Source organism: Dermacentor albipictus, unplaced genomic scaffold (assembly GCF_038994185.2).
Source record: "Dermacentor albipictus isolate Rhodes 1998 colony unplaced genomic scaffold, USDA_Dalb.pri_finalv2 scaffold_39, whole genome shotgun sequence".
Taxonomy (NCBI): domain Eukaryota; kingdom Metazoa; phylum Arthropoda; class Arachnida; order Ixodida; family Ixodidae; genus Dermacentor; species Dermacentor albipictus.
The window spans coordinates 858735-1131161 of NW_027225593.1; the positions used below are offsets into that span (position 1 = coordinate 858735).

Here is a 272427-nt window from a genome sequence, read left to right on the forward strand (position 1 = left end):
GCCCGCAAGGATTATGCATGGACAACGTGAATAGAAGGCTTCGTACAGCACCTGCGTCACCTAGTAATCGCCGTCGTCCGAGCTCTCATCGCTAAAGGCGAGTTCTGCAGCAGCAACGAACGCAGCCATTTTGCGAAGCAACACAATGTTGTGCGTACCAACCGGTACCGATTTCGCTTGAAGACGGAAGTGACGCGAGCTATTTCCGCCCGAATCCGCGCCTCGGCGGCGGAGCAAGTGAGAGCGATCCGGCGTGGAGCGAGTTGATCCGAAACGACCAGTGGAACGCGCGAACCCGCTCCAGATCGACCAGTGAAATTCGGATTCGTTGCCACGGAGCAAGAAGTCCTGCTCCGAATCGACCAGTGAAAAACGCCATTAAATTTCGGCGGATCTTCTACCGTGGTAGGGTATCTTGTGTGAAGTTTATCATCATCATTGTCATGTAGAGGCTCTTTTGTACCGCCGCTGCCATTTTCATCAGCGTGACAACGAGGAAAATCACGAGAAGGACACCACCGCCATCTTGTCAGGAACACATTGTTTCCAATGCCCCGAAATCTGATCCTCGGGCAATGCAATGCTGCTCCTTCTCGTCTACGAAATGCATAACCCCTTTTCACTTCTTGGAGAATCAGCGTCAAGTCTTGCGCTAATTATTCAGCATCGATGTTCCGCGATTACATAGTGGTTAGCGCGTTTTGCTCTGTAATATACATTGCTCCAGTGGCACGGAGTTCAGATTCCAGTGTGATCGGTACGGTTTAACTTATGCATATGCTTCGGTTAGCTTATGGTTATGCTATACGTGTGCCTTGTGTAGGTATGCGAATTGCGTATCAAATATATACACCATAATTTATGCAGGATTATTACACTTCCTTATTCATCACTGTTGGGCACATTGTCTTGCGATTTCTGTACAGCCTAAACACAGCTCTCTGTATCGGTAGTATCGCTCTCTTCTCCTTGCATGTTCAATGAGCACGCCTATTTTCTGGCAAGCGGTTATATAGTCGGCCTCCGCGATAAACACGCGCTTGCGTCGAACGTCCAACGATGACGCATAGCGCGCGGCAGTGGCCAGCTGCGCCGAGCGTGACGTCACGCGCGGCAGAGGCGAAAGGTCAGGCGACGGAGCCCGCGACGGCCACCTTCCCCGACTTCGAACCCGCTTTAGCCCGGCTCGCGCGAAGCGCGGTGTTGACTAGCGTAGTGAAGCTTTTCGCATCAAAAATAATCGTCCTGCCGCGCCCAGCTTCGAGCACTCGACCCCTTTTCTGGTGGTTCGATCATGTTCTACTGGCATACCTCGAACTAGCGTCTTTACGTGAACGTAAGGGGAAAATCAAGTTCAATTTCATGAAATATCGGAGGTTTATTTAACATGTGGGAGTCTAAACGATGCATTTCATTAGTTTAAAAGTTGCAGGCAACGAAAGGCGCAGTGTGTCGCAGTCTATGTGTCAACGACCCAGCGAAGCTTACTGTACGACTAGACGGCACCAAGATTAATTTCGTAAGTCTTACGGAGTATCCCACAGGGCACTCTGGCGAGTTCATCATTCTGCTGACAAGTGAATCATGGATAATATGTACATTTATCTACGCCTTCTTGTGACGCCTTTAATGACAGCATTTCGCTTTCTTAATTTCCAAGTACTCACTGTCTTCAAAGCAATGATATTTGTCACAGTGCACATGCGCAGATCATGGATAATGGTCGTGTTTATGACGCAATATGCTAATGACAATGAAGAGCTCCACCTAGTAACATTTCTAGAATATTCAATGTTGACAGTCCTCTGCGGGCGCTGTCTTTAGTAGGTTATCAGTTTCCTTGTTATGGCGAACAGACAAAAAAAAAGAAAAAAGTGCAGAGTCATACCAGGATGTCCGCCAGCGCACCATCCTTGTGCTCGGATGCTTCGGGGGACGCTCGGGTCACGTGTACAGGACAGCTCTCTTTATCATACGTCTTGTAAAAGATGCACACAGAAATCGCGGTGAATTCGGTGAGGCTGAGGCTCCCGCTAGCGCCTCGCGTGAGCACGTTCAAGTCTTCGTAGGTCAGCTGCAAGCCCATGAGCTGGACGCTGACTAGCTTGATGTTAGAAGCGAGAGCTGACACCAGTTCTCCCTCCACTTCCCGAAGCGCCGGGCTTGTCTTAAGGACAAACGTGGGAATCAGGTGCATGTCTACTTCAGTGAGCGCGGTAGAGTCCCTTATACATGCTGCCAAGGCGGAATATTCATTGGGTTTGCAGCTATAGCAATAAACCTGCAGTGAAGTTATGTGATGGCAACCACTGACAACGCGTAAAGATGGGATAATTGAGTGCGGGATGTTGGTGATTGGGAGCATCGTATTGATGGTTGCATTGCAGATTTGTGGGCATTGCTGCAGCTGCCTTGTGTTGTCGTGCGTGCATTGTCCCTTGACGACAACGCGGTCATTGAGTCTCCGCTTCCGGATAGTTCTGGAGACTCTGTCGAGTCCGTCGATGCACGGCAAGGTGTTGACGACCACCGTCTTCAGTGCCTTGTTGCCCGCGACTGCACGGAAGAAGGCGTGGCACTCTGCTTCTCCGAAAGTCCGCATGTCGATGCAGAGCCGGCTGAGCGTCGAGTTCGGTTTCTGCAGGGCTTGGCACAAGGACTCCATGCACTTCTTGGCTTGGGGATCCGGAAGCTGGATATATGGATCCAATTTATGCGCAAGACATTCGCAATACGTTGAAGGTAGTCTCAGCCGCCGTAGTGTGGCACTCCGTGCGATGACTTCGGCGATGTGGGTGACCGTGCTCATGCTGGAAACACATGGGGATAAAAAAAGCTATTTGTTAAAAAATTATGCCTCAAGTAAAAAGCTCTTGAGAGATCCAGTGCATTCTAATGCAAGAAACAGAAATCGACGTTTCTTAAGGTCTAGAAGAGAACTTATGTTTCAACAAATGAGGACCACGCTATGTTCCAAAAGATCCACAAGGTGTCGATAACTATCGCGTCAATGAAACAGCGTAAATTAAAATAAAAGCAATTTGATATCCAAGAGGCCATATCGAAATGAGGGGCTGAGGTTCCGGCACAAAATTCAACAAGAAGCAAGTTTGGCCTTTTCCCTGGCAGTGTTGACCATTTCCCTTCGCAATTACTAGTAGTCAACTGAAAACGATACCTTATTCTACTCACTTAAAAGAGCGTTTTCGTGTTTCTTTAAGAGCAACTTCAATTTTGTCTAATGACCATTGACTGCTGTCCCCTAGAGTGACGAATAAAACAGGAGCTTGAATACACGACACCAATGGCAATCTCAACTAATGACAATAGAAATTCCAAGAAAACAGCCAACTCGGAGCGACGTAAATCGCGTTCATAGGCGCGTAATTTCCAATCGTATTTCGACATCAAGGAGATGCAGGATGTTTCACGCGAACACTTTCAAATATATTTAAAAGTTATTTAAAAGTTTAAAAGTTAAAAACTGGTCTACTCGAAACGGCGCACAATGCTTCTACAAAAAATTGAGATGCAAGCGTGAAAATTAATAAGAATTCACTAATGAAGTTTTTAACTAATTACAATTTTTGGGCCCTAGTGCAATTTACAAATTCTAGCCGTGGAGTTCGCAAGGCGCAACCACTTGGAACGAATTTTCGAGATGACACCAGTCATTGGCACGCATTGGCATTCCAGTTAAATTCTTAAGGAAACGTCGTTTCTTGCACTGAAGCACACAAGTAACTGGGACGCCAAATGCATTTCTCCGCAATGCATTTTTTCATTTCTCCGATTTATATCTCGAAACTGGTGTCGTCCTGAGAATTCGGTCCAAGTGGACCCGCCTTGCGAAGTCCACTGCTACAATTTGTAAATTGCAATACGGTTCATAAGATATTCGGCTAGAAAGATAGTCAGTGAATTCCTAATAAGTCGATTTTGGATTTCAATCTTTTGTGCAAATAGTTTCCGCCGCTTCGAGTAGACCGGCTCATAAACTAGAATTTTGTTGTCAGCTACAGGCAACTTCTAAAGAATTTTGAAAGTGTTTGCTGAAGCACCCTGTATTAGACATGTGCGCTTTTATTTGAAGCCACGAGGACCGATTTTGCTGAAAGAAATCTCTGTTATCTTAAATAAACTCTGTCTGTGGGCCAAATATACAAATAATGATTTCTTCGCTGAACTCTCCACAATTCAAAAGTGAGCTACAGCGCATGAAATACAATATTATAGGCATTACGTTCAGTTGCGTCCATTAAATTACATTTGACACTAAGTATATGATAGTTCTAATGTTCCTAATGACATTTTCGGCATTACAGGGCGAATACGTGCTGCGTAGCACGTAATACGTGCTTCGAGATGCCCTGTTGGTGTACCGTCGGTTCGTGATGCAATTATAAGCAATACTCACAATCTTACGGGCGCCAAGACGATAACTACGTTGAGTTCCTCTAAAGTATTCATCTTGCAGAGTGCATCTATGATTTCCGTCAGGGCCAGGTCCAACCCTCTGCCGTAAATGATAGTTGATTTGAGAGTCAGTTTTCGCAGCGCGCAGTCTTCTTTGGCGAGGTATCTGGCGAACAGTGCGTCGGAGGCTTCGTCGCGATAGCAGAACACGCATTGTGAGACACCGAGTTCAGTGATGGTCTTGTTTTCAGTGAGCTCCCGGATAAGCCAATGCGCCTGATCACCGGCCATGTGCACCTCTGACACGTCGAGTGCTGTCAGATGATCCATGCCTAAGCCGAGTGACCTTCCAGGCATTGCTACGTTCACTCCCCGTTCCTCCTTGAAATGGTTGACCTTGAAGGCGGCATTTCCACGCTGTGGCATTGGATTGAGCATTTCGAGCAAGATAGCTTCGTCGCGAGGTGACGATAGATTTGCTGGGCAGATGGTAATGCTTTTCAAAAAGCGGTTGCCATTTATTGCTGAACGCATCGAGGCACGACCCATCGAAATGGGCCTGAATTTTATCGCTCTGATGCAGCGATGCTCGGCGAGTAGACGCTCGGCGAGATCCAGTGCCCTCGCTCTGCGCGAGACTTGCTCAGGGCCGTGTGCACCGTACCCGCAAGCGCGTGCCTGGCCACACTCGATTAGGACGGCACCTCTGTTCTTTCCTCGCCCATCTTCCCCAAGCTCTACGCAAGCACCTAGAAGGACCTTGTTCAATTCACGACGGTGTTTCATTAGGCTGCAACTGGCACCATCCTTCTTAGTGCATGGGAGGTTCAGTGAGTCCCAGTCGATGCTGACCCGGTCAGGTGCACGTTTGGTGACGAGAGCTTGCGAGGATTCAGACATGCTTCGCCGGCCACTCGTTTGGCGAAACGCTGTGCTGGCCCCTGAACGCACTCTGTCAGTCGTCGCTCGTAGCACCTGCGCATAGAAGAAAAAAAAGGTGTGCGAAAGATTTAGCGAATAAACAGGTGCTTCACTATTAAAGATGACCAGCGCGTTTCGTTCAAGATGTTAGTTCTGTTGTATAGCATGTTTTGACCAGAAAGAGAAAGAATATCGCCAACCATTGACCATTTATGTAAAAGGCAAGAAACGCTGCGAAGATTGGGCGATGTTACTACTCGCCTATGTGATGAATAATTTGTGTCACGTCTCTAAAGCCACGGCGACTGCCCTGAAGTTCGAAGTACGCTAAGCCGCCCACAACGGTTGAAAAAAATGTCGCAGTTTCGTCCGAAAGGGGAAGTAAAGATTGCAATAGCAAATTGGTGGATAGCTGTACCAGGTAAGCAGAGTAATTTTAGCAACGGTATATAATCTGTGAACATTCACTTACTATCGAAAATAACAATGATAGGATATGTAAGCCTGACTCAATGAGGACGTAGAAAGAAGCAGACATCCAAAGGCAGCTCTGTCTTTGTGTGTCGACTGCTTTCTGCGTCGTTGTTCAGTCGCGCTTACACATTCTATCATGGATTGAAACCAACAAGCCCGCCAACGTAATTTATCTAAATTAACAAGCATGGTGTCACGCGCCTACAGCTAAACATGAACAAATCTCGCTCGATTAGCGCGGAAACTCGGTGTCAAAATGCTGCAATGAGGAATCGCAGCAGCAGCAAACGAATTTATCTTCGTGCATCTTTCGCTTCAGCGTAAACAAAACGTCGAAAGCACAGCGCATACCAAGCTACCGGCACTACGTGCACTCTACAAACATCAAAGATCGCTTTGAAGACGAAGCACGTGCAGGCGCCCACTTGCGCTACGTCGCAGATCGCTTTCAAGACACACCAGCGCCGGCAACGCATCCCTACGGCTTCCGTCAAAGGCGTCGTCTATGGCGTCCGCCATTCGCGTGACTAACGCCGCAGTAGCCGCCGTGGTTGTCTCCACTCTTCGGAGCGGTGAGCGAGGAGGACATCGACGCACCCTAGCAGCCGCCGGAGAACAGCCACCCCTCCCTCGCCTGACCCCCATGCTTCGCGTGCATCAGGAGAGGGCACGCTTCCGGCTCGCGTTCCTCGCTGGCGCATGCGAGCTGCTGGATTGAACCGCGTTCACCTGCTCACCCTCGAACACTTTCGTTCGCACACACAGCATACGGGGCGCGGCGACGGTTTATAGGCCCTTCGACTACGGACCCTCACGGCTACGGCAGTTATGCGCCTGGAGTGCTCATATAATTGCTGTCGCAATAAAACGCTCAGAAGGCCGCAACCGCGAAAAGACGTTGGCCTTTGAGCGCGCATTCTCGCCTCGTGCCCCACCGCGCGCTCGACGGCCTCAGGTTTGCGTGGGCTCGCCAGTGCTGTCTCCCTTCGGCGAGCAAGACGCTTCGTGTCAACGAAGTTCGTGTGCGCATTCCCTCCTTCTCTTCCTCCTCGCTGAGGCAATCGCCGGCGGCGTCTGTGCGTGCGTGAGCCTTTCCCTCTGCTGCGACAGTGGCGGTTGGAAAACCTTAAAGGGCAACTCTGGCAATTTCTCGGTGTTCACTGATGTTAATAAAAGCTCCAATATACGCTCGCTTTTGCACTCTGGTTATCGACCGGTGCCGAACTGTATTGCTGCAAGATATTTAGGTGTGCTGTAAATGAATTTTAAATGTTTGTTCCGAGTTCTCTACTTACGTCTTTTTACTAGCCACCTTGTGTTGCCGACATCAGACTACGCCGCCACTGTTGTTGAAATGCTGCCTGAAATCGACGCTGTCTAGTCCGGAAGAACTGAAAAATCTACTTGTGTCATCAAGAGATATCATCAGCCATCAGTGCCCGTTCTTTGTCGTTACCGCCACGTGTATTGCGTGTCTAGCACGCGTTTACACTGTGCCATGCGTGTTTACACTGGGTTAGTGTAGGATCTCGCGTCATCGACTCATCGTGACGTTCGACAAGGCAGACAACGCTTTCGGTTTGGGTATCTCATTTAAGGGTTACTTAATATTGTTGTTCAATTTGTATGCAAATTTCACCACGCTACCGGTGACAGAACGGTCAATACCATTTGAAAATGACAACTGTCTGATCTGGTTTTAAAAACAGCGGAGTTGCCCTTCATAAGGATACATATATCCAGACGTAGCGTGATCGCGCGCACACGTTATGTCACGTTGACGAGAACAACCTGCGTCTATTCTGCGACCGATGGTCCGACGCAACCTGACGTGACCAACGCGCCCGGCACGACGATCGCGCCAACAGTGGCACGAGCGCGTCTCTGTGACCACGTGACGAGCACATTCCGGCACGCACCAGAACTGTGGAGCAACCACTTGCAGTAGTTTGCTTGCCTCATTAGTCACGTGGCGCCGCATTCCGCGGCAGTTCTTGTCGCCGTAGCGCTGTTACGTTTACCTTAATGGTGCCAACAAGAGCGGAGCCGATTAGTGAAGAAGAGCAGAAACCCGGGAAAGCAGAGTATCGGCGTGAACAGGCCAGAAACAAATAAACGACGTTGCGAAGATCGGGTGACTACAGAAACAGGCTGCCGAACTCAAGCAACAGCGAGAAAGACGCTATGCCGACGTTCCAGGCTAAGCTGCATGCATTTGCTTCATTTCCTACGTGTCCCTCATCAGTTCACCACACGCCCACATCCGCTGTGAGCTCTCCATAACACGAGTGAACATTGCTTCTACACTCGCCTCTCCTGCGTCTTCTCGTGCAGGGTGTCACCCAACAGTTCGGTGTTGAAACCACACTTGTCCCTTTCGCGATTCTCTCGCGGTCGTTCTCGCGACTGTACTAAGCGCACCAGTGCACGACCACGCAACACCACGACGTTACTACGAAATACGTACGCATCATTCAGATAAATACCGGAGCTGATTCTACCCTTACATATTTTTTTGCCTCCAGTGCAAAATGAAGCAACACTACCGTACAGTGTTGGCCTCATTCTGTTTATGAACGTTCTAAAAGAAACGGCGCGTCTTATTGTTCAGCTATAGCGTTCATTCCACTGGGCCGGTATTCATTGCGCCAGCCTCATAAGCACGGGTACACGCATCTAGACCGCGTAGATGAAGCGGAGAGCAAAGCTACAAGGAGTCTAGTAAGATCGCAATAAGAGGCGCTATAACGTAAAACTATTCCTAACGTTTCTATTCCAATTGTGCAGTCAGCCCTCCACGATTGGTCAAGTCATTTTCGGGCCACTCGCACGACACCTGTCGAGCACACGCTAATGATGGATGATTACACCGAACGAAAGAGAAATCGTCATTTCTTATTCGACGCCATTTCGTCGTCAGCCCTCTGCTAATGGGTAAACGCTTTGGCATAGCGCCCAGTTCGCCTGTCGGCCATGTAACGTCATAAAACCGCGAAAACTGACCGCGTTAAAGTTGCATTAATATCAGGAACAAAACTGAATTTCTTTTATGATTAGCCGAAGACTGCCCCGTTTCGAAAGGAACGGAAGATGGCTGCTCGCCGAGCGCTCAAGCACTGGCTACTCGCACCTTTCGGAGAGCGCGGATTTATTTCCGTATAATAAACCTTTTTGCCTCATAGTAGAACATCATTGAGACTTTCGCCACGTATACGGCATCGCACTGCCAAATCTTTGCTCAGTATCCGCTATAGCGGCATTCCTAACCTATAGTCCAATCGTAGCCTTCCGATGCACGCCACCGCGATTTTCGACCAGCCAGCGCAAGCCAAGCAAAGGGAATCGGACCAATCGCTGACTCCAGCGCCCTTACGCTGTTATCTATATTCACTGCGCTGGCTTGGACCCATCGAAACCCTCTCTGCTTGAGCATACTCCTCGTTTCTTGACAGCCAATTAGATAAGAAAAACCGCCCAATCTAGGCAATGTTATTAGTTTTGAAGACAAAGAAAAACGAGCTCCTTTATAGACCGTTTCATCAGGCGAGGAGGATAGGGCGCGCGGGGAGCATTTCCTCCTCTCTGGCTTGGGCGATCCGCCTCGGCGCTGCTTGAAAGTATTGCTATCGCGGGCTGCGGAACGATTTCGAGATGTTTTAGATGGTACTTTGCGAAATTTTACGCCATGTTCGTTCATATAAGGTCGTCAGGGAAGCCTTTCGGTGGATCGGTAACTTCAGTAGGCGGAAATATCGAGCAACACTGTAAATAAAACGAGCAACACTGTAATACAAACGTTAGGGGATCTATTCTGGACACGCATGGCGGCTGCACGGCCGCCATTATCCGCCATGTTTACTCTCTGATTGGCTGTCGAGAGGTCACGTGTTTTGAAATTTGTGCCGGGAAGCGGAAGTATTGCAAAATGCAATTTTGCGTTTTCATCAAGATGACGAAACGTGACGTGGAGCTGCAAATTTTATGGACTAATACATTTTTGTGGTCCTTGGCAGATATATTGTGATGTTAGCGCTTCAAGAAGAATGTGAGTGGTAGCGTGCAGAAGCCAGTGCAATGCATCTGAAATTGCGCGAATATGTGGTGGCGATCCAAGATATGCGCCGTGCCAGCTTGCTGATTGGCTGAAGGAATATCTCGTGAGGAGCGTCACAGGAAGGGCTGTTTCGTAATCGTCATTTTGACGATGCGTGACGTTGCGCTGGGCCGCCATTGCTGTGATTTTGCGCCATAATTTTTACTGCGACGAGCCGCGCGAATTATGCTATTGGGCAGCCATATGCAATGGCAGCCGAGAGGAATGCGTATCGCCACATTTTCCCCGTCGATTGGCGCCACGAAAATCTTTTGTTCATAACGCGTGCTCATAGTATTCGCATCGCTCTCGGGTGGTGTTGGCATTTGTGTTTGGGGCCATCGTTTTTTAAAAGAACGCGTTTATACGAAATAATATTAGTTGAATATAGCAAACTTTCTGCAATGTTGTCCACTTTTCACCGCTGCATCTGTATTGTAATCGAGATTAATGCCTTTTCGCACAATCAGACGTTATGAGAAAGGCCTCTTTCTAATTTTTAAAAAGAAATGTACTTGAAGTTTCCTCCCGCGGTGCGAGAAACCAGCGAAATGAACAAGAGATGGCAGCGCCGGCGCTTGCGTCGCTCTAGTGGATATCTCTGGCGCGCGCAACGCTATCGGTGTTATACGGCTGTTTCTCAGCCAGCTGAGTCAGGCTGAGTCACTTGCGTTTCACGAAATAGCGATAACGTGGCCTAGAACGTGCGCGCATCACCACTGGTAGGTCGCGTATGTTGTCTCAAGAAAGAAAACAAGCGCGTTGGCGCCAACATGCGATGACTCATTCCATTTTCCAGGGACACGCATCCTAGCTATTGAAGCAGACGACGGCTTGTACGCAGCAGACGACGGAAGCGAGAAGCGTTTTCGACGGAATAATCATACGCTTTGAGATAGCTGCTTTATTTTTTCTGCGGAGGAAAACTGTTCTACTTTACCGATAACGCTACATTCAGTGCCTTCATTTCAGTTTCTTAGGCAAAACGTCAAGTTGGCGTCACGTTACGTAAGCAAAACCCGACCACCAGCGCCATTTTGTTTGCGTCGCGCCTACGTCACGCATCGAAGAAAATGGCGCAATGTCGAGAATAGCGCCCTGGATCCCCATACAAAAATGCTTCCTTACTTTCTTTAGAACTTTTATCAACATCCTATCAACTTTAGTAACATCCTATTGACTTTTACTTTTTAGTAACGTTTGTCAAAAGAAAGTTGGTTACTTCTTTTCTAACTTCAGTATGTAAAAAGAAAGTTACTAGAAAGTTAAGACACACTATTTTAACTTTTTAAAAACACGATTCAATAGGAAGGTAATAAAAATAATTATGTTCTTAAAGTACATAACCCAAGTTACAAAACATGCATGAATATTATTCAATAAGGTTATAATTATTAAGTGAACATAGCTGGTCCAAGACAGTGTTGTTTCATGGACAGGTGTAACTTTCCACAATTTGCAATCAACTTTCTAGTAACACTGGTTACTACAAAGTTGTTAAAAATGATTTAGTGAAAAATGAACATATAACAGCATCTGAACTATAAATGAATATGCAAAGACTGGCTGCATTAAAAAAATGTTTTTATTTGCACAGTAACTGTTCTCCTAATTTTTAATCAACTTCCTAGTAACAGATGATAGCAGAATGTTCATAGAAAAAAAATGCTTCTAATACCGGACGCTAAGAGAAAATATGGTCTCACCAATTCAAGATGTGGGCACGTATTCTCGAAAACACGAGAGCTAGTGCCATGGGAAGCGTGTATATGAGCGGTGATCATGAATTTGTGCTCAGTAGGTGTCAAAGAAGCCCGTAGGCCATGCACCACCGCACTAGACGGCGCGCTGATCGGCTCGTGTTCGCCAACTAAAGCGGGAGACACACGGTCCGATTTGGTGTCCGATCCGGCGTCTGACGCGCCGAAACTGCAGCCCGAATCGAGGTGTTTTGCCGTGCCGAAGCGCCGGATCGGACGTCCGGCGTGCGACAAACCGGGCAGATTTTCATCGTTCGACGTGTCCGACAACTGCACCGTCGTCTGGCCGCAGCCATTGGCAGCGCGGCTGGCATGTGACGTACTCTGACGTTCCCTCCACGGAGGCGGTGCTGGCTTTCCGGTTTCTCGCAGTTATTCTTTTTCCTTGCCTGCTGCAGTTTGTTTCTGACATGAAATAGTTACCAGTTCAGTAAAATTATCTCGAACGTGTGCCTGTTACGCAAACCAGCGCCTTGTACACTAGCGCTAAGCTACTGGTGAGATCGGGAGCCGCGACGCGAGGGCATTTCGCGAGCAGACATCACACACCGACCGTCTGAGCGAGGCCGCTTGCACGTTTGCCCTTCGCAACGACTGCGTCGAGTAAACCAATTGTATTTAATTACGGCCGACCTAAGTGTACAGTGTTCATTGTTTTGGCAAAAATAAGCACTCTTCGACGAGCTCGGACTGGATCGCAAGCGCCGTCGGCTGCAGCGTCCGCCTAGCTATGCCTACCGGCCCTATCGCTGGCTTTAGCGGAGCCGTCAGTGGACAACGCGCCGTCGTGAAGTGTTCTGTCACTCACAGGGGCATAATTTTATCGACAGCCTTCGCGTAAAGCGAAGCAGTGTGGTGCAGAGTTGTTTATATTGCGTTTCTCGACGTGGATATCAACTCAAGCTGGGGAGTTGGATGTGGGCGAAGCTTACGCGCCGCTCATGCCGTAGCATGCAGCGCCGCACGTCGGATCGGACACCGAATCGTACCGCGTGCGTCTGTATAGCTCGCTCATGGTTCGGCTGAAGTCCCCGTATACACTTTATAAATAAGGAAGCCTACCTAGGCACTGTAAACCCAATTATTGGGGCCTAAATGCCTCTCCGCCTCCTACTACGGCTTCCTTTGAGTGACAGTCTGATCTCAAAGGCCATGCTTTTGCAACCTGCATGCACATGAAGCAATTGCGAATCTTGAAGGCAACATCCGCTTAGTTTTTATTATATATACATTTCCTTAAACTTCGTATCACAAAGTACAAAGTACACACTTCTGGACCAAATAAATTTATTAAAAGACTTTATCAAATGTTATTAGGAAAAAACACGCAATTTTTTCATTTAAGATACATTTTTCTAAAAAACCGCAGAGTGGCGCTACTGTAGTATTTGTTTGGTCGACACACCACAGAACACCTATACAAATTTAGAGAAGGGAAACTGTACCTTCCACAGTGCTACGGAAATAAGCGTAGCGGTGGCGTCGTGAACTAAAGTATGTGACCACGGGTGGCGCTGTACAACAGGAAACGGAAACGGGGTTTTGCACACGCTTTACCAGGTTCTCGTAGCTTTACGGCTTTACTGGGTTTCTGGCTGCTGCGCCTCGATCGTGCTCCCGCCAGTTTGGTTGCTGTGTGGCAAACGTAGTGCCTACATATATATGTAGACGCTACGTTTGCCGCACAGCAACCAAACTGGCGGGAGCACAATCGAGGCGCAGCAGAATACATGTAGCGCTGAGTCATATCGAGTTAAGGCACACTCTGAACTGAAAAGGGCATCCCGAGCGGTTTTTCGTTTATTACGCCGCCGTTACCCCGAGTTGTGCCGCCGCGCTTCAGCTGTTGCATTTCGTGTAGGGCTACTGGCAGAGTGCGGTTTCCAGGTGGCACGATGGCCTCGACTGGAATAAACGCACACGACACCAAAGATTGAGTAAGCCTGAAAATATTTTATTTGCATTTTACAAGTACAACAAGAAGCACACGTCTACGCATCCACACAAACGCGGTTACATAGTCAAGAACATAGTCAAGAAATGGCTCATTAATAAGGGTAGCACAAGCGCACAAGAAAGAAGACCTAAGCTACAAAACGTACGGTCGGCTGCTAAGTATAATAATTTCCCTGTCACCGCGTGTCACTTTTATACAGCGTCTTTACAGCACTACCAGGCCAGGTAGTTTAGCCGAAAGAACGCAACAGCTTACGGCCGTCAGCTGCCTCTTCCTTACGGGTGTCACAATTATCCTAATCTCCGCATCAACGTCGTGCAAGTCCGCATACAGGCATCTGTATCTGAACCATATGTGCCAGCTTAATACATGTGTAGTGAAATTATGATGTCTTATCAAACGTATTGGTTTTGCAAATGCGCATTACAGCTGACGGAACGACATACTGTAAGTGAAGCACAAGAGAACACGGACAAAAGGAGGGTACAACACTTGAAGAAATGAAGAATTAGTAGGCGTACAGCAAACAAGCGATGACGGAGAACGCACAATGAAGCATCGGGTGTTCTGTGACATCGGTTTGCGTACTTACGGTGTTATGGAGATCAACGGCATAAAAACGTACCTTCAAACGTACTCGCTCAACCTCCGCCGCATTCATTATGATAATCAACGCCTAACCAAAATGAGGCACTATTTTTTGCCAAGAGTAGACCTCTTTACAGCAAGTCTATGTAATGACTCGCAGACGAAACCAGCATGCTTTCGAAAATGTTTTACCGGTTTTGCCGCCGTAGTATTCGAACGCCAACGGCCAGGAAACACATTGATACCAATAGGCTGTGGGCTGTCGGTGGTTAATCAAGTACAAAAACCTTGACGCTATGACTAAAAAACAGCTTCAACAATCAAATTAAAAAAAAAATCAACTGCCTATTTGCCTGAGGTAACAAAACATCCTTAGACGCCTCGATTGTTTATGTCAAGGGTTTGTGTAAAGTAAAAAATTCAGCATGTTCAGCGCCCCTAGCAGAGAAAGCACAAATTAAAGTATTCGACCAAATTACAGTAGCTCCACTTGCGCGCTTACGCTGAAACGCGCCTCGATTGATTTTTCGCCCTCTGTGGCCATTTGTTGAACTTGAGAGTGTACGGGGCCTGGACACACCACGTTGGTTGTCGTAAGTGCTCCCTGCAGTAAGGTGGTATTTGAGGTAAATTTTAGAAGTGCCTAGACAAAACGTGCTGATTGTTGTGTGCAGTGACCATCCCAAACCCTCCGGACTCGTGTAACGCCATTAGTTCGCCGTGTGTTTCGAGCGATCCACCAGTGTCGTCAGTGAGTGCCCTAGTACAGCTCCCGTCCGAACTGCCTTTGTTCTGCCGAGCTGCTGCCGGCACTGTTCTGCCGAGCTGTTCTGCCGGCGCTCTCGTCAAAAGTCTGGTACTGGGGCTTCGAATTGTAGTGTTTGGAAGACTGTTGAAGGTTGTGCTTTTGTGGAGCTGGAGTTCATCGGCAGTTCTACAGTGCTTGCGCCAGAGAAACGTCGGTGCTTCTGTACCTGTTAGACGAAGGAGCGTTTGCCAAGTCTTGAAAGGTAAGCAAGTTTGGCGCTTGCGCGCATTCTTGAAGCTTATGATTTGCGTAATGAGCGTTGTGTAACTAGCTAGAGCAAAGCGCTTTCCTATCGTATGTTAGCCATGTTGCTGTGCACATTTAGCAAGCAATTTCGCGAAAGCTTCCTCTGATGTTACAGCGTACTTGCATTCTGCTACCCGCCTTGATTGCTATGCCTGAATGGGCACACAATTATGAAAACACATTGAAAGTTTGTGTTCGTTCGGCAGTGCGTAATAATTTGAAGACTGCGATTTTGTAGCAATACTTACCCCTCGATTCTATATCACTCTTCTCGCCCACCGCTAACGGCCGGCAGCTGCAGTACGTAGCACGGGCCGGGGCGTCGGTCAGCCTACTAACGAATAGCGCAAAGGAATACCATCGCTACAAAATCGCGGTCTTTAAATTATTACGCAAATTTTGTGCACAATGAGATGTTATAAACACACCTTGCGTGTACATGAAAAAAAGGTTTACAACAGAGATGACATATATGCATGGGCACATATATGTGTCAACAAAATACTCGAGCCTCTTTCTGCCTACAGAAAAAGAAGTTATGTCTTCTCGAGGGCATGGCTGCTTGTAATAATGAACCTCTAAGGGAAGGTTTTCTCTAATCCCTATTTTTGATATCTAAATGCTTATGTGGCATGTACAAACTGCTTGCATCCATTTCTCATTGGGATGAGCTGTCTGAAATTTATTTTCAGTAATAATTGCAATAATTACCTACTTTCACCTGTCTTCTAATGACTAAAGTTCTATGCTTCTACCTTGACAAACCTTTTGTGAAATTAGTTTGATGAGGCCCAATATACAGCGCTTTCTAAATTGAAGGTATCAGTACCTATTAAAGACTACGCTAACTATGAAAATGCTGCTTGCGTATATTGTTTATTCACTCTGTCAGACAAAATCTTTACACCCAAGTGCAGTCAGTAAATTTAAAAGTGCATGCCTGCAAGGGGAAGTCAGAATTGTATTTGAAGACAATTGCATCTTGTTTGATAGTTCTTGAGCACTTGTGCGCCACTAATCGAGCACAGCTTGGCCCTATACTCGATGAGGCTTGAAGCTTTCAATGTCTGCTAATCACTAAAACAGCACCAGATCTCACTCTGTGTCAAGGGGTGGCACACATTTGCTTAGTTCTCGGCAGATGCATGTCTTTCTTTCGCATTGAAGTTCCCAATACTTTCTAGTCTTACGTAAAAGTACACAGCTCAGTACAATGCATGTATGGTATACGTATAAGGCTGCTTTGTTCTTTAAACCGAATCAACAAGAAGCAGCGACTTCCGTTTTTGCAAACCTTACCATACTTCCTAACCATTCCTTGATCAAATGCGTATAAAATGAATCTTTGGTTGTTGTATTCTTTCACAGGTAGACATCGGTGACGGTGTATACGTTGAAAAGGGCCTGCTGAAGAGGCTGTGCCTGGATGCTAACAACTCAGGCTTTCACTTCGCGGAGGGCCTCCTTAAAGCTCCTTTTTCAATAGAAGACGTTGAAGGGAGGTCCTTCTTTGGGCGGCTGTCAAATGCCTTCCACAGAAGGATCCGTTGGATTCCAACAAGGTCAACACCATAGTAGGTATGTGTCACAAAGAAGCATCTTAATATTCTTTGTGCAGTTTTCAACAAAACTCCTTTCATGCTAATTTCAATGCTATCTTAGGGTATACTCCTTTCTTTGCTGCTAAAATAGCTATTAACCTGATTATAATAGCATATTATAATGCAAGCTTTGCCACCATAACTAGAAAATTGTCATTACTGTTGGCATGTGTATTTTTGTGATAGAGGCCCTGGTCATGTGAATGCACTGATAATATAATATCCTGTATTGTGGAAAGCTAACATGTTTAGTAACAAGCTCACTTTGACAATGTCTGCCTGCACAACAAAGGCATTTTGTAATCTTGCTGTAGAACGTCCGTAATGCCTGTTCAACTGCTTACATGTTGCTTGTATCATTTCGTGTTTCTTAAGTGCAACATAAAAATCAACTCTTCTATGTACCTGTGCCCAAGCAAAGCTGCAGCATAGTTATGACTGACACCTTGCCTTTCCTAAGATAATTCACACATGAAACTTCCATGTACTAGTCACAATACGAATATCGAAGTTCATTAAACTGAAGTTGATTTACAGGTTTTGTTTGTAGATGACAATTGGTACGATAGAGTTTATGTGTCGTGCATCTGTTGGTGTTATGCACATCCATCACGCTCCCAGCTTTAATGCACGAATTCAGTCATTTCATGCATTTTTAGGACTTTGCACAAAACAGCTGGAGATGTTTATAGCTCACAGGATTGAAAGCTTGTCTCTTGTGCACTTCTCATGGCATTTCTTGTCTCATGTCACTGTAGCAAAACTAATATATTGCCTTTTTTCTTCTCGTTTCTAGACTACACAACGCAAGATTTCAGCCTACTTCCAGGGCAGCTGGAGAACTCGTCCCCCTTACTAGCCCGGGGATATTAAATGGATGTGTTCAAGCACAAATGGAAACCCGTCTTCTTCTGTTGCATGCCACACCTAGCCACTTGGCAATCACTATTCGCCAAAGACAGATAGTTGACAGGATGTTACTAGCAAGTCGTTAGGATATATAAAGGTGGTTAATAAATAGTCATTGCACAGTTTTTAGGAAGCAAATAAAAATTTTATTCAGAGATAATCAAAGCTTACTTTTGCAATATATAATTGCAAAAGTAATTACCTCTGGATAAAATTTTTATGTACTTTCTAAAAACTGTGAAGCGACTATTTATTAACCACCTTTATACATCCTAACGACTATCTAGTAATATCCTGTCAACTATCTGTGGCGAATAGTCGACAGGATGTTACTAGCAAGTAGTTAGGATGTATAAAGGTGGTCAATAAATAGTCGCTTCACAGTTGACACTTTCTAACAACATAAGATAATAAGCAGTCGGTAAGAATTCTATCGACATTTTATATCTATACTTTCAATTCAATATCGGTGGCCAATAGTCGGCAGGAGGTTACTAGGAAGTTGTTACGGTGTCTAAAGACGTTTTATAGAATGTCGATAGGTTTTAGTAACATTTGTCTAAAGACGGTTTATAAAATGTTACTAAAATTTTTTGTAAGGGTCAGCCTTTTCAGACAACGCTGCAGGTCACCGCCTGATGCTTACGTCGTTGGTTACGTAAATTTTACGTCAGGAGATTGGAATAAAAGCAAATTCGAATAGTTTCACGCTGTAGGACCCAAGGTTGCCAACATGCCTAAGCGACTGCGACCTCGTGTATTGGCCTCGAAATTACGCCGGCATCTGTTTAGCGGTATCTAACTAAACTCTGATGCGTGTGTGTGCCTGTTGCTTACATTTCATGGTATTTTGATTTAACTATAAAACGCTCAAAAGGGCTTCAGCGCAATTACTTTGGTAGCAACGTTTTTTTTTATTCTTGGCCGAAATCGCTCTTTCTGGTCCCAGCAGATAAGTAGAGTATGCTTATCCCTGAAATTTGTTAGCGGCACACTTTGCGCGCGGTATGCTGGTACACTGCCGACAATTTTTCTTTAAGAACGTGCCTAGGTGAGTATTACAGCGAAGTCTTCTTTGTTTAATGTCGCGGCTTTTCGCATGAGCTCTTGCTTTCTCTTCTCATATGTGAAAAATGCTGGCTCCATGAAAGGTGCATTTAGGACACTGAATGTTCACTGATCGAATGATTAAAACGCGAGTGAGCTTGTTTTGCGGACTCGAACAAGAAATCATGCACACATAATCACGCTACTGATAATGTCGTCCTATACGTGCTTCCAAATCACACATACACGTTTGACGGAGTTATTGCTTATCATTCTTAGTGGCAGTTGTGATTCTCCTAACATTAAAATATGTTGCCTTCCCGATTGTTCGCATACTCTGTATATGCTAACAAATGCTGCGCCATATGCCACAGTTAAGCGTAATAAATCAATAAATCGTGACATGGAATAGCCCGATGCAATGCCGTTTCGTTGGTGGTTAAAAAGCAGACAAACCTAGTGGAATAACGCATATCATATCCATCAACTTTGATTTTCTTGCAATATGCGAAAAGAGCCAGGTGCTTAGATTTAGGCACACGTTAAAAATTCCAGGCGGCCTAAATAATTCCGTAGTCCCCCACTACAACGTGCCCTTTAACCAGATCGTGTTTTTGGCACGTAAAACCACCTAATTTAAATTGATTTTACTTTCTTGAAGGTATGTTCTGGTAGTTAAACAATTTAAGGGTCTTTAGGCATGTGCCCATGATCGGGCCCTCTTCCAGACTTCACACACGCAATTTAGAATTCCTATATGTATTTCTTCTATTACGTTAAAATTGGGCTGAAGTAATACACGCCGAGAAAAGCTAAACACATTCTTTATTTTATTCTTAGAAGCGCTTTATTTTTTGCTCTATGACTAGCTCCACTGAAATCTCTCGTGCTTACTTCTCGATGCTGTTGGCCGAAAGATGTGTATTCGCAAGAGCTCTCGCGGTTAAATTGCATAAACCGTGTCATAAGACGCACCGATAGCTCTCGTAGTCTTACACGCGTTAAAAAAAGGAAATAAAAGTGTTCTTTTTTTTATCTTAGCATGGCGCTGCAGAACTTAGGTCCCATTCAATGCCGGCAGGCTTAGTTGTCTGCTTGAACAGACCTATAACAAGTTTAACTTTGACTTTGACTTAACACTAATTTTGACAAGAGAGCTATTCTTGAATCGCTAGCGATTCAAGAATTGTTAGTTATAAAGAAGCTAGAGTGTTATCAAGAAGCAAGAATGGTTAGATTCAAGAAGCTAGTTATCGTACGTGCACGATAACGTTACTTGTGAGAGGGTCAGCTTTCCCCTCGTACAAGCCAATGCAACGACCGCCCACAAATCACAAGCTGTGCACGACTAGGATAAGAGGCACCCTCTGCGGCTCGTATGCGTTGAACTATTGCGTACCACCGGTGTTGAAACCTTCTACCTAACAAATTGAAACAATGAATTTATATTTAAGTATCGCTGTGGTACCACGGATCGAACACTGTGTGACGAGATGGTTCTGCTAAACCAGCGGAAATTAAACACTTGATCACACGATCGACATGCTCCAACGAGCTGCAAGAAACGGAGACGTCTCAATCGTGTCCTTCAATTTTCAGCCTACACGCCCCAGACACTGAAGTGAATAGCGCAATGCCGAAAACAGACATCATCGCCTTGTCGAAGACTTGTAGTGCCGACCCGCAACTGACCTCCAACGAGTGTGCTACTGGAAGCGACAGTCTGTCAGGTGCGCTGGAGTGGCCACTTACAAGAACGAAATGGCCACCCGTCCATCCATTGGACCGAGAATGTTGTCCTGACCACCGGATTGCGAAGCCAGGTGTGCAATGGTTGACGGCGTTGCTGACGCATGCGTTCTGCAACTCAAGTGCGGGGATGTGGGCGTTGCACTGGCCCCTGTTAACAACGGCCTCTCGGCGACACAAAAAGAAATCGAACGCTTCCTTCCGCGCAACTTTGCTCAATATGCACCCGGGGCATTGAATCCTGGATGGGATAGCACTAGCGTAAATATGACGCCGTCGGTGTTCATCGCGACTTCACCGTTGATTTGAGGAAACGAGAGAACAGCTGGCTGCCAACGTTTATCCAAGAGGTCTTTCGTGTGCGCCTCGGAAGCTGCGACTACAACGCACCATTACCAACCAATTAAGGCACTTCCTTGTAAAATGAAATACAGCAGTTTTCTCGTGTGAAATATTTATGCCTCTGGTTCTCAAAAAATATCATTAATTATCGTTAGGCCAGCTTGTAGATTTCGCTAAATGGCTTGAGTACTCGAGTCAGATGCCCATATGCACAAGTCGACTGCATATAGTGAATTATTCAAAGTAGCAGGCAAGAGACTCCAGCTCGTGCTACAATCTCAGCATCTGGAAATTGTGCGACAACCCATGTTCTTGGGTATTATCATATGTAGACGGCTATCATAGGTAGTACGAAGGCAGGTAAGCGTAACGTCTAGACTCGACAACATCGAATGACGGATCGACTTTTGCTCGCAACATAGTTAAAAAATAAAGAAAAGAAAGGAAGAGAACGTAAAAATTATGCGTATCCCACGCACTCTCGGAATAGATGTATGCGAAGCATACCGTGCTAGATGCTTTGGTTGACCATAATTAGCACCGATGTTGATGGATAAAGCTTAATTTTTTCAATGTTTAGTCAAACACGAGACTGATGAGTTGGTATCAAACGTTACCTTGCGTGCACCACTGCTGTTTGTCTGCGTAGTACACAGAACACACAGGGAGAGTTGTTTGCTTGAGGCGTTGTTGTGCGCCATATTTCATAACCACTGAGAGGGTTGAGCATAGGCATTGCATCGCATGGCACATCGCATTGTGGCAGAAGTATTAAACTTGAATTGGTTTGCGGGGCTGTACGTGCCAAAATCACAACAGGAGTATGAGGCACGCCTTAGTGGCAGACTCCGGATTAATTTTGACACTGTGTTGCTCTTTAAGATCTCCCAAAATCTACGTGCACGTGCGTTTTCTATTTCGCCCCCGTCAAAATGCGGCTTTGTTGAAATGTTCATTTCATGGTCGACTGCTTCGCTAGTGTTGCCTGGACGTTGCAGTGCGCTTGAAATATTGCGGCTCTGCTTCTGCCCCCTGGGTAGTTTGTCCGGTTGAGAAATTTGCAAGGTGTTTGTTTTTCAGAGATAGCAGCAACATACTGTACCGTACATTGAACGAAAGCTCATCCAGTTCGTATAGTAGTATGTTTTGCTTGCCTTCTCTCCGAACCTCCCCCCCCCCCATCTCCCTTGTATGGCAACTGCCTCTTCTCCTCCCTCCTCTCTACAGTTGTATCTACGTCCCCTAGGTACTCGCACCTTAGTAGAAAGGGATTCGCTGCAGCTGCAGTTTCTGCAATGCTTCTGAGGTGAGTCACGCATAGAAACAGCTGTCAAGAGGCTAATGTAGCGATGGCCAGGGAGCTCCAGAGAGCATTGTGCACATTCGGCGAGGTTAGGGGAAAACTAATTTTTAGCGTCGCGTTTCTTCTCCGCCGCGCGCTCCTATTCTCAAGGCGTGTGGCTTTCCCGCATGACTTTAGAGCCTAATCTGGCTTACCGAGTTGCAAAAGTCTTTCGCGGCCGCATCTTGGCCCGTGAAAATTCATGCACGAAGCCGGCCACACCATCGTCGTTGCAATGTCGCGAGTAATGGTTTCAGCAATATCCTTAGCTGCGCGCCAGAAGCAGCTCGTTAGAGCGCCACAGCAAGCGGAGACATTGGAATCGTAAGGACGTGACAAAGCCGATAAATATACTACAAAGCGGCCTGTAGCTGTGGGAAGCAGGCATCTGCAGAAGCTACACGCAGGCGCACATACTGTGCATTGCACCTATCATGTGAAGCGAGGACTGGTTGCGACACCATAGGGCGTGGATTTTTATTCTGCAGGACGGGTGCTCTTGCAGGTTCTGACACAATAACCTGCATTCGTAAAGAACTTTCGCAAGCAGCTCACGTTAGACGTAAATTAGCTGCACAGACGGTGCTAAACAAATTCCCGTATAGCGACAGACGATATGCCGTTAATCTATACCCTCAACGGCGAGCGCATGCCTTCATAGCGGCGGCTAGCTTTCAGCAGTATAGTGCAAATTGCAAATATTTCTTTTATTTATCATGTCGTCCTCACAAATAGCCGTATTCTCAAAAAAATATATACCACCGTGAAATTATAGTAGATATCAAAGTGTACAGGGGGATACCGACATATATAGTAAAGTATTTCTCAACGCATCCACTGTATAAGGTGCCCAATGCAACTGCAGTGTCTTTATACATATGACAGCAAATATAGGAAGAGAATATGCCCCTTTCTGTAGCAGTTCTACAGCAACGTTAATAAACACAACTATAACAGCCCGACTTGCCTTGAGAAATAGCGAAAACGATTGTGTGTTGTCAGTGTTTTAGTTCCCTTCCATGTTTATCACTTGGAAGTGTGCTGAAATATTTCAGCATTTTCAAAGCTTTGCCCCTCTCCCGGCATCAATTGAAACAAAACCGCCGCAATGAAAATACCGTTTCCAAAGGCCTAGGCGACAGCGGCGCCTGGCCCTCGTAGTAGTGACCTTCTCAAAATTGTGTTAACGTTATTTTACATGCGCCTCACTGGCATCAACCAGGGAGGATCAAAACCAACTGCTTCGCTATCTATTACGGTATTACACCAGTAGTTACAAAGACGCGCATACCCATTCCCTTTCGCAAAGTTAGACAGGACGCAAGCAGTACACTTCAGACAATTACAAATGGATTCTTACAGAAACCCCAGACCCATGCACGCCATGTATCCAGACATATACACTACAAACAGATGCACATCATGTGGCGAGGTTGCCACACTTAATCACATGTTATAGGAATGTCAGCACTTAACAAACAATCGGGTAGTGCCCACCCCTCCATCTCTTCTACCGCTGACAGCACAACTCTGGGCCATCCAGCGAGCCGAGGAAGCCGCTTCGAGACAAGGTCTCGGAACCGCGTCCGTGGCGGGTGCCCAGACCCACTAAAGAGACGCCGGACTCAAATCTTACTGATTTCAAAATAAAGTTTACGCTCTCTCTCGCCATTACGGATTCGGTGTGTTTTAAGCGGTCGTCGCTGAAATGTTGTGCATGCAGTTATGTTTTGTTTAAGTGCACAAATCTGACATACAGAGCTAGAATTTTACCTCACTGCCTTAAGGAGCAACTACGTTCGTCCAACTATCGGCCGTTTGTGTTTGTCAACGGTTAATCTCTCTCTCTCTCTCTCAAACACCCAAAAAGAAGCAAAGGCCGTGTATACGAGTTCTTATTAACAAGGTAAACAGCTTACATTGACGACTAGCTTCGCAATCGTCCAAACATTCGTCCACGCTTGTTGCGAGTGCGCTCAAAAAACGTTGTAAAATATAATTTCGACGTGAAATTTTAGCCGTAATAGACTACATCGATAAAACGCGAGTTCTAGACTCACCTGTGCCGGATGCTTTGAATTGTGGTACCGCACAGTTGCACGTGGCGTCGGTCCTGATAGGTGATGCGACCGCTGAAATGATATCCACAAACTTCACTCCAGGCAAGCAAGAGTGAAATGACAGATAGCAACACTTCCTTTTGTCTCGTGCTGTCAGGCTAGCCTGCTCCTACTGAGTCGAGCGCGACTGCGGATGAGCGAGACCAAATTTCTTGCCGAAAAGAGAGGCACCACTTTTGGACACTTTCAACAAGAACGTCTGGTTTTGTATTACAAATGTACATTGTGATTCTGAGGAAGGAGAAAATCACCCTCCACTCTCCCCGCCCCATTCTTTTGAAGCGGTTGCCTTCGGTGCCGGCAAAGTTCCACGAAACTGCCGAACCCTTCCGTGGGTCGAACTGAATAGTCGGGGGCCACAGAGCACCACGACGAATCTATTGGCAGCCTTCAAAATTCCACAGATCTGCTCACCCTTGTACTTCCACGAAAGAGGCAAACGACGCCGTTGACATCAACACCGGACCTGCCCCGTCCTGTCCACGATGGGACGTCGAAAGGAATATTGAGCGGAACCGGCCCATTGTGAGAGAGACATAGTCGCCACCAGCTGACCCATGTCGCAATCCGCCTTTTTTATTTTCCTGTGCTGCCGCATGCCGCACGGCGCTGAAAAAGTTTTGAAAGGATTCCGGGGCTTTCGCCGGTTCATTTTTGCACCTGCGTCCATGTTGAGTGCGCGTCGGTTGTGCGTTTCGTGGATCGCGAATCATCATTAATGGCTTCTTCGAGTCCGTACGTAGTTCCTAGAAACCATGTAGCACTCACCGCCTGCTGGGTGCATAGAGTGTCTCACTATAACACCTAGAGGCATATCTATTTTGTCCTCAAAGTAGTCATCGCTTTTTTTTTATGGGATTCATCTCGGATATTATGGCATTACAGGGCAAAAAGACAATGCCAAACCACATAGCTTATTTATATGGATCATGCTGGTCCGCCAACCGTAATGATCACTGTGTTCTACAGCGCCATCGGACTCATGCAGGAGGCTAGTGTAGACATATAGTGATTTCAAGCCTACTAGACTTGAATCGTCGTGAGAACGATGCCGGTGTAACACAAATTTTTGCTAATTTTAGTCCTTACGCCAAGCGATCAGATAGTGAGCAGCTTTACCATTTCATGCTGGTAATAGAGAGGCGCCGGTTATATTCGTTGAATCAAAACCGATAGACGCAAAACAGTTCACAACACATACACATACTACCGCTGACAATGCGCGTCACATGTTTGCGCCCCCAAGAGATATTTCCCCGTACTGTAGTTACCGACACACCGAAAGGCTCCCTTGACGACCTTATACAAACGGAGATTGCGTAAAGTGCACCAAGTACTGTCTAAAACATCTCGAAATCATTCCGCAGCACGCAAAAGCAATAATTTGAAGCAGCGCCGCGGCGGATCGCACAAGCCAGAGAGAAGGAAAGGCTCGCCGCGTGCGTTTTCCTCCTCGACCAATGAAAATGTCTGTTGTGTTTGATTACGAGTACTGCTACCCTCTCGTTGATGCTGTAGAATTTGTCAATGTTGCCCGCTATGTCTTTATGGATTAGGAATCTCACCACGTATTGCTTCTTATCCGGGAGACCTCTATAGTAGAGTACATGGCCGTTATTCAGCAATGTGTAAGCCTCACCAGTTCTAATCTCACTAAGGCCGATAGTATCCCAAACAATGTCTGATAGTTCTTCGAAGAGTCCTGCTAAGCTTGCCCCACTGGAGAGGGTTCGGGTGTTAGACGTTGCAAGGGTTACTTTCCATTGGCGGCCTTTCCGGACTCACATATCCTTGCTAAATTTGAACTGCGCTTAACACTTGTTTGCAAAAACAAAACGGCGAAGTTTTTTAGCGCTTACCAAGAGGCTCCGAGTGTCGTGTATGATCAGCTCGTCGCGTCTTCTTGTCGTCCAAACACCCGCTTTCGCGGGTGGCTATTCAGAATGTTCAGTCGCACTATCGCCCCGAGATTCGCACAAAGCAGGCGAGCTTGACGGTTCTCGATGGTGTCTTCACCCTTTCTATAGCTTTGAACAGTGGTTATACTGGAGCTGATGAGAAGGACGGAGCGTGGGGGCGGCGGGGGGGTGGGGGTGGAGGTAACAGACCTCGTATTTTTGGGGGGGAAACCAGCGATCTTAAGCCCTAGGGGGATGGGAGTTGTATGCCTCATTTAACCTACACTGGTGCCTTATTCGATCAGTCAAGGAAGAACAATGTGAGCGTGATTAAACCGCACACATGGCATTCAACTAGAGAATCCGGGTAGTTTATGACCTGCACGTTAGTGGCCATAAATAATAGAGGAAACAAAATCACAAGTGTTTCAAGAAAAAAAATTTAGGAGGGTCCCCGTGCTAGCGGTCGTGGCGAAGATATGCAATTCCCTCTTATTATGATAAACTAGAAGAAAACAGATAAAAAAACGGAAGGAAATCGGGGATTTGAGCTCCTGACCCCTAGGTGTTTGCCGTAAAGATGGCTCAGTCGGCTGGTCCGGCATGCCCCAGGTTACTTTGAAGCGGCATAGCTCCTGTCCAGAGCCTCGTACGTACGTGGAAAGAAGCTGACGTTGTCCGCGATGGTTGATTCCCAGTTGTTGGAAGGCATACTTTCTTTAAAAATTGGCCGACTGTCGATGGGAGGGAACTCGAGCGGCTCTGGAGACTATGGCAAAAGCTTAAGCCGGTGCGAGGCGAGCGCCGCACGCTTAGCGCCTTAGCGTGGGAAACTCGCCCGAGTAACTGTCCCAAGGAATGCTGATCGCACGAAATTATCAAATTCTTACCTAAATCGCGAACAGCGTGCTGGATTCTATCACTATGAATCACTCTCATTTCAGTTCCATCAACATCTCGCAACACATTCTGGCCAGATCCCAGTCTCTTCACAAAGTGCGACGCGAAATTTGAGGTCAATGACGCCAATGTAGAAGGCTGTTGAAGTTGCTGCGGTGACAACTGTGCTTTCAAACAATTCAATTCTCTAACTTCGCGAGTTTGAAATAAGGTGTGACGTTTTCCTGCCTAAATAGCCTTCATCTTTCTTATCGCGAATAATATTTCTCAGTTTAGATGCATAATATCAAACGAAATTCAACAGAATACGTGTGCCATAGATATTGCTGATACCAAAGAGCCCTATGCAGAACTGTACCCATTCAATCTGCTCTGTTAACTTTTCAAATGCATTGTGAGTATAGATGGCTTTGACAGTTTTTTCTCCTTAGCGGCATCACGCTCTGTTGGAGTCGGTATTATTATTTTCAACAGAACTCGCTTGCGAGATCATCATGTATATTATGATGGGACAGGGCGGATATCAGCATTTAACTGTGGACTATCTTCACTTAGATTATGGATTTTGTGAATATATGGACCGGCGCAGGCCATTAGGTCCATTGATTTTTTTTCGTCACCTTGACGTGTATATCTAGGATGGTCATCACGTGGTGCTTGTTCGGGATTTTAACTGCGTCTTAGACAAGCGAGCAGATGTGCAAGGCGCGGGCTGGGGTCACCTTGATTGGAACGCACGGGAGTTGCGTCCCCTCGTCCAGCACTTTTCGTTGCTGGATTCACATCGTCTTTTTAATGGTTCTTGATTTGCCTGGACGTGGCGACGCGGCGCGTCGTGAAGCAGATTAGACCGTACGTATGTGCCAAGCAATTTAGCGAAGTATGTCACCGGATCTGATGTGATAACCTTACATACATCCCCTGTTTATATTTCCGTTCACAGACGAGTTATGCTTGAAACTCGCATCCCAACTTTCTCATCAGCAAAATCTTGGCGTCTAGACATCCGCGTTCTACAAGACGCGTGCTCGCGCTCTTGTTTGTCAAGAGGCTGGCACGACTCTGTTTCTAGATCTGACCCAGAGTCATGGGACGCGCTCACGGCGTAGTGGCGTCTGCCTTGTTCAGTTGAAGGACGTGCACTCAGACGCAAATGTCAAAAGACCACACGGATATTGCCACGAAGCTCCAGTTGATTGCCCTTCCGGTCAATCAACTGACTCCGTTGATGCGGTCATGGCAGCGTGAGCTACGGAGCCGTTTCCGACGCCTCATCGCACTGTCCTCTTTGTCAGCTGCTGCTCGGCGACGCAGCCGTAATCCGCGTGCACACCCTGTAGTTCTCATGTTTGAAAGAAACTCGCTATTTAGACACGCGAATGCATTCGGTTCGGCGGCCCAAAGAGCACTTCCTGTTACGTCGCCTCCCTCGCGTGATTAATCGCTCATTGTAACGCATTTTGAAAACATGACCGGTACGACTATGCAAATAGGTTTTGGCTCGCGAGGATTAGGATTTTTAAATTTTCACTATACTCTTGGCTCCGAAAAAGTCACGTACACGAAGTTTATATTAGACAAACAAGCATTCCTGGACGCCGTGTCGAACCTTGACTGGTCCTCCATCTTTTCTACAAATGATCCACAAAAAGCATTTGCGCTGCTTATCTCTATGCTTAAGTCATGTGTTGATGGTCATTCCGTTCAAGTTAAATGCAAAAAGAAGTACGCGTCACCTTAAAATCCATGGATAACAGATAAGCTCTTAGCTTTAATGCGCAAAAAGGATAATCTTTATAAGAAAACCAAACTACAACCATTTAACAAGAATTTAGCCATTCGGTACAAAATGTTTTCTAACCAGCTTTCTGCCACTTTGAAAAAAGCTAAAAAAACATGGTACGAAAGAAACATTTTGGAATGCGGTTGAAACATAAAAATGAAATGGGAAATTGCTAACACCTTCTTAAACAGGACAAATAATCTCGAAGCTATACAATAAATTGCATATCAGGGTATGGTGTACAAGACCGCCAAAGAAATAGCTGATGCGTTTGCTGATTTCTTTAGCAGCGAGCTACAGCCACCTGCGCATGACAATCCCGTGCTCCAGCGCCTGCCACATTCTTTCTTTTTATTTCCAACTACATATCGGGAAGTTCTAAACACTATAAACAACATGAAAATAACCGGCGCCGGCATCGATAAATTACACCCTTCCCATATAAAATTATTTGCACCCCTAATAAGTCATGTCCTTGCAGACATAATCAATGTCATTTTTAAATCAGGCACTTTCCCACAAGAACTAAAACAAGGCAAGATCATACCCATTTTTAAGAAAGGTGACCACTCTTTAATTTCCAATTATCGCCCCATTTGTGTATTACCTTTCTTTAGTAAGGTAATCGAAAAGCTAATAGAAAAACGTTTAACTAATTACCTTACAAAATTGAACATTCTCACACCATTCCAATACGGCTTTCGCTCGGGTTACTCGACCGAACTGGCTCTCGTTGCTCTAACCGATCAACTAAAACTCGCTATCGATGAAGGGAATTATACAGCTTCAGTGTTTGTAGACTTAAGCAAAGCGTTTGAGAAAATAAATCACCGCATTTTATTTCGTAAGCTTGAATCATTGGGAATCACCGGCCCAGCACTCTTGTTACTACAAAATTACTTAAGAGACAGAACGCAGGTAGTAACCATTTCAGCCGTTCATTCTAAAACCATGTTCACTAATATTGGCGTGCCCCAGGGTTCCATATTGGGTCCGCTTTTATTTTTATTATACGTCAATGATCTGCCTAACTGCCTGTCCTTTTCGAAATGTATACTTTATGCAGATGATACTACTATTAATAATTCCAATAAATGTATTACAACCTTGTTATCTAACCTTAATGGCGACTTACACAGCTTGCTGGAGTGGTGCCATACTAACCAGCTACAGATAAACCCGTCTAAAACAAAATTTGTTGTATTCACTTCTCACCAACGAACACCTCACTCCATTCCTCCTATCTTATTGGGCGGAGGTCCTATCCCTGCAAGTTTTTCATGCAATTATCTTGGCATAGAAGTTGACAAACATCTTAAATTTACTGAACACATAACCAAACTAAAACAGAAGATTACCTAGGGGATTAGGGTACTTCTAACAGCACGAAACATATTTGACCATCAAACATTACTATCATTATACTTTTCATTTATTCATTCCCACATTCATTACTGCGTTACTTGCTGGAGAAACACTTACGTAACCCATTTAAACTCATTGCAAATTCTACAGAATCAGGCTATTAGGATAATTACATTTAGCGCATATAACAACAGCGCCTCATATCTTTTACTAACTAATCACATTCTTACAGTCACAAAACTCGTTAAATATAATCTAGGCACCTTTTTGTTCCGTCAAATCAATTACACACGATGCGATAGCTTGTTACCACAATCTTCTCTATTAAACACTAATATTACCAGGTTTGCAATAGATAGGAACTTCATTTTACCTAAAATACATACTAATTATGGCAAACAGAGCGTCCATTTTTCATCTATCGCATTCTGGAACACACTACCATTATACGTAAAAACAGTTAAAATTCACGAATTCAAGACACAACTAAAAGATTACTTTCTGTCGAATACTGATGCCTAGTCCATACTCACAACCATTCTTTCAGGGTGCCTTCATTTCATTTTCAATGCCATACCGTTAGGTTTCTGTTTCTGCCTCACATATACATTCGAGTTAACTAATTCTACTGTGTTCGTAACATCATCTACGCAGTTACTTTATCAGTTGTCAACGAGATTGTGTTAGAGTACTCTTTTTCATGACATTTATGCATATGTAATCCTTCAATCATGGTATTCATACTAAAACCTGTAATTTTTCTATGTTAACTATTTGTTGAAAACTGCTGTACTTTTGTTTTATTATGTTTACTTTGTAAAGGAGCTCCCATTGGAGTGTTTGACTCCGGGACCTCCTCCTGAATATTAACAACTTGTAATCATTCTAATGATCTCAATAAAAACCGATTCTGATTCTGATACCTAACCACCATCCATCATCATCATGGAAGAGAATCACGCTTTTGATCACTTACTACAAAACCTTCACAGCTGTTGTTACCCGGGGCTTGGGAAGCCTGATGCCGCTCTTAATAGAACACCATCAGGCACGCTGAGTGCCTGACAGAGAGATGCTCACACCAGGGATTACATTCTTAACAAAGTTATTCCTTTGCCGGAAACTACCACTTCTCCCTCTTCTTCACGTCTCTCTCTCTCCATATATATACATCAAACCATAAGAAAGGGAACCGATGGACCCCATCAAACAAGGACACCAAGAGCAACGTAGGGGAAATTTCATATTTAACACATTTATTCATTAACAAAATTAGTAACTAATGGAAATCAATATGGTTGAAGAACTGCCCGCAGGTGATATACGAACCGACGTGCTCGCATCAAGCGTACGATCCTTTTGCCAAGTGAGCTACTGCGGCGGCCCCGGTTTGCCATTCACTCTCTGCGGTTTACTGCTAGAACTAACGCTGGGAGTGTCAGCTAGCGCCACCACTCACAAACCCAGGCGTCGGATGTAGAACACCTTTTTTTGTCGCAGGCGTTACGAGTCCGTGATCAATTTGGGCCACGGCAACCGGTCAATAAACGCACACAAGTTACGTAAAGGCATCAATGTTGCCGGATTCGAGACCCTCGTAACGTTATGAACGAGAAGAAAGGGACCCGAGGGGCCCTATTTTCATTAACCATGTCATAGGAAACCAACAAAGACACCAAGAAGAACATAGGGTAAATGACTTGTACTTACTAATCGAATTAAAGTAATATACATTAATGGACATGAAACTGAATCAAGCGGTACTCTTACCATTTGAGCTACAGCGGCGACGTTTTGCGATCCACCATCTTGGTATTGGTACTTTGCTACTAAACACACCCAGGTAGTGTTAAATTGCTACATTTCTAGTTTACACACCATGCACTGTATTCAATAAAAGGCCATAGACAGTCTCATTGCCATGACACGCTCATTTATTGCAATTTTTATTTACAGGCAGCAAAAAACACAAATCTGTCGACAACAAACTTGTTCTCCTGTTTATTGACGTGCCACTGGGGCTATGACATTTTGCTGCTAAAACAAGGTGAGTGGTTCCTGCGTGAATGAAACTCACTTTATGGAGGCAAAATTACTAGAAATTTTCACTGCGCCTAATCGTTCAATGCCCATCCGCCTCCCCATTTACATGCCGTCAACATCTATTGTGTCAATACGTCATCGTAATAGAGTTAGGTAATCTATATACATGGCTAATCGTAACACTATTACTATTATTACTATCTTAACACTAACATTATAACACTAACATATCACTAACATTATTACTATTACTAGCGCCACTACCTCAAAACACATTCAACTGACGCTGAAACACTTCCACATGGGCCATGGCAAACCGTGTTCAGTGGCTTCATAACAGCTTCCTGGGTCGGTGATGTAACGAATGGGAAAAGTCAAGAGGTGGCCAACCGAGCCCTACTAGTTGAAACGTAACAGCCCCTATTTACAGCCGTACTTCGACACCAGCAGGAGGAGCCACCTTGGTTTCTTCTCCCCTCAGGCTGCCAACCTCTGCTGCCGAAGACTGCAGAATGAAGCAGATATTGGTATAATTTATTGATTAGCATTAATAGCACAACGAGGAAGCGATAAGCATAAAAATGTGTGAACACCCTTAGCCGTCTCAGTCTCACACTGCAGGTTGTGTAGAAAATAAAAGCATTCGTGCATGCCAACTCATTCAAAATAAGACGCTGTGATATTTCACCGCTTTCTATCTTATAAAAGCTCTGTTTTTGTTACGAATGAAACATGTATTGCAGAAGTCTAATCTTTGAATCAATTGGACCTTATATGTTCCGTTATTGTCACTGTGTCAGGACAGTATTGACTGTAGTTGAAGTTTGGGCAGTGTAATTTGGGGTCTCTCTTTTTTGTACTATATACATAGAGCAAGAAGAAAGTATGACCGACCACCAACTGGCGCTTTTCACCGCCATCTTATTCCTCTAACTTGTGGTAATTTGTGTGCTGTAGAAATAAAGGAGTCAAGAAAAGGAGACGGCCATTAGCAGGTCTATTTATGAAAAATAAATAATTTCGTCAAGTGCTTACTGATGTCCTACACAGTTACTCACTGCGCGGCCTTGTTTGGTAGCACAGCAAAGCACCGAGATATAGATGTTTGCATCCCGTGTGCCCATTTTCCGCATTATGACATCGTGATACACATATCTCTCGATAAATGAAACCAAATGTAGTGTGTGCACCAGCTAGTATAAAATATGTCCTAGGTTCGTTTAGCGCTATTGGTATGTTTATATACTACATGCCGAAGACATTCGTTTAATGCAAGAGATGGCTAGATGAAATGGCATGTCAGTTTTCTTTATATACGTATACAGAAAAAAAATTGGTAAATGCTAGCCGAAATCTCAAGTACCAAGCTCGTTTATTCTTATGTTTTTCCCGTTAATTTTACTCCTCACACAATTTTATTCTCAGTAAACGAGGTAACAAGGCCGGCATAACGGGAACAGCATGTTCACCTTTCAATAAACTTTCTCGCCTGCTATCAATGAATAAGAAAGCCCGACAACCATCACTGATGACCAATGTGGTTGTCAGTGATGTCATTAGAAGTTTATTGTTATATGTGAAAAGAAAGTAAAGGTATAAATAAGACGGTAATACTTTTAACCCCCATGTGACTGAAATGCTATCCAAGAAGACATTCAACATTTACGATATATGCGCCTTCTGAGGTCGTGCGTTTGATACTATCAAAGCAAATATCTGGCACATATAAAATCAATCTGAGCTTTACAATTAAGTCATAAGGCTAATGATGCCCGTTGCTGGAACCCGACAAACTTAACAACCTCTTCGCAAGTTACTGTCGAATTCCTTTTCAGCAAACTACGAAACATTCGTGGTATTTTCTGTTTTTTTTATAGACAGCCACATTCACTTTCGTCATGCTGTGTTAAACGAGCTACTCCTTCAAGCCCCGACCACATGCAGACGGCGAAAAAAACAAAGAGCCGCTAGATTGTTTTCACTGACCTAGGCTGGCTCAACCTGACACGACGTCCGCTATCTTCAGGAAACTTCGAATGTGGAGCCAGCAGTCGTGGCCAATGTCGGCGAGCTGAAGCCTCCTGGCGCCGGGATGACTGAGGCACTGCACCGCCTCCTTGACGACGCCAGTCATTCTCATAAATTCGTCAATGCTACTCCTGCGGACGCGAAGCAGGGCGCTGCGGATCCTCTTCTTGGCTTCGGCCTTTGTGACGTCAGCACCTTCCATCACCCTTTCGAGGAGACGCGGGTGCTCACGCATCAGTTCGATGGCGCGGGCACCCTCGACGCCATTTTGTTCTCCTAGCACGAAGTCTGCAGCGTCCAAGATGGCGGATGCATTCTTCCTGGCCACTTCCTGCGTGTACAGAGATGAGACACGGGTTGGAAAGCCAAAGAAATGTAAGCGTGCAAAAGTCAACCATTCCAAGCACTTCTGTAGTGTACGCGGAAACGTAACTAAAGTGGCTAGCACGCGTGAAGCTATACGGAAACTGAAGGTAGCCGTGCATATACTATAAAAACAGGAGGTGCCGTCTCGATCATAGCATCGCCTGCTTTGTCGCACAAATAATATCGTAGGTTGCCGATATGAGGTCTACACAACGTGATTATGAGCATTTACCTTAAGCAACATCCAGTGTAACCACTCGATTTCACATAGAGCAAAGAAACATTACAGGTGAACGCCGTTGTGGGTACAAAAAGATCACCTTCATCACCATCATCATCATCAGCCCATTTTTACGTCATCTGCAGGACGAAGGCGTCTCACAGCGATATCCAATCACCGCTGTGCGAACTGATTCCAACTGTAGCTTGCAAATTTCCCGGTTTCTTCACTCTGCCAAAGTACATAGTATATTCGTTCACAAAATTTTGGCATATGTGCAGTTGACGCAGGCGTCCGATGTGATTGACGAGCGTGCTGTCACATCGTGATAGCCGTAGTGCGTAACACATGCCTCGTTGCAAATGCAATGGGCCGCGGGACTCAGCATCTGCTGACACGATAGCTTGGTAGTGTAATTAAACATGAAGCCGATGGAACCCCGGTCAAGAACCACGTAATTTGCAGCATTCGCCGTTTAGCAAAAAATACTTGTCATGGACCGCGCCTCCAACGAATGGGTACTACTCTTGCCTAGCGCGTATCCTCTCTCTACCAATATATATATATATATATATATATATATATATATATATATATATATATAGCAGGTTAAAATTGCTAGTGCTATTATTGATCGTGCAAACTACCATGTACTTGTGCCCTGTGTATGTAGTCGGGTATGCAGCATAGAAAACCTCAATTGCCATTTCTTACTTTTTTTTCTTTTTTGAAAGTTTGCATGTACTTGTGTTTGGTGTATACATTTTTGTAGTGAAAATTGTTGATGTTTTAAGGTGCAAAACTGACTTTATACATGTATTAAACATTATCAGTGTACATGTACATATGTATAGTGCCCTCCTGCTATGGTCTCAGTAGAGACTGGCAGTATTGTAAATAAATAAATAAATATATATATATTCTAAAGGTGTTTATTTGGCAGAGCTCGGAGCAGTGCAACGTCGACGGGCAGGGCAGTCACAGCTTCCAAGCACGACAGCCGTTGCTGAGAAGGAGCGCTCGACCCACTAGCGTCTCTCTTCGCTACAATATATATAAATTGGGGGGGGGGGGCATTGTGGAAATTACCTTTTCAAATGTGAACAATGATCAAGAAAAAGAGAAATATAAGTGGACGAAGTGGTAACCTTCCGCCGTTGGTAGCTGGACCCACAACGCCAGCATTACGCGTGCCTTGGACTAGCAGTTGTGCTACAGGCACGTTCATCAATCGGGCCACTAACTTGGGTATCCATATTTACTAGATCTAGGGCCGTAGGAGTGTTAGCCAGCACCACAGCCCTTTTTTTTTTGCCCATTGGCTAGGGTCTCCAATCTGGCAGCCTTGATGTCATTAGGTAGCGTGCGAAGGTTTAGTAGCCACATGCCTACTCACATAAGATAACCTGTCACGTGACGCTGAACATGTTATTAAATTCGAACTACCTTCACTGACAGACTTCAGCGTTCTCAGACTCCCCTTGTCGAAGTAGCCTACGTCTATTTAGTAAACTATGTGGCTTTCTAGAACTTTAAATTCGCAGTTAATATTCTAAAGGCTAATTATAACCTTTTATTTTGTTCGCGACTATTCAACGTTTTGTATTTATTATATTTCACGGAAACTTGGCGAATTGTTTTTTATGTGTTTTGTGTAAAAGAGACACAGTTCATTTTTTCCTACGTTCATGAGCAGAAAGTCTTAGGGAAACCTTTAGTCACCGCAGCGTGGCTTTTAATCTGACTTGCCAATTTGAAGTCTCCTTCCATCGTTTCATTATTCGGATTTTGTATCAGCATGTAGGACACCGGTGAAGGAATCGTTGCGCTCTTAAAGGGCCCCTGAAACGGTTCGGACAAATTTTGTAGACGCGTAGGGTACAGCTTAAGTAGAACATTCGCACCACAATTTAAGTAAAGCGTTACGTATTAATGGAGCTACAAGCGATTATAAGTTACCCTCCTCCCCAGCCATCCTTTTCCTCCTCAACTCGTCCGCCGAGCGAGCGGGGCTAAGCTCCGCCTTCACTGGCCCTGCGTCACGATGCGACGTCACATCGTCAACTTCCGGGTGTTTTGGAGCCCGCCCCCGCCCGCGCGAAACCTCTCCGCTAGCTGCTTGGCTGTCGACCCCAAGCGAGAGCTATCGAAGCAGCGTGCGTTGCGAGCATTCTGTCGTAGCGCCGAACGTGTCTGGTATTCCGTTAACCACAAGCAAGCTGGTCATTTCGGCAAATGACTGGAGGCATAAACTCAAGCTGATGACGGAACTTTGGCGTAGACGTACGTGAGTGGCCTCATCGGTCTGCATGGTCCAGACACTTGTTGGCGCAGCGCTTAACCAGTCAAACAAAGCCCTAATATTGCTCTAGCGAAGTGTAAAACCGTTTAAACATTTATAAAAACAACGTGTTGATTATACTCCTGCGAAAAGTACGCACCAGCAGCAAAGAAGGAAACGCTTCATTGCTGCTGCTGTGTATGGTTGAGCTCTATGCCACCAGGTGGCTGCACCGTGCAGACCATTCACATTTGCCCTTCTGCTCATTTCGGCTCATCCCGTTACGGCAGTCAAGCGGCCAGATCCTGTCCCCTTGCGCTTACGTTTGCCTTAATACGGGACTCGCGAAACGCTATTGCGTTAGTAATCTTCCGGTGTAAAGTGACGGCCACAAACGCGCAAATCCTGCGCAGCGGCCAGTTCGCTCGTACGCTGCCTTGCAGAGGGACACGATGTCGCAGCTTGACATATTGCCAGTGGCTACGTTTGCAGCCCACAAGGCAACAAAGTCGAATCATAGTGCTCGCGAAAAGACTGACACCAACTCTGACCGCGGAGCTCTCGTCAAAATGGAGTACGTTGTAACACAAGCAGACGACACTTGCTGTGTGCCGGAAGTGCTTAAGTGTACTGAAAAATTGTTCTTGTGCATTCTCTTTATGCTACTTTCTTTTTATAAAAACAAATTAACTAACATTCCAACTATTACGAAGATCATTTGTTTACCATAAAGTTGGAAAAATTATCGACCACGCGCCCTGGTCAGCCAATCAGATAGCTCGCCCATGTGACGTAATATGGGTTATTTGCATCATATGGGTAGGGGCGGCTTAAAATTCCGCCGAGCAGTGCGCTGCGATCGACAGCGATGTGCATTTTTAAAATGTTATAATAAATTACACGCTTTACGCAGAGCACTTAGATGTGTCAATTAATGATCAGAAGGACCTACTCTAACGACTCAGTACGTTTGTAGAAAATCGCCAAAATCGTTTCAGGGTCCCTTTAAAGCGCTTCACGGTTTTAGGGCTCAGTGACTCGTTTTTAAGTACCCACCTGAGACTTTCAAGTTCGGCACCAACATGTTTCAGTATAACTAGAAGTGCGGCTCTTCAATATATGCGTGCGACATTACACGCAATGACGTCGCGGTTTAGCATCGACGTTGGCGATTACACTCAGGTTGTTTTCCAACAACATTAAATTTCGGCGGATCTTTTATGGTGGTTACATACCAAATTTGAGGCTTTCATGATCATTTTCACGTAGAGGCGCTTTTGTGTTACCGGCCCTATTTTCACGAGCATGAAAACGAGGAACATCGCGAAAAGAACATCGCCATCATCTCAAGAAGACATTGTTTTCTAATGCTCACGTAATGATATCCTCGCACACTACACTACTGGTCCTTCTGCCTTACGAAATCCATGAGCATTATGCTCTCCTTTACGAATCAGCGTGGAGCGTTAACCCTTGCACAAATTACACAACATCGATGCTTCGCGATTTCATACAGTGGTTAGCGTGGTATACAGTCTACAATGTACATTGCGCCAGTGGCACGGAGATCACATTCCAGTTTGGGCGGCTGTTAGGATGCGTAAATTTGTTTTGTCTTCTCGCTTTGGCAAATGGTGAAGCTGGGGATTACGAGATGGCTCGACATCGAAAGAAAAGTAATCGTTGTGCCACACCCAGCTTCGAGCAGTTCACCACTCTCGCGCAGTAACGTGTTCTGGTGGTTCGATCATGCTGGACTCGCATACCTCGAACATGCATCTTTACGCGAGGATAAGGCGAAAAGCAAGTTCGATTTCAAGAAATGTCGGAGCTAAAGTTTAACATGTGGGAGACTTAACGATTGACTACGTTAGTTTAAAAGGTGCAGGCAAAGATACGTGCAGTGTGCTCCAGTCTATGCGGCAGCGACCAAGCAAAGCTGACTGTCTGATTAGTTGGTACCAAGATTAATTCCATAAGTCCCACGGAGTCTCCAACAGGAGATTCTGGCGATTTCATCATTCAGCTAACATGTGAATCATTGATAATATGCACATTTGTCTGCGCCTCCTTGTAGCCTTGAGCATCCTTGTGACGCCTTTTATGAAAGTATTTAGCTTTCTAAGTTTGTAAGTACTCCCAGTCTTGAAAGCAGTGTTATTAGTCGCAGTCCATATTCCCAGACCATGGAGAATGATGGCGTTTATGACGCAGTATGTTAATGAAAATCAAGAGTTTCGCCTAGTAACTTTTTTAGACGATTCGGTGTGGACAGTCCGGTGCGTGCGCAGTCTTTAGCAGGTTATCACTTTCATTGTAATGGCGAAGACAAAAAATGTAGTTAGAAGAGAGGCATACCATGATGTCCGCCAGTGCGCCGTCCTTGTGGTCGGATGCTTCAAGGAAGTGTTTGGTCACGTGCACAGGACAGTTCTCCTTATCACACCTCTTGTAAAGGATGCAATCAGTACTCACGGTGAATTCGATGAGGCTGAGGCTCCTGCTAGCGCTTCGCGCGAGTACGTTCAAGTCGTCGTAGGACAGCTGCAAACCCTTGAGGTTGACTCTGACTAGCTTGATGTTAGAAGCGAGAGCTGACACCAGTTCTCCCTCCAGATTCCGAAGCTCCGGGCTTGTGCTAAGGACACGCGTGGGAATCAGGTGTATGTCTACCTCAGTGAGTGCGGTAGAGGCCCTTATACATGCGGTCAAGGCGAAATATTCATTGCGTTCGCAGTTATAGCATTGAACCCGCAGCGAAGTTATATGATGGCGACCACTGACGACACGTAAAGATGGGATAATTGAGTGCGTGACGTTAAAAATTGGCATCACCGCATTGATGATTGCATTACAGATTTGCGGGCATTGCTGCAGCTGCCTTGTGTTGTCGTGCGCGCAGAGTCCCTTGACGACAACGCGGTCGTCGAGTCCTTGCTCTCGTATAGTTCTGGAGACCCTGTCGAGTCTGTTGATGCAGGGCAAGGTGTTGACGACCACAGTCTTCAGTGCCTTGTTGTCCGCGACTGCACGGAAGAAGGCGTGGCACTCTGCTTCTCCGAAAGTCCGCATGTCGATACAGAGCCGGCCGAGCGTCGAGTTCTGTTTCTGCAGGACCTTCCACAAGGAGTCCATGCACTTCGCTGCTTGGGGATCCGGAAATTGGAGATTTGGATTCCACGATGACGCAAGACATTCGCATAACGTCGAAGGTAGTCTCAGCCGCCGTAGTGTGGCACTCTGTGTGATGACTTCGGCGAAGAGGGTGACCGTACTCGTGCTGGAAACACATGGGGAGAAAAAAAATATTTGTTGCAAAATGATGCCTCAAGTAAAAACCTATTTTGAGCTCCAATACATTCTAGTTCAAGAAACTGAAGTTGGCGTTTCTGAACGTTTAGAAGGGAATTTATGTGTCAAGAAATAAGGACCACATTATATTCCAAAAGATCCACGAGGTGTCGCCAGCAATCTCGTCAATGATACGGCATACACGAAAAAAAGCATTTTGATATCAATGACGTCACATTGAAACAAAGGGCTGAGGTTTCAACACAAAATTAAACCAAAACCAAGTTTGTTATTTTTCCTGGTGGTGTTCATCACTTCCCTTCGCAGTTACTAGCAGTCATTTGAAAACGATACGTAACCATACTTCCTTAAAAAGAGCGTTTTCGTGTCCCTTTAAGAGCAAGGTCAATTTTAACTAATGACCACTCACTGTTGTCGTCTAGAGGGACGAATACAACAGGAGCTTGAATACAAGACACCAATGGCAATCTTAACAAACGACACTACGAAGTCCGAGAAAGTGACTAAACTGGCAGTGACGTAAATCATGTTAATAAGCATGTAATTTCCAATCGTACTTCAACGTCAAGAAAATATATAACATGTCCCCCTTCATTTCAAGCCTTGAAGAGCAATTTCATTAAAAAAATCTTTATTTATATAAACTGCATCTGTGTGGCAAATATTCAATTAAAAATTTGTTCCCTGAACTTGCCACAAATCAAAAGCTCACTAGAGCGCATGAAATACAATAATGCAGGCATTACGTTAAGCTGTAGCCATTAAATTACATTTGACACTAAGTATTATACTTCAAATTTTCTTATAAAACAACATGTTGAGCAATACAGGGCGAAGCAGCCAAAGTCCCGTAATGTGTGCTGGGAGATGCCCTGTTGGTATACCGTGGGTTCGCAATGAAATTTTACGCTATACTTACAATAATTCGCTGCTCGTGACGATGTCTGCGTTGAGTTCCTGCAGTGTGTTCATAGTGCAGATTGCATCGACTATTTCCCTCAGTGGCAACTCTCTGCAGTAAAAGACCTCCGATTTGAGTGTCAGTTTGCGTAGCGCGCGGCCTTCTTTGGAGAGGTATCTGGCGAAGAGCGCGTTGGAGGCTTTGTCGCGGTAGGCGAACACCTGTTGTGAGACACCCAGTTCAGTGATGCTCTTGTTTTCAGTGAGCTCCCGGATCAGCCAACACGCATGGGTTTTGGACATTTGAACCTCTGACACGTCGAGTGTTGTCAGATGATCCATGACTAAGCCGAGTGACCTTCCAGGCATGGGCACGTCGACGCCCCTTTCCTCTCCGAGGTCGTTGACTTTGAAGGCGACATTTCCACGTTGTGGGATAGCATTGAACATTTCGAGCAAGATAGGGTCTTCGGGAGGTGATAATAGAATTGCTGGGCAGAAGGTAATGCTTCTCAAAAAGCGATTGCGATTTATTACTGAACGCATGGAAGCGCGACCCAACCAAATGGGGCTTAATTTTATAGATGTGATGCAGCGATGCTCGGCGAGTAGACGCTCGGCGAGATCCAGTGCCCTCGCTTCGCGCGAGACTTGCACCGGGCCGTATGCACCGTACCGGCAAGTGCATGTCTGACCACACGCGATTAGGACGGCACCTCTGCTCTCTCCTCGCCCATCTTCCCCAAGCTCTAGGGAAGCACCTAGAAGGACCTTGTTCAATTCACGACAATGCTTCATTAAGCTGCAGCTGGCACCATCCTTCTTGGTACACGCGATGTTCAGCGCGCTCCAGTCGGTGCTGTCCCTGTTGGGTGAACGTTTGGTGACGGCAGCTTGCCAGGATTTAGACATGGTTCACTGGCCGCTTGTTTGGCGAAACGCTGTGCTGCCCCCTGAACGCAGTCCTTCAGTCGTCTCCCGTAGAACCTGCGCGTAAAAGAAAAGAAAAAAAGGTGCCCAAAATACTTAGCGCCGAAGCAGTTGCTTCAAAATTTTAGATGACCAGCGCGTTTCGCACAAGGGATATTGCTTCCGTTGTATATTATGTTTTTACCACAAAGAGAAAGAGTATCGCCAACCATGGCTCATTTCTATAAAAGGCAAGAAACGCTGCGAACATTGGACGGTGTTACGACTGGCCTATGTGATGAAGAATTAGGGTCACGCCACCAAAGCCACGGTAAGTGCCCTGACCTTTGAAGTACGCCAATCCGCCCACAACAGTTGAAAGAATGTCGCAGTTTAGCCCGAAAGGCGAAGCACCGACTGCGATAGAACATGAGTGGATAGCTGCACAAAGTAAGGATAGTAGCTTTAGCAACCGTATAAACTTTAGACATTCGCTTACTAAAGAAATTAACAACAATGATATAATATCTAAGCGTGACTGAAAGAGGACGTACAAAGAAGCAGACATCCAGACACAGCGCTCTCTTTGCCTTTGGGCTTCTTTCTACGTCGTTGTTCAGTCGCGCTTACACCTTCTATGATGGATTGAAACCAACAAACCTACCAACGTGTTTTACCAAAATAAACAAGCACGGCGTCATGCGCGCACAGGTAAACATGAGCGCATCTCGCTGACGAAATGCTGGAGTGGGGAATTGCGGGTGCAGCAAACGAATTTGTCTTCGTGCATCTATCGCTTCAGCGTGAACAAAGCGTCGAAAGCACAACGCATACCAAGCTACCGGCACTACGCGCACTCTACAGTCAAGGATCTCTTTGAAGATGAGACCCGCGCGGGCGCGTACTTTCGCCGTGTCGCATATCGCTTTCAAGACACAGAAGCGCGAGCAACGCGTAGCTACAGCGTCCGTCAAAGGCGTTTACTACGGCGTCCGCCATTAGCGTGCCCAAAGCCGTAACAGATGCCGCGGTTGTCTCCACTCTACGGAGCGGCGAACGAGCAGGACATCGAGGCACCCTAGCGGCCAGCGGAGAACGCCCAGCCCTACCTCGCTGACCCCCGAGCCTCGGGCGCGTCAGGAGACGAAGAAGAAGGAGAAGACTCGCGTTCCTTGCTACAGTGTGCATCTCGGGAGCTGTGACTACAACACACCGTTACCAATATGTTGCCACAAAGCTGCTAGTTGGCCTTGTTGGTGCTTGCTAAAAGACATGTCTTTTGCCGCAAGGAGTCACAGCCCAAAGTAAATCAATTGGAAGATCCGCCCATTTCTTTTTTTATAGGTCTTCCTTTTGTGTGTTTTACCTTGCGGCAAGAAACAATTCTTATAACACCATTACAAATTATTGAGACATTTCTTTGTAAAAGGAAATACAGCAGTTTTATCATGTGAGATAATCATGTCCGTGCTTTTAAAAAAGATCATTAATTAGCGTTAGGCCAGCGCGTAAATTTTGCTGAACAGCTCGTATACCGGAGTCAGATGCCAATATGCACAAGTCAATAGTCAATATTCAACGTAGTCAATCGTAGTCAATATAGTCAATCATTCAGTCAACGTAGTCAATATAGTCAATAATTCAACGTAGCGGGCAAGAGATTCCTGCTCTTACTAGACTCTCATCGTCTGCAACTTTTGCGAGAACACACGTTCTTTGGTATTATCATACGTAGAGGGCTATAATAATTACTATCACGGTACTAAGGCACTTAAGCGTACAATGTGGGCTCGTCAACTTCGAAAGATGGATCGACTTTTACTCGCAAAATAGTTAGAAAATAAAGAAAAGAAAGAAAGAGAATAAACAAAAGATTCTGCAAATACCACGCACTGTGGGAAACGATGTAAGCGAAGCATTCCGTGCTAGATACTTTGATTGACGATAATTAGTGGTGATATCGATGGTTAAAGCCTAATTTGTTTAGCATTTAGTCTAACAGGAAAGTGATGAGCCGATATTGAAAGTGACCATGCGATTTTGTCGGCGGAGTACACACAACACACAGGAAGAGGTGTTTCCGTGAGGCATTGTTGTGCGCCCTATATCATAACCTCTGAGAGGGTTGAGCATAGGCATTGCCTCGCATGGCACATCGCATTGTGCCAGAAGTATTAAACTTAAATTGGATTATGGGTGTGCTACGTGTCGAAACCACAATTAGATTATGAGGCACGCTGTAGTGGCGGCCTTCGGGTTAATTTTGACACCGTCATTTTCGTTAACGTTTCCCATATGTAAGCGCAGGTGTGTTTTCTATTTCGCCTCTGTTGAAATGCGACTCCCTCGCTTGGGACCAAATACACGAGCTCTCGCAATGTCATAGCTGCAAAGCTACCGCGGCGCGCACTGAAATGTTGATATGATGGTTGACCGTTTCTGTAGTGCCGCCGGGACCCTGCAGTGCGCTTTGATTAATGCGGTTCAGCTTCTGCGCGCCCTGCATAGTTTGACCACTTGAGATATTTGCAAGGTGCTTGTTTTTCCAAAATAGCAGCAACACGCTGTGCGATACCTTGAACCTAATCTTATCCACTTCACTGGAAACTGCCGTCCTAGAGTAGCAGGCTTTTTTTTTTTTGCCTTCTCTCAGAAACTCCCCCCAACTCCCTTGTATGGGAACTACCACTTCTCTCTACAGTTCTATCTACGTTCCCGCTGGACTCGCACCTTAGTAGAAAGGGAAGCGCTGCAGCTGCAGTTTCTGCAATGCTTCCCAGGTGAGTCACGGACAATTACAGCTGTCGAGGCTAATGTGGCGGTGGCCAGAGAGCTCCAGAGGGCATTGTGCACATTCGACGCGGTGGGGTGAAAACTAGTATTTAGCTTCGCCTTTCTTCTCCGACTCGCTCCTGGTATGCATGAACACGCAGTGAGTACCCCCCTCTGCGACACGGTGTGCCTCACAGCACCAGCAGCAGCAACAATGGGGAAGCCGAAGGAAGAGGCCAAGAAAGCTTCGCTTTAAAACACTGTTGGCAATGCCGCGGGCTCCGATGCCTATGGGGTGTGGCTTTGCCGCATAACTTTAGAGCCAAATATGGCCGACCGAGTTGCAAAATGAAAATTTATGCACGATGGCAGCCGCCCCATCGTCGTGGAAATGTCTCGAGTAATGGCTTCTGCAAAACCGATAGCGAGACAACAAAGGGGTCAATAGCAGTGGTATGCAGGCGTCTCCAGAAGCTGCGTGCACGCGCAGATACTGCGTATTGCAGCTGTCCTTTCAAGCGAGGACTTGCTGCGCCACTGTTGGGCATGCATTTTTATAGTGCAGGACAGCTGCTTTTGCGGCTCCTGGCATAATAGCCGGCAGTCGTAAAGAACTTGCGTAAGCAGCTCACGTGAGACGTAAATTAGTGGCATAGACGGTGCTAAACAAATTCCCGTATAGCTACAAGCGATATGCCGTCACTCTATACTGTCAACCACCAGCGAACGCCGTGATAGTGGCGCTAACTTTCAGCAGTATAGTAATCTAATAGCAGGCGCAAGGTCGGTGTTAAAATATTCAAATCTTTTTTTGATCGGCTGATATATAATTCTCTTTCTTACTCGCATCTCTCTCAATGTTTTTTAGTATGGGGATCTACCACAGTAACTTAACGAAGGTGTACATCCTACAAAAGAAAGATAATTAGGCTTCTTTTTGATGTCCCCTACAATTCTCATACACATACTATGTTCATTGAAGCAGATATAATGCATGTCTGGAAATTGTAGTGCTATAGACTAATTGTTTCCTTTACGTGCGAATTAAAAGAAACTTGAATTTTTTTTCCCTACCTAGCCAAGCTGGAAATATAGCCCACGTCAGTCTAAATACTGGAAGGTGGTTACTCCCCGTGCTAAATATTCTATGGGTACACATCATATATTTCGCCTAAACTTCTTAATAATCTGATTAAATGTGGAATTGATTTAGGTCGTACTACAGTTCGCGAACTGCGCCACGTGATATGTTATACGTCTCTGAAGAATTTTAATATTGATTTCCTTGCAATACGTTCAATCGAATAAATTTTGCGTTCTCTTTGGTTAGATTCCTGTATGTTTCATGTATGCTCCTGTACTGCCTTGCAGAGGGGACCGTGGGCTCTAGACAAGCTGTTCAGCACCTTTTGCCCACGGACCCTCCATCGTTTTGATGCAAATAAAACTTATTGTTATATATCGTGTCGTCCCCAAATATAGCCGTTTGCTCAAGAAAAGATATACCTCCGTGGGAATGTTTTACATATCAAAGTGTGCAGGTGGATGCCAACATGTAAAGTATTTCCGACCGCATACACTATATATGGTCTCCAATACGATTGAATTATGTCTTCGTACGTATGGCAGCCAATATAGGAAGGATATATGCCCCTTGCTATAGCAGTTCTACGACGACCTAAAAAAAACACACACACACAACTATAATAGCCCCTCTTGCTTTAAGAAACAGCGAAAGAGATTATGTGTGTCGGCAGTGTTTTAGTTCCCATCCAAGTTTATCACTTGGAGTTATGCTAAACTAGTTCTGCGTTATAAAAGCTTTGCCCCTCTCTCAGCATAAATTAGGACGAAAGCGCCGCAATGAAAATACTGTTTGTAAAGTGTTAGGTGACAGCTGCGCCTGACCCAGGCAGTGGTAGTAGGGACCTTACCAAAATAGTGTCAATGTTATTTTGCATGCGCCTCGCCGACATCAACAGCTGAAGACATAAAGCGACCGCTTCGCAATTACGGACTCGTGTCCTCAGCGGTCGTCGCTGAAATGTTGCGCATGCAACCATGTTTGGCTTAAGGACACAAGATCTGTCGTGGAGCGCTACAGCTTTACTTTACTACGTTAAGGAATAACGATGTTCATCCAACTTTCGGCCGTTGCAGTCCAAACCAATACAAAAAAAAGAGAAGCGAAGGCTGCGTATACGCGTTCTTATTAACAGGAGAAACCGCTTACAGTCAAGACTAGCTGCCTCATGTTTCAAACATTCGTCCACGCTTGTTTCGCGAGCGCTCAAAAAACGTTGTTATGTATAATTTGGACCTAAAATTTGTTTACGTAAGATAATGCATCGACAAAACACGAGATATTGACTCACCTTATACGAGTGCCGGGATTTTTTTATTTCTGGTCTTTCACGGCTGCACGTGGCGTCGGTCCTGATAGGCGATGCGACCACTCAAATAATATCCACGCACTTCACTCCAGGCAAGCAAAAGCGAAATGACAGAGAGCAACTCTTCTTTTGCCCTCGTGCTGTCAGGCTAGCCTGCTCCTACTGAGTCGACCGCGATTGAGGTTGAGAGAGACTTAACTGCCAGCAAAAAAGAAAGGCACCACTTGTGAAAACCTTCCACGAGAACTTCTGGTGATGTATTACATATGTATGTAGTGATTCTGAGGAAGGAGAGAATAACGCTCCACTCTCCTCACCCCGTTTTTCTGAAGTGGTTGCCCTCGGTGCAGGCCAAGTTCCACGAAACTGCCGAAACCTTCCGTGGGTCGAATTGACCTTTTTCACGATGGGAGAGCGCCTCTAGCGGCGAGAGCCGAAAGCAAATACGGTGGCTCTCGGTTGACGCGGCGGCATGACACTCTTTGTTGCTTTGCGTTGTGCTGTGACTGCTGCTGTTTAAAGTTTACACAGTACGCTTGCATCGTCACCGCTGATTTTCGCAACCGCCTGTCGACACTTGCGAAGCTTTCTTCGACATGTTTTCTATTGAAGACTTCAAGAAACTTCACGACTCCGGCGGTCAGTGGAGCTGCGATTTGGAGTTGGTGCCGCCAGTGACTGACAACATAATCGACAGCCATTTCGGCGAGTCGCACCGGCAGCTGCATAAAGGCTGGATGTTCAAAGAGGAAAGGTACATTCGCCGGATCGAGTATTTGATGTGCGGGCAACCAACAGGGACCGAACTTGTGTTGCGCAGCATATGTTTGTGCTCGATGAAAGCTGGCCACTACAAGCAAGTCGTAGCGCTTGCTAAAGGCGGAGCAGGGGCCGTCGTCCAAGCATACTGCGATTGCGTTGCTGGGTAAGTACATTTTTTAGAGACGTGAAATGCTGTGCACGAATGTGCTGTCCGCCCTTATGATATAACACTGAACGACGATGTAGAAAACGGTGTCCTAACAACGGTGCGTTCGCGAGGTGGCAGCGCTTTCACCGTCTCTACGTGCAGGCACCGCTACGGCTCGCTGTCGGGAAACATTCATTTTTCGTTTACAAAGTGAGTCGAGCCACAGGCTGTGGGCGATGGGTGCCGTAAAAGCATTCACATGTCACTGGTTCGGGTCTATATGACCTTGCGAAGAGTAGTTCGCGGCGAATAGTTCTGGCGATTATTTGATGTTCTACCGTATTTACACAAAAAAAAACAACCCGACCGTGCATAAACCGTTTAAGCTATCTATATCATGCACGGATAACAGCGCCTTCGAGAACCTTGCCCGTGCAGCTAGAAAAGAAAAAGAATGAAAATCAATGTACGCTCGCACTTCAATGTAGTGCAGCGAGTCCGCGTTTCTTAAATATATATTTAAAGTATTAAGTATGTACGACCGACTCGCCCAACAACGTGCTCTCTTAAATATATATTCTGTAACGAACATTAGCTTTCTCTTTCCGTTTGTTTTGCCCACTCACAGGAGCATTTACCAGGCATCTAAATGTGAATACTTTTTATTTTCTTCTGATTTTCCTAGTCAAAGCCAAAGGTGCCAGCATATAGCTGCATTGCTGTTTGCCATACGAAGTATCCAGAGGCCGTCTTGTACGAGTGTCCCGTGCAGATGGATGGCACCAACACAAGGTAAGGTGAATGTTTTTATTCAGAACACAGTTCAAGTTAATCAGGTAAAATGCAGCGAACAGAATAAGGAGGGACGTATGTGGTAGAACACAAGACGATGTGACAAATGACTTCAAAAGGAGCTTTGGTCTGGTATCTACACTCTTCCTTGTAATGGTACCTTAATGTAGAATGTAAGCATGCTGATAGAGAAACACTGTATTTGAAAAGAGGTGAGCTAGCATGCTGATCGGATTCACAGGAGTTTGCAGTGTCCATCATTAGTGCAAAATAACCGCATGCGTAATCAAATGTCAAAATAGATCTTGGCCAGTAAGCTTTATAAAACATGTGTATGAACTGTATACAAGTCCCCGCATTTTGTTATTTTCAGGACAAAACCATTTGCTGACCAAACCCTTGGTGGACATCACATTTAAGAAACATGTGATTAACAAGACGGTGCCCGTTAAGGCTAAGCGACAACTTCCTCCTCATTTGAGAACAGCTGGGCAGGCTGGGCTGTTGAAGTTCAGGAGTGCGATTGCAACACATGCACCTGAGCTGGTGTGGAACCGTTACACAGAGAGGCCAGCACCAGTGAGAAATGCGAGCCCCATCAACGACACAGAGGACATGAATTCGCAGAAGTGCCTCACATTGATCGATGAATATTTCAAGGAGCAGGTGTCGCTCACAGCTACCGAGAGGGCAGATATCTGTGCAAAGACTGTAGGCCAGGATAAGAACCCTCTATGGTTCACAGAAAGAACCGGGAAGCTAACTGCTTCAAAGTTCCGCAGAATACTGCACTGCCTGAAGCCAGAAGGGCTTGTTAAAGAAATACTTTATCCTCGCAAAGAAATAATGAAGAGTGGTGACCCCAGGCTCTACGGAATACAAAATGAAGCAAAAGCAGTTCAAAAATATCTAGAATTCATGCAGCTATATGACAAAAATATAGATGTCCTGGAAACAGGATTACATATTCATGAATTGCATTCTTTCATCGCCGCATCGCCCGATCGCCTGGTGAGAGATGGCAGTGAGGATGGCCTTCTAGAAGTGAAGTGCCCCGCTTCGAAAGCTGGCCAAAGAGTTGTCGACGCCTGCGCTGACAAAGGTTTTTACTTGGCAGTAACTAATGGTGAGGTCACCCTGAAGAAAGACCATTATTATTACTACCAAGTACAAGGACAGATGGGAGTCGCGAAGAAGCCATGGTGCGACTTTGTAGTCTTCACAGATCATGCTGACCTGCAAGACTGCATATCAGTGGAACGTATATATTTTGACGCAGAAATTTGGAAAGGCATACTTCAGGGCCTGGTGTACTTCTATAAGGCTGCTATTATTCCAGAACTCATGACACGACGTATCCGACGCCTTGGATTTCTTTACACTACAGGTGCAGGCTACGTGTCCTTCAAAAAGTATGCTGTGGGGTTTTATCTAGTTGACCATTGTGATGAGGACCATCTGAAGATGACTATCAGAAGGCTGACACACACATAGTGCGTTCCTTTGCATCATAAAACTTTAGTGCATGATGACACCTTTTAGGTGCTCCGAATAAATATACCGCATGCTTTCGTGTTCTATTACATGGTGTCCGTCTCCACTTCCTTCCCATTATTTATTAGTGGTCGCCTAAAGTTTGAGAGAAATGCACATGTTGTGAAAATTGCATCTGCTATGTCTAACATGTTTATAGGTAAGGGTCTGTCCAATAAATGGAACTCCTTGATTCTTCTTATGACCCTTTCAATGTGCACCCGTGCACTTGCAACATGCTTTGTGGCTTCAACATCCTTGGCACTCATCTGCGCTTCTCCAGGAATACGAAATGGAGGCATATGAAGGACAACACCACGTGGCAGAAGGTCATCTACCTTGAATCCCTTGTCAACCATGATGCCATCTCCTGATTCGAATAGATCAAGTACTCCAGACTGTTGCACAATAGCTCTGTCACTGGTACTTCCCCCATATAATGGCGACACAAAGCTAACATAGCAGTCAGGTGTTGCACCTACAACACATTTCATTGTGTTTGCGAACTTGTAGTGGGAGAAAGTTCGTCTTTGGGCAGTTAAGCTTGAGGGCTTTTGTATACGAATTTCTGTTGTGTCAAGTATTATACGTGTGTTTGGGTACCGTCTAAAATGAAGTGGCATGTGCTGTTGTACTTCAGGAAGTGTGGGGAAGCTGGTTATTTCAGTGAGAACCTTCTGCAATATAAGTACCCATTCTGAAAATATACGACTGAATGAGGCCATTGAAATTAAAAAATTGCGAGCAATCTCTCGTGTGGCCATACCTGTCCTTAAGCGAACCAGTACTGCATACATCTGCTCGGCAGCAGTGAGTGACCTGCTCTTTATGTCTATTGCAAACCGAGGGTTGTTGTTCAAAACTAAATTTAGTATATCGTAAAACACTTGCACAGAAGGCAATCCTGTGTAATACAACATATGCTCAGTACCTTGCATGTTATCGAGGCACAGTGTTGTAGCCTTCAGCTCGTAGTAATGTGCTTTCCACTGTATTGTCTGTTCCTCAGCAGCTTTTAGCTGTACTTCTAGCTTTTGCACCTTCTTTCTTTCTGCACTTAATTGGCTTTCAAGCAGCATAATACGCTCTAGAGAGAAATTATCCGTCTGGCAGCTCTTGTCGTGTTCAGCTGGTACACTATGCAATACTGCACCATCTTCACAGGTCGTAGAGCCTAATGACATTGCACTTGCTGCTCTGCTTAATGGTGTTCCTTGACCAAGAGGTGGAGTAGATGCCCCGGCAACTGGTTGACAATCTTGTGGTGTCCTATTTTGGCCTGCTGCTATACTCGGTGGAGTCCTCTGTCCAACAGCTGATGTGGTTGCACCGCTGCTGGCTTGGCCACTTGCATTTGCCAGTCTTGAAGCTGATAAATAACATTAAAATATATTTCGCGACAGTGTAACAATGTGCTATTTAAGACTAATAAGATAGGCGCAACATCAAATATAAAAACTCTGTACTACTCATAAATAAGTGACCACTTAATCTCCCTTTGCTAGATAAAGACCCATTAAAAATGGGTTAGTGTTTAGAGAAGGGAGCATCTTGCCGCCGATACCGTAACTGACTCGCCCAAGACGAAAGCGCGAGTTATATTGCGGGAGAAAAGTACTGCACGATGCTGCTTAGCATCGGCAATCGCACGACAGCCGGCGTATTCAGCATTACACGGGCGATTTCATGATAATGAAAAATAATATCAAGTGCCGAATACAAAATGAAGAAAGATTACTGCAAGGTCGTAAATGCTGACAGTTGACGAATCTCAAACAGCGTCACACACAGCCTATACCTTGCCGTTTCTTCACTCTGTCAAAGCGAGCGATTGACACAGGGCATCTCATTGGCGTGTGCTTGAAAACCGATGGTACGTAGTCCGGGTGGGGCATAAAGCGGGAGGGCGCTCCTGAAATAAAATGTGACGGTTAAACAGCTTGAGTGTTTCTGTTATTAACGCGTGTACGACACAGGACACACTGCGCTAACACAACCGAAACTGCGTACTAAACAAATGCACGATCGCCGACCTGCCACGTTCCCGCTCGGAAAGGGCTCGAAGTTACACTTATGCGCTCAACAGACACGCTGTTCATCAAGTAATAAGGAATATCAAGTCACTGTTTCTTTACCTGTTACGAAGTGATTGCTGCAGACGCGGGAGTTCGCTGTCGGTTCCCACGGCGATCCGTCGGCGTTGACGCGATGTATTGCTTGCACCCATTTCTTTCGTCTCGTTGCCTGAAGTGTCGCGGCAGGAAATCTAAAAAATCGCACATTTGGAGGCTTTCCGCTGGCATTACTGCAGCCTACGGCAGCACATCGCTGTGGCATCGCAAAAAAAAAAAAAAAGCTATGATCCTGCCTGCCAAGGAGCAGCGCGGCCAACACGGAGAGCCCGTACGTACGTTCTTTGCCGGATGTCACCAAAAATGTTTCGGGCGCTCGCCGCTAGTGTCGCTGTCAGAGCACTTCCGGTGCGCATGCGCACAAGGCACCCATGAAAAAGGCCCATTGAATAGTCGGGGGCCATAGAGCACCACGACGAATCCATTGGCAGCACTCAGAATTCCAGAGATCTGCTGACCCTTGCCATGGGGGCCGGTGTTATGCAGCTTGGGCTTCTACTTCCACGAAAGATGAAAAAGACGTTGTTGACATCAGCACCACACCTGGCCCTTCCTGTGCACGATGGGAAGCCCAAAGGAATAATAGGCGGAATCGGGCCATTGTTAGAGAGAGAGAGTCGCCACAAGCCGACCCGTGTCGCAATCGGCCTTTTTCATTTTCCTGTGCTGCCGCATGGCGCACGCCGCTGGAAACGTTTTGGAAGGATCCCGAGGCTTTCGCCGGTTGATTTGTGTACCTGGGCCCACGTTGAGTGCGCGTCGGTTGTGCGTTTCATGGATCGCGAATAATAATTCATGGATTCTTCGGGACCGCATGTATTTCCTGGAAACCACGTAGCACTCACCGACTGCTGGGTGCATAAAGTTTCTCACTATATCACCGAGAGGCAAATCTGGCGCCACCGTCTATGGAAGTTTCCTAAGGGGCCCTGTGCCGTCACGGGAATGACGGTGTTCGTGTCTGCGGGGCATATGTTGGCTGGTGTTGTTAGAGGCTTTGTCCAAAACGTGGGTATGGCTACACAAATAACGTGTTCTTGAAGTAAAATCTTCATAAAATGTTTCCATTCACGCAAATTACATCTTTACTCACGCACAATGCGTGACGAATGCCACAAAAGCAAGAACAGACGACAAACTGTTTCAAAGCGAACGCGAATTTTGTCTGACCTCCAGCTTTAGCGGCCCGCTGATACTCTTTACGTGTTATTTTTCTTATTTCTCTATAAATACTGCTATCTTAAACAAGATCTTAGCAGCGTGGTACACGAGCATTACAAAACAAAATAAATAAAAAAATGGGGTACCGCACTAAAAAAATTCTTCACACAAGCGCTTCAATATTACTTAAGCGATCTTTCCAATCATACAGTAAACAGTGCTATCACTAACAACCTCAGCAAGTGTAAAAAAAAATTATTTAAGATATGTCTCAAAAAGTGATAATGAGTCCTGCGTTACAGTTTTATCTGCCAGCTTATTCCAATGTACCATATTTCAAGGAAAAAATGAATATTTGAAGCAGTTGACACGTGTTGTAAATTGAGTTACAGCAAGTGAGTGTCGCTGTCTGGTAGCGTAACCTGACACTGCCCAGGCGGCGCGACCGAGCTGCGATCGTCAGCGCCTCTTGCGGCACCATCCGTCAAAACTGACACTGACGGACCACGCTAATCACGCTGCCCACGCGGATCTGCCAATGTGATCGCTTGTTCATGCTTGTTTTGAAACGAACAAATTGCGGAAGTTCTGCTGTAAGGTTTCAGACCAATTTAAAATTAAACGGTCGGATACGCCTGGCATTCGTCGTAAAGGGGAAAAGTTCTACGCTGGCGGGCACGTTCACAGCGTGAAACAAGTCGCCGGTGTGACTGTGCTGGTGAAGTAAACAAGAAGAAAGGGGGTTAACCGAGGGGCCCGATTTTTTTTATTAGTCATCTCATGAGAACTGAATGATGAGAAGTATCACTTCCACCAAGGCAAACACAACTGCAGCGTATCTGTAGCCTGAGTACACTCAACTGTCACATTATGCTTCGATCAAGCATTTCAATTGAGTGTGCAGGCATGGCTGAGCTTATTAAGCGTTTGGGGCAGGTAAAGAAGGGAAAACCAGACATCCACCCATTCGTGCTACAAAGGAAACCTAAACGGGTTCCTCGAAAGAAAAGCCTCAAAGTTGAAGAAAAATTCGTCCTGGTCCGGTACTCGATCCCGGGGCCACCGCCTTTCCGGGGCAGCCGCTCCACTATCTGAGCTAACCAGGCGGCTAGCAGATGGCAGGGCGAAGTCGAATTTGTCGACAACACGAAGCAGAGGCAAGAGTTTGACGTAATAGTTCTGCGGAAACCCGCAAGGTGGAGATAAGTAATTAAACAAGGGTAAATCAGACATCCACCCGTTCGTTGCAATTGCTACGAATGAAACCGTAGGTGTTCTTATCCAAAAATTTGAGTTACCGTAGACGCGTGCCGTAGACAAAACGTGTCCTTCCATGGTGCTGTTTTGACACGCTTGTAAAGCCTCATTGGCCAGGGATGATAGGCGCCATATCTTTTAAAATTACTAAGGGGCTCTTGTAAACAACTTGCAGAAAATATTTATTAGACTGCTATTAGACAAGCAACCGCAGTACTTTGTTTACAACTGCCGAGGCACCGGCACGACCAAGCTTGGGCCGCTCCTGCCGCCAAGACTCGGGTGACCGTATCCGGCAACCTGAACCCAAGCAGAACCACACAGCGTGAAGTGCTCAGCGACTCACGCAAGCCAGAACACCTGCAGCCACCGCGCAGTACGCCTCGTATACAGCAAAATAAAAAATATGAAGAATTTGCAAAAATATGCAAGTCGGCTGCTCGGCAAGACTCTTTCTTGACCAAAAACTTCAGTCTACTGACTACAACAAATTCTAGTGCGATCCTCCAGGAAGGAAGCGCGAGCACAAAACCACGGCCGGCCAGGAAATCTGGAGTCGGAGAGCAGGCAGCCCTGCACGGGTGTTACAGCCTTTGACGCAGCAGTACCGCCGTCCCCACGCTATTTTTTCCTGGGCAGTTTTCGATGTCTTGCACATTTGCCATCGTAAAGCAGTGGTATGAGAACGTTTACCCGCAGGGTGGTGGCGCACGTGGTTCAGAAGTTTCAAATCACACGCGGTCATAACAACAACACGTGCGCCACTACGCCGTCGACTGAAGTTTGATCAGTACCAGAGTTGCGCTTTCGACGCTACAGGTGGCGCGGCTGTCGCCGGGAAACTCCACTGTCAGGAGCGGATAGACGTGCCGATACTGTAGTGACCATTTATTAGTTGGAAAAAGAATTTTAGACGATATACACGATTTCTATCACTTATAGAAGGCAAGCCGCTCCGAGATAAAAGGTCAGTAGTAATAGAACTACGCCCATATATATTGTAGAGGAATCGAACTGCTTTTTTCTGTAAGCTTTCTAGCTTTCCAATATCGCCTTTCAGTGAACGGGTCCCATATAAATATAGCATATTCTAAAACAGGGCGGACGAGTGTTTTGTAAGGCAACAGGCGTACTGTTGGTGTGGAGGATATTAATACGCGTCTTAGAAACAACAGCGTGCGGCGACAGTTTGCTATTACTGTGTCAAAGTGCTTTGACCAGGAAAGTTCCTTTGTATTCATTTATTTGCACATGCAATAACAACTTTTTATAGTTAAACGAAACCATGTTTTTTTGTAATAATAAAGATAAAACAGCTTTTTAAGTGCTGTTGTAGCAGCAAATTAGTCATTGTGGCAGACGGAAATGTGCTTCCCTGACTCTCCGAGAACGATGCCAATCCAAAGTCACAATATGCCGGCATTCCCATGCATACCACAGCGCAGCTACAGTGTAATCTAGCGCAGCAGCGCCAGATTCCTTCTACTAGGTAATATATTGAGAAACAATATGGCTGCGTGAGCAGGCCTGAGTGCGCTGTTCTGTAAACAGTGCGGCCGATAAAGGCACGCCAAGTTCCTGGTGGGCGACGCGGCTGCCTTGCAATTAGTCGCTGAATTCTGCAATTCTGCATTGTATTCTTCTTGCGCATTATCTAGACATTTCGCTTATTCAAGAAGCCTTGGAGCGCGGCCTTCTGCGTCGGATTTATCAAAACGGCCCACTTGTTTACATCGGCATGTACAGCCGCGATCATTCTTATCGTCAAATATTGTGGAAGAAGTGCATGGCTGATATGAATTAATGTCAAGACCTAGCAAAACCTACATATATGTGCCTATGTGCCATGTTGTTACACCCCGAGGCCTGTTAATATGAACGGCCGAACCACTTAAGCAACGGCAGCTGTGATCCAGACACATATATTACGGGCTGTTAGTTTATCACTGATTGAAGCTTTTCTTTAACTCCATCATAGTTACATTTTGCGCGTGCCATAGAGAATTATTAGAGAAAACTGCGCTCTCATGAGCGCTCAATTCCAGGCTGTTTATTCCCGCTGGAAAACGCGCGGGTGCCATCGCTCACACGGCGTTGCTATAACCAGAGTCCAAAAATGGAAGGACTCTGCTATAACTGAGCGAGACGGATGTTTATGCGGCGGTATACCGAATGCACCGTTTCTTGTTTGCTGCTTGACGCAGAGGCAAACAGTGCACCTCCGAGATTGTGAAATGTGTCGGCATAGCAACACGTACCGGCCCACCCGTATGCGCATAGCGAATGTTCCCGACTGCCTGCGGGTATAAGGTGACGTACAGATGTTGGCACAGCGCTGTGTGGCCGCTTGCCGCTCATTGTGTGCGCGCCATGCGAAGGGAAGGGTAGCTGATTTCAAGTTGCTAAGGCCAGAACTTCATTATATAAGCAGTTTCGTTTGACCTAACTGCTTACAGTTCAGTTCAGGTCCACCGGTAGAGGGTGCACGAACTCGACGGCGCCAGGCTTAGCCTTCGCTGAAGAGGATCGACATTGGCTCAAACTTCGTAGGCACGGCTTGATATGGTTGAAGCTGGTGAGTTTCAACTTGGTAGGCTTGTTTGGCTCATTTCGACCAAGTATAATTATATATAATAGCGAAGACGCTGTCGCTACCGTGTTGTCGGTTCGACGGCTGATTGCGTGGGGTTCGGTCGAACGATGGTTGGCATGCTGATTTTGCCGGTGCCGCCTACAAGAAAGCCCGTCGCAGTATGAGAACCAGCGCTCGTCGGTGGCACCGTTGTCACTTGGTATGATGAAATCGTTTAGGTGGCGCACAATAGTTGGTCAATCGTTGGCGTGAAAGTATTGTCGGTCTCGTATCGACCCAGTGTTGCCGCGCCTTTCAAGTACGTGAAGTCAGGTACGTGCGGCCACCACCAGCAAGTGGGGACCGACGTTGCAAGAAGACTTCGTAAGCGGCTTGATCTAATTAAGTGTGGTCCGAGTGTAACGCACAGGTTTTTCGTTAAAACTGCCAACCATCAATGAAAGGCGGCAACTGCCCGGCTCACGGTGCAGTCCGGACGATGCGGACGAAGCGCTGGCGGATTCCTATCTTAAAGTGGAGTTGCAGTCTTACGCTAGGCATGTTTTCGGCACAGCACCGACATCGAGCTGCCAGTAGAATTCCAACACGGTACACGGCACGAGTGTTTCCAGCAGCGCGCGTCCTGGTGCTTTTTTTTTCTTCGGGGGACATTGGGGCGCTCGGCCACGCACCCGACCCTTCCGAAACGTTACGCGACTAATCCGCTAGGGCAGAGCGCATGCGCCGACTAGGACAGATCGCTGGCGACATAGCAGCTATGAAATTGATGCTATATAGGGCGCTCGTGACAGCCGTGTTCGGGCATGTGCAATAGCATTTTTGCAAACCGTCAATTTCTACAGCGCTTGTTCTTGCGTTGTAAGTGCGCATGCTAATTGCCGACATTATTCTGTATACCGGGAGGCTTCCGAAAACATTCTACCCTCTGTAAATTGGGGACGGTAAGGAAGAATAACGTCAATGGGAGATGACGGTTCTCAGCTATGCAGTAGAAAGAAGGAAGAAAAGCCCGTCGTCGCCTGGGGCACCGTATTGCAGCCGTATGTTACGTATGGAATAACGCGGTCCCAGTAGGTGTGATTGGAGGCGACATACGTGGAAAGCATGTCGCCAAAAGTTCGGTTGAAGCGCTCTGTGAAGCCGTTTGTTTGCAGGAGAAATGCGTTTATACAGCGATGAATAACGCGGCATTCTGTGAAAAGTTCTGGAATGACATCGGCGAGAAAGACGCGGCCTCGGTTGCTCAGGGGTTCGCGTGGAGCGCCGTGACGTAGAACGAAGCGTTGAAGCAGGATGGAGGCTACATGAGGAGCCGTCGCGGCTGGCAAAGCGGCCGTTTCTACATATCTCGTGAGGTTGTCTATAGCTACGACGACCTAGCAATTGCCAACAGAGAGGCCTGTATAGGTATATCCCAAGCCGGTCAAAGGGTCGGGCACTGCAACGGTTCCATTGGTCCGGACGAGCGACAAGGATAATGCTTGCGGCGTTGACATTCTGTGCAAGAGTGAATGTACTTTTGGAGAGGTGTGTATATATACCGCGCCAACAAGATCTATATCACGTAGTCTGGCCTAGGTCTTGACGATGGTTTAGGTGACAGTAACCGACGCAAAAGCGGATCGAACCATCCTACTTTCAAACTAAAGCAGCTGGCGGTTCAATGACGCCACGCTTTATCATTTCACCTACTTGGCAGTTCTGCATCGAAGACGGCGGCTGCCGCGCTGACCCGTACGTTAGTACTCTGTACATTATTAACAAATAATGCACTGAGAACATGTAATATATCTTTATTCAACATTTCTTGCATAATAAAAGCAAGCGTAATTCAATTTCATTTCTCAGTAACTCCTATTCGAACCACTAGGTGGGGCAGCAGAGCGCCCCGCTCTTTACCCCGCTCGAGCGGGTGATCCGCTGGGCTAAAATTCTTTTTTCGCGAGCCGCTCCGCTGGCGCAACGCTAAAGACCGCTCCGCTCCGCTGGCCGTAAACCCGCTGTGCTAAAACTCTCTTATATTCACTGCGCTGGCTTGGTCCCATCGAAAGCCTCTCTGCTTGAGCATACTCCTCGTTTCTTGACAGCCAATTAGATAAGAAAAACCGCCCAATGTAGGCAATGTTATTAGTTTTGAAGACAAAGAAAAACGAGCTCCTTTATAGACCGTTTCATCAGGCGAGGAGGATAGGGCGCGCGGGGAGCATTTCCTCCTCTCTGGCTTGGGCGATCCGCCTCGGCGCTGCTTGAAAGTATAGCTGTCGCGGGCTGCGGAACGATTTCGAGATGTTTTAGATGGTACTTTGTGAAATTTTACGCCATGTTCGTTCATATAAGGTCGTCAGGGAAGCCTTTCGGTGGATCGGTAACTACAGTAGGCAGAAATATCGAGCAACACTGTAAATAAAACGAGCAACACTGTAATACAAACGTTAGATCGGCCTTTTCAGACAACGCTACAGGTCACCGCCTGATGCTTACGTCGTTGGTTACGTAAATTTTACGTCAGGAGTTTAGAATAAAAGCAATTTCGAATAGTTTCACGCTATAGGACCCAAGGTTGCCAACATGCCTAAGCGAGTGCGACCTCGCGTATTGGCCTCGAAATTACGCCGGCATCTGTTTAGCGGTATCTAACTAAACTCTGATGCGTGTTTGTGCCTGTTGCTTACATTTTATGGTACTTTGATTTAACTATAAAATGCTCAAAAGGGCTTCAGCGCAATTACTTTGGTAGCAACATTTTTTTATTCTTGGCCGAAATCGCTTTCTGGTCCCAGCAGATAAGTAGAGTATGCTTATCCCTGAAATTTGTTAGCGGCACACTTTGCGCGCGGTATGCTGGTACACTGCCAACAATTATTTTTAAAAACGTGCCTAGGTGAATATTACAGTGAAGTCTTCTCTGTTTAATGTCGCGGCTTTTCGCATGAGCTCTTGGTTTATCTTCTCATATGTGAAAGATGCTGGCTCCATGAAAGGAGCATTTAGGACACTGAATGTTCACCGACCGAATTATTCAAACGCGAGTGAGCTTGTTTTGCGGACTCGAACAAGAAAGCATGCACACATAATCATGCTACTGATAATGTCGTCCTATACGTGCTTCGAAATCACACATACATGTTTGACGGAGTTATTGCTCATCATTGTTAGTGGCAGTTGTGATTATCCTAACATTCAAATATCTTGCCTTCCCGATTGTTCGCTTACTCTGTATATGCTAACAAATGCTGCGCCATATGCCACCGTTAAGCGTAATAAATCAATAAATCGTGACCCGATGCAATGCCGTTTCGGTGGTGGTTAAAAAGCAGACAAACCTAGTGGAATAACGCATATCATATCCATCAACTTTGATTTTCTTGCAATATGCGAAAAGAGCCCGGTGCTTAGATTTAGGCGCACGTTAAAAATTCCAGGTGGCCTAAATAATTCCGTAGTCCCCCAATACAACGTGCCCCTTAACCAGATCGTGTTTTGGCACGTAAAACCGCCTAATTTAAATTGATTTTGCTTTCTTGAAGGTATGTTCTGGTAGGTAAACAATTTAAGGCTCTTTAGGCATGTGCCCATGATCGGGCCCTGTTCCAGACTTCACACACGCAATTTAGAATTCCTATATGTATTTCTTCTATTACGTTAAAATTGGGCTGAAATAATACACGCCGAGAAGAGCTAAACACATTCTTTATTTTATTCTTGGAAGCGCTTTATTTTTTGCTCTATGACTAGCTGCACTGAAATCTCTCGTGCTTACTTCTCGATGCTGTTAATTGAAACATTGAAAAACATTGAAACAAAAAACATTGAAAACATTGAAAAACATTGAAAAATTGAAACCACGGATCGAACACTGTGTGACGAGATGGTTCTGCTAAACCAGCGGAAATTAAACACTTGATCACACGATCGACATGCTCCAACGAGCTGCAAGAAATGGAGACGTCTCAATCGTGTCCTTCAATTTTCAGCCTACACGCCCCAGACACTGAAGTGAATAGCGCAATGCCGAAAACAGACATCATCGCCTTGTCGAAGACTTGCAGTGCCGACCCGCAACCGACTTCCAACGAGTGTGCTACTGGAAGCGACAGTCTGGTGTGATGGAGTGGCCACTTACAAGAACGAAATGGCCGCCCGTCCGCCCATTGGACCGATAATGTTGTCCTGACTACCGGATTGCGAAGCCATGTGCGCAATGGCTGACGGCATTGCTGACGTATGCGTTCTGCAACTGAAGTGCGGGGACGTCGGTGTTGCAGTGGCCGCTTTTAACATTGGCCTTTCGGTGACGCAAAAAGAAATCAAATGGTACCGTTCGCTTCGACTTCGCTCAATATGCAACCGGGGCACTGAACCCTGGTTGTGAAAGCACCAGCGCAAATATGACGCCACCGGTGTTCATCGCGATTTCACCGTTCATTTGAGGAAACGCGAAAACCGCTGGCTTCCAACGTTTATCCAAGAGGTATTCCGTGTGCGCCTCGGGAGCTGCGACTACAACGCACTATGACCAACTTATTGAGGCATTTCCTTCTAAAAGGAAATGAAGCAGTTTCCTTATGTGAAATAATTATACCTTTCCTTCTAAACAAATAAAAATAATTAGCTTTAGGCCAGCTTGTAGATTTTAATGAACGGCTTGAATACTCGAGTCAGATGCCCATATGCACAAGTCGCCTCCATATAGTGAATCATTCAAGGTAGCAGGCAAGAGATTCGAGTTCGTGCTAGACTCTCAGGGTCTGCAACTTGTGCGATTACGCAGGTTCTTGGTTATTATCATAGGTAGACGGCTATCATAGGTACTGTCACAGTACTAAGGCACGAAAGCGTAAAGTCTAGGCTCGAGAACTTCGGATTACGGATTGACATTTACTCGCAGCATAGTTAAAAAATAAAGAAAAGAAAGGAAGAGAACGTAAAAATTATGCGTATCCCATGCCCTCTCGGAATAGATGTATGCGAAGCATACCGTGCTAGATGCTTTGGTTGACCATGATTAGCACCGATGTTGATGGATAAAGCTTAATTTTTTCAATGTTTAGTCTAACACGAGACTGATGAGTCGGTATCAAACGTTACCTTGCGTGCACCACTGCTGTTTGTCTGCGTAGTACACAGAACACACAGGTAGAGGTGTTTGCTTGAGCCGTTGTTGTGCGCCATATTTCATAACCTCTGAAAGGTTTGAGCATAGGCATTGCCTCGCATGGCACATCGCATTGCGGCAGAAGTATTAAACTTCAATTGGTTTGCGGGGCTGTACTTGCCAAAACCACAACAGGAGTATGAGGCACGCCTTAGTGGCAGACTCCGGATTAATTTTGACACTGTGTTGCTCTTTAAGATCTCCCAAAATCTAAGTGCACGTGCGTTTTCTATTTCGCCCCCGATGAATCGCGGCTTTGTTGACATGCGCTTGAATTAATGCGGCTCTGCTTCTGTCCCCTGGGTAGTTTGTCCGCTTGATAAATTTGCAAGGAGTTTATTTTTCAGAAATAGCAGCAACATACTCTAGCGTACATTGAACGAAAGCTCATCCAGTTCGTATAGTAGTAGGGTTTGCTTGCCTTCTCTCCGAACCTCCACTCCCCCCTCCCCCACCTCCATTGTATGGCAACTGCCTCTTCTCTTCCCTCCTCTCTACAGTTGTATCTACGTCCCCTACGGATTCGCACCTTAGTAGAAAGGGATTCGCTGCAGCTGCAGTTTCTGCAATGCTTCTGAGGTGAGTCACGCATAGAAACAGCTGTCAAGAGGCTAATGTAGCGATGGCCAGGGAGCTCCAGAGACCACTGTGCACATTCGGCGAGGTCAGGGGAAAACTAGTTTTTAGCGTCGCGTTTCTTCTCCGCCGCGCGCTCCTATTCTCAAGGTGCGTGGCTTTCCCGCATGACTTTAGAGCCTAATCTGGCTGACCGAGTTGCAAAAGTCTTTCTCGGCCGCATCTTGACCCGTGAAAATTCATGCACGAAGCCGGCCACACCATCGTCGTTGCAATGTCGCGAGTAAGGGTTTCAGCAATATCCTTAGCTGCGCGCCAGAAGCAGCTCGTTAGAGCGCCACAGCAAGCGGAGACATTGGAATCGTACGGACGTGACAAAGCCGATAAATATACTACAAAGCGGCCTGTAGCTGTGGGAAGCAGGCATCTGCAGAAGCAGGCGGACATACTGTTCATTGCACCTATCATTTGAAGCGAGGACTGGTTGCCTCACCGTAGGGCGTGGATTTTTGGAGTGCGGGACGGCTGCTCTTGCAGGTTCTGACACAATAATCTGCATTCCTAAAGGACTTTCGCAAGCAGCTCACGTTAGACGTAAATTAGCTGCACAGATGGTGCTAAACAAATTCCCGTATAGCGACAGACGATATGCCGTCAATCTATACCGTCAACGGCGAGCGCATGCCTTCATAGTGGCGGCTAGCTTTCAGCAGTATAGTGCAAATTGCAAATATTTCTTTTATTTATCATGTCGTCCTCACAAATAGCCGTTTTCTCAAGAAAAGATATACCACCGTGAGATTATATTAGATATCAAAGTGTACAGGGGGATACCGACATATATAGTAAAGTATTTCTCAACGCATCCACTGTATAAGGTGCCCAATGCAACTGAAATGTCTTTATACATATGACAGCAAATATAGGAAGAGAATATGCCCCCTTTCTGTAGCAGTTCTACAGCAACGTTAATAAACACAACTATAACAGCCCGACTTGCCTTGAGAAATAGCGAAAACGATGGTGTGTCGTCAGTGTTTTAATTCCCATCCATGTTTATCACTTGGAAGTGTGCTGAAATATTTCAGCATTTTCAAAGCTTTGCCCCTCTCCCGGCATCAAATGAAACAAAACCGCCGCAATGAAAATACCGTTTCCAAAGGCCTAGGCGACAGCGGCACCTGGCCCTCGCAGTAGTGACCTTCTCAAAATTGTGTTAACGTTATTTTACATGCGCCTCACTGGCATCAACCAGGGAGGATAAAAAACAACTGCTTCGCCATTACGGTATTACACTAGCAGTTACAAAGACGCGTATACCCATTCCCTTGCGCAAGGTTAGACAGGACGCAAGCAGTACACTTCAGACAATTACAAATGGATTCTTACAGAAACCCCAGACTCATGCACGCCATGTATCCAGACATATACACTACAAACAGATGTACATCGTGTGGCGAGGTTGACACACTTAATCACATGTTCTAGGAATGTCAGCACTTAACAAACAAGTCGGGTAGGGCCCACCCCTCCATCTCTTCTATCAATGACAGCACAACTCTGGGCCATCCAGCGAGCCGAGGAAGCCGCTTCGAGATAAGGTCTCGGAACCGCGTCCGTTGCGGGTGTCCAGACCCACTAAAAAGACACCGGACTCAAATCTTACTGATTTCAAAATAAAGTTTATGCTCTCTCTCGCCATTACGGACTCGGTGTGTTTTGAGCGGTCGTCGCTGAAATGTTGTGCATGCAGTTATGGTTTGTTTAAGTTCGCAAATCTGGCATACAGAGCTAGAATTTTACCTCACTGCGTTAAGGAACAACTACGTTCGTCCAACTGTCGGCCGTTTGGGTTTGTCAACGCTTAATCTCTCTCTCTCTCAAACACCCGAAAAGAAGCAAAGGCCGTGTATACGAGTTCTTATTAACAAGGTAAACAGCTTACATTGACGACTAGCTTTGCAATCGTCCAAACATTCGTCCACGCTTGTTGCGAGAGCGCTCAAAAAACGTTGTAGAATATAATTTAGACATGAAATTTTTGCCGTAAGAAAATACATCCACAAAACTCGAGTTCTAGACTCACCTGTGCCGGATGCTTTGAATTGTGGTACCGCACGACTGCACGTGGTGTCGGTCCTGATAGGCGATGCGACCGCTGAAATGATATCCACGCAGTTCACTCCAGGCAAGCAAGAGCGAAATGAAAGATAGCAACTCTTCCTCTGGTCTCGTGCTGTCAGGCTAGCCTGCTCCTACTGAGTCGAGCGCGACTGCGGATGAGCGAGACTAAATTGCTTGCCGGAAAGAGAGGCGCCACTTTTGGACACTTTCAACAAGAACGTCTGGTTTTGTATGACAAATGTATATTGTGATTCTGAGGAAGAAGAAAATCACCCTCCACTCTCTCCGCCCCGTTCTTCTGAAGTGGTTGCCCTTGGTGCCGGTAACGTTCCACGAAACTGCTGAACGCTTCCGTGGGTCGAACTGAATAGTCGGGGCCCAAAGAGCACCACGACGAATCTATTGGCAGCCTTCAAAATTCCACAGATTTGCTGACCCTTGCCTTGGAGACCGGTTTTATGCAGCTTGGACTTGTACTTCCACGAAAGAGGCAAACGACGCCGTTGACATCAACACCGCACCTGCCCCGTCCTGTCCATGATGGGACGTCCAAAGGAATATTAAGCGGAACCGGCCCATTGTGAGAGAGACAGAGTCGCCACCAGCTGACCCATGTCGCAATCCGCCTTTTTCATTTTCCTGTTCTGCCGCATGCCGCAGGGCGCTGAAAACGTTCTGGAAGGATCGCGGGGCTTTCGCCGGTTGTTTTGTGCACCTGCGTCCATGTTGAGTGCACGTCGGTTGTGCGTTTCGTGGATCGCGAATCATCATTAATGGCTTCTTCGAGTCCGTACGTAGTTCCTGGAAACCATGTAGTACTCACCGACTGCTCGGTGCATAGAGTGTCTCACTATAACACCTAGAGGCATATCTATGTTGTCCTCAAAATAGACATCGCATTCTTTTTTATGGGATTCATTTCGGATACTATGGCTTTACAGGGAAAAAGACAATGCCGAAGCACATAGCTTATTCATATGCATCATGCTGGTCCTCCAACTATAATGATCACTGTGTTGTACAGCGCCATCGGCCTCATGCAGGAGGCTAGTCTAGACATATAGTGATTTCAAGCCTACTAGACTTGAATCGTGGCGAGAACGATGCCGGTGTAACAGAAATATTTGATTGCGTTTGCGGCTTAGATGTTTCATAGTTGACTTAGGTTGACCGTACACGAGCAGGCGATCTAATTGTAGTCCTTACGCCAAGCGATAAGAGAGTGAGCAGCTTTACCATTTCATGCTGGTAATACAGAGGCGCCGGTTATCTTTGTTGAATGAAAACCAATATCCACAAAACTGTTCACAACACATACCGCCGCTGACGATGCGCGTCACATGTTTGCGCATCCAAGAGATATTTCCCCGTACTGTAGTTACCGATGCACCGAAAGGATTCCCTGACGACCTTATATGAACGAACATTGCGTAAATTTCACCAAGCACTATCTAAAACATCTCGAAAGCATTCCACTGCAAGCAAAAGCAATAATTTCAAGCTGCGCCGCGGCGGGTCGCACAAGCCAGAGAGAAGGAAAGGCTCGCCGCGTGCCCTTTCCTCCTCGCCAAATGAAAAGGTCCGTTGAGTATGATTACGAATACTGCTACCCTCTCGTTGATGCTGTAGAATTCGTCAATGTTGCCCGGTATGTCTTTATGGATTAGGAATTACACCCCGTATTGCTTCTTATGCGGAAGACCTCTATAGGAGAGGACATGGCCGTTTATTCAGCAATGTGTAAGCCTCACCAGGTCTTCTAATCTCACTAATCCCGATAATGTCCCAAACAATGTCTGATAGTTCTTCGAAGATTCCTGCTGAGCTTGCCCAGTTCGTGAGGGTTCGGGTGTTAAACGTTGCAAGGGTCAGTTTCCATTGGCGGCCTGTGCGGACCAAGATGTTCTTAGCACCCTCTGCTGCGTTGCAACTTTTACCGCCGCCTTGGTCAGGTGCTCCGCAGCCACTGGAGACTGAGAGCCATTTCATTGAGGAGATCATTTCATAAGGAAGGTTGTGGCCGAATACTGCACCTGGGAGGCCAATTGCTGTTCTGGCGAGGGAGTGTCTTTGTTCAAGCTTAGTCGGCCTTCCTAATTTGGTTGTACCTTGATTAGTATAGCCCCATTCGCTCTCAGAATCTTTCGCCGGTGTCAGGCGCTACTCCAAGCCTGCAGATGTATTGCACTGGAGGATGTCATACGCAGATACAGTACCGTTAAAAAAAGAAAAACAGACAGAAAGAGAAATAGGGGCGAATTTGAGCTTCCGACTACCGCAACCCAGCATAAGGCTTAGCTCAGTAAGATAATGTCGCAGGCGTCTAGGCTACCTTGTTGTCGACAATTACGGCTCAGAGGGCCCTTCGTCGGTAAGAGATGCGCTAATTTGCCCGCCCTTTGCGAGTTTTTGCTGATCGCTTTAGGTTGCACGACATAGTATCAATTCTCGGTTGCCCTAGTCTCTTGTTACCCGGATCTGACGCATGCACGCGGACTTGACCGCGCCTAGGTACACGATACATTTTTGCTAAATTAGAAGAGCAATTAACAACTGCGCGTAAAAATAAAACAGGCAAGCTTTTCAGCGCTTACCAAGAGGCTCCGAGTGTCGTATGATCCACTCGTCACGTCTGCTTGTCTCTTGTCGCCCGAACACCCGAGTTCCTGGGTGGCTAGTCAGAATCGTCAGTCGCACTATCGCGCTGAGATTCGCCCAAAGCAGGCGACCTTGACGGTTCTCGGTGGTGTCTTCACCCTTTCTACAGCTTTGGACCGTGATTATACTAGCACTAATGAGAAGGACGGAATGGCGGGGGGGGGGATGTAACAGACCTCGTAGTTTTTCTGGGAATGCAGCGACCCTAAGCACTAGGGAGACGGCAGTTGTATGCTTCATTTAACCTACAGTGTTGCTTCCTTCTATCGCACACACGGCACTAAACTGGAGAAACGGGGTAGCTGATGACCTGCACGTTAGTGGGCATAAATAATAGAGGAAACAAAATTACAACCAGTGTTTGACGAAAAAAAATTTAAGAGGGTCCCCGTGCGGACGGTCGTGGCGAAGATGTGTTTTTCTCTATTATAATGATAAACTAAAAGAAAACAGGTAAAAAAAAGAAGGAAATCGTGGTTTTGAACTCGTGACCCTTGGATGTTGGCCAGAAAGATGGCTCAGTTAGTTGGTCTGCCAGGCCCCAAGTTACCTTGAAGCGGCACAGCCCCTGTCCAGATCTTCGTACTTAAGTGGAAAGGCGCTGACGTTGTCGACGATGATTGATTCCCAGTGGTTGGAAGGCATACTTTCTTGGAAAATCGGCCGACTGTCAATAAGAGGAAACTCGAGCGGCTCTAGAGGCTACAGGCAAAGCTTAAGCAGGTGCGAGGCGACGTTCGCACGCTGAGCGCCTTAGCGTGGGAAATTCGCCGAGCAAGAATCCCAAGGAATGCTGCTCGCACAAAATCGTAAAATTATAATTCCAACCTAAATCGCGAACAGTGTGCTGAGAGAGAGAGAAAGAGAGAGAAGGGAAGACGGAAAGGCAGGGAGGTTGACCAGACTGAGTCCAGTGTGCTACCCTACACGTGGGGAGGGGAATGGGGAGTGAAAGAGGAAGAGAGAGAACTTAAGTGTAGGATGTCTATAGTCGGGCACTCAAGTCTGTTGCCCTCAGGTAGCGAAAAAGTGCTGGAATGGCTTTCTGGGCCAATGAACTGTCAGGCCAGGCTCCCAAGATCTTCGCTTCCGTAAATGGCCTGTCATCCAGTCTATTTAAGGCACTCTGGAGAGTCTTACGTTGATTATCGAAGCGAGAACAGTGGCACAGAAGGTGACTGATGGTCTCTTCACACTGGCACTTAGCGCACATTGGTGAATCCGCCATTCCAATACGGTAGCTGTAGGAGTTGGTGAATGCTACTCCTACCCACAGCCGACACAGCAGTGTTGCGTCACGTCGTGAAAGGTTCGCTGGTAATGTAAGTTTCAGTAATGGGCCGAGGCTGTGTAAACGACACGTAGAGTTCTGTGGTGTATGCCAGCGACCTAACGTGATTGCACGAGCGAGACTGCGAAGCTCTCTTGCAGCGTCGACTCTGGACAAAGGTATGAGGAGTGTCGGTGAGCCAGCCTGGGCACGTCGGGCAGCGTCATCGGCGAGGTGATTACCAACGATGCCACAGTGTCCCGGCAGCCACTGAAATATGATGTCATGTCCTCTTTCAGATGCGCAATGGCAGGTTTCGTTGATTTGTGACACCAGCTGTTCATAACTGCCACGTCTTAAACTTCGCAAGCTCTGGAGGGCTGCTTTCGAGTCACAAAATATTGCCCATTTGTTGGGCGGTTCTTTTTCAATATATTCGACAGCAGCGCGAAGAGCGGCCAGTTCAGAACCTGTAGATGTCGTTACGTGTGAAGTCTTGAACTTGATGACGACCGATTGAGATGGTAGAACAACGGCGCCCGTAGAATTTTCCGAGACGGAACCATCCGTGTAAACATGAATTCGGTTAGCGTATGAACAATGAAGAAGTTCCAATGTGATCTGCTTGAGAGCCGCGGTGGTCAGGCTAGCTTTCTTCACTATTCCTGGAACAGCAAGGTACACAGGAGGCTTCTTCAAGCACCACATAGGGGATGGCGTTCTTGTTGCGGGTGAGTGCCTCAAAGACAAAGAGTGTCGGTTAGCCGCAATTGATCTGGAGAACGCTGCCTTGGGTCTTTTCTCAGGCAAGTGAGCGAGGTGGTGGTCAGGGACTCTGGATATATGGCGAACATGCTCCCGGAGTGCGTCGATATCTATATAGGTCCTTATTGGGTTGTCTCTCGCGGTGGCAATTGTTGCCATGGTTGAAGCATTGCGAGGTAGCCCCAGACATGTTCGAAGGGCTTGGCCTTGAATGCTCTGTAGGACATGGATGTTAGTTTTGTTAGCATTGGACAGCACCGGTGTGCTGTATCGCAAGTATCCTAGGAAGAGCGTCCTGTATAGTTGAAGCATAGATGCCACGGATGTGCCCCATGTTTTTCCGGCAAGAAATCTTAGTATATGGGAGATAGAAGTAAGCCTCTTCTTCAAGTATGAGATGTGGGGGCTCCATGAAAGGTCTCTGTCTATAATAACGCCTAGGAATCGGTGAGTTTTTGCGTAGGAAATTGGTTGGTGGTCAATAGAAATGGGGTACCAGGTCATGGGCTTGTGGGTAAAGGTGACTAAGGCGCACTTCTCGGTCGAAATGCTGAGGCCTTGCGCACTCAGGTACGATGATGTAAGGGTCACTGCTTTTTGGAGCCGTGCACGCACCTGGAGACGTGTAACTGCCGAGGCCCATATGCATATGTCGTCAGCATATATTGAAAGGTTTACTGTATGTGGTAGAACGTCGGCAAGGCCAAGGATTGCAAGGTTGAATAAAGTGGGGCTAAGAACCCCACCCTGAGGGACGCCACGGTAAGTGTAATGGTCAGTAGTTCGGCCATCTGCACTGTGCACAAAGAAGGATCTTTTGAATAGATAGCTCCGAATCCACCGAAACATGCGTCCACCAATTCCGTTATTTTCCAGGGCATCAAGGATGGCTTCATGCGTTACATTATCATAGGCGCTTTTCACGTCGAGGAATAGTGCAACCGATATACGCTTGTGGTGTTTTTCTTGTTGTACAGACGTGACTAGGTCGATGACGTTGTCAATAGAGGAACGGCCTCTTCTAAAACCAGCCATGGCATCGGGTTATACGTTGTGGCGCTCAAGATACCATTCTAGGCGGGTGAGAATCATTCTCTCCATGACCTTCCCAACACAGCTGGACAGCGCAATGGGTCGGTAGGACGCTAGGTCAAGTGGCGACTTTCCAGGCTTCAGGAGTGGTATCAAGCGACTGGACTTCCACCGCTCAGGAAGGACGCCATCATTCCATGACTGGTTATAACATTCCAGGAGTCTGCTTCGGCCATCTTCACCTAGGTGGCATAAAGCAGCGTAGGTGATGCCGTCTGGTCCTGGCGACGATGAGCGCCTGCAGGCGGCCAGAGCAGCGTCCAATTCCTCAAGTGAGAAGGACACATTCAATTCTGGGAAGCGTGTCGCAGGAACCTCACCCAGAATTTCGCTACTGATGGTGACCACACTGCCCGCAATCTTCACACAGAAATCTTCGGCTATATCGACCTGTGAGCGGCCTTGATAGAGGGCTAGGGCTGAGTGCTGGTTTCTATCACTATGAATCAGGGTCATTTCATTTCCCTCAACATCTCACAACACATTCTGGCCAGCTCTGAATTCCTTCACAAGCTGCGAGGTGAAATTTCAGGTCAAAAACGTCAGTGTAGAATGCTGTTGCACTTCCTGCCGTGGCAACTGTGCTTTAAACCAAATCAGTTCTCTAAATTCGAGAGTTTGTAATAAGGTGTGACGTTTCCTGCCTAAAAAGCAGCCTTCTCCTTTCTTATCGCGAATGATATTTGTCAGTTTATATATGCATAACATCAAAAATATATTCAACAGAACGCATGTGCCATAGATGTTGCTGATACCAAAGAGCCCTATATTGAACTGTACCCATTCACCGATCTGATGTGATAACTTTACCTTCATCCCCCGTTTATATTTCCAATCACACACCAGTTATGCTTGAAACTCGCTTCCCAACTTTCTCATCACCTAAACCTTCGCGTCTAGACATCCACATTCTACACGCCCACTCGCGCTTTTGTTTGTCAACAGTACGCCTCTATTTCTAAATCTGAGCCAGAGTCATGGGACGTGCTCAAGGTGCAGTGGCGTCTGCATTGTTCAGTTGGAAGACGTGCACTCGGACGACGTATGTCAGAAAACCTGGCGGATACTGCCACAAAGCTCCAGTTGATTGCCCTCCGGGTCAATCAACCTTCTCCGTTGATGCGGTCATGGCAGCGTGAGCTACGGAGCCGCTTCCAACGCGTCACCACCGTTTCCTCTTTGCCAGCGGCTGCTTGGCGATGCAGACGTAACCCGTGTGCACACCCTGTAGTTCTACGGTTTGCAAGAAACTCGCTTTCTACACAGGCGAATTCATTCGGTTCGGCTTCCCCAAGAGCACTTTGTGTTGCGTCGCCTCCCTCTCCTAATTATTCGCTCATTGTAACGCATATTGAAAACATGGCCCGCACGACTATGTAAAAAGATTTTGGCTCTCGACGATTTCGTAGAATGCTTACAATGCTTACAATGCGTACAATGCCTCAGCCGACATGACGGGCCAGTGAGCAGCTTCGAGGTATATACCTAAGCATTTTTCTGCATTTTTTATGACGAAGACGAAGACGACGAGTGATAGGCTCGCTTCCGAACGCCCGTCTGTAATTTTCAGTCTTTTTTAGCCAGTGTAGAGCTCATTTTTAGTCTTTGTGCCTCTCTGTCACCGAACGCCGGTCTGGGGGTCACCGTCCTGCGAGAGAAGCACAGCAAGCGGCTCCCGAAGCGCCCCGGGCCGAAGCAGCGAGGCGAGCCTCCGCCGTCGGCCGCCCTTCGTGATGCTCTGATGGCATCCGTCGCAAGCAATCAGCAATCAGGTCAGCACGTTGCTTCTGTAGACCAGGGAGAAGAAGAGCAAGCAAGGAAAAGGCTACGTGAAGATGACATCGACACAAGAGAATCCGCAGGAGCCAACGAAGAGATGGATCAGACAGCCTTCACTGTTGTCTCTTACAAAAAGAAAAGAGCCGCAGGTGTTCCTGTTATATTCAAGCCAACTCAGCCTGACAGCAGCTTATGGAGAGTAAACCCAAATCTTCTGGCTTCAGCGGTCGTGACAACAGCCCAAGAAAAGATACTCAGCCATCGTCTCAACAAGGATGGAAGCCTCTTGGTAACAGTGTCTACACTTCCCGCAGCCAATCGTCTCCTCACAGTGACAGATCTATCGGGTATTCCTGTAGAAGCTCGAGTTCCATACTCCTACTCTGCCACGTACGGGAGAATACAGGACGTTCCTGTCGAATACTCAGATGACGACCTCAAGGAGTATTTGAGCGAACAAGGAGTCATATCTGCTAAAAGGCAAGTTTTTTACGTCCCTAACGAAGATGGCGTACTAACGGAAATCCGAAGACGCTCGGTCATCCTGGAATTCTCTAAGGACGCCCCTTTACCAAACCGAGTGTCGCTTGGATTCTGCAGTTATCCCGTGACGGAATACATGGGGTCTGCTACTCAATGTTTCAGATGTCAAAGACATGGACATATAGCGAAATATTGTAAAGGCCCCATCCGCTGCAAGATATGCGCTGGTCCACATACGCATAAGGAGTGTACGTCACGTTCCCAGCCTCGGTGTGCCAACTGTGGAGCTGAGCATGCTGCGTCATACGGAGGGTGTCCTAAAAAGAAATCAGCCACTCTTGCACGGACGATGGAGCAAATCCAAGGAAAAGTACGGAAGCGACGAGAACCACCACCGAATCCGGATGTAATGTACACATCTACAAACCAAAATCAACACGACACGGTGCAGCGCAGCGACACGGCTTTGAAAAAGTCCTACGCCTCAGTCGTGACAGAAAACCAGCAAAGGCCTTCAACTGCAACGAATCCATCAAAGCCCTCAAGTGATATAACCTCAACCCTACGACAGCAACAAGTGTCCTCAAGGTCGCAGCAGAAGAACAGGAAGAACCAAGAAAGGTTGTTAGATGGTAGCACTGCAAATGATATATCAAGTATGCTGATTCCCATGATGTTCGCCGCAATCAAGGCTATTCTCCGTGCCAGCCCATCGTTTAAGAGCATCCCTGAAGTAGAGGCCGTCCTGGCTTTGGAACCGCTAGTATCGTCTTCTTTCACGGCGCAAAGCCGTGATCCTTCGCAGTAGCAACGATGGCTTCGCCAACAATCGTCTCACAAGCGGTGTCCACCAACAAACACTTCCGCACATGTACTATATTCCAGTGGAACGCTCGCGGATTGCGCTCGAAGTTAGCAGACTTTAAGCATCTTACGCGAGTGTACCGATTCCCTTTTTTAGTCATTTCCGAGTCTCGCGTCGACGAGCTCTTTAGGATAAAGGGGTATTATTTACATCATTCAAGGCGACAAAATGGAATTAGCCGACTGCTCGTTGGATTTCGCAACGACATACCTGCCTCTGCGATTGACGTAACTCCACATGACAAGAACGAATATATTTGCGCAACCACAGTGATTGCATCCAAAGTGTTTACCCTGATCGGCGTCTACTTGGAACCAGGATCACCTTTCGACGTGACCAGATTGGAAAACTTGTTGACAAACACTCAGTCTCCACATATTATTTGTGGCGATTTCAACGCACATAACGAGATCTGGGGCAGTTCACATACATGTGCTCGGGGTGCCAAGCTGGCGAAGCTTTTTGCAAAATACAATATAGAGCCCTTGAACGATGGCAGCATAACATACCTGAAAAATCCGACGACTGTTAGCTGCATTGACGTCACATTCGTATCAAGTCAAGTGTCCCCTATGTTCGGATGGTGTACAGATTTCGAGACTCGAGGTAGTGATCACTACCCGATCCTAATCTCTGCCTTTCATTTTCGGACGTCGCCCAGAAAAGTGAAACTGAAGTCGGTAGACTGGGAAGCTTACACAGCAGCCGTAGACAAAGGAATCACAGCGTCGACTACGTATACAGAAATAATACCGACAATAGCTCATTGCCTCAAACAAAGTACCCGCTCTGCCACTAAGCATTGTAATGTACCAACAAACGACGAGGAATTTGAAAGGTTATGTGCAATTCGAAGGCGTGCCGAAAGGAAGGCTCTACGTACTAAGAATATCGAAGACCTCAGAACTTGTCGACGGGCACAAAGACATATACGACGTTACCTCACCAAACTGGACCGAAAAAGGTGGAGGGACTTTTGTGGGACACTGGACATACGACAACCGCTGAGCAAAATCTGGAGAGTTGTCAGAGGCATTCGCAAAGAGCCGCAACAGCTTTATCCTTTTATCGCCCTCTCATTACATGAGCGCGCATCCCTGAAAGAGGTGGCAGAGCAGTACTGCAGGCTCCTTTCCAACGGGGCACAACCTTTGCGGCAAATTGCAAGTCGTCAGCCTAGTCCACCTCGAGCTACCTTTCCTGACTTAGAATTACCATTCACCATCGAAGAGCTCACGGCAGCAATCAGCGACGTAAACAAGCGACCATCACCTGGCCATGACGGCGTGAGTTATGAAGCACTCGCAAATCTATGTCACACATCTCGCCTACGCCTTCTGGAGTACTACAACGCCTCATGGATAACTGGGGAGGTTCCTACGGAATGGAAGCTTGCGAAAGTCATTCCTATATTGAAACCTTCGAAGCAGCCAACAAATTACGCCTCCTTCAGACCCATATCTCTGCTTAGCTGCGTAGGGAAGCTATTCGAAAAAATGATCTACAAACGACTAAATTGGTTCCTGGAAACTGCAAAACTTTACCCGGAGGAAATGAATGGCTTCCGGCAAAATAGATCCGCAATTGATAATGTCATTGCCTTGGTCTCATCAATTGAAGAGGAATTGGTCTCTGGCAACATACCTACTGCATTATTTTTAGACATTAAGGCAGCATATGATTCGGTCTATCATACAGCAATACTTGACGCTTTGGAAACCCTTGGTCTTGGAGGACGGCTCTACGCATGGATTGCAGACTATCTTCAAGGACGCCAACTTTTCATGTGTACCCCGGATGGCCCCACGGCGCTTTATGCCGTCGAGAAGGGAGTGCCACAAGGAGCTGTGTTAAGCCCGGTATTATTTAATTTAGTCCTCATCCATCTGAAAAGAAACCTGCCCCATGGCGTCAAAATCACACTGTATGCAGACGACATCTGCATTTGGAGTGCGGCGCGTTCCCGCAGTACCACCCAACAACGCCTCCAGAGAGCGCTAGCAAATATATCTGCCTACCTAAATCCAAGTGGTCTGAAATTGTCCCCCGACAAAAGCGTTGCCATGGCTTTCACGCGGAGGTGTATGGAAAAATACCCAATAGTGTTGGGTGGTCGCGCCCTTCCATACGTCAAGACGCAAAGGTTTCTTGGAATGACTATCGACAGGAACCTCACATGGTCGCCCCAAGTGAAAAAACTGAGTGAGAAGATTTCCTCGGCGTCGCACGTATTCCGATTTCTAGCCGGATCACAGTGGGGCAGCACCTGTCGATCAATGGTGCTCCTCCATAAGGCCTACGTCGATGGAACACTCCGATACTACCTCCCGATACTGCACAAAATATCTCCCACAAGCAAGAGAAAACTCGAGGCAGCAAGAAACAACTGCCTTCGCGTATGTCTTGGCCTTCCGAAGGGGTCGTCCCGCTCAGGGACTGTAGCAGAAGCTGGATGCCTACCTCTGGAAGTGCTATGTTCGCAGGAGACACTTCGGATACACCTCCGCCACGTCATTCATACAAAGACTCACTTTTTAAAGGATATTTCCAGAACCCGTGCTACATCTAGCTTTGGACAGGCCGTCGGAAGCATATCTATTTCGATTCCTGCTCAGGCGTCACAAATTATGCCGCGAAACATTTCACCATGGACACTGTCCCCATTGGAAATCGTGCCATACATACCTGGAATCAGTGCGAAAAAGAAAATGCCTCAAGCAGCGACTTATCAGATAGCTTTAGAATATATGCACAAAGAATACGCAACCGCAACGCACATTTTCACAGATGGCTCTACAACTCCACATCGTTCATCATGCGGACTTTTTGTTCCCTCTACAGGACAACGATTCTCGTTTCGTCTTGAGCGAGCGACATCATCTACCTCAGCGGAGCTATATGGCATTAAGGAGGCCGTTGTGTATATACTTCGACAGCAGCCGCCAAAGACATGGGTGATATTCACAGACTCGAAAGCAGCCCTACAAAGTATATGGAACAGGCCCAAGCGTTGCAATAATCAACCAGCAGCATTTGACATTGCTTATCTTCACCACAGGGCTAAGATTGCTGGGCATTGCATAAAGTTCCAGTGGATACCTGGCCATGCCGGCATTTCGGGAAATGAAAGAGCGGACGAAGCTGCCAGAAATGGACTCCAATACCGCAAGTTCAGAAGAACATATTTTACAAAAGCCGACGCTTCAACCATGGCAACAAAATATGCCTATCAAGAAAAAAACCGCATCTTGAATCTGCCGCTTCACCAAGATAACTTCCTACGTTACATTGACCCAGAAATGAGACCGAAAATTCCACGACCACTTCCTCGACACTTAGAGACATTGTACCATCGTCTTCGACTGAACGTGGCATATACGAACAATTATCTGTACCGCATAGGACTTACCATTAACCCATACTGTGATAACTGTCGCAACTTAGAGACAATTGAGCACATATTACTAGAATGCCCCGCGTACCGCGACGAGAGACAATTTTTTGAGCACCAAATGGACATGATTCGCCACGAACCGTTAACATTACCGAGCATCTTAGGTTCAATGCCCGGCCCTTCAAAACAGCGACGGGTTTTGGATTTATTGTTCAAATATCTGACAGAAATTGGTCAAATAGGAAAACTTTAAAAATTGCATCCTTCCTATACAAAAACCTAAATTAACCCGCCATGTCACGTGTAAAAATTAGCATCAGGTCCCCTCGGACATTTCCTATTTATTTTTATCCTTTTTTTTCCTCCCGCTCTCTTCTGGAATCTTTTAATCCCATTCCCCTTCCCTATACAGAGTAGCATGCCAGCGGTTATATACGCGCCGGCAAAATTCTCTGTTCTTCTAATAAAGAGCCACCTCATCTCTCTCTCTCTCTCTCTCATTTTTCTGCTCTTGAAAACGTTGCTCTTGCATTCATAGGTGTCAGCAAACTGATCAGAGCTAACGTACTTGAAGTTGAGATGCAGTGAGCTTCAGGTATGCCTATAACACTTTCTGCAAGGAAATACGGGAACCAAATTGACGAAATGCTGTCACGGAACGACACTTCACAAATGTAAACAAACCGTCAGCCATGAGCAGTGCCGGCTCCGCCGAACGCGCCCGGTCGCTGCCGAGGCGCACAGCCTCATGGGAAGTGACACGTGACCAACCTGTTTCGGCAGAGGGGAGTTTTTTAATTCTCCCTGTCGGAGTTTACCAGGAGAACAAGATTTTGAAACGGAGTGAAATCGCGTCATGTCGCCGTAAACGCTGCCACAGCTAGTCAACAGAGTGAAACGAGAGAATGGCGCTGTATTTCTCTCACGCATCGGAGTAAATATTCGAGGATGGGAGGTTTTAGGTCATATCAACTGTTGAAAACTCCCAGGTCACGCCACACAACGTTTATAAATATGTAACCGCTGATGCTGTATGCTGGGACCATGTGGTATATGGAACAAAGATATATGTAATCCAGCACCTACCACTGCTTAGGACGCTCGCGCAGTTCGTAAACAGTAACTTTGCTGGACAAGCTTAATTCAGACTGTAAGATATGCTGCTATTACTTGCCAAAACGATTTTATTCAGGGGCGGAAACCTCATCCATCGAACCAAATAGTCACGCAATCTAACCTGCAGCGAACAGTTTGAACGCTTGTCAAGGTATAACAGCACAACTCCTATCGTAGCAGAATGGTACCCACGCTGTTACGATCGTCGCGTATGTTTCATGACTCCTAAACCGCAGCTAAGGAATAGAGGATAATACTGCAATAAGGTCACATTAGTGACTGGAGCATTCAGAAATACACAATTGATCTCAGAGGCTGATTGTAGGCTCAAATATGCGCGCGCACGTCGCGGTGCGTGTTCCGTCCACCTCAACGCCAGCAGAAATTCCTGCCATGACGCCTTAAACCACTTCAGCACGTCTCATAGAACTGTTTACCACGTAGAAAACGCGCGTCATTCTAAACAGACCGCACGACCACGAAAACAAACGCCAGAACCTACCGGCGAGTGTATACCTGCCATGCAAAAGACCGCTTTCACCCAAGCCAGTATGGCGCTGCTCATAGGCGGCGCCACTGCGTTCACAATATGGCGGCGCCTACGAAAAAACGGTCTACACAAACAACACTGTAATACAAACGTTAGATCGGCCTTTTCAGACAACGCTGCAGATCCTTGCCTGATGCTTACGTCGTTGGTTACATAAATTTTACGTCAGGGGATTGGAATAAAAGCAAATTCGAATAGTATCACGCTATAGGACCCAAGGTTGCCAACATGCCTAAGCAAGTGCGACCTCGTGTATCGGCATCGAAATTACGCCGGCGTCTGTTTAGCGGTATCTAACTAAACTCTGATGCGTGTTTGTGCCTGTTGCTTACATTTTATGTGTTTTGATTTAACTGTAAAACGCTCAAAAGGGCTTCAGCGCAATTACTTTGGTAGGAACATTTTTTTTTATTCTTGGCCGAAATCGCTCTTTCTGGTCCCAGCAGATAAGTAGAGTATGCTTATCCCTGAAATTTCTTAGCATACCGCGCGCCACTTTGCGCGCGGTATGCTGGTGCACTGCCAACAATTTTTTGAAAAACGTGCCTAGGTGAATATTACAGCGAAGTCTTCTTTGTTTAATGTCGCGGCTTTTCGCATGAGCTCTTGGTTTCTCTTCTCATATGTGAAAGATGCTGGCTCCATGAAAGGAGCATTTAGGACACTGAATGTTCACTGATCGAATGATTAAAACGCGAGTGAGCTTGTTTTGCGGACTCGAACAAGACAGAGAGAGAGAGATAGAGGAAAGGGGAAAGGCAGGGAGGTTAACCAGAAAAAAAAATCCGGTTGGCTACCCTACGCTGGGGAGAGAGGGGAGGGGGAGGTAAAGTGGAAACAATGTAGAGATAAGGAAAGGAAAGGAAGGAGCATAGACACATAATCACAATCGGTCACTGTCACCGAACATTGCCATCGCACAGCACACTGACACTTGGTGCACTATCAACATCTGTTCAGGTTACAGTCGCCAGTACAGTTCTTTCGCCCTCAAGAACCACAACAGTGTCCTCGTCGCCCTCTGCTGCGATGGCTTATGATGGCGGTATCTGAAGATGAGTTCCTCTGTGAGAGGTCTTTGGTCAAAGCGCGCTACCGCGGTTGCAAGTGATTGTCTCTGTAAAGTATATCGAGGACAGTCACAAAGAAGGTGTTGAAAAGTCTCCTCGTTACCGCAGTCCTCACACGAGGCGTCGTCGGCCCATCCAATTCGGTAAGCGAAAGACTTGGTGAAAGCCACCCCTAGCCATAGGCGACAAAGCAGGGTAGCTTCGCGACGACAGAGCCCAGCTGGAATACAAAGGCGTAGGGAGGAGTCAAGATGGTGCAGTCGGTAGTTGTGAAAACTTCCAGCGTTCCACAAGGATAACGTGATGTGACGGCTGATCATTCGAAGTTTTCGAGCGGCATCTGTCCTTGATAACGGTATCGGCTCCTCTTCGTTATCAGCTTGTTCGTTCCCTATGACTCCGCAGTGACTTGGAAGCCACTGAAATGTCACGTGGTGTCCTTTCTCAGTTAAGGTATGAATGAGTTCTCTAATCTCAAATACCAGTTGTTCGTGGGGTCCGCGCCGCAGGGCCGATAGCAAAGATTGCAGTGCAGCCTTGGAGTCCTCGAACAAGAAAGCATGCACACATAATCACGCTACTGATAATGTCGTCCTATACGTGCTTCCAAATCACACATACATGTTTGACAGAGATATTGCTCATCATTCTTAGTGGCAGTTGTGATTCTCCTAACATTCAAATATCTTGCCTTCCCGATTGTTCGCTTACTCTGTATATGCTAACAAATGCTGCGCCATATGCCGCAGTTAAGCGTAATAAATCAATAAATCGTGACATCGAATAGCCCGATGCAATGCCGTTTCGTTTGTGGTTAAAAAGCAGACAAACCTAGTGGAATAACGCATATCATATCCATCGGCTTTTATTTTCTTGCAATATGCGAAGAGAGCCCGGTGCTTAGATTTAGGCGCACGTTAAAAACTCCAGGCAGCCTAAATAATTCCGTAGTTTCCCACTAGAACGTGGCCCTTAACCAGATTGTGTTTTTGGCACGTAAAACCGCCTACTTTAAATAGATTTTGCTTTCGTGAAGGTATGTTCTGGTAGTTAAACAATTAATTTAAGGGTCTTTAGGCATGTGCCCATGATCGGGCCCTCTTCCAGACTTCACACACGCAATTTAGAATTCCTATATGTATTTCTTCTATAACGTTAAAATTGGGCTGAAATAACACACGCCGAGAAAAGCTAAACACATTCTTTATTTTATTCTTAGAAGCGCTTTATTTTTTGCTCTATGACTAGCTCCACTGAAATCTCTCGTGCTTACTTCTCGATGCTGTTGGCCGAAAGATGTGTATTCGCAAGTGCTCTCGCGGTTAAATTGCATAAACAGTGTCATACGATGCACTGATAGCTCTTGTAGTCTTACACGTGTTAAAAAAAGGAAATAAAAGTGTTTTTTTTTATCTTAGCCTAGCGCTGCAGAACTTAAGTCCCTTTCAATGCCGGCAGCCTTAGTTGTCTGCTTGTACAGACCTACAACAAGTTTAACTTTGCCTTAACACTAATTTTGACAAGAGAGCCATTCTTGAATCGCCAGCGATTCAAGAATGGTTAGTTATCAAGAAGCTAGAATGTTATGGAGAAGCAAGAATGGTTAGATTCAAGAAGCTAGTTATCGTACATGCACGATAACGTTACTTGTGAGAGGGTCAGCTTTCCCCTCGTACAAGCCAATGCAACGACCACCCACAAATCACAGGCTGTGCACGACTAGGATAAGAGGCAGCCTCTGCGGCTCGTATGCGTTGAACTATTGCCTACCACCGCTGTTGAAACCTTCTACCTAACAAATTGAAACAATGAATTTACATTTAAGCATCGCTGTGGTACCACGGATCGAACACTGTGTGACGAGATGGTTCTGCTAAACCAGCGGAAATTAAACACTTGATCACACGATCGACATGCTCCAACGAGCTGCAAGAAACGGAGACGTCTCAATCGTGTCCTTCAATTTTCAGCCTACACGCCCCAGACATTGAAGTGAATTGCGCAATGCCGAAAACAGACATCATCGCCTTGTCGAAGACTTGTAGTGCCGACCCGCAACTGACCTCCAACGAGTGTGCTACTGGAAGCGACAGTCTGTCAGGTACGCTGGAGTGGCCACTTACAAGAACGAAATGGCCGCCCATCCGTCTATTTGATCGAGAATGCTGTCCTGACCACCGGATTGCGAAGCCAGGTGTGCAATGGTTGACGGCGTTGCTGACGAATGCGTTCTGCAACTCATGTGCGGGGATGTGGGCGTTGCACTGGCCCCTGTTAACAACGGCCTCTCGGCGACGCAAAAAGAAATCAAACGCTTCCTTGCGCTTGGCTTCGCACAATATGCAACCGGGGCACTGAACCCTGGTTGTGAAAGCACCAGCGTAAATACGACGCCACCGGTGTTCATCGTGATTTCACCGTTCACTTGAGGAAACGCGAAAACCGCTGGCTTGCAACGTTTGTCGAAGAGGTATTCCGTGTGCGCCTCGGGAGCTGCGACTACAACGCACTATCACCAACTTATAGAGGCATTTCCTTGTAAAATGAAATACAGCAGTTTCCTCGTGTGAAGTATGTATGCCTCTGGTTCTAAAAAAAACATCATTAATTAGCGTTAGGCCAGCTTGTAGATATCGCTAAATGGCTTGAGGTCTGGAGTCAGATACCCATATGCACAAGTCGACTGCGTACAGTGAATTATTCAAAGTAGCAGGCAAGAGATTCCAGCTCGTGCTACACTCTCAGCATCTGCAAATTGTGCGACAACCCAAGTTCTTGGGTATTATCATATGTAGACGGCTATCATAGGTAGTACGAAGGCAGGTAAGCGTAAAGTCTAGACTCGACAACACCGAATGACGGATCGACTTTTGCACGCAACATAGTTAAAAAATAAAGAAATGAATGGAACAGAACGTAAAAATTATGCGTATCCCACGCACTCTCGGAATACGTGTATGCGAAGCATTCCGTGCTAGATGCTTTGATTGACGATAATTAGCACCGATGTTCATGGATAAAGCTTAAATTTTTGTCAATGTTTAGTCTAACACGAGACTGATGAGTCGGTATCAAACGTTACCTTGCGTGCACCACTGCTGTTTGTCTGCGTAGTACACAGAACACACAGGTAGAGGTGTTTGCTTGAGGCGTTGTTGTGCGCCATATTTCATAACCTCTGAAAGGTTTGAGCATAGGCATTGCCTCGCATGGCACATCGCATTGTGGCAGAAGTATTAAACTTCAATTGGTTTGCGGGGCTGTACGTGCCAAAACCACAACAGGAGTATGAGGCACGCCTTAGTGGCAGACTCCGGATTAATTTTGACACTGTGTTGCTCTTTAAGATCTCCCAAAATCTAAGTGCACGTGCGTTTTCTATTTCGCCCCCGATGAATCGCGGCTTTGTTGACATGCGCTTGAATTAATGCGGCTCTGCTTCTGTCCCCTGGGTAGTATGTCCGCTTGATAAATTTGCAAGGAGTTTATTTTTCAGAAATAGCAGCAACATACTCTAGCGTACATTGAACGAAAGCTCATCCAGTTCGTATAGTAGTAGGGTTTGCTTGCCTTCTCTCCGAACCTCCACTCCCCCCTCCCCCACCTCCATTGTATGGCAACTGCCTCTTCTCTTCCCTCCTCTCTACAGTTGTATCTACGTCCCCTACGGATTCGCACCTTAGTAGAAAGGGATTCGCTGCAGCTGCAGTTTCTGCAATGCTTCTGAGGTGAGTCACGCATAGAAACAGCTGTCAAGAGGCTAATGTAGCAATGGCCAGGGAGCTCCAGAGACCACTGTGCACATTCGGCGAGGTCAGGGGAAAACTAGTTTTTAGCGTCGTGTTTCTTCTCCGCCGCGCACTCCTATTCTCAAGGCGCGTGGCTTTCCCGCATGTCTTTAGAGCCTAATCTGGCTGACCGAGTTGCAAAAGTCTTTCGCGGTCGCATCTTGACCCGTGAAAATTCATGCACGAAGCCGGCCACACCATCGTCGTTGCAATGTCGCGAGTAAAGGTTTCAGCAATATCCTTAGCTGCGCGCCAGAAGCAGCTCGTTAGAGCGCCACAGCAAGCGGAGACATTGGAATCGTACGGACGTGACAAAGCCGATAAATATACTACAAAGCGGCCTGTAGCTGTGGGAAGCAGGCATCTGCAGAAGCTACACGCAGGCGCACATACTGTGCATTGCACCTATCATTTGAAGCGAGGACTGGTTGCCTCACCGTAGGGCGTGGATTTTTGGAGTGCGGGACGGCTGCTCTTGCAGGTTCTGACACAATAATCTGCATTCCTAAAGGACTTTCGCAAGCAGCTCACGTTAGACGTAAATTAGCTGCACAGATGGTGCTAAACAAATTCCCGTATAGCGACAGACGATATGCCGTCAATCTATACCGTCAACGGCGAGCGCATGCCTTCATAGTGGCGGCTGGCTTTCAGCAGTATAGTGCAAATTGCAAATATTTCTTTTATTTATCATGTCGTCCTCACAAATAGCCGTTTTCTCAAGAAAAGATATACCGCCGTGAGATTATATTAGATATCAAAGTGTACAGGGGGATACCGACATATATAGTAAAGTATTTCTCAACGCATCCACTGTATAAGGTGCCCAATGCAACTGAAGTGTCTTTATACATATGACAGCAAATATAGGAAGAGAATATAGCCCCTTTCTGTAGCAGTTCTACAGCAACGTTAATAAACACAACTATAACAGCCCGACTTGCCTTGAGAAATAACGAAAACGATTGTTTGTCGTGAGTGTTTTAGTTCCCATCCATGTTTATCACTTGGAAGTGTGTCGGAATATTTCAGCATTTTCAAAGCTTTGCCCCTCTCCCGGCATCAATTGAAACAAAAGCGCCGCAATGAAAATACCGTTTCCAAAGGCCTAGGCGACAGCGGCGCCTGGCCCTCGTAGTAGTGACCTTCTCAAAATTGTGTTAACGTTATTTTACATGCGCCTCACTGGCATCAACCAGGGAGGATAAAAAACAACTGCTTCGCCATTACGGTATTACACTAGCAGTTACAAAGACGCGTATACCCATTCCATTGCGCAAGGTTAGACAGGACGCAAGCAGTACACTTCAGACAAATGGATTCTTACAGAAACCCCAGACTCATGCACGCCATGTATCCAGACATATACACTGCAAACAGATGTACATCGTGTGGCGAGGTTGACACACTTAATCACATGTTCTAGGAATGTCAGCACTTAACAAACAAGTCGGGTAGGGCCCACCCCTCCATCTCTTCTATCAATGACAGCACAACTCTGGGCCATCCAGCGAGCCGAGGAAGCCGCTTCGAGACAAGGTCTCGGAACCGCGTCCGTGGCGGGTGCCCAGACCCACTAAAAAGACGCCGGACTCAAATCTTACTGATTTCAAAATAAAGTTTATGCTCTCTCTCGCTATTACGGACTCGGTGTGTTTTGAGCGGTCGTCGCTGAAATGTTGTGCATGCAGTTATGGTTTGTTTAAGTTCGCAAATCTGGCATACAGAGGTAGAATTTTACCTCACTGCGTTAAGGAACAACTACGTTCGTCCAACTGTCGGCCGTTTGGGTTTGTCAACGCTTAATCTCTCTCTCTCTCAAACACCCGAAAAGAAGCAAAGGCCGTGTATACGAGTTCTTATTAACAAGGTAAACAGCTTACATTGACGACTAGCTTTGCAATCGTCCAAACATTCGTCCACGCTTGTTGCGAGAGCGCTCAAAAAACGTTGTAGAATATAATTTAGACATGAAATTTTTGCCGTAAGATAATACATCCACAAAACTCGAGTTCTAGACTCACCTGTGCCGGATGCTTTGAATTGTGGTACCGCACGACTGCACGTGGTGTCGGTCCTGATAGGCGATGCGACCGCTGAAATGATATCCACGCACTTCACTCCAACGTTACTTCACTCCAGGCAAGCAAGAGCGAAATGCAAGATAGCAACTCTTCCTCTGGTCTCGTGCTGTCAGGCTAGCCTGCTCCTACTGAGTCGAGCGCGACTGTGGATGAGCGAGACGAAATTGCTTGCCGGAAAGAGAGGCGCCACTTTTGGACACTTTCAACAAGAACGTCTGGTTTTGTATGACAAATGTATATTGTGATTCTGAGGAAGAAGAAAATCACCCTCCACTCTCTCCGCCCCGTTCTTCTGAAGTGGTTGCCCTTGCTGCCGGTAACGTTCCACGAAACTGCTGAACGCTTCCGTGGGTCGAACTGAATAGTTGGGGGCCAAAGAGCACCAGGACGAATCTATTGACAGCCTGCAAAATTCCACAGATCTGCTGACCCTTGCCCCGGAGACCGGTTTTATGCAGCTTGGACTTGTACTTCCACGAAAGAGGCAAACGACGCCGTTGACATCAACACCGAACCTGCCCCGTCCGGTCCACGTTGGGACGTCCAAAGGAATATTCCGCAGAACCGGCCCATTGTGAGAGAGACAGAGTCGCCACCAGCTGACCCGGGTCGCAATCCGCCTTTTTTATTTTCCTGTGCTGCCGCATGCCGCACGGCGCCTAGAACATTTTGAAAGGATCGCGGGGCTTTCGCCGGTTGATTTGTGCACCTGCGTCCATGTTGAGTGCGCGTCGGTTGTGCGTTTCGTGGATCGCGAATCATCATTAATGACTTCTTCGAGTCCGTACGTAGTTCCTAGAAACCATGTAGCACTCAACGACTGCTGGCTGCATAGAGTGTTTCACTATAACACCTAGAGGCATATCTATTTTGTCCTCAAGATAGCCATCGCATTCTTTTTATGGGATCCATGTCGGATATTATGGCATTACAGGGCAAAAAGACAATGCCAAAGCACATAGCTTTTTCATATGTATCATGCTGGTCCGCCAACCATAACGATCACTGTGTTGTACAGCGCCATCGGCCTCATGCAGGAGGCTAGTGTAGACATATAGTGATTTCAAGCCTACTAGACTTGAATCGTCGTGAGAACGATGCCGGTGTATCACAAATATGTGATTGCGTCTGCCTCTTAGGTGTTTCGTTGTTGCCTTAGGTTGGCCTTACACGAGCAGGCGATCTAGTTTTAGTCCTTACGCCAAGCGATCAGATAGTGAGCAGTTTACCATTTCATGCTGGTAATACAGAGACGCCGGTTATCTTAGTTGAATCAAAACCGATATACGCAAAACAGTTCACAACACATGCACATACCGCCGCCGACAAGGCGCGTCACATGTTTGCGCCCCCAAGAGATATTTCCCCGTACTGTAGTTACCGACACACCGAAAGGTTCCCTTGACGACCTTATATGAACGGCCATTGCGTAAATTTCGCCAAGTACGATCTAAAACTTCTCGAAATCGTTCCGCAGCACGCAAAAGCAATAATTTCAAGCAGCGCCGCACCGGATCGTACAAACCAGAGAGAAGGAAATGCTCGCCGCGTACCCTTTCCTCCTACAATGAAAACGTCTGTTGAGTTTGATTACGAGTTCTGCTACGCTCTCGTTGATGCTGTGGAATTCGTCAATGTTGCCCGCTATGTCTTTATGGATCAGGAATCCCACCCCGTATTGCTTCTTATCCTGGAGAAATATATAGGAGGGGACATGGCCGTTATTCAGCAATGCGTAAGCCTCTCCAGGTCTTCTTATCTCACTAAGGCCGATTATAACCCAAACAATGTCTGATAGTTCTTCGAAGAAAGTACTGCTAAGCTTGCCCCACTCGTGAGGGTTAGGGTGTTAAAGGTTGCAAGGGTTAGTTTCCATTGGCGACCTGTCCGGACCAAGATATTCTTAGCACCCTGTGCTGCGTTGCAAGTCTGACCGCCGCGTTGGTCAGGTGCTCCGCAGCCACTGGGGACTGAGGGCCATTTCATTGAGGAGATCATTTCATTAGGGAGGTTGTGGGCGAATACTGCACCGGGTAGGCCAATTGCTGTTCTGGTGAGGGAGTGTCTTTGTTGAAGCTTAGTCGGCCTTCCTAATTTGGTTGTACCTTGATTAGTATAGCCCCATTCGCTCTCGGCATCTTTCGCCGGTTTCAGGCGCCACTCCAAGCCTGCAGATGTAGTGCAGTGGAGGATGTCATACGCAGATACACCACCGTTAAAAAAAAAGAAAAAAAAGAAATAGGGGGCGGATTTGAACTTCCGACTACCGCAACCCAGCATAAGACATAGCTCAATAAGATAATGCTGTAGGCGGCTAGGCTACCTTGTCACCGACAAATACCGCACAGAAGGCCCTTCATGCGTAAGAGATGCGGTAATTTGTCCGCCCTTTGCGGGTTTTTGGTGATCGGTATAGGTTGCACGACATAGTGTCAATTCTCGGTTTCCCTAGCCTCTTGTTTCCCGTATCTTACGCATGCACGCGGACTTGACCGCGCCTAGGTACACGATACGTTTTTGCTAGATTTGAACAGCGCGTAACACTTGTGTGCAAAAATAAAACAGGGAAGTTTTTCAGCGCTTACCAAGAGGCTCCGAGTGTCGTATGATCTGCTCGTCGCGTCCGCTTGCCTCTTGTCGTCCGAACACCCTCGTTTCCGGGTGACTATTCAGAATGTTCAGTCGCACTATCGCGCTGAGATTCGCACAAAGCAGGCGGCCTTGACGGCTCTCGGTGGTGTCTTCACCCTTTGTGCAGCTTTGGACAGTGATTATACTGGAGCTTATGACAAGGACGGAATGCGGGGGGGAGAGGGGGGGAAGAAACTGACCTAGTTTTTTTCTGGGAAGACAGCGATCCTAAGCACTAGGAAGACGGCAGTTGTGTGCCTCATTTAACCTACAGTGATGCCTTCTTCGATCAGTCAAGGCCGACCTATCTGAGCTCGGTTAAACCGCACACATGGCACTCAACTGGAGAAACCGGGTAGCTTATGCCCTGCACGTTAGTGGCCATAAATAATAGAGGAAAGAAAATTACAAGTGTATCAAGAAAAAAAATTTAGAGGGTCCCCTTGTTGACGGTCATGGCGAAGATATGTAATTCCCTGTTATAATGATAATCTAGAAGAAAAGAAATAAAAAATGAAAGAAAGGAAAAAAAACGGTGATATGAACTCGTGACCCCAGGATGTTGGCCGTAAAGATGGCTCAGTTGGTTGGTCCGCCAGGCCCCAGGTTATACTTTGAAGCGGCATAGCTCCTATCCAGAGCCTCTTATTTACGTGGAAAGAGCCTGACGTTGTCCGCGATGGTTGATTCCCAGTCGTTGGAAGGCATACTTTCTCGGAAAAACGGCCGACCGTCGATGAGAGGGAACTCGAGCGGATTATAAAATTATAATTGCTACCTTAATCGCGAACAGCGTGCTGGATTATATCACTTTGAATCACGGTCATTTCATTTCCATCAACTTCTCACAAGACACTTTGGGCAGCTCTCAGTCCCTTCACAAAGTGGGATGCGAAATTTGAGGTCAAGGACGCCAGTGTAGAGCATTGTTGCAGTAGCTGCGGTGAGAAATGTGCTTTAAACCAATTAAATTCTCTAAGTTCGCGACTTTGAAATAGGGTGTGACGTTTGCTGCCTACAAATAGCCTTCTCCTCTCTTATCGCCAAAAATATTTGTCCGTTTAAATGCATCAGTTCAAAAAATTCAACAGAACGCTTGTGCCATAGATGTTGCTGATAGCAAGGAGCCCTATGTTGAACTGTACCCATTCAATCTGCTCTGTTAACATTTCAAATGCATTGCGAGTACATAGTTTTGACTGTTTTTTCTCCTTAAAGGCATCACGCTCCAGTGGAGTCGGGATTATTGTTTTCAACAGAACTCGCTTGCGAGATCATCATGTATCTTAAGATGGGACAGTGCAGATATCGGCATTTGACTGTGGATTATCTGCATTTAGGTTACGGATTTTGTCCATATATGTACCCGCGCAGGCCATAAGTCCATTGATTTTTTTCGTCACCTCGACGTGTATATCCAGGTTAGTCATCACGTGGTGCTTGTTCGGGATTTTAACTGCGTCTTAGACACGCGAGCAGATGTGGAAGGCCCCGGCCTGGGGTTGCCCTGATTGAAACGCACGGGAGTTGCGTCCCCTCGTACAGCAATTTTCATTGCTGGATTCACATCGTCTTTTTCGTGGTTCTTGATCTGCCTAGACGGGGCGACGCGGCGCGTCGTAAAGCAGGTTAGACCATACGTATGTGCCAAGCACTTTAGGGCAGTGTGTCACCCGATCTGATGTGATAACTTTACCTTCATCCCCTGTTTATATTTCCAATCACAGACCAGTTATGCTTGAAACTGGCTTCCCGACTTTCTCATCAGCAAAACCTTCTCGTCTAGACATCCACTTTCTACACGCGCACTCGCGCTGTTGTTTGTCAAGAGTTTTGCACGCCTCTATTTCTAGATCTGGCCCAGAGTCATGGGACGCGCTCAAGGTGCAGTGGCGTCTGCATTGTTGAGTTAACGGACGTGCACTCAGACGATGTTTGTCAGATGACCTGGCGGATACTGCCACAAAGCTCCAGTTGATTGCCCTTAGGGTCAATAAACTGACTCCGCTGATGCGGTCATGGCAGCGTGAGCTACGTCGCCGCTTCCAACACCTCATCGCATCGTCCTCTTTGGCTGCTGCTGCTTGGCGATGCAGACGTAATCCTTTTGCACAACCTGTAGTTATGCGGTTTACAAGAAACTCGCTTTTTCGACAGGCGAATGCATTCGGTTCGGCGGCCGCAAGAGCAGATTGTGTTACGTCGCTTCCCTCGTGTGATTACTCGCTCATTGTAACGCATTTCGAAAACATGGCCCGTACGAGTATGCAAATAGATTTTGACTTTCGAGAATTTCGTACAATACTCAGTGGGCTGCCTCAGGTTCCACCTGAGGTAAAAAAATTAATTTATAAGGTTGTAAGTGCCAAAACCACTCTCTGATTATGAGGCACGCCGTAGTGGAGGACTCCGGAAATTTCGACCACCTGGGGTTATTTAACGTGCACCTAAATCTAAGTACACGGGTGTTTTGGCATTTTGTCCCCATCGAAATGCGGCCGCCGTAGCCTCCACCTGAGGGAGCTGACCGTCTTTGTGCACGACCATCAGCGGATACATAGAAGGGAGCTCAATCTTCCATAAAGCGTGGCTCGGCCCCAGGGCCGGACGGGTTACCCGTTCAGTTTTATCCAACGTTCTGGGAAGATATTGGTGCCACTTTCGTATCGGTTATCAGCCGCTGCTTTGAGAACCTTGAATACTCCTCTAGTTTTCGCGACAGTCGCATTGTGCTGATACTTAAGGACGATCCATGCTCTGTTTGCCCAGATGAATGGAGGTCAATCACGCTTTTCAACGTTGACTACAATATCTTCACAGCTGTTCTCACCCGATGCCTGAGAAGCCTTATGCCTTCCCTGATAGGACACCATCACGCATGCTCAGACCCTGGCAGAGAGATGCTCACTTCAGGGTTTACATTCTTGACAAAGTTATTACTCAGAATTTTGAGATTGGCAGCCCACAAACAAATGCCATGAAGCAAAACAACGACAGCGCATGCATAACTCCTTTGAGACTTAAATTTTAGGAAGGCGAAAAAATAACAAAGCTGAAACCTGAAAATTAAGCTAATTTTAGTAGCCCGGATTTGCACTACCTGCGGCATCGACCCAGAAAAGTGATTTGAAACATACCCGATACAGAAAAATGGTGTTCGCCAAGAAAGACATTGGCTTTCACTGTTATATTGTTTTTCATATTGTTGTCCCCTGTTACAGGTTATCTTTAGCGATGTTGCATTTCCCCCTTATGTGATACCTTCCAAGGAGGGCCTTTAGTTTATAATGAAATAAAATTTAAAAAAATAAATGAAATGAGATTGTCCGATGGCAGGATTCAAAAAGAGGTCGTCTAACGCGATAGCTCATTTTTACGTTTACGTTGTTTACGCTTACTCCAATTCGTACTGCCAGCACAGCTACGAACATTGCACTTTGTGTAACCATGCCTACTGGATTCATTGCTTGGCCCTCGCTTCGAAATTGCGATATTACGAAACTCATTCGTTTGCCTCAACAGTGCTCTGACAAGATTGAAAACGATGATTTAAAGGGGCTGACAAACAATTTTTATGGTGCACGTTGTTTTAGTGCAACGGGAAACTTACTGCACTAAGTGCGCAATCACATAGTGGTAATGCGATATGCCTTGACGATCTTGTCGTGCTGATTCAACTTGCTGGAAACAGGGATAGGAGAGTGCGATATCGATGACACGCTGGCATTAGTGGGGAGCCGACGAGAAGTGCGGCTCTCGGTGACGAAGGCAGTGGCGTAGCGAGAAACTCATTTCGGGAGGGGGTCCTTGCCGGAAACTACCACTCCTTCCTCTTCTTCACGTCTTCAGCCAACAAACACGCACACCAAGAGCAACGCAAGGAAAATTACACACTTAATAATCAAAACAATGAGAAACGAATGGAAATGAAAGTGAAGAACTGGCCGCAGGTCATATACGAGCCGACATGCTCGCATCACGCCTACCATGCTCTTGCCAATTGAGCTACTGCGGCGACCCCGGTTTACCATTCACTCTATGCGGTTTACTGCTAGAAGTAACCCTGGGAGTGTCAGCCAGCGCCACCACTCACGAACCTAGGCGTCGGGTGTGGGACATCCGTTTTGTCGCAGGCGTCACGAGTCCATGATCTATTTGGGCGACAGCAACCGGTCAATAAACGCCCACAAGTTAAATCCAGGCATCAATGTTGCCGGATTTTGAGACCCACGTAATGTAATGAACGAGAAGAAAGGGAACCGAGGGGGCCAATTTTTATTAACCATATCATAAGAAACCAACATACAAAGGCACCAAGGACGACATGCGGTGCCTTTGTATGTTGTTAATTCAATTAAAGAAATGATAAATCAATGGACATGAAAGTGGATCAAGCGATACTCTTACCATTTGAGCTACGGCGGCGCCGTTTTCCTATCCACCATCTCGGGTGTCTGTACTAAACTAACCCTGGGAGTGTTAAATTTCAGCATGTCTAGTATAAACAGCATGCACTGTATTCAATAAAAGGCCACAAACAGTCCCTTTGCCATGACACGCTCATTTATTGCAATCTTTTCTTACAGGCAACAAAAAACACAAATCTGTCAACAACTTGCTTGTTCTGTTTATTGACGTGCCACTGTGGCTATGAAATTCTGCTGCTAACACAAGTTGAGTAGTTCCTGCATGAATGAAACTCACTTTATGGAGGAAAAATTACTAGAAATTGTCACTGTGCCTAGTCATTCACTGCCCTACGCCGCCCGTTTACGTGCCGTCAACATCTGCTGTGTCAATATGCCATCGTAATGGAGTTAGGCAATGTAAATACATGGCTAAACCTAAGATCACTACTCTTTTCGGTTTTGGATGCTAATTGTGTCCGTTGAGTTCTACACCGTAGTATCAACGCGTGGTTAGAGATCAGATTTATGCATACTGTTATATTTCTATTTCAAGAACGAAACGCCTTTTGACTGTCGATGTAGCATTACATACCGTGGTAATAAGTGCGATAATATAACTATGTCTTACAGTTTATGTCGAGTGTGGGGTACTGTATACTTAACGTTTCCCAGGTATAAAAAGAAACTTAAATACAATGCTTCAAAAGGGAATGAGAATCCGTTGAGGGAAATCAACAAAACTGCGTCACCTTCAATTCAAATAGGTTCGAGTTCTCGTCTGGAGTCTCTCACATTCAATGCGTGTAGGGAAATGATTCCAGCTCTAAATGCTAGCTGGGGCTCCACTGCAGAAACACGCTTGGATTATTTCTTACTTTCAGCAGGCATAACGATTACAATGCACAGTACAACACTGACAGCTGAAGCTTTACGGACAGAGTAATACAAAAGTACAGGAATGGTCTCGGAACAAGAAAACATGGTGGGAGACACGCTGCAAGACGCACGTTCGCTTTATTGAATGTTACTAATTACCGCAGTAAAACCATGGACATTACGTTGCACAACACTAGCGCCTAATAAGAGCCTCAAATCACTCGCTCCGAAGTGCACAATGCAAATTGAAACAACAGTTGCACATAGTATCGGGTGAGAGATATATATTTTATTTATTTTATTTGTAAAATACCTTACAAGGCCCCTACTTGTGGATTGAGTAAGGGGGGCATACAATCAAGTACATACAATTAACAACAATAACAAATGAAAACAGCAGCCAAGTGCAAAGCCTAAAAGTCATGAAACATATTAGCTACATAAAGCTGCATATGATCACAATAAAAAGGAACAATATAAGTTAGTAACAAACGTATAACACTTTCTATACTACACTACAAGCTTTCTTTCACGAGTGAAATCAGGGTCAGCAAAGAAAGATGGGGACGCCGCCATCGTTGCAAAATTGGCACGTGTCAAGCAAACTCCTATCGCCATTCATGTAACTTGAAGTAATGCGACAAAAACGACACGACCTCCACTGCTTAAACACCACCACACAGTGAATACACACTGGAAAACATATAGATCGGCGATGGCAAACGGTGTTCCGTGGCTTCCTAACAGCTTCCTGGGTCGGCGATGTAACGAGTAGGAAAAATCAAGAGGCGCACAACCGAGCCCTACTAGTTGAAATGTAACAGCCTCTCTTTACAGCCGTACTTAGACGCCAGCAGGAGGAGCCAGCTTGGTTTCTTCTAGCATCGGGCTGCCAACCTGTGGTGCCGAAGACTGCTGAATGAATAAGATATTGGTAAAAGTTATTGATTAGCATTAAGAATACAATGAGGAAGCGATAATCATACAAACATGTGAATACCTTTACTCGTCTCAGTCTCACACTGCGTTGTGTAGAAAATAAAAGCATTCGTGCATGCCAACTCATTCAAAATAAGGGGTCGCGATATTTCATCACTTTCTAGTTTATAAAAGCTCTGTTTTAGTTACGAATGAAACATGTATTGCAGAAGTCTAGTCTTTCAATCAATTGGACCTTATGTGTTCCGTTATTGTCGCTGTGTCAGGACAGTATTGACTGTAGTTGAAGTTTGGGCATTATAATTTGGAGTCTCTCTTTTTTGTACTATATACATAGAGCAGGAAGAAAGTATGACCGACCACCAACTGGCCCTTTTCACCGCCATTTTATTCGTCTAACTTGTGGTAATTTGTGCACCTTGGAAATAAAGGCGTTACGAAAAGGAGAAGGCCATTAGCAGGTCAATTTATGAAAAGAAAATAATGACGTTAAGGAAAATGCTTAGTTATGTCCTACACAGCTACTCACTGCGCGGCCCTGTTTGGTAGCAGAGCAGAGCACCGACAGAAAGATGTTTGCATCCCGTGTGCCCATTTTCCGCATTACGACGTCATGATGCATGGATCTCTCGATAAATTAAACCGAATGTAGTCTCTAGACCAGCTAGTATAAAACATGTTCTAGGTCCGTTTAGCGCTATTGGTATGTTTTGTATAGTACATGCCTAAGACGTTCGGTTAATGCAAAAGACGGCTAGATGAAATGGCATGTCACTTTTTCTTTATATATATACCGAAAAAAAAAAACAATCGGTAAATGCTACGCGAAATCTCAAGTGTCAAGCTCGTTTATTATTGAATTTTTCGCCTTAATTCTATTATTCCCCATACTATTTTGTTCTCTGTAAATGAGCAAACAAGGCCGGCATAACCGGGACAGCATGTTTTCCTTTCAGTAAACTATCTCGCCTGTAGAGCTATCGATGAATAAGAAAGCCTGACAGCCATCACTGAAAACCAATCTGATTGTCAGTGATGTCATTAGAAGTTTATTATTATGTATGAAAAAATGTTAAGGTATAAATAGGACGGTAATTTTTTTTATCCCCGATGTGACTGAAATGCTATCCAAGAAGATATTGAATATTTACGATTTATGCGCCTTCTGAGGTTGTGCGTTTTATACTTCCAAATTAAATACGTGGTACATAGAAACATCAATTTGAGCTTTAAGATTAAGTCATCAGGCTAATGACGCCCGTAGCAGGAATCTGACAAACTTAACGACTTCTTCGCAAGTTATACCCCTGTCAAGCGGGCAAGTTAAGTGCACTTACGGTGAATGCACTCGGTTTTTAAGTGCGCTTTCCCAAATCTTAACGTCGCAGTCGAGTGTACTCTCAGATGAGTGCACTCAAGTCGGAGTACGTTCACCGAACGCACTTTGCTGGCCGAGTGCGTAGCCTCGCCGCCAACGGTTTGAAGGAGTGCCTAGCCTTGCCACCAACGCTTTCAAGGACGCAAAATGTAATGCATAGAAAAGGACACAAAATTCATTTCAGTTATTGAGCAGCTTTTAAGAATATAATTTATGTTTAGCGAGAAGCGAAACAGCACAAAAAAAAAACGAATTTATCATGTACGCTACCAACAGCTCCAGAATGATGCGGCACTGCGGCGCCGCCATGTTCATTCAGTTCGTGTTTATTTTGGTGTGAAAGCGTGCTGACAACGCCGGTCGTGCTTTGAGCCGTGTGCGTGACATTTTGCAGTGTAGCTAAATATCGAACTCGCCGTGTTTGCTCATATATACTCGCTCATATTCTGTTCTAGCAGGATCATGAGCAGGATCAACTGCCGCGTCGCCGCACGCCGCCATGTTGTTTTGGATTGGCTAGGCATTCGTCTTGGCCAGCATTGACTTGCAACACACTTATAATAAAAACATCTTCGTTTTTTGTTGACACAAATAGATGAAGTTTGTTTTTATATATGATTCTACTTAAAACAAGCGCTTTTTAGCAGCTCTATGTTGTTTATTTATATCTTTAAAAACGCGCTCTTAGTCTGTCTCCATTTTTTTTTTTTTTACTGCGAGTGCAATCTGTTTTCCCGTTAAGAAGCGCGTTGCCTAAAGTGTGACTCAAGGTCCCAAAGTGCACTCCCTGTAAGTGCACTTAACTTGCCCGCTTGACAGGGGTATTACTGTCGAATTCCTTTTCAGCAAAGTACGAAACATTCATGGTATTTTAATTTTTTGTTTATAGACAGCCACATTCACTTTCGTCATACTGTGTTAAACGAGCTACTCCTTCAAGCCCCGACCCCATGTAAACGGCGAAAAAAGAAAAGCCGCTAGATTGTTTTCACTGACCTGGACCTGCTCAACGTGTCAGGATGTCCGCTATCTTCAGGAAACTTCGAATGTGGAGCCAGCAGTCATGGCCAATGTCGGCGAGCTGAAGCCTCCTGGCACCGGGATGACTCAGGCACTGCACCGCCTCCTTGACGACGCCTGCAATTGTCATAAATTCGTCAATGCTACTCCTGCGGACGCGAAGCAGGGCGCTGCGGATCTTCTTCTTGGCCTCGGCCTTTGTGACTACAGCGCCTTCCATCAGCATTTCGAGGAGCCGCGGGTGGTCACACATCAGCTCGATGGCGCGGGCACCCTCGACGCCATTTTGTTCGCCCAGCACGAAGTCTGCAGCGTCCAAGATGGCGGATGCGTTCTTCCTGGCCACTTTCTGCGTGTACAGAGATGAGCCATGGTTGGGAAAGCCAAAGAAATGCAAGCCTGCAAAAGTCAAACGTTCCAAGCACTTCTGTAGTGTACGCAAAAACGGGACCGAAGTGGATAGCGCGTGGGAATCGATAAGGAACTTGAAGGTCTCGATAATAGCATAGCTTGCGTCATTGGAGAAATAATCTCACAGATTGCAGATATGAAGTCTACGCAACGTGATTTTGAACATTTAGAAGTTAAGCGCAATCCAGTGCAACCACAGGATTTCACAAAGGGCAAACAAACATTACAGGCGAACGCCATTGTGGGTGCAGGAAGATCACCTTCATCATCGTCATCATCATCATCAATCTATTTTTACGTCATCTGCAGGACGAAGGCCTCTCCCAGCGATCTCCAATCACCGCGGTGCGAGCTGATTCCAAATGTAGCTTGCAAATTTCCCGATTTCTTCACTGCATCAATGTACGTAATATATTCTTTCACAAAATTTTGGCATGTGTACAGTTGACGGAAGAATCCGACGTGAATGACGAGCGTGCTGTCACACCTTAATAGCCGTAGTGCATAAGCACTATAGCTGATAACTACGATCTTCTGACATGATAGCTTGGTAGTGTAATTAAATATTATTCCGATGACAACCCGGTCAACACCAACCTAATTACCAATATATATATATATATATATATATATATATATATATATATATATATATATATATATATATATATATATATATATATATATATAGATATAGATATATATATATATATGTATTACGCGCGCAACGCATATCTAATGCTGAGGTTGTGGCTGTACGGCTTTGTAGATCATTATATTCGCAGTTATTATTGCAAAGGCTAATGGTAACTTTTTCTTTTGTTCGCGACCATTCAACGTCTTAGTATATAAATGTACTTGAGGTAAGCTTGTTGAATCGTAGTTTTTCCATTTCTTTTGTGTAAAAAATACACAGTTCGTATTTCCTTTGTTCGTTAGCAGAAAGTCTTATTGCAACGTCTAGTCACCCCAGCGTGGCTTTTAAAATGTCTTCCCAATTTGAAGTCTACTTCCATCTTTCATTAATTCGGCTTTTGTATCAGCACGTAGGACGCCGGTGAATGAATCATTGCTCTGTTAAAATGCTTCATGGTTTAAGTCTCGGTGACTTATGGCGATGTTCCCGCCTGAGACTGTCAAGTAGAGTTTGGAGCCGACATCTTTATCTACAACTGATGCCAGAAGTGAAATAATAGAGTGCAGCCCTGCGAGGTATGCGTGCGACGTTTGACGCTTACACGTCGCTGTCGAGCATCGACTTTGGCGATGCATATTCAGGTTGTTTTCCAGCAGTAACCTTAAATTTCGGGCGATCTTCTATCGTGGTTACGTACCCTGTTTGAGGCTTATCATCATCCATGAATACTTTGTTTAGCGCAAAACGACACACACAAGAAAGAAGTTGTGTGTGTCGTTTTGCGCTAAACAAAGTATTCATGGATTCGCACCAACTAGCCCGCCAACGCATTGTGCTTATCATGATCATTGGGACGTAAGGCCTCTTTTGTGACCCCGACGCTGTTTTCACGAGCGGGGTAACGTGGCACATCGCGAAAAGGTCACCGCCATCTTGTGAAAAACACATTGTTTTGCAATTCCCACGTAATGTAATCCTCGCACACTGCAATGCTGGTCCTTCTCTCCTACGAAATGCATGAACATTTCGCACTCCTTTGAGAATCAACTTGGAGCGTGAAGCCTTGCACTAATTACCCTGCTCCGATGATCCGTGATGTCCTAATGGTTTACGCGTTCGACACTCTGCAATGTGCATTGCTCCAATGGCAAGGAGTTCCCATTCCAGTATAGGCAGCTGTGGAGATCCGTAGTACTTTCTTTTTCTTCCCGCTTAGGCAAATGGTGAAGATGGGGATTACAAGACGGCTTGGGACGTCAAAAGAAAAAGTAATCGTTGTGCCACAGCCAGTTTCGAGTACTTAACCACTCTCGCAGTAACGTTTTCTGGTGCTAAGGTCATGCTCGACTGCATACCTGGAACAAGCGTCTTAACGCGAATGTAAGGCGAAAAGCAAGTTCAATTTCTTCAAATGCCGGAGGGAATACTATACATGTGGGACACTTAACGATGCACTTCATTAGTTTAAAAGGTGCAGGCACAGAAACGCGCAGTGTGCCACCGCCCATGTGTCAACGACCAAGCGATGCTTACTGCCCGATTAATCGGCACCAAGATTGATTCCGTATGTGTCACGTAGTATCCGACAGGGAACTCTGGCGACTTCATCATTCAGCTAACATGTGAACATGTAACATGTGTGTAGCCTACCTTTATGGCGGTATTTAGCTTTATAAATTTGTAAGTACTCATAGTCTTCAACGCAATGTTATCAGTCTGTGTACAAATGCGCAGATCATGGATAATGCTCGCGTTTATGAGGGAATATAGGTTAATGAAAATCAAGAGTTCCGCCTTGTAACTTTCCTGGAATATTCAATGTGGACAGTCCTCTGCGTGCGCTCTCTTTAGCAGCCTATCCCTTTCCTTGTATTGGCGAACACACAAAAAAAGAAATAGTACAGAGTCATACCTGGATGTCCGCCAGCGCGCCGTCCCTGTAGTCGGCTGCTTCGAGGAACGCTTCGGCCACGTGTACAGAACAGTTGAACCCCATTTCATCAGACCAGTTGTAAACGATGCACGCAGGAGTCAGGTGAATTCGGTGAGGCTGATGCTCCTGCTAAAGCCTCGCGCGAGCACGTTCAAGTCGTCGTAGGACAGCTGCAATCCCTTGAGATTGACTCTGACTAGCTTGATGTTAAAGGCGACAGCTGACACCAGTGCTCCCTCCAGATTCCGATGGACGGAGCTCGGCCAAAGAACATACGTGGGATTCAGGTATATGTCTACCTCAGTGAGTGTGGTAGAGCCCCTTATATACGATGCCAAGGCGGAATATTCATTGCGCTGGCATCTCAAGCATTCAATCCGCAACGAAGTTATCTGATCGCAACCACTGACAACACGTAAAGATGGGAGTATCGAGCGCGGGATGTTGAAAATTGGAATTTCCGCATTGATGGTTGCATTGCAAATTTGCGGGCACTGCTGCAGCTGCCTTGTGTTGTCGTGCGCGCATTGTCCCTTGACGACAACGCAGTCTTCGAGTCCCCGCTCGCGGATAGTTCTGGAGACTCTGTCGAGTCCGTCGATGCAGGGCAAGGTGTTGACGACCACCGCCTTGAGTGCCTTGTTGTCCGCAACTGCACGGAAGAAGGCGTGGCACTCTGCTTCTCCGAAAATCCGCATGTCGATGCAGAGATGGCTGAGCGTCGAGTTCTGTTTCTGCAGGGCTTGGCACAAGGACTCCATGCACCTCGCGGCTTGGGGATCCGGAAATTGGGGATTTGGATTCCATGATGACGCAATACAATCGCATAACGTCGAAGGCAGCCTCAGCCGCCGTATTGTGGCACTCCGTGTGATGACTTCGGCAAAGAGGGTGACCGTACTCATGCTGGAAGCACATGCGGAGAAAAAAAAAAGGAATATTTCTTGAAGAATTATGCCTGAAGTAAAAAGCTATTTAGAGCTCCAATACATTCATTGCAAGAAACTGAAATCGAAGTATCTGTATGTATGGAAGATAACTTATGTTTCAAGAAATAAGGACCACATTCGGGGTTTTTACCAACTGGGAAACCCGGGAATTCTCAGAGAAATTGAATAGTCTGGAAATACTCAGGGATAACTCAGGGAATTGTTTGCTTTTATCAGGGCAAATTAGCTGTAATTTCATTGAAAGGGAAAGAAAGTCGTGTTAATGCTGGCTCCAGTAACAGAGAAATTGTAGCGAATCGTCATTGATGCCGTGTCATCGGCACGAGGTAATGCCTGAGTGGTTAAGGACCGATTTTCCAGACGCCCGATGTTACGAACATGCCCGATAATTCGCACGGCTTTGCGGCACCACCACGTACTACATTATAGTCAATGTATGTTGCCCTGACTGCATGCAGGTCTGAAACGGCATTAATCAAGGCAACCAGCGCCGCCATTTTTATCATCTCGCCGCCTCGAACCGGCACTCTCGCACGCAGATCCGTTGGCCACCGTAGCCACCACCGCAGCAACGTTACGCCTTGGTGCTTCTACTTTCTGTATTAAGCTTCTTGCGTGCGGGCTGTGTTTTTCATTGAAAGGATTCGCCGCAGTCAGCAATGGCACCGACTCCGCCTTTGTAATACTAGCGATTGGCTTCGAAGCTCGCAGAGCACACTGCGTTGCGTAATGCTATAGTCTCTGAAGGTTAGCTTTGCCTTAGTACAGCATTATTACACGGTGAAGGCTAACAAGCGTCGGAAGAGGCAATTGTTACGGGGCACAGTATGTATTCCTTAATTATACACCCGTTCGCGCACCCCCGTCTCCTGTCACAGTGTGAGCTCTGATATATCTAACAAGTGCACTGGCAGGACTTAAGAGGTTTTTCGGATGTGCCTGTGGCAATTTAAGCCCTTAACGGCACCTAAGCACATGCGTTCATTCTTTTAGGACTGCCCGGTTTTTCGAATATTTTTGTATATAAGGAGTCCGAAAAATCGGATGTTCACTGTACAACTGACCAAGAGTGTGCTTCAAGTGATCCACGCGGTGAACGAGTGACAGAAGGAGGATGAGAACAGAAAGGACCAACGCACTGAAGAATTAACGGGAAAGGAAGCGTGCCGCCGCATCTTTGAAGGAGCTTGAGCTCAAAAAACAAAGTGTTGGCTGACGCCGAGATGCAGACGTCCCTCATTCAAACCAGAGTAAACTCCTTAAAGCAGTGAAAGCCAACGCTGAGATGTTGTGTACGTGCTGAGAGTATGTCAGGAATGTTGAGGTTGACTTTCCAGCGGCTCAGAGACAATCTTAGTTGTGACAAATTTCCGACTTCATACCGATGAGCTTGCTATAAGTTGATAGAAATAGCTCATATTCAAAAATATTAAATTAGGCATGCGTCTCCTGCTCATTCGTATTTGAATATGTTCGACTCAATTTGGAATGGGATTTACGATTTTTTCGCTGTGCCCTGTTTTTAAATAAAATAGATATTACTCCTCATTATTCAAACTGCATTATTGCAGCTTTTTGTTTTAACATGCATACTAGAGAGTGACAGCATCCAGCAAAATGGTGTCAGCCGGTCTTGATATAAAGCAATGTTCTGGCCCAAAAGGAAATTTCGCAAAGGTGCTCAGGGATAACCTCGAAAACTCAGGGAATTTGTAAATCTCAAATTGTTACACACCCTGCGCATTCTAGTCCATAGGATCCACAAGTTCTCGACAACCATATCTTCAATAAAATGGCGTAAATGACAAAAGGAAGCATAATCACATCCATGAATTCACATTGAAATCAGGGGCTTAATTTCGGGCACAAAATTCAACCACAACCAAGTTTGACCTTTTCTCCGGTGGTGCTCATCATTTCCCCTCGCAATTAGTAACGATAATTTGAAAACGATAGGTAATCATACTCACTTAAGTTACGCTTTCGTGTCCATTTAAGAGCGAGTTCAATTTTAAATATTGACCACTCACTGCTGTCGTCTAGAGTGACGAATACAACTGGAGCTTGGATACACGACACCAATGGCAATCATAACAAATGACAGTTAGAAGTCCAAGAAAATAACTAAACTCGCAGTGACATAAAACGCCTTAATATGCATGTAATTTCCATTCGTACTTCGACATCAAGGAAATGCAAAACATGTCCCCCTTTATTTCAAGCCATGAAGACCAATTTAACTCAAAAAATCTTTACTTTAAAGAAACTATATCTGTGTATATCTATATCACATCTATCTAAACTATATCTATATCTGTATTCAATTCATAACTTGTTCACTGAATTTTCCACAATTCCAAAGCTCGCGACAGCGCATGAAATATAATAATATTGGCATTCCGTTAAGTTCTGTCCGTTAAATTACATTTGACGCTAAATATGACGCTTCAAATTTTCTTATATGGCAAGTTGGGCATTACATCGCGAAGCAGCCAAAGTCCCGTAATACGTGCTGCGAGATGCCCTGTTGGTGTGCCGTCGGATCGTAATGCAATTCTAAGCAATACTTACAATGCTTCGCCCGGCGTGACGATGTCTGCGTAGAGTTCTTGAAGACTATGCATCTTGCAGATTGCGTCGACAATTAATTCGCTCAGGGGCAACCCTCTGTAGTCAAACATGCTCGATTTCAGAGTCAGTTTGCGGAGCGCGCAGTCTTCTTTGGCGAGGTATCTGGCGAAGAGCGCATTGGAGGTTTCGTCGCGGTAGCCGAACACGTGTTCTGAGACACCCAGCTCAGTGATGCTCTTGTTTTTATTGAGCTCCCGGATCAGCCAACACGCCTGATTGTCGGCCATTTGGACCTCTGACATGTCGAGTGCTGTCAGATGATCCATGCCTAAGCCGAGTGACCTTCCAGGCATGTCCACGTTGACTCCCCATTCATCCTCGAACTCGTTGACATTCAAGGCGACATTTCCACGCTGTGGGATAGGATTCAGCATTTCGAGCAAGATAGGGTCGTCGCGAGGTGATGATAGAATTGTAGGGCAGAAGGTAATGCTTTTCAGAAAGCGATTGCGATTTATTGCTGAACGCATCGAAGCGCGACCCATCCAAATCACCTTGAATTTTATCGCTGTGATGCAACGATGCTCGGCGAGAAGACGCTCGGCGAGATCCAGTGCCCTTGCTTCGCGCGAGACTTGCTCCGGGCCGTATGCAGGGTTCGGGCAAAGGCATGCCGCGCCACACGTGATTAGGACGGCACCTCTGCTGTTTCCTGTCCCATCTTCTCCAAGCGCTAGGCAAGCACCTAGGAGGACCTTGTTCAAATCACAACGGTGTTTCATTAAGCTGCAGCTGGTACCATCCTTCTTGGTACACGGAATGTTCAGCCCATTCCAGTCGGTGTTGAACCTGTGGGGTGCACGTTTGGTGACGATAGCTTGCGAGGATTCAGACATGCTTCACCGGCGACTTGTTTGGCGAAACGCTGTGCTGCCCCCTGAACGCAGTCCGTCAGTCGTCTCAGGTAGAACCTGCGCGTATAAGAAAAAAAAATGGTTGCCGAAAAGATTTAGCGACCAAACGGTTGCTTCACAATTTAAGATGACCAGCGCGTTTCGCCGAAGGGAAGTTACTTGCGTTGTATAGCATGTTTTGACCACGAAGAGAAAGGATATCCCCAACCGTGGGCCATTTATCTAAAAAGCAAGAAACGCTGCGAAGATTGGGTTATGTTACTACTCGCCTATGTGATGAACAATTTGTGTCACGCCGGCAAAGCCAAGGCGAGTGCCCTGACGTTCGAAGTGCGCCAAGCCGCCCACAAAGGTTGAAAAAATGTCGCAGTTTCGACCGAAAGGCGAAGCACCGATGACAGCAAATTAGTGGATAGCGGTACGAAGTACGGACAGTAGTTTTAGCAACCGTATATAAACTTCAAACATTCACTTACTAACGAAAATAACAATGATAGAATATGTAAGCTTGACACAACGAGGACGTAGAAAGAAGCAGACACCCAGAGGCAGCTCATTCTTTGTGTGTCGGCTGCTTTCTACGTCGTTGTTCAATCGCGCTCGCACATTCGATCATGGATTGAAACCAACAAGCCCGCCAACGTGATTTATCTCAATTAACAAGCACTGTACCACGCGCGCACAGGTAAACATGAACACATTTGGCTCGATGAGCGCGAAAACTCGCTGTTAAAATGCTGGAGTTTGGAATTGCGGCAGCAGCAAGCGAATTGATCTTCGTGCATCAGTCGCTTCAGCGCTAACGAAACGTTGAAAGCACAGCGCATACCAAGCTACCGGCACTCTGCGCACTCTGCAAACATCGCAGGTCGATTTCAAGACACACGAGCGCCGGGAACGCGTCCCTACGGCGTCCGTCAAGGGCGCCAGCTACGGAGCCCGCCATTCACGTGCCAACGCCGTAGTAGACGCCGCAGTTGTCTCCACTCTATGGAGCGGCGAGTGAGGAGGACATCGAGGCACCTTAGAAGCCGCCGGAGAACGCTCTCGGAACCCCGTCCATCGCGCGCGTCAGGAGAGGGCACGCTTCCGGCTCGCGTTCCTCGCTGGCGCACGCGAGGTGCTGGATTGAACCGCGTTCGCCGGCTCAGCCTCGCACGCTTTCACTCGCACATACAGCATATGCGGCACGCGGCGACGGTTTCATCGCCCTTGGGCTTTATACGGAAGTGTCCATATAATTGCTATCGCAATAGAACGCCTAAAAGTCCACAACCACGAAAAAACGTTGCCCTTGGTGCCCGCATTCTTGATCGCCTCCTTCCCAAACGGCATGCTCGACAGCCTCAGGTATGCGTTCAATTGCCAGTGCTGCCTCCCTTCGGAGAACAAGACGCTTCGTGTGCTCCATATTTCCATATTAGTAGAACTAGAGGGAAATCTGGCGCTGCGATCGTTCAACCGTCATGGGAATGATGGGAAGTACAGGATACGGATTTGCATTCTGTTGACTGGCGAACTAGTCTACAAGTATTTTTTGGCAGTTTTGGTTTCGCTCCAAGCGCAATTGCTATAACCTGCAATATGACAGTGCAACGCTGAGCTCTCTGCATTTGTTATGTTGCTGGAAGTGGCGATAGCGCGCTGGGCCAGCGGCTGGGACGCTGTTTGTGTCGCGGTGTGGTATCGAAGCCTTGACGAGAAATCGACGGTGTCGTAAATATTGAAATATTTTGACCGTTTGGACCTTGGTTGTTAAGTGTGTTAAGTTCGTGCAGTAGCGTTACCTGCTTTATGAAACTTCAGAATAGGAAAAAGAAGGTACTGCTGATAGACGACAATCTAGTGGCTTGACAATCAAATTTTATTAAGGGCTTCATTATGCATTGCTCGTTTAGGTGCTCATTGAAATGCGTGTTTGAGGACTTTGAGAACACAAACTTACTTGTGGTAGGAAAGGTTGCTGCTTCCTGGCTGTTGTCTAGTGTTGCAAAATGGGTAAGTGCAAATATTACGCCACGCCATAACGCTTCGGAAGTGGAGCGTCAATATAAAATAAAATGAAGCCGCAGCGTCCTAGTTAGTACTACAGCAGATGTGTTTGAAAGTACTTGAAGACGTGACAATCGCGACAGCCGACGCAGCCATACGAAAGAGCGAGAGAGTTCGCAAGTGTCTGTCGTCTGCGAGAAAAATGTCGCGTTCGCAGCGAGCAGGCGTTGTAGCAGACGACACTTGTAGCCTGCCTCTCAACGACGCAACATTTTCTCGCAATGCAACATCTTTATTTCCATATATACTTTATGAGTATTTTTATACAAGTACATGAACGGTTGTCATTGCTGTTCTACAAATAAATAAATAATTATTCTCTGGCGTTAAATCGCGAACAGAATCGCACAAGAATGCATACCCTGGTGTGCCCTCGTAATAAACCATAGTAACCCGTGCTTCAATCTCAAAGTCATACAAAGTTTATGTAACGTATGGTACGTTATATACACTCTAAGAAAAACCCCGGGGAAAACGGAGGTAACTGCGCCGTTAGGCGCTTTCGTCCCTCAAAGGACTAACTGCATGAATGTGCGTGCCGTGTGCAAATTTCGGAGAGTAAGTGTTTAGTCCCTACTCGGAAAGAGAGCAATGGGAGGATGAACGGCAACAGTTACTCCCCAGTCACTTCGCTGTTTTCGTCCGTGTCATGGAGCGATGTGGTGAAAACGGTTTTGTCTATAAATCGTGAATGGTTCGAAGTTAGTGCATTGTCTATTGAACTACATGCAAAGCAGCACCTTGCCTCTTCGTGAGAAAATTACGTGAAACTTAAAACTGGAATGTGACGAGGCATGCCCGTCGTGTGCACCCCATAAGTGAGCGATACACATTAAACGCGCAAGTCATTGATAGACGGCTAGATTTTCTTGGCCAATAGTACCTAAGTTCCTTCCGTTCCAAGGAGGTTGCGAACTGAAGCGATGTGTAGCTCAAACGGCACACGCTAAGTGACAGAGAAATTGCCCTTCTCTGTCGTCTTCGGTGCCCCGTTTGAGCTCGCTACACGTATACATGGCGTAGTGCCTCAATTTAAATCACCCTAAGAATACTCGGGCTGATTTCTTTTCGCAGTCGCTAATGGTTGCGAGTACACTCAACGTTAGAATCTCACTGCATAGCTTGCACAAAATACGGAGTCACTTTTATATTGCCGCACTTGTGTTCCCATGCTTAACCTTGTCTAAATATCCCGTCTTGTCAACGAAGCGTCACAATCTCCTGTTTACAATCCTTTTTTTATGTCGGTGTTGGATCACGGATAACAGAGGGAGTTAAAATGGCATGCAATAATTGTACAACTAACCTCATTGTCAACCACGAGCTAACTGAAAGGATTGAAGTGCGTTCCTCTGTTCGTCAGGGGTGCCCCCTGTCACCTCTTTTGTTCGCAATATATCTAGAGGCTCTGTGTAAAAGGATTATTGATAGTCCGGATGTGCGAGGATTCAGCCTAGAAGGATGTGAGGTACGATTATTAGCTTACGCTGATGATGTTGTTTTCTGTGACGATAAGGAGAGTGTTCGAGCTACCATGACAAATATGCGTGAGTTTTGTGACATGACGGACAGCAATATAAACCTGAATAAGTGTGCCGGCTTGTGGCACGGCCGGTGGCAAACAACGCCGCGTGTTTTTGAAGGTATGCAGTGGAAGTTCATGCCTGGGATTTATCTTGGTGTACCATTAGGCACACATCGAGACACTAAAGACTTATGGAATGGGAAAGTGCAGGAATTAAAAGCTCAAACTGATAAGTGGGCCGGACGTGACCTCTCTATATTTGCACGTGCGGCTATCTGCAGAATCTTCTTGGTGAGCAAGCTGTGGTATCTCATGCAAGCCCTGAGCTGTTCCCGATTCAACTTCAAGAAATTCCATAGAGTATTTGCTGTTTTTGTGTGGCAGTCTGAATATGAAAGAACAAGCAGGAACAACTTGTTTCGCAAGTTGGGTCAGGGGGGCTTGTCATTACCAAGTTTATACTTAAAGCAACTGATTTCTAGAGTTTTGTTCTTACGAGACACGACAAATCCTTTCTTGCGAACAGTTATTCAAGTCCGATTGAGCAATGCCTTACCTAACTTTGTTGTCTCGATGAGGAAGGGTGGGTGTTACGCAACGAGTAAATTTTTACGTGAAGTGGTCGTAGCATTTAGATTTTTAAACCACCACTTTTCCATAGAATATTTGGCTACAGTCAGTCGTAAGCGGATAAGCTCGGATTTAATAGATATTATGTTCCCAGAACCATTATATCGATTAATGTACCGCGAAGGCCAAGGGAAAGATGTCCTAAAACGTGTGGAACGAATGATTGCACCAGGGGGAGTGAAAACATTCGTTTTTAAACTACATACTAATACCTTGCCTGTAAAAACATGGCTAGAAGAAAGAGGGGACTGTTTACCATGGGGGACTAACTGTTTGATTTGCAAGAAACCAGAAACAATAAAACACGTTTTTCTGGACTGTTGGAGTGCGGTCTTCTTTTGGGATATTAAGCAAAGAACTATTAAAAAAGAATTGCCGTTAACAGCTCATGGTATCCGTTACCTATCCACAGAGCAAGACAGTATACCTTATGACATGTTCTTTCTTCTCGGCCTTCACAGTATCTGGAGAAACCGCATGGCTGTAAGGAATTGTGATATAAATGTGAGAACAGTAAACTCGTATTTTGCTGAAAATATCACTAAACTACGGAAAGTGTTTCAGAAGTTAGCGTATGACGATGATCTGTTGTCATTGATGGATGCCCTTGCCAAAATGAAAGTTTTGTAATTTCAACCGCAAGCTTCAAGCGCAGCGGTGGGAAAGCGAATATTGTCAGATGGTGGGAGCAGTGTGTATTGATGTGTTTGCTGATTGTCTGGAAATAAAGAAAAAAATAAAGAAGCGGTAGTGCCATAAGTTGGTCAAAATGTTTAGGGCTTTGGCACGGGAATTGGCCAGATGCACCAGAGGTCTTTTGCAAAATGCAATGGAGTGTATTACCCGGCACTTATCTTGGGGTTCCACTCAGTGCCTACCGTGAGCCAATCGAATACTGGACGAGCGAGAGAGACGGAATGAAAGAGCAAACTAACAAATGGGGAGGCCACAACTTTTCGATGTTTGCTAGGGCCAAAGTATGTAATATCTTTTTAGTAGCTAAAGTGTTCTACGTCCTGCAGGTGCTATGCATGAGCCGATCTTCAATTCAAAAAATACACAGAGTGTTTGCAGAGTTTATTTGGGGTTCGGTGTGGGAACGCACGAGCAGAAGTAATTTGTTTCACACATTGCGCAGTGGAGGACTTGGTTTAACGCATTTGTTTTTCAAGCAACTTGTATCGAGATTTGTTTTCTTCCGCGACCAAAGCGATGGGTTTCTGCGGACGGTAATCCAAGTGAGATTGCGCGACGCTTTGCCCGATTTTGTTGTATCGTCGCACGCAATCAAACCGATGGCACTAAAGGGCTATCTGCGTGAAGTTTCCATGGCGATACGTCTTCTAAACGCTCGTTTTTCGAAAGACTACTTGTTTGCAGTGTCACGAAAACAATTGTATAAGGATCTTGTTGAAGTGTTTATACCTACACCAGTGTATCGTTCTATGTATTACTTAGGGCCTGAACGAGATGTTTTCAAGCGAGTCAATAATATGCCTGTACGAGCTAACACAAAATCATTCTTTTTCAAACTGCATACCGGCACACTGCCTGTTAAACCATGGCTAAGAAGCAAGGGCTTGTTTGTCCCATGGTCAGACAACTGTCTTATATGTAACAAGGAAGAAACTGTCGAACATATTTTTCTTGACTGCCACGATGCCCGCTTTCTTTGGGACATCCTGCAAAGAACATTAAAAAAGGAGCTTCCTATCACTGCGTTCGGAATGAGGTTTTTGCCATGTGCTGAACCTGACGGTGTGCCGGTGGACATGTTGATGCTATTGTGTATGCAAAGTGTGTGGCGAACTCGTATGGCTGTACGCAATGCTGATGTTGATGCAAGGCCAGCAATGTATTATTTTACCGAGAATGTTAATTATACAAGCGAAGTGTTGAAACTGCTAAGTGATCCGCCAAATTGGCTTTCAGTGTTGAACAGTTTGGCTTCGATGAAGCCATTTTAACATGACACGTCAGTCTTAGTAAAGACAAGACTTTTTAACATTCGGATTTATTTGACAATATTTGTATGTACTTGCGAAGCCGGTAATAAAGAAAAAAAAAAGCGGCGTGGTGAAGTGGTTAGAGTACCTGACTTATGAGCGAGAGGACGCGAGTTCGAATCCTGCTCTCGGGCACGTTTTTAGTTTTTAATTTTTTTATTTGGGTATAAATGCCTAATTTAATTAATTCTACTTTTGCGGAGCATCGGAACGAATTACCGCTACTCCTTTGAGGACCATCGGGCAGGGGCAACTGTTAGTCCCCGAAGGAGTAAGCGCATGGGGAGTAACAGTTCATCCCATGTCAGTTAGTCCCTAAAAGGACTAACGGTTGTGGCAAATCAGTTGGTCGCCAAAAGGACTAAGCTCCCTACCCCTTTTAGTACTTTTTTTCTTAGAGTGTAAGATACTGTAGAAGTAAGATTAGATTTTGCGCCATGATTTTGACATAGGTTTGTTTACTGTGCCGCAAGCAAATGCCAATAGTCTAAAGGTAGAAGTCAATCCGAAGCCCGTACTTCCCATCATTCCCATGTAGGTTGAGGAAACGCTCACGGGAGACCCCGTAGACACTAGCGCCACATTTTCCTCTGGAGTATTTATTTAGAAACTGTATAGTGTGTGGGCGCTCCCTCCTCCTCTTTTTCCTCGCTGAGCCAGTCGCCGGCGCGCTGTCTGTGCGCGCGTCGGCCTTTCTGTGCGGCGCCATTGGCGCTTGGAAAACCTTAAAGGGCAACTCTGGCGATTTGTCGGTGTCCGCTAATCTTAATACAATTTTGAATATACGCTCGCTTTTTCACTCTGGTTATACATCCGTTCCGAACAATATTGTATTTAGGTGTGCTGAAAATGAATTTTAAGCGTTGGTTGCGCGTTCTCTACTCGCGTCTTTTTACTAGCCACCTTGTGTTTGAGACTTCAGAGACTACGCCGCCACCATCGGTGAAATCGTGGCTGTAATCGACGCTGTCTATAGCCCGGAAAAACACTAAAATCTCCTAGTATCGTCAGGAGATATCATCGGCCATCAGCTTCGCTTCTTTGGCGTCACCGCCACGTGTATCGCGTGTGTAGCAGGTGTTCGGCGAGTTTACACTGTGGTAGTGTAGAATCTGACGTCATCGACTCATCGTGATGCTACATGAGGCAGGCATCCGTTTCTGTTTCGGTACCTCGTTTATGAGCATATAAATTTATTGTTGAATTTCTATGCAAATTGAACCACCCTCTCGGTGACAGGACTGTGAATACCGTTTGAAAGTGACAATCGTCTCATCTAGTTTTATAAACATAGGAGTTGCACTTTGAAGGGCTAAAGATAGTCCGACGTAGCGTGAGCGCGTAACACGTTGCGGCACGTGTTCGAGAACAACCTGCGTCTATAGTGCGACCAATGGTTCGACGCACTGGCGCCGCGAACGTAACCGTACGCGACCAACGCGCCCGGCACGACGATCGCGCGATCATTGGTGAGAGAGGAACCACGTGACGAGCACAATCGGGCACGCACCATAACTGTGGAGCAGCCACGGCTTCGAATCTGAATGTCATCAGCGCACCTGGCAGCGGCACTTTGAGAAGTTTGCCCGCCCCATTAGTTCATGTTGCGCCGCCTTCCGCAGCAGTTCCTGGCGCCGCAGTGCTGTCGCATTTGCCGTAATGGCGCCAACGCGACTGCAGTCGCTTAGTGAAGAAGAACGGAAGCCCAGGGACGCAGAGTATTGGCGTGAACACAGATTGTGCCAGAAACAACCGAATGACGCTGCGCAGAGCTGGGAATTACACGTACTGCAACACGTTGTCGAACGCAACAAACAAGAACAACGCCATGCCGACGTTCCAGGGAAAGCTGGATGCATTTGCTTCGTTTCAACGTCTGCCTCATCAGTTCACCCCACGTCCACTTTCGCTGCGGGCTCTCCGTAACACGAGTGACAATGGCACGGCGAGTCACAGTACTTATAATGTCGTCGTATGCTTGCTTCTAAATGACACAGACATGTTTGATGGAATTATTGCTCATCATTTTTGCTGACAGTTGTGATTCTCCTAACATTTAAATATTTTACCTTCCCGATTGTTCGCTTACTCCGCATATGCCAGCAAATGCTGCGCCATATGCAGCAGTTAAGCGTAATAAATCAATAAAGCGTGACGTAGAATAGCCCGATGCAATGCCGTTTCGTTGGAGTTTATAAAGCACACAAACATAGTGGAATAACGCATGTCATATTCATGAGCTTTATTGATTTTCTTGCGATATGGCAAAACACCCCGATGCTTAGATTTGGGCGCACGTTAACGAACCCCCGGGGAGCCAAAATTATTCCGGAGTCCCCGACTACGGCGTGCCTCATAATCAGATCGAGGTTTTGGCGCGTAAAACCCCATCATTTAAATTGATTTCATTTCCTTGAAAGCATGTTGTTCTGGCTAAACAATTGAAGAGTCATTAGGCAGGTGTCCTTTATCGGGCCCTCCTCAAGAACGGTTGTATTTCACTCTCACACACGGAATGTAGAATTCCTATATGTATTTTTTTCTACTGCGTTAAAATTGTACTGAAATAATACACGCCGAGAAAATCTAAACGCATTGTTTATTTCATTCGTAGAAGAACTTTTTCTTTGTTCATTCACTAGCTCCGCTAAAATGTCTCTTGCTTATACATCTTGATGCTGCTGGCCGAAGGACGTGTATTCGCAACTACTGTAGCTGTTAAATTGCATAAACAGTGTCATACGGCGCACCAATAACTCTTGTAGTACTACGGGTGTTGAAAAAAAAAGGAAATAAACGACCGCCCTTTTATTTTTGATCTAAGCATGGCGCCGTAGAACTTGAGCCCAATTCAATGCCGACAGCCTTAGTTGTTTTCTTGAAGAGACCTTTAACACAGTCAACTTTGTCCTCGACGTGCAAAACGTGACAAGAGAGCCATTCTTGAATCGTTACAACCAACACGGTGGTGCAGGGCAGTGCAGACAATGTACGACTGCATGCCATTCAGCTCATCAACCATCTGGGCCGCATTCTGTTTTCATACATGTACTGCAAGGAATGTGGAACGCAACAGCGCTGTATTAAAGCGAAGCTTGTTTTTTTTTTGCCTCTTCCTCTTTTCTACTGCTGCTGCTGTGCAGTCTTGCACGCCGCGTTGAAGGCGGTGGGGGCGGGGGGAGGGGGAGAAAGCTGGGTGCAAGATAGGCAACTTGAACAACGTTTCGGTGGAGCGGATCCACAATGCCCTCTGGACGCCGTAATTAGGCTTGACTTCCCCCACCCTGCATTAGCATTGCAGGGGCTGCCACACTTGCCTCCGTGTTCACACGTGAAATGAACCACTGCTGAGGGAGGAGGTAGGGAAAGGGTACAACCGAATCAGTCCGACGCAGTCAAGAAGCGGGTGATTCTTGGTCAAGAAACGAGTCAAATTTCTGGCGCTCATGGCAGTTCATCTAACGTGACACGATGGCAAGAAAATGCCCCACGAGAGACCATTGCAAATGAGCAATGCTTTCTTCAGCTGTCTTCCGTAAAGGAGTGAGTACGACATGCCTCTCTGTGTTCTCTGCCCAGAGAACTCAAACTGAGCATTGCAAAACGTTCTTTTATAACACTCAACACAGGTGACTTAGTCCGCACCAATGTCGGCTGTACTAAGCTACATAGGAAATAACGAGAACGACAACGCCTGTTACTCGAGAGCCTCCTGGTGCATCTGCGGGTGTCGTCGCAAAGGCCAAGGCAAAACACGCTAGGGTGCGCCAGCCTCCAATACGACAGCCGTGCGTTCCCATACCGAGGCGCAATGTGACCGTAACTTCGTCCATGCACGATAACGTTACTTGCGAGAGGGTCAGCTTTCCTATCTTACAAGCCAATGCAATCACCATGCACAAATCACAGGCTATGCACGACCAGGATAAGAGGCAGCCTCTCCGGCTCCTGTACGTCGCACTATCGCGTGCCACCGCTGTTGAAGGCTTCTACCTAACAAATCGAAACAATGATTTTTCATTTCCGCATTGCAGTGGTACTGCGAATAGAACACTACATGACGAGGTGGTTCTGCTAAACAAGCGGAAATTAAGCACTTGAATACACGATCGACAGCCTCCAACGAGCCGCAAGGAACTGACACGCCTCAATCGTGTCCTTCAATGTTCAGACTACACGCCCCATACATTGAAGTGAATTGCGCAATGCCGTAAGGAGACATGGTCGGCTTGTCGGAGACTTGTAGTGCCGAGGCGCAACCGACTTCAAACGAGTGTGCTACTGGAAGTGACAGTCTTACAGCAGTGCTGGAGTGGCCACTTACAAGAACAAAATGGCCGCCCGTCCGTCTATTTGATCGAGAATGCTGTCCTGACCACCGGATTGCGAAGCCAGGTGCGCAGTGGTTGACGGCGGTGCTGAGGCATGCGTTCTGCAGCTCAAGTGTGGAGAAGTCGACGTTGCACGGCCGCTATTCACATTGGCCTCTCGGCGACGCAAAAAGAAATCAAACGCTTTCTTGCGCTCGACTTCGCTCAATATGCACCCGGAGCATTAAACCCTGGTTGTAAATACGACGCCGCCGGTGTTCATCGCGAGTTCACCGTTGCTTTAAGGAAGCGGGAAAACCGTTGGCAGCCAACGTTTATGCAAGAGCTGTCTCGTGTGCGCCTCGGGACATGCGATTACAACGCACCGTTACCAATTTTTTGCAACGGATCTGCTTGTTGACCTTGTTGGTGATTGATGAAAGACACGTTTTTTGCTGCAAGGGGTCGCAGCCCAAATTAAATCAGTGGGAAGTGCTGACCGTGTTGTCTTTCTGTGTGTTCGTTTTGTGTGTTTTACCTTAGGGCGAAAAACATGTCTTTTAACAACATCACCAACTTATTGAGGCATATCTCCTAAAACGAAGCACAGCAGTTTCCTTGGGTGAAATAATCATGCCCCTGCTTTCGCAAAAATAAAATTAATTAGCTTTAGTGGAGCTTGTAGATTTTGCTGAACGGCTGCAGTACTCGAGTCAGATACCGATATGCATAAGTCGTTTGCATATAGTCAATCACTCAAAGTAACAGGGCAAGAGATTCCAGCTCGTGCTAGACTCAGCGTCTGCAAATTGTGCGACAAGTTTTAGGTATTATCATACGTAGACGGCTGTCATCGGTAATATCACAGTACTAAAGCACGTAAGCGTAAATTCTAGGCTCATCAACTTGGAATGACGGATCGACTTTTACTCGCAACATAGTTAAAAAATAATGAAAAGAAAGAAAGGACAAGTATTAAACTTAAATTCGATTACGGGGCTGGAACGTGTCAAAACCGCAATTGGATTATGAGGCACGCCGTAGTGGCGGACTGCGGGTTAATTTTGACACTGTGAGGTTCGTCAACGTGTCCGATATCTAAGCGCACGGACGTTTTCTATTTCGCCCCCGTCTAAATGCGGCTGCCTTGCTTGGGATCAAATCCACGACCTCTAGTAATGCCATAGCGGCAAAGCCACCGCTGCGGGCACGAAAATGTTGATTTGACGGTCGACAGCTTTCGTGGTGTCGCCTGGACCCTGCGGTGCGCTTTAATTAATGCGGCCCTGCTTCTGTCCGTGCTGCGTAGTTTGTCCGCTTGACATATTTTTATTTTTGAGAAATAGCTGGAACGTACTGTACCGTACCTTGACACTAATGGTATCCAGTTGGTATAGTAGTAATGTTTGCTTTGCTTACCTTCTCTCCGACCCCCCCCCCCTTACCTCACTTGTATCAGAACTGCCTGTTCTCATCACAGTTCTATCTACGTCCCCTCTGGACTCGCACCTTAGTAGAAAGGGAAGCGCTGCAGTTTCTACAATGCTTCTGAGGGCAGAACGTGGCGACGGCAAGGGGGCACCAGAGGCGATTGTGCTCATTCGACGTGGTGGGGTGAAAACTAGTTTTTAGTGTCGCCTTTCATCTCCGACTCAACCCTCTCATATATTGTCATGTATGCACGCGCTGTGCCTCCCCCCCCCCCCCACCTGATGCGAATATGCCGACCGAGTTGCAAAAATTTTTCGCGGTCGCCATCTTGACCAGTGGCGAAATCATGCATGAAGACGGCAGCCCCATCGGCGTTGCAATGTCGCGAGTAATGGCTTCTGCAATCGCCTTAGCTGCGCGCCATGAGCAGCTCCTAAGAGCGCCGTAGCAAGCTGAAATATTGGAATCAAAAGGGCGTGACAAAGCCCATAGAGAGACGACAGAGGGGTCAATAGCAATGGTATGCAGGCATAGACATGGTCCATTCCACCCATCATTTGAAGCGAGGATTGGTTGCGCCACCGTTGGGAGTGGATTTTTATAGTGCAGGATGGCTGCTTTTGCAGGTCCTGACACAATAACCTGCATTCGTAATGAACTTTCTCAAGCAGCTGTCGTGAGACGTAAATTAGCGGCATAGACGGCGCCAAACAAAATCCCGTATAGCTACAGACGACGTGCCGTCAGTCTATACCGTCAACTGCGAGCGAACGCCTTGATAGCGGCTCTAACATTTAGCAGTATAGTAAGCTAATAGCAGGAGCAAGGTCAGTGGTAAAATTTGCAAAACTTTTTTTTATTTATCCTGTTCTTCTCACAAATACTCGAATTCTTAAGAAAAGGTATACCTCCGTGTGATTATCGGACATATCAAAGTGTGCAGGGGAATACCGACATGTATAGTAAAGTATTTCTGAACGTGTCCACTATATGAGGTGCCCAATGCAACTGAAATATGTCTTTATATGTATGAAAGCAAATATAGGAAGAGAATATGCCCCCTTTCTATAGCAGTTCTGCAGCAACTACAAAAAAACAACACTATACAGTAAAAGCTCGTTAATTCGAACCGCAAGGGGAAGCCGCTTCAGTTCGAATTAACGAAAGTTCGAACTAACGAAAGTGAAGGAGGGCAACAGTACACTGCGATTTGGAAGCAGTAGGGCATGTCAGAAATTTGGCGTGTCAGAAAGTGATGGCGTGTGCCGCGGGCACACGCCATTTTCAAGTCGAAGCTCTGGGTCCGACTGTGCCACACCACCGATGTCCACCGAAACGAACGTTAGCCGAGGCTTAACACCATCACAATGAATCGCGACGGCCGATACCTCCTAAGCTGAAAACAGAGGTGCACAACCGATGAAGACTGCCGAGACACAGACGCTGAACATGTGAAGGTGGCGAAGGCCCTCATTCGTTCGTTCTTGATTGCAAGCGCAGCTGCGACGTACTTGATTCGCTGTGTTTTGGAGCTTGCCGTGTCCTCTCCACACAACATTAGCAGCTGTACAAGATTTGCAAAGCCTCCGAGATTCGCAACGGGCAAGAAGTCTCGGAGGTTACGTAGAATGGAGAGGCGGCAGCCGCCGCTGCCTTCTGGCTGACCCCGCGTCGGTTAGATTTTAACGCGACAGCGTTAAGGAGCTCGTGTCGCAGAAAAGCCGGTGTCGTCGGCGTCGGGTGTCGGCGTCCGCGGCGTTGACCGTGAGCGATAAATAACGGCAGGCACTTCATAAATAAAAAGCAACTTCCAAGATCGGCTGGGTGGGAATCGAACCCAGGTCTGCGGAGTGTGAGTCGGAGACGTTACCACTCAGCCACAAGTTCGATGTTTGAAAGCGGTACAAAAGCGCTTCTAGTGAATGCGGTGTTGCCTTAGAAACGTGCCGTAGAGAGTTATACTGCGGTGTATATCGGTAATTATGAGCATCTTACTTACAGAAGTCGCAGTTACACGAGTAGCGAAGTACGTTTCCGCTAAATTTCTTCTGCGCTCTGCGCACATGCAGAGCCATCTTGCGGCAAACACAGAAGAACCCCTCCTCGCAATGTGCGGCGCTGCCCGGCACGTGGCGCGCCACTCGCCCCTGACGTTTCGCCGTGCGCCCTCCCGGGCTGTAGAATCAAGCGCCTTTCTTTAGATCACTATCTTCGCTCACCCGCTTCTCCCCTTCGGGCCGTGCGGGTTCCGGTGCGAGGATGCCCCAATACCCTTGCGTTTAATAAGTTTTCTCGCTCTCTCCCCTTCCAACATCCGGCGTGCGTCACTCGAACACTGGTGTTTAGGCGACGCGGCTCCTCTTTCCGCTCACAGCGCGATTGCTACGTGCAGAGTCTGATGCGGGACGCCTCTGACGTGATCGCTGCGCCGTAGCGCTTCTGCTGGGAAAGCGTCCCCTGCGATGTGTGCCGAGCTGCTTCCGAGGAGTTATGCTTCTGCGTGGTGCTCCCAAGCGAGATAGAGGACGATCCCATCAAGGCGTCAGCCCCATGATCGCGTCCGCCTTCATGGCGCGTTACTGGCCGGCTTTCTCCCTCCGAGACACCGAGTTCTTTGGTTCGTTCCGCTTGCTCAGGCGCACGTTTCGTTGCCGCGCCAAACGCTGCGTTGCTCGGCGCTCACCGTGTAATTCCTGAGTGCAAAGTGCGACGCGGGGCGCCTCATCAGTGACTGCTGCGCCGTAGCGCATTGTCTTACACTCCTTGGTAGGTCGACGGGTGTTGTATTGCAGGGCCTTGCGCGCTCGCTCTTGAGACGCGTGTGATGGAAGCGGCGCCGTCTACCAGTACCGGGCGCGCTACAGTGTCTTGCTCATCAGTGTCTTCCTCGCCGGCGAGTACTGATGGACCATCTCCGTCAACTGGTGTTCGACCACGAGGAAGGCCACGCAAGACGGAGGCACAGAAGGCGGAGACCAAAGCTCGCCATGCTGAGGCCATGCGACGAAAGCGGCGTGGGAACGCCGAGCTGCGGGAACGAGAGGTTCAGGCGAAACGGCAACGGCGGACCGTGAGCCCGGAATTAAGGGCAAGGGAGGCTGAGGCAATGCGGCTTAAACGTGCCGAAGATGCATGCCGAACGGCAAGGGAAGCCGCAGCCAAACGGCAGCAACGGCAATCAAACGCCGCGCTGAGAGCCAGGGAGGCTGAGATCAAACGCCAGCGCGGTGACATGAATCCCCAAATACGAGCGCGGGAAGCTGAGGTCAGGCGACAACAGCGCCAAGAAAATCCTGATTTGAGGGCGCGTGAAGCTGCGGCCAAGCGTCAGCAGCGGCAGGAAGACCCCGAGTTCAGAGCACGTTGTAAAGAATGGCGAGTTGCGCAACAAGATTGCCACCTTGCCACCCGATTACGAAAAGGGGTGCAAGACGCGCACCTCCCCCTCTCCGTCGCTGCAGCTGCGAGGCGTTCAAAGAAGCGACCTTTGCGCTGGAATCCGCCGCCTTCCTCCAGCCCCTTCGACATTGTGACGGGACGAATTCGGTGTGTGGACAATGATTCCAGAGTTCCCCAATGCGGAGCTGATTTGACACGCCTGAAGAAGCTACCGCGGGAACGACTTATTTTTGCGCTTCTCACGGTTCTGCATGACGCAAAACAACGAGCGACCCTCGAGCGGCGTCGAGACTTTCCGGAACAGCACCCCCTTCAACGCCGTCGCTTGAGCTTCGGAATGTGTGTGCCTTTGTGTCTGTAAACTGGTCTTCAGAGCAGCTGCGAGTTGGTGATGTGTAAACGAACAGCCGCCGCGTCGTAGGACCGGCGGATCGAGTGTATAAAAACTGTGGTTGTGCGAATGTTGGACACACTTCTCTTGAGCAGTCATGTTAGACTGAGTCACTTCTCTCATGCAGTCATGTTGGACTGTTACTCTTTTTCTCAAGCAGTCATGTTAGACTGAGTTGATTTCTGTAAATAAACCCTTTTTCCTCGTTCTCGATGAGAAGCAGTTCTTCACTTCATCAACGATCTCAGCGTAAATAAGTTGGACGACGGCATGGGCCAGCTACCTTCGAATTCATGCCGTACTCCAATCTTGGCAAAGGACCACGGACGAAGGGATTGAGCCCCCAATCCTGACAACTGGCTGACAGCGGTGAGATGGACTTTGCGACATGGTGCTGTATCTGCGGTGAGTGCTTGGTTTTTGCTTTGACTCTCTAGGCTTCATTTTGTGGTTGTTCTGTTTAGAACAGTAGGGAAGCTAGATTGTTGTGTGTTAGCTAGGTTGTGTTTTACTAGCTAGATTTAGAGAGCAGAATCAAGGCAGTAAAGCAGCAGTCATGGAATTAAGGACACTGCTGAGAGACGAGTTGTTGATTGTTGGTGAGGAACTGGGCCTAGATGTACGTAAAGAAATGCTAAAATCAGAATTATTGCATATCATTTCCGAACAGGCCAGTGAGGAAGAAGTTGAACTGGGGTTTGAACTTCTGAAAAAGAGAGAAGAACGAGAGAGAAAAGAAAGGGAGGAACGCGATAAAGATCGCGAGTTAAGAAAAATGCAACTTGAACTTGAAAGCAAACGTTTGGAGTTGTCTCAAGGAAGTGAAGGCGCTCTAGGACGATCAAGTGAGGCAGAATCATACCGCATGGACAGGCTATTAAAGCCATTTGAGGTCGGGACCGACATAGGCTTGTTCCTAAGCAATTTTGAAAGGACTTGCGAGAAGATGAACTTCGGCCCGAGTACATGGCCACAGCGGTTGCTGTCTATGTTGCCGTGTGAGGCGGCGGAAGTAATCGCCAGACTGAGTGTGCAGGATGCATATGATTATGCAAAAGTTAAGGCTAGTCTCCTGAAGAAATACCGCCTTTCAGCCGAAGCTTTTCGGCAAAGGTTTAGGAGCACAGGCAAGAAAGATAGCGAGGGCTATCCGGAGTTTGCGTATAGCTTAAAGGCCAACCTAGTCGAGTGGCTTAAAAGCGCGGAAGCATACGACAGCAGAGACATGATCATTGAATGCATGTGTCTAGAGCAGTTTTACAAAACCATCCCCCAAGCTGTGAAACTGTGGGTGCAAGACAGAGGTAATGTAAACACTGTGGAAAGGGCGGCTGAATTAGCAGAAGAGTACGCAACCCGTAGAAAATTGAACGCCGAGGAGGGAAACTGGGACGGTCGAAATGGACCGCGGAAACCATTTCCGTTCAAAAAGGGTGCGCAAACTAGACGATCCGAGCCTGTAGACATGGCGGAAAAGCCCGCAGAAAAGAGCGAGGAGAAACTTAACGGAGAAACCGCACAAAAAGAACAGAAAAGAAAATTCGAATCTGTTAGACCAATTCGCTGTTACAAATGCCACAAACTGGGACACATAGCTGTAAACTGCGAGAAGTCTAGCGTAGTTTTTTCCTACGTGGAGGAAAAGGATGAGAATATGGAACTTTTAAGTCCATATCTCCACGACCTGCAAGTTAATGGAAAACCATGCCGAGTGCTAAGAGACAGTGCCGCCACGCTGGACATTGTCCATCCGTCTTACGTGATGGTAGGTGACTTCACCGGAGAAGTAGCGTGGATAAAACAGGTTGTAGAAGAACACAGCGTGTGTCTGCCCATGGCCAAAGTCAAAATCAGTGGACCATTCGGGGAGCTAGAGACTGAGGCTGCAGTTTCCAAATTTTTGTCACTGCAGTATCCCTACATCTTTTCGAATCGTTCGAATCAGTTACTGCGTGACAGAGGGCTCAAACTGGGAGAGGGCATAGTACAGGCATTGACCCGAGGCCAAGCTCGTAAGATCGCGGCGCTTTCGGCTGAAAATGCTCAAGCTCCTCCAGCTGAAGCAGAAAAGGGGATAGCTTCAATACCCGAATCCGAGCTAGGCCCGAGGGACAAAAGAACAGTTGAGGAGAGCCTGCCAGTTGACCAGCTCAATGAGAGCGTAGCACTAGCGTGTCAGAGTTCTAGCCTGCAGGAAGAGCAAGCAGACGCGCTCACAAGCGAGACAGGGTCGTTATTATCACCGGCCTCAAAGAACTTTGATCAACTCTTACGCGTGGATAGAGAGTCACTGGCAGCCGAGCAAAAGAATGATGAGAGCTTAGCTAAATTACGTGACACAGCTAAAGAAGGCATTGCTAGGCGCAACGTAACGATACATGAGAGAGGAGGATTGTTGTATCGGCATTACAGAGATCGAAAGGGTAAGATTTTAGATCAGTTAGTCATACCTACTAAGTATAGGGAGGACCTTTTGAGTCTTTGTCATGGAAATGGGTGGTCCGGCCACCTAGGCACAAACAAATCAAAGGAAAGATTGCTTATGGAATACTACTGGCCTGGCTGTTTCAAAGATGTAGAAAACTTTGTAAGATCATGCGACGCCTGCCAGCGTTCTGGTAAACCAGGAGAGACTTGGAAAGCTCCACTGAAGGTAGTGCCCTTAATAACAGAGCCTTTCAGACGGCTTGTAATAGACACGGTAGGGCCTCTTCCAAAAACAAAATCAGGCTACAGGTACTTGTTTACCATGCTGTGTCCGGCCACCAAGTTTCCAGAAGCAATCCCTTTGAAAGAGCTCAGCTCCACTGAAGTAGTAGACGCGCTTTTGACAGTGTTTGCACGAGTTGGGTTTCCAGCCGAAATTCAGGCAGATCAAGGGTCAGTATTCACGAGCGCACTGACTTCCACATTCTTGCAAAAGTGCGGGGTAAAGTTAATACACAGTTCTGTCTATCACCCTCAGTCAAACAGTGTAGAGAGGTGGCATTCGGTGCTTAAGCGAGTTTTGCGTGCGCTCTGTTACGAGCACAAGGAGGACTGGGAGAACTGTCTGCCGGCAACTTTGTTTGCTTTGCGAACGGTTCCACATGAAGCGACAGGGTTCTCACCAGCAGAACTAGTGTATGGGAGGACACTCCGTTCTCCACTGAGAATGTTAAGAGAGATGTGGGAGGAAAGAGGGGAGAGTCCAACCGTGGTTGAATACGTGCTAAATTTACTGGAACGGCTAAGCGCATCCCAAGAACTAGTCGGAAAGAACATGGCACTAGCTCAAAAGAACGCCAAATTCTATTACGACAGGAATGCGAGGCTTCGTACGTTTAAATTTGACTTAACGATGAAAGCGGAAAAGTGCAGGTTTGGTTGTTCGCAGGTTACTTATCTGGGCCATGTTGTCGGTCAGGACATGAGACGGCCGGCTGAGCTGAAAATAGCGACGATTGGAGAGTTTTCTCAGCCGCGCACGAAAACGGACGTTCGTTCATTTTTGGGACTTGTGGGGTATTATCAACGGTACATTCCGAATTACTCGCAATTGGCAAGTCCATTAACAGACGCCCTCCGAAAGGGAGCACCGAGTAACGTACACTGGGATAAGGACAAAGAGAACGCTTTTCAAAGTTTGAAAACGCTAATGGTTTCTCGCCCTGTGCTTCGCGCGCCAGACTACACAAAGGAATTCATAGTTCAATGCGACGCAAGCGACAGAGGTATGGGCGTGGTACTTAGTCAAGTCGGCGACGATAACGAGGAGCATCCTATCCTCTACGCCAGCCGTAAACTAAATGTAAGAGAGGAAGCCTACAGCGCTTCAGAGAAGGAATGCGCTTGTTTGGTTTGGGCCGCCCAGAAGTTGTCGTGTTACTTGTACGGAGCGAAGTTCATCTTCGAGACCGACCACTGTCCTCTGACGTGGCTCAATCAAATGTCACACAAAAACGGCCGCTTGCTCCGATGGAGCCTCACTCTACAAGAGTACAACTTCTCCGTTAGATATAAAAAGGGAAAGTTGCATAGCAATGCGGATGGTTTGAGCAGGCTAATTTGAATTCTGCGTTTGGGGGTCTCGCCTAAATTTTAGGGTTACTAGTGTTAATTTTATTAAGCGAAGAAGATCTCCTCTCATTTAGCAGGATTCCCTCCATGTTTGCTGAATTTGTCAGCAGGAATTTGCTTCAGAAATTGGCATAGTGAAATGCAGCATTTTTTTTGTTTCTGGACTTATGTTGTTGTTTTTTTTGAAGCCTAGCGAGTCTGAAGTGAGAGCCAATGCACGTCATCTCGGCGCAGAGCCGTGTTGTGGGGTTCATTTTGCAGTTGCCTGTCCTTGTTGGATGTTTTGGGGCGGTGACATCAATGCACAAGTGGTCGCTGCGAGCCAAGACATCAATCCCCCCCTGACCAGCAGCCGTTCTCTTCCTGCCTAGCGGTTGTCAGCGCTAGACAGTCGAGACTTTTCGGGCCATGGAGGCGCTGTAAAGAATGGCGAGTTGCGCAACAAGATTGCCACCTTGCCACCCGATTACGAAAAGGGGTGCAAGACGCGCACCTCCCCCTCTCCGTCGCTGCAGCTGCGAGGCGTTCAAAGAAGCGACCTTTGCGCTGGAATCCGCCGCCTTTCTCCAGCCCCTTCGACATTGTGACGGGACGAATTCGGTGTGTGGACAATGATTCCAGAGTTCCCCAATGCGGAGCTGATTTGACACGCCTGAAGAAGCTACCGCGGGAACGACTTATTTTTGCGCTTCTCACGGTTCTGCATGACGCAAAACAACGAGCGACCCTCGAGCGGCGTCGAGACTTTCCGGAACAGCACCCCCTTCAACGCCGTCGCTTGGGCTTCGGAATGTGTGTGCCTTTGTGTCTGTAAACTGGTCTTCAGAGCAGCTGCGAGTTGGTGATGTGTAAACGAACAGCCGCCGCGTCGTAGGACCGGCGGATCGAGTGTATAAAAACTGTGGTTGTGCGAATGTTGGACACACTTCTCTTGAGCAGTCATGTTAGACTGAGTCACTTCTCTCATGCAGTCATGTTGGACTGTTACTCTTTTTCTCAAGCAGTCATGTTAGACTGAGTTAATTTCTGTAAATAAACCCTTTTTCCTCGTTCTCGATGAGAAGCAGTTCTTCACTTCATCAACGATCTCAGCGTAAATAAGTTGGACGACGGCATGGGCCAGGTACCTTCGAATTCATGCCGTACTCCAATCTTGGCAAAGGACCACGGACGAAGGGATTGAGCCCCCAATCCTGACAACGTGAGGCCGAGGCCCGGCGCCAACAGCGGCAAGAAGATGCTGGACTGAGGGCGCGTGAAGCTGAGGCCAAACGTCAGCAGCGACAAGAACACCCCGAGTACAGAGCACGTGAGACCGAGGCCCGGCGCCAACAGCGGCAAGAAGATGCTGGACTGAGGGCGCGTGAAGCTGAGGCCAAGCGTCAGCAGCGGCAGGAAGACCCCGAGTTCAGAGCACGTGAGGCCGACGCCCGGCGCCAACAACGGCAGGAAAACTCGGAGTTGCGGACGAATGAGGCCCAAGCCAGACGACAACAGCGGCAAGACTGTCCAGAAATTCGAGCCAGGGAAGCCGAGGCCAAGCGACTAAGGCGACGAGCCGAGGCAGAACAACGAGCGCGGGAAAGGTTAAGCCTGCACGCGAGTGCGACAAACATGTTTCACAAACGCTTCACACAGAATCCATTTGGCTACTCTTGCTCTGTGTGCGATCGGCTTTGGCACAAGAACGACCTAAAGCCTCTTCCAGAAGCGCATGCCACATTGGTTGCCGACGCATTTCGTACGGATGTTTCTGGGTTCGAGGTGTGTCGCACTTGCATGCAGACCATCCGGCGAAATCGCATTCCTAACTACTCCACTACGAATGGCTATGCGTACCCACCTAAGCCGGCGCATTTACCAAACATTGATCTCGTGAGTGAGCGACTTGTGTCACCGCGGATCCCCTTTATGCAGATTCGGAGGTTGCTGTACAGCAACAGCGGCCAGTTCGCCATCAGAGGTCCGATTGTGAACGTGCCTCTATCGCGTTCCACTCTTGAAGGCGAAGCTTAAGCGTCCTCCAATTTTTTTTTCCGATTTTGCCTTCTCCCGCCGTTCTCTCTGTTCCGGAGGCAATACAGCCTTGTGTGTAGGCAGTAGGCGCGCTTCTCTGGCCGTGTCTCAGGTGAGCGTAGTTCGAATTATCCGTGAGGGAACCTTCTCGCGTTCGAATTAACGGACTTTTTTATACATAGACTTCTGTGGAGCTTGGCCGGACTAAATCGTACAGTTCGAATTATCCATAAATTCGAATTATTGAAGTTCGAACTAACGAGCTTTCACTGTAATAGCCCAACCTGTGTTTTGGCTTCAATTCAACTTTATGCAAGTGGTGCGGAAGTATGTCAGCGTTATCGAAGTTTTGCCCCTCTCTCAGCATATATTATGACAAAATCGCCGCAATGAAAATGCTGTTTTCAAAGGCGTAGGCTGCAGCTGCGCCTGACCCTGGCGCAGGGTAGTCGTGACCTTGTGAAAATAGTGTTAACGTTATTTTCACTGCCAGTGCCGTTGCACTGGCAGCTGTTAACATCCGCATTTCGGCGACGCAAAAAGAAATCAAATGCTACCTTGGGCTCGACTTAGCTCAATATGCACCCAGGGCTTTGAACCCTGGTTGCGACAGCACCAGCGTGAATACAACTCCGGCAGTGTTAACGGCGTCTTCACCGTTTATTTAGGAAACGCGAAAGCGGCTGCATGCTAACGTTTATGCAAGAGGTCTTTCGTGTGCGCCTCGGTAGCTCCGACTACAACACACCATTAGTATTGAGGCATCTAATTGTAAAAAGGCAGTACAGCAGTTTTATCATGTAAAATAATTATGACTCTGTTTTCGAAAAAAATCATTCATTCGCTCTAGGCCAGCTTGCAGATTTCGGTAAATGGCTTGAGTAGCTTGAGTACTCGAGTCAAATTCCTATATGCAAAAGTTTCCCGCATATAGTTAATCATTCAACGTAGCGGGCAAGAGATTCCAGCTCGTGCTAGACTCTCGGCGTTTGCAAATTGTGCGATAACACAACTTTTTGGGTGCTATGATAGGTGAAGGGCTATCATGGGTACTATCACAGTTCTAAGGCACATAAGCGTAAACTCTAGGCTCGTCTACTCCGAATGACGGATCGACTTTTACTCGCATCATAGTCAAACAATAAAGAAAAGGAAGAAAGAGAAAAAAATGCAGATCCCACGCAGTGTCATGGGAATCTATGTGAGTGAATCATTCCGTGCTGTATGCTTTGATTGACGATAATTAGCGGTGATATTGATGACCAAAGCCTGATTTCTTCAACGTCTAGTCTAACACGAGAGTGATGAGTTGATATTAAACGTTACCTTGCGGGCACAACTGCTGTTTTTCTGCGTAGTGCACAGAACACACTGGGAGAGGTGTTTGCTTGAGGCGTTGTTGTGCTCTGTATTTCATAACCTTTGAGAGGTTTGGGCATAGTCACTGCCTCGCATGACACATCGCATTGTGGCAGACATATTAAACTTGCATTGGATTATTGGACGGTACGTTGCACAATTGGAGTATGAGGGGCGCCGTAGTGGCAGACTCCGGATTAATTTTGACGCTGTAATGTCGTTTAACATGTCCCAAAATCTAAGTGCACGTGCGTTTTCTATTTCGCCCCCGTCGAAATGCGGCTATGATGAAATATTGATTTGACGGTCCACTGTTTCGCTAGTGTTGCCTGGACGTTGAAGTGCGCTTGAATTAATGCGGCTCTGCTTCTACGCGCCCTGTGTAGTTTGTCTGCTTGAGGTATTTGCAAGGTGTTTATTGTTCAGAAATAGCAGCAACATACTGTAGCGTACCTTGAACCTAAATTTATCCAGTTCCCCCGAAAACGTCGTAGGGTTTGCTTGCCTTCTCTTCGTGCATCTTCTCCTCCTTCACCTCCCTTGTATGGGAACTGCCTCTTCTCCTCCCTCCTCTCTACAGTACTATCTGCGTCCCCGCAGGAATCGCGCCTTAGTAGAAAGGGGAGCGCTGCCGTTTCTGCAATGCTTCTGAGGGGAGTCACGGGTAATTACAGCTGTCAAGAGGCTATTGTGGCGACGGCCAGGGAGCTCCAGAGCGCATTGTGCACATTCGACGCGGTGGGCTGAAAACTAGTTTTTAGTGTGGCCTTTCTTCTCCGATTCGCTCCTGACATGTATGAACACGCTTTGAGCCGACTTCGCCACCCCCGCTGTACTCAAGCGGTGCCCCTGACAGCAGCGGCAGCAGCAGCAGCAACAAAGGGGAAGCTGCCGGCAAAGCGCGCGCCCCGATGTTGACGGGCAGTGGCTGTTTCGCATAACTTTGGTGCCAAATATGGCCGACCGAGTTGCAAAAATCTGCAAATTCATGCACGACGGCGGCCGCCCCATGCCGCGAGCAAAGACTTCGGCAATCGCCTTAGCTGCGCGCCACAAGCAGATCGTAAGAGCGCCTCAGCAAGCTGAAATAATGGAATCATAAGGGTGTGTCGAAGCCGATAGAGAGAGACTACAAACGGTCTATAGCAGCGGCATGCAGGCGTCTCCAGAAGCCACGTGCGTGCGCAGACACTGTGCATTGCAGCTATAATTTGGAGCGAGGACTGGTTGCGCCACCGTTGAGCGTGAATTTTTACAGTGCAGGGCAGCTGCGTTCGTAAGTAACCTGCATTCGTAAAGAACTTTCTCAAGCGGCTCTCGTGAGACGTAAATCAGCGGCATAGACGGTGCTAAAGAAATTCCCGTATAGCTACAGACGATAAGCCGTCAGTCTATACTATCAACTGCGAGCGAACGCCTTGATAACGGCGCTAACTTTCAGTAGTATAGCAAACTAATAGCAGGCGCAAGGCGAGTGTAAAAATTTGCAAATCTTATTTTTTTATTTATCGTGTCACCTTCACAAGTAACTGTTTTCTCAAGGAAAGATATACCTCCGTGTGATTATTTGGCATACCAAAGTGTGCAGGGGGATGCCGACATGTATCGTAAAATATTTATGAACGCGTCCAATATATGAGGTGTCCAATGCAACTGAAATATGCCTTTATATGTCTGACAGCCAATAGAGGAAGAGAATATGCCCCTTTCTATAGCAGTTCTTTAGCAACTACAATATAAGACACAACTCTAATAGCCCGACTTGTCTTGAGAAACAGCGAAAACGATTGTGTGTGTCGCCAGTCTTTTAGTCCCATCCAAATTTTTCACTTGGAGGTGTGCTGAAATATTTCGGCCTTATCGAAGCATTGTCCCTCTCAGCATCTATTAGGACAAAATCGCTGCAATGAAAATACCGTTTTCACAGGCGTAGGCAGCAGCTGCGCATTACCATGGCACTGGTAGTGGCGACCTTGTCAAAAAAGTGTTAACGTTATTTTACATGCGCCTCACTGACACCAACCACTGAGGACAAAACGCGACCGCTTCCCCATTACGAACTCGTGTTTTCAGCGGTCGCCGCTGAAATGGTGTGCATGCAGTCATGTTTGGTTTAAGCACGCAAGATCTGTCATACAGCGCTACAATTTTAACTTACTACGTTAAGGAACAATGACGTTCGTCCAACTGTCGGCTGTTTCGGTTAGTCAACGTAAGACCTCTCTCCCTCTCTGAACAACCAAAAAAGAAGCAAAGGTCGTGTATACGAGTTCTTTTCAACAAGCTAAACCGCATATATTGACGACTAGCTTCGTCATCTTCTAAACATTCGGCCACGCTTGTTGCGCGAGCACTCAAACAACTGTTGTAAAATATAATTTGGATGTAAAATTTGTTGCGGTAAGATACTGCATCGACAAAACAGGAGTTCTTGACTCACCTTATACGAGTGCCGGATGCTTTGAGTTGTGGTCCCGCATGACTGCACGTGGCGTCGTTCCTGATAGGCCATGCGACGCTCAAATAATATCCACACACTTCACTCCAAGCAAGCAAGAGCGAAACGACAGAGAGCAACTCCTTTGGTCTCGTGCTGTCAGGCTAGCCTGCTCCTACTGAGTCGACCGTGCTTGCCAAAAAGGCACCACTTGTGGAAGCTGTCAGCAAGAACTTCTAATTGTGTATTGCAAATACATAACTAGCGCTATCAATGCCCTGCCTGGTCCCACGCACACTTTCCTTCTCGTTAACTCCTGTCCAGTAGAACCACTGATGACCTCCAAAAGATAGGACAGAGTGTGAACTGTTGTGCCAACGCTGCCAGCCTACATCGAGACAACCCGCCCTCCGATCTCCCCTACCCGTTCTTCTGAAGTGGTTGCCCTTAGTGCGGGCAAAGTACCACGAAACTGCCGAGCCCTTTCCGTGGGTCGCACTGAGTAGCCCGGGAGCACAGAGCACCACGACTACATTGTACCGTTCTAGTACACTATAACCACGACGAATCCACTGGCACCCTTCAGAATTCCACAAATCTGCTGACCCTTTCCGTGGAGCCCGGTTTCATGCAGCCTCCTGCTTTGACGAAAGAACAAACCGGCGCGGTTCACGTCAGCACCGGTCCTGCCCGGTCCTGTCGATTGTGGGACGTCCTAAAGCCCATCCATACACGTTTCCGCGTTGGTGGCGCGTGGATGGAGGGGCTTTGGGACGTCCGAAGAAATTAGGACGTCCAAAGGAACGGGCCCATTGTTGGAGGCTGAGTCGCCACCAGCCGTTCCTCTTCGTGCCCTTCAAGAGCCCGTTTCCGTCCTCGACGCGGGTCACAATTGTGGATGGCAGCTATGGAATGGCGGCTATAAACCGCTTTTTTTATAAACCTCTCTACTTCTGAGCCACCAATCTTCCAATCGCCTTTTGCTAATTTCCACTGCATATTTATTCACACGACTATTGTTATCTTTGAATCCTAAGGCCTCAGGAAGCCTGACTGTGTCTGCATTCGACATAGGGATGGATACCATCACATTTTAGTATGAGGTGTTCTATTGTTTCTACAGATTTCCCACACACAGCAGATGGGTGATCTTCGTTAATTTTTTTTATCTCCGCGTTCTAAGACATCCTGACCTAGCGTCAAAGAGTAGGGCACTGCCTCTTGAGTTTTCATAAAACGCTTCCTTCCTGATTTGCTGTTTCCAGTATCGATTAGTTCAACACTATGCTTCTTTTCCATTGAATTTATCCAATTTTTACCTTCCGCATTTTTAACCTGTCGTTTAATGCTCTGTATTTCTCCGTGCTCGTGTCTGGTATACTTACTGCTTAGTTTCCTAGTTCTTTTCCGCCATTGTGAGTCAACTCTCTTTTTGTATAGGTATTTAAATACCTTAGCTGCCCACCTGTTATCGTCCAATTGCCTCAGACGTTTTTCGTATAGGATTTTACCCTTAGCTTACCGTGCTTCGAAAGATGCCCAGCCTATATCCGCTTATACTGCTTCGTTTGTGATTCTCCCGTGGGCACCTAGCGGTAATCTTCCAACAGCTCTCTGATTTACTTCTAGTCTCGACTGAACTTCTGCCCTTAAGCACAGGACCCCATCCCAGAAAGTAAGCCCCGGCACCATTACTCCCTTCCAAATACCTCTCAGTACCTCATACCTGTTGTACCCCCACAATGCCCTATATTTCATTATCCCGGCATCTCTTCGCCCTTTTGCTATGAGAGATTGTTCGTGCTTTTCCGTGTACACCTGCCCTTTGTTTATCCATACCCCGATATATTTGTATTCTACCACTCGGGGTATTTCATGGTCTCGTATTGTAAGCTACTGATCAGTTGTATCGTTGAAAAAGATGCCACCAGACTTAGCTGCACTAAAACTGAAACCTAAGTAGTCTCCTTCGTCTCCACAGTAATTAAACAGAGTTTGCTAGTCTTCCTGGCTATCTGCTAACTGTACAATATCTTGCGCATACATTAAAGCCAGTAGTTATTGTTCAACAGCCTTTCTTCGTAATCTGTACGACAGATTACACCCTAGATTGCTTCCTTGTAGCCTTCTTTCTATACTTATCATATAAAGCTTGAACAGCAGCGGTGATAGCGGACAACCTTGCCTTAATCCTTTGTATACCTCGACAGCTGTCGCACTCTTAATTCCTTCCCATTTTATTTCAACATTGTTTTCTCGATACATTTCCTGATGAAAATCAATTACCTCATGACCGATACCTTCATCTTTTATTATGTTCCACAGGAGTTCCCTGTTCAAGTTGTCGTATGCACCGCTTATGTCCAGGAAGGCTAAATACAGATGTATATTTTCCGCCTTAGCTATTTCTATGCATTGGGTAAGCACGGACAGGCTATCATCTAAGCGCCTACCACTTCTGAACCCGTTCTGAAGTTCTACGAGTATTCTATTACTTTCTACACGTGACTTCATTTTTAATTTCACCGCCTGCATCGCCAGCTTATATAAAACTGATGTTATCGTAATTGGCCGGAAGGTTTTTATGTTCGTCTTATCGCCTTTCCCTTTATAAATCAAATTTATTTTACTCTGTTTCCAGCTGGGTGGAATTTGCTTATTTGTTATGACTGCCTCCAATGCTTTTATCAGCGTTTCCTTGCTTTTTGGGTCAAGTTCAATAATTACCGTGATTGGAATTTTTTCTATCCCTGTGAACGTGCACTTTGGAACATTTGCTTCCGCCTTTTCCAGTTAATATTGGTCAGTTCTAAGCTGTTTTCTATTGTTCTATTCTTGCTCCCTCATTTGGCGTGATTACCCTATCATCTTTCCTAAATGACTCAGCTATACGTGAACGAATGTGGTTCACAGCATCATCTCCCTGTAAACAATTTCCCTCGGCATCGTGAATCTGTTCCTGCTTTCTGTGATTCGCATTACCGAGCGTGCTTATATGGTTCCAGAATTTTCTGGACCCCCCTTTAGTTGCATCAGAGGACTGCTCTACTTTAGCCTGGACGAGGACCTGCACTTGTTAATTCTTTTCTCGATAGGATTTCCATTTTTTGCCCATTTCCTTTTCAGATAACTGCGCCCTCTTTGCTTCTCTGTGTTCCCGTGATGCCAAACGTCGTTGTTCGATGGCCTCCCTAATTTTCTTATATCACCAACTTCCTGGCTTCCTCTTTCCTCTCCAGCAGTTTACTCCTTTTACATCTTTTATTTTTGTACCAATAAGTAGTTCTAACTGATTATAATCTCACTTTTTCATGGGATGTTTCCCTTTTGCTTCCTCTGTGCCGTCCGCTATTTGCGCTATTTGTTCGTCATTTAATTTTGCATACTCTTTTCAACTTCCCTGCAATTCTCTTTTGAGCAGGGCTCTCAAATGTAGACTAGCACGCTTATGACCACTTCCGAGGCTGTACTTCCCCTATCCATCCATTTCCATTAGTTCGAGCTTGCTATACATCCCCGGCGACATTTATTTATGTGTTTATTTATTTATTTATTCATTTATTTGTGAAAGACCTTACAGGGCCCCTACATGGGGATTCAGTAAGGGGGCATACAATCTAGTAACAACAATAATAAAAGAAAACAGCAGCCAAGTGCACAGCCTAAAAGTCAGAGAAACATATTAACTACATAAAGCTGCATATGAGTGCAATAAAAAGGAACTCTATAAGTTTGTAACAAACGTATAACAGTGCAAGAAAAAGGTAGAAAAAATAACACAGAAAAGCTAGTGTGATATTAATGGTTATCAAGCAACTACAAAAGTGATGGACTGGTTTCGGACTAATTTAGTCGATATCAATGCGTCCAAAACTCAACTAATCTGTTTCCACAACCCTGCCAAGCAAGTCACCCTATCGTCCCCATTATATTTGCACACATGACATTGCAATCCTTGTTCTTGTGACCCTGTGCAATACGCTTGTTCAATTGAATACCCTTGGTGTTTTTTTTTTGACAGTGATTTATCCTGCAACTCTCATTTCGCACATATTTGTCAAAAACTTCGCGCAGTGTCTTGTGTTTTGTATACTGGTAAATTTTATATGCCATTGTCTGTACAAAAACTTGTAGTACATGCCTTATGCTACAGTGTAATCCGGTATGGAATATCTACATATGATCATGGCGCTCAACATTAGGTAAACCGGGTCAATTCCGTCCTCCGTAGTATTCTGAAGCATGCTGCAAATGATGTCTCCCCGGAATCTGATGTGTTCAAAACATTGTGTTTACCTGATTTGAATTCTTTGCTGCTAGAAACTGTTGTCTTAAATCATTTTTGGACAAACCAGTATAATATTGCTTATGTGCCTGTTCGTTGCCTGAGACCAAAAAATACTTATGTTACGGCCCGCTTTAAGACGAGATACGGTCGAAGACTCCGTAACTATTATGTCCAGCAATGCTTAATTTACTTCCCCAAGGCATACAAGATGTGAGGACGAAATATGGTCTCAGAAAGGCTCTTAGACACATTAAAGCGTGATCGGAAGCCTGTTCATGTGTGTGTGTGTATTTTTTTTCTTCACTGTTTACGAACTAACAACGTGTTAGTGATCGCTCTGTCGCTGTCTGCCAGGCACTACCGTTCAGGCACACTGCGGCTTTGGCAGGCCCGATTCTTGCAATGCACTGAATTATTCTGAAGTCACCAATAAAGTATTATTATTATTATTATTATTATTATTATTATTATTATTATTATTTCTTTTATTATTATTATTACTTACTTACTTACTTGAATGAGCGCTCCGTTTTGCATGGGAGGTATACTTTGGACGATAGTTTCTGGTGTTTCTTCTCGCGTTTGCGCAGCCCATTTAGCATGACGTGCGTCTTCTACGCGTTAAACCTTACTGTGAGACGTACTGAAGTGGTTATAGTCGGTGTGGCCGGAATTTCCGCGGGCATTCAGGCGGACGGAGCACGCAGCACGATGTGTGCGCACACATTTTTGAGCCTACAGTCAGCCTCAGAGACCAATAGTGTGTTTCTGAATATTCCATTCACTAATTTGTGCATATTGCAGTATTATCCTCTAGTTCTAAGGTGCGGTTTAGGAGAAATGAAACATACGCGACAATCGTAGCAGCGTGGGTACCGTTCTGCTACGGTAGGAGATTTGCTGTCATACTTTGACAAGCGTTCAGCCGTTGGGCTGCAGGTTGCATAGCGTGACTACTTGGTTCGATGGATGAGGTTTTCACCCATGAATAAAATAGTTTTCGCTAGTAATAGCAGCATACGTTACAGTCTGAATTAAAAGCTTGTCCAGCAAAGCGACCGTTTACGAATTGCGCGAGCCTCATAAGCAGTGGTATAGGTGCTGGACTAGAGATCTCTTTGTTCTGTATAGCGGATGGTCCAAGCCTACGGCGTCAGTGGTTATATATCTATACATGTTGTGCGGCGTGACTATGCGAGGTCGTATTATGGCGTTAGCCCCTTTTAATTCTCTTGCTTTTTCGAGAAAGAGGATGCTAACCGAGTTTTCTATTTCGGTTGTGCTCGTTCCCTTCTCGACGAAGAACTCACCCGCGTATTACGGAAATTTTGTCCTCAAAAATAGCCATCGCATTCTTCCTATGCGATCCCTATCATATATTATGACTGTATACAGGCCAAAAAGGCACTGCCGAAGCACACAGCTTGTATATGTGCCGCGCTGGTTCACCAACCGCAGTGATCGCAGTGTTGAGCAGCGGCATCGGCCTCATGCAGGAAGGCTATAGCGTAGATATATAGTAATTTCAAGCCTATATACTAGACTTGAAATGCACCACAAGGATGCTGGTTTATCACAATTATGTGATAGCGCCTGCCGCTTGCATGTTTCATGGTTGCCTTAGGTTGGCCGTGCATAAGCATGCGCTCTTATGTTTTATGTTTTACTCCCAACGCAAAGCGATCAGACAGTGATGACGTGTGGTGTTTTATGTGCTAAAAGTTGCCTGGTCAAATGATGTCCAGGGTGTCGGTTTCGTCTAAGAAGTCTAAAACTATTTGCAGATTAAAAAACGGTTCATCGATAATAAAAAATGCAGGGTGGAGAGGTATATTTTCGCGATATGCAGAAGGCAAACACTTTTCCTCTCTGTTTCTATTGCTGTACACTGAATAAGAACATGGAGGACTTTGAGATTACTGCCGCACTTAAAGGTCCCGTGAAACGGTTCGGACAAATTTTGTACACGCGTAGGCTACAGCTTAAGTAGAACCTTCGCACCACAATTGAGGTGAAACGTCACGTATTAATGAAGTTGCAAGCAATTAGAAGGTACCCTCCTCCCTAGACATGCTTTTCCTCCTCAACTCGTTCGCCGAGCGAGCGGGGCTAAGCTCCGCCTTCAGTGGTACTACGCCACGATGCGACGTCACGTCGTCCACTTCCGGTTGTTTTGGAGCCCGCCCCGCCCGCGCGAGACCTCTCCGCAAGCCGCTTGGCCGTCCATCTAGAGCTTTCAAAGCAGCGTGCGTTGCGAGCATTCTGTCGTAGCGCCGAACGTGTCTGGTATTGCAGTAACGACAGGCAAGCTGGTCATATCGGCAAATGACTGGAGGCATAAACTCAAGCTGATGAAGGAACTTTGGCGCAGACGTACGTGAGCAGCCTGATCGGTCTGCACGGTCGAGACACTTGTGGGCGCAGCGATTAACGAGCCAAACAAAGCGCTAATTTCCTCGAGCCAAGTGTAAAACATTTCAAACATTTATAAAACAACGTGTTGATTATTACACTCCTACGAAAAATACACACCAGCAGCAAAGAATACACTTCGTTGCTGCTACTGTGTATGGTTGAGCTCTGTGCCACCAGGTGGCTGCACCGTGCAGACCATTCACATTTGCCCTTCTGCTCATCTCATGGCTTATCCCGTTACGGCATAGTCAAGCGGCCAGACCCTGTCCCCTTGTGCTTGCGTTTGGCCTAAAACCGGACTCGCGAAACGCTATTGCGTTAGCAATTTTCCGGTGTAAAGCGACGGCCACAAACGCGCAAATCCTGGCGCCGATCGGATAGCGAGTCCGATGCGCAGCAGCCAGTTCGCTCGTACGCTGCCTTGCAGAGGGACACGATGTCGCAGCTTGACATATTGCCAGTCGCTACGTTTGCAGCCCACAAGGCAACAAAGTCGAATCATAGTGCTCGCGAAAAGACTGATGCCGAATCTGACCGCGGAGTTGTCGTCAAAATTGAGTACGTTCTAACACAAGCAGATGACTCTTGTTGTCTGCCGGAAGTGCTTAAAGGGCCCCTGAAACGGTTCGGACAAATTTTGTAGGCGCGTAGGGTACAGCTTAAGTAGAACATTCGCACCACAATTTAAGTGAAGCGTTACGTATTAATGGAGCCGCAAGCGATTAGAAGTTACCCTCCTCCCTAGCTATGCTTTTCCTCCTCAACTCGCTCGCCGAGCGAGCGGCGCTAAGCTCCGCCTTCACTGGTTCAGCGTCACGATGCGACGTCACATCGCTCACTTCCGGTTGTTTAGGAGCACGCCCCCTCCCGCGCGAGACCTCTCCGCTAGCCGCTTGGCCGTCGACCGAGAGCTATCGAAGCAGCGTGCGTTGCAAGCATTCTGCCATAGCGCCGAACGTGTCCGGTACTTCGCTAAAAACAGGCAAGCTGGTCATTTCGGCAAATGACTGGAGGCATAAACTCAAGCTGATGAAGGAACTTTAGCGTAGACGTACGTGAGCAGCCTGATCGGTCTGCACGATCCAGACACTTGCTGGCGCAGCGCTTAACCAGTCAAACAAAGCGCTAATATTGCTCTAACCAAGTGTAAAGCATTTTAAACATTTATAAATCAAAGTGTTGATGATTACACTCCTGCGAAAAATACACACCAGCAGCAAAGAATACACTTCGTTGCTGCTACTGCGTATGGTTGAGCTCTGTGCCACCAGGTGGCTGCACCGTGCAGACCGTTCACATTTGCCCTTCTGCTCATCTCGTGGCTCATCCCGGCACAGTCAAGCGGCCAGACCCTGTCCCCTTGCGCTTGCGTTTGCCCTAATAATGGACTCGCGGTTTGCAGGTCGCTAGGTTTGCAGTCCACAAGGCAACCAAGTCGAATCATAGTGCTCGCGAAAAGACTGAGACCGACTCTGACCGCGGAGCTCTCGTCAAAATGGAGTACGTTGTAACACAAGCAGACGACACTTGCTGTGTGCCGGAAGTGCTGAAGTGTACTAAAAAACTATTCTTGTGCATTCTCTTTAAGTTATTTTCTTTTTGCAAAAACAAAGTAACTAACATTCCAACTATTACGAGCATCATTTGTTCACCATAAAGTTGGAAAAATTATCGACCACGCGCCCTGGTCAGCCAATCAGATAGCTCGCCCATGTGACGTAATATGGGTTATTTGCATCATATGGGTAGGGGCGGCTTAAAATTCCGCCGAGCAGCGCGCTGCGATCGGAGCGATGGGTATTTTTAAAACCTTATAATAAATTACACGCTTTACGCAGAGCACTTAGATGCATCAATTAATGATCAGAAGAACCTACTCTAACGACTCAGTACGTTTGTAGAAAATCGCCAAAACCGTTTCAGGGTCCCTTTAACTGTACTGAAAAATTGTTCTTGTGCATTCTCTTTATGTTGCTTTCTTTTTATAAAAACAAATGCACTAACATTCCAAGTATTACGAAGATCATTTGTTTACCATAACGTTGGAAAAATTATCAATCACGCGCCTTGGTCAGCCAAACGGATAGTTCGCCCCACTGACGTCATATGGGTGCTTTCCGTAGTATGGGCAGAGGCGGCTTAAAATTCCGCTGAGCAGTATGCTACGATCGGCAGCGACGTGCATTTTTAAAACCTTATAATAAATTACACGCCTTACGCGGAGCACTTAGATGTGTCAACTAGTGATTAGAAGGACCTACTCTAAAGACTCAGTAGGTTGTAGAAAATCGTCAAAATCGTTTCAGGGTTCTTTAACAAATTTTGAGGATCGCCGCCGGTCAAGAGATAACAGTGAGTACGGTATGTGTCATCATCATCATCATCAGCAGCAGCCTGGTTGCGCCCACTGCAGGGCAAAGGCCTCTCCCATGCTTCTCCAACAACCCCGGTCATGTACTAATTGTGGCCATGCCGTGCCTGCAAATTTCTTAATCTCATCCGCCCACCTAACTTTCTCCCGCACCCTGCTACGCTTCCCTTCCCTTGGGATCCAGTCCGTAACCCTTAATGACCATCGGTTATCTTCCCTCCTCATTACATGTCCTGCCCATGCCCATTTATTTTTCTTGATTTCAACTAAGATGTCATTAACTCGCGTTTGTTCCCTCACCCAATCTGCTCTTTTCATATCCCTTAACGTTACACCTATCATTCTTCTTTCCATAGCTCGTTGTGTCGTCCTCAATTTGAGTAGAACCCTTTTCGTAAGCCTCCAGGTTTCTGCCCCATAGGTGAGTACTGGTAAGACACAGCTATTATATACTTTTCTCTTGAGGGATAATGGCAACCTGCTGTTCATGATTTGGGAATGCCTGCCAAACGCACCCCAGCCCATTCTTATTCTTCTGATTATTTCCGTCTCATGATCCGGATCCGCCGTCACTACCTGCCCTAAGTAGATGTATTCCCTCACGACTTCCAGTGCCTCGCTGCCTATTGTAAATTGCTGTTCTCTCCCGAGACTGTTAAGCATTACTTTAGTTTTCTGCAGAATAATTTTTAGACCCACTCTTCTGCTTTGCCTCTCCAGGTCAGTGAGCATGCATTGCAATTGGTCCCCTGAGTTACTAAGCAAGGCAATATCATCAGCGAATCGCAAGTTACTAAGGTATTCTCCATTAACTTTTATCCCCAATTCTTCCCAATCCAGGTCTCTGAATACCTCCTGTAAACACGCTGCGAATAGCATTGGAGATATCGTATCTCCCTGCCTGACGCCTTTCTTTATTGGGATTTTGTAGCTTGCTTTATGGAGGACTACGGTGGCTGTGGAGCCACTGTAGATATCTTCCATTATTTTTACATATGGCTCATCTACACCCTGATTCCGTAATGCCTCCATGACTGCTGAGGTTTCGACTGAATCAAACGCTTTCTCGTAATCAATGAAAGCTATATATAAGGGTTGGTTATATTCTGCACATTTCTCTATCACTTGATTGATAGTGTGAATATGGTGTATTGTTGAGTAGCCTTTACGCAATCCTGCCTGGTCCTTTGGTTGACAGAAGTCTAAGGTGTTCCTGATTCTATTTGCAATTACCTTAGTAAATACTTTGTAGGCAACGGACAGTAAGCTGATCGGTCTATAATTTTTCAAGTCTTTGGCGTCCCCTTTCTTATGGATTAGGATTATGTTAGCGTTCTTCCAAGATTCCGGTACGCTCGAGGTCATGAGGCATTGCGTATACAGGGTGGCCAGTTTCTCTAGAACAATCTGTCCACCATCCTTCAACAAATCTGCTGTTACCTGATCCTCCCCAGCTGCCTTTCCCCTTTGCATATCTCCTAAGGGTTTCTTTACTTCTTCCGGCGTTACCTTCGGGATATCGAATTCCTCTAGACTATTTTCTCTTCCATTATCGTCGTGGGTGCCACTGGTACTGTATAAATCTCTATAGAACTCCTCAGCCACTTGAACTATCTCATCCATATTAGTAATGATATTGCCTGCTTTGTCTCTTAACGCATACATCTGATTCTTGCCAATTCCTAGTTTCTTCTTCACTGTTTTTAGGCTTCCTCCGTTCCTGAGAGCATGTTCAATTCTATCCATATTATATTCCTTATGTCAGCTGTCTTACGCTCTTTGATTAACTTCGAAAGTTCTGCCAGTTCTATTCTAGCTGTAGGGTTAGATGCTTTCATACATTGGCGTTTCTTGATCAGATCTTTCGTCTCGTGCGATAGTTTGCTGGTATCGTGCCTAACGGAGTTACCACCGACTTCCATTGCACACTCGTTAATGATGCCCACAAGATTGTCGTTCATTGCTTCAACACTAAGGTTCTCTTCCTGAGTTAAAGCTGAATACCTGTTCTGTAGCCTGATCTGGAATTCCTCTATTTTCCCTCTTACCGCTAACTCATTAATCGGCTTCTTATGTACCAGTGTCTTCCGTTCCCTCCTCAGGTCTAGGCTAATTCGAGTTCTTACCATCCTGTGGTCACTGCAGCGCACCTTGCCGAGCACGTCCACATCTTGTATGATGCCAGGGTTAGCGCAGAGTATGAAGTCTATTTCATTTCTAGTCTCGCCGTTCGGGCTCCTCCACGTCCACTTTCGGCTATCCCACTTGCGGAAGAAGGTATTCATTATCCTCATATTATTCTGTTCCGCAAACTCTACTAATAACTCTCCCCTGCTATTCCTAGTGCCTATGCCATATTCGCCCACTGCCTTGTCTCCAGCCTGCTTCTTGCCTACATTGGCATTAAAGTCGCCCATTAGTATAGTGTATTTAGTTTTCACTCTACCCATCGCCGATTCCACGTCTTCATAGAAGCTTTCGACTTGCTGGTCATCATGACTGGATGTAGGGGCGTAGACCTGTACAATCTTCATTTTGTACCTCTTATTAAGTTTCACAACAAGACCTGCCACCCTCTCGTTAATGCTATAGAATTCCTGTATGTTACCAGCTATATTCTTATTAACCAGGAATCCGACTTCCAGTTCTCTTCTCTCCGCTAAACCCCAGTAGCACAGGACGTGCCCGCTATTCAGCGCTCTATATGCTTCTTTTGGCCTCCTAACTTCACTGAGCCCTATTATATCCCATTTACTGCCCTCTAATTCCTCCAATATCACTGCTAGACTCGCCTCACTAGATAACGTTCTAGCGTTAAACGTTGCAGAGGCTCATATTCCAATGGCGGCCTGTCAGCGGCCTGTCCACACGGTTGGTGTGGCCTATCCTTAATCGCAAAGAAGCACTTCCTTGCTCCGTGCTGTTTTCCCATTTATTCAGTTCCCCAGTTTTAGGTTTATTACGTGAAGCTTATTCATTGCTTGTGTATCCCACTCGCTTTGCAATGATCGCTCAATTTACGGTGTAGGAAAGGCTCTAGGTCTCTGGTAGGGATGGGGATATTTCCATCTGCATCTCTAAAAGTTACTGACCTAGCGCTTTCGTCAGCAGATTTGTTGCCTTTTATACCCTTGTTACCAGGTACCCAGCATATGAGAATTACTATATTGCACAACAGACTGTACAGCTCACTAAAAACTGAGTTTTCATATTTTCTTGGACTAAGTAGGGCTCTAACTGCACTTAATGAATCAGTAAACACAACAGCCCTAGCAAGGTTTGTGAGCCTTATGTGTTGAATAGCTGATAGTATAACAAAGGCTTCCGCTGAAACATATGTGTGTAGATTTAGTGCCCCAGGTACTGAAAATGAAGGACCCAGAGCTGCGTAGAAAACTCCCTTAGAGGACTTGGAAGCGTCTGTATAGTATTCTATACAGGAGTACTTTTCCTGAAGTTCACGAAAATGAAATTGCATATGTGCTTCCGGCGCCCTCTTAGATATTTCTACGAAAGACATGTCGCATTCAATGTTCTGCCATTCCCACGGTGGGGGCAGGCGAGTGGGTGCCATCAGGACATTCTGTGGGACTAAGACACCTGTTTCTTCTGCCAGTGCTAACATACGAAGGTTCAACAGAGCCCCAATAGCTGGGCGGTTGCAAAAAAGCCTGGCGGTACATAGGCCACGAATAGATGAGTGGTACGGATGCTGCACGTCTGATTTAACCTTGAGAGCTTAGGAAAAAGTTAAATATGTCCTTTGCAGATGTAATCACCATCCATTACGCTGCACATAGAGGCTTTCTACGTGAAAAGTGCCTGTAGCCAGGCGTACACCCAAGTGGCGAATGGGATCTCAGCATCTTCAAAGCACTAGGCGCAGCAGAGCTATATACTATAGCTCCATAGTCGAGGCGGGAGCGTATCAGTCTTTTGAAGAGGCTACAAAGGCATCTCCTGTCACTTCCCTAAGATGTGCGGCCACTTCTCCCTCTCCTTCACATCTCTCTCTCTCTCTAATAATATATGGGGTTTTACGTGCCAAAACCACTTTCTGATTATGAGGCACGCCGTAGTGGGGGACTCCGGAAATTTTGACCACCTGGGGTTCTTTAACGTGCACCTAAATCTAAGTACGCGGGTGTTTTCGCATTTCGCCCCCATCGAAATGCGGCCGCCGTGGCCGGGATTCGATCCCGCGACCCTCTCTCTCCCTCCCTCTCTCTCTCTCTCTTTATATATATATATATATATATATATATATATATATATATATATATATATATATATATATATATATATATATATATACATATATATATATATATATCATGGCAACCGAAGACAGGGATCCGAAGGGCCCCATTTTTGTTAACCATATCATAACAAGCAAGTGCACCAACAGCATAGGGGAAACTACATACTTACTCATTAGAAAATGTGCAACTAATGGAAATGAAAGTGGATGAAAAAGAACTGTTAGAACGTGGGATACGATCCGACGTGCTCGCATCACGCGTGCGATGCTCTTACCAATAGAGCTATGGCGCCGCCGTTTTGCCATTCACTTTCTGCGCTTTGCTACTAGAACTAGCCCTAGTAGTGTTAGCCAGCGCCACCACTCACGAACCTAGGCGTCGGATGTTGAGCATCTTGTATGCCGCAGGCGTCACGAGTACGTTATCTATTTGGGTGACGGCAACTGCTCAATAAACCCACACAAACACCCTCAAGGCAGCAATGCTGTCGGATTCGAAACCCTCGTAATGTAAAGAACGAGTAGAAAGGGAAGCGAAGGGCCGGATTTTCATTAACCATATCGTAAGAAACCAACAAAGAAAGGCACCAAGCACGACATAGGGTAAGTCACTTGCACTTACTAATTGAAATAAAGAAATGATATATTAATGGAAATGACAGTGGTTGAAAAAAAAAGACACTGGCCGCAGGTGGCATACGAACCCACGCCTTCAACGTAACACGTGCGAAACTCTCACCAATTTAGTTAACGCGACGCCGTTTTCCTGTCCGCGTTCTGGGTTAATTATGCTTTGCTACTAAACTCAACCCGGGAGTGTTCACTTTCTCCATTTCTAGTGTACACAGCATGCGCTTTATTAAATAAAAGGCCACACACAGTCTTTTTGATATGACACACTCATTTATTGGGACTTTTATGTACAAACAGGCAAGAAGAAACACAAATCTGTCGACAAGGAACTTGTTTGTTCTTCAGTTTATTCACGTGCTACTGTGGATACATTTAGCTGCTAAACACGGTGAGGGATTCCTGAGTGAATGAAACTCACCTTATGCTGGCAAAATTACTAGAAATTGTCACTGCGCCTAGTCCTTCGGTGCCCTCGGCCCCCCCATTTACATGCTGTCAACATCTACTGCGTCGATATGTCGTCGTAATAGAGTTTAGCAATCTATACATGGCTATACCTAACATCACTACTCTTGCTGGTCTGGTAAGCTAATTGTGTCCGTTGAGTTCCACCACTGTAGTATTAACGCGCGGTTAGAGGTCAGAACTACACATCCTGAGATATATCTAGTTCAAAAAGGAAACGCCTTCTGACTGTTGATGTAGGCATAGCGAGGTAATAATTGCGATAATATAACTATTGGTGACAGTTTATGTCGAGTGCGTGGTACTGTATACTTGACTTTGCCCCTGTGTAAAGAGAAACTTAAATACAATGCTTTTAAAGAGGAATGAGAATCCGTTGAGGGAAATAACCGAAACTTCTTCACGTTCAATTCAAATACGTTCGAGTTCTCGTCTCTAGTCTCTCACATTCAATGCTTGTCGCGAACTGATTCCTGCTCTAAATGCTAGTTCGGGCTCCACTGCGGAAACACACGTAGATTTTTTGTTACTTTCGTCAGGCAGGACGACTATAATGCACAGTACAGCACTGACAGTTGACACTTTGCGGAGAGAGTGATGCAAAAGTGTAAGAATCGTCTCGGCACTCGAACAAATGGTGGTAGACACGCTCAAAAGACGCACGGTCGCTTTATTGCATGTTAATATTTACCGCAATAAAACCAAGCAGAACACTAGCGTCTAATAAGTGCCTTATATCAGTCGCTCCGGAGTGCACAACGCAAACTAAAACAACAGCTGCACATAGTATCGGGTGAGAGAGAGATATGTCTAAGCTTTCTTTCAGGACTGAAATCAGGATCAACGAAGAAAGACGGGGCCGTCGCTACGGTTCCAAAATTAGCACGCGTCAAGTGAACTCCAATCCCCGTTGATATCACGCGAGGTAATACGAGGAAAACGCAGGACGCCTCCTCCACTGCTTCTACGCCACCATACAGTGAATACACGCTGTAACAGTTCCACATCGGCGATGGCAAACGGTGTTCAGTGGCTTCCTACCAGCTTCCTGGGTGGACGGTGTAACGAGTGGGAAAAGTGGAAAGGTGCACAGCAGGCCATATTTACAGGTGTACTTCGACGCCAGCAGGAGGAGCCACCCTGCTTTCTTCTCCCCTCAGGCTGCCAATCTCTGCTATGGAAGACTGCAAAATGAAGCAGATATTGGTGAAATTTATTGATTAGCATTAAGAACACAACAAATAAGCGGTAATCATACATATTTGTGAATACCCTTAGTCGTCTCAGTGCCACACTGCAGGTTGTGTAGAAAATAATAGTATTCGTACATGCTCACTCATTCAAAATAGGAGGTCGTGATATTTCATCACTTTCTAGTTTGCAAAAGCTGTTTTAGTTACGAATGAATTATGTATTGCGGAAGTATAATCTATCAGGACCTTGTATGTTCCGTTTGTTTCTGTGTGTCATGACAGTATTGACGGTAGTTTATGTTTACGCATTATAATTATCTTCATTTCTTGGGTCTCTTGCTTTTCGTACTAGGTTCATAAAACAAGAAGACTGCATGAATGGACACCAACATTCCCTTTCACCGCCATTTTGTTCCTCTAACGTGTGGTAATTTAAGTGACTTTAAAATGAAGGCGTTAGGGAAAGGAGAAGACCATTAGCAAGCTAATTTATGAAAAAAATTAATTAACTGAAGTAAAATGCTCAGCTATGTTCTACACAGCTACTCACTGCGTTCCCCTGGGCGACAGGACAGCAGCGCACCGAGCGATGAAACACGTCAACCAACCGTCCCGATGTTCACACCACATGTGACCATCTTCTGCAATTTGACGTCATTATACACAAATCTCCTGAGAAATTAGACCAAATGTAGTCTGTGGGTCATCTAGTATGAAATATGTTCTAGGTTCGTTTGGTGCTGTTGGTGTTTTTTATATGGTACATGCCGAAAACATTCGGTTAATGCAAAAGTTAACTAGATGAAATGGCATGTCAGTTTTCCTTTATACATACAGGGAAACAAAAAATAGCAATTTTTAAATGCTAAACATAATCTCAACTCTGAACATCGTTTATTATTAATTTTTTCCTTTCATTCTATTCTTCCTATTACCATTTTATTCTCCGTAATTGAGCTAAAAAGGCCTGCATAACCGGAATGGTATGTTCACATTTCAATAAACTCGCCTTCACAGCTGTCAATGAATAACAAAGCCGACCATCTCGAACAAGTCGTGTTGTCTGTGATGCCATCACAAGATTATTATTGTGTAACAAAAACGATAAAGGTATTAATAAGATAGTAATCTTTTGATAACCCATGTTACTGAAATACTATCCAAGACAATATTGAATATTTACTAGATATGCGCATTGTGAGCTTGCGCGTTTTATACTACCAAAAGAAATATGTGGCACATAAAAAAATCAATCTGAGCTTTACGATTAAGTCATAAAAATACTAATGACGGCCGTAGCGGGCATCTGACAAACTTAACAAATTCTCCGTAAGTCGCTGCCTAATGCCTTTCCAGCAATCTAGGACAAATTCATGTAATTTTCATTTTTTTGTTTTTAGATAGTCATATTCACTTTCGTCTTGCTGTGTTAAACCAGCTATTCCTTGAAGCCCCGACCCCATGCAAACGGCGAAACAAACAAACAAAAAAAGCTGCTAGATTGTTTTCACCGACCTAGACTTGCTCAACGTGACAGGATGTCCGCTATCTTCAGGAAACTCCGAATGTGGAGCCAGCAGTCGTGGCCAATGTCGACGAGGTGAAGCCTCCTGGCTCCGGGATGACGGAGGCACTGCACCGTCTCCTTGACGACGCCAATCATTGTCATAAATTCGTCAATGCTATGGCGGCGTACGCGAAGCAGGGCGCTGCGGATTCTCTTCTTGGCTTCGGCCTTTGTGACGTCACCACCTTCCATCACCCTTTCGAGGAGACGCGGGTGGTCACGCATCAGCTCGATCGCGCGGGCACCCTCGACGCCATCTTGTTCGCCCAGCACGAAGTCTGCAGCGTCCAAGATGGCGGATGAATTCTTCCTGGCCACTTCCTGCGTGTACAGAGACGAACCACTGTTGGGAAAGCCAGAGACATGTAAGCCTGCGAAAATAAAACGCTCCAAGCACTTCTGTAGTGTACGCGAATACGGAACTGAAGTGGATAGCGTGTGCGAATACATAAGGAAATTGAAAGTAGCAGTGCATATACTATAAAAATATGACGCGCCGTCTAGATCATAGCATCGCTTGCGTCGTCGCAGAAATAATCTCACAGATTGCCGATATGAAGTCTACGCAACGTGATTATGAGAATTTTAGCGTTAAGCACAATCCAGTGCAACCACAGGATTTGAGATAGAGCAAACAAACACTGCAGGCAAACGCCATTGTGGGTGCAGGAAAATCGCCTTCATTATCTTCATCATCATCATCAGTATATTTTTATGTCATCTGCATGATGAAGGCCTCTCACAGCGATCCCGCTGTGCGAGAAGATTTCAAGTGTAGCTTGCAAATTTCCCGATTTCTTCACTCCATCAGAGTACCTAATATATTCGTTCACAAAATTTTGGCATATGTGCAGTTGAGGCAAGCATCCGACGTGATTGACGAGCGTGTTGTCGCATTGTGATAGCCGTAGTGCGTAACATAAGCCTGGTTGCAAATGCAATGGCCCGCGAGACTCGGCACTCGCTGACGCGATAGCATGGGAGTGTAATTAAAGGTTAGGCCGATGCAACCCCGGTCAAGACCTACGTAATTTGAAGCATTCGCCGTTTAGTAAAAAACACTTGTCAGGAATCGTGCCTCCAACGAATGGTTACTTCTGCTGCCTAGCCTGCAGCGTCTCTCTCCCTGTATATATATATATATATATATATATATATATATATATATATATATATATATATATATATATATATATATATATTGTGGACGTATTGGGGAAATTACTGTTGTTGAAAAGTACGCAATCATCAAGAAAAAGGCAAATGAAAGTGGACGAAATGATAAGTTGTCACCGTTGGGAACTGGACCCACAACGCCAGCATTACGCGGTCGTGGAACTACCAATTGTGATACAGCCACGGTCATCGATCCGGCCACTAACTTGGGTATCCATATTTACGAGATATAGGGCCGTAAGAGTGTTAGCCAGCGCCGCTCATAGTGGCTGGATGTGTAACATTAATTTTTGTTTGCCCGATGGCGAGGATATCGAATCTGGCAGCCTTGATAGCATTAGGTAGCTCATGTAGAATTCATGTATGAATTCATGTAATTCATGTAGAATGGTGGCATTTATGACGCAATATGCTAATGACAATCAAGAGTTCCGCCTAGTAACTTTCCTATATAAGTCACGTGCCTACTCACCTAACGTCACGTGTTACGTGACGCTGAACATGTTATTAAATTCGAGCTACCTGCAAATATACTGTTTTTGTGCTTTTTCTATGGGCTATTGCGTTTTTTTGACTTGTTTTGTGGAAATGTGACACAACTCGTTTTTTCTTCGTTCGTTAGCAGAAAGTCTTAGTGCAACGTCTAGTCACTTCAGCGTGGCTTTTGAAATGTCTTACCAATTTTAAATCTGCTTCCATCGCTTGATTAATTTGTCTTTTGTATCAGCATGTAGTACGCCGGTAAAGGAATCGTTGCGCTGTTAAAACGCTTTATGGTTTTAAGGCTCGGTGACTCGTTTTGAAGTTCCCGCCTGATACTTTCAAGTAGAGTGTGGAGTCAACATCTTTCACTACAACTGATGCCAGAAGCGATATACGAGATATGCATTAGACGTTTGACCCTTAGACGTCGCTGTTGAGCATCGTCATCGGCGATGCTATTCAGGTTGTTTTCCACCAACAACTTTATATTTCGGTGGGTCTCCTATCGTGGTTACGTACCTTTTGTGTGGTTTATCGTCATCATTGTAATGTAGGGCCTCTTTTGTGCTACCGGCGCTGTAGTCACGAGCACAACGAGGAACATCGCGAGAAGGACACCCCCGCCATCTTCTCAAGAACACATTGTTTTCCAATGCACACGAATTTTATACCTCGCGCCCTGCAATGCTGCTTCTTCTCGTATACGAAATGCATGAGCATTTTGCACTCGTTGGATAATCAGCGCGAAGCCTTGCACTAATTACCCTTTATCAATGTTCCGCGATTACTTAGTGGTTAGCGCGTTTCACTCTGCAATGTACATTGCTACGGTGGCACGGAGATCAGATTCCAGTACGATCGGTTGTGGAGATCCGTAGTAATTTCTTTTTTCGCGCTTAGGCAAATGGTGAAGCTGGGGATTACGAGGTGGCTTGGGACGTCGAAAGAAAAACACAATCGTTGTCCACACCCAGTTTCGAGTACTTAACCGCTCTCGCAGTAACATTTTGTGGTGATTCGGTCATGCTCGACTCGCATACCTCGAACAAGCGTCTGTACGTGAACGGAAGGCGAAGATGAATTTCAATTTCATGAAATGTCAGAGGTTTATTTTACATGTGGGAGACTTAACAATGCACTTCATTAGTTTAAGAGGTGCACGCAAGGAAAGGCGCAGTGTGTCGCAGTCTATGTGTCAACGACCAAGCCAAGTTTACTGTCCGATTTGTCGGTACCAAGATTAATTCCGTAATGTCTCACGGAGTCTTCCACAGGGAACTCTGGTGATTTCATCATTCAGCTAACGTGTGAATCATGGATAATCGGTACATTTTCTGCGCCTAACTGTAGCCTTGAGCATTCTTTTGACGCCTTTTATCACAGATTTTAGCTTTATGAATTTCAAGTGCTCACAGTCTTAAAGCAATGTTATTAGTCTCAGTGCATATGTGTAGATCATGTAGAATGATGGCATTTATGACGCAATATGCTAATGACAATCAAGAGTTCCGCCTAGTAACTTTCCTAGAAGATTCAATGTGAACAGTCCTATGCGTGCGCTGTCTTTAGTATGTTATCACTTTCCTTGTTATGGCGAACAGACAAAAAAGATGTTAGGACAGAGTCATACCATGATCTCCGCCAGTGCGCCGTCCTTGTGGTCGGATGCTTCGATGAACGCCTGGGTCACGTGTACAGGACAGCTCTCTTCATCATACCTCTTGTAAAAGGTGCACGCAGGAGTCGTGGTGAATTCGGTGAGGCTGAGGCTCCTGCTAGCGCCTCGCGCGAGCACTTTCATATCATCACAGGACAGCTGCAAACCTATGAGGTGGACTCTGACTAGCTTGGTGTTAGAAGCGAGAGCTGACACCAGTTCTCCCTCCACTTTCCGAAGCTCCGGCCTTGTACTAAGGACAGGCGCGGGAACCAGGTGTATGTCTACGTCAGTGAGCGTGGTAGAGCTCCTTATAAATGCTGTCAAGGCGGAATATTCATTGGGTTTGCAGCTATAGCAATCAACCCGCAGCGAAGTTATCTGATCGCAGCCACTGACAACACCTAAAGGTGGGATAATTGAGCGCGGGACGATGGCAATTGGGATCGCCGCATGGATGGTTGCATTGCAGATTTGCGGGCACTGCTGCAGCTGCGTTGTATTGTCGTGCGCGCAGGGTCCCTTGATGACAACGCGGTCATCGAGTCCCCACTCCCGGATAGTTCTGGAGACGCTGTTGAGCCCGTCGATGCAGGGCAAGGTGTCGACGACCACCGTCTTCAGTGCCTTGTTGTCCGCAACTACACGGAAGAAGGCGTGGCACTCTGCTTCTCCGAAAGTCCGCATGTCGATGCAGAGCCGACCGAGCTTCGAGTTCTGTTTCTCTAGGGCTTGGCACAAGGACTCCATGCATTTCTTGGCTTGGGGATTCGGAAGCTGGAGATTTGGATGCCAGAATGACGCAAGACATTCGCATGACGTCGAAGGTAGCCTCAGCCTCAGTAGTGTGGCACTCCGTGCGATGACTTCGGCGAAGAGGGTGGCCGTACTCATGCTGAAAATACATGTGGACAAAAAATATATTTGTTGAAAAATTATCCCTCAAGTTAAAACGCTATTTGGAGCTCTAATACATCGGAGTGCAAGAAACTGAAATCGTCGTTTCTGAACGTTTAGAAGAGAACTTATGTTTCAAGAAATAAAGACCACATCATATTCGAAAATATCCACAAGGTGTCCACAACCGTCTCGTCAATAAAATGGCGCAAATAAAAAAACAACTTTGGTATCCATGAGGTCACATTGAAATGATGGGCTGATGTTTCGGCACAAGATTCAACCAGAACCAAGTTTGGCCTTTTCTCTGGTGGTGTTCATCATTTCCCTTCGCAATTACCGACAGTCTTTTGAAAACGATACGTAATCATAATCACTTAAAACGAGCGTTTTTGTGTCCTTTTAAGAGCAAGTTCAATTTTGGCTAATGACCATTCACTGCTGTCGTCTTGAGTGACGGAATGAAGCAGGAGCTTGGATACACCTAAACATACATACATCTAAACAAATGAGATTACAAATCCATGAAAATAAACAAGCTCGCAGTGACGTAAAACGTGCCCATAAGCACGTATTTCCAATCGTAGTTCGACATCAAGGAAATGCAGGGCGTTTCAGCGAACACTTTCAAAAATATCTAAATGTTCCATGTGCCAGATATCACAATTCTAGTTTATGAGCTGGTCTACAGGAAACGGTGGACAATACTTGCTCAAAAAATTGGCACGTGAAATCGACTAATTAATAAAAGTTCACTGATTAAGTTTTTAACTAATTGCATTATGTCCCATAGTGCAAGTTACATATTCTAGCGTTGGAATTCGTAAGGCGAATCCACTTGGAACGAATGTTCAAGATGACACCAGTTTCGAGATTAAATTCGCGAACTTTGCGAAGAAATTCATTGGCGTTCCAGTTAAATTCTTAAGAAAACGTATTTTCATGCACTGAAGCACACAAGTAACTGGAACGCCAATGCATTTCTCCGCGAAGTTCGGGAATTTATATGTCGAAACTGGTGTCCTCCTGAGAATTCGTTCCAAGTGGATCCAAGTCCACTGCTAGAAGTCGTAAATTGCAATATGGGTCACAAGATGACTTACAAGAAAGCTAATTAGTCAATTTTGGATTTCAATTTCTTGTGCAAATAGTGTCCGCCCCTTCGAGTAGACCAGCTTATGATCTAGAATTGAGTTATGTCAGCGGCAACGTTTAAAACATTTTGAAAGTGTTCGCTGAAACACCCTATATAAAACAATATGTGCCCTTTTATTTCAAGCCATGAAGAGCGATGTCATTCAAAAATATATCTGTTACTTTAAATATTCTGGGGGGCAAATATACAATTAATGATTTGTTCGCTGAACTCCCCACAACTCAAAAGCTCGCTGCAGCTCATGGAATACAATAATGTAGGCATTGCGTTAAGTTGTGCCCATTAAATTACATTTGACAATTAGTATGATGCTTCAAATGTTTTTATGTCACATGTTGGGCATTACAGGGCGAAGCAGCCAAAGTCTCGTAATGCTCGCTAGGAGTTGCACTGTTGATATACCGTCGGTTCGTAATGCAATTTAAGCTATACTTACAATGCTCCGCGCGCCGTGACGATGTCTGCGTTGAGTTCCTCCAGAGCATTCATCTTGCAGACTGCATCGACGATTTCCCCCAGGGCCAACCCTCTGTCGTAAATGATCGCCGATTTGAGAGTTAGTTTTCGCAGCGCGCAGTCTTCTCTGGCGAGGTATCTGGCGAAGAGCGCGTTGGAGGCTTCATCGCGGTAGCCGAACACGCATTGTGAGACACCGAGTTCAGTGATGCTCTTGCTTTCAGTCAGCTCCCGGATCAGCGAACACGCGCGATTATCGGTCATTTGAAGCTCTGAGACGTCGAGTGTTGTCAGATGATCAATGCCTAAGCCGACTGACCTTCCAGGCATGGCCACGTCAACTACCCATTCCTCCTCGAACTCGCTGACCTTTATTGCGACATTTCCAGGCTGTGGGATAGGATTGAGCGTTTCCAGCAAGAAAACGTCGTCGAGAGGTGATAGAATATCTCCGCAGATGGTAATGCTTTTCAAATAGCGATTGCGATTAATTGCTGAACGCATCGAGGCGCGACCCATCCACATGGGCCTGGATGTTATCGCTGTGATGCAGCGATGCTCGGCAAGTAGACGCTCGGCCAGATCCATTGCCCTCGCTTCGCGCGAGACATGCCCCGGGCCGTGTGCACCGTAGCCGCAAGCGGGTGCCAGGCTACACTCGATTAGGGCGGCACCTCTGCCCTCTCCGCGCCCATCTTCCCCAAGCTCTAGGCGAGCACCTAGGAGGACTTTGTTCAAATCACGACGGTGTTTCATTAAGCTGCAGCTGGCACCATCCTTCTTAGTGCATGGGATGTTCAGCGAGTCGCAGTCGATGCTGATCCTGTCGGGTGCACGTTTGCTGACGAGAGCTTGCGAGGATTCAGACATGCTTCACCGGCCACTTGTTTGGCGAAAGGCTGTGCAGACGCAGACCTGAACGCAGACTTCAGTTGTCTCACGTAGAACCTGCGCGTAGAAGAAAAAAAGGGTGTGCGAAAGATTTAGCGACTAAACAGGTGCTTCACTATTAAAGATGACCAGCGCGTTTCACTCAAGGGATGTTATTTCTTCTGTATAGCATAGAAATATTATCGCCAACCATTGGCCATTTATGCAAAAGGCATGAAACGCTGCGAAGATTGGGCGATGTTAATACTCGCCTATGTGATGAACAATTTGTGCACGCCGCCAAAGCAACGGCAAGTGCCCTGACATTCGAAGTACGCCAAGCCGCCCTTAAAGGTAGAAAAAAAAAATGTCGCAGTTTCGCCAGAAAGGCGAAGCACCGATTGCGATAGCTAATTAGTGGATAGCTGTCCGAAGTAAGGATAGTAGTTTTAACAACCATATATAAGCTTTAAACATTCACTTACTAACGAAAATAACAATGATAGCATATGTAAGCCTGACTCAACAAGGACGTAGAATGAAGCAGACATCCACAGGCAGCTCTGTCTTTGTGCGTCGACTGCTTTCTACCTCATTGTTCCGTCGCTCTTACACATACTATCATGGATTGAAACCAACAAGCCCGTCAACGTGATTTATCTAAATTAACAAGCACGGTGTCACGCGCGCAAAGGTAAACATGAACACATCTCGCTTGATTAGCGCAGAAACTCGCTGTCAAAATGCTGGACTGGGGAATTGGAGCAGCAGCAAACGAATTTATCTTCGTGCATCTGTCGCTTCAGCGTGAACAAAACGTCGAAAGCACAGCGCATACCAAACTACCGTCACTACGCGCACTCTACAAACATCAAAGATCGCTTTGAAGGCGAGGCCCGTGCAGGCTCCCACTTGCGCCACGTCGCAGATCGCTTTCAAGACACACGAGTGCCGGCAACGCGTCCCTACGGCTTCCGTCAAAGGTGTATACTATGGCGTCCGCCATTTGCGTGAGTGACGCCGTAGTAGACGCCGCGGTTGTCTCCACTCTTCAGAGCGGAGAGTGAGGAGAACATCGACGCACCCTAGTAGCCGCTGGAGAACAGCCACCCCTCCCTCGCCTGACCCCCGTGCATCGCGCATCAAGAGAGGGCACGCTTCCGGCTCGCGTTCCTCGCTAGCGCACGCGAGGTGCTGGATTTTACCGCGTTCGCCTGCTCACCCTCAAAGGCGTTCGTTCGCACATACAGCATAGGGCGCGCGGCGACGGTTTTATCGCCCTTGGAGTGCATACACTGTAATAATGATATTTGGGGTTTTACGTTCCAAAACCACTTTCTGATTATGAGGCACGCCGTAGTGGAGGACTACGGAAATTTCGACCACCTGGGGTTCTTTAACGTGCACCTAAATCTAAGCACACGGGTGTTTTCGCATTTCGCCTCCATTGAAATGCGGCCGCCGTGGCCGGGATTCGATCCCGCGACCTCGTGCTCAGCAGCCCAACACCATAGCCACTGAGCAACCACGGCGGGTTGCATACACTGTAAACGGAAATAATTGACAGGTGGGAGTATAATGCTTGTCCTCTAGCGACCCCCCGGTTGGGAGTTTATTATGATCCGTATGATCGCAGTAGAATTTTTACTCCGTGCGAGCGGAATGTTTGCGCGGAACCATGTGAGTTTTTATGCGAAGCATATTACGAGAGCTCAACCCAGCTCCTCAGGCGCGGCGGTGTCGCCTTCAATACCACGTGACACCGTGACGTCACGACAGAGAAGAAACGGGGCTCCAACTCGCGCCGTCGCTCGCGGCGTCGCGGCGGTATATAAGCAGCTGCACTTGCCTCTGCTAGACACTCACGAGGTGAGATGCCTCCTGGAGACAGAACTGCTCGTTGGAATGAGAAGCGAAGGTTGCGGCGTGCTACAGAGACTGATTTTCTAGGTGGCTTTGGCTCAACTCTTGCAAGATGGGCTGGGTGGGAATCGAACCAGGGTCTCCGGAGTGTGAGACGGAGACGCTACCACTGAGCCACGAGTATGATGCTTCAAAGCGGTACAAAAGCGCCTCTAGTGAATGCGGTGTTGCCTTAGAAACGAGCTGTTTCTAAGGCTCAGGCGTGCGTCGCTTGCTCAGGCGCACATTTCGTTGCCGCGCCGAACGCTGCGTTGCTCGACGCTCACCGCGTCCAATGCGGGGCGTCCAAGGCGAAGCAGAGTAACGCATGACTTGTTTCTTCGTCTAGCCGAACCAAATATAGCCAAGCAACAGCAGTTCACCAGGCTAAACAGTGGTTCAACAACTAAAATAAAGGCTAGTATGCTTCGCATCCTGGGCTTAACCTTAGCTAAGCCACAGCCATTTTTTGCTTTCCAATGGACGGAGACTTTTCGAGGTGCAACGGGAGTATAAAAAGAGGCATCGCGTGAGTTTACGTGAACATCTTTACATGTAGAGACTGCTGGTCAAATTTCGAAATATACTGGTGAGACCGCGTCAAATTCAACAAAACAAGCCAATGAAATCACATATATCATAACATACATGAACATTTCAGAAACGCACAATGCTGAACATTAAAAGACATCCCACGTACACGCGATACTCTAGAAGCAACGCTGCCAGTATATATAGCCACGATACTGTGCGCCTCGAAACCGCCCAGGGAGCAGCTGTGCTGTTTTCAGAATTACGAATCACATGCTCGTTTACGAGATCTGCCTCTCTAAAATTAACAGAATACTTAACCAGCACAAACTGTTACTTCATTATAGTAAGAGAAAAATGTTAATGGCGTAATTTTTCCAAATTAGCATGCCATTCTGTGAGTGCTGAAGCGACTTCGCACACTGCCGGCGTTCGCTGCCAAAAAGTACTGCGTTAGTTCCTGTAAGCAAGAAAAACGGAAGTGCGTGTGCTTCATAGCAAAATTCACAGGACAACAAGATTTTGAAACGGAGTAAGATGGCGTCATGTCGCCGTAAATCGTCCCACAGCTAGTCAACAGAGTGAAACGAGGGAATGGCGCTGTATTACTCCCACACATCAGAGTAAATATTCGAGGATGGGAGGTTTTAGGTCATATCACCTGTTGAAAACTCCCAGGTGTGTTTATTTTCGTTTAAAGTGTACGGAACCTCATGGCTACGGCAGGAATGCGCCTGGAGTGCCCATAGAATTGCTGTCGCCATAAAACACTTAGAAGGCCGCAACCGCGAAAAGACGTTGGCCGACGGCCTCAGGTTGGCGTGGGTTCGCCAGTGCTGTCTCCCTTCGGCGAGCAAGACGCTTCGTGTGCGCATTCCCTCCTTCCCTTCCTCCTCGCCATGGCAGTCGCAGGTGGTGTCTGTGCGTGCGTCGGCCTTTGCGTCTGCTGCGACAGTGGCGGTTGGAAAACCTTAAAGGGCAAGTCTGGCGATTTCTCGGTGTCCACTGATTTAGGTTTGCTGAAAATGAATTTTAAATGTTTGTTGCGAGTTCTCTACTTACGTCCTTTTACTAGCCACCCTGTGTTTCGGACATATGAGACTACGCCGCAAATGTCGCGGAAATTCTGCCTGAAATCGACGCTGTCTAGTCCGGAAGAACTGCGAAATCTAATTGTGCCATCAAGAGATATCATGAGCCATCAGCGCCGCTTCTTTGTCATTAGCGCCACGTGCATTGCGCGTCTAGCAGGCGTTTACACTGTGGCATGCGTGTTTACACTGGGGTAGTGTAGGATCTCGCGTCATCGACTCATCGTGACGTTACACAAGTCAGACAACCCTTTCGGTCTCGTTATCTCATTTATGCGTTACTTAAAATTATTGTTCGATTTGTATGCAAATTCGCCACCCTACCGGTGACAGGACTGTCAATACCGTTTGAAAATGACGACCGTCTTATCTGGTTTTAAAAACAGCGGAGTTGCCCTTTATAAGGCTAAATATATTCCGACGTAGCCTGACGAACACGTTACGTCACGTTGTCGAGAACAACCTGCGTCTATTCTGTGACCGATGGTTCGACGTACTGGCGCCGCCAACGTAACCTGACGCGACCAACGCTCCCGGCACGACGATCGCGCCATCAGTGGCACGAGCGCGTCTCTGTGACCACGTGACGACCACAATCCGGCACGCAGCAGAACTGTCGAGCAGCCAAGTGCAGTAGTTTGCGTGCGTCATTAGTTACGTCGCGCTGCATTCCGCAGCAGTTCGTGTCGCCGCAGCACTCGCATTTACCCTAATGGCGTCAGCAAGAACGGAGCCGCTTTGTGAAGGAGAGCGGAAACCCGGGAAAGCAGAGTATCGGCGTGAACAGGCCATAAACAAATGAACGACGTTGCGCAGAGTGGGTGACTACAGCAACACGCTCCCGAACTCAAGCAACAACGAGAACGACGCCATGCCGACGTTCCAGGCTAGTCTGCATGCATTTGCTTCATTTCCTACATCTCCCTCTTCAGTTCACCACACGTTCACATCCGCTGCGGGCTCTCCATAACACAAGTGAACATTGCTTCTACACTCGCCTCTCCTGCGTCTTCTCGTGCAGGGTGTCACTCAACAGTTCGGTGGCGAAACCACGCTTCTCCCCTTCGCGATTATTTTGTGGTCGTTCTCGTGATTGTACCAAACGCACCAGCGCACGACCACGCAACACCACGTCGTTACTGCGAAATGCGTACGCATCATTCAGATAACTACCGGAGCAGATTCTGCACGTACAATTTTATTGCATCCAGTCTAAAACGAAGCAACGCTAGCGTACAGCGCTGGCCTCAGTCTGTATATGGATGTTCTAAAAAAAAAAACGGCGTATCTTAACGTACAGCTACAGCATTACTTCCACTGGGCCAGTACACATCGCGCCAGCCAGGTATGCACGGGTACACGCATCTAGATCGCGTAGATTAAGCGGAAAGCAAAGCTAAGAAGTGTCTAGTTAGATAGCAATAAGGCGCGCTACAACGTAAAGCTACACTCTAAGAACAGTTTACACCCTTTGGCTTGCCCCTTTTGCCACACAAAAATAATCGTCATCTGCCTTGATGCGTTTCCTTTCTTTATCGCTGCAAGCCCGGAACTTTCCAGTGACGAAGGGCACGCGCGTTATCAGAAGAGGCACTCCAAAGGGTGCAAACTGTTCTATGCTGATAACGCGCGTGCCATTCGTTGCAGGAAAGTTCCGGGCTCGCAGCGATAAAGAAAGGAAACGCATCAAGCCAGATGACGATTATTTTTGTGTGGAAGAAGGGGCAAGCCAAAGGGTGTAAACTCTTCTTACAGTGTATTCCAAACGTTTCTATTCCAATTGTGCACTCAGCCCTCCACGATTGGTCAACACAGTTTCGGGCCACCTGCACTCCTCCTGTCGGTCACCTGACGTCACAAAACCGCGATAGCTCCCCATCTGATATGACGAGCACACGCTGATGATGCATGATTACACCGAACGAAAGAAAAGCCGTCATTTCTCATTCGACGCCATTTCTCCGTTAGTTCTCTGCTATTGGTAAAACGCTTTCGCGCAGCGCCCACTTCCGCTGTCGGCCGCGCAACGTCATAAAATCGCGAAAACTGACCACGCTAAAGATGCATTATTATGCGCAACAAAACTGAATTTGTTTTATGATTAGCCGAAGGCTGCCTCGTTCCGAAAGGAATAAAAGATGGCTGCTTGCCGAGCGCTCAGGCACTGGCCACTCGCACCTTTGAGAGAGCGTGGATTTATTTCCCTATAATAAATATTTTGCCTGATATTATAACATTATTGCGCCATTCGGCACGTATACGGCATCGCACTGCCAGCTACTTGTTGAGTATCTGGTTTTGCGGCACTCCTAACCTATGGTCCAATCCTAGCATTCCGGTGCAAGCCAAATAAGGGCAAGCGGACCAATCGCGGACTCCAGCGCCTTTACGCGGTCATCGATATTCACTGTGCTGGCTCGGCCCCATCGAAACCCTCTCTCTATCGGCGTACTCCTCGCTTCTTGATGGCCCATTATATAAGAAATACCGCTCAATGTAGACAGTGTTATTCGTTTTGAAGGCAAACGAAAGTGACTCCCTATGTACAAACGTTTGATTGGCCTTTTCAGACAACGCTGCAGGTCACCGCCTGATGCTTACATCGTCGGTTACGAAAATTTGACGTCATGAGATTGGAATATAAATAGATTGGAATAGTTTTACGTTATTGGAGCCGTGTTGTCAACATGGCTAAGCAAATACAGCACGTGTATCGGCCTCGAAATTACATCCACGTCTGTTTGGCGGTAGCTAACTAAACTCTGATGCGTGTTTGTGCGTGTTATTTACATTTTGTTATTGCGGTTGAACTATGAAACTCTCAAGAAGGCTTCAGCGCAATTACTTTCGTAGCAACATTTTTTCTCCTGGACTCATCTTTTGCTCATTTTTACTGAAAGTTGTGATTCTCCTAACATTCAAATATTTTGCCTTCCCGATTGTTCGCTTACTCGGTATATGCTAACAAATGCTGCGCCATTACCCGCAGTTAGGCGTAATAAATTAATAAATTGTGACATGGAATGGCCCGATGCAGTGCCGTCTCGTTGGTGTTTATAAAGAACACAAACCTAGGGGAATAACGCATATCATATTCATCAGCTTTGATTTCCTTGAAACATGCGAAAAGTGCCCGGTGCTTAGATTTAGGCGCATGTGAAAGAACCCCCGGTGGCCCAAATAATTCCGTAGTCCCCCACTGCGACATGCCCCTTAATCAGATCGTGCTTTTGGCACGTAAAACCGCCTAATTTAAATTGATTTTATTTTCTTGAAAGTATGTTATGTTGGCTAAACAATTTAAGGGTCATTAGGCATGTGTCCATTATCGGGCCCTCTTCCGGAATTCACACACGCAATGTAGAATTCCTATATGTATTTCTTCTGTTACGTTAAAATTACGTTAAAATTACGTTAAATTAAATAATACACACTGAGTAAAGCTAAACACATCCTTTATTTCATTCCTAGAAGCACTTTATTTTTTGCTCATTGACTAGCTTCACTGAAATCACTCGTGCTTACTTCTCGCTGCTGCTGACCGACAGATGTGTATTCGCAAGTGTTGTTGCGGTTAAATTGCATAAAGTTTCATACGACGCTCCGATAGCTCTTGTCGTCTTACGCGTGTTAAAAAAAAGGAAGTAAAAGACTATTTTCGTTAGCTTAGCATGGCGCTGCACAGCTGGAGCCCAATTCAATCCCGGCAGCCTTAGTTGTCTGCTAGAAGAGACCTATAACACCTTTAACTTTGTCCTCGACGTGAAAAACGCGACAAGAGGTCCATACTGGAATCGCTAGAAGCAACACGGTGGTGCAGGGCAATGCAGACAATATACGACTGCATGCCAATCAGCTCGTCATCCACCTGGGCCGTATTCTGTTCTCATGCATTAACCGCAAGGAATGTGGGACGCGACAGCGCTGTTTTAAAACTAAGCCTTTTCTTTGTTTTTTTTGTATCTTCATTTTTTCTACTGCTGCTGCTGTGCCGCCTTGCACGCCGCGTTGAAGGCGCCGGGGGTGAGGGGGAAGAGCTCACGGCAGGGGTGCGAGAGGCGAAGGAGGCGTCGTCAACCACGTTTCGGTAGAGCGGATCTACAATGCCAGCTGGACGCCGTAATTAGGTGTGTCTCCCCTCCCTCCCCCTGCAGACGCATTGCAGGGACTGCCGCGCTTGCCTCCGTGTTCACACACGACAGCAAGGACAGACCAGGGAGGAGGTAGGGAAAGGATGCAACCGAATCAGTCGGACACAGTCAAACCGACACAGTAAAGAAACGGGTGATTAACCTTACACTTCTGGCGCTCATGGCAGTTCACCTAACGCAACACGATGGCAAGTAATTGCCCCGTGAGAAGCCTTTGCAAATGAGCAATGCTTTTTTTAGTTCTCATCACAAAGGAGTAAGTAAATGAACGACATGCCTCTGCGTGTTCTCTGCCCAGACAACTCAAATCAAGCATTGCAAAATGTACCATTGTAACAGTCAACAAAGACGACTTACTCCGCGGCAAAGTCGGCTGTACTAAGCTACACAGGAAATTACGAGAACGACTATCCACAACGTATGTGACTAGAGAGTTTCCCGGTGAATCTACGGGTGTATTCGCAAAGCAAAACATGCTAAAGTGCACCAGCATGCAATACGAGCACAGTATGTTCCCATAGGCAGGAGCAATAAGACCGTTACTTCGTACATGCGCAATAACTTTACCTGTGAGAGGGTCAGCTTTACCCTCTTACAAGCCAATGCAATGACCATCCACAAATCACAGGCTATGCACGACTACTATAAGAGGCACCCTCTGCGGCTTGTGTACGTCGCACCATCGCGTGCCAACGCTCTTGAAGGCTTCTACCTAACAAATCGAAACAATGACTTTACAGTTAAGCATCGCTGAGGTACCACGAATCGAACACTGCGTTATGAGATGATTCTCCTAAACAAGCGGAAATTAAGCACGTGATCAAACGATCCACAGGACACGTCTCAGTCGTGTTCATTAATGTTCAGTCTACACGCCCCAGACATTGAAGTGAATTCCTCAACGCCGAAAACAGACATCATCGCCATGTCGGAGACTTGCAGTGCCGACCCGCAACCGACTTCCAATGAGTGTTCTACTGGAAGCGACAGTCTGTCACGTGCGCTGGAGTGGCCACTTACAAGAACGAAGTGGCCGCCCGTCCTTCCATTGGACCGAGAATGTTGTCCTGACCACCGGATTGCGAAGCCCGGTGTGCAATGGTTGACGGCGTTGCTGACGCATGCGTTCTGCATGTCAAGTGCGGGGAAGTCGGCGTTGCACTGGCAGCTGTTAACATCGGTCTCTCGGCGACACAAAAAGAAATCGCCGCTTTCTTCCGCGCAACTTTGCTCAATATGCACCCGGGGCATTGAATCCTGGTTGGGATAGCACTAGCGTAAATACGACGCCGCCGGTGTTCATCGCGACTTCACCGTTGATTTGAGGAAACGCGAAAACCGCTGGCTGCCAACGTTTATCCAAGAGGTCTTCCGTGTGCGCTTCGGGAGCTGCGACTACAACGCACTATCACCAACTTACAGAGGCATTTCCTTGTAAAAGTAAATGCAGCTGTTTTCTCGTGTGAAATATTTATGCCTCTGCTTCTAAAGATATAAATATTACCGTTAGACAAGCTTGTAGATTTTAATGAACGGTTTCAATGAGTACTTGAGTCAGACGCCCATATGCACAAGTCGCCTCCATACAGTGAATCATTCAAGGTAGCAGGCAAGAGATTCCAGTTCGTGCTAGACTCTCAGCGTCTGCAGCTTGTGCGCTGACGCAGGTTCTTGGTTATTATCATAGGTATACGGCTATCATAGGCACTATCACAATACTAAGGCACGTAAGCGTAAAGTCTAGGCTCGACAACTTCGGATGACAGGTTGACTTTTACTCGCAACATAGTTAAATATAAAGAAAAGAAAGGAAGAGAACGAAAATTTTATGCATATCCCACGCAGTGTTGGAATAGATGTAAGCGAAGCATTCTGTGCTGGATGCTTTGATTGACGATAATTAGCGCCGATGTTGATGGCGAAAGCTTAATTTCGGCAACGTTTAGTTTAACACGAGACTGATGAGTTGGTATTAAACGTTACCTTGTCTGCATCACTGCTGTTTGTCTGTGTAGTGCACAGAACACACAGGGAGAGGGGTTTGCTTAAGGCGTTGTTGTGCGCCACATTTCATAACCTCTGATTGGGTTAAGCTTGGGCATTGCCTCGCATGGCACATCCCATTGTGGCAGAAGTATTAAACTTGAATTGGTTTATGGGGCTTTACGTGCCAAAACCACAATTAGAGAATGAGGCACGCCGTACTAGCAGACTCCGGGGTAATTTGGACACTGTAATGTCCTTTCAAGGGCTCCTGAAGCGGTTTAGACAAATTTTGTAGACGCGTAGGGTACAGGTGAAGTAGAACATTCGCACCACAATTTAAGTGAAGCGTTACGTATTAATGGAGCTACAAGCGATTACAAGGTACCGTCCTCCCTAGCCATGCTGTTCCTCCTCAGCTCGCTCCTCAAGCCATCGCGGCTAAGCTCCACCTTCACTGGTTCTGCATCACGATGCGACGTCACATCGTCCACTTCCGGTTGTTTTGAGCCCCCCACCCGCGCGAAACCTCTCCGCTGGCCGCTTGGCCGTCCACCCCAAGCGAGGGCTATCGAAGCAGCGTTCGTTGCGAGCATTCTGTCGCAGCGGCGAACGTGTCTGGTATTTTGTTAATCACACGCTAGCGGAACGTTTCGACTTCACGGTGGAAGCATAAACTCAAGTAGATGAACGAACTGATGAACCGTAGACGTATGTCAGCAGCCTGATCGGTCTCCACGGTCCAGCCACCCGCTGGCGCAGAGCTTAACCAGCCAAAGAGCTGATATTGCTCTAACCAAGTGTAAAACATTTTAAACATTTACAAAAACAACGTATAAACTACTACACACCTGCGAAAAACTTACACCAGCAGCAAAGAAGAATACATTTCGTTACTGCTACTGTGTGGCTGCACCGTGCAGACCATTCACCTTTGCGCTTCTATTCATCCTCTGAAACGACATGCAAGGGGACACGGCGAGGTCCTGTCCCCTTTGCGGTTGCATTTTCCCTAATACCGGACTCGCGAAACGCTATTGCGTTAGTAATCTTCCGGTGTAATGTGACGGCTGCAATCGCGCAAATCCTGGCGCCGATCGGATAGCGGCAGTCCGATGCACTGCAGTCAGTCCGCTCGTCTACTTGCTTACAGAGGGACACGTTGTCGCAGCTTGACATATTGCCAGCCACTACATTTGCAGTCCAACACGCAACAAAGTCGAATAATAGCGCTCGCGAAAAGACAGACCGACACTGACGGCGGAGTTCTCGTCAAAGTCGGAGCACGTTGTAACACAAGCAGACGACACTTGCTGGGTACAGGAAGTGCTTAAGTGTACTGAAAAATTTTTCTTGTGCATTCCCTTTATGTTACTTTCTTTTTATAAAAGGAAAGTAACTAACAATCCAACTATTACGAACATCATTTGGTTACCGTAAAGTTGGAAAAATTATCGGTCACGCGCCATGGTCAGCCAATCGGATAGCCCGCCTCCCTGACATCACTGGGGTGATTTGCATAGTATGGGTAGGGGTGGCTTAAAATTCCTCCGCGCAGTGTGCTGCGATCGGCAGGAATGTGCATTTTTAAAATCTTATAACACATTACACGCTTTACGCGGAGCACTTATATGCGTGAAATAATTATCAGAAGGACCTATTCTAACGACTAAGTGCGTTTGTAGAAAATTGTCAAAATCGTTTCAGGGTCCCTTTAACTTGTCCCAAAACCTAAGTGCACGTGCGTTTTCTATTTAGCCCCCGTCGCAATGCGGCTGCCGCGGTTGTGATCTAATCCACGACCTCTAGGAATGCAATAGCAGCAAATTTGCTACCCCGGCGGGCACGGAAATGTTCATTTAACTGTCGACTGCTTCGCTAGTGTTGCCTTGACGTTGCAGCAGTGGCGTAGCAACAGCGGGGGCCGGGGGGCCGTAGGCCTCGGGTTCAAAGGGCCAGTGGTGAGGGGGATGTCATATACGTCTGATGACACCCCTCTTTCCGCCGGCTACACCCCGGGGGGGGGAGGTGACAGAAGACCTATGGGCCGCGGATGCCAGACGTCCTAGCTACGCCACTGCATTGCAGTGCGCTTTAATTAATGCGCCTTTGCTGCTGCGTGCCCTGCGTAGTTTGTCCGCTTGAGATTTTTGCAAGGTGTTTATTTTTCAGAAATAGCAGCAACACGCTGTATCGTACCTTGAACCAAAGCTTATCCAGCTCGTATAGTAGTAGGGTTTGCTTGCCTTCCATCCGGATCACAATTGCCTCTTGTCTTCCCTCCACACTACAGATCTATCTACGTCCCCTCTGGGCTCGCACCTTAGTAGAAAAGGAAGCGCTGCAGCTGCAGCTTCTGAGGGGAGTCACGCATAATTACAGCTATCAAGAGGTGGGGTGAAACTAGTTCTTAGCTTCGCGTTTCTACGCCGACTCGCTCCTGTCATGTATGCACACCCAGTGACACCCCCCCCCCCCCCCTCCCATGACGCGCTGTGCTTCGCTGTAAAACACTGCTCGCAATGCCGCGCGCTGCTATTCTCGGGGCGTGTGGCTTTCTCGCATAACTTTAGAGCGAATCTGGCCGACCGAGTTGCAAAAATCTTTCGCTGCTGCCATCTTTCCCCGTGAAAGTTCATGCACGAAGGCGGCCGCCCCATCGTCGTTGCAATGTCGCGAGTGACGGCTCCTGCAATTGCCTTAGCTGAGTCCCAGGAGCAGTTCATAAGAGCGCCACTGCAAGCTGAAATATTGCGATCATAATGGCGTGACAAAGCTGATAGAGAGACTACAAAGGGGTATAGCATTGGCATGCAGGCGCAGACACTGCGCATCGCACCTATCATTTACAGCGAGGGCTTGTTGCGCCACTATTGGGCGTAAATTTTTAAAGTGCAGAACCACTGCTTTTGCAGGTCCCGGCAAAGTAACCTGCATTCGTCAACAACTTTCTCAAGCAACTCATGGGAGACGTAAATTATCGGCATATACAGTGATAAAGAAATTCCCGCATAGCTACAGACGATATGCCGTCAATCGGTACTATCAGCAGCGAGCGCATGCCTTCATAGCGGCGCCTAGCGTTCAGCAGTATAGTAAACTAATAGCAGGCACAAGGAAAGTGTTGAAATTTGCATATATATATATATATATATATATATATATATATATATATATATATATATATATATATATATATATATATATATATATATATATATATATATATATATATATATATACATTTTTGCTTATCGTGTCGCCCCCACAAATATCCGTTTTTTCAAGAAATGACATACCTCCGTGTGATTATTTTTGATATCATAATGTGCAGAGGGACGCTGACATGTATAATAAAGTATTTCTGAACGCGCCCACTGTATCTGGTGCCCAATGCGACTGAATTGTCTTTATATGTATGACAGCAAATATAGGGAGAGAATATGCCCCCTTCCTGTAGCAGTTCTACAGCAACGTAAATAAACAGAATTATAATCCAAGTTTATCACTTGGAGGTATGCTGAAATATTTCAGCGTTATCGAAGCATTGTCCCTGTCTCATCATCTATTAGGACAAAATCGCCGCAATGAAAGTACCGTTTTCAAATGCTTAGGCGACAACTGCACCTGCCCCTGGCAGTAGTGACCTTGTCAAGATAGTGTTAATGTTATTTTATATGCGCCTCACTGACATGAACCACTGATGACAAGAAGCGACCGCTTCGCAATTACGGACCCGTGTTTTCAGTGTTCGTCATTTAAATGTCGTGCATGCGCACGCATGATCTGCATGCAGCGCTAGCTTACCTCGCTGCGTTGAGGAGCAATGACGTTCGTCCAACTCTCGGCCATTTCGGTTCGACGACGAAATGTCTCTCTCAACAAGCAAAAAGAAGCAAAGGCCATGTACACGAGTTCTCATTACCAATTCAAACCGCTTACTTTGATGACTGGCTTCGTCAATTTCCAAACATTCGTCCGCGCTTCTTGCGCGAGCGCTCACAGAAACGTTGTAAAATATAATTTCGACTTAAAATTTGTTGCCGTAATATAATGCATCGACAAGACACGAGATATTGACTCACCTTATACGAGTGCCGGATGCTTCGAGTTGTGGTCCCCCACGGTTGCACGTGGCGTCGGTCCTGATAGGCGATGCGACCGCTCAAAAAATATCCACGCACTTCACTCCAGGCAAGCAAAAACGAAATGGCAGAGCAACTCTTCCTTTGGTCTCGTGCTCTCTGGCGAGCCCGCTCCAACTGAGTTGACCGTGAATGTGGACGAGCGAGACTAATTGCTTGCCGAAAAGAGAGGCACCACTTGTGGATACTTTCAGTAAGAAATTCTCGTGATCCATTACAAATATATGTAGTGACTAGGAGGAAGGAGGAAATGAAGCTCCACTCTCTCCACCCCGTTCTTCTGAAGTGGTTGCCCTTGGTGCAGCAAAGTTCCACGAAACTGCCGAACCCTTCCGAACTGAATAGTGCGAGGCCACCGACCTCCGCGAAGAGTCAATTGGCAGCATTCAGAATTCCAGAGATCCGCTGACCCTTGCCCTGGGGGCCGGTTTTATGCACTTTGGGCTTCTACTTCCACGAAAGAGCAAAAAGACCTGGTTGGCATCAGCACCGCACCTGGCCCTTCCTGTCCACAATGGGTCATCCAGAGAGATATTAAGCGGAACCGGCCCATTGTTAGACGGAGAGTCGAAACAAGCCGACTCGTGTCGAAATCCGCCTTTTTCATTTTCCTGCGCTGTCCCCTGCTGCACGCCGCTGAAAACTTTCTGGAAGGATCCCGGGGCTTCCGCCGGTTGATTTGTGTACCTGCGCCCACGTAGAGTGCGCGTCGGTTGTGAGTTTCGTAGATCGCGAATCATTGTTCATGGCTTCTTCGGGACCGCATGTATTTCCTGGAAACCTGCTGGGTGCATAGAGTTTCTTTCTATAGTAGCTAGAGGCGAATCTCGCGCCACCGTCTATGGGAGTTTCCGAAGGGGCCCTGGGCCGTCATGGGAATGACGGTGTACGTGTCTGCGAGGCTTGTTTTGGCTGGTGTTGTAAGAGGCTTCGCCTAAAACGTAGATATCGCTACACAAATAATGCATTCTTAATGTGAGATCTTCATAAAATGTTTCCATTCACGTATATTACATCTTCCAGTGACGTTTACTCACCTACAATTCATTATCAAGCGAAGAAAAGAAAGAACAGACGACGAACGGTTCAAACGCGAGCGCGAATCTTGTCGTCTCTCTCCCAACTTTAGTGGCGCGCTGATGCTTTTTCATTGCATATAATTGTACACGCAAAAACAAGATTTCCTTGTGAAACAAAACATGTTTTTGTGTAATAATAAAGATATAGGAGATTTTTGCATGCTCTTTTAGTAAAAAAGTTAATCATCGTGACAGACGGGTCTGTGCTTCCCTGGCTCTCCAAGAACGATGCCAATGGGAATTCACAATATACCGGCATTCCCATGCATACCACAGCGCAGCTAGAGTGTACTCTAGCGCAGGAGCGCCATATTTCCCTCTAGGTACTATATCGAGAAACAATATGGCTTGGTGAGCAGGCCTGAGTGCACTGTTCTGCAAACAGTGCGGCCGGTAATGGCACGCCGAGTTCTGTTGGGTGATGCGACTGCCTTGGAATTTGTCGCTGAATTCAGCACTGGGACATCGCCTATTGTATTCTTTTTATGCAGTATTTAGACATTTCGCTTATTCAAGCAGGCTTTGAGCACAACCTTCTGCGTCGGATTTATCAAAGCAGTGCACTTGTTTACAACGACATCTACATCTGCAGATCGTTGTTATCGTCAAATATTGTGGAAAAGGTGCATTGCTGATATGCAATAATGTCAAGACGTAGGAAAACATACATATCTGTCCCTATGTGCCATGGTGTTGCAACCTGAGACGTGTTAATATGAGCGGCCGAACCACGTAAGCAATGGCAGCTGTGGTCCAGATATATATATCGCAGATGTCGGCTTAGCGCTGTATCGCCACTTGCCGGTCATTGTGTGCGCGTCATGCGGAGTCAATTATAGGTGATTTCAAACCGCTAAGGCCAGAACTTCGCTATATAAGCAGTTTCGTTCGACCTAACGGCTTACAGTTCAGTTCAGGTAAACCGTTAGAGGATGAACGAACTCGACGGCGCCAGGATTTGCCTTCGCTGAACAAGATCGACATTGGCTCAAACTTCGTGACCACGGCTTGATAAGGTTGAAGATTGTGCATTTAAACTTGGTAGACGTTTTTAGCCCTCACTAACCTATGATCAGCACATTTTACACTACCTGTTACTCGAACATCCTGCACTATGCTGGGATTGGCAGAATGTATGAAATCAATTTTGTTTCTTGTTTCACCATTAGGGCTTTTCCAGGTCCATTTTCTGTTGCTACGTTTCCTGAAAAAAAGTGTTCATTATTCTCAGCTTAATCCTTTCTGCGAATTCTACCAGCATCTCACCTCTAGCATGTCTAGAATCGACATCGTAGTTGCCAATTGCCTGTTCACCGGCCTGCTTTTTGCGCACTTTTGCATCGAAGTCCCCCGTTACTACAGTATACCGCGTTTGCACTTTTCTCATCGCTAATTCAACATCTTCATAAAACCTATTTACTTTTTCATCGTCCCGACTGGACGTTGGAGCGTAGATTTGTACTATCTTTATTCTATACCTTTTATAGACCGTTTTTCTTCATGGGAGGAGGAGGAAACAACTGTATTTAATAGTAGGGGAAGGGGGAGCTTGGTTGGGGCCCAGGGGGCCGCAGCTGTCGCCGTCCATTCCGCCAGCCTGAACTTTGATTCTTGGTCGACACTTCTCAGCGCTTTCTCCCATTCCTTAGGTGAGGGGGCTAGCCGCAGGAGCTCTTGTGGGGCCGGATGGTGGTCGCATCCCCACAGAATGTGACCCTGTCCAGCCTGTGCAAAGCCGCAAAAAGTACATGTTGAGACGCTGTCATCCTTCAGGATGGCCGCTAGTCTCCTGGGGCTGAGAACACTGCGCGTTTGAGCTCGGCGCAGGGTCATGACCTGTTTTCTGTTTAGGCCGCCGCATGGAGGCGGGTAAATCTGTCGTTCCTCTCTTTGCCGACGGAGGCGATCTCCGTAACTTAGTGAAAGGTTTTCAGGGTTTTGGGGAGGAGGATGCCTCTCGGCCCGGTTAGTAGTTGCGCGGGCTGTGAGTTGGGCAGCTTCGTTACCGGTGTTTCCCTCGTGGCTAGGGTGCCAGAGAAGCGTTACGCTTATTCCCAGCCTCTGTAGTCTTTCTGCCGCGGTTTGGCTTACTTGGCCCGATCTGAAGCTTATGATCGCTGACATTGAGTCCGACACTATGAAGAGCGTCCCTGCGACTGCTGTCGCACTAGCAATGGCTGCCTCTTCCGCTTCCAGGATAGACCTTGCTGCGATTTCCTCGGTTCGGAGGATCCGCCCCGTTCCGTCCACAGCCGCTATCACATATGTGCCGTTCCGCACAGGCGAGGCGTCCACATATGCGGCCGGTTTGTCTGCTAGAGTCTTCTGAAGAGATTCCGCGCGTGCGCGTCGGCATTCCTTGCTGTGTTCTCCCATGTTCTTCGGGAGTGGTGGAATGACCAGTCGGTTCCTAATGTCTCTCGGAATTTTCACTCTTTTGGTGGTTCCTGTGTGTGTGTGGGGGGGCGGGGGGAGATTCAGGAGTTGTAGGATCTCATGCCCTTCGTGTGTGCAGGAAAGCCTCCACCACTGCGCCGCTCTCTACGCTTCCACGTAGCAGCCCGATTCTCTGGTGAGAGGTGCTCGCCAGTCTCTTCATAGTTTCTTTGCACGAGTTTTTTTCCTCTAGGAAGAGCCCCAGTACTCTGATGGTGACGACCTGGGGTACTACTTTTTTATTGACTGCTATGGGGAACCAGCGCTGGAGTTTTCACTACACCTACAGCGCCACCCTGGCGGTCAGAACGTTCACAACTCAGTCGCTCCCGCGGACGAAAATTGCTACTGGTAGTGGCGTTGCGTGCCCTGAAAGTCTAAGGAAAACAAAAGGATGCCGACGATACTGTTGCGTATACAAGTGCCGCAACTACGTCGGGATGAGAAAGGATGTATCCTTCTGCGTCTTTCCATCTAAACCCTACGAACAAGAACGGAGGCGGCGTTGGATCCAAGCAGTCAGGCGAGCGCAGTAAGTTCCTGTCTTGTCGCCCTGTCAAGCGGTGTCGGGCTGGTTTCTAAATCGAATTTCGCGTGTGTGCTTGGTTTATTCGACAGTGAAGACGGTCAGCCGTGGCAGCCAGTACCAAACAGCAGAATGACTGCAGTCGGCATTTCGTCGGAAACAAAATGAGCAATAGCATGTGCCACCATCCGGCATATATGTACCAACCAGTTTTCCTTCGCAATACCACCGCCAAGCCCCTTCCAATGCCACCGCACGAAGCGAACGATACGAAAAGTAAATATTATCCATTCATTGCCAAGAATAATGTGGGAGGGAAGCTGCCTTGTAATACGCGTTGTGTGCGTATACTGCCGGCGCACGCGCGACTAAGCCACCTATGTGTTATTTAAAATGCGCATGCGGATGAGGACTCGGCGCTGAGATGCATCCGGTAAGTTTTTGTAATTAGTGCTAAATGTAGCCAGCGTTGTTACGTATCCAGCAGCGGAGCACTCAAACCCTTGCTTGCGCGAGTCAGCTGATGCGATAAAGCTTTCTTCGCCATTGACTGCTGTGGCGAAGTAACATCTGAATTTTTTATGTCTAGCCAGAGAAATATTGAAAGTCTTAAGGCCAACTAATACTTCCGAAACCATACCGCAGCACGACCGGAGCCATAGCTGCTAGATTTGCGAGGCAGGCTGCCCCGCACGCATGGCAACGGCACACGCGCAACCATTAAAGAAACACACGTGCTCACCGCGACACACTGCGAAAAATATATAAAGCTTAAAAAACTTCCTTCGTCATTTTTTCACTTGATGGCGCTAGCTTCTTTACGAAAACTGTCCACTTGATGCGGCGCGAAAACGGAAACATACGAACTATAATACGGCCGCGCACATGTGTGTCGTCTGGTCGAGCGGCAGGGATATGCCGCGTTTCGTCGCCAGGGCGGCGTGCAACGCACTCTTTTCGACGCGCCGCCTATCCAGCGCTGGTTCCCCATTTGGAGCGTAGTTTTGATTGCCTGCGTTGTTTTGCCGGCAATAAACAGTTCTGACTTGGTAGAGGAGCATTTGAGGCCGCTGCCGGCCACGTAGGCTTGTGCCGTGTCGGCGACTGTTTGCAATGCCTGCTTAAACGGCACCGGCATTGCCTTGCCTCGTCCAAATTGTAACGTCGTCCGCATAGATGGTATGGCGGATGAACGGGATCTTGTTAAGTTCCTTGGGTAGGTTCCTCATAGCACAGTTGAAAAGAAAAGGAGATAGTACTGTACCCTGGGGTGTATAGCGCCGAGGTTGATCTGAGGGCTGCTGATATCTCCAGTCTTTAAGGTGGCTGTCCCGTCACGAAGAAAGGCAATGATGTGATAAAGGCAATGACGTGCCCCAACATTCATGTCCGATAGGTTTCTGAGAATGGCCTCGTGTCTGATGTTATCGAACGCCTTGTGCACATCGAGCCCTAGGATCGTGTGCACTGCCCCCGGGATTCCTGCATCCACAACGTCTCTTTTGAGCATCCACATGATATCTTGCGTGGCGGCCGAAAGCCAAACAGGGTGCGTGGGAATAATTGATGTTCCTCTACATGCTCGGTGAGGCGTGTTAAAACCACGTGCTTTAGTGCTTTGGCCAGACATGACGTAAGTGAGACAGGGCGGAGATTCTCCAGTTGCAGCGTTTTTCCAGGTTTTGGAATAAACACTACGGCAGCCTCCTTCCATGGCTGTGGCAGTTCCCCGGTGCGCCACACCTGATTGAAGAGGCCGGTTAGGCTTCTAATTGTCCGGTCATCGAGGTTGCGCAGTATGTTATTTGTTATGCCGACCGGCCCCGCAGCCGACGTGGTTTTTAGATCGGCGAGCGCAGCTCTTACCTCAGCCTCGGTTATGTCGGCATCCACGCTCTCATTCGATTCGCCAGTGTGCTCTGCGTACGCCAGCTCGTTTGTTTCTGTTTTCAAATAGCGGCTGGTGAGCTCTTGTATGATATCTTGCTTTGAGGCCGGATGCTCCCAAAGGAGCCGATTGACTTTCTTGGCCGTTGACCCTCTGCTGCTATAGGGATCGAGCAAATGTCTAAACAAGAACCAGGGGTTCTTCGAGCCGAGCTAGGTATTTAGCCTGTTGCACAGCTGCATCTATTGAGCCGAATTTAGCTCACGCGAATACTCCAGTACTTCCGCCTCAGCCTGAGCCAGTGCTAGTTTAAGTGCGCGGTTATGTTTGTGTTTCATCCATTCTGCATAGAGAGTCTGTTGCTCCTCCGAGAGGCTGATCAGCGTAGAGTCGGCCCTGGGGCCATCTTTCTCGGTGGGCATCTCCATCGTGACTTCTTCCGCATCTTGGAGGAGCTGCGCCGTCCACTCGTTTAGGTCTTTAATCTTCGTTGCTGCCTGACGGTTGCATTTGAATCTAAATTGGTCCCACTTGGTATGTTTGACGAGCAGTTTCTTCTTTCTAATTTACGCCGCAGCAGGTATTCTAATGTCCAGGACATAATGATCACTGCCTAAATTGAGGCCTGTATTGGACCACGTCGCGCCTTCCACTTGCCGGACGAAGGTCAGATCGCGAGTGGTGTTTCGCGACAAGCTGTTGCCAGTACGTGTCGGCTGCGTGGGATCTTTGAGCTGGGTCAAATCGTGGTTGTTGGCCCCATTTGCTATCGACACTCCCTTACTATTTCGCGGGTAGCTCCACACGGTATTGCTTGCATTAAAGTCTCCCAGGGCGATGATCTGGGCTTGTGCCGCCTCTTTCCTCGCTTCTCTCATGATTGTGGGGAAGGGGGTAGTATTGCACTTTGGCGGGGTATATATGTTTAGTATATAGAGGCAGTTATGCTTCCTGTTTTTGGGCATCAGCTCCGCAAAGGTGTAGTGCAGATTTTCGATCTATAAGTCGATTTGCAATGCGGTGATGTTTCGATGCACAGCAATGGCTGTTCTTGCATCGGTTTCTTGCTTGTAGAGAGCCCATTAAAACAGGTATAGCCCGTTATTTTGATTGCCGATTCTGTTTCCTGTAACGCGATGACATCGACCTTGGGGTCGAGGTCCGCCATTGCGAAATGCAGCGCTGCCCACTTTTTGGCAAACGACCTGCAGTTCCACTGTAACAGTTCCACTGCAGTTCCTCGTTGTCAGCTGCTGCTCGGCGATGCAGACGTAATCCGTGTGCACACCCTGTACTTCGGTGTTTTGCAAGAAACTCGTTTTTTAGACAGGCGAATGCATTCGGTTCGGTGGCCCCAAGAGCACTTTGTGTTACGTCGCCTCCCTCTCGTGATTATTCCCTCTTTGTAACGCATTTTGAAAACATGGCCCGTACGACTATGCAAATAGATTTTGGGTCTCGAGGATTTCGTACAATGCTTAGTGGGCTGCCTCAGGTTCCACCTGAGGTAGCTGACCGTCTTTGCGCCCGACCATCAGCGGATGAAGAGAAGGGAACACAATCTTCCATGAAGCGTGGCTCGGTCCCAGGGCCTGTCTGGTTACCTATTCAGTTTGATCTGACGTTCTGGGAAGATATGGGTGCCAGGTTCGTATCTGTTATCAGCCGCTGCTTTGAGGACTTTAAGAACACCATCAGACATGCTCGGTCCTTGACTGAGAGATGCTCAAACCAGGGATTACATTCTTGACAAAGTTATTCCTACGAATTTTGAGAATGGCAGCCCACAAACAAATCCATGAAACAAAACAACGGCAGCGCATGCATAATACCTTTGAGACATAAATTTTAGAAGTGCGAAACAATAACAGAGCTGAAACCTGAAAATGATGCTATTTTATTAGGCCCGGATTTGCACTATCTCCGGGATCGGCCCAGATAAGAGATTTGAAACATAACCGATACGGAAAAGTGGCGTTCGCCAAGAAAGACATTCGCTTTCATTTTTATATTGTTTTCCATATTGTTGTCACATTTTACCTTTAGCGATGTTGCATATCCCCCCTGTGTAATACCTTTCAACGGAGGGTCCTTAGTGTATAGTAGCTCATTTTTACATATGCTGCCTATGTTTACTCCAATTGATACTGCCACTACAGCTGCGAACTTTGCACTTCGTGTAATCAACGCTACCGCTGTCATCGCCTTTTCTCTTACGAATCACGAAAGTCACTCGTTCGCCTCAACAGGCCCCGAAAAGATTGAAAACAACAATTTAAAGTGACTGGCAACCAATCTCTATGGTACCAGTTGCTTTAGTGCAACGGGAAGCTTACTGGACTGAGTGTCCTATAGCATAGTGGTAATGCGCAAAACGCTGTGGCACATTTCTTAGTGACAGGTTTCTGATATGCCTCGATGATCTTGTCGCGCTCATTCAACATGCTGTAAACAGGGATTGGAGAGTCCGATATCAATGATACGCTGGCATTGGTGGGAAGCCGACGACAAATGCGGCTCTAGCGGACGAAAGCAGTGGCTTAGCGAGAAACTTATTTCGGGTAGAGAGGGGGGTTCTTTCCCGGAAAACAACCACTCCTCCCTCTCCTTCACGTCTCTCTCTCTCTCTCCATATGTATATAGCGAACGAGAAGAAAGGGAACCGAGGGGCCTCATTTTTGTTGACCATATCATAAGGCAACAAACAAGGAAACAAGAGCAACGTAGGGGAAATTACACACTTAGTGATTAAAGAAATGAGAAACTAATGGAAATGAAAGTGTATGAGGAAGAACTGGCCGCAGGTGATATGCGAACCGATGTGCTCGCATCAAACATGCGATGCTCTTGCCAATTGAGCTACTGCGGCGGCCCCGGTTTGCGATTCACTCTCTGCAGTTTACTGCTAGAACTAACCCTGGGGGTGTTAGCCAGCGCCATCACTCGCGAACCTAGGCGTCGGATGTGGAACATCCGTTTTGTCGCAGGCGTCACGAGTACATGATCTATTTCGGCAATGGCAGTCGCCCAATAAACGCACACAAGCTACCTAAAGGCATCAATGTCACCGGATTCGAGACCCTCGTATTGTAATGATTGAGAAGAAAGGGAACGGAGAGGCCCGGTTTTTATTAACCATATCATAAGAAGCCAACAAAGACAACATAGGGCAAATCGCTTGTACTTACTAAATGAAATAAAGACATGATAAATCAATGGACATGAAAGTAGATCAAGTGATACTTTTACCAGTTGAGCTACCGAGGCGCCGTTTTGCCTTCCACTTTCTGGGGTATTTTTGCTTTGCTGCCAAACTAACCCTGGGAGTGTTAAATTTCTGCGTTTCTTGTATACACAGCATGTACTTTATTTATTAAATGGCCACAAACAGTCTTTTTTCCATGACGCTCATTTATTGCAATTTTTACTTACAGGCAACAAAAACGCAAATCTGTCGACAACGAACTTGTTCTCCAGTTTATTCACGTGCCCCCACTGTGGCTATGACATTCTGCTTCTAACACAAGGTGAGTGGTTCCTGTGTGAATGAAACTCCCTCTACAGTGGCAAAATTAGTAAAATTGTCAATGCACCTAGTCCTTCACTGCCCTCCGCCCCCCATTTACATGCCGTCAACATCCACTGTGAATATGTCATCGTAATGGAGTTAGGCAATCTCGATACGTGGCTGTACCTATCATCACTACTGTTTTCGGTCTGGGAAGCTAATTGTGTCCGTTCAGTTCCACCATAGTAGTATCAACGCGTGGTTTGAGATCGGAACTACACATACTCTGATATATCTAGTTTAAGAACGAAACGCCATTTGAATGTCGATGTAGCATTACATACCAAGGTAATAAGTGCGATAATATGACTATACCTGACAGTTTATGTCGAGTGCGTGGTGCTGTATACTTGACTTCTCCCCTTTGTAAAAAGTAACTTAAATACAGTGCTTTAAAAGGAAAGGAGAATCCGTTGAGGGAAATAAACAAAACTCTGTCACGTTCCAGTTCTAATACATTAGAGTATTTGCCTCCAGTCTCTCACATTCAGTGTTTGTAGCGCATGGATTATTTCTTACTTTCATCAGGCATGAGGATTACAATTGTACAACGCAACTCTGAATGCGTGACAGTTGACACTTTACGGACAGGGTAATGCGAAAGTATAAGATTGCTCTCTGAACTCGAACGCACGGTGATAGATGTGATGAAAGACGCACGTTCGCGTTATCCCATGTTACTGTTTACTGCAATAAAACCATGAACATCACTTTGCTGAACACTAGCGTCTAATAAGTGCCTCAAATCACTCGCTCCGAAGTGCACCATGCAAATTAAAACAACAGCTGCACATAGTATCGGGTGAGATAGATATACATCTAAGCTTTGTTTCAGCACTGAAATCAGGGTCAATAAAGAAAGATGGGCACGCCGCCATCGTTCCAAAATTGGCACGTGTCAAGCAAACTCCAATCGCCGTTCATGTCACATGAAGTAATACGAGGAAAACGACAGGACGCCTCCTCCACTGCTTCAACGCCACCACCTCAAAATACATTCAATTGACGCTGAAACACTTCCACATCGGCGATGGGAAATGGTGTTCAGTGGTTTCTTAACAGCTTCCAGGGTCGGCGATGTAACGAGTGGGAAAAGTCAAGAAGTGAACAACTGAGCCCTACTAGTTGAAACGTAGCAGCCTCTCTTTAGCCGCACTTCGACGCCAGCAGGAGCAGCCAGCTTGGTTTCCTCTCCCCTCAGTGAGCCACACTCTGCTCCAGAACACTGTAGAATGAAGCAGATATTGGTAACATTTGTTGATTAGCATTAACACCACAACGAGGAAGCGATAATGATACAAATATATGAGTAACCTTAGTCGTCTGAATGTCACTCTGCAGGTTGTGTCGAAAATAACTCATTCAAAATAAGAGGTCGTGATATTTCATCACTTTCTAGCTTACAAAAGCTCTGCTTTAGCTACGAATGAAATATCTGTTGCAGAATTCTAATCCTTAAATTGAACCTTATATGTTCCATTTGTGTCTGTGTGTGATGACAGTATTGACGTTAGTTTAAGTTAGCGCATTATAATTTTCTTCATTTTTTGCGGACTCTTTTTTTTTACTATATACATAGAGCAAGGAAAAAGTATGAACGACCACAAACTCGCCCTTTTCACTTTCATTTTTTCCCTCTGACTTGTGGTAATTTGTGTGCCTTCAAAATAAAGGCTTCACGAAAAAGAGAAGGCCATTAGCAAGTTTATTTATGAATAATGGGTTATATAAAGTGCCTAATGATGTCCTACACAGCTACTCACTGCGCGGCCCTGTGTCGTAGCACGAGAGAGCACCAAGAGATAGAACACGTGATACTACCGTCGCGACGTTCGCATCCCCTGTGCCGATATTCTGCGTTATGACGTCACGCTACACACATATCCCGAGAAATGAAATCTAATGCAGTCTGTAGACCAGCGATTATCAAACATGTTCTAGGTTCGTTTAGTGCTGTTGGTATGTTTTTATATAGTACATGCCTGAGACTTTCGGCATGTACTCTCTAGCCTGTATACAGCGAGGAAGCGAAAATTATATAAATGTGTGAATACCCTTAGGCGTCTCAATGTCACACTGCAGGTTGTGTCAAAAACAACTCATTCAAAATAACAGGTCGTGATAATTCATCACTTTCTAGCTTATGAATAACAAAGCTGACCATGTGGGACCAATCTGATGGTCAGCGATGTCCTTATCGCTTATATTATGGTGAATGAAAAGAAGTCAAGGTATAAACAGGACGCTAATTTTGTTTTGATCCCCCATGTCACTGAAATACTATGGAAGAAGATATTGAATATTTACGATATATGCGCCTTTTGAGCTTGCGCGTTTTATACTATCAAAGGAAATTTCTTGCACAAAGAAAAATCAACCTCAGCTTTACAATTAGGTCATAATGCTAATGATGCCCGTAGCAGGAAGCTGACAAACTTAACAACTTCTTCGCAAGTTACTGGGGAATTCCTTTTCAGCAATCTACGAAAAAAACGCGTTATTTTCATTTTTTTTATAGACAGCCACATACACTTTCGTCGTGCGGTGTTAAACGACCTATTCCTTCAAGAACCGACCCCATGCACACGGCGAAAAAAAAAAAAAGCCGCAAGATTGTTTTCACCGACCTAGACTGGCTCAACGTGACACGACGTCGGCTATCTTCAGGAAACTTCGAATGTGGTGCCAGCAGTCGTGGCCAATGTCGGTGAGCTGAAGCCTCCTGGCACCGGGATGACTGAGGCACTGCACCGCCTCCTTGACGACGACAGTCATTGTCATAAATTCGTCGATGCTGCTGCTGCGGACGCGAACCAGGGCGCTGCGGATCATCTTCTTGGCTTCGGCCTTAGTGACGTCAGCACCTTCCATCACCATTTCGAGGAGACGCGGGTGGTCACGCATCAGCTCGAAGGCGCGGGCACCCTCGACACCATTTTGTTCGCCCAGCACGAAGTCTACAGCGTACGAGACAGCGGATGCGTTCTTCCTGGCCACTTCCTGCGTGTACAGAGATGAGCCACGGTTGGTAAAGCAAAAGAAATGTAAGCCTGCGAAAGTAAAACGTTGCAAGCACTTCTGCATAGTCTACGCGAAAATGGAACGGAAGTGGATAGCGCGTAAAATCGATAAGGAAATTGAAGGTAGCCGTGCATATACTATAAAAATATGACGCGCCGTCTCCATCGTAGCATCGCTTGCTTGGTCCTAGAAATAATCTCGTAGATTGCCGATATAAAGTCTGCGCAACGTGATTATGAGCATTTTGAGGTTAAGCGCCATCCAGTGCAACCACCGGATTCCAGATAGAGCAAACAAACGTTATAGGCGAACGCCATTTTGGGTGCAGGAAGATCCATTTCATCATCGTCATCATCATCATCAGTCTATTTTTACATCATCAGCAGGACGAAGGCGTCTCACAGCGATCTCCAGCCGCGGCTGTGCGAGCTGATTCCATGTGTAGCTTGCACATTTCCCGATTTCTTCACTCCACCAAAGTACGCAATACATTCGTTTAGAAAAATTTGGCATATGTGCAGTTGAGGCAAGCATCCCACGTGATTGACTCGCGTGCTGTCACATCGTGATAGCAGTCGATCGTAACCACGATAGCTGATAACCATGATCTGCTGCCACGATAGCTTGGTGGTGTAATTAAGCATTAAGCCGATCGGTTATTAAGCTGATTAACCCCGGTCAAGACCTACGTAATTTGAAGCATTCACCATTCAGTAAAAAATACTTGTCGCGAATCGTGTCTCCAACGAATCGGTACTGCTCTTGCCTAGCGCGTATACTCTCTCTCCCTGTATATATATATATATATATATATATATATATATATATATATATATATATATATATATATATATATATATATATATATATATATGTAAATTAGCTGTTATTGAAATGTACACAATACTTAAGAACAAGAGAAATGAAAGTGGGCGAAAACGTCAAATGTCACGGTTGGGACCTGGACCCACAACGTCAGCATTGTGCTACATCACACATTGTGCTACATCAATCCGGCCGCTAACTTGGGGATCTATATTTACTAGATCTAGGGCCGTAGGAGCGTTAGGCAGCGCCGCTCATGATGGTCGGATGTGTAACATCCCTTTTCGTCTGCCCGATGGCGAGGATATCGAATCTGGTAGCCTTGATGTGATTAGGTAGCGCGCGAAGGTTTATTAGCCACGTGCCTACAGCGTCACGGGTTACGTGACGCTGAACATGTCACTCAATTCGAACTGCCTTCACTCACAGACTTTAGCATTCTCAGACCACCCTTGTCGAAGTACCCTATGTTTATTTAATAAACTGCTTGGCTTTCGAGAGCTTTAGATTCGCACTTATTATTCCAAAGGCTAATGGTAACCTTTTCTTTTATTCGAGACTATTCAACGTTTTAGTATTTAAAAATACTTCGGGTAAACTTGGTGAATCGTTGTTTTTTCATTTGTTTTGTGTAAAAGAGACACAGTTCGTATTTCCTTCGTTCGTTAGCAGAACGTCGTAGTGCAACATCTACACTCTAAGAAAAAAAGGACTAAAAGGGGTAGGGAGGTTAGTCCTTTTGGGGACTAACTGATTTGCCACAACCATTAGTCCTTTTTGGGACGAACTGACATGGGATGAACTGTTACTCCCCACGCGCTTGCTCCTTTGGGGACTAACAGTTGCCCCTGCCCGATGGTCCTCAAGGGAGTAACTGTAATTCGTTCCGATGCTCCTCAAAGGTGGAATTAAGTAAATTAGGCATTTATACCCTAATAAAAAAAATTAATGAGCTGAAAAAAAAAAGCGTGCCCGAGAGCAGGAATCGAACTCACGCCCTCTCGGTCACAAACAAGTCAGGTACTCAAAGCACTCCACCACGTCATTTCTTTTTTTTATTATTATTGCATGGAATTATCGGTACTGTCAAACCAACGCAGTTACATTACATATGAACATACAACAGCAACAAATTCACAGATAGTATACAGTCCAATGACAGTTCAACATTCTGGCGTACACACACACGCGTTAGCTGCCTCCACCACGTCGCTTCCTCGAGAAGAAGGGATATTTAGACAAGGTTAAGCATGGGAACGTAAGTGCGGCCATATAAAAGTGACTCCGTATTTTGTGCAAGCTATGCAGTGAGAGTATAACGTTGAGGGTACTTGTAACCATAAGCGACTGCGAAAAGAAATCAGCCCGAGTATTTTTAGGGTGATTTAAACTGAGGCACTACGCAATGTATACGTGTAGCGAGTTCAAACGAGGCACCGAAGACGACAGACAAGGGCAATTTCTCTGTCGCTTAGCGTGTGCCGTTTGAGCTACACATCGCTTCAGTTCGCAACCTCCTTCGAACGGAAGGAACTTAGGTGCTGTTGACCAAGAAAATCTAGCCGTCTATCAATGACTTGCGCGTTTAATGTGCATCGCTCACTTATGGGGTGCGCACGAAGGGCATGCCTCTTCACATTCCAGTTTTAAGTTTCACATAATTTTCTCACGAAGAGGCAAGATGCTGCTTTGCATGTAGTTCAATAGACAATGCATGAACTTCGAACCATTCACGATTTATAGACAATACCGTTTTCGCCGCATCACTCCATGACACGGACGAAAACAGCGAAGTGCCTGGGGAGTATAGTCACTCCAGCGTGGCTTTTCAAATGTATTACCAATTTTAAATCTGCTGCCATCGCTTCATTAATTTGCCTTTTGTATCAGCATGTAGTACGCCGGTGAAGCAGTAGTTGCGCTTTTAAAACGCTTCATGGTTTTAAGGCTCGGTGACTCGTTTCGAAGTTCCCGCCTGAGACTTTCAAGTAAAGTTTGGAGCCAACATCTTTCACTACAACTGATGCGATGAGCGAAATAACGGCGTGTGGCCCTTGGAGACATGCGTGCGACGTTTGATGCGGGAGACACATGGTGCGATTTTGGGTGCGATCGGTCGTACGACCATTCGCACCGGCAGCCGCACTCAACAGGTTCTCAACCAAATCCCCCGCACGCGGCGCCGAATCGCACGCCGCGCATGCGACCAACTTGCTGAATATTCTCGTGCGACCGCCGCATCGGTCGGGCGACCGCAGCCAATGACAGCGCAGGTAGCGCGAACGTCACGGCCACGTCATAGACCCGACGGGGCGGAGCCGGCGAGCGAGCGCCTCGCCGCTCCGATCATGTCTGCTTTTTTTCTCCCTGGTCGAAACGAGGGCCTCTTTCGCCGCTGACGGCGGCACATAAATAAGCAGCAATTTGTTTCTGACACGATATAACTTATAGAATAAAGTGGCCTCAAAAGAGTGCATGTTATGAAGCGTCGTGCGATATAGTAAACGGACGCCGTCAGCGCAGATGCGCCAGCAATCGTCTATACGAAGCGGCTCGCCTGAGTGGCGTGTTTACTCATCGCTACTAACGGCACCGAGAAAACTAACCGTATTTTCACTTAAGAAAAACATAAATGTTCAAGCATTGATTGTGCTGATGAATTTAGGCGCTTAATTACGAGCTGCGGACGCATCGGCATGGGCCCTCGGCCTCGGATAGACGGCCGGCGAGCTAGGCCTACACGGTCTCCCAGCGATCGCAAGCTCGCCTGGCATGCTCGTTCGCTTCTGTCGGCGCCAATGAAATCAAATGTGCTGCAATATAAGCGTAGGATAACTGCGTACACGTTGTGCCGACTAACATAGACGCTTCGTTTTACGAGCTGCAAGCGATCGGCGATCGTGTCACAAGCGCCACCGGTGTCGGATTCGGTGGCCGAGCGAGCTGTGCCTGCCGGCACAGCCATCGGCGGCTGTCAAAGGAGCCGTTACTGCTAACGCGGCCTTGTGGAAACACGTCTACAGTGCTTCCATGGGCGTGTTTATATTGTCATCGTTTGTTCCAAACAAGAGAGCTGTGCAAATACGTTTGCTTTCACTTTCTGTTCGAAGTTATGCAGCATTCCAAACTTCCACGCAGGGGCGCCGGTTCTGGGCGGAGCTAGCCGCCGCTCGGTCATTCGTACCATGTGTCCCGAATCGCCGCATGCGGCAAGTCGCACACGACGCGCCGTACGACTGATCGCACGGAAAATCGCACCATGTGTCTCCCGCATGACGCTTAGACGTCGCCGTTGAGCATCATCATTGGCGATGCTATACAGGTTGTTTTCCACCAAGAATTTCAAATTTCGGGGGATTTTTTATGGTGGTTATTTACTTTGACAGAGGTTTATCGTCCTCATTGTCACGTAGGGCCTCTTTTGTACCGCCGACGCTATTTTCATGAGCACGAATACTAGGAACATCGCAAAAAGGACACCACCGCCATCTTGTTAAGAACACATTGTTTTCCAATGCCCACCTTATGTAATCCTCGCGCACTGCAGTGCTGCTCGTTCTCGCCTATGGAATCATCATCATCATCATCATCATCATTATCATCCGACTGGTTACGCCCACTGCAGGGCAAAGGCCCCTCCCATACTTCTCCAACTACCACGGTCATGTACTAATTGTGGCCATGTTGACCCTCCAAACTTCCTAATCTCATCTGCCCACCTCACTTTCTGTCGCCCCCTGCTACGCTTCCCTTCCCTCGAAATCCAGTCCGTAACCCTTAATGACCATCGGTTATGTTCCCTCCTCATTACATGTCCTGCCCATGCCCATTTCTTTTTTCTTTATTTCAACTAAGATGTCATTAACACGCGTTTGTTCTCTCACCCAATCTGCTCTTTTCTTATCCCTTAACGTTACACCTATCATTCTTCTTTCCACAGCTCGTTGCGTCGTCCTCAATTTAAGTAGAACCCTTTTCGTAAGCCTCCAGGTTTCTGCCCCGTACGTGAGTACTGGTAAGACACAGCTGCTATACACTTTCCTCTTGAGGGATAATGGCAACCTGCTGTTCATGATCTGCGAATGCCTGCCAAACGCACCCCAGCCCATTCTTATTCTTCTGATTATTTCACTCTCATGATCGGGATCAGCAGTCACTATATGTCCTAAGTAGATGTATTCCCTTACAACTTCCAGTGCCTCGCTACCTATCGTAAACTGCTGTTCTCTTTCGAGACTGTTAAACATTACTTTAGCTTTCCGCAGAATCATTTTTAGTCCCACCCTTCTGATCTGCCGCTCCAGGCAGAAGTGTCTACCAAAGGAATGAGCATTTTGCACTGCTTTCACAATCAGCCTGGAGCGTGAAGCCTGGCACTAATTACCCATCATCGATGTACCGCGATTACTTAGTGGTTAGCGCGTTCAACTCTGCAAAGTACATTGCCCCAGTGTCACGGAGTTCAGATTCCAGTGTGGTCAGCTGTGGAGATCCGTAGCAATTTTTTTTCTTCGCGCTTAGGCAAATGGTGAAGCTGGGAATTACGAAGTGACTTGGGATGTCGAAAGAAAAACATAATCGTTGTGCCACAACCAGTTTCGTGTATTTAACCGCTCTCGCAGTAACGCTTTCTAGTGATTCGGTCATGCTCGACTCGCATACCTCGAACGTCTTTACGTGAACGTAAGGGGAAAGTCAAGTTCAATTGGATGAAGTGCCGGAAAAGATATTTTACATATGGGAGACTTAACGATGCACTTCATTTCTATAAATTTGCAGACATAAAGAGGCGCAGTGTGCTGCAGTCTCTGCGGCAACGACCAAGCAAAGCTTACTGACTGATTAGTCAGTACCAAGATTAATTCCGTTAAGTCCCAAGGAGTCTCCCACAGGGAACTCTGGCAAGTTCATCATTCAGAAAACATGTGAGTCATGCATGACAGGTAGATTTGTCTGTGCCTTGTTGTAGCCTGGAGCATTCTTGTGAGCATTCTTGTCTAAATTTGCAAGTACTCACAGTCTTCAAAGCAACGTTATTAGTATCAGTGCACATGCGCAGATCATGGATAATGGTGGCGTTTATGACGCGGTATGCTAAGGACAATCAAAAATTTCGCCTAGGAACATTCCTAGAATATTCAATGTGGACAGTCGCCTGCAGGCGCTTTCTTTAGTAGGTTATCACTTTCCTTGTTACGGCGAAAGACAAAAAAAAATAGTTAGGACATAGTCATACCATGATGTCCGCCAGCGCACCGTCCTCGTGGTCGGCTGCTTCGAGGAACTCTTGGGTCCCGTGCACAGGACAGCTGCCTTTATCATACACCTTGTAATAGACGCACACAGGAGTCGTGGTGAATTCGGTGAGGCTGAGGCTCCTGCTAGCGCCTCGCGCAAGCACGTTCATATCGTCGCAGGACAGCTGCAAACCCATGAGGTTGACTCTGGCTAGCTTGGTGTTAGAAGCGAGAGCTGACACCAGTTCTCCCTCCACTTCCCGAAGCTCCGGGCTTGTCCTAAGGACCGACATGGGAAGCAGGTGTATGTCTACCTCAGTGAGCGCGGTAGAGCCCGTTATACATTCTGTCAAGGCGGAATATTCATTGCGTTCGCAGCTATAGCATACAACCCGCAGCGAAGTTATCTGATGGCAACCACTGACAACACGTAAGGATGGGACTATCGAGCGCGGGATGTTGGCAATTCGAATATTCTTATTGATGGTTGCATTGCAGATTTGCGGGCATTGCTGCAGCTGCCTTGTGTTGTCGTGCTCGCAGTGTCCCTTGACGACAACGCGGTCATCGAGTCCTTGCTCTCGTATAGTTCTGGAGACCCTGTCGAGTCTGTCGATGCAGGGCAAGGTGTTGACGACCACCGTCTTCAGTGTCTTGTTCTTCGCGACTGCCCGGAAGAAGGCGTGGCACTCTGCTTCTCCGAAACTCCGCATGTCGATGCAGAGCCGGCTGAGCGTCGAGTTCTGTTTCTGCAGGCCTTGGCACAAGGACTCCATGCATTTCGCGGCTTGGGGATCCGGAAACTGGAGAGTTGAATCCCAGAATGTCGCAATGCATTCGCATGACGTCGAAGGTAGTCTCAGCCGCCGTAGTGTGGCACTCCGTGTGATGACGTCGGCGAAGAGGGTGACCGTGCTCATGCTGGAAACACATGGGGAGAAAAAAAGCTATTTGTTGAAAAATTATGCCCCAAGGAAAAAGCTCTTTAGAGGTCCAATGCATTCTAATGCAAGAAACAGAAATCAACGTTTCTGAAGGTGTAGAAGAGAACTTATGTTTGAACAACTGAGGACCACACTGTATTCCAAAAGATCCACAAGATCTCGATAACTATCGCGTCAATGGAAAAGCGCAAATGAAAATAAAAGCAATCTGATATCCAATAGGTCATATCGAAATGAGGGGCAGAGGTTCCGGCACAAAATTCAACCAGAAGCAAGTGTGGCCTTTTCCCTGCTCGCGTTCACCATTTCCCTTCGCAATTACCACCGGTCATTTGAAAACGATACGTAATTCTACTCGCTTAAAAGGAGCGTTTTCATGTTCTTTTGAAAGCAACTTCAATTTTGTCTAATGACCATTCACTGCTGTCCCCTAGAGTGACGAATAAAACAGGAGCTTGCATACACGACACCAATGGCAATCTGAACTAATGACAATACAAAGTCGAAGAAAACCGTTAAACTCGCTGCGACGTAAATCGCGTTCATAGGCACATAATTTCTAATTGTAGTTCGACATCACGGAAATGCAGTATGTTTCACTCGAACACTTTCAAAAATATTTAAAGGATGCCTTTGGCAGATATCACAACTGATGAGCTGGTCTATTCGAAACGGCGGACAATACTTGTACAAAAAATTGAGACGCAAGACTGAAAATTAATAGGAATTCACTACTTAAGTTCTTAACTAATCGCATTATAGCGCCTAGTGCAATTTAAAAATTGTGGCCGTGGAGTTCGCAAGGTGGAAACATCAGGAACGAATTTTCAAAATGACACTAATTTCGAGGTATAATTTTCCTAACTTTGCCAAGAAATGCATTATCATTCCAGTTAAATTCTTAACGAAAGGTTGTTTCTTGCACTAAAGCAGACAAGTAACTGGAACGCCAGATGCATTTCTCCGCAATGCATTTTTCCATTTCTCCGATTTATATCTCGAAACGGGTGTCGTCCTGAGAATTTGTTCCAAGTGGACCCTCCTTGCGAAGTCCACTGCTAGAATTTGTAAATTGCAATATGGGTCATAAGATAATCGACTAGAAAGATAATCAATGAATTCTTAATAAGTCGATTTTGCATTTCAATCTATTGTGCAAGTAGTTTCCGCCGCTTGGAATAGACCGGCTCATAAACTAGAATTGATTTATCAGCTTCAGGCAACCTTTAAAAAATTTTGAAAGTGTTCGCTCAAGCACCCAGTGTAAGTTCGGCAGCAGTGCAACTTGAGCACACAACTAAAATCTATCTGCTTTGCAGCTATCGCTTTCGCCGCTGGATTTACCGCACGTGGAGCAGTGGGGTGACGCCTACAAGATTGAGGAGCTTCATCGCCCTGGCCTTGTATCGTCCATCTCACACCCACGTGGTTCCCTGGGCGCCTTTTCTGCCACAAGAGGGCAGCAGAACAGCACGGCTGGTTTAAAAAGCGGCGCATCGACGACCAGGCTTGCAGTTCGGCAGCAGTGCAACTTGAGCACACAACTAAAATCTATCTGCTTTGCAGGTGAGCGCTATACATTTTCGATTTTCTCCCGCTCAAATTTATGTACTGCTGCCGAGCTGCATCTTAAGCATTCTAGATTTTACAAACGTGAAATAGTGTCATAGTCCAGAAGCCTCATGTCAAAAAAAGCTGTGGACGAATTGCGCGCTGAGATTATTGATGAACTCAGAGAGATAAAAAAAAGTCTAGATGATCTAAAAGAACTGAAACAGGAAATTAAGGACTTAGGAGCATTGAAAGAAATGATCGATGCCATTGTAACAGAAAACAAGGTACTTAAAGTGCAAAATGCTAAGCTAACGCAGAAACTAGAGGAGCTTGAAACGTACCAGCGTTCCAACAACCTGGAAATCAAGGGTGTTCCTGTTGATGCTGAGCCAATAGCTATAATAAAGAAGATTGGCGAACTTGTTGCAGAGGAAGTGCAAGATTCCGACATTGATGCATGCCATAAAGTACCGACAGTGAAACACAATGAACAAAACATAATTGTTCGATTCGTGCGCCGTCTCAAAAGGAACAGTTTTCTTGCTAAATCGCGAAAGGGAAAAATTAATGCCACAATGCTTGGCTTTGATGAGGACCGTCCTATATTCATTAATGAGCATTTGACGAGACAAGGTAAACAATTACTAAGTGCTGCGAAACAAAGGAAGAATGAGGTTGGTTGGAAATATGTCTGGACCACTGGAGGGAAAGTAATGGCAAGGCGCAATGAAACATCTCCTATTCTGCATATTTTCAGCACTGAAGATATCAGCAAGATAATAACCTAATATTTAGCTTTATTCCGTCAAATTATTTCTTATTGCTTTAAGTCCAGATATGGCTTCAGTCGATAAATCTTTATATCATGATTACCTTTCATTTACAAATATATCTGCGGGCTTGCAAAAACATATTTCAATCTTTCATTTAAACGTCCAAAGCATAAAAAATAAACAAGATAAAATTGAAGAATTGTTTCAACGCACCAACACTAATCCCGACGTTCTTCTTTTTACTGAAACGTAGATATCTGATAAGGACTACCCAATACAGTTCGAAAACTACAGGCATCACATACTAAACCGTACCTACGCCAGAGGTGGTGGTCTAGCAGCATATGTACAAATGATCTGTACTCGGAGAAAATTGCAGATTTCTCCCTAATTATTCGCAACGTTGAATGCCTCAGTATTCGTCTTCAAGCAGGAACATTTTCAGTAGTCTACAGACCACCCTGTGGGAACAAAAAAGAATTCTTTTCCTTTGTGGATAACCTGCTAGCTTATCTCAGCGGCACCGGCCAAATGTTTGCCATACTAGGTGATACGAACATAGATATGATGGCTGAAAATACAACAACACGAGAATATAATCAGTTGCTTTACTCTTACGCATGCTCGAATATTATAACCTTGCCAACACAGGTTACAGCACACAGTCAAACCTTATTAGATGTCTGTATCACTAATGTATATGATTCCACTGTGACTGCTGGTGTCATGTCCTCTGATATAAGCGATCATCTTCCAATTTTTTGTTTTCTGCCTTGTTCACAGAAATACAAGCATAATGCGCCTGTATATTCCTACCGTCTCATAGATACAACGACGCTAGCCTATTTTCGCTCTCTTATTGGGGAAAAAAACTCGGAATCTGAACTAACTGAAAGTGACCCAAATAAGGCATACAATTCATTTTTCGATAAACTAATCACTTGCTACGACATAGCCTTCCCGCAACATAGTGCTACAAAACGACCCAAAAAAATTAGAAAGCCGTGGATAGATGTAGTGCTTTTTACAAAAATCAAAAACAAAAATAAAATGTGCCATACATTCCTTAGAACCAGAGACATGAATGAATTAGCCAAATTTAAGGAGTACCGTAACCAAGTAAATTCAGAATTAAAAAAGGCAAAAGAAAAATATTATGAGAAGGTGTTCTCGCGCATATATACGAATCCAAGAAAAGTTTGGCTGGAAATTAAGAAAATATCTGGAGGAAAGGCTAGCCCTCAAGACCTACAAATAGCTTCGGATAACGGCACTCTTTCGGGTGAAAAAGCCGTATCTATCCTAAACAATCACTTTGTTCAATGCTGCAGCAACATTTCTGCAGCAGATCCAGAAGAGATAGGGCATACTGTGAAACCGTCTCTTCAAAATTCTTTAATGCTATTTCCGGTGACACCAACCGAAGTAGAGAGCGTGATCAAAAACTTTAAATCTAACAGTGCTACAGGTTTCGACGGTATCATGGCATCTCCTATAAAATATGTGTCTGACATCATCTCTAACGTATTAGCTCATATTATTAATAAAATGTTTGAGTCCGGAATTTTTCCTAGCAAACTTAAAATAGCCAGAGTCTGCCCGGTTCATAAAGGCGGTGCTGATCATAGTGTAAACAACTTCCGACCCATATCTATACTACCTCTTTTTTCAAAACTTTTTGAAACTGTTTTAAGCACTCGACTGGAAGGTTTCTTAAGGAAATATTCTATTATTAGTACGGCGCAGTACGGATTTCAAAAAAATAAATCATGTGAGGATGCGCTCTTAAATATAAAACATCAAATACTGCAAAATATAGAAAACCGTTTATACACGGTAGGCTTATTTCTGGACCTACGTAAGGCTTTTGACAGCGTAAATCATGGTGTACTTCTGTGCAAACTTTATGACTATGGTATACGTGGTGCAGCATTAGAGTTAATGAGAAGCTACTTAACGGATCGTTACCAGTTTGTTTCATATAATCAGGCCACTTCTTCACTTCTCAAGATACAGAATGGCGTGCCACAAGGATGCATACTTGGTCCTATATTATTTAATCTATATATCAATGACCTTCCTAACATTTCTTCCTCACCTAATATAATCATGTACGCAGACGATACTAATCTTTTCTTTGCAAATTCTTCCTTGCAATGCATACAAAAAGAAATAAATGATTATTTAAATTTATTATCTGAATGGCTGTACATCAACAAACTACAATTGAATGTCGATAAAACCAAATATATAATATTTAGACCGATAAACAAGCCACTGCCTGTTAATATAACTGTTCTATTTCAAGCAAAGAGGCTAGAACAAGTAACAACGCAAAAGTTTTTGGGGGTATGATTCCAAGAAAACCTCTCCTGGGATAATCATGTCAATAAGCTCTGCAATGATCTTAGCAAAGTAGTAGGCTGTATGTACAAAATAGGTGATTTAATTCCTTTATGGTTAAAGAAATCAATATACTTTGCCCTTTTTTTCTCGAAGCTATCTTATTGTGTCTTGATCTGGGGAACAACTACAACAAAAAACTACGATAAGCTATTAAGCTTGCAAAAACGAGTACTCCGAATTTTTGAAAACTACCATGGTAGGCCGCGTGACTTACCCACACACAATCTCTTCGACAAACATCTAATGATCCGAGCAAATCAAGTATTTTATTATAGATTACTCTTTCATATAAAAAAACACAGGCTCCATGTTGTCAGCATACCCACTTCTTTTCGATATCCATTACGTTATGAAGTCAAGAAAATACCATTCACGCGTACTAACTACGGACGTCAGGATATAAACTATCAAATACCTAGGCTACTAAACATTGTTGAACAAAAAATTGATTTCTGTGCGCCTAATTTTAAGCAAGGTATAAAAAACCTACTCATACACTATCAAATTAATTACACATAAATTGCTCTCGCACTAATTTTTTTTTAATAATGCACTATATATGTATTCCTTCATCTGCGCGGTAATGTGATTGCACAAAGAAAAACTGAAGCATAAATGTCTTTTAGACGTAGTCATTGTATAATGTACACATTATGTTGTTTATTTGTCTTTTGTATATCGTACTTGCTTGTTTTCCTGTTATATTTGCTTTTTTGTTTGTACATCGTATCATCATGTAACCCGAACGCACTTATGAGCAAGAGCCCCTGTCAGGCCGAATGGCCTTTAGCTCTTGTTTCCTCTTTCTGTATGAAGAAAGGAAAAAAAAAAACATGTGCGCTTTTATTTGAAGCCATGAGGACTGATCTTGTTGAAAAAAAATCTCTGCTATTTTAATTAAACTTTATCTGTGGGTCAAATATACAAATAATGATTTGTTCGCTGAACTCTCCGCAATTCAAAAGCGAGCTACAGCGCATGAAATGCAATATTATAGGCATTACGTTAAGTTGCGTCCATTAAATTACATTTGACACTACGTATATGATAGTTCTAGTGTTACTAATGACATTTTGGGCATCACAGGGCGAATACGTGCTTCGAGATGCCCTGTTGGTGTACCGTCGGTTCGTAGTGCAATTATAAGCAATACTTACAATCTTACGGGCGCCAATACGATATCTAGGTTGAGTTCCTCCAAATTAATCATCTTGCAGAGTGCATCGACGATTTCCCTCAGGGGCAGCATTCTGTAACAGGCGTCCTCCGACGTTAGAGTCAACTTTCGCAGCGCGCAGTCTTCTTTGGCGAGGTATCTGGCGAACAGCGCGTTGTAGTCTTCGTCGCGGTAGCCGAACACGCCGTGTGAGACACGCAGTTGAGTGATGCTCTTGTTTTCAGTGAGCTCCCGGATAAGCCAACACGCATGGGTTCCTGTGATGTGAACAGCTGACACGTCGAGTGTTGTCAGATGATCGATGCCTAAGCCGAATGACCTTCCAGGCATGGCTGCGACGCGTGGCCATTCCTCATCGAACTCGTTGACCTTCAGGCCGACATTTCCACACTGTGGCATAGGATTGAGGATTTCCAGCAAGATATCTTCGTCGCGAGGTGACGCGGTGACGATTGCTCGGCAGACGGTAATGCTTTTCAAAAAGCGATTGCCATTTATTGCTGAACGCATCGAGGCACGACTCATCAAAATGGGCCTGAATTTTATCGCTGTGATGCAGCGATGCTCCGCGAGTAGACGCTCGGCTAGATCCAGTGCCCTCACAATGCGCGAGATTTCCTCAGGGCCCCATTGAGCGTACCCGCAAGCGCATGCTTGGCTGTACTCGATTAGGACGGCACCTCTGCTCTCTCCTCGCCCATCTTCCCCAAGCTCTAGGCAAGCACCTCGAAAGACCTTGTTCAAATCATGACGGTGTTTCATTAGGCTGCAGCTGGCACCATCCTTCTTAGTGCATGGGATGTTCAGTGCGTCCCAGTCGATGCTGTCCCTGTCGGGTGCAGGTTTGGTGACGAGAGCTTGCGAGGATTCAGACATGCTTCACCGTCCACTTGTTTGGCGAAACGCTGTGCTGCCTTGTGAACGCTGTCCTTCAGTCGTCGCACGTGGAACCTGCGCGTAGAAGATAAAAAAAAATGTGCGCGAAAGCTTTAGCGACTAAACATGTGCTTCACTATTAAAGATGACCAGCGCGTTTCGCTCAAGGGATGTTAGTTTTGTTGTATAGCATGTTTCGACCGCAAAGAGAAAGAATATCGCCAACCATTGACCACTTATGTAAAAGGCAAGAAACGCTGCGAAGACTGGGCGATGTTACTACTCGCCTATGTGATGAATAATTTGTGTCACGTCGCCAAAGCCACGGCGACTGCCCTGAAGTTCGAAGTACGCTAAGCCGCCCACAACGGTTGAAAAAAATGGCGCAGTTTCGTCCGAAAGGGGAAGTACCGATTGCGATAGCAAATTGGTGGATAGCTGTACCAGGTAAGGAGAGTAGTTTTAGCAACCGTATATAATCTGTAAACATTCACTTACTATCGAAAATAGCAATGATACAATATGTAAGCCTGACTCAACGAGGACGTAGAATGAAGCAGACATCCACAGACAGCTCTGTCTTTGTGTGTCGTCTGCTTTCTGCGTCGTTGTTCAGTCGCGCTTACACCTTCTATCATGGATTGAAACCAACAAGCCCGCCAACGTAATTTATCTAAATTAATTTAACAAGCATGCTGTAACGCGCCTACAGCTAAACATGAACCCATCTCGCTCGATTAGCGCGGAAACTCGCTGTCAAAATGCTGGAGTGAGGAATCGCAGCAGCGGCAAACGAATTTATCTTCGTGCATCTGTCGCTTCAGCGTAAACAAAACGTCGAAAGCACAGCGCATACCAAGCTACCGGCACTACGCGCACTCTACAAACATCAAAGATCGCTTTGAAGGCGAGGCCCGTGCAGGTGCCCACTTGCGCCACGTCGCAGATCGCTTTCAAGACACACGAGCGCCGGCAACGCGTCCCTACGGCTTCCGTCAAAGGCGTCGTCTATGGGGAACCAGCGCTGGAGTTTTCACTACACCTACAGCGCCGCCCTGGCGGTCAGAACGTTCACAACTCAGTCGCTCCCGCGGACGAAAATTGCTACTGGTAGTGGCGTTGCGTGCCCTGAAAGTCGAAGGAAAACAAAAGGATGCCGACGATACTGTTGCGTATACAAGTGCCGCAACTACGTCGGGATGAGAAAGGATGTATCCTTCTGCGTCTTTCCATCTAAACCCTACGAACAAGAACGGAGGCGGCGTTGGATCCAAGCAGTCAGGCGAGCGCAGTAAGTTCCTGTCTTGTCGCCCTGTCAAGCGGTGTCGGGCTGGTTTCTAAATCGAATTTCGCGTGTGTGCTTGGTTTATTCGACAGTGAAGACGGTCAGCCGTGGCAGCCAGTACCAAACAGCAGAATGACTGCAGTCGGCATTTCGTCGGAAACAAAATGAGCAATAGCATGTGCCACCATCCGGCATATATGTACCAACCAGTTTTCCTTCGCAATACCACCGCCAAGCCCCTTCCAATGCCACCGCACGAAGCGAACGATACGAAAAGTAAATATTATCCATTAATTGCCAAGAATTATGTGGAAGGGAAGCTGCCTTGTAATACGCGTTGTGTGCGCATACTGCCGGCGCACGCGCGACTAAGCCACCTATGTGTTATTTAAAATGCGCATGCGGATGAGGACTCGGCGCTGAGATGCATCCGGTAAGTTTTTGTAATTATTGCTAAATGTAGCCAGCGTTGTTACGGATCCAGCAGCGGAGCACTCAAACCCTTGCTTGCGCGAGTCAGCTGATGCGATAAAGCTTTCTTCGCCATTGACTGCTGTGGCGAAGTAACATCTGAATTTTTTATGTCTAGCCAGAGAAATATTGAAAGTCTTAAGGCCAACTAATACTTCCGAAACCATACCGCAGCACGACCGGAGCCATAGCTGCTAGATTTGCGAGGCAGGCTGCCCCGCACGCATGGCAACGGCACACGCGCAACCATTAAAGAAACACACGTGCTCGCCGCGACACACTGTGAAAAATATATAAAGCTTAAAAAGCTTCTTTCGTCATTTTTTCACTTGATGGCGCTAGCTTCTTTACGAAAACTGTCCACTTGATGCGGCGCGAAAACGGAAACATACTAACTATAATACGGCCGCGCACATGTGTGTCGTCTGGTCGAGCGGCAGGGATATGCCGCGTTTCGTCGCCAGGGCGGCGTGCAACGCACTCTTTTCGACGCGCCGCCTATCCAGCGCTGGTTCCCCATGGCGTCCGCCATTCACGTGACTAACGCCGTAGTAGCCGCCGTGGTTGTCTCCATTCTTCGGAGCGGTGAGCGAGGAGGACATCGACGCACCCTTGCAGCCACCGGAGAACAGCCACCCCTCCCTCGCCTGACCCCCGTGCTTCGCGCGCATCAGGAGAGGGCATGCTTCCGGCTAGCGTTCCTCGCTGCCGCATGCGAGGTTCTGATTTGAACCGCGATCGCCTGCTCACCCTCGAACGCTTTCGTTCCCACATATACATCATACGGCGCTAGGCGATGGTTTTGTCGCCCTTGGACTACGGACCCTCACGGCTACGGCAGTTATGCGCCTGGAGTGCCCATATAATTGTTGTCGCAATAAAACGCTTGAAGGCCGCAACCGCGAAAAGACGTTGGCCTTTGAGCGCGCATTCTCGCCTCGTGCCCCACCGCGCGCTCGACGGCCTCAGGTTGGCGTGGGCTCGCCAGGGCTGTCTTCCTTCGCCGAGCAAGACGCTTCGTGTGCGCATTCCCCCCTTCTCTTCCTCCCCGCTGAGGCAGTCGCGGCGGTGTCTGTGCGTGCGTCGGCCTTTCCCTCTGCTGCGACAGTGACGGTTGGAAAACCTTAAAGGACAACTCTGGCTATTTCTAGGTGTCCACTGATATTTATAAGAGCTGCACTATACGCTCGCTTTTGCACTCTCGTTATCGACCGGTGCCAAACTGTATTGCTGCAAGATATTTAGGTTTGCTGAAAATGAATTTTAAATGTTTGTTGCGACTTCTCTACTTACGTGTTTTTACTAGCCACCATGTGTTTCCGACATCAGAGACTACGCCGCCACTGTTGTTGAAATGCTGCCTGAAATCGACGCTGCCTAGTCCGGAAGAACTGCAAAATCTACTTGTGTCATTAAGAGATATCATCAGCCATCAGCGCCCGTTCTTTGTCGTTACCGCCACGTGTATTGCGTGTCTAGCACGCGTTTACACTGTGCCATGCGTGTTTACACTGGGTTAGTGTAGGATCTCGCGTCATGGACTCATCGTGACGTTCCACAAGGCAGACAACCCTTTCGGTTTGGGTATCTCATGTAAGGGTCACTTAATATTATTGTTGAATTAGTATGCAAATTGCACCACCCTACCGGTGACAGGACGGTCAATACCGCTTGAAAATGATGACTGTCTTATCTGGTTTTAAAAACAGCGGAGTTGCCCTTTATAAGGCTAAAAATATTCCGACGTAGCGTGAGCGCGCGCACATGTTACTTCACGTTGACGAGAACAACCTGCGGCTATTCTGCGACCGATGGTTCGACGCACTGGTGCCGCCAACGTAACCTTACGCGACAAACGCACCCGGCACGACGATCGCGCCATCAGTGGCACGAGCGCGTCTCTGTGACCACGTGACGAGCACATTCCGGCACGCACCAGAACTGTTGAGCAACCACTTGCAGTAGTTTGCTTGCCTCATTAGTCACGTGGCGCCGCATTCCGCGGCAGTTCTTGTCGCCGTAGCGCTGTCACATTTACCGTAATGGTGCCAACAAGAGCGGAGCCACTTAGTGAAGAAGAACGGAAACCCAGGAACGCAGAGTATAGGCGTGATCACAGGTTACGCCAGAAACAAATGAACGGCGTTGCGCAGACCGGGTGACTACAGCAACACGCTGCCAAACTCAAGCAACAACGAGAACCACGCCATGCCGATGTTCCAGGCTAAGCTGCATGCATTTGCTTCATTTCCTACGTCTCCCTCGTCAGTTCACCACACGTCCACATCCGCTGTGGGCTCTCCATAACACGAGTTAACATTGCTTCTACACTCGCCTCTCCTGCGTCTTCTCGTGCAGGGTGTCACTAGAGAGTTAGGCGTTGAAACCACGCTTGTCCCTTTCGCGATTCTCTCGCGGTCGTTCTCGCGATTGTACTAAACGCACCAGCGCAAGGCCACGCTACGCCACGACGTTACGACGAAATGCGTACGCATCATTCAGATAACTACCGGAGATGATTCTACGCTTACATTTTTTTTTGCCTCCAGTGTAAAACGGAGCAACACTACCGTACAGCGTTGGCCTCAGTCTGTTTATGAACCTTTTAAAAGAAGCGGCTCGTCTTATTGTTCAGCTATGGCATTCATTCCACTGGGCCGGTATTCATTGCGCCAGCCTCTTAAGCAGGGGTACACGCATCTAGACCGCGTAGATGAAGCGGAGAGCAAAGCTACCAGGAGTCTAGTAAGATCGCAATAAGCGGCGCTATAACATAAAGCTATTCCAAACGTTTCCATTCAAATTGTGCAGTCAGCCCTCCACCATTGATCAAGTCATTTTTGGGCCACTCGCAGGACACCTATCGGTCACGTGACGTCACAAAACCGCGATAGCTCCCGATCTGATATGACGAGCGGACGCTAATGATGGGTGATTACACCGAACGAATGAAAAATCACAATTTCTTATTCGACGCCATTTTGCCGTTAGCTCTCTGCTATTGGGCAAACGCTTTGGCGCAGCGCCCACTTTGCCTGTCTGCCACGCAACGTCATAAAACCACGAAAACTGACCGCGTTAAACATGCATTAATATGCAGAAGAAAACTGAATTTGCTTTCTGAATAGCCGGAGACTGCCCCGTTCCGAAAGGAATAAAAGGTGGCTGCTCGCCGAGTGCTCAGGCACTGGCTACTCGCACCTTTCGGAGAGCGTGGATTTATTTCCGCATAATAAATGTTTTTAGCTGATAGTATAACATTATTGAGACTTTCGCTACGTATACGGCATCTCATTGCCAAGTGTTTGTTGAGTATCTGTTTTAGCGGTATTTCTAACCTATTGTCCAATCCTAGCCTTCCGTTGCACGCCACCGCGATTTTCGACCAGCCACCTAGCTCAAGACAAGTAAGGGGAATCGGACCAATCGCGGACTCCTGCGCCCTTGCGTGGTTATCTATATTCACTGCGCTGGCTTGGCCCCTTCGAAACCCTCTCTGCTTGAGCATACTCCTCGCTTCTTGACAGCCAATTAGATCAGGAAAACCGCCCAATGCAGGCAATGTTATTAGTTTTGAAGACAAAAGAAAAAGAGCTCCTATATACAAACTTTAGATTGGCCTTTTCAGACAACGCTGCAGGTCACCGCCTGATGCTTACGTCATTGGTTACGTAAATTTTACGTCAGGAGATTGGAATAAAAGCAAATTGGAATAGTTGCATGCTATAGGACCCAAGGTTGCCAACATGCCTAAGCAAGTGCGACCTCGTGTATCGGCCTCGAAATTACGCCGACATCTGTGTAGCGGTAGCTAACCAAACTATGATGCGTGTTTGTGCTTGTTGCTTAAATTTTATGATATATTTATTTAACCATAAAAGGCTCAAAAGGGCTTCAGCGCAATTACATTGGTGGCAACATTTTTTATTCTTGGCCGAAATCGCTCTTTCTGGTCCCACCAGAAAAGTAGAGTATGCTTATCCCTGAAATTTGTTAGCGGCTCACTTTGTGCGCGGTATGCTGGTACACTGCAAAAAAAATTTAAAAAAAAGTACTTGGGTGAATATTAAAGTGAAGTCTTCTTTGATTAATGTCGCGGCTTTTCGCATGAGCTCTTGGTTTCTCTTCTTATATGTGAAAGATGTTGGCTCCACGAAAGGAGCATTTAGGACACTAGCTGATTGTTCACTGATCGAATGATCAAAACACGAGTGAGCTTGTTTTGCGTACTCGAACAAGAAAGCATGCACACAGAATCACGCTACTTATAATGTCGTCCTATACGTGCTTCCGAATGACACAGACATGTTTGACGGAGTTATTGCTCATCATTCTTATGCGCAGTTGTGATTCTCCTAATATTCAAATATTTTGCCTTCCCGATTGTTCGCTTACTCTGTATATGCTAACAAATGCTGCGCCATATGCCGCAGTGCTTAGATTTAGGCGCACGTTAAAGAACCCCAGGAGTCCCAAATTATTCCCGAGTCCCGTACTACGGCGTGCCCCTTGATCATATCGTGTTTTCGGCACGTAAAACCGCCTAATTTAAATTGATTTTATTTTCTTGAAGGTATGTTATGGTGGTTAAACAATTTAAGGGTCACCCGCCGTGGTTGCTCAATGGCTATGGTGTTGGGCTGCTGAGCACGAGGTCGCGGGACCGAATCCCGGCCACGGCGGCCGCATTTCAATGGGGGCGAAATGCGAAAACGCCGGTGTACTTAGATTTAGGTGCACGTTAAAGAACCCCAGGTGGTCGAAATTTCCGGAGTCTTCCACTACGGCGTGCTGCATAATCAGAAAGTGGTTTTGGCACGATAAATCCCATAATTCATTAATTCAATTCAAGGGTCAGTAGGCATGTGTCCATTATCGGGCCCTATTCCAGAATTCACACATGCAATGTAGAATTCCTATATGTATTTCTTCTATTACGTAAAATTGTGCTTAAATAATACACGCCGAGAAAACATAAACACATTCTTTATTTCTTTCGTAGAAGCACTTTATTTTCTGCTCTATGAGTAGCTCCGCTAAAATCTCTCGAGCTTACTTCTCGCTTCTGCTGGCCGAAAGATATGTATTCGCAAGTGTTGTCGCGGTTAAATTGCATAAACAGTGTCATACGACGCACCGATAGCTCTTGCAGTCTTACGGGTGTTAAAAAAAGGTAATAAAAGAGTGTTTTTTTTATCTTAGCATGGCGCTGAAGAACTTAAGTCCCATTAAATGCCGGCAGCCTTAGTTTTCTGCTTGAACAGACCTATAACACGGTTAACTTTGTCCCCGACGTGAAAAACGTGACAAGAGAGCCATACTGGAATCGCTAGAACAAACACGGTGGTGCAGGGCAATGCAGACAATGTTCCGCCGCATGTCGTTCAGCTCGTCATACACCTGGGCCGTATTCTGTTTTCATGCATTACCCAGGTAGCACACAAAGTCTTGAAAACGTCGTATTAAGGGATTCAACGTCTGAAACGGATTTTTGACCAAAATCGACGCATCAAAGACGTTCCAAACAAGATAGCTTAAAAACGAGGGGTGAATACGTTTGGATAACGTTGGAAGCCAGGCAGCTTAAAAACGAGGGGTGAATACGTTTTGAAAACGACTTCATATGACTCGCTCTATCTCTTTAGTTATCATGTGACCAAGGTGGCCACGTGATTCGTGATGCCGGGCGAGCCGGGCATAGTCGCGTCTTCATGGCGTCGTCGCGTCCGCGCACTCGGATTGCGCTGTGGTGTGTTTGCGGCTGTTCTGAATGTGCTCCCGCTGCCCTTTGCTATGTAAGTGTTGCAGTGTTTTGCTGTCAAGAAAACGATATTCTGTGATTAGTTTGGGTTGTGCGAAATTGTTTGTGTGGTTTTAATTCGGAAATCAGTAGTGTTTTCAATTGTTATCGGACCATGGCGGCCACGTTATTCGTGAAGCCTGGCATAGTTGCGTTATCGCACTTGCATTGCGCTGTGGTATGTTTGCGGCTGTTCTGAATGTGCTGCCGCTGCCCTTTGTCATGTAAGTGTTGCAGGGTTTTGCCGTCAAGAAAACGACGTTCTGTGATTAGTTTGGGTTGTGCGATCTGTTTGTGTAGTTTTAATTTCGAATTCAGTAGTGTTTTCAATTGCAGGGCGCCGAGTGGAGGGCACTAATCAGCTCTTCAAGTTCATTGTCATGTTATTTGAGGCGCCTTTTCACTGACGCTGTAATTCAGGCGTTAAGGGCAGTATAAGGACGAAAGTTAGAGGGAATAAATTGTGCCTGTGTGTCCCTAGCGTCGGGATCGGCCGCTATGCGTGATCCTAACAAGAAAGCATTTTGCAGAATGCGAAGAAAGATGGCAAAATTGCTGTCTGTGCGCACCTTGCCGATCTCCGCAATAGAGCCGTCATTGTGGTATTTTATTCTCCCGTTTAGCAAGAGTGTTGCAGACAAGATAACTGGTTCAAACAGGTTTTTTTTATGATTCAGTACTCGTACGATATCCCAAAAGGTGAGGTCAAGTGCTCGCCCTATTTTCTTCCCTCGCGCTACAGCGCACTGACAGAATTTTGCGTGCACCATATATACCGTGTTTTTATCGTTTACGCTTCAGGTTCTCGATTGTGTTTTCGCCCCCTTTACCCACGTGAGCGGTATTTCATGGTCTTACGGGGTACCACGTGTGTCCATATATTGTGTCCAATATATGAAACGGCCCAACTCTATTTTATTTGACGCCTCAAATGGTATTAATGCATTGAGTCCCTTGTAGCTTTGTGCTTGTTATCAATTTTACTACTTGGCGAATGGATGCAGCATGTACGCTGCATAACTCGCTTGTGGATACTGCGTACGTGAGTCGAGTATGCTTCAGGTAGTACGATTGTTTGCCGTTTGGGCCATGTGTCGGAATGTACGCTGTGCGCCCTTCGCGCTTTACGGCGGCCTGCCGAGTTCGTGCGGGTGCAATGTGTGCGCGTGGAGTTAGCGAAGCGCTCGCGCGTTTTTTTTTTATGTGTTCTGTTCGCGCGCTTCGCACAACATGGCATGCCGCAGTTCTTTGTCCTTGTGCAACACATTTTCCTAGCGTACGCCTGTGCATTATTTAATACCGGTTTCACACGGGGCTCTTTTAACCGCTATCCAATCCGTTACAAATCGAATTTCTCGGTCGTGATTGGCTCTATTGCGGAAGCTACGACAGTGAGCCAGTCGCATCGATAATTTCGATCCGGATCGGGCGTGATGGCGATCGAGAGTGGTCGCGTGACGCCGGTTTTACACATGGCTCCCACATAGGGAACACTTTAAGTTCAATGCTACTGAGTGAAGAGCAAGTGCATATATATGCCAATGGTGGTATGTGGGCAAGTCCTTCTGGTGAAGCCAATACTTGTGCATTCAAAACATTTCAACTACCAGCGTAGTGCATCAATGTGTCTACTTCACAAAACGGAGTACCAGTGCAGATATCTGAGCATACCTGTCCAGGGCAGCAAGTGTGTCTACGTTTAAACCACTACCAGCTTGTGCGGCAGTTCTATTTCCAGCGGGACTGCAGAATAATCAGTAGGGTGCGCTCAAGCTGTTTGTCTATGAAGCTCTGCCTCGACTGTGTGCCAAATATTTTTGAACGTGAAAGTGGGGGTGAATTGGTAAACATCAGTGGAACTATGCGTGGACTTTGTGGCAAATGTTTTTGGATGTGAAAGTGTGGGTGAACTGGCAAAGAATTTGCTCTGGGCTGCATGTGTTAAACGTTTTTCTCATTCAGAGTGCTTTTTTTTTTACTTTAGGAAACTGAAGATGTGCGCAAAGTGTGACATGTCAGTGTGCTAATTAATGTATTTGCTGGTTTGCAAATTATTCGTTGCAACTTTGTCTTTGCCAGAGAGGTACAACATTGCCTCTTGTACAGGGTTTTTTAGATAAAACACTTACTATTTATTACGAGCATTGCTTCCTTTGTTACACAAATGCAGCTTCCAGTGCATTCCAGTTTATTTCCATGTTTATGTAAGTTACTAATATGAGGCTTGCATATTTATTTCTCACGTTCTAGAGTGGCAAGATGCAGCATTACTGTCCCATCGTTCGCTGCACTGCAGTAGTGTTCACTTGTTACACTGAATCCCCCGTTTAAGTATTCTGTACTAATTTCACTTTATTGCTTTTTTGTTGTATGGTTATTTTTCTCGCCATTACCTTCTTTGATATATCCTAAAGGCGATATTTCCAATTTTGCATTGTTCCCATTTTTTATTTCTGTCACAGGATTATTTTATGATGGTATGCGGTGGTATTTCTTTTTGTGCTCTTTTCAAGCTTCTAGCTGATTGGTAACATTGCTTGGAGGCAGTTACCATCCGACTCATACTCTTGCATTTTTCAGCCTACTTCCATTCGCTCCGAATGTCACTTCTGCATAACTCTAGTCCATCTAATAGCACGTGCTCTTTACTATGATAAATGAGAAACTTTAGTACACTCCAGGTTCTTCTGTTCATTTTTGTATGTGTACTTGGAATTTTGTTTATGTGTTAGTGAATGTTCACTTTCGAGTTCATTACGAATCCTTTCTGCGACTTTTGTCATTGTTGATGTACTTTTACTTCTATTTGCATTTCTCACACAGTTTGTTCGAAGCTTGCATAAGCATTACATTTTAATAAAGTGTTTTTGCTTGGTCACAATGTTCTCATTTCATTCACTTTTGGCATGAAGGGCTTGGTCTTGCCGCCTGCCAAGTCGTGACCATTTGTTCTTTGCAGGATGTCATTCCCATTTTGGTTGTAAGCATCGTAGCTTACTAAAGGTGGTATTAAGGATTCATTATTCCTAACAGGCTTATTTTCGTGGGACTTGGTAGAGGATACGCCGGCCATGCGGGGAACAGTGCTTCGCACTGCGCCATGGCTCTTGCAGTCAACACGACGCTTCTACTCATCTGGGGCGCGATTCGAGATCGTTGTTCGAAACGCCCGATCAGTTTCACCTCACGCATTGGCCTAGGCCGTGCCGACGGGTGCGGCTGACGACGTCTGCGCGGCATAGGCCAGTCGCGTGAGGCGAAACTAAACGCGTGTTTTGAACAACGATGTCTGATCGCACCCGTCACCCGCGAAAATTAGCTTCAGATGAACGTAAACCTTTCAAGACCACTTCTAGACCAGCTTTTTGATAACCTCCTAAAAACGTTTAGAAATTGGTTACGAATAGTTTTGGCAAAGGGATTACTTGTGTCTTTCCCAATCCTATTTCTAGACCAGCTTTTCGAATACGTCTTGCAGACCTGTTCTAGATCGTCTCAAGAAAGTAATTAAGCCGGACATTAGCAGAGATATACGACGTTTTTCCGCCGAAGTTCTCTCATTCGTGTCTTCTTTAACCCGTTTTTATCGTCTTGGATAAACGCTACGAAAACGTTACGTATCTCTTTTGTGCTACCTGGGTAACGGCAAGGAATGTGGGACTCGATAGCGCTGTTTGAAAAACAAGCTTTTTTCGCCTCTTTTCTACTGCTGCTGCTGTGCTGCCTTGCACGCCACGTTCAAGGCCGGGGGCCGGGGGGAGGTTAAGCTCACGGCTGGGGATGCGGGAGGAGAGATCGGCGACGTCTACCATGTTTGGGTAGAGCGGATCTACAATGCCCTGTGAACGCCGTAATTAGGTGTGAGTGTCCTCCCTCCCCCTGCAGAAGCATTGCATGGGCTGCCGCGTTTGCCTCCGTGTTCACACGCGACAGCAACGACTGCCCAGGTAGGAGGTAGGGCAAGGGTACAACTGAATCAGTCCGACACAGTCAAACCGACGCAGTCACGAATCGGGTGATTGACCTTACACATCTGGCACTCATGGCAGTTCATCTAACGTGACACTGTGGCAAGAAATTGCGCCGCCAAAAGCCTTTGCAAATGAACAATGCTTACTTCAGCCCTCTTCAGTAAAAAAAGGAGTGAGTGAATCAACGACATGCCGCTGCGTGTTCTGTGCTGAGAGAACTCAAATTGAGCGTTTCGAAACATACATTGTAACAGTCAACAAAGACGACTTAGTCCGCGGCAAAGCCGGCAGTACTAAGCTACATAGGAAATTACGAGAACGACTATCCACAACGTATGTGACCAGAGAGTTTCCGGGTGCATCTGCGGGTGTCATCGCAAAGGCCAAGGCAAAACACGCTAGAGTGCGCCAGCATGCAATACGACCCCAGTGGGTTCCCATAAGCAGGCGCAATGTGACCGTAACTTCGTACATGTGCGATAACGTTACTTACGAGAGGGTCACCTTTCCTCTCGTGCAAGCCAATGCAATGGCCATCCGCAAATCACAGCCTGTGCACGACTAGGATAAGAGGCAGCCTCTGCGGCTCGTGTACGTCGCACTACCGCGTGCCACCGCTGTTGAAGGCTTCTACCTGACAAATTTAAGCAATGAATTTTCACTTCAGCATCGCAGCCATACTACGGATGGAACACGGCAAGGAGGGATGGTTCTCCTAAACAAGCGGAAATTATGCACTTGATCGCGCGATTGACAGGTTGCAACAAGGCGCAAGGAACTGACACGTCTCAATAGTGTCCTTCAATGGTCAGGCTACATGCCCCAGACATTGAATTGGATTGTGCAATGTCGAAAACAGACATCATCGCCTTGTCGGAGACTAGAAGTGCCCACCCGCAACCGAATTCCAACGAGTGTGCTACTGGAAGCGACAGTCTGTCACGTGCGCTGGAGTGGCCACTTACAAGAAGGAAATGGCCGCGCGTCCGTCCATTGGGCCGATAATATTGTCCTGACCACCGCATTGCCAAGCCAGGTGCGCAATGGGTGACGGCATTGCTGACGCATGCGTTCTGCAACTCAAGTGCGGCGGCGTCGACGTTGCACTGGCCGCTGTTAACACCGGCCTCTTGGTGACGCAAAAAGAAATCAAATGCTACCTTGCGCTCTGCTTCGCTCAATATGCACCCAGGGCACTGAACCCTGGTTGTGAAAGCACCAGCGCAAATACGACGCCACCGGTGTTCATCGCGATTTCACCGTTCATTTGAGGAAACACGAAAACCGCTGGCTGCTAACGTTTATGCAAGAGGCATTCCGTGTGTTCCTCGGGAACTGCGACTACAACGCACTATCACCAACTTATAGAGGCATTTCCTCGTAAAAGGAAATACAGCAGTTTTCTCATGTGAAATATGTATGCCTCTGGTTCTAAAAAAGTACCATTAATTAGCATTAGGCCAGCTTGGAGATTTCGCTAAATGGCCTGAGTACTCGAGTCAGATGCCGATATGCACAAGTCCACTGCATATGGTGAATCATTCAAGGTAGCCGGCAAGAGATTCTAGCTCGTTCTACACTCTCAGCGTCTGCAGATTGTGCGAGAACCCAAGTTCTTGGGTATTATGATAGGTAGACGGCTATCATAGGTAGTATCACAGTATTGTGGCAGGAAAGCGTAAAGTCTAGGCTCGACAACTTCGAATGACGGATCGACTTTTACTCGCAACATAGTTAAAAAATAAAGAAATGAAAGGAAGAGAACGTACAAATTATGCGTATCCCACGCACGGTGAGAATAGATGTATGCGAAGCCTTCCGTGCTAGATGCTTTGATTGACGATGTTTAGTGCCGATGTTGATGGCTAAAGCTTAATTTTTTCAAGGCTTAATCAAACACGAGACTGATGAGTTGGTATCAAACGTTACCTTCCGTACACCACTGCTGTTTGTCTGCCTAGTACACAGAACACACAGGGAGAGGTGTTTGCTTGAGGCGTTGTTGTGCGCCATATTTCATAACCTCTGAGAGGGTTGAGTATACGCATTGCCTCGCATGGCACATCGCATTGTGGCAGAAGTATTAAACTTGAATTGGTTTGCGGGGCTCTACGTGCGAAAATTACAACAGGAGCATGAGGCACGCCTTAGTGGCAGACTCCGGATTAATTTTTACACTGTAATGCTCTTTAAGATCTCCCAAAATTTAAGTGCACGTGGGTTTTCTATTTCACCCCCATCGAAATGCGGCTTTGTTGAAATTTTCATTTCACTGTAGACTGCTTTGCTAGTGTTGCCTGGACGTTGCAGTGCGCTTTAATTAATGCGGCTCTGGTTCTGCGCCCAGGGTAGTTTGTCCGCTTGAGATATTTGCAAGGTGTTTATTTTTCAGAAATAGCCGCAACATACTGTACCGTACATTGAACCAAAGCTCATACAGTTCGTATAGTAGTAGGGTTTGCTTGCCTTCTCTCCGAACCTCCCCCCCCCCCCTTTAAGGCAACTGCCTCTTCTCCTCCCTCCTCTCTACAGTTGTATCTACGTCCCCTACGGACTCGCACCTTAGTAGAAAGGCATTCGCTGAAGCTGCAGTTTCTTCAATGCTTCTGAGGTGAGTCACGCATAAAAACAGCTGTCAAGAGGCTGATGTAGCGATGGCCAGGGAGCTCAAGAGAGCATTGTGCACTTTCGGCGAGGTCAGGGGAAAACTAGTTTTTAGCGTCGCGTTTCTTCTCCGCCGCGCGCTCCTATTCTCAAGGCGTGTGGCTTTCCCGCATGACTTTAGAGCCTAATCTGGCTGACCGAGTTGCAAAAGTCTTTCGCAGCCGCATCTTGGCCCGTGAAAATTCATGCACGAAGCGGGCCACAGCATCGTCGTTGCAATGTCGCGAGTAATGGTTTCAGCAATATCCTTAGCTGCGCGCCAGAAGCAGCTCGTTAGAGCGCCACAGCAAGCGGAGACATTGGAATCGTAAGGACGTGACAAAGCCGATAAATATACTACAAAGCGGCCTGTAGCTGTGGGAAGCAGGCATCTGCAGAAGCTACACGCAGGCGCACATACTGTGCATTGAACCTATCATTTGAAGCGAGGACTGGTTGCGACACCTTAGGGCGTGGATTTTTATAATGCAGGACGGCTGCCCTTGCAGGTTCTGACACAATAACCTGCATTCGTAAAGAACTTTCACACGCAGCTGACTTTAGACGTAAATTAGCTGCGCAGACGGTGCTAAACAAATTCCCGTATAGCGACAGACGATATGCCGTCAATCTATACCCACAACGGCGAGCGCATGCCATCATAGCGGCGGCTAGCTTTCAGCAGTATAGTGCAAATTGCAAATATTTCTTTTATTTATCATGTCGTCCTCGCAAATAGCCGTTTTCTCAAAAAAAAAACCGTGAGATTATATTAGATATCAAAGTGTACAGGGTATACCGACATATATAGTAAAGTATTTCTCAACGCATCCATCGTATAAGGGGCCCAATGCAACTGCAGTGTCTTTATACATATGACAGCAAATATAGGAAGAGAATATGCCCCTTTCTGTAGCAGTTCTACAGCAACGTTAATAAACACAACTATAACAGCCCGACTTGCCTTGAGAAATAGCGAAAACGATTGTGTGTCGTCAGTTTTTTAGTTCCCATCCTTGTTTATCACTTGGAAGTGTGCTGAAATATTTCAGCATTTTCAAGCTTTGCCCGTCTCCCGGCATCAATTGAAACAAAACCGCCGCAATGAAAATACCGTTTCCAAAGGCCTAGGCGACAGCGGCGCCTGGCCCTCGTAGTAGTGACCTTCTCAAAATTGTGTTAACGTTATTTTACATGCGCCTCACTGGCATCAACCAGGGAGGATCAAAAACAACTACTTCACTATTACGGTATTACACTAGCAGTTACAACGACGCGTATACCCATTCCCTTGCGCAAGGTTAGACAGGACGCAAGCAGTACACTTCAGACAATTACAAATGGATTCTTACAGAAACCCCAGACCCATGCATGCCATGTATCCAGACATATACACTACAAACAGATGCACATCGTGTGGTGAGGTTGCCACACTTAATCACATGTTATAGGAATGTCAGCACTTAACAAACAAGTCGGGTAGTGCCCACCCCTCCATCTCTTCTACCGCTGACAGCACAACTCTGGGCCATCCAGCGAGCCGAGGAAGCCGCTTCGAGACAAGGTCTCGGAACCGCGTCCGAGGCGGGTGCCCAGACCCACTAAAAAGACGCCGGACTCAAATCTTAACTGATTTCAAAATAAAGTTTACGCTCTCTCTCACCATTACGGATTCGGTGTGTTTTAAGCGGTCGTCGCTGAAATGTTGTGCATGCAGTTATGTTTTGTTTACGTGCACAAATCTGGCATACAGAGCTAGAATTTTACCTCACTGCGTTAAGGAGCAACTACGTTCGTCCAACTATCGGCCGTTTGTGTTTGTCAACGGTTAATCTCTCTCTCTCTCTCTCTCAAACACCCAAAAAGAAGCAAAGTCCGCGTATACGAGTTCTTATTAACAAGGTAAACAGCTTACATTGACGACTAATTTCGCAATCGTCCAAACATTCGTCAACGCTTGTTGCGAGAGCGCCCAAAAAACGTTGTAAAATATAATTTCGACGTGATTTTAGCCGTAATAGACTACATCCACAAAACTCGAGTTCTAGACTCACCTGTGCCGGATGCTTTGAATTGTGGTACCGCACGACTGCACGCGGCGTCGGTCCTGATAGGCGATGCGACCGCTGAAATGATATCCACCAAGTTCACTCCAGGCAAGCAAGAGTGAAATGACAGATAGCAACTCTTCCTCTGGTCTCGTGCTGTCAGGCTAGCTTGCTCCTACTGAGTCGAGCGCGACTGCGGATGAGCGAGACCAAATTGCTTGCCGGAAAGAGAGGCGCCACTTTTGGACACTTTCAACAAGAACGTCTGGTTTTGTATTACAAAGGGATATTGTGATTCTGAGGAAGGAGAAAATCACCCTCCACTCTCCCCGCCCCGTTCTTCTGAAGCGGTTGCCCTCGGTGCCGGCAAAGTTCCACGAAACTGCCGAACCCTTCCGTGGGTCGAACTGAATAGTCGGGGGCCACAGAGCACCACAACGAATCTATTGGCAGCCTTCAAAATTCCACAGATCTGCTCACCCTTGCCTTGGAGACCGGTTTTATCCAGCTTGGACTTGTATTTCAACGAAAGAGGCAAACGACGCCGTTGACATCAACACTGGACCTGCCCCGTCCTGTCCAAGATGGAACGTGGAAAGGAATATTGAGCGGAACCGGCCCATTGTAAGAGAGACAGATTCGCCACCAGCTGAGCCATGTCGGAATCCGCCTTTTTTATATTCCTGTGCTGCCGCATGCCGCACGGCGCTGAAAAAGTTTGAAAGGATCCCGGGGATTTCGCCGGTTAATTTTTGCACCTGCGTCCATGTTGAGTGCGCGTCGGTTGTGCGTTTCGTGGATCGCGAATAGACAGTTTCAGTTGAGCGTACGCAACTATAGCGTACGCTATACGCTATAAATTAGCGTACGCTAAGCAGCGCACGTTTTTCTACAACTTTAGTTGGCCGACGATATCTTCGGATTTCTGAGGCCATATTCCGTCGTTGCGGGTATATCGCACCTGTAGCGATAGGTGGCGCTGACATCTCGGACGTTTCTTTCGTTAGGCTTCGACTCCTTCGAAACGAGAAGCGATCTCGAAACCACCACGAAGTTATCCATAATACTCTGTCGTGGAAGCGGCCTGAGACTAAGCGAAAGCTGTTTACACAGTCATCTGCTACGAACGAAGTGCATTTTACAAAAGCAGCGCCAAATTCAATTCGAAGTGGGCAGCCGGGATCACCGCCATGTTTCCCGCTAACTCTGCAAACCCCGCAAAAGCGCTAACGCTAACTCGTTTGCGTTGCGTACGCCCGCTATACCCGCTATTTCGTTTAGCGTTCAGCGCATGCGCAGTGACGACCAGCTATTTTTTAGCGTACGCAATGGAATAGCGTACGCTATACTAAAACTGTCTAATGGCTTCTTCGAGTCCGTACGTAGTTCCTAGAAACCATGTAGCACTCACCGACTGCTGGGTGCATAGAGTTTCTCACTATAACACCTAGAGGCATATCTATTTTGTCGTCAAAGTAGTCATGGCATTCTTTTTATGGCATTCATCTCGGATATTATGGCATTACAGGGCAAAAAGACAATGCCAAAGCACATAGCTTATTTATATGTATCATGCTGGTCCGCCAACCGTAATGATCAATGTGTTGTACAGCGCCATCGGCCTCATGCAGGAGGCTAGTGTAGACATATAGTGATTTGAAGCCTACTAGACTTGAATCGTGGCCAGAACGATGCCGGTTTAACACAAATTTTTCATTGCGTTTGCGGCTTAGATGTTTCGTAGTTGACTTAGGTTGACCGTACACGAGCAGGCGATCTAATTTTAGTCCTTACGCCAAGCGATCAGATAGTGAGCAGCTTTACAGTTTCATGCTGGTAATACAGAGACGCCGGTTATATTCGTTGAATCAAAACGGATATACGCAAAACAGTTCACAACACATACACATACTACCGCTGACAATGCGCGTCAAATGTTTGCGCCCCCAAGAGATATTTCCCCGTACTGTAGTTACCGATGCACCGAAAGGCTCCGCTGACGACCTTATATGAATGGACATTGCGTAAATTTCACCAAGTACTATCTAAAACATCTCGAAATCATTCCTCAGCAGGCAAAAGCAATAATTTCAAGCAGCGCCGCGGCGGATCGCACAAGTCAGAGAGAAGGAAAGGCTCGCCGCGTGCCCTTTCCTCCTCGCCCAATGAAAAGGTCTGTTGAGTATGATTACGAATACGGCTACCCTCTCGTTGATACTGTAGAATTCGTCAATGTTGCCCGCTATGTCTTTATTGATTAGGAATCCCACCCCGTATTGCTTCTTATGCTGAAGGCCTCTAAAGGAGAGGACATGGCCGTTATTCAGCAATGTGTAAGCCTCACCAAGTCTTCTAATCTCACTAAGACCGATAATGTCCCAAACAATGTCTCATGGTTCTTCGAAGAGTCCTGCTGAGCTTGTCCCACTCGTGAGGGTTCGGGTGTAGAACGTTGCAAGGGTCAGTTTCCATTGGCGGCCTGTGTGGACCGAGATATTCTTAGCACCGTGTGCTGCGTTGCAAGTCTTACCGCCGCGTTGGTCAGGTGCTCCGCAGCCACTGAGCACTGAGAGCCATTTCATTGAGGAAACCATTTCATAAGGAAGGTTGTGGCTGAATACTGCACCAGGCAGGCCAATTGCTGTTCTGGTGAGGGAGCGTCTTTGTTCAAGCTTAGTCGGCCTTCCTAATTTGGTTGTACCTTGATTAGTATAGCCCCATTCGCTCTCAGAATCTTTCGCCGGTGTCAGGCGCCACTCCAAGCCTGCAGATGTAGTGCACTAGAGGATGTCATACGCAGATACACCACCGTTTAAAAAAAAGAAAAAAAGACAGAAAGAGAAATAGGGGCGGATTTGAACTTCCGACTATCGCAACCCAGCATAAGGCTTAGCTCAGTAAGATAATGTCGCAGGCGGCTAGGCTACCTTGTCGCCGACAATTCCGGCTCAGAGGGCCCTTCATCGGTAAGAGATGCGCTAATTTGCCCGCCCTTTGCGGGCTTTTGCTGATCGCTTTAGGTTGCACGACATAGTATCAATTCTCGGTTGCCCTATAGTCTCTTGTGTGTCGGATCTTACGCATGCACGCGGACTTGAGCGCGTGTAGGTACACGATACATTTTTGCCAAATTTGAAGAGCACTTAACACCTGCGCGTAAAAATAAAACAGGCAAGCTTTTGAACGCTTACCAAGAGGCTCCGAGTGTCGTATGATGCACTCGTCACGTCTGCTTGTCTCTTGTCCGAACACCCGCGTTCCCGGGTAGCTAGTCAGAACGGTCAGTCGCCCTATCGCGCTGAGATTCGCCCAAAGCAGGTGACGTTGACGGTTCTCGGTGGTGTCTTCACCCTTTCTACAGCTTTGGACCGTGATTATACTAGGACTAATGAGAAGGACGGAATGGCGGGGGGCGTGGGGGGGGGGGGGTGTAACTGACCTCGTAGTTTTTCTGGGAACGCAGCGACCCTAAGCACTACGGAGACGGCAGTTGTATGCCTCATTTAACCTACAGTGTTGCTTTCTTCGATCAGTCAAGGACGACCAATCTGAGCTCGGTGAAACCGCACACACATGGCACTAAGCTGGAGAAACCGTGTAGTTTATGACCTGCACGTTAGTGGCCATAAATAACAGAGGAAACAAAATTACAACCAGTGATTGAAGAAAAAAAAAATTTAAGAGGGTCCCCGTGCGGACGGTCGCGGGGAAGATATGTAATTCTCTGTTCTAATGATAAACTAAAAGAAAAGAGATAAAAAAAGGAAGGAAATCGAGGTTTTGAACTCGCGACACTTGGATGTTTTGCAGAAAGATGGCTCAGTTAGTTGGTCTGCCAGGCCCCAAGTTACCTTGAAGCGGCACAGCCCCTGTCCAGATCTTCGTACTTAAGTGGAAAGGCGCTGACGTTGTCGGCGATGATTGATTCCCAGTGGTTGGAAGGCATACTTTCTTGGAAAAATGGCGGAACGTCGATGAGAGGGAACTCGAGCGGCTCTTGAGACTACAGCAAAAGCTTATGCAGGTGCGAGGCGAGCGCCGCACGCTTAGAACCTTAGCGTGGGAAACTCCCCCGAGTAACTATCCCGAGGAATGCTGCTCGCACAAAATTATAAGATTATAGTTTCTACTTAAATCGCGAACTGTGTGCTGCAGTCTATTTCTATGAATCAGGGTCATTTCATTTCCATCGACTTCTCACAACAAATTCTGGCCAGCTATCAGTCCCTTCACAAAGTGCGAGGCAAAATTTGAGGTCAAAGACGCCAATGCAGAACACTGTTGCAGCTGCAGCGGTGACAACTCTGCTTTGAACCATTTCAATTCCGTAAATTCGTGACTTTGAAATAAGGTGTGACGTTTGCTGCCTAAACATTGCCTTCCCCTTTCTTATCGCCAGAAATATTTGTCAGTTTAGACGCATAATTTCAAAAAAATTCAACAGAGCGCTTGTGCCATAGATGTTCCTGATACCAAAGAGCCCTATGTTTAACTGTACCCATTGAATCTGCTCTGTGAACACTTCAAATGCATTGCGAGTACAGTTTTGACAGTTTTTTCTCCTTAGCGGCATCACGCTATATTGGAGTCGGTATTATTATTTTGAACAGAACTCGCTTGCAAAATCATCATGTATCTTATGATGGGACAGGGCGGATATCGACATTTGATTGTGGACTATCTTCACTTAGGTTACGGATTTTGTGCATATGTTGACCCGCACAGGCCATTAAGTACAATGCTTTTTTTCCTCACCTGGACGTGTATATCCAGGACTGCCATCACGTTGTGCTTGTTAGGGATTTTAACTGCATTTTAGACACACGAGCACATGTGCAAATCCCGGGCTGGGGTCTCCCTGATCGGAACGCACGGGAGTTGCGTCCCCTCGTCAGCAATTTTCGTTGCTGGATTCACATCTTGTTTTTCATGGTTCTTGATTTGCGTGAACGTCGCAACGCGGCGCTTCGTCAAGCAGGTTAAACCGTACGTATGTGCCAAGCAATTTAGCTCAGTATGTCGCCCGATCTGATGTGATAACTTTACTTTCATCCCCTGTTTATATTTCCAATCACAGACCAGTTCTCCTTGAAGTTTGCTTCCCAACTTTCTCACCAGCAAAATTTTGGAGTCTAGACATCCGCGTTCTACACGCGCACTCGGGCTATTGTTTGTCAAGAGTCATGCATGCCTCTGTTTCTAGATCTGCCCCAGAGTCATGGGACGCGCTCAAGGTGCAATGGCGACTGCATTGTTCAGTTGAAGGACGCCTACTCGGACGACGTGTGTCAGAAAACCTGGCGTATACTGCCACGAACCTCAGAGTTTCCCTTCGGGTCAATCAACTGACTCCGTTGATGCGGTCATGGCAGCGTGAGCTACGGAGCTGTTTCCAACGCCTCATCGGCGCTTCCTCTTTGTCAGCGGCTGCTTGGCGATGCAGGCGTAACCCGTGTGCACACCCTGTAGTTCTGCGGTTTGCAAGAAACTCGCTTTTTGGACAGGCGAATGCATTCGGTTCGGCGGCCCCAAGAGCACTTTGTGTTACGTCGCCTCAAACGCGTGATTATTCGCTCATCGTAACGCATATTGAAAACATGGCCAGTATGACTATGCAAATAGATCCTGGCTCTCGAGGATTTCGTACAATGCTTAGTGCGCTGCCTCAGGTTCCACCTGAGGTAGCTGACCGTCTTTGTGCATCACCATCAGCTGACGAAGCGAAGGGAGCATTATCTTCCAAAAAGCGTGGCTCGGCCCTAGAGCCAGACTGGTTGCTCGTTGAGTTTTTCTAACGTTCAGGGAAGATATTGGTGCCACATTCGTATCTGTTATCAGCCGCGGCCTTTAGGACTTTGAATACACGTGTAGTTTCCGCGACGGTGGCATTGTGCTGATACCTAAGCACGATCCATCATCATCAGTTATTCCAGAGGAATGGAGGACAATCACGCTTTTTATCGTTGACTGCAAAATCTTCAAAGCTGTTGTTACCCGGCGCTTGGGAAGCCTGATGCTTTCCTTAATAGAACACCATCAGGCATGCTCATTCCCTGAACGAGAGATGCATCACACCAGGGATTACATTCTCGACAAAGCTATTCCTCGGAATTTTGAGAATGACAGCCCACAAACAAATGCCTTGAAGCAAAACAACAACAGCGGATGCATAATTCCTTTGAGACCTAAATTTTAGAAGTTCGAAACAATAACAGAGCTGAAACCTGGAAATGGTGATAATTTGGTTGACCCGGATTTGCACTACCTCCGGGATCGGCTCAGGGATGAGATTTGAAACGTGCCAGATATGGAAAAATGCTTTTCGCAAAGAAAGACATTGACTTTCCTTTTTATATTTTTTTTTCATATTGTCACCTGGTACATGTTACCTTAGGCGATGTTGCATTTCACCCTATGTAATACCTTCCAACGGAGGGCCTTTTGTTTATGCTGAAATAAGCTTTTAAAAAATAAATAAAATCAGATTGTCTGATGGCAGGATTGAAACAGAGGTCGTCTAACGCAACAGCTCGTTTTTTCATTGGTTTTTTACGTTTACCTCAATTCGTACTGCAACTACAGCTAAGAACATAGCACTTCGTGTAATCATGTCCACCATATTCATTGCTCGGCCCCCACGTCGAAACTGTGATTTTTTTTTGCGAATTACGAAAGTCACTCGTTCGCTTGAACAGTTCTCTGAAAAGATTGAAAACGAGAATTTAAAGGGACTGACAACCAATCTCTATGATAACCGTTGTTTTAGTGCAACAGGTACCTTACTGCACTGAGTGTCCAATCCCGTAGTGGGAACGCACAAAATGCCGTGGCACATTTTTTAGTGAACATTTTCCGATACGCCATGACGATCTTGTCGTCCTCGTTAAACGTGCTGGAAGCAGGGATATATATATATATATATATATATATATATATATATATATATATATATATATATATATATATATATATATATATATATATATATATATATATATATATATATAACACACACACACACCAAGGGGCCCCATTTTTTTGACCATATCGTAAGACAACAAGCAAGGACACCACGAGTATAATGGCAGAAATTACACACTTACTAGTTTAAACAATTAGAAACTAATAGAAATGAAAGTGGATGAAGGACTCGCCATAGCTGATATTCGAACCGATGTGTTAGCATCACGCCTCCCAGGCTCTTACTTATGGAGCTACAGCGGCGACCCCGGTTTGTCATTCACTCTCTGCGGTTTACTGCTAGAACTAACCCTGGGAGTGTTAGCCAGCGCCACCGCTCACGAACCTAGGCGTCGGATGTGGAACATCTTTTTTGTCGCAGGCGTCACGAATCAGTGGTCTATTTGGGTGAAGGCAAACGATCAATCAACGCGCACAAGTTACATGAAGGCATCAATGTTGCCGGATTCGTGACCCTCCTAATGTAATGAATGAGAAGAAAGGGAACAAAGAGGTTCGATTTTTATTAACTGTATCATAAGAAACCAACAAAGAAAGGCACCAAGTACAACATAGGGTAAATCACTTGTACTTATTACCTCAAATAAAGAAATGATAAATTAATGGACACGAAAGTGGATCAAGCGATACTCTTACAATTTGAGCTAACGTGGCGCCGTTTTGCCATCCACCATCCCGGGTATCTGCACAATGCTGCAAAACTAACCCTGGGAGTGTTAAATTTCTGCGTTTCTAGTATACACAGCATGCACTGTACTCGATAAAAGGCCACAAACAGTCTTTTTGCCATGACACGCTCATTTATTGCGATTTTTACTTACAGGCAACAAAAAACACAAATCTTTCCACAACGAACTTGCTCTCCAGTTTACTCACGTGCTACTGTGGCTATGACATTCTGCTGCTAAAACAACTTGAGTGGTGCCTGCGTGAACGAAAGTTGCCTTATGCTGGCGAAATTACTAGAAATTGTCCCTACGCCTAGTCCTTCACTGCCCTCCGCCCCCCATTTAAATGCGGTTGACATATACTGTGTCAATATGTCATCGTAATAGAGCTAGGCAATCTATATACATGGCTAATCCTAACGTCACTTCTGTTTTCGGTCTGGGAAGCTAATTGTGTCTGTTGAGTTGCACCACAGTATCATTAATGCGTGGTTAGTGATCAGAACTGCAGAACTGATCAGCAGAACTTAACTGCAGAACTCATCAGAACTGCTATACACACTGTGCTATATTTAGTTCAAGAACGAAACGCCTTCTGACTGTCGATGTAGCATTACATACCGAAGTAATAAGTGCGATAATATAACTATACCTGACAGTTTATGTCGAGAGCGTGGTACTGTACACTTGACTTTACCCTTATGTATAAAAAAAAAACTTAGGTACAATGTTTTCAAAAAGGAATGAGAATCGGGTATGGGAAATGAACAAAACTCCGTCACATTCAATTCAAATACCTTCGAGTTCGCGTCTCCAGTCTCTCACATTCAATGCTCGTAGCGAACTGATTCCAGCTCTAAATGCTAGCTCGGGCTCCACTTCAGAAACATGCATGGATTATTTCTTACTTTCGTCAGGCATGACGATTACAATGCACAGTACAACACTGACAATTGACTCTTTACGGACAGAGTGATACAAGAGTAGAAGAATGGTCTCGGCACTCGAACACGTGGTTTTACACGCGCTGGAAGACGCATGTCCTCGTTATTGCATGTTACTAATTACCGCAATAAAACCATGGAAATTACTTTGCAGAACACTAGCGCCTAATAAGTGCCTCAAATCACTCGCTCCGACGTGCACAATGCAAATTCAAACAACAGCTGCACATAGTATCGGGGGAGACAGATATACATCTAAGCTCTGTTTCAGTTCTGAAAGCAGGGTCAATAAAGAAAGATGGGCACGCCACTATCGTTGCGAACTTGGCACGTGTCAAGCAAACTCCAATCGCCGTTCATGTCGCGTCAAGTAATACAACGAAAAGGAACGGACGCCTCCTCTACTGCTTCAACGCCACCACACAGTGAATCCACGCTGGAACACTTCCAGATCGGCGATGGCAAACCGTGTTCAGTGGCTTTCTAACACCTTGCTGGGTCGGCGATGTAAAGGACGTGAAAAGTCAATAGTTGCACAACCGAGCCCTACTAGTGGAAACGTAACAGCTCCTATTTACAGCCGTACTTCGACGCCAGCAGGAGGAGCCACCTTGGTTTCTTCTCCCCTAGGGCTTCCTACCTCTGCTGCCGAAGACTGCAGAATGAAGCAGATATTGGTAAGATTTATTGATTAGCATTAACAACACAACGAGAAAGTGATAACCATACAAATGTGTCAACACCCTTAGTCGTCACAGTCTCACACTGCAGGTTGTGGAGAAAAGAAAAGCATTCGTGCATGCCAACTCATTCAAAATAAGAGGTCGTGACATTTCATCACTTTCTAGTTTATCAAAGCTCTGTTTTATTTACGAATAAAATATGTATTGCTGAAGTCTAATATTTGAACCAATTCGACCTTGCATGTTCCGTTTGCGTCTCTGTGTCATTACAGTATTGACAGTAGTTGAAGTTTGTGCATGATAAAGCGAGTTGTCTCGGTTTTTTGTACTATACACATAGAGCAAGAAGAAAGTATTAACGACCACCAACTGGCCTTTTCACTGCCATTTTATTCCTCTAACTTGTGGTAGCTTGCGGGCCTTGGAAATAAAGGCGTTAAGAAAAGGAGAGGGCCATTAGCAGGTCTATTAATGGAAAATAAATTACGTCATGTAAAATGCTTACTGATTTCCTACATGGTTACTCACTGCGTGTCCTTGTTTGGTATCACAGCAGAGCACCGATAGATCGGTGTTTGCATGCCTTGTGCCCACTTCCCGCATTATGACATCGCGATACACAGATCTCCTGATAAATGAAACCAAATGTAGTCTGTACACCAGCTAGTACGAAACAAGTTCTAGGTTCGTTTAGCTCTATTGGTATGTTTTTATATAGTACATGCCGAAGACATTCGTTTAATGCAACAGATCGCTGGATGAAATGGCATGTCAATTTTCCTTTATATATATCTATACCAAAAACAATTGGCAAATGCTACGCGGAATTTCAAGTGTCAAGCTTGTTTATCCTAAAAATTTCCCCTTCATTCTATTCCTCGTGATAATATTTTATTCTCACTAACCGAGCTAACAAGGCCGGCATAACCGGGAGAGCATGTTCACCTTTCAAAAACTCTCTCGCCTTTAGAGCTATGAATGAATAAGAAAGCCCAACAACCATCACTGACGAACAATCGGGTTATCAGTGATGTCGCTAGAAATTTATTGTTATGTATGGAAAAAAAGTAAAGGTATAAATAAGACGGTAATTTTTTTTATCCCCCTTGTAACTGAGATGCTATCCAAGAAGATATTGAATATTTACGATATATGCGCCTTCTGAGGTTGTGCGTTTTATACTATCAAAGAAATTATGTGGCACATAAAAAAATGAATCCGAGCTTCGCGATTGAGTCATCAGAAGGCTAATGACGATCGTACCAGGAATAAATAAGTCACATTCAAGTCCGTCATGCTGTGTTAAACGAGCTATTCCTTCAAACCCCGACGCTACAAAAACGACGAAAAAAAAAAGCCGGTAGATTGTTTTCACTGACCTAAACTGGCTCAGCGTGACACGACGTCCGCTATCTTCAGGAAACTTCGAATGTGGAGCCAGCAGTCGTGGCCAATGTCGGTGAGCTGAAGCCTCCTGGCACCGGGATGACTGAGGCACTGCACCGCCTCCTTGACGATGCCAGTCATTGTCATAAATTCGTCAATGCTGCTCCTGCGGACGCGGAGCAGGGCGCTGCGGATCCTCTTCTTGGCTTCGGCCTTAGTGACGTCAGCACCTTCCATCACCCTTTCGAGGAGACGCGGGTGGTCACGCATCAGCTCGAGGGCGCGCGCACCCTCGACGCCAATTTGTTCGCTCAGCACGAAGTCTGCAGCGTCCAAGATGGCGGATGCATTCTTCCTGGCCACTTCCTGCGTGTACAGAGATGAGGCATGGTTGGGAAAGTCAAGGAAATGTAAGCCTGCGGAACTAAACCCTTCCCCGCACTTCTATAGTGTACGCAAAAACGGCACTGAAATGGATAGCGCGTGCCAATCGATAAGGAAATTGAAGGTGGCCGTGCTTACACTATTAAAACATGACGCGCCGTCTTGATCGTAGCATTGCTTGCTTCGTCGCAGAATTAATCTCTTAGATTGCCGATATGAAGTCTACGCAACGTGATTATGAGCATTTTGAAGTTAATCGCGATCCAGTGCAACCACAGGATTTTACATAGAGCAAACAAACATTATAGGCGGACGCTACTGTGTGTGCAGAAAGATCACCTTCATCATCGTCATCATCATCATCGGTCCATTTTTCTGTCATCTGCAGCACGAAGGCCTCTCACAGCGACATCCAATCACCTCCGTGCGAGCTGATTCAAACTGTATCTTCCAAATTTCCCAATTTCTTCACTCCATAAAAGTACGTAATATATTCGTTCAACACATTTTGGCAAGTGTGCTGTCGACGCAAGCGTCCGACGTGATTGACGAGCATGCTGTCACATCGTGATGGCCGTTGTGCGTAACACATGCCTTGTTGCAAATGCAATGGGCCGCGGGATTCGGCATCTGCTGACACGACAGCTTGGTAGTGTAATTCAGCATTTATTCGAGGCAAGCCCGGTCAACCCCTACGGATGTTGAAGCATGCACCGCAAAGTGGACCACGCTTGTCATGAATCGTGTCCCCAAGGAATGGTTACTGCCCTTGCCTGGTGTGTGTGTGTGTGCAATATATATATATATATATATATATATATATATATATATATTACGCGAGCAACGCCTGCGTAATGCTGACGTTGTGGATGTACGGCTTTGTCGATTGTATTCGCGTTAATATTCCAAAGGCAAATGGTAACCGTTTCTTTTGTTCGCGACCATTCAACGTCTTAGTAATTAAATATATTTCAGGTAAACTTGGTGAATCGTTTTTTTTTATGTGTGTAAAAGGGACAGTTCGTATTACCTTCGTTCGTTTGCAGAATGTCTTACTGAAATGTCTAGTCACTCCAGCATGGCTTTTGAAATGTCTTAGCAATTTTAAATCTCCTTCCATCGTTCATTATATTGGCTCTTGTATCATCATACAGGACGCCGGTGAATGAATCGTTGCGCTGTTAAAACGCTTCATGGTTTTAAGGCTCGGTGACTCGGTACGAAGTTCCCGCCTGAGACTTTCAAGCAGAGTGTGGAGCCAGCGTCTTCCATTACAACGCGTGCGATGAGCGAAATAACGGAGTGCGGCCCTTCGAGATATGCGCGCGACGTTTGCCGTTTAGACGTCGCTGTTGAACATCGACGTTGGCGAAGCTGTTCAGGTTGTTTTCCACCAATAACTTTAAATTTCGGCGGATATTTTATCGTGGTTACGCACCTTGTATGAGATTAATCATCATCATTGTCACGTAGGGCCTCTTCTGCCGCCGACGCCCTTTTCATGAGCATGACAACGAGGAAAATCGCGAGTAGGACACCACTGCCATCTTGTCGAGAACACATTGTTTTCTAGTGCCCACGTAATGTAATCCTCGAGCACTGCAATGCTGCTCCTTCTCGCCTACGAAATGCATAACCCTTTTTCACGTCTTTGAGGATCAGCGTGAAGCCTTGCACTAATTACTCAGCCTCGGTGTTCCACGAATACCTGGTGGTTAGCACGTTTGACATTGCAATATACATTGCTCCAGTGGCACGGAGTTCACATTTGATTGGCTGGGAGATCCGTTTGGCTCATTTGATTGGCTCATTTAATCATTTGATTGGCTGGGAGATCCGTCACATTTGATTGGCTGGGAGATCCGTTGTAAATTTCTTTTTTTTGGCGTTCAGGTAAATTGTGAAGATGGGGATTACAAGGTGGCTAGGGACGTCGAAAGAAAAAATAATAGTTCTGCCGCAACCAGTTTCGAGTACTTCACCGGTTTCGCAGTAACGTTGTCTCGCGGTGCGGCCATGCGCGGTTCGCATACTGCGTAAAAACGTCTTTACGTGAATGTAATACGAAAAGCAAGTTGAATTTCATGAAGTGTGGGAGCGAATATTTTACATGTGGGAGACTTAACGATGCAATTCATTAGCTTAAAATGTGCAGGCAAAGAAGTGCGCTGCCGTCTATGCAACAACGACCAAGCGACGCTTACTGTTCGATTAATCGGCACCAACAAAAATTCCGTAAGCCCCACGGAGTCTCCGACATGGAACTCTGGTGATTTCATCATTCAACTAACAAGTGAATCATGGATAATAGGTACATTAGTCTGCGCCTATTTGTAGCCTACTTTTATGGCAGTATAATTAGCTTTAAAAATTTGTAGGTACTCACTGTCCTCAAAACAATGTTTTCAGTTTTTGTAAATATGCGCACATCGTGGAGAATGCTGGCGTTTATGAGGGAATATTTTAATGAAAATCAAGAGTTTTGCCTAGCAACTTTGGCAGAATTTTCAATGTGGAGAGTCCGTTGTGTGCGCATTATTTAGTAGGTTATCGCTTTCCTTGTAATCACGAACAGACAAAAAAAGAAATAGAACAGAGTCATACCAGGATGTCCGCCAGTGCGCCTTCCTTGCGGTTGGCTTCTTCGAGGAACGCTTCCGTCACGTGTGCAGAACAGTCGCGCCTGAAGACATCATACCCGTTGTAAATGATGCAATGAGGACTCACGGTGAATTCGGTGAGGCTGAGGCTGCTGCTAGCGCCTCGCGCGAGTACGTTCAAGTCGTCGTACGACAGCTGCAATCCCTTGAGGTTGACCCTGACTAGCTTGGTGTTAGAAGCGAGAGCTGACACCAGTTCTCCCTCCACATGCCGACGCTCCGGGCTGGCCCAAAGGACCTTCGAGGCAGCCACTTCTATGTATACCTCAGTGAGCGCGGTAGCGCCCCTTATATATGCTGTCAAGGCGGAATACTCATTGCGTTCGCAGCTACTGCATTTAACACACAGCGAAGTTATGTGATGGCAACCACTGACAACGTGTAAAGATGGGATTATTGAGCGCGGGAGGTTTCCAATTCGGATCACCGCATTGATTGTTGCATTGCAGATTTGCGGGCATTGCTGCAGCTGCCTTGCGTTGCCGTGCGCCCTTTGTCCCTTGACAACAACGCGGTCATCGAGTCCTTGCTCTCGTATAGTTCTGGAGACTCTGTCGAGTCTGTCGATGCAGGGCAAGGTGTCGACGACCACCGTGTTCAGTGCCTTGTTGTCCGCAACTGCACGGAAGAAGGCGTGGCACTCTCCTTCTCCAAAATTCTGCATGCCGATGCAGAGCCAGCTGAGCGTCGAGTTCTGTTTCTGCAGGGCTTGGCACAAGGACTCCATGCACCTCGCGGCTTGGGGATCCGGAAATTGGAGATTTGGATTCTCCGATGACGCACTACATTCGCATAACGTCGAAGGTAGCTTCAGCCGCCGTATTGTGGCACTGCGTGTGATGACTTCGGCAAAGAGGGTGACCGTACTGATGCTGGAAGCAGATGTGGAGAAAAAAAATATTTGTTGAAAAATTATGCCTCAAGTAAAAAGCTGTTTCGAGCTCCAATACATTCAGTGCAAGAAACTGAAATCGAAGTATCTGAATGTATAGAAGATAATTTATGTTTCAACAAATAAGGACCACATTCGGGGTGTCTACGAACCGGCAAACCCGGGAATTCTCAAGGAAATTGAATAGTCTGGAAATACTCAGGGAAAAGTCAGGGAATTTTCGCTCTTATCAGGGCAAATTAGCTGTAAATTTATAGAAAGGGAAAGAAAGTAGTGGTAATGCTGGCTCCAGTAACAGATGAATTGTAGCGAATTGCCATTGACGATGTGTCATTGGCACGAGGTATTGGTTAAGGACCGATTTTCCGGACGCCCAATTATTTGAACATGCCCGATAATTCGCACGGCTTCGCGGCACCACCATGTACTCCACATTGTCAATGTATATTGCCCTTACTGCAGGTCTGAAATGGCATTGGTCGAAGCCGCCATCGCCGCCATTTTGATTATCGAGCCACCTCGAACCTGCACTCTCCCACGCAGATCCCATGGCCGCCGTAGCCGCCACCGCGGCAACGTCAGGACTAGCTGCTTGTACCTTCTCTATTAAGCTTCTTGCCGCGCGGTGCTCAGTTTTTCATTGAATGAATTCGCCTCTGTCAGCAAAGGCGCTGACTCCGCATTTGTAATCCTCGCGATTGGCTTCGAAGCTCGCAGATCACAGCGCGTTACGTAATGTTAGTCGTCACCGAAAGTTAGCTTTGCCTTGGTAAAGCAATATTACGCGGTGAAGGATAGCAAGCGTGGGAAGGGGCAATTGTCACGGGGCAGAGTATGTATTCCTTATTTATACCCGCATGCAACCCCGTCTCCTTTCACAGTATGAGCACAGATATGCCTAATAAGTGTACTGGCAGGCCTTAAGAGATTTTTCTGACGTGCCTGCGGCAATTTTAGCGCTTACGGGCAGTTACAGACATGCATTCATTTTTTTAGGACTGCACGATTTTTCGGATGTTTTTGCGCGCCCCCTAGAAGTCCGAAAAATCACACGCTCACTACAACTGACCAAGAGGGTGCTTCAAAGGATCCATGGGTTGAACGCGTGGCAGAAGGAGGATGAGAACAGAAAGGGCCAACGCACTGAGGAATTAACGGGAGGAGAAGGAGGAACTTTATTATTGCAGAAACCATTGCGCGGCTTATTCCAGGGTGTTTCCCTCTGACAGGGCTCCACTGGCGATCACGGGTCGCCAAGCCTGGTCAAGGGTCGCCAGTTGGCTTCCCAGGTCCAGTTGGGAGAGTCTCGCCTCCCAAGACCACGTAATGAGTTTGTGTGTTGTGACTCGTGGCGAAATTGCGTCGCCCGGACTGTCGGTGAACTCGTGTTATGTGCGCGAGTGTCGCTGTGTGGTTGCAACACCAGGGGCATGTCCGGGACGTATAACTGTTTGGGGAGATTGCGTGACGAGACAAGTGTGCGTATGTTTTATTTTGCAGGCGGCTCCAGTCCCTTGCCTGGAGTTTATTGAGAGCTTTGTGTGGGGGAGCGTATTGTGTTCTTCCGAGACGTTGGTCCTGTAGTATTTGTGGACTTGTCGTTAATAACTCGTGGGTCGCTCGTCGGTCTGTCAGGGGCTGAAGAACGGTGTGGTCTAACGCTCGGCTAGTGAAACCCCGAGCTGCGCAGTCCGCCTCTTCGTTGCCCCGCAAGCCTTCGTGCCCAGGGCACCAGACGATACCGTGTGTTCAATCTAGTGAGCGACCCAAGATTCGAATGGCTTGTATAGGAAGTGTTCCATTCATGTATAAATGGCACGCTGCTTGTGAGTCCGTAAAGAGGCGGGTGGACCTTCCCTTGCTCTCGGCGTCGCGAAGTGCGAGAGCGATCGCTGCTGCTTCTGCTGCTGCGCTGCATGTGGCGCGGATGGAGGCGGAGGCTACCAGGTTCCGCTGATTGACAACGGCGAGTGTGTATTTGGGCCCGCAACGTGGCGACGAGGAATACGGGCTAGCGTCAGTGTAGTACGTATCTGTGTCTCTGAAACAGCGTTTGTGCAACATGCGGGCACGCGCTGCTCTTCTCTCTTGATTGTGGGTGGGGTGCATGTTCTTGGGGATAGGGTCTACTACAATGTTCTCGCTAATGTGGTTAGGCAAGAGTTGTGTTTCTTCTTTGCAGCACTGAGGTGTCAGCGGGTACCCTAGCCGTTGAAGAAGGTGTCTTCCCTGTTGAGTCTTGTTGAGGCACTCCCTCTGCGCTATGAGCGTGACACTTGCTAGCTCCTCAAAGGTGCTGTATACGCCTAGCGCTAGTAATTTCTTTGGGCTTGGGCTTGACAGTAGCTGTAAGGCCGTTTTGAACGCTGTTCTTACAAGAGTGTCCATGCGCTCTGTCTCGCTTTTGCGATTGACTTGATACGGTAGTGCGTACGTGACGCGCCTGATGACGAGGGCTTGTCTTAAGGTTTCGTCCTCTGTGAAACAATCTTTGCTGCGCGCTACTCTGGCGATGAGTGATGCGATGCTTCTTATAACGTGATTTAATTTATCTGAGGCTGCATTTATGCCGTTGTTCTGCTGTACGAGCATACCTAGTATGCATGCGGTCGGGACGCGCTTTATACGTTGCCCGGCAATCTCGAGGTGCATTGGTGATGGGTACTCGATGTTCCTTAGTTTGCTTGGGGCGGACTTGAAGGTACTCCGACTTGTGTGGGGCACACCTCATTCCTGCTGTGATTAGGTGTGACTCGATGTGTCTGATGGCTGTGATTAATGTGTTTTCTCTGTCGCCGTATGAACCCTTGGTTGCCCACAGGGTGATATCGTCGGCATAGAAGGCACATCCGAATTTTGAGATGTTTTCCAGTTGCAAAGCAAGTTTTCTAAGTCCTATGTTGAAGAGGAAAGGATATATTATTGATCCTTGCGGAGTACCCTTCTGCGGTAGAGTATATATGTCTGACTGTAGGCCTGCTATGCCGATGCGGGCATTGCGGTGGCTGAGAAAAGCCACGGCATAATGGCATACTCGCTCTCCGCATCCCATGGCGGCGAAGCCAGCTAGGATGGTTTCGTGTGCTGTATTATCAAGTGCTTATTCCACGTCGAGGGCAAGGAGTATGTTGTTGCTGCCCGGTTGTGGGTTGAGGATCTTTTCTTTGAAGAGGAGGAAGATATCCTGTGCTGACATGCCTTTCCGAAGTCCGTACACCCAATTGGGGTGTAGTCCATGTTCTTCCATGTGTTCTCTATTAGAGAGTACAATTCGTTCAAGAAGCTTGCACAGGCAAGACATGAGCGAGATCTGTCGTAGTTGATCGAGCCTGCGCGGTTTTACCGGTTCGGGTATAGCGACTATGTGAGCTGTAGTCCACTCCTCGGGTAATGTTCCGCCCGCTGTCCATGTTTCTTCGTTCAGCTGCTTCGTAAAGGCTCGCAGGGTTTCAACACTTAGGTTTCTCAAGATGGCGTTGGTGATCCCGTCGGGACCCGGTGCCGTGTTTATCTTTAAGCTCTGTGCTGCCGCGTATACCTCGGCATACATGATGGGTGCATCAAGTATATCTCGTTCAGAGGTCCCGGATATTGAGGGTATGGTTTAGAAAGCCCGGTCCGTATTACCGTGTAAGTTTGCTGGAGTTCCTGTATGAGTTCATCCTGGGTTCCCGGATATTCGCCAACGAGCTTTTGTAGGGTTGTGTTTGTTTGTTTTGGTATTTGAAGGATCGATGATGCTGCGGAGTATGTTCCACGTCTTTTTGGTGCTTAGCGTGCTTTTAAGCGAATCGCAGATCGTGCGCCAATTGTCCCTGTGAACCTTCAGGGCATAATTCCTGGCCTGTTTAGTGACGTTTGAAATCCTAAGTCTAAGTTTGCGACTTAGCTTCTGTTTGCACCATGTTTCTGTGAGGCCTCTGCATTCTTCCCATAAGTGTATGAGATGGTTGTCGATTGCCGGCGTGTCGGTATCGGTTTGGTACACTTTAGTGTTGGCGTCATATGGTTGTTTGACGCGTTGGACCCACTCCTTGATCGTGGTTAAGCGCTCTTGATGTTCCGGGAAGGGCAGACTGGTATCTAAATCGAGCTAAGGAAGCGTGCCAGCGCCTCTTTCAAGGGGCTTGAGTTCACAAAACAAAGTGTTGGCTGACGCCGAGATGCAGTCCCTCATTCAAACCATAATAAACTCTTTAAAGAGTGAAAGCCAACACTGAGATGTTGTGTACGGGCTGAGAGTATGTCAGGACAGTTCAGGGTGACATTCGAGTTGCTGAGAGAGAATCTTAGTTGGGACAACGTTGAGGCCTCATACCGATGAGTTTGCAACCAGTTGATAGACATAGCTCATATTAAAAAATATTTACTCATGTATGCATCTCCTTTTCATTCGTATTTGAAAAAGTTCGACTCAACTTGAGATTGGTTTTACAATTTTTTTCTCTGTGCCCTATGTTTAAACAAAATAGATATTACTCATAACTCCAACTGGATTAAGTCATGTTTTTGTTCCAACAAGCTTACTAGAAAATGGCAGCATCCAGCAATATCGTGTCAGCCTGCCTTGACATAAACAATGTTCAGGCTCATTCAAGGAATTTCGCAAAGGTGCTCAGGGAAAACCTGGACAACTCGGGGAATTTGGAAACGTCAGATTGTTAGACACCCTGCGACACTATATTCCAAAAGATCCACAAGCTGTCGGCAACCATCTCGTCAGTGAAACGGCGTCAACGAAAAAAAAAGCAAGTTAATATCCAAGAGGTCACACTGAAATCAGGGGCTGAAGTTCCGGCACAAAATTCAACCAGAACCAAGTTTGATCTTTTCTCCGGTGCTGCTCATCATTTCCCCTCGCAATTAGTAGCGGTGATTTGAAAATGATAGGTAACAATAATCACTTAAATAGCGCTTCAGGGTCCCTTTAAGGGCAAGTTCAATTTTAATAATGACAACTGACTGGTGTGGTCTAGAGTGAGGAATACAACAGCAGCTTGAATACACGACGCCAATGGCAATCTTAAATGACAATAGGAAGTCCAAAAGGATAACTAAACTCGCAGTGACGCAAAACTCGTTAATAATCATGTAATTTCCAATCGTATTTCGACATCAAGGAAATGTATAACAACATGTCCCGCTTTATTTCAAGCAATGACGTGCGATTTAATTCAAGAAATCTTTACTTCAAATAAACTGTACCTGTTTAGCAAATACTCAATAATTTGTTCGCTGAACTCTCCACGATTCAAAAGCTCGCTACAGCGCATGTAATACAATAATATGGGCATTGTGTTAACTTGTGTCCATTAAATTACATTTGACACTAAGTATGATGCTTAAAATTTTCTTATATGACACGTTGGCCATTACAGGACGAAGCAGCCAAAGTCCCGTAATATGTGCTGCGAGATGCCCTGTTGGTGTACCGTCGGTTCGTAATACAATTATAAGCAATACTTACAATACTTCGCTAGCCGTGACGATGTCCGCGTTGAGTTCCCGCAGTGTGTTCATATTGCAGACTGCATCGATGATTTCCCTCAGGGGCAACCCTCCGTCGTAAAGGAACTCCGTTTGGAGAGTCAGTTTTCGCAGCGCGCAGTCTTCTTTCGCGAGGTATCTGGCGAACAGCGCGTTAGAGGCTCCGTCGCGGTAGCCGAACACGTATTCTGAGACACTCAGCTCAGTGATGCTCTTGTTTTCAGTGAGCAGGCGGACCAGCCAACACGCATGGGTATCAGTCATTTCAACATATGACATGTCCAGTGCGCTCAGATGATCCATGCCCAAGCAGAGCAACCTTCCGGACACGGGCACGTCGAAATCCCATTCCTCCTCGAACTCATTGACGTTGAGGGCGACATTATGACGCTGTGGGACAGGATTTAGCATTTCGAGAAAGATTGCGTCATCGCGAGGTGATAATAGAAATGCTGGGCAGAAGGTAATGCTTTTCAAAAAGCGATTGCGCTTTATTGCTGAACGCATCGAGGCGCGACTCATCCAAATCACCTTGAATTTTATCGCTGTGATGCAGCGATGCTCGGCGAGTAGACGCTCAGCAAGATCCAGTGCCCTCGCTTCGCGTGAGACTTGCACCGGGCCGTATGCAGAGTAATGGCAAGTGCATGCCTCACCACGCGCGACTAGGACGGCACCTCCTCTCTTTCCTCGCCCATCTTCCCCAAGCTCTAGGCAAGCACCTAGGAGGACCTTGTTCAACTCGCGACGGTGCTTCATTAAGCTGCAGCTCGCACCATCCTTCATGGTGCACGGAATGTTCAACCCATTCCAGTCGGTGCTGGCCCTTTCGGGTACACGTTTCGTGACGACAGCTTGCGAGGATTCATACATGGTTCACCGGCCGCTTGTTTGGAGAAACGATGTGCCGCCCGCAGAACGCAGTCCTTCTATAGTCTCACCTATAACCTGCGCGTAGAAGAAAAGAAAAAAATCGGTGCCCAAAATATTTAGCGGCTGAACAGTTGCTTCACAAATTAAGATAACCAGCGCGTTTGGCTCAAGGGATGTTAGTTCCGTTGTATAGCATGTTTTGACCGCGAAGAGAAAGAGTATCGCCAACCATGGGCCATTTACATAGAAGGCAAGAAAAGCTGCGAAGATTGGACGGTGTTACGACTGGCCTATCAGATGAACAATTTGTGTCACGGCACCAAAGCGACGGCGAGTGCCCTGACGTTTGAAGTTCGCCGAGCCGCTCACAACAGTTGAAAGAATGTCGCAGTTTCGTCCGAAAGGCGAAGCACCGATTGGGGTAGCAATGTAGAGGATAGCTGTACCAAATAAGGATAGTAGTTTTAGCAACCGTATGAACTTTGAACATTCGCTTACTAACGAAATTAGCAACAATGATAGAATATGTAAGCGCGACTGAACGAGGACGAAGAAAGAAGGACACACCGAGAGATAGCGCTCACTTTGCGCGTCGGCTGCTTTCTACGTCGTTGTTCAGTCGCGCTTACACATTATATAATGGACTGAAACCAACACGCCCGCTAACGTGTTTTATCTGAATTAACAAGCACTGGGCCACGCGCCCACAGGTAAACATGAACACATCTCGCTCGGTGAGCGGAAAAACCCGCTGTAAAAATGCTGGAGTCGGGAATCGGGACAGCAGAAAGCGATTTGATTTTCGTGCACCTATCGCTTCAGCGTGAAGAAAACGCAGAAAGCACACCGCATTCCAAGCTACCAGCACTACGCGCACTCTACAAACATCAAAGATCGCCTCGAAGATGAGGCCCGCCCTGGCGCGCACTTTCGCCACGGCAGATGGCTTTCATGACACACAAGCGCCAGCAACACGTCCTTACGCTGTCCGTCAAAGGCGCCCGCCATTCGCGTGCGCAACGCCGTAGGAGACGCCGCGGTTATCTCCACTCTCCGAAGCGGCGATCGAGGAGGACACCGAGGCAAGTTAGCGCCCCCCCCTCCACCCCTCCCTCTCTTGACGCCCGTGCCCCTAGAGAAACTAGAACATGTCTAGGAGGTGCTGCCTTGCCTCGCGGGCGTCAGGAGAGGGCACGCTTCCGGCTCGCGTTCCTCGATGGCGGACGCGAGGTGTTGGATTGAACTGCGTTCGCCGGCTCACCCTCGCAAGAGAGAGAGAAGAAACATTTATTTCGCAAAGCAAGTAGAAAATTTCCTCGATGAGTGGGGCCCTCAGTCCAGGGCTCCATTGCCATGCGCGACTTCGCGAGCCGGCTGGATCAGCCATTGCTGTTCCTGCTGGCTTGTGCTGAGCAGCGCAGACTCCCAAGAGGAAAGAGTAGCGTTGGGTATAGGAGGAACACTCGAAGGGTTAGGGCATTTGCCATATGGAGTGATACACCGTGGGTTTGGCCCCACAGTGGGGACAATAGGAAGGGTACAGGGTGGGATGATATGTGAGCATGTGTAGACAAGGAAAGGAATTGGTCTGCAGTTGCCGCCAGACAGCGGCATCTGCCCTATTAAGCGGAGGATGAGTATATTCTCACCCTCGGAAGCTTTCTCTCGCGCATACAGCATACGGCGCTCGCCGACAGTTATCGCCATTGGACTTTATCACGCGACTTCAGAAATGCGCCTGGAGTGTCCATATAATTGCTATTGCAATAAAACGCCTAGAAGGCCGCAACCGCGAAAAGACGGCGGTCTTTTCGCGCATATTCACGCCTTCTTCCCCACGGCGCGCTCTACGGCCTCGGGTTGGCGTGGGCTCGCCAGTGCTGTCTCCCTTCGGCGAGCAAGCCGCTTATTGTGCGCATTCCCTCCTTCTCTTCCTCGTTGCAGAGGCAGTCGTCGGCGGTGCCTGTGCATGCGTGGGCCTTTCGCTATGCTGCGCCAGTGGCGGTTGGGAAACCTTTAAGGGCAACACTGGCGATTTTTCGGCGTGCCCTGATCTTAATACAAATATGAATATATGCTCGCTTTTGCACTCTCGTTATCAACCGCTGCCAAACAATATGGCTGCAAGACCCTCATTGAGGTTTGCTGACATAAATTTTAAAGATTGGTTGCGAGTTCCCTACTCATATCCTTTAACTAGAACCCTGTGTTTGTGACGTCAAAAGCTATGCTGCCACTGTCGCTGAAATCTACGCTGTTTAGTCCGGGAAAACTGTCATATCTCCTTGTGTCGTCGGGAGGTATCACAAGCCATCAGCTTTCTGCGTTAGCGCCATGCACGTGTATTGCGTGTCCAGCACGCGTTCTGCGTGTTTACACTGTGGTGGTATAGGATCTCACGTCGCCGGCTCATCGTAACGTTACATGAGGTAAGAACGCGTTTAAGTTTCGGTACTTCATTTAAAGGGACCCTGAAACACTTTTGACGATTGTCTACAAACGTACTGTGTCCTTCTGATCATTAATTGACACATCTAAGTGCTCCGCGTAAAGCGTGTAATTTATTATAAGGTATTAAAAATGCACATCGCTGCCGATCGCAGCGCACTGCTCGGCGGAATTTTAAGCCGCCCCTACCCATATGACCGAAATCACCCATATGACGTCAGTGAGGCGAGCTATTCGATTGGCTGACCAGGGCGCGTGATCGATAATTTTTCCAACTTTATAGTAAACAAATGATCTTCGTAATAGTTGGAATGCTAGTTAACTTGTTTTTATAAAAAGAAAGTAGCATAAAGAGAATGCACAAGAAAAATTTTTCAGTACACTTTAGCACTTCCGGCAAACAGCAATGGTCGTCTACTTGTGTACAACGTACTCCATTTTGACGAGAGCTCCGCGGTCAGGGTTGGTCTCAGTCTTTTCGCGAGCACTATGATTCGACTTTGTTGCCTTGTGGACTGCCAACGTAGCGACTGGCAGTATGTCAAGCTGCGACATCGTGTCCCTCTGCAAGGCAGCGTACGAGCGAACTGGCTGCTGCGCATGGGACTGCTGCTATCCAATCGGCGCCAGGATTTGCGCGTTTGTGGCCGTCACTTTACACCGGAAGATTACTAACGCAATAGCGTTTCGCGAGTCCGGTATTAGGGCAAGCGCAAGCGCAAGGGGACAGGGCCTGGCCGCTTGACTGTGCCGTAACGGGATGAGCCATGAGATGAGCAGAAGGGCAAATGTGAATGGTCTGCATGGTGCAGCCACCTGGTGGCACAGAGCTCAACCATACACTGTAGCAGCAACGAAGTGTATTCTTCTTTGCTGCTGGTGTGTATTTTTCGCAGGAGTGTAATCATCAACACGTTGTTTTATAAATGCTTAAAATGTTTTACACTTGGTTAGAGCAATATTAGCGCTTTGTTTGGCTGGTTAAGCGCTGCGCCAACAAGTGTATGGACCGTGCAGACCGATCAGGCCGCCCACGTGCGTCTACGCTGAAGTTCGTTCATCAGCTTGAGTTTATGCCTCCAGTCATTTGCCGAAATGATCAGCTTGCCGGTGGTTACCGGAATACCAGACACGTTCGGCGCTACGACAGATTGCTCGCAACGCACGCTGCTTCGATAGCTCCGCTTGGGGTCGACGGCCTAGCGGCTAGCGGAGAGGTCTCGCGCGGGTGGGGACGGGCTCCAAAACAACCGGAAGTGGACGATGTGACGTCGCATCGTGACGTCGAACCAGTGAAGGCGGAGCTTAGCCCCGCTCGCTCGGCGAACGAGTTGAGGAGGAAAAGAATGGCTAGGGAGGTGGGTAACTTCTAATCGCTTGTAGCTCCATTAATACGTAACGCTTCATCTTAATTGTGGTGCGAATGTCCTACTTAAGCTGTACCGTACGCGTCTACAAAATTTGTCCGAACCGTTTCAGGGGCCCTTTAAGGGTTACTCAACATTATTGTTTGGTTTCTATTAAAATTGAACCGCCCTGCCGGTGACAGGACTGTCAATACCATTTTAAAGTGACAGTAGTCTTATCTGGTTTAAGAAACACCGGAGTTGCTAACGGACTACTCCGTACCGAGCGTCGGTCGCAAGCCTGGAGTGTTCGCTTGCTCCTTTACCTTAGCGACCTTCATTCCGAATGTTCTGACAGACGACTCCTCCAACGGTATCCAGCCTTCAGCAGATGCTAGAGCGTTTGTGGTGTCATTCTCCGTCACGAAGCTTATACAGCTGACCACGCACCGTAGCGACGTAATGTAATCTTCTTGTTACTCGTTACCACCCTCGCGACTCGTGAGCCACTGCAATGTGGAGTCAGCAGCAAGATGGCATCAACTGGGAGCCCGTTTATACCGACTGGGCCTCTGTCTGCCGGTCAAGCTCTAGACCGCTAGGCTCACGCTAACTCGACGGTTTTGGGTTCCCGTCTGTAACAACGAGGAATGATGCCAGAATGATCAGTGATGCCAGAACTCGCATATGCTGCTCCAAGATTGATGCGTTTAATGCTCCAAGATAGAGTATCGCAAATCGTTCCAACAGTCAACACAGACCAGTTAGTCTACAGCAATATCGGCTGTATTAAGCTACATAGGAAATAACGAGAACGACTAGCCACAACTTACTCGGGAGTTTCTTGGTGCACCTGCGGGTGTCGTCGCAATGGCCAAGGCAAAGCACGCTAGAGTGTGCCAGCCTGCAATACGACCCCAGTGGGTTGCCATAGGCAGGCGCAATGTGACCCTAAGTTCGTACATGCGCGATAACTTTACGTCCGAGAGGGTCAGCTTTCCCCTCGTACAAGCCAATGCAATGACCATCCACAAATCACAGGCCATGTACGACTAGGATAAGAGGCACCCTCTGCCGCTCTTGTACGTCGCACTATCGCGTGCCCAGCTGTTGAAGGCTTCTACCTAAAAATTGAGACAATGACTTTACATTTAAGCATCGCTGTGGTACCACGGATCGAACACTACGTGACGAGATGATTCTCCTAAAAAAGCGGAAATTATGCACTTGATCAGACGATCGACAGGCTCCAACGAGCCGCAAGAAACGGACACGTCTCAGTCGTGTCGTTCAATGTTCAGTCTACATGCCCCAGACATTGAAGAGAATTGCGCAATGCCGAAAACAGACATCATCGCCTTGTCGGAGACTTGCAGTGCTGATCCGCAACCGACTTCGAACGAGTGTTCTACTGGAAGCTTCAGTCTGTCAAGTGCGCCGGAGTGGCCACTTACGAAAACGAAATGACCGCCCGTCCGTCCATTGGGCCGAGAATGTTGTCCTGACCACCGGATTGCGAAGCCAGGTGTGCAATGGTTGACGGCGTTGCTGACGCATGCGTTCTGCAACTCAAGTGCGGGGACGTCGGCGCTGCAGTGGCCGCTGTTAACATCGGACTCTCGGCGACACAAAATGAAATCGAACGCTTCCTTCCGCACAACATTGCTCAATATGCACCCGGGGCATTGAATCCTGGTTGGGATAGCACTAGCGTAAATGCGACGCCGCCGGTGTTCATCGCGACTTGACCGTTGATTTGAGGTAACGCGAAAACCGCCGGCTACCAACGTTTATGCCAGAAGTCGTTCGCGTGCGTTTCGGGAGCTGCGACTACAACGCACTATCACCAACTTATTGAGGCATTTCCTTGTAGAAGGAAATACAGCAGATTTCTCATGCGAAATGAGTATGCCTCTGCTCATAAAAATATAATTAATTAGCATTAAGCCAGCTTGTAGATGTTAATGAACGGCTTGAGCACTCGAGTCAGATGCCCATATGCACAAGTCGCCTCCATATAGTGAATCATTCAAGGTAGCAGGCAAGAGATTCCAGTTCGTGCTAGACTAAGCGTCTGCAACTAGGGCGATTACGCAGGTTCTTGGTTATTATCATAGGTAGACGGCTATCATAGGTTCTATCACAGTACTAAGGCACGTAAGCGTAAAATCTAGGCTCGAGAACTTCGTATTACGGATTGACTTTTACTCTCCACATAGTTAAAAAATAAAGAAAAGAAATGAAGAGAACGAAAATTTTATGCATATCCCACGCAGTGTGGGAATCGATGTAAACGATGCATTCCGTGCTGGATGGTTTGATTGACGTTAATTAGCGCCGATGTTGATGACTAAAGCTTAATTTCTTCAATGTGTAGTCTAACACGAGACTGATGAGTTGGTATTAAACACTACCTTGCGTGCACCACTGCTGTTTGTCAGGTGCTGCTTGACACGTTGTTGTGCGCCCTATTTCATTACCTCTGACAGGTTTGAGCATAATCATTGCCTCGCATGGCACATCGCATTGTGGCAGGCGTATTAAACTTACATTGGATTATTGGACTGTACGTGCCAAAACCCCAATTTGATTATGAGGCACGCCGTATTGGGGACTGCGGGTTAATTTTGACACCGTGACGTTCGTTAACGTGTCCCAAAATGTAAGTGCACGTGCGTTTTCTATTCCCCCCCCCCCTCCGTCTGCCACGGTTGGGATCAAATCGACGGCCTCTAGCAATGCCATAGCCGAAAAGCTACGCCGGCGGCCACAGAAATGTAGATGTGACGGCTGACCGCTTCGCTAGTGGTGCTTGGACGTTGCATTGCGCATTAACGCGGCTCTGCTTCTGTACGCCCTGCGTAGTTTGTCGGCTTGACAAGTTTGCATGGTGTTTATTTTTCAGAAATAGTTTTCAGAAATAGCAGCTACGTATTGAACCGTACCTTGAGCAGGGAACCAGTTTGCGCGTGTTGGTAGTTTAATCATAAACTGGGATATATAACGCAAGAACGACACAAGGACGAAGCAGAAACACAGGACGAACCTAAGCTTGTCCACTTCCCTTGAAACCGAGGATATGCTTGCCTTCTCCTTACACCCTCTCCCCCCTCGCCTCCCTTGTATGGGAACTGCCACTTCTCTCTACAGTTCCATCTACGGCCCCTCTGGAATCGCACCTTATAGAAAGGGTAGCGCTGCAGCTGCAGTTCCTGCAATGCTTCTGAGGGGAGTCACGGATAACTACAGCTGTCAATAAGCTAATGTAGGGCTGGCGAGGGAGCTCCAGAGGGCATTGAGTACATTGGACGTGGTGCGGGAAAAACTACTTTTTAGCATCGCGTTTTTTCTGGAACTCGCTCCTGTAACATGTGCACACCCAGTGACCCACCCCCACCTCCTACGACACGGTGTGCTTCACTTTAAAACACTGCTGGCAATGCCCAGCGCTTCTATCCTCAAGTCGTGTGGCTTTCCCGCCTAACTTTAGAGCCAAATGTGGCCAACCGGGTTGCAAAAATCTTTCGCGGCCGCCATCTTGACCCGTGAAAATTCATGCAGAAAGGCAACCGCCCCATCGTCGCTGAAATGTCGCGAGTAATGGCTTCTGCATTTGCCTTAGCTGCACGCCAGGACCTGCTCGTAAAAGTACCACATCAAGCTGAACTATTGGAATCACAAGACCATGACAAAGCCGATAGAGGGACTAGAAAGGGGCCTATAGCAGTGGTATGCAGGCGTCTCCAGAAGCTGCGCGCAGGCGCAGACACTGTGCATTGCACCTATCAGTTGAAGCGAGGACTGGTTGCGACACTGGAGGGCGTAAATTCTTATAACGCAGAACAGCTGCTTTTGAAGCTTCTGACACAATAACCTGCATTCGTAAAGAACTTTCTCAAGCAGCTCACGTGAGACGTAAATGAGCTGCACAGACGGTGCTAAACAAATTCCCGCATAGCTACACACCATATGCCGTCAGTCTGTACTGTCAAAGGCGAGCGCATGCCTTGATAGCGGCGCCTAGCTTTCAGCAGTATGGTAAACTAATAGCAGGTGCAAGGCCACAGTTTAAATTTGCAAAGAATATTTTTATTTTTCATGTCGTCCTCACAAATCGCCATTTTCACGAGAAAGTATATACCTCGGTGTGATTATTTGACATGTCAAAGTGTGCAGGGAGATGCCGATATATGTAGTAAGTCACGTTTGGGTTAAGCATGCAAGACCTGGCATACAACGCTGCAGTTTTACCTTACTACGTTAAGGAACAACGACGTTCTTCGAACTTTCGGCCGTTTCCGTTCGCCAACGTTTAACCTCTCTCTCTCTCAACAACCAAAAAAGAAGCAAAGGCCTTGTGTACGATTTCTTATTAACAAGGTAAGCAGCTTACGCTGACGACTAGCTTCGTCATTTTCCAAACATTCATCCACGCTTGTTTCCGCGAGCGCTTAAAGAACGTTGTGAGAGACAATATAAACCTAAAATTACGGCAATGTTTAGTCTAACACGAGACTGATAAGTTGGTATTAAACGTTACCTTGCGTGCACTACTGCTGTTTGTGTAGTGCACAGAACACACAGGGAGAAGTGTTTGCTTGAGGCGTTCTTGTGCGCCATATTTCATAACCTCTGAGACGGTTGACCATAGGCATTGCCTCCCATGGCACATCGCATTGTGGCAAAAGTATTAAACCTGAATTGGTTTATGGGGCTTTACGTGCCAAAACCACAACAGGAGTATGAGGCACGCCGTAGCGGCAGACTCCGGGTTAATTTTGACACTGTAATACACTCATATCACCAGCCAGTAGGCGCTGGACTACTCAGAGTGGTTGTTCTACTACAGGTAACCTGGGACTCACCGCAAGGAACTGCTAGCACGAGGCTGTCCTTCAGTGGAAGCTTGAAAGCGGCGGAGCATCGGAAGCAGCCCTGCAGGTATACCCACTGCGCCATTAACCCCGGAGACTGGCCGCGACGAACCGCTATGTGCAAGGTGCCCTTCACCGAGGGTTTGCGAAAATCAACGCATCGACATAACCCGGAAGCTACCCACAGTGCATCAGCAAGAATAGAAAAGGAAGCGCTCGACATTCATCGTAGCATTTGGCAGCGGTGACAGCCAGTAGGCGCAGGACTAATCATAGTGGTTGTTCTACCACAGGTTGGTGCTGTTTCTCTGTCTGTTACAGACGCGTTTTATTATTTTTTTTTATGATTTGTCACCGCTGCCAACTTGCTGTGTCATTTTGCTTATTGTATTTCTTTTTGCACATTTTGCACTTTCTACACTTGGTGATGTCACAGAAGGAACGGGATGCGCGCTCTGACCTGCGCGAACTACGTTCCGATATGAAACAAATGAAAGAAGGACTTGAATCCACGGAAAAGCAATTTGAGACAATGAAGAAACAGTTAATGGAAGGGCGCACCGAGAGAGAAAGCTTAAGGAAGGAAAATGACAGGCTGAAGGCTAAATGCAGTGAAAATGAGTCAGTCATTGTAGAGCTGCAGAAGCGAATTGTTCAGGGTGAGCAGTACTCTCGCAGGTCGAATGTGGAAATAAAAGGGCTCGTTGAGAAGAAGAATGAAAACATCATTGATCTTGTAGGCCAGATTGGTGGTGTCGTTGGCAAACCCATTTCTGCTGGCGATATAGAAGTGTGCCACCGAGTGCCGACTCGTGAGCAGGGCTGGACGAACGTTATTGTTCAGTTCAAAAGCAAGCAGAAACGGGACCACGTCGTCGAGAAAGCCCGCAAGAGCCGCATTCGGAATCGTGACGTAGGAATCTCCAGCGAAGCCCAAATCTTCGTGAATGAGCATTTCTGTCCGTCACTGAAGCGGCTGTTTGCACAGGCAATCGCAAAAAAAAAACGGGAGAATCAGTGGCAGTTTGTGTGGACTAAGAATGGGAAGATTTTCGCGCACAAGACACAGTTCATGTGTCTTGGTGCCAGGTGGTGCCAAGTCAGGTGGTGCGCATTGAAACAGATTCTGACCTCGTGAAGATTGCGTAGGGTACTTATGCTTGTAATCTGTGTTACGTTTTCTTCTACACGCGATGCTGGATCAAGAGTTTTGTCTGCCATGTGAACTTAAACTTCCGGCGCAGTCGCAGGGCATTTTCACTGCCGTTCACCTTTCACTGCCATTCCGCCGCCACCAAGCTCGATGAGTTAAGCACATTCTTTAATGAATTCAACTTCATGTTCGATGTGATAATGTTGACTGAAATGTGGTATCACGAAGGAAGCGACATGTTAAATATGATTGAATACAATCATTATTTTATCAATCGAAGTGGTCGCCGTGTTGGCGGAGTGGAAATGCATGTAAAAAAACACAGGCTCTGCGACATAATCCCGGAATTTACGTGCATTACTGCCGACTATGAAGTGCTTTGCATAAAGAGCAATATGAAGATGTACGTGGCGTTTTACCACCCACCGTCTGGTGATATGAGTGTATTCCTGGAATTTATTGAGGAGATGTTAGAATACTCAACAATTCACCAGGATAACACTCTAATAGGTGGCGACTTTAACATAAACCTTCTCAAGGATAATTTTACCTCCCGGGAATTCCTTAACAAACTTTACGCTTGTGGCTACAAATACGTCATTACTACGTCAACACGCGCTACGACAAATTGCCAGTCCATACTAGACTTGTTTATCGTCAGCATAGACACTGATGTAAGCGCAGCTGGCATGATATGCGCCGGCGTAAGTGACCACTGTCCTGTCTTTGTTGCTTTTCCTAAATCTACTGAAAATGAAATAACTTGCAAGGATATCGTTAAACATAGATGTATGTCTAGCAGAAATATGACTTCATTCCGCATGCGTATGCTGAGGGAAGATTGGTCTTCTGTTTACGATAAGCTAGACCCAAATGAGAGCTATCGTGAATTTTTATCTATATTCACTAATCATTACAACACAAGTTTTTCTTACGTAAGCACCAAAGCTAACAGAAAAAGAAGAAAACCTTGGGTAGGGCGCGGGCATATCAAATTGATCAAGAAAAAAGGTCGCCTTTTTAAGAAGTTTTTGCGCACACGCGATATTAAGGAATTTGAGGCCATTAAAACTTACAGAAACAAACTAACTGCCGCGTTGAAAAAGGCAAAGGCCTCCTACTATAACCACATGTTTTCTGACATCTGTCGACGGCACCCAAACCAAGTTTGGAAAGCCATCAATCAGGCACTGAGCCGCAAAGCGGGTCAGAATACATTAATGGAAATAACCCTTAACGGGAACAAACTTTCCGGTGTGCACCTAGCCGAGCCCTTCAGTAAGCACTTTGCTAATGCGGTGCAACCACTGGGAAGCATTGCTCATACTAACAATAATTACCATAATACTGACACAATTTTTCTCGCACCTACAGATGAAGCAGAAATAGTATGCACATTTCTTTCTCTAAAAAAACAGTAAAGATGTCGATGTCGATGGATTTCAGGTAGAGGCGATTAAGCACGTAATTGACCTCCTTGCTCCTTGTTTAACCTATACGTGTTTAATCTAGTCTTTCAGTCTGGCTGTTTCCCAAATCTCATGAAAATCTCAAAAGTTTCTGTAATAGTTAAAGGTGGAGATAATAATGATGCTAATAATTACCGACCAATTTCTATAATTCTAGTATTCTCCAAGGGGTTAGAGAAAATAATATTCTGCCGCGTAAATAGCTTCTTCAACAAACACAATATACTTTCGGAGTATCAGCACGGTTTTCAACGTGGTAAATCTACACAGACTGTACTTTTAGCTCAAAAAGAACTGATAAATAATAACATCGAAGAAAGAAAGCTTACGTTGGGCGTTTTCATTAACTACAGCAAAGCCTTCGATACCCTAAACCATTACATTTTACTCGGGAAATTAAGTGCTTATGGGGTACGTGGTGTAGCTAATTGACTGTTTAGTTCGTATCTGTCTGAGAGAAAACAATGCGTCTCAATTGCTAACTGTTTTTCTTCTTCTGAAACCATTTCTTGTGGCGTACCTGAAGGAAGCATTTTAGGACCAATGCTCTTCAATATCTACATAAATGATATCGTTAAGATAAAGAATGACGCCTCATTCCTGCTCTATGCGGATTACAGTAGTATTTTTATTTCTGGACAAGATCCAGCTGAAATTGTTGCGAGAACTCTAAGTGTACTTTCAGGTGTGCTGCAATGGTCTACAGCTAATGGCCTACGAATAAATGCGACAAAAACAAAAGCTCTGTTTTTCAGATCCCGAGGCACTGAAGTCAAAACGTCAACCTATGATTAACGCTTGAGGGAATACCCGTCGAAATAGTGGAGAAACATAAAATTCTGGGCGTAACTTTTCCTGCTCATATGACATGGACGTGTCATATTGAATCACTGACTAAATCGTTATCGCATGCTGCTGGTGTTCTGTCACGATGTAGGCACTTTCTTCTAGAAAATGCTAAACTTCAGATTTATCATGCTGTTTTCTTCCCATATAAATTACTGCCTGTTAGTCTGGGGCACCACAACCCTTAGTAACATAAATACAATTCACCTATTGCAGAAAAGAGCACTTCGGTATATTGCAAACGTCCCGCGCAATAGTTCTACAGTTGCATTGTTTACCCGCTATAAAATATTCAGTGTGAAACGCATGTTCGATTTTAGTTTAATGTATGCTTATTTCTTTGCAAACGAACAATTCAAAGTTTTTTATTGAATATTCATCTAATATAAGCATGCATTACACTGATTCACGCACCCGCAGCACTGACCGGTGGCTTGTTCCTCGTTCCCGCACGAGCTATTTTTTGCAGTCTCTTAGATTCACACTGCCGTCCCTACTTAATAAATATGAAGAGAAAGACGCCAACTTTTCTACGTTTACAAAAAAAAAATAAATGCGTGAAACTCTTGTCTAATGTCTTTTGTACCGCCCGAACATGATCAAGTATGTTTCATCATTCCTTGTAACACGTTTATTTTCGTCAATTTATGATGTGTGTTCACGTGAACATTGAATACTTCAACTATAATGTACAACTGTTCTGGAGTGTTCCCTGTATATTGACATTATTTGTTTTATTGTTCCGATGTTGTATTTGCACAGCCTCTTCTTAATTTTTTTTGAACTGCATTTTTTACTTGATTATTGTAAATTTGTTTTTGAACGTATGAATCGTAATACCACTGTCATGTACGTGGGCCATTAGGTATTTTCAAGTGGTGTTACTACCGCTTTTCGCCTAAGGGACCCCCTACTGTCGTTGGAAAAAAAGATTTGATTGATTGATTGACCTTTAATGGGCCACTGAAGCGGTTCAGACAAATTTTGTAGACGTGTAGGGTACAGCTTAAGTAGAACATTCGCACCACAATTTAAGTTAAGCGTTTCGTGTTATTGGAGCTACAAGCGATTACAAGGTACCCTCCTCCCTAGCCATGCTGTTCCTCCTCAACTCGCTCACCGAGCCATCGCGGCTAAGCTCCGCCTTCACTGGTTTTTCGTCACGATGCGACGTCACATCTTGCATTTCCGGTAGCCGCTTGGCCGTCGATCCCAAGCGAGAGCTATTGAAGCAGCGTTCGTTGTGAGCATTCTGTCGCAGCGCCGAACGTGTCTGGTATTTTGTTAAGCACACACTAGCGGAACGTTTTGACGGAACGGTGGAAGCATAAACTCAAGCTGATGGAGGAACTGATGAACCGTAGATGTACGTCAGCTGCCTGATCGGTCTCCAAGGTCCAGCCACCCGTGGGCGCATAGCTTAACCAGCCAAAGAGCTGATATTGCTCTAGCCATTTGTAAAACATTTTAAACATTTACCAAAAAAATTTGTAAACAATTACACTCCTACGGAAAATTTACACCAGCAGCAAAGAAGAATACAGTTTGTTACTGCTACTGTGTCTGGTTCAGCTCTATGCAACAAGGTGGCTGCACCGTGCAGACCGTTCACATTTGCGTTTCTATTAATCCTCTGAAACGACACGAAAGCGTACTCGGCCAGGCCCTGTCCCCCTTGCACTTGCGTTTACCCTAATACCGGACTCGCGAAACGCTATTGCGTTAGCAATCTTCCGGTGTATTGTGACGGCCGCAATCGCGCAAATCCTGGCGCCGATCGGATAGCGGCAATCCGATGCATTGCAGTCAGTCGGCTCGTCTACTGGCTTACAGAGGGACATGGTGTCGCACCTTGACATATTGCCAGCAGCTACGTTTGCGGTCGAAACCGCAACAAAGTCGAATCATAGTGCTCGCGAAAACACAGACCGACAGTGACGGCGGAGTTCTCGTCAAAGACGGATCACGTTGTAACACAAGCAGACGACACTTTCTAACATTAACTAACATTCGAACTATTACGAACATCATTTGTTTACCATAAAGTAGGAAAAATTATCGATCACGCGCCCTAGTCAGCCAATCGGGTAGTCGCCCCGCTGACGTCATTGGGGTGATTCGCATCATATGGGTAAGGGTGGCTTAAAGTTCCTCCGCGCAGTGTGCTGCGATCGGCAGCGATGTGCATTTTTAAATCCTTATAATAAATTACACGCTTTACGCGGAGCACTTATATGCGTGAAATAATGATCAGAAGGACCTACTCTAACGACTCAGTACGTTTGTAGAACATTGTCAAAATCGTTTCAGGGTGCCTCGAACGTGTCCGAAAATCTAAGTGCACGTGCGTTTTCTATTTCGCCCCCATCGAAATGCGGCTGCCGCGGTTGAGATAAAATCCACGACCTCTAGAAATGCAATAGCAGCAAAGCTACACCGGTGGGCACAAAAATGTTCATTTAACTGTCCACTGCTTCGCTGCTGTTGCGTGGACGTTGCATTGCGCTTTAATTATGCGCCTCTGCTGCTGCGTGCCCTGCGTAGTTTGTCCGCTTGAGATATTTGTAAGGTGTTTATTTTACAGAAATAGCAGCAACATGCTGTACCATAAGCTTGAACCAAAGCTTATCCAGCTCGTATAGTAGTAGGGTTTGCTTGCCTTCCATCCGGATCTCAACTGCCTCTTGTCTTCCCTCCACACTACAGATCTATCTACGTCCCCTCTGGACTCGCACCTTAGTAGAAAAGGAAGCGCTGCAGCTTCTGAGGGGAGTCACGCATAATTACAGCTGTCAAGAGGCTAATGTAGCGATGGACAGGGAGCTCCAGAGGGCATTGTGCACATACGATACGGTAGGGGGAAAACTAGTTTTTATCATCGTGTTTTTTCGCCGACTCACACCTGTCATGTATGCACCCCCCCCCCCCTCCCACGACGCGGTGTGCTTCGCTTTAAAACACTGCTGTCAATGCCGCGTGCTCCTATTCTCAGGGCGTGTGGCTTTCTCACATAAGTTTAGATCAAATCTGGCCGTCTGTGTTGCAAAAGTATTTCGCGGCCGTCATCTTGACCCGTGAAAATTCATGCACAAAGCGGCCACCCCATCGTCGTTGCAATGTCGCGAGTAATGGCTTCTGTAATTGCCTTAGCTGCGCGCCAGGAGCAGTTCGTAAGAGCGTCACTGCAAGCTGAAATATTGCAAACATAATGGCATGACAAGTCCGATAGAGACACTACAAAGGGTTCTATAGCAGTGGTATGCAGGCGCAGACACTGTGCATCGCAGCTATCGTTTGCAGCGAGGACTTGTTGCGCCACTGTTGGGCGTAAATTCTTATAACGCAGAACAGCTGCTTTACCAGGTCCTGACATAGTAACCTGCATTCCTAAACAAATTTCTGAAGCAGCTCACGTGAGACGTAAATTATCGGCATATACAGTGATAAAAAAATTCCCGCATAGCTACAGACGATATGCCGTCAATCTGTACGGTCAACGGCGAGCGCATGCCTTCATAGTGGCGCCTAGCTTTCAGCAGTATAGTAAACTAATAGCAGGCGCAAGGAAAGTGTTGAAATTTGCATGTATATATATATATACATTTTTGCTTATCGTGTCGTCCCCACAAATATCCGTTTTTTCAAGAAATGACATACATCCGTCTGATTATTTTTTATATCATAGTGTTCAGAGGGACCCTGACATGTATAATAACGTATTTCTGAACGCGCCCACTGTATCTGGTGCCCAATGCAACTGAATTGTCTTTATATGTATGACAGCAAATATAGAGAGAGAATATGCCCCCTTCCTATAGTTCTACAGCAATGTAAATAAACACAACTATAATCCAGGTTTATCTCTTGGAGGTATGCCGAAATATTTCAGCGTTATCGAAGCATTGTCCCTATCTCAGCATCTATTAGGACAAAAGCGCCGCCATGAAAATACCGTTTTGAAATGCTTAGGCGAACCCTGCGCCTGCCCCGGCAGTAGTGACAATGTCGAGATAGTGTTAATGTTATTTTACGTGCGCCTCACTGACATCAACTACTGAGGACAAAAAGCGACCGCTTCGCAAATAGGGACCCGTGTTTTCAGCGGTCGTCATTGAAATGTCGTGCATGCGCACGCAAGATCTGACATGCAGCACTAGTTTTACCTTACTACGTTAAGGAGGAACGACGTTTTTTTTTATTTATTTAGCAACACTGTAAGCCTTGTACAGGCTCATACAGGAATGGGTCACAATCAAAACAACGAAACATTGTTGGTTAAAATAGAAGGCGCCAATTATTACAATTCAAAGATATAACATAACAAAACGACAGACCAAAGCAATTAGTACAAGGCATATAATACAGGGAAGTGGTAAGAGCTACGAACAATTCAGATGTGGCGGGAAACGGCCAAAACACAGTTGCGCAACACAACGTTGTAGCGAAGCAGTACATAATCGGAAACAGACCTAATCATAAAAATGTGCACGTATCTTGGTTGCAAATACTTCGATGGAGTCAACTTTTGCAATTGGTTCCGGCAGACGGTTCCAGGCTTCAATTGCGGATGGAAAAAATGAATATTTAAATGTGTTGCAGCGCGCAGAAAACTGCCTGATGCACTTACGGTGATTTGTTCTTTCTGAATGTCGGAAGGGTGGCCTAATGTACCTTGTTTTATCAATATTTATGTGCCCGTGATAAAGAAGGAAAGGAAACTTCAAGGCAGCGATACGCCATCCTGATATTAGAGTCGGGATATGTGCTTGTTCACGTAACGCAGTGACGCTGTCGTACGGAGAGTTTCTGGAATAAATGAAACGAAGTGCCACCCGCTGTATTCTATCAAGTTTATCAATGAGGTAAGACTGCTGCGGGAACCATACAATGCTGGCATACTCAAGTATTGGCTGAACGAGGGTTTTATACGCAGTTAATTTGACATCGGATGGTGCTGTTGCGAATTTCCGACGTAAGAAATTGAGCTGCTTCAATGCCTTTGCACATGTGATGTCAATATGAGTGTCCCATTTGAGCGAGCTTGAGAATGTCACACCCAAATATTTTACAGTATCTGATCTTATTATAGCCGTGCCTCTTATGTTGTAAGTGAACATGTTATGTACCTTTCTATGTGTAAAAGGGATGCATGCTGTTTTACTGATGTTAAACTTCATTCCCCACTTATCACACCAATTGGCAATGCTGTTTAGTGAGGTGTTTAGTTTAATTTGATCATCCACAGACCGAACAGTTGTGTAGACAACACAATCATGTGCAAAAAGACGTACGGTTACGTTAGGCTCAACACATGATGGGATGTCGTTGACATACACAAGAAAGAGCAATGGCCCCAGCACGGACCCCTGTGGCACACCAGAAACGACTTCACGGCTCTCCGACTCATTATTGTTTACCGATACATATTGTGATCTGAGTGCGAGGTAAGATGCTATCCACGCAACAGTGTTAGATGCAATTCCAATAAGTTTAAGTTTTTCGATCAGTTCACAGTGAGGCACGCGATCGAAGGCTTTGGAGAAATCGACGAATATGGCGTCTCCTTGTAGTCCGGAATTAGTTATCTCTGCAAAGTCATGCGAAATTTCCAATAGCTGTGTCACTGTAGAAAGGCCCTTCCTGAAGCCATGCTGTTTAGGGTATATCAGGTTATTGTTTTCTAAGTAACTAATAATGGATTTTTTAATAATGTGCTCCATTAATTTGCAACAACAGCTTGTTAAAGAAATTGGTCGGTATGTGTCTATGTGCAACCTATTGCCACCTTTGTGAATCGGGATTACTTTTGCGACGAGCCAGTCTGAAGGTAATGCAGCTGCTTGAAGAGACGCCGTAAAAATCCTGTCTAAGAACGGAGCCACTTGGGCAGCAAATCAATTTAGAAACGTCCGAGAGTTCGCCCAACTCTCTGCCGTTTCGGTTTGGCGACGAAATGCCTCTCTCAACAACCAAAGAAGAAGGAAAAGCCAGGTACATGAGTTCTCATTAACAATTCAAACCGCTTACATTGACGACTGGCTTCGTCATTTTCCAAACATTCGTCCACGCTTGTTGCGCGAGCGCTCAGAAAAACGTTGTAAAATATAATTTCAACCTAAAATTTGTTGCCGCAATATAATGCATCGACAAGACACGAGATATTGACTCACCTTATACGAGGGCCGGATGCTTCGAGTTGTGGTCCCGCACGGCTGCACGTGGCGTCGGTCCTGATAGGCGATGCGACCGCTCAAAAAATATCCACGCACTTCACTCCAGGGAAGCAAAAGCGAAATGGCAGAGAGGAACTCTTCCTTCGGTCTCGCGCTCTCTGGCCAGCCTGCTCCTACTGAGTCGACCGCGATTGTGGACGAGCGAGACTAAATTGCTTGCCGAAAAGAGAGGGACCACTTGTGGACGTTTTCAACAAGAAATTCTCGCGATCCATTGCAAATATATGTAATGATTCGAAAGAACGAGAAAATGAAGCTCCACTCTCCCCACCCCGTTCTTCTGAAGTGGTTGCCCTTGGTGCAGGCAAAGTACCACAAAACTGCCGAACCCTTCCGAGCTGAATAGTGCGAGGCCACCGACCTCCACGACGAATCCATTGGGAGAATTAGGAATTCCGGAGATCTGCTGACCCTTGCAGTTGGGCCCGGTTTTATGCTGCGCGGGCTTCTACTTCCTCGAAATAGGAAAGGGACATGGTTGACATCAGCACCTTACCTGCCCGTCCTGTCCACGACGGGACGCCCTAAGGGATATTAAGCGGAACCGACTCATTGTGTCTGAGAGAGTCGCCACAAGCCGACCCGTGTCGCAATCCACTTCTTTCATTTTCCTGCGCTGCCCCCTGCTGCATGTCGCTGAAAACTTTTTGGAAGGATCCCCGGGCTTTCGCCAGTTGGTTTGTGTACCTGCGCCCACGTTGAGTGCGCGTCGGTTGTGCGTTTCGTGGATCGCGAATCGTTATTCATGGCTTCTTCGGGACCGCATGTATTTCCTGGAAACCACGGCGCGCTCACCGACCGCTGGGTGCATAGACTTTCTCACTATAGCACCTAGAGGCAAATCTGGCGCCACCGTCTATGGGAGTTTCCTAAGGGTCTCTGTGTCGTCATGGGAATGACGGTGTGCGTGTCTGGGAGGCTTGTTTTGGCTGGTGTGCAATCTTAATGCAATCCTAATGTGAGATCTTCAAAAAATGTTTCCATTGACGTTTATTACATCTTCCAGTGACGTTTACTCGCCTTCCATTCATAATCAAGCGAAGAAAAGAAAGAACAGACGACGAACGGTTCAAACGCGAGCGCGAATCTTGTCGTCTCTCTCCCAACTTTAGCGGCCCGCTGACACTTTTTACATTGCATATAATTGCACATGCATTAACAAGATTTCATAGTTAAAGAAAACATGTTTTTGTGTAATAATAAAGATATAAGATATTTTTACTTGCTCTTTTAGTAAAAAAATTAATCATCGTGGCAGACGGTACTGTGCTTCCCTGGCTCTCTAAGAACGATGCCAATGTGAATTCACAATATACCGGCATTCCCATGCATACCACAGCGCAGCTAGAGTGTACTCTAGCGCAGGAGCGCCATATTTCCCTCTATAGGTAATACACTGAGAAACAATATGGCTGGGTGAGCAGGCCTGAGTGCGCTGTTCTGCAAGCAGTGCGGCCGGTAAAGGTACGACGAGTTCCGTTGGGTGATGCGACTGCCTTGGAATTTGTCGCTGAACTCAGCACTGCGACATCGCTTACTGTATTCTTTTTACGCAGTATTTAGACACTTCGCTTATTCAAGAAGGCTTCCAGGGCAACCTTCTGCGTCGGATTTATCTAAGCGGTGCACTTGTTTACATCGACATCTACATCCGCAGATCGTCGTTATCGTCCAATATTCTGGAAAAGGGGCATTGCTGATATGAAATAATGTCAAGACGTCGAAAAACATACATATCTCTGCCTATGTGCTATGTTGTTACAGCCTGCGACGTGTTAATATCAGCGGCCGAACCACTTAAGCAATGGCAGCTGCGATTCAGATGCATATATCACGGATGTTGGTTCAGCGCTGTATCGCCACTTGCCGCTGATTGTGTGCGCGTCATGCGGAGTCAATTGTAGGTGATTTCAAACCGCTAAGGCCAGAACTTCGCTATATAAGCAGTCTCGTTAGACCTAATGGCTTACAGTTCAGTTCAGGTAAACCGTTACAGGATGAACGATCTCGACAGCGCCAGGATTTGCCTTCGCTGAACACGATCGACATTGGCTCAAACTTCGTGACCACGGCTTGATAAGGTTGAAGATTGTGCATTTAAACTTGGTTGACGTTTTTAGCCCTCACTAACCTATGATCACCACATTTTGCAATACCTGTTACTCGAACATCCTGCACTATGCTGGGATTGGCAGAATGTATGAAATCAATTTCGTTTCTTGTTTAACCATTAGGGCTTTTCCAGGTCCATTTTCTGTTGCTACGTTTCCTGAAAAAAAGTGTTCATTATTCTCAGCTTAATCCTTTCTGCGAATTCTACCAGCATCTCACCTCTAGCATGTCTAGAATCGACACCGTAGTTGCCAATTGCCTGTTCATCCGCCTGCCTTTTGCACATTTTTGCATCGAAGTCCCCCGTTACTACAGGATACCACGTTTGCGCTTTTCTCATCGCTAATTCAACATCTTCATAAAACCTATTTACTTTTTCATCGTCCCGACTGGACGTTGGAGCGTAGATTTGTACTATCTTTATTCTATACCTTTTATAGACCGTTTTTCTTCATGGGAGGAGGAGGAAACAACTGTATGTCATAGTAGGGGAAGGGGGAGCTTGGTTGGGGCCCAGGGGGCCGCAGCTGTCGCCGTCCATTCCGCCAGCCTGAACTTTGATTCTTGGTCGACACTTCTCAGCGCTTTCTCCCATTCCTTAGGTGAGGGGGCTAGCCGCAGGAGCTCTTGTGGGGACGGATGGTGGTCGCATCCCCATAAAATGTGACCCTGTCCAGCCTGTGCTAAGCCGCAAGAAGTACATGTTGAGACACTGTCATCCTTCAGGATGGCCGCTAGTCTGCTGGGGCTGAGCACACTGCGCGTTTGAGCTCGGCGCAGGGTCATGACCTGTTTTCTGTTTAGGCCGCCGCATGGACGCGGGTAAATCTGTCGTTCCTCTCTTTGCCGACGGAGGCGATCTCCGTAACTTAGTGAAAGGTTTTCAGGGTTTTGTGGAGGAGGCTGCCCCTCGGCCCGGTTAGTAGTTGCGCGGGCTGTGAGGTGGGCAGCTTCGTTACCGGTGTTTCCCTCGTGGCTAGGGAGCCAGAGAAGCGTTACGCTTATTCCCAGCCTCTGTAGTCTTTCTGCCGCGGTTTGGCTTACTTGGCCCGATCTGAAGCTTATGATCGCTGACATTGAGTCCGACACTATGAAGAGCGTCCCTGCGACTGCTGTCGCACTAGCAATGGCTGCCTCTTCCGCTTCCAGGATAGACCTTGCTGCGATTTCCTCGGTTCGGAGGATCCGCCCCGTTCCGTCCACAGCCGCTATCACATATGTGCCGTTCCGCACAGGCGAGGCGTCCACATATGCGGCCGGTTTGTCTGCTAGAGTCTTCTGAAGAGATTCCGCGCGCGCGCGTCGGCATTCCTTGCTGTGTTCTCCCATGTTCTTCGGGAGTGGTGGAATGACCAGTCGGTTCCTAATGTCTCTCGGAATTTTCACTCTCTTGGTGGTTCCTGTGTGTGGGGGGGGGGGGGGGGAGATTCAGGAGTTGTAGGATCTCATGCCCTTGGTGTGTGCATGACAGCCTCCACCACTGCGCCACTCTCTACGCTTCCACGTAGCAGCCCGATTCTCTGGTGAGAGGTGCTCGCCAGTCTCTTCATAGTTTCTTTGCACGAGTTTTTTTCCTCTAGGAAGAGCCCCAGTACTCTGATGGTGACGACCTGGGGTACTACTTTTTTATTGACTGCTATGGGGAACCAGCGCTGGAGTTTTCACTACACCTACAGCGCCACCCTGGCGGTCAGAACGTTCACAACTCAGTCGCTCCCGCGGACGAAAATTGCTGCTGGTAGTGGCGTTGCGTGCCCTGAAAGTCTAAGTAAAACAAAAGGATGCCGACGATACTGTTGCGTATACAAGTGCCGCAACTACGTCGGGATGAGAAAGGATGTATCCTTCTGCGTCTTTCCATCTAAACCCTACGAACAAGAACGGAGGCGGCGTTGGATCCAAGCAGTCAGGCGAGCGCAGCAAGTTCCTGTCTTGTCGCCCTTTCAAGCGGTGTCGGGCTGGTTTCTAAATCGAATTTCGCGTGTGTGCTTGGTTTATTCGACAGTGAAGACGGTCAGCCGTGGCAGCCAGTACCAAACAGCAGAATGACTGCAGTCGGCATTTCGTCGGAAACAAAATGAGCAATAGCATGTGCCACCATCCGGCATATATGTACCAACCAGTTTTCCTTCGCAATACCACCGCCAAGCCCCTTCCAACGCCACCGCACGAAGCGAACGATACGAAAAGTAAATATTATCCATTCATTGCCAAGAATTATGTGGGAGGGAAGCTGCCTTGTAATACGCGTTGTGTGCGCATACTGCCGGCGCACGCGCGACTAAGCCACCTATGTGTTATTTAAAATGCGCATGCGGATGAGGACTCGGCGCTGAGATGCATCCGGTAAGTTTTTGTAATTATTGCTAAATGTAGCCAGCGTTGTTACGGATCCAGCAGCGGAGCACTCAAACCTTTGCTTGCGCGAGTCAGCTGATGCGATAAAGCTTTCATCGCCATTGACTGCTGTGGCGAAGTAACATCTGAATTTTTTATGTCTAGCCAGAGAAATATTGAAAGTCTTAAGGCCAACTAATACTTCCGAAACCATACCGCAGCACAACCGGAGCCATAGCTGCTAGATTTGCGAGGCAGGCTGCCCCGCACGCATGGCAACGGCATACGCGCAACCATAAAGAAACACACGTGCTCGCCGCGACACACTGTGAAAAATATATAGAGCTTAAAAAGCTTCCTTCGTCATTTTTTCACTTGATGGCGCTAGCTTCTTTACGAAAACTGTCCACTTGATGCGGCGCGAAAACGGAAACATACGAACTATAATACGGCCGCGCACATGTGTGTCGTCTGGTCGAGCGGCAGGGATATGCCGCGTTTCGTCGCCAGGGCGGCGTGCAACGCACTCTTTTCGACGCGCCGCCTATCCAGCGCTGGTTCCCCATGGCGTCCGCCATTCACGTGACTAACGCCGTAGTAGCCGCCGTGGTTGTCTCCATTCTTCGGAGCGGTGAGCGAGGAGGACATCGACGCACCCTTGCAGCCACCGGATAACAGCCATCCCTCCCTCGCCTGACCCCCGTGCTTCGCGCGCATCAGGAGAGGGCAGGCTTCCGGCTAGCGTTCCTCGCTGGCGCACGCGAGGTTCTGATTTGAACCGCGATCGCCTGCTCACCCTCGAACGCTTTCGTTCCCACATATACATCATACGGCGCTAGGCGATGGTTTTGTCGCCCTTGGACTACGGACCCTCACGGCTACGGCAGTTATGCGCCTGGAGTGCCCATATAATTGTTGTCGCAATAAAACGCTTGAAGGCCGCAACCGCGAAAAGACGTTGGCCTTTGAGCGCGCATTCTCGCCTCGTGCCCCACCGCGCGCTCGACGGCCTCAGGTTGGCGTGGGCTCGCCAGTGCTGTCTTCCTTCGCCGAGCAAGACGCTTCGTGTGCGCATTCCCTCCTTCCCTTCCTCCTCGCCGTGGCAGTCGCCGGCGGGGTCTATGCGTGCGTCGGCCTTTGCGTCTGCTGCGACAGTGGCGGTTGGAAAACCTTAAAGGGCAACTCTGGCGATTTCTCGGTGTCCACTGATATTAATAAAAGCTCCAATATACGCTCGATTTTGCACTCTGGTTATCGACCTGTGCCAAACTGTAGTGCTGCAAGATATTTAGGTGTGCTGAAAATGAATTTTAATTGTTTGTTGCGAGTTCTCTACTTACGTCTTTTTACTAGCCACCCTGTGTTTCCGACATCAGAGACTACGCCGCCACTGTTGTTGAAATGCTGCCTGAAATCGACGCTGTCTAGTGCGGAAGAACTGCAAAATCTACTTGTGTCATCAAGAGATATCATCAGCCATAAGTGCCCGTTCTTTGTCGTTACCGCCAAGTGTTTTGCGTGTCTAGCACGCGTTTACACTGTGCCATGCGTGTTTACACTGGGTTAGTGCAGGATGTCGCGTCATCGACTCATCGTGACGTTCCACAAGGCAGACAACCCTTTCGGTTTGGGTATCTCATTTAAGGTTTACTTAATATTATTGTTCAATTTGTATGCAAATTGCACCACCCTACCGGTGACAGGACGGTCAATACCGTTTGAAAATGACAACTGTGTTATCCGGTTTTAAAAACAGCGGAGTGGTCCTTTATAAGGCTAAAAATATTCCGACGTAGCGTGAGCGCGCGCACAGGTTACGTCACGTTGACGAGAACAACCTGCGTCTACTCTGCGACCGATGGTTCGACGCACTGGTGCCGCCAGCGTAACCTGACGCGACCAACGCGCCCGGCACGACGATCGCGCCATCAGTGGCACGAGCGCGTCTCTGTGACCACGTGACGAGCACATTCCGGCACGCACCAGAACTGTGGAGCAACCACTTGCAGTAGTTTGCTTGCCTCATTAGTCACGTGGCGCCGCATTCCGCGGCAGTTCTTGTCGCCGTAGCGCTGTCACATTTACCGTAATGGTGCCAACAAAAGCGGAGCCGCTTACTGAAGAAGAACGGAAACCCAGGAACGCAGAGTATCGGTGTGAACACAGGTTACGCCAGAAACAAATGAACGGCGTTGCGCAGACCGGGTGACTACAGCAACACGCTGCCAAACTCAAGCAACAACGAGAACCACGCCATGCCGATGTTCCAGGCTAAGCTGCATGCATTTGCTTCATTTCCTACGTCTCCCTCATCAGTTCACCACACGTCCACATCCGCTGTGGGCTCTCCATAACACGAGTGAACATTGCTTCTACACTCGCCTCTCCTGCGTCTTCTCGTGCAGGGTGTCACTCAACAGTTCGGTGTTGAAACCACGCTTCTCCCTTTCGCGATTCTCTCGCGGTCGTTCTCGCGACTGTACTAAGCGCACCAGCGCACGACCACGCAACACCACGACGTTACTAGATAGATAGATAGATAGATAGATAGATAGATAGATAGATAGATAGATAGATAGATAGATAGATAGATAGATAGATAGATAGATAGATAGATAGATAGATAGATAGATAGATAGATAGATAGATAGATAGATAGATAGATAGATAGATAGATAGATAGATAGATAGATAGATAGATAGATAGATAGATAGATAGATAGATAGATAGATAGATAGATAGATAGATAGATAGATAGATAGTACTTTTATTCATGTCAATTCTCGTACACCAAAAATGAGGCCTACCAAAGCCTCACTAAGGGCTTGAGTGGCAGCGCCTGGCAGACAGCGAACATTAGCAAAACAAAGGAAAATTGAGATGTTGCAACGAACTCGACAAACAAACAAAACAAAACAAAAGAAAAATTTAACAAGTCAGAGAGACAGATATAGAAACATACCTATTACAACAGCAAAAGGATGACAGTAATGCGACATTAAGACAGTAACACTCGATTAAATCATTATGGAGCAGGAAGTAATGCGGAGACATACCGCAAAATTTTTTTCAGGGTGTATTTTGTTCTCATGCGGAATACACTAGGTGGCATACTATTGAAACAGGCAGGCACATAATATTGACGTGTGCGCTTTCCGTATCGGGTTGAGGAGCGAGGAATGCAGTAACGGTATTTTGGTCTTAAATCACGTGAAGGAACATATGGAATGGTGAACTGACTGTACCAGAAATGTTTAAGCACAATAGTTTCTGTTAATAAAGCGTTAAAATTTGGAAGCTTTAATCTTCTAAAAATATCAATGTTATTACCAATGGGCAGGTCGTAGGCAATATTCTTTAAAAGTAAACGTAGAAGCGAATTCACCCTGCGCTGCCAGCGAACCGTGCAGTGACCATAAACATTGATTCCATATCTAAGCACACTATAGACTAGAGCGTGTGTAATGCATTTACGGACAGAAAAAGGCATAAAATATCTAATATTATACAGGACACAAGATACAGCGCGAAGTCTTTGACAAACAAAAGCAAGGTGCGAGTTCCAAGACAGATCAGTGTCGAAGATCAGGCCAAGATATTTGACCGAATGCGCATATTTTACTGGTACACAGTTACAATGAGAACAGGAGGAAGTGTGTCAATAAACAGGCTGACTCAACTCAATTTTTTTAAAGGGTTATGAAAACATACAAGTTGCGTTTTAGAAGTATTAACATTGATAAGGTTAGACTTAAACCAGTCCATGGCTTTAATAGCTGCCATCTGTAATGCTTTAACAGCATCAGTGTATTTCTTTGCGCGCGCAACAATGACAGTGTCGGCAGCATACTGGAACATTGAAACAGGCACATTGTTAGCAAGATCATTAACGTATAGATTCAATAACAAAGGACTCAATATAGAACCTTGAGGGACTCCGGAAGTAATTACCGTGAATTCGCTATGGAATCTTGAAATCGACACATATTGGCGCCTATCTTGTAAAAAGTTAGTAAGTAAGTGTAGAAACGAACCTCGAAATCCCAGTGTAGAAAGCTTATCAAGCAGAAGAGCGTGGCAGATGCTATCGAAGGCTTTGCTTACGTCAAGAAAAAGAAAGCATACGACTTCATTCTTATCAAAAGCTGAATTTAGTGTGTCAGAGAATTCTTCAAGAAGATCTGTTAAAACTACGAAATGCGTACGCATCATTCAGATAAGTACCGGAGCTGATTCTACACTTACATATTTTTTTGCCTCCAGTGTAAAACGAAGCAACACTACCATACAGCGTTGGCCTCAGTCTATGAACGTTTTAAAAGTAACGGCGTGTCTTATTGTTCAGCTATAGCGTTCATTCCACTGGGCCGGTATTCATTGCGCCAGCCTCATAAGCAGGGGTACACGCATCTAGACCGCGTAGATGAAGCGGATAGCAAAGCTACCAGGAATCTAGTAAGATCGCAATAAGCGACGCTATAACCTAAAGCTATTGCAAACGTTTCCATTCAAATTGTGCAGTCAGCCTTCCACCATTGGTCAAAGTCATTTTCGGGCCACCCGCACGTCACCTGTCGGTCACGCGACGTCACAAAACCGCGATAGCTCCCCATCTGATATGACAAGCGCACGCTAATGATGGGTGATTACACCGAACGAATGAAAAATCATAATTTCTTATTCGACGCCATTTTGCCGTTAGCCGTCTGCTATTGGGCAAACGCTTTGGCGCAGCGTCCACTTTGCCTGTCTGCCACGCAACGTCATAAAACCACGAAAGCTGACCGCGTTAAAGTTGCATTAGTATGCAGAAGAAAACTGAATTTGCTTTCTGAATAGCCGGAGAATGCCTCGTTCCGAAAGGAATAAAAGATGGCTGCTCGCCGAGCGCTCAGGCACTGGCTACTTGCACCTTTCGGAGAGCATGGATTTATTTCCGCATAATAAATCTTTTTTCCTGATAGTATAACATTATTGAGACTTTCGCTACGTATACGGCATCGCATTGCCAAGTGTTTGTTGAGTATCTGTTTTAGCGGCATTTCTAACTTATTGTCCAATCCTAGCCTTCCGTTACACGCCACCGCGATTTTCGACCAGCCACCTAGCTCAAGACAAGTAAGATGAATCGGACCAATCGCGGACTCCAGCGCCCTTACGTGGTTATCTATATTCACTGCGCTGGCTTGGTCCCTTCGAAGCCCTCGCTGCTTGAGCATACTCCTCGCTTCTTGACAGCCAATTAGATAAAAAAAAACCGCCCAATGCAGGCAATGTTATTAGTTTTGAAAACAAAAGAAAAATAGCTCCTATATACAAACTTTAGATTGGCCTTTTCTGACAACGCTGCAGGTCACTGCCTGATGCTTACGTCATTGGTTACGTAAATTTTACGTCAGGAGATAGGAATAAAAGCAAATTGGAATAGTTGCACGCTATAGGACCCAAGGTTGCCAACATGCCTAAGCAAGTGCGACCTCGTGTATCAGCCTCCAAATTACGCCGACATTTGTTTAGTGGTAGCTAACCAAACTCTGATGCGTGTTTGTGCTTGTTGCTTAAATTTTATGATATCTTTATTTAACCATGAAAGGCTTAAAATGGCTTCAGCGCAATTATTTTGGTGGCAACATTTTTTATTCTTGGCCGAAATCGCTCTTTCTGGTCCCACCAGAAAAGTAGAGTATGCCTATGCCTGAAATTTGTTAGCGGCTCACTTTGCGCGCGGTATGCTGGTACACTGCAAAGAAATTTAAAAAAAGTACTTGGGCGAATATTAAAGCGAAGTCTTCTTTGATTAATGTCGCGGCTTTTCGCATGAGCTCTTGGTTTCTCTTCTCAAATGTGAAAGATGTTGGCTCCACGAAAGGAGCATTTAGGACAGTGATTGTTCACTGATCGAATGATCAAAACGCGAGAGAGCTTGTTTTTCGTACTCGAACAAGAAACCATGCACACAGAATCACGCTACTTATAATTTCGTCCTATACGTGCTTCCAAATGACACAGACATGTTTGACGGAGATATTGCTCATCATTCTTACCGGCAGATGTGATTCTCCTAACATTCAAATATTTTGCCTTCCCGATTGTTCGCTTACTCTGTATATGCTAACAAATGCTGCGCCATATGCCGCAGTGCTTAGATTTAGGCGCACGTTAAAGAAACCCAGGAGGCCCAAATTATTCCCGAGTCCCGTACTACGGCGTGCCCCTTAATCAGATCGTGTTTTTGGCACGTGAAACCGCCTAATTCAAATTGATTTTATTTTCTTGAAGGTTTGTTATGGTGGTTAAACAATTTAAGGGTCACCCGCCGTGGTTGCTCAATGGCTATGGGGTTGGGCTGCTGAGCACGAGGTCGCGGGACCGAATCCCGGCCACAGCGGCCGCATTTCAATGGGGGCGAAATGCGAAAACGCCGGTGCACTTAGATTTAGGTGCACGTTAAAGAACCCCAGGTGGTCGAAATTCCCGGAGTCTTCCACTACAGCGTGCTGCATAATCAGAAAGTGGTTTTGGCACGGTAAATCCCAATATTCATTAATTCTATTTAAGGGTCAGTAGGAATGTGTCCACTAACGGGCCCTATTCCAGAATTCACACATGCAATGTAGAATTCCTATATGTATTTCTTCTATTACGTTAAAATTGTGCTTAAATAATACACGCTGAGAGAACCTAAACACATTCTTTATTTCATTCGTAGAAGCACTTTATTTTCTGCTCTATGAGTAGCTCCGCTAAAATCTCTCGGGCTTACTTCTCGCTTCTGCTGGCCGAAAGATATGTATTCGCAAGTGCTGTCGCGGTTAAATTGCATAAACAGTGTCATACGACGCACCGATAGCTCTTGCAGTCTTACGGGTGTTGAAAAAAGGTAATAAAAGAGTGTTTTTTTCATCTTAGCATGGCGCTGAAGAACTTAAGTCCCATTCAATGCCGGCAGCCTTAGTTTTCTCCTTGAACAGACCTATAACATGGTTAACTTTGTCCCTGACGTGAAAAACGTGACAAGAGAGCCATACTGGAATCGCTAGAACAAACACGGTGCTGCAGGGCAATGCAGACAATGTACGACCGCATGTCATTCAGCTCGTCATACACCTGGGCCGTATTCTGTTTTCATGCATTAAAGGGACCCTGAAACGATTTTGGCGATTTTCTACAAACGTACTGAGTCGTTAGAGTAGGTTCTTCTGATCTTCCGATCATTAAGTGCTCTGCGTAAAGCGTGTAATTTATTATAAGGTTTTAAAAATACACATCGCTGCCGATCGTGGCACCTGCTCGGCGGAATTTTAAGCCACCCTTACCCATATGATGCAAATAACCCATATGACGTCACGTGGGCGAGCTATCTAATTGGCTGACCAGGGTGCGTGGTCGATAATTTTTCCAACTGTATGGTAAGCAAATAATCTTCGTAATAGTTGGAATGTTAGTTCATTTGTTTTTATAAAAAGAAAGTAACATAAAGAGAATGCACAAGAACAATTTTTCAGTACACTTTAGCACTTCCGGCACACAGCAAGTGTCGTCTGCTTGTGTTACAAAGTACTCCATTTTGACGAGAGCTCCGCGGTCAGAGTCGGTCTCAGTCGTTTCGCGAGCACTATGGTTCGAGTTTGTGGCCTTGTGGACTGCAAACCTAGCGACCTGCAAACCGCGAGTCCAGTATTAGGGCAAACGCAAGCGCAAGGGGACAGGTTCTGGCCGCTTGACTGTGCCGGGATGAGCCACGAGATGAGCAGAAGGGCAAATGGGAACGGTCTGCACGGTGCAGCCACCTGGTGGCACAGAGCTCAACCACACACAGTAGCAGCAATGAAGTGTATTCTTTGCTGCTGGTGTGTATTTTTCGCAGGAGGGTAATCATCAACACGTTGATTTATGAATGTTTAAAATGCTTTACACTCGGTTAGAGCAATATTAGCGCTTTGTTTGACTGGTTAAGCGCTGCGGCAACAAGTGTCTGGACCGTGCAGACCGATCAGGCTGCTCACGTACGTCTACGCTAAAGTTCCTTCATCAGCTTGAGTTTATGCCTCCAGTCATTTGCCGAAATGACCAGCTTGCCTGTTTTTTAGCGGAGTACCGGACGCGTTCGGCGCTACGACAGAATGCTCGCAACTAACGCTGCTTCGATAGCTCTCGGTCGACGGCCAAGCGGCTAGCGGAGAGGTCTCGCGTGGGAGGGGGCGTGCTCCTGAACAACCGGAAGTGAACGATGTGACGTCGCATCGTGACGCTGAACCAGTGAAGGCGGAGCTTAGCGCCGCTCGCTCAGCGAGCGAGTTGAGGAGAATAAGCATGGCTAGGGAGGAGGGTAACTTCTAATCGCTTGCAGCTCCATTAATACGTAACGCTTCACTTAAATTGGGGTTTCGAATGTTCTACTTAAGCTGTACCCTACGCGCCTACAAAATTTGTCCGAACCGTTTCAGGGGCCCTTATCGGCAAGGAATGTGGGACTCGATAGCGGTGTTTGAAAAACAAGCTTTTTTTTGCGTCTTTTCTACTTCTGCTGCTGTGCTGCCTTGCACGTCGCGTTCAAGGCCGAGGGTGTGGGGGGGGGGATGTTAAGCTCACGGCAGGGGTGCGGGAGGAGAGATCGGCGACGTCTACCACGTTTGGGTAGAGCGGATCTACAATGCCCTGTGAACGCCGTAATTAGGTGTGAGTGCCCTCCCTCCCCCTGCAGAAGCATTGCAGGGGCTGCCGCGTTTGCCTCCGTGTTCACACGTGACAGCCACGACGGCCCAGGGAGGAGGTAAGGAAAGGGTACAACTGAATCAGTCCGACACAGTCAAACCGACGCAGTCAAGAAACGGGTGATTGACCTTACACTTCTGGCGCTCATGGCAGTTCATCTAACGTGACACTGTGGCAAGAAATTGCGCCGCCAAAAACCTTTGCAAATGAACAATGCTTGCTTCAGCCCTCTTCAGTAAAGGAGTGAGTGAATCAACGACATGCCGCTGCGTGTTCTGTGCTGAGAGAACTCAAAGTGAGCGTTTCGAAACATACATTGTAACAGTCAACAAAGACGACTTAGTCCGCGGCAAAGCCGGCTGTACTAAGCTACATAGGAAATTACGAGAACGACTTTTCACAACGTATGTCACTAGAGAGTTTCCGGGTGCATCTGCGGGTGTCATCTCAAAGGTCCAGGCAAAACACGCTAGAGTGCGCCAGCATGCAATACGACCCCAGTGGTTTCCCATAGGAAGGCACAATGTGACCGTAACTTCTTACATGCGCGATAACGTTACTTACGAGAGGGTCACCTTTCCTCTCGTGCAAGCCAATGCAATGCCCATCCACAAATCACAGCCTGTGCACGACTAGGATAAGAGGCAGCATCTGCGGCTCGTGTGCGTCGCACTACCGCGTGCCACCGCTGTTGAAGGCTTCTACCTGACAAATTGAAGCAATGAATTTTCATTTCAGCATCGCAGTGGTACTGCCGATAGAACACTGCGTGACGAGGTGGTTCTCCTAAACAAGCGGAAATTAGGCACTTGATCGCGCGATGGACAGGCTGCAAAGAGGAGCAAGAAACTGACACGTCTCAATCGTGTCCTTCAATGGTCAGGCTACATGCCCCAGACACTGAATTGGATTGTGCAATGCCGAAAACAGACATCATCGCGTTGGCGGAGACTTGCAGTGCCGACCCGCAACCGACTTCCAACAAGTGTGCTACTGGAAGCGACAGTCTGTCACGTGCACTGGAGTGGCCACTTACGAGAAGGAAATGGCCGCCCGTCCGTCCATTGGGCCGATAATGCTGTCCTGACCACCGGATTGCCAAGCCAGGTGCGCAATGGGTGACGGCGTTGCTGACGCATGCGTTCTGCAACTCAACTGCGCGGGTGTCGACGTTGCACTGGCCGCTGTTAACACTGGCCTCTCGGTGACGCAAAAAGAAATCAAATGCTTCCTTGCGCTCTGCTTCGCTCAATATGCACCCGGGGCACTGAACCCTGGTTGTGAAAGCACCAGCGCAAATACGACGCCACCGGTGTTCATCGCGATTTCACCGTTCATTTGAGGAAACGCGAAAACCGCTGGCTGCTAACGTTTATGCAAGAGGCATTCCGTGTGTTCCTCGGGAACTGCGACTACAACGCACTATCACCAACTTATAGAGGCATTTCCTCGTAAAAGTAAATACAGCAGTTTTCTCATGTGAAATATGTATGCCTCTGGTTCTAAAAAAGTACCATTAATTAGCATTAGGCCAGCTTGGAGATTTCGCTAAATGGCCTGAGTACTCGAGTCAGATGCCGATATGCACAAGTCCACTGCATATGGTGAATCATTCAAGGTAGCCGGCAAGAGATTCTAGCTCGTGCTACACTCTCAGCGTCTGCAGATTGTGCGAGAACCCAAGTTTTTGGGTATTATGATAGGTAGGCTGCTATCATAGGTAGTATCACAGTATTGAGGCAGGAAAGCGTAAAGTCTAGGCTCGACAACTTCGAATGACGGATCGACTTTTACTCGCAACATAGTTAAAAATAAAGAAAAGAAAGGAAGAGAACGTACGAATTATGCGTATCCCACGCACTGTGGGAATAGATTTATGCGAAGCCTTCCGTGCTAGATGCTTTGATTGACGATGTTTAGTGCCGATGTTGATGGCTAAAGCTTAATTTTTTCAACGCTTATTCAAACACGAGACTGATGAGTTGCTATCAAACGTTACCTTCCGTACACCACTGCTGTTTGTCTGCGTAGTACACAGAACACACAGGGAGAGGTGTTTGCTTGAGGCGTTGTTGTGCGCCATATTTCATAACCTCTGAGAGGGTTGAGTATACGCATCGCCTCGCATGGCACATCGCATTGTGGCAGAAGTATTAAACTTGAATTGGTTTGCGGGGCTCTACGTGGCAAAACCACAAGTGGATTACGAGGCACGCCTTAGTGGCAGACTCCGGATTAATTTTTACACTGTAATGCCCTTTAAGATCTCCCAAAATCTAAGTGCACGTGCGTTTTCTATTTCACCCCCATCGAAATGCTGCTTTCTTGAAATGTTCATTTCACTGTAGACTGCTTCGCTAGTGTTTCCTGGACGTTGCAGTGCGCTTTAATTAATGCGGCTCTGGTTCTGCGCCCAGGGTAGTTTGTCCGCTTGAGATATTTGCAAGGTGTTTATTTTTCAGAAATAGCAGCAACATACTGTACCGTACATTGAACCAAAGCTCATCCAGTTCGTATAGTAGTAGGGTTTGCTTGCCTTCTCTGCGAACCTCCCCCCCACTTCCCTTGTATGGCACCTCCCTCTTCTCCTCCCTCCTCTCTACAGTTGTATCTACGTCCCCTATGGACTCGCACCTTAGTAGAAAGGCATTCGCTGCAGCTGCAGTTTCTGCAATGCTTCTGAGGTGAGTCACGCATAAAAACAGCTGTCAAGAGGCTAATGTAGCGATGGCCAGGGAGCTCCAGAGACCACTGTGCACATTCAGCGAGGTCAGGGGAAAACTAATTTTTAGCGTGGCGTTTCTTCTCCGCCGCGCGCTCCTATTCTGAAGGCGTGTGGCTTTCCCGCATGACTTAAGAGCCTATTCTGGCTGACCGAGTTGCAAAAGTCTTTCGCAGCCTCATCTTGGCCCGTGAAAATTCATGCACGAAGCCGGCCACACCATCGTCGTTGCAATGTCGCGAGTAATGGTTTCAGCAATATCCTTAGCTGCGCACCAGAAGCAGCTCGTTAGAGCGCCACAGCAAGCGGAGACATTGGAATCGTAAGGACATGACAAAGCCGATAGAGACACTACAACGCGGTCGGTAGCTGTGGGAAGCAGGCGTCTGCAGAAGCTACACGCAAGCGCAGATACTCTGCATTGCACCTATCATTTGAAGCGAGGACTGTTTGCGAAACCGTAGGGCGTGAATTTTTATAGTGCAGGACGGCTGCCCTTGCAGGTTCTGACACAATAACCTGCATTTGTAAAGAACTTTTGCAAGCAGCTCACGTTAGACGTATATTAGCTGCACAGACAGTGCTAAACAAATTTCCGTATAGCCACAGACGATATGCCGTCAATCTATACCGTCAACGGCGAGCGCATGCCTTCATAGCGGCGGCTAGCTTTCAGCAGTATAGTGCAAATTGCAAATATTTCTTTTATTGATCATGTCGTCCTCACAAATAGCCGTTTTCTCAAGAAACGATATACCACCGTGAGATTATATTAGATATCAAATTGTTGAGGGGGATACCGACATATATAGTAAAGTATTTCTCAACGCATCCACTGTATAAGGTGCCCAATGCAACTGAAATGGCTTTTTACATATGGCAGAAAATATAGGAAGAGAATAGGCCCCCTTTCTGTAGCAGTTCTACAGCAACGTTAATAAACACAACTATAACAGCCCGACTTGCCTTGAGAAATAGCGAAAACGATTGTGTGTCGTCAGTGTTTTAGTTCCCATCCATGTTTATCACTTGGAAGTATGCTGAAATATTTCAGAATTTTCAAAGCATTGCCTCTCTTCCGGCATCAATTGAAACAAAAGCGCCGCAATGATAATACAGTTTCCAAAGGCCTAGGCGACAGCGGCGCCTGGCCCTCGTAGTAGTGACCTTCTCAAAATTGTGTTAACGTTATTTTACATGCGCCTCACTGGCATCAACCAGGGAGGATCAAAAACAACTGCTTCGCCATTACGGTATTACACTAGCAGTTACAAAGACGCGTATACCCATTCCCTTGCGCAAGGTTAGACAGGACGCAAGCAGTACACTTCAGACAATTACAAATGGATTCTTACAGAAACCCCAGACTCATGCACGCCATGTATCCAGACATATACACTACAAACAGATGCACATCATGTGGCGAGGTTGCCACACTTGTCAGCACTTAACAATGTCAGCACTTAACAAAAAAATTGGGTAGTGCCCACCCCTCCATCTCTTCTACCGCTGACAGCACAACTCTGTGCCATCCAGCGAGCCGAGGAAGCCGCTTCGAGACAAGGTCTCGGAACCACGTCCGTGGCGGGTGCCCAGACCCACTAAAAAGACGCCGGACTCAAATCTTACCGATTTCAAAATGAAGTTACGCTCTCTCTCGCCATTACGGACTCGGTGTGTTTTGAGCGGTCGTCGCTGAAATGTTGCGCATGCAGTTATGTTTTGTTTAAGTGCGCAAATCTGGCATACAGAGCTAGAATTTTACCTCACTGTGTTAAGGAACAACTACGTTCGTCCAACTGTCGGCCGTTTGTGTTTGTCAACGGGTAATCTCTCTCCTCTCTATCAAACACCCAAAAAGAAGCAAGGGCCGTGTATACGAGTTCTTATTAAACAGGTAAACAGCTTACATTGACGACTAGCTTCGCTATCCTCCAAACATTCGTCCACGCTTGTTGCGAGAGCGCTCAAAAAGCGTTGTAAAATATAATTTCGATATTAAATCTTTGCCGTAAGATAATACATCCACAAAACTCGAGTTCTAGACTCACCTGTGCCGGATGCTTTAATTGTGGTACCGCACGACTGCACGTGGCGTCGGTCCTGATAGGCGATGCGACCGCTGAAATGATATCCACGCACTTCACTCCAGGCAAGCAAGAGTGAGATGACAGATAGCGACTCTTCCTTTGGTCTCGTGCTATCAGGCTAGCCTGCTCCTACTGAGTCGACCGCGATTGTGGACGAGCGAGACTAAATTGCTTGCCGAAAAGGGAGGCACCACTTTTGGACACTTTCAAAAAGAACGTCTGGTTTTGTATTACAAATGTATATTGTGATTCTGAGGAAGGAGAAAATCACCCTCCACTCTCCCCGCGCCGTTCTTATGAAATGGTTGCCCTCGTTGCCGGTAAAGTTCCACGAAACTGCCGAACCCTTCCGTGGGTCGAACTGAATAGTCGGGGGCGACAGAGCACCACGACGAATCTATTGGCAGCCTTCAAAATTCCACAGATCTGCCGACCCTTGCCTAGGAGACAGGTTTTATCCAGCTTGGACTTGTACTTCCACGAAAGAGGCAAACGACGCCGTTGACATGAACACCGGACCTGCCCCGTCCCGTCCACGATGGCACGTCCAAAGGAATATTCAGCGGAACCGGCCCATTGTGAAAGAGAGAGAGTCGCCACCAGCTGACCCGGATCGCAATCCGCCTTTTTTATTTTCCTGTGCTGCCGCATGCCGCACCGCGGCGCTGAAAACGTTTTGGAAGGATCCTGAGGCTTTCGCCGGTTGATTTGTGCACCCGCGCCCATGTTGAGTGCGCGTCGGTTGTGCGTTTCGTGGATGGCGAATCATCATTAATGGCTTCTTCGAGTCCGTACGTAGTTGCTAGAAACCACGTAGCACTCACCGACTGCTGGGTGCATAGAGTTTTTCACTATAACACCTAGAGGCATATCTATTTTGTCCTCAAAATAGCCATCGCATTCGTTTTATGGGATTCATCTCGGATATTATGGCATTACAGGGCAAAAAGACAATGCCAAAGCACATAGCTTATTCATATGCATCATGCTGGTCCTCCAACCATAATGATCACTGTGTTGTACAGCGCCATCGGCCTCATGCAGGAGGCTAGTCTAGACATATAGTGATTTCAAGCCTACTAGACTTGAATCGTGGCGAGAACGATGCCGGTGTAACAGAAATATTTGATTGCGTTTGCGGCTTAGATGTTTCATAGTTGACTTAGGTTGACCGTACACGAGCAGGCGATCTAATTTTAGTCCTTACGCCAAGCGATCAGATAGTGAGCAGCTTTACCATTTCATGCTGGTAATACAGAGGCGCCGGTTATCTTCGTTGAATCAAAACCAATATCCACAAAACTGTTCACAACACATACCGCCGCTGACAATGCGCGTACATGTCTGCGCATCCAAGAGATATTTCCCCGTACTGTAGTTACCGATGCACCGAAAGGCTTCCCTGACGACCTTATATGAACGAACATTGCGTAAATTTCACCAAGCACTATCTAAAACATCTCGAAATCATTCCGCTGCACGCAAAAGCAATAATTTCAAGCAGCGCCGCGGCGGATCGCACAAGCCAGAGAGAAGGAAAGGCTCGCCGCGTGCCCTTTCCTCCTCGCCAAATAGAAAGGTCCGTTGTGTTTGATTACGAATACTGCTACCCTCTCGTTGATGCTGTAGAATTCGTCAATGTTACCCGCTATGTCTTTATGGATTAGGAATCCCACCCCGTATTGCTTGTTATGCGGAAGACCTCTATAGGAGAGGACATGGCCGTTATTCAGCAATGTGTAAGCCTCACCAGGTATTCTAATCTCACTAATGTCGATAATGTCCCAAACAATGTCTGATAGTTCTTCGAAGAATCCTGCTGAGCTTGCCCCGCTCGTGAGGGTTCGGGTGTTAAACGTTTCAAGGGTCAGTTTCCATTGGCGGCCTGTGCGGACCAAGATGTTCTTAGCACCCTCTGCTGCGTTGCAAGTTTTACCGCCGCCTTGGTCAGGTTCTCCGCAGCTACTGGAGACTGAGAGCCATTCCATTGAGGAGATCATTTCATAAGGAAGGTTGTGGCCGAATACTGCACAGGGAGGCCAATTGCTGTTCTGGTGAGGGAGTGTCTTTGTTCAAGCTTAGTCGGCCTTCCTAATTTGTTGTACCTTGATTAGTATAGCCCCATTCGCTCTCAGAATCTTTCGCAGGTGTCAGGCGCTACTCCAAGCCTGCAGATGTAGTGCACTGGAGGATTTCATACGCAGATACACCACCGTTAAAAAAAGAAAAAGACAGAAAGAGAAATAGGGGCGGATTTGAACTTCCGACTACCGCAACCCAGCATAAGGCTTAGCTCAGTAAGATAATGTCGCAGGCGGCTAGGCTACTTTGTCGCCGTCAATTACGGCTCAGAGGGCCCTTCGTCGGTAAGAGATGCGCTAATTTGCCCGCCCTTTGCGGGTTTTTGCTGATCGCTTTAGGTTGCACGACATAGTATCAATTCTCGGTTGCCCTAGTCTCTTGTTTCCCGGATCTTACGCATGCACGCGGACTTGACCGCGCCTAGGTACACGATACATTTTTGCTAAATTAGAAGAGCGCTTAGCACCTGCGCGTAAAAATAAACAGGCAAGCTTTTCAGCGCTTACCAAGAGGCTCCGAGTGTCGTATGAACCACTCGTCACGTCTGCTTGTCTCTTGTCGTCCGAACACCCGAGTTCCCGGGTGGCTAGTCAGAATGGTCAGTCGCACTATCGCACTGAGATTCGCCCAAAGCAGGCGACCTTGACGGTCCTCGGTGGTGTCTTCACCCTTTCTACAGCTTTGGACAGTGATTATACTAGGACTAATGAGAAGGACGGAATGGCGGGGGGGGGGGGGTGTAACTGACCTCGTAGTTTTTCTGGGAACGCAGCGACCCTAAGCACTAGGGAGACGGCAGTTGTATGCCTCACTTAACCTACAGTGTTGCTTCCTTCTATCAGTCAAGGCCGACCAATCTGAGCTCGTTGAAACCACACACATGGCACTAAGCTGGAGAAACCGTGTAGTTTATGACCTGCACGATAGTGGCCATAAATAATAGAGGAAACAAAATTACAACCAGTGTTTGAAGAAAAAAAATTTAAGAGGGTCCCAGTGCGGATGGTCGTGGCGAAGATATGTAACTGTCTGTTATAATGATAAACTAAAAGAAAACAGGTAAATAAAGAAGGAAATCGTGGTTTTGAACTCGTGGCCCTTGGATTTTGGCCAGAAAGATGGCTCAGTTAGTTGGTCTGCCAGGCCCCAGGTTACCTTGAAGCGGCACAGCCCCTGTCCAGATCTTCGTACTTAAGTGGAAAAGCGCTGACGTTGTCGGCGATGGTTGATTCCCAGTGGTAGGAAGGCATACTTTCTGGGGAAAATGGCCGACTGTCAATAAGAGGAAACTCGAGCGGCTCTAGAGTCTACAGAAAAAGCTTAAGCAGGTGCGAGGCGGCGTTCGCACGCTTAGCGCCTTAGCGTGGGAAATTCGCCGAGCAAGTATCCCAAAGAATGCTGCTGGCACAAAATCGTAAAATTATTATTCCAACCTAAATCGCGAACAGCGTGCTGGTTTCTATCACTATGAATCAGGGTCATTTCATTTCCATCAACATCACACAACACATTCTGGCCAGCTCTGAGTTCCTTCACGAGCTGCGAGGCGAAATTTCAGGTCAAAGACGTCAGTGTAGAATGCTGTTGCAGTTGTGCAGTAAAAAAGTTGTGCAGTTACACTGTGCTTTAAACCAAATCAGTTCTCTAAATTCGAGAGTTTGAAATAAGGTGTGACGTTTCCTGCCTAAAAAGCAGCCTCCTCCTTTCTTATCGCGAATGATATTTGTCTGATTAGATGCATAAATTCAAAAAAAAAAATTCAACAGAACGCATGTGCCATAGATGTTGCTGATACCAAAGAGCCCTATGTTGAACTCTACGCATTCACCGATCTGATGTGATAACTTT

General features: G+C 46.6%; 5 protein-coding genes and 1 long non-coding RNA gene across 8 annotated transcripts; 3 read left to right on the plus strand and 3 right to left on the minus strand.

The window, feature by feature from the left end:
- Positions 1–48071: 48071 nt before the first annotated feature.
- LOC139052825 (uncharacterized) lies at positions 48072–50828 on the plus strand. The gene is made up of 3 exons (XM_070529969.1): positions 48072–48468; positions 49139–49245; positions 49619–50828. The coding sequence occupies exons 1-3, from the start codon at positions 48140–48142 to the stop codon at positions 50737–50739; spliced, it is 1557 nt and encodes a 518-aa protein (XP_070386070.1). The 5' UTR covers positions 48072–48139; the 3' UTR covers positions 50740–50828.
- LOC139052823 (uncharacterized) lies at positions 49247–53288 on the minus strand. Its single transcript, XM_070529968.1, has 3 exons — positions 52914–53288; positions 52577–52690; positions 49247–52147 (listed from the first exon to the last, which is right to left on the minus strand). Exons 1-3 carry the CDS (start codon positions 53113–53115, stop codon positions 50826–50828), a joined length of 1638 nt encoding a protein of 545 aa, XP_070386069.1. The 5' UTR covers positions 53116–53288; the 3' UTR covers positions 49247–50825.
- Positions 53289–105023: 51735 nt separating this feature from the next.
- Positions 105024–241124, minus strand: LOC139052842 (uncharacterized). Of its 3 annotated transcripts, XM_070529987.1 has the most exons (5): positions 240811–241121; positions 231259–232226; positions 224844–225771; positions 221849–222221; positions 218732–220441 (listed from the first exon to the last, which is right to left on the minus strand). In XM_070529987.1, the coding sequence occupies exons 2-4, from the start codon at positions 232149–232151 to the stop codon at positions 221859–221861; spliced, it is 2184 nt and encodes a 727-aa protein (XP_070386088.1). In that variant the 5' UTR covers positions 232152–232226; positions 240811–241121; the 3' UTR covers positions 218732–220441; positions 221849–221858. The 3 variants fall into 3 exon arrangements, with proteins under 3 accessions (XP_070386089.1, XP_070386088.1, XP_070386090.1); XM_070529988.1 differs by lacking the exons at positions 218732–220441; positions 221849–222221 and adding an exon at positions 105024–105416 and having other exon boundaries at positions 240811–241120; XM_070529989.1 differs by lacking the exon at positions 231259–232226 and having other exon boundaries at positions 240811–241124.
- LOC139052845 (uncharacterized) lies at positions 120312–127178 on the plus strand. Its single transcript, XM_070529992.1, has 2 exons — positions 120312–120383; positions 126369–127178. Exons 1-2 carry the CDS (start codon positions 120312–120314, stop codon positions 127176–127178), a joined length of 882 nt encoding a protein of 293 aa, XP_070386093.1.
- LOC139052844 (uncharacterized) lies at positions 159057–189642 on the plus strand. The gene is made up of 3 exons (XR_011510085.1): positions 159057–159272; positions 178029–178121; positions 189509–189642. It is a non-coding gene; the product is annotated as an uncharacterized lncRNA (long non-coding RNA).
- On the minus strand, positions 179253–195035 carry LOC139052843 (uncharacterized). The gene is made up of 4 exons (XM_070529991.1): positions 194080–195035; positions 187245–188166; positions 180790–181162; positions 179253–179387 (listed from the first exon to the last, which is right to left on the minus strand). The coding sequence occupies exons 1-3, from the start codon at positions 194973–194975 to the stop codon at positions 180800–180802; spliced, it is 2181 nt and encodes a 726-aa protein (XP_070386092.1). The 5' UTR covers positions 194976–195035; the 3' UTR covers positions 179253–179387; positions 180790–180799.
- Positions 241125–272427: the final 31303 nt, after the last annotated feature.

Coding starts and splice junctions, on each gene's coding strand:
- LOC139052825 (XM_070529969.1), top strand. CDS start 48,140: ATGTTTTCTATTGAAGACTTCAAGAAACTTCACGACTCCGGCGGTCAG. Junction 48,469..49,138: donor TACTGCGATTGCGTTGCTGG/GTAAGTACATTT, acceptor TGATTTTCCTAG/TCAAAGCCAAAGGTGCCAGC. Junction 49,246..49,618: donor ATGGATGGCACCAACACAAG/GTAAGGTGAATG, acceptor TGTTATTTTCAG/GACAAAACCATTTGCTGACC.
- LOC139052823 (XM_070529968.1), bottom strand. CDS start 53,115: ATGCCACAGCGATGTGCTGCCGTAGGCTGCAGTAATGCCAGCGGAAAG. Junction 52,691..52,913: donor CAGCAATCACTTCGTAACAG/GTAAAGAAACAG, acceptor ATTTTATTTCAG/GAGCGCCCTCCCGCTTTATG. Junction 52,148..52,576: donor CAGAGTGAAGAAACGGCAAG/GTATAGGCTGTG, acceptor GTTATTTATCAG/CTTCAAGACTGGCAAATGCA.
- LOC139052845 (XM_070529992.1), top strand. CDS start 120,312: ATGCGACGAAAGCGGCGTGGGAACGCCGAGCTGCGGGAACGAGAGGTT. Junction 120,384..126,368: donor CGAAACGGCAACGGCGGACC/GTGAGCCCGGAA, acceptor TGACAACGTGAG/GCCGAGGCCCGGCGCCAACA.
- LOC139052843 (XM_070529991.1), bottom strand. CDS start 194,975: ATGTCTGAATCCTCGCAAGCTCTCGTCACCAAACCTGCACCCGACAGG. Junction 188,167..194,079: donor GTATTGGCGCCCGTAAGATT/GTAAGTATTGCT, acceptor ATGTGTTTCCAG/CATGAGCACGGTCACCCTCT. Junction 181,163..187,244: donor GTGCGCTGGCGGACATCATG/GTATGACTATGT, acceptor CTGTACACGCAG/GAAGTGGCCAGGAAGAACGC.
- LOC139052842 (XM_070529987.1), bottom strand. CDS start 232,151: ATGTATGAATCCTCGCAAGCTGTCGTCACGAAACGTGTACCCGAAAGG. Junction 225,772..231,258: donor GTCACGGCTAGCGAAGTATT/GTAAGTATTGCT, acceptor ATCTGCTTCCAG/CATCAGTACGGTCACCCTCT. Junction 222,222..224,843: donor GCGCACTGGCGGACATCCTG/GTATGACTCTGT, acceptor CTGTACACGCAG/GAAGTGGCCAGGAAGAATGC.